The 267,500-nt window shown below is 40.8% G+C and overlaps 21 protein-coding genes across 36 annotated transcripts; 13 read left to right on the forward strand and 8 right to left on the reverse strand.

Annotated features, from left to right (window-relative positions):
* Positions 1 to 3,856: 3,856 nt before the first annotated feature.
* Positions 3,857 to 7,916, reverse strand: LOC308311255 (small ribosomal subunit protein eS6). Its single transcript, XM_080757902.1, has 6 exons — positions 7,795 to 7,916; positions 6,808 to 6,939; positions 6,249 to 6,459; positions 5,197 to 5,343; positions 4,630 to 4,787; positions 3,857 to 3,998 (listed from the first exon to the last, which is right to left on the reverse strand). The coding sequence occupies exons 1-6, from the start codon at positions 7,798 to 7,800 to the stop codon at positions 3,903 to 3,905; spliced, it is 750 nt and encodes a 249-aa protein (XP_080614028.1). The 5' UTR covers positions 7,801 to 7,916; the 3' UTR covers positions 3,857 to 3,902.
* A 1,150-nt stretch (positions 7,917 to 9,066) lies between these two features.
* acer2 (alkaline ceramidase 2) lies at positions 9,067 to 39,262 on the forward strand. 5 transcript variants are annotated; one of them, XR_013963853.1, is made up of 7 exons: positions 9,067 to 9,512; positions 9,977 to 10,091; positions 12,010 to 12,151; positions 13,131 to 13,268; positions 16,093 to 16,230; positions 16,479 to 18,397; positions 39,144 to 39,262. XR_013963853.1 is itself a non-coding variant. In XM_080760131.1 (6 exons), the coding sequence occupies exons 1-6, from the start codon at positions 9,399 to 9,401 to the stop codon at positions 16,663 to 16,665; spliced, it is 834 nt and encodes a 277-aa protein (XP_080616257.1). In that variant the 5' UTR covers positions 9,067 to 9,398; the 3' UTR covers positions 16,666 to 19,648. The 5 variants fall into 5 exon arrangements, 2 of the variants coding, with proteins under 2 accessions (XP_080616257.1, XP_080616258.1); XR_013963854.1 differs by lacking the exon at positions 39,144 to 39,262 and having other exon boundaries at positions 16,479 to 17,648; positions 17,682 to 19,648; XR_013963855.1 differs by lacking the exon at positions 39,144 to 39,262 and having other exon boundaries at positions 16,479 to 17,608; positions 17,649 to 19,648.
* Positions 21,128 to 33,601, forward strand: LOC308313117 (tetraspanin-5). The gene is made up of 10 exons (XM_080760032.1): positions 21,128 to 21,523; positions 23,158 to 23,208; positions 25,090 to 25,236; positions 27,333 to 27,503; positions 27,680 to 27,805; positions 29,174 to 29,221; positions 31,148 to 31,264; positions 31,376 to 31,437; positions 31,540 to 31,593; positions 31,693 to 33,601. Exons 1-9 carry the CDS (start codon positions 21,440 to 21,442, stop codon positions 31,550 to 31,552), a joined length of 819 nt encoding a protein of 272 aa, XP_080616158.1. The 5' UTR covers positions 21,128 to 21,439; the 3' UTR covers positions 31,553 to 31,593; positions 31,693 to 33,601.
* mttp (microsomal triglyceride transfer protein) lies at positions 37,941 to 50,904 on the forward strand (the record flags this gene model as incomplete). Its single annotated transcript, XM_080758938.1, has 18 exons — positions 37,941 to 38,010; positions 38,320 to 38,507; positions 38,674 to 38,817; positions 40,402 to 40,509; positions 40,598 to 40,714; positions 40,816 to 40,955; positions 41,088 to 41,238; positions 41,638 to 41,795; positions 42,071 to 42,239; positions 42,609 to 42,725; positions 42,928 to 43,140; positions 43,778 to 43,989; positions 44,135 to 44,232; positions 44,710 to 44,831; positions 45,190 to 45,417; positions 46,061 to 46,185; positions 47,788 to 47,958; positions 49,556 to 50,904. 18 exons carry the CDS (start codon positions 37,941 to 37,943, stop codon positions 49,701 to 49,703), a joined length of 2,679 nt encoding a protein of 892 aa, XP_080615064.1. The 3' UTR covers positions 49,704 to 50,904.
* A 1,051-nt stretch (positions 50,905 to 51,955) lies between these two features.
* On the reverse strand, positions 51,956 to 62,046 carry LOC308312566 (uncharacterized protein C4orf54-like). Of its 2 annotated transcripts, none has more exons than XM_080759209.1 (2): positions 57,411 to 62,046; positions 51,956 to 54,945 (listed from the first exon to the last, which is right to left on the reverse strand). In XM_080759209.1, exon 1 carries the CDS (start codon positions 61,971 to 61,973, stop codon positions 57,417 to 57,419), a length of 4,557 nt encoding a protein of 1,518 aa, XP_080615335.1. In that variant the 5' UTR covers positions 61,974 to 62,046; the 3' UTR covers positions 51,956 to 54,945; positions 57,411 to 57,416. The 2 variants fall into 2 exon arrangements, with proteins under 2 accessions (XP_080615335.1, XP_080615334.1); XM_080759208.1 differs by having other exon boundaries at positions 51,956 to 54,953.
* Positions 62,047 to 68,905: 6,859 nt separating this feature from the next.
* On the forward strand, positions 68,906 to 73,444 carry LOC308309969 (leucine-rich repeat LGI family member 2-like; the record flags this gene model as incomplete). Its single annotated transcript, XM_080755979.1, has 8 exons — positions 68,906 to 69,087; positions 69,312 to 69,383; positions 69,597 to 69,668; positions 69,797 to 69,868; positions 69,976 to 70,047; positions 70,855 to 71,024; positions 72,091 to 72,255; positions 72,589 to 73,444. 8 exons carry the CDS (start codon positions 68,906 to 68,908, stop codon positions 73,425 to 73,427), a joined length of 1,644 nt encoding a protein of 547 aa, XP_080612105.1. The 3' UTR covers positions 73,428 to 73,444.
* Positions 73,445 to 79,188: 5,744 nt separating this feature from the next.
* LOC308312702 (coiled-coil domain-containing protein 149-like) lies at positions 79,189 to 88,772 on the forward strand. Of its 3 annotated transcripts, none has more exons than XM_080759393.1 (13): positions 79,189 to 79,402; positions 80,234 to 80,395; positions 81,702 to 81,740; positions 81,869 to 81,976; positions 82,457 to 82,573; positions 83,096 to 83,268; positions 85,005 to 85,077; positions 85,504 to 85,588; positions 85,712 to 85,859; positions 86,091 to 86,167; positions 86,324 to 86,359; positions 86,576 to 86,638; positions 87,219 to 88,772. In XM_080759393.1, exons 1-13 carry the CDS (start codon positions 79,352 to 79,354, stop codon positions 87,818 to 87,820), a joined length of 1,734 nt encoding a protein of 577 aa, XP_080615519.1. In that variant the 5' UTR covers positions 79,189 to 79,351; the 3' UTR covers positions 87,821 to 88,772. The 3 variants fall into 3 exon arrangements, with proteins under 3 accessions (XP_080615519.1, XP_080615521.1, XP_080615520.1); XM_080759395.1 differs by having other exon boundaries at positions 86,099 to 86,167; positions 87,219 to 87,356; XM_080759394.1 differs by lacking the exon at positions 86,324 to 86,359.
* A 156-nt stretch (positions 88,773 to 88,928) lies between these two features.
* Positions 88,929 to 91,637, reverse strand: LOC308312704 (extracellular superoxide dismutase [Cu-Zn]-like). 2 transcript variants are annotated; one of them, XM_080759398.1, is made up of 3 exons: positions 91,504 to 91,637; positions 90,141 to 90,198; positions 88,929 to 90,017 (listed from the first exon to the last, which is right to left on the reverse strand). In XM_080759398.1, the coding sequence occupies exons 1-3, from the start codon at positions 91,515 to 91,517 to the stop codon at positions 89,535 to 89,537; spliced, it is 555 nt and encodes a 184-aa protein (XP_080615524.1). In that variant the 5' UTR covers positions 91,518 to 91,637; the 3' UTR covers positions 88,929 to 89,534. The 2 variants fall into 2 exon arrangements, with proteins under 2 accessions (XP_080615524.1, XP_080615523.1); XM_080759397.1 differs by having other exon boundaries at positions 88,929 to 90,198.
* A 710-nt stretch (positions 91,638 to 92,347) lies between these two features.
* On the forward strand, positions 92,348 to 103,645 carry LOC308309860 (ATP-dependent RNA helicase DHX15). The gene is made up of 14 exons (XM_080755801.1): positions 92,348 to 92,557; positions 93,802 to 94,132; positions 94,632 to 94,825; positions 95,239 to 95,398; positions 95,969 to 96,187; positions 96,498 to 96,665; positions 97,312 to 97,398; positions 97,660 to 97,809; positions 98,003 to 98,111; positions 98,205 to 98,396; positions 100,658 to 100,780; positions 101,888 to 102,078; positions 102,884 to 103,053; positions 103,198 to 103,645. Exons 1-14 carry the CDS (start codon positions 92,493 to 92,495, stop codon positions 103,313 to 103,315), a joined length of 2,277 nt encoding a protein of 758 aa, XP_080611927.1. The 5' UTR covers positions 92,348 to 92,492; the 3' UTR covers positions 103,316 to 103,645.
* A 1,794-nt stretch (positions 103,646 to 105,439) lies between these two features.
* Positions 105,440 to 108,458, forward strand: LOC308312613 (small ribosomal subunit protein eS6-like). The gene is made up of 6 exons (XM_080759280.1): positions 105,440 to 105,499; positions 106,357 to 106,488; positions 107,073 to 107,283; positions 107,604 to 107,750; positions 107,941 to 108,098; positions 108,328 to 108,458. The coding sequence occupies exons 1-6, from the start codon at positions 105,494 to 105,496 to the stop codon at positions 108,424 to 108,426; spliced, it is 753 nt and encodes a 250-aa protein (XP_080615406.1). The 5' UTR covers positions 105,440 to 105,493; the 3' UTR covers positions 108,427 to 108,458.
* Positions 108,459 to 112,573: 4,115 nt separating this feature from the next.
* Positions 112,574 to 119,926, reverse strand: LOC308312337 (solute carrier family 22 member 7-like; the record flags this gene model as incomplete). The annotated part of the gene is made up of 11 exons (XM_080758939.1): positions 119,908 to 119,926; positions 119,285 to 119,749; positions 117,873 to 117,976; positions 117,569 to 117,723; positions 117,247 to 117,415; positions 117,022 to 117,145; positions 113,765 to 113,874; positions 113,361 to 113,575; positions 113,071 to 113,179; positions 112,749 to 112,955; positions 112,574 to 112,604 (listed from the first exon to the last, which is right to left on the reverse strand). Exons 2-11 carry the CDS (start codon positions 119,639 to 119,641, stop codon positions 112,574 to 112,576), a joined length of 1,581 nt encoding a protein of 526 aa, XP_080615065.1. The 5' UTR covers positions 119,642 to 119,749; positions 119,908 to 119,926.
* An 8,098-nt stretch (positions 119,927 to 128,024) lies between these two features.
* synpo2b (synaptopodin 2b) lies at positions 128,025 to 133,446 on the forward strand (the record flags this gene model as incomplete). The annotated part of the gene is made up of 2 exons (XM_080758940.1): positions 128,025 to 128,685; positions 129,847 to 133,446. The coding sequence occupies 2 exons, from the start codon at positions 128,025 to 128,027 to the stop codon at positions 132,057 to 132,059; spliced, it is 2,874 nt and encodes a 957-aa protein (XP_080615066.1). The 3' UTR covers positions 132,060 to 133,446.
* A 7,033-nt stretch (positions 133,447 to 140,479) lies between these two features.
* On the forward strand, positions 140,480 to 147,841 carry myoz2b (myozenin 2b). 3 transcript variants are annotated; one of them, XM_080757619.1, is made up of 6 exons: positions 140,480 to 140,607; positions 141,647 to 141,757; positions 143,706 to 143,875; positions 144,339 to 144,450; positions 145,729 to 145,882; positions 146,275 to 147,841. In XM_080757619.1, exons 2-6 carry the CDS (start codon positions 141,682 to 141,684, stop codon positions 146,498 to 146,500), a joined length of 738 nt encoding a protein of 245 aa, XP_080613745.1. In that variant the 5' UTR covers positions 140,480 to 140,607; positions 141,647 to 141,681; the 3' UTR covers positions 146,501 to 147,841. The 3 variants fall into 3 exon arrangements, with proteins under 3 accessions (XP_080613745.1, XP_080613746.1, XP_080613747.1); XM_080757620.1 differs by lacking the exon at positions 141,647 to 141,757; XM_080757621.1 differs by lacking the exon at positions 140,480 to 140,607 and having other exon boundaries at positions 141,712 to 141,765.
* Positions 147,842 to 149,612: 1,771 nt separating this feature from the next.
* usp53b (ubiquitin specific peptidase 53b) lies at positions 149,613 to 186,735 on the forward strand. Of its 5 annotated transcripts, none has more exons than XR_013963822.1 (19): positions 149,613 to 149,962; positions 151,498 to 151,695; positions 152,538 to 152,698; positions 154,315 to 154,407; positions 154,920 to 155,054; positions 156,217 to 156,330; positions 156,620 to 156,702; positions 158,625 to 158,730; positions 159,662 to 159,808; positions 160,008 to 160,157; positions 160,360 to 160,528; positions 164,798 to 164,911; positions 165,283 to 165,405; positions 165,801 to 166,524; positions 167,761 to 167,825; positions 173,033 to 173,111; positions 173,237 to 174,093; positions 174,246 to 175,767; positions 175,826 to 177,834. XR_013963822.1 is itself a non-coding variant. In XM_080759682.1 (19 exons), exons 2-18 carry the CDS (start codon positions 151,596 to 151,598, stop codon positions 174,320 to 174,322), a joined length of 3,297 nt encoding a protein of 1,098 aa, XP_080615808.1. In that variant the 5' UTR covers positions 149,613 to 149,962; positions 151,498 to 151,595; the 3' UTR covers positions 174,323 to 174,331; positions 186,664 to 186,735. The 5 variants fall into 5 exon arrangements, 4 of the variants coding, with proteins under 4 accessions (XP_080615808.1, XP_080615807.1, XP_080615809.1 ...); XM_080759682.1 differs by lacking the exon at positions 175,826 to 177,834 and adding an exon at positions 186,664 to 186,735 and having other exon boundaries at positions 174,246 to 174,331; XM_080759681.1 differs by having other exon boundaries at positions 174,246 to 177,834.
* Positions 177,971 to 180,288, reverse strand: fabp2 (fatty acid binding protein 2, intestinal). The gene is made up of 4 exons (XM_080759688.1): positions 180,198 to 180,288; positions 179,229 to 179,401; positions 178,470 to 178,577; positions 177,971 to 178,175 (listed from the first exon to the last, which is right to left on the reverse strand). The coding sequence occupies exons 1-4, from the start codon at positions 180,262 to 180,264 to the stop codon at positions 178,125 to 178,127; spliced, it is 399 nt and encodes a 132-aa protein (XP_080615814.1). The 5' UTR covers positions 180,265 to 180,288; the 3' UTR covers positions 177,971 to 178,124.
* Positions 184,309 to 209,918, reverse strand: gucy1b1 (guanylate cyclase 1 soluble subunit beta 1). 2 transcript variants are annotated; one of them, XM_080759685.1, is made up of 13 exons: positions 209,781 to 209,918; positions 209,395 to 209,468; positions 207,673 to 207,773; positions 206,540 to 206,658; positions 199,771 to 199,968; positions 196,288 to 196,518; positions 195,162 to 195,278; positions 192,174 to 192,307; positions 191,222 to 191,419; positions 189,864 to 190,101; positions 188,554 to 188,694; positions 187,134 to 187,288; positions 184,309 to 186,763 (listed from the first exon to the last, which is right to left on the reverse strand). In XM_080759685.1, the coding sequence occupies exons 1-13, from the start codon at positions 209,781 to 209,783 to the stop codon at positions 186,631 to 186,633; spliced, it is 1,842 nt and encodes a 613-aa protein (XP_080615811.1). In that variant the 5' UTR covers positions 209,784 to 209,918; the 3' UTR covers positions 184,309 to 186,630. The 2 variants fall into 2 exon arrangements, with proteins under 2 accessions (XP_080615811.1, XP_080615812.1); XM_080759686.1 differs by lacking the exon at positions 206,540 to 206,658.
* Positions 209,919 to 212,023: 2,105 nt separating this feature from the next.
* gucy1a1 (guanylate cyclase 1 soluble subunit alpha 1) lies at positions 212,024 to 221,474 on the reverse strand (the record flags this gene model as incomplete). The annotated part of the gene is made up of 8 exons (XM_080757870.1): positions 212,024 to 212,436; positions 212,889 to 213,043; positions 215,378 to 215,521; positions 218,208 to 218,693; positions 219,413 to 220,131; positions 220,327 to 220,412; positions 220,860 to 220,927; positions 221,238 to 221,474. The coding sequence occupies 8 exons, from the start codon at positions 221,472 to 221,474 to the stop codon at positions 212,298 to 212,300; spliced, it is 2,034 nt and encodes a 677-aa protein (XP_080613996.1). The 3' UTR covers positions 212,024 to 212,297.
* A 7,326-nt stretch (positions 221,475 to 228,800) lies between these two features.
* On the forward strand, positions 228,801 to 244,831 carry map9 (microtubule-associated protein 9). The gene is made up of 13 exons (XM_080759747.1): positions 228,801 to 229,249; positions 229,403 to 229,481; positions 229,937 to 230,344; positions 239,394 to 239,614; positions 239,713 to 239,812; positions 241,022 to 241,089; positions 241,245 to 241,309; positions 241,390 to 241,552; positions 242,503 to 242,592; positions 243,317 to 243,478; positions 243,573 to 243,718; positions 243,931 to 244,066; positions 244,355 to 244,831. The coding sequence occupies exons 1-13, from the start codon at positions 229,178 to 229,180 to the stop codon at positions 244,472 to 244,474; spliced, it is 1,830 nt and encodes a 609-aa protein (XP_080615873.1). The 5' UTR covers positions 228,801 to 229,177; the 3' UTR covers positions 244,475 to 244,831.
* Positions 244,832 to 245,266: 435 nt separating this feature from the next.
* Positions 245,267 to 251,659, forward strand: ufsp2 (ufm1-specific peptidase 2). Its single transcript, XM_080759513.1, has 12 exons — positions 245,267 to 245,370; positions 245,672 to 245,762; positions 245,994 to 246,177; positions 246,267 to 246,327; positions 246,474 to 246,631; positions 247,069 to 247,267; positions 247,736 to 247,882; positions 248,034 to 248,198; positions 250,098 to 250,222; positions 250,307 to 250,383; positions 250,633 to 250,757; positions 250,861 to 251,659. Exons 1-12 carry the CDS (start codon positions 245,368 to 245,370, stop codon positions 250,945 to 250,947), a joined length of 1,422 nt encoding a protein of 473 aa, XP_080615639.1. The 5' UTR covers positions 245,267 to 245,367; the 3' UTR covers positions 250,948 to 251,659.
* Positions 251,660 to 253,615: 1,956 nt separating this feature from the next.
* On the forward strand, positions 253,616 to 264,948 carry cfap97 (cilia and flagella associated protein 97). Its single transcript, XM_080759724.1, has 6 exons — positions 253,616 to 253,769; positions 253,982 to 254,880; positions 255,885 to 256,011; positions 256,324 to 256,628; positions 262,371 to 262,530; positions 263,068 to 264,948. The coding sequence occupies exons 2-6, from the start codon at positions 254,026 to 254,028 to the stop codon at positions 263,193 to 263,195; spliced, it is 1,575 nt and encodes a 524-aa protein (XP_080615850.1). The 5' UTR covers positions 253,616 to 253,769; positions 253,982 to 254,025; the 3' UTR covers positions 263,196 to 264,948.
* A 131-nt stretch (positions 264,949 to 265,079) lies between these two features.
* slc25a4 (solute carrier family 25 member 4) lies at positions 265,080 to 267,437 on the reverse strand. The gene is made up of 4 exons (XM_080759725.1): positions 267,243 to 267,437; positions 266,005 to 266,491; positions 265,706 to 265,846; positions 265,080 to 265,599 (listed from the first exon to the last, which is right to left on the reverse strand). Exons 1-4 carry the CDS (start codon positions 267,351 to 267,353, stop codon positions 265,442 to 265,444), a joined length of 897 nt encoding a protein of 298 aa, XP_080615851.1. The 5' UTR covers positions 267,354 to 267,437; the 3' UTR covers positions 265,080 to 265,441.
* Between the last annotated feature and the right edge of the window lie 63 nt (positions 267,438 to 267,500).

Here is a 267,500-nt window from a genome sequence, read left to right on the forward strand (position 1 = left end):
CGCAAATATATTCAAGTCTAACTCATGTTGCTATGATTAGGTGACATAATGGTGATGTGAAACAAACGGTGTAAAAACAAACATTAAATTATCTTTATTGTTAATGGCATTTCATGTTTGTGTTTTTTGTTGGGGACAACATAACGTAACTTTCCCTTTGTCAATGGTGTTTTTAAAACAAACATTGAACTAAACACACATTAAACCTAAATCAACCAAATAACAAGATTCCTATACAGGATCTCCTCACTGGTCAACAAAAACACCTTGAAGACCCTAATGGGAGCCCTCGTACAAGGTTTCTTTCTTCAACTATGCATGCACCTCTAAGGCCCTTAAAACAAGGCTCCAGACTTCCCAAAACAAACTGGGGCTACTGCTTGGACTTACTCCCCGAACCCACCTCACCCCTGCCCAATTTGACAGGCTCAAATGGCTTGGGGTTGACGACAGTACAGCATCTCGCTACACCATCATAATACCCATGTACCGGTCTAAATACTTCCTTTGTCAACAAAGTCCACACCCACAACACCAGAGGGAGTTCAACAAACCATGTGCAACCCAGATTCGGCACAAACAAGGGACTAAGCCAGGGCTATATGTTGTGCCACCCCTTATCCCTAAACTTATTTGCCATTTTTTACTATTTAAAAAAACCTTTAATCAGCTAAAAATAGCTGATCTACAAGCTCACAACATGTAGATGTAGATTGGCTAGTTAATTTTCAAAATGGCAAATAAGTTTAGGGATAAGGGTGGCACAAGATGGAGCCCTAAACTCATTTCGCTCCTATGCCACCAAAATGTTGAATGCCCTACCAACAGTTATTAAGACATGCAAATCCCTCGACTCCTTCAAAACTGCTCTCAAATGGCACCTATGGACGGCTGCAATTTGAAACTGGCCCCCGTAAAATCTGAATCCCCCACTCACCCCTTTTCCCCATCACTGTTTCCCCCCCCCCCCCCCCCCTTTTACCTCTTCTATGATGATGATTTCCTGTTTTTGTCTATATAGAATTCTGGCTATATATTCATACGTCTCTAAATGTTTTGATGAATTGAAAATGGTGGGCCCTATTGTAAACGAGTGTAATGCTTTATGGTGTCGTCCACTCACAGTTAGCAGTTTTTGTATTGAGTTGTACTTGAAATGTACTGAAATTCTGCAAACTGTTAATGAAATCAATCAAAGTCATTAGTCAAATTCACATTTGCCAGGATCGTTAATGGTTTCACCCTCCCTGAAATACTTCCAGTTTCCATGGCAAACGATCTGGCATGTATAGGTCTTGACTGGCTTGAGAATACTTTCCCTGTAGTCCATAAGCCGACAGAGCAGGTAACTTCATTTGTTTCATTCAAACAAAAAAGAAGAAATTAATTTGTGTTCCATCTCTGTGCTAAATTTACCATTATCTATATCACCCAGATCACTGCCGGTGCCAAGAATATGATGTATGAAGCCAAGGATTTGATGAGCATCGCAGGCAATGGAACTGTGGACTGTGTACAATACGGCATCTCCTGGGCTGTTGGGATGATGCAGGAATTGCAGGCACAAGCACAAGTTCCAGTTCCTAACAGGAAGGCGGCTGTTAGGAAGCAGTCACCAGTTAAGAGAGCCATCGCTGCAGCTGCTCTGGAGCTGGACTCTGCACTGAACCTGTCTGAGGCCCTGGTGGAAAGAGCACTTCCCCCAACCAGTGCAGATATGGGTAAGTATTAATTTCTTAAAAATTGTTCAATTGATCATGTAATGGTCTTCTACATGCAATTTCTAACTGTAGTGTGTGTGTGTGTGTGTGTGTGTGTGCCGCTTCAATTATTCCCACCTGTCGCTGCTGCAGAAGATGAAGAAGACAAAACTGTGGAGGGCTTTGATCTGAAAACGGTCAGGTCCAGCTTCTCTGTGCGACTGTTCTCCCTCACTACCAAGCTATGTAGAAGAACCTACCGCCTAGTTGGCTCCAAGATACACACAGTAAAGGTCTGTAGATCAGTGGTTCTCAAACAATTTAGTCAAGGACCCACAAATTAATTAAAGTGGTTAAACCGGCATTCATACCCATTTAAGGACCTTTGGGAAGATGGTATTGACTCACATTGAGGGTAATAAAATGACAGTGGGGAAAGTTCATTCACACAAAGCAAATTCATAGAATAACTGAAACCTTTTGAGCTGTGTTGATGTAAACTTTTATTAATTGAACTAATTGCAGGACAACTGGCTTGGGGTTTTGGACTGGAAGGATCATGTTCAATTAAAGCGACAACAGGAGGAGGTATGGGGCATTATTGTGAGTGATTTGATATCGGTGAATTTTGGATGAATTAACACAGGGTTTTACTGTAAACTGCAATTTCAGTCTATTCACAAAGCTGTAATAAATATAATGATGAATCTTCATTGTCTTGATGCTGAAAACATTTAGTCCTGCTAGCACACAGTAACCCACTTCTGGGTTCAGTGGAGTGTATAAAAAAGGTTTGTTGATCTTTGTTCTTGCCCAACAGCTCTTGGGTAGTGAGTCCACGTCTTCTTCAGTTCCAGTCCACAAACGGCAGACTGGATTGACTTCGACCTGGAGTCTGCCCCAGCACCTCCATCAACATGCTGTGGGTGTTCTAGTCTTTGTGTCGCAGATGTACAACCTTATCACACCTTTGTCAGATCAAATCTTGCCTGTTGTTGTCCAAGTTTCCATCGACAATGCCTTTACCTACTTGATCCACATTTCCATCAATGGGCTTGCGGAGCCAGTTTGCACCAGCCTTCCCCAGCAGATGAGCAGGTCTCAAATCCGGAAAGTTAAGATACCACCCATTTTTAACGGGCATAAGGGTGGTAAGGGCAAAATTTTGTGAGCTTCATTAATGTGAAACGACAATTATTTTAGTTTTGATGTTAAGCTTATTTGGTGGGGCTTGGATTGTTTAAAAGTACAAATTCTATGCAATTTTTCAATAAAGGTGATGCATTCTATTTGACTGCTTGATGTGTAATCTTGTCACAAATCCAAAAACATGGGATTATATGGGAAACGTGATTACCTGACTGCCAGAATTGATTCACATTGAAGGAATCATCTTCCATCAGTCAGCTAAGAGTCGCTGGTTAGCCTCTGTACTTTAATTTGTCTAAAGGTTTAACGTTCAGTTTGCCAACTGGTTTAGAACTGTTGCCCACTGTTAGACCTTGTAACCATCACAAACTAGGCTTTAATGTAAACTTTAACATCACATCCATAGACAAGTCAATTGCAAATGCATCCCAGTAGCTGCAGGCTATATGAATTGTCTAGACTCTGTAGCAAATACTGGTATACAGAACCCAAGAAAGCTCAAGTCAGCCTTAGCTGAGATTTCTTTCATGGACCGGAATAAATTTACCCTTTATGAATGCAATTGGGACCCCAAAGTCCCATGTCCTGACCCTTATCCATAATTTATACATTCTGGATAATCGACCCGTTTCAGTAATTATGGAGGCCTAAATGTAGCAAGAATTCAAGATCTGATGTTCTATTAAGAACTCTCAAACACTATCCCATGAGACCTTGCAACCAATCAAATTCAATTTACCCTCTTACCATTGGATTATGTTCAGTGTTTTAGTAAAATCTATCCTCTCATACACAATGTAAACCGTAAGCTTGACTTGTGAATGGGTTATCAGTTATCGCTGATACAAGCTCACATCACAATGCCATGAGTTGAGCGCTTTAATACAGCAGTGATAACTGTGGAAAAAGCCACATGCAACGAAGTGTAAAACTCTAAGCTTGCTGCCTGCCTAGTCTTGGTTTGAGCATCTCAGTCTACAGTGGAATAAAATATATCGAGGCAAACATTCAGAACATATTCGTTTATTTCTTTCAGCACATTTGTTTATATTTTTACTTCTGGCTGGACTCAGATTTTGATGTGGATGCCCTCAGGGAAGAAAGACGGCGCCTCTTGGCAATTTGTTCCTGCCGCTTCTCCTTGGCCTCCTGTTTGTACAAACAAAAACAATGTGCAGGTCAAATACAGCAGCAGGATGTTTGCAGTCTTTACTCCTTGACCACCGCTGCTAAATGCTTCCTCAGACAACTTATTTGGCACTATAGTAAAATTGTATTCAATTAATCTACAGTTCAAAATGATAATTGTAAAGACAGACATTTAATTTGGGTTCAGAGTCAGATTAGTAATGAGCATTTACCATACTGTTTACCATATCTGTAATCCATTACTATAAAATTGAGTTAGTTGTAATTTTCATGCAGCCTTGTTTTGGGTGGTTTAAAAGTCACGTGACAGGATGCCATCAGAACATACACATCACCTAGCCTTAGTATTTGTCACCAACAAACTTCATTAAAAAGGTTTCAAGTTACCCAAAGTGGGACCAAGTATTTGACAGTTATGCCTGCCTCCTATGTTAAGGTAAAAGGGATTGAGAGAACAATGCAGTTCAACAAGACATGATTACGTCAGGGTGCATCTGGTAGAGCAGTTCCACAGTTACTATAGCAACACACTATCCCCCCTTAATGACTACAAGGCAGTCAAAGGGTCTGCTGGTGTGCCAAAATAACTTTAAATGCACAGCAACACTACTCTAGTGGAATAAGCCCATACCTTCATTCTCTTGGCCAGCAGTTTGGCATACTCGGAGGCCTCTTCCTTGTTTTTCTGGGTACGCCTTCTCTTCAAGGCAATGCGGCGCCTCTTGTGTTGCAGCACACGAGGTGTCACCAGCCTCTGGATCTTGGGAGCCTTGGTTCTGGGCTTCTTGCCTAATGGAAGAAGTGAACAAAGACAGTCGTCAGTGGCGATAAAGAACTTGTCAATAGCTTCAAATTAATTTGATAGTGTTCCTTATAATTTGTTTAAATCTGAACAAATTTGAATCAGTTTAAAACTAATTTAAGGAAGCAATTTCCCCCCTCTACGATTAACACAAGGTGCATACAAGTTGTAGTCACCCAAGCTGAGAATTCAGATTTAGTGATTGGGAGAGCAATGCAGTTCAACTTCAGACATGGTTAAGTCAGGTTGCATCTGGTAAAGCAGCTCCACAGTTACTATAGCAACACACTATCCCCCCTTAACAACTACAGGGCAGTGAAAGGGTCTGCTGGTGTGCTTACAATGTGCAATACCTGACATGTAAGTCATGCATTAAAAAAAACGATCAAATCTCACCTTCTTTAGTCACTGGTCTCCTAACGACATACTGTCTCACATCGTCCTCCTTAGACAGGTTGAAGAGCTTGCGGATCTTGCTGGCCCTCTTGGGACCCAGGCGACGTGGCACGGTGCTGTCAGTCAGGCCTGGAATTTCCTTCTCGCCTGAGAGGCAGACAAGTCAGCACAGGGCATTAAAGTTAATTTTTGTATGTATGCATCCGTTTAATGATATACACAAAAGCTGTAAATTTGCAGTACATTACATGTACAGTTGCATATTTAACTAGGGATAAGGATCCTGCGAAATAACGTAGATCGAATCGTACTGCAGCGAAAATGACTGATCTAACGCTCCGATCCAAGCAATCCATTCCAGTAGTCCACTCCAGCACTTATACACAGCAGATTCAGCATGTAGCAGCATGCAGAGGCCACGTGATCATAACAGTGTTTGCTAGTTGCAGGCAGCTAGTCAGCACCAATACACAGCATAGACTTAAATATGTGCTGCATCGGATCAGTATGTGATTCGTATCGGTATTGATCGATGCTGCCATATCGATATCGGATCAGAAGTGAAAAATCAAGATCGCAGCATTAATAAGTAGAAGTTTAAAACCGTGAGCTACCGATGTATGATATTTTTAAAGGATTAGTCAATAGTCATATGGAGTGACTGCAGACACATGTCAAATGTCAAGTGCAAATAACTAGGTTATTTGCAAATATAAAAGTCTTTGAGAGAGCAAGTACAGTTCCAATCAGCCATGGTAAAGAAACTGGTCGTTTCTGAAATAGGCTCTACAGTTACTTTGGCAACACACTTTCCCCCCTCATAACTACAGGGCAGTCAAAGGGTCTGCTGATGTGCCATACAGTCAATTGTTTCCAGGGCAGTCAAAGGGTCTGCTGATGTGCCATACAGTCAATTGTTGAAAAACGTCCATAAGTTTTCAAATTTCAAAAAAGAATAAAGGCAATGGCTGATCATTAAGCTCACAGCATTGTGATGCTTGTAGATCGGCCGTTTATTTTTGCTGCTCCATTTGATTAAAAGTAATAATTACCTTTCTTGACGATGACCAAGTTGAGAACGCTGAGGTTGGCGTCGACAATGCAACCACGGACAGACTTGCGCTTACGCTCGCCAGTCCTGCGGGGGCGGTAGCAAGAGTGGCCCTTGTAGAGCAGCAGGCGCACACGGCCATGGGTCAACACACCCTGCTTCATTGGGAAGCCCTGTTTGTCGTTGCCTCCACTGATGCGCACCACATAGCCCTGCATGAGCAGATAATGACATGAATATTTACTGTACTGCATTAATGTGTCCGACATTGCAGAACTATTTCAACATCAACTAGTATTTTATCATTTGCTAGGTTTAATGATTTTGTGATTGAGAGAGCAATGCAGTTCAACTTCAGACATGGTTAAGTCAGGTTGCATCTGGTAAAGCAGCTCCACAGTTACTATAGCAACACACTATCCCCCCTTAACAACTACAGGGCAGTGAAAGGGTCTGCTGGTGTGCTTACAATGTGCAGTACATGACATGTAAGTCATGCATGCATTATGATGCATACAAAATCTAGTGTCATGTGGTTAATCATTTCGAACTTGACTTACCTTCCACTCATCACCCAGGGGGTCGGCAGGCACCTCACTGGCCATGCGCTTCTCGTAAAACGTACGCAGCTTCCTTTCATCGTCCACTTCGATGAGTTTCTGACAGCCAGTGGCCGGGAACGATATGTTCAGCTGTAGGACAAACACAAATCGACCAACAATTTATTTCACTGCAAAACGTTTGCGTAAAACATGCAGACTTCACATGTCCCCGTTATGTGTAGTGACGAATGAAACTTGACCCTAGAACTCTCGAGTTAAACTAGTTCATGGTGTAACTGTAAATTAGCCACTACAGTATGTATATGTATACAAGCAGGTCAGATCTGCATAGCTTCTTGGTAGAACTCTGAAATGTTGACAGGAAGCTACCAATTCACAACACAAGCAAGCCAGATAGGTGGAAATCCTGGACCTGAATGTTCAATGTGCTTGAATTGGGATGGGATCACAGACACGCAAACGTCCGTAACCTTAACGTCACAAAAGCTTAAACCTAACCTTAAACTTAAACACGATGCCTAACTTCACAGAAATTATGCGCAACCTCAAAACCACGTTGACCTGGCTAAACACCGGGGTAATAAGTGTCCCACCGGTAAGGTTAGTCCGATACCTCTGCTAAGCTAAGTAGTAGCCACTTTACACAACCATTGAAACAAACTAGTACGATTCGATAACTAGATTGAACATAAATCACATGGCATAAACACGTTAGTAAAATAAACGTTATAACTTATTTTAAACTTCTTAGGTGCACATTTTCTGGCAGTACTACTGTACTAGGCAGCCATATTTCCATTCCCTTTCAACACTATGGATCGTGCTAGCTCCGTGTATAATCAACAAACATCCGAAGTGGTAGAGCCATGTTTCACACAACAGAGTACACATATAGAACATGCAGATTCAGGGCTTCAATCATACCGGGTTATTTTATAGAGAATGTGAGAATATAAAGATAAATATTAAAGTCAAAGTTTGTACCTTCATTTTGCTAAACTGCCCAACGAGAGGCCACGGAAAAGAGACCGGATATCCGCCTTCGTTGTCTCACTTAGGCTGAACATTTCTCGCGATAACATACGTTTTCCTCTTCAGATTATTTCATGCCCAATATTATTAATACTTTGATGGACATTTGTAAACACACACATTATAACATGTTTTTTTTAAACAGAAATCATTTATTAAATTTAAAACTGCCTTAACGCAATGTATGTAATATAAATAATGGCTATAATAATTTGACGAGATTTTTTATTTATTTTTAAGAACACCGCTTCGTTGTACTACGGTGTAGCCAGCCAGAAAAAGCAGACCTACAAGCTTGAAGCATACAACGCATCGCGGATATTACGCGATGTGAGTTTGTGAGCTCTGATATTTTCGGCGCGCGCGACACCGTCGTACGAGTACAAATTGGGGCTTTAGTGTTGCCATGTCCACTTATTATACGCAACGTTGGGCTTGTTTTCTGTAAAGTTGCTTGAAAAAATTAACCTCGCGTCTGACGCGTCACCAGACTTTCCAGTTGCAGTATGCGTTTTTTGGGCTTGTTTCTAAGCGTACATGCTTTTTTTGGCTTGTAATGTTTCCTAATGTTGTTTAAACCTTAGAGTATACTCTAAGAGTTTTAAACCTGTGAGCATACTTGTAAATCGGCTATTTCCCAAATGGCTTCTTTTGGGCTTGTTTTCGTAGACCTGCCTGACCTGGTTGCTTATTTCTCAAATCGGGCAACACTGGCCAGAAGTGCGCTTGCGCTGGCGTCAAGGGTGCCAACAACCAGAGCTATAGAGTAAAACGGAGTTACGAAAACTCCGTTCACTTCATGGGGCCAGTCCAATGGCGGCTCAGACTTCTATTGAGAATGGGGAGTCGGGGACCACAAATAGGGACAAGTCCTGGACCGGAAGTAGGCAGAAATGCATTGGACCCAGGCAACAGCCCAGCTTTAATGATCTTAAATCCCTTTATTTTAGATTGTTTTGTAGTAATTGTACAACATAAACATTACAGAGACTTTAGTTGCCACTGTACAATACTTTGAAACAGTTGTCATGTTGCACGCATGCCTAAAATAGCTCTTATTTGCGCCGCCCTCGTTGAAAACAATGCATTTAAAACTCCAGCTTGTCCCCCTTTCAGGCTGCACGAACAGCGCTCGAGCGCTCGGTTTCTGCCCCCTCAATATCCTAACTCTTCTTTGTCTTACTCTGGCTCTGCCAACAACGAGCGAGTAGTCTGTCACTGACTGTCCCTGAGCTGGGCTGGCCAGCCAGTGGCTGTCACACACAGTCAAAAGTATATAGGGGTTGAACGTCACGACCACGGGCTAATGGATTATGGCAGTAGTGGTCTGCAATGCAACTGTGTTCGCTATGTTATCGCATCGTCAGATTTACAAAAGGCATCGCGTTTGAAGACGTCGCGTGAAATCTTCTCCTCCGGTCCGGTCCGGGTCCCGGCCGTCTCTGAGAAAAACACGCCAGTGTTCTTCTTCCATGTAACACAGTGACTGACTGTGTCTTCTAAACTGGTGGTGTCCTGTTCACACTGTCTGTGTCACACTCAGATCTAGTCCAGACATGAGTAACGTTGATCTTATTTTTTGGGACCAGTTGCAGGCTGGTAGCTCCGAGGTGGACTGGTGTGAAGGCAATTACCTCATCTACCCCAGCATCGCTGAGTTTTACAACACGGTTGGTGGTGGTGATCACTTTATTATTATTATTATTATTATTATTATTTTGTCTTTTTCCCTTAAATACGTTTCTTTGTTTGTGTTGTTTTTGCACAAGGCTCTTTTGTTTTGCTGTCACATATACGTTGCTAAATTCTAAACTTGATGGCTGTTCTTCTCTATGTGGTTATGAACTGAATGTATGCTTTGTTTATGCAAAAAAATAAATAATTAAGTTTCAACTTATGAAAGAGATGGTAGTTTTAAGCAAGACACATATTGTGTCTCCCGGTTATTTAAGATGTTGGAGGATGGATGCGATTTTGTTTCCTGTTCAATATTAACAGCTATTTTTATGGTTATTTTCAGATCTTCCCATATAGAACATTATTTATTGCACTTTTGCCAATTATATCATTTGCTTGTTCAATTCCACTCTAACATTTTGGCTCATCTTTCTTTCTCTTTTATTTATCATTCCAGATCAGCAACATATTGTTTTTTATTTTACCACCTATATTAATGTGCTTGTTCCGCCAATATGCAACACATTTCAACAGTGGGATATATCTAATATGGATCCTACTAGTTGTGGTTGGTAAGTTGCTTTGCTTATAGTCTGTCTTTATCTCCTTATTAGCTGCTTTTTATTTTATACCTGAATGTGATTCTATTTTGATACAACTTTGCAAATGTTAAATGCTATTTTAAACCCTTAGCAATAACATACTATATATATATATATATATACTGTAAATGTTTTCCTAAAACAAACCAGACTATTTTCTAGAATTTAGTTGGCACACATTTAGTTACTTCTTGAATCCTGGTGTTACTTTATGTCAGTGGCATACGAGATGATGGCTGTGTTTTGTCCATCTCAATCATATTGCAAACACACCACTTGCCCTGTCAGCAAAGATAAGGATAGGAAACTGTCATGAGACAACTCCCACAACCTCTGTTCCTGAGGGGTGACCGTTCCTGAGGGGTGACCTTTTAATGGGAAGTCAAGTCAGATACTGTAAAGACTTGGCTTATGTAACACGGTTGCTGCTGACATTCTTAATGTAATTTACTGAAGGTTAATTCTGTCTAATTGTACATTGTAAATCAATTCTTGATCGTGCAATTTTAATTGATGATTGATGTATACACCATTTGAGAGCAGTCAGCAGTCTCATTTAAAAATCAAACATCAAAACCTGAGCACATCATCCATGCAAACTGAGTAAGTAAGTAAAGCAAAAACAAACACTCCAGTGTTGATGCAAAAATATGCATTTGGGCTACTGCCAAACAGCTGTTATTACAGAATAAAGTCCCTGGCCTTTACAGTGTTGTCCTCAGTTGGCTGTCCTGTCCACATTTCAACATCTAGCACTGAACCAGGAATGTGTGCTCTTTATGATGGGATAATGTTCTGAATTGCATCATTAACTAAGAGGCAGACATGTTTTGTGTGTGAGGACATGGTTGTTGTTGGGACATAAATATAATATAGCCATGTAGGGTCACATTCTTTCCCTCACTAGAGTCTCTAGAACTAGGATGACCTCTGACTAGGACATTAGTTGTATGTTCTAGTATGAAAAGTGCAGCTGTTTACCCAAGCCCATCCAGGCGGCCACAGGCCTATGATTGATTGATTGAAATTTTAATTTCAGTGTGCAGAATGGGTACATTTCAAACGAAAGCAGAAGTCAATAAAACAAACTGTTACTGTGGACGACAGTCACGGCCATGGTTAAGCATTACACTTGTTTACAACAACCAACCACCATTTTCAATTCATCAGAACATTTAGAGACATACAATATCTTGTGGACCAGACAAACTGCAAGATGCCTACATATTCATCACTTAGGTTGAGTAGTCGGATAGCTACCATGCAATAATGTTCTATATTTTATTTTAACTAATTTTTTCCCCCTTCTTTTTTATTTCAATTATGTCTGCCCATAACGTCTCATGCTAGTCGCCTGTAGTGCCTCCTATGAAAACCGATAATATCAGGTCTGTTGGACCCTGATAACTAAAAACAAGGAAGAACGGGGACGATGACATTCTGCATACAATTTAAAAATATGAATTCATACTCCTGCATGTGTAGGTGCCAGTAGCAAAATAGTTTTAGTTATGATTTTGTGAACGTTGTGAACACTCCATTATGCACACTTTTTACTTAAAAATCAATACAATACATATTTCATAAGCCAAATCTTGGGCTTGAGAAGTGAAAGTTTATATATTGCAAATTTTACATGCTTCTGGAACAAATATTTGATTTGTCTAACTTTGGTTAATGTTGTCTACATTTACTATACCATATACTATTACAGTGACATTACGACAGATTTTCACTGGAACCATGTTATTTATTTATTTTATCAAGTGAAACACTTTTTCTAAACATAGTTCTCCTAATCATATATGTTTTACAAAAATTCTGGTTTTGATATTTATTCACTTGAAATGAAATGTGTTTTGTAATGTTGTATTTGCTTTTTCCCTAGGTATTGGTTCTACATATTTTCATGCTACGCTCAGCTTTCTTGGTCAGATGCTGGATGAGTTGGCCATCTTGTGGGTACTTATGTGTGCCATTGGCATGTGGTTCCCCAAGAGGTACCTACCCAGGATGTTCAGGAAAGATCGGTAAGTTACAAAACATGGTACAACAAAAGGATTGTCTTTGCAGTCTTACGCACATTACAAAGTACAAATTTACTAGAGGTGAAGGTCTTGTGACGTTTCAATAATGCACTTTTTTCAGAACCATCAAAAGATTCCACTGTTATTTATAACATATTCCATTGCAGTTAAATATAATGTCACGATGAAACAAACTTCTCCTTTGTATGTTTTGCCAAGAAAAATTTCCTTCAAACACTGAGCCAAGTTTGTCTGTTGAGTTTACTGTTGGTCACTCTTTCTAATCTTGTGTCGACTGGTATGGCTGTCCAGTTTAATTATAGGTCTGGTCAAGATAGCTGACACCAGTAAATACCACATTGCATGTCTTGACTTCTCTTTTCCTTTGTCATAAAGCCAGTATGCCTGCACCCTAACCTCAAGCTGAACCTTCCAAGTTCAATATTGTTAATTATGTTCTTATACAGTGGTACAGTATAATAACAGTATATCCATCAAAATCATAACTTTCAACCTGGCATCCTTATTTTTGGCACATCTCCATGTGAAATTTTGGGGGTGGGGGGTGTAATATAGCCCCAAAACAGGCTGGTGCGACACGTTGTGAGCTTGTAGATTGGTCGTTTTTGTTGTACACCATCATAAGACCAAAGGTACGTTTGAATATACTGTATGCACTGAGCGCATACGTGAGTGCACTCCCGGTGCGCATATCTGAAGTATAAAATAGGTTAAAAAAAAATAGGTAACAAGAATTGATGACATCGTTGCCTAGAGACGAGCAGCCAATCAGGACACTAGGTTGTCAGTACAGCCAATGAGAAACATAGGTCTCAACTACAGCAAGTGGGTGTAAAAGCACCGCAGAGAGAACATTGACCAGATGTGCAGCTGGTAAAAATAGTTGCTAATTGACTTCATTGATTGAATTTGACATGTGTTCATCAAAGTTTTGTAACTTAAGTTGCTTTTCCAAATCCAGGTCACGGTTTAAAGTGGTCATTGCCATCTTGTCGGGGATCACCACTGGGTTGGCCTTCGTTAAGCCAGTCATCAACTCATTGTCACTAATGACCCTGGGCATCCCTTGCACTGCACTGCTCATTACTGAGCTAAAAAGGTTAGTATATTGGGTCTGTTATCTTAATGGAAGCATAGAAAACATACAAGCTCACCCAGTCTACATGTCAAAGTGTCCCTGACTCCCTCCCCTTGGGGCTAGCCATCTGAGCAGCCATCAGCTCGATGACGCTGTAAATTTATTTTCCCTTCCCCCGGGGACCAGGAAAATACTCCCCTGAATGATTTGTACCGTATATTAGTTCATTAAGTCAATACAATGTGAAAGTTATTTGTCAGTCTGTTTGTGCAAACCTTATTCACCCTTATTATGAGGCAATTGTCAGGCTTCTGTGATACAGTGATTGCACTAACAATTACTCAATGTCAAGACGAGAGTCTAGGCATGCACCACTTTTGACCTATTGTACTCTCACTGCCTCAGCATACCTCTGTCCTTTTAGCAATTTTAAGGGTCATTCATGTTTTTTTACTTGCGTGCTCGCGCGGACAACCGGACATACATGGTATGTGTGTTGCCATCCTTCCGAATGTGCTTTGTTTCTCTAATTCTGGCCTATGTTGCAGCAACTTGGGGGCGTGGTCTGTTTTTTTCCGTTTCCCACATCCGATCCCTGATTCACCACTTTCAAATTTGTAGCCCTCATTTAGCCATTGTTTAACCTGCATGTAATTCTTGACATACCATAACTCGCGATGGCAGTCATCTTTATTAGCAGCTTGTTTTTGTTCTGCTAAGTGCAAGAGTTCCTGTTGCCCTGGCTGATGATGGACTACTGCCCATAGACTGTTTTTCTGCTAGTATTTACAGAGGGAAGGCTACAGGGTCACTGACCTTTGCTCATACCACTAATGACTTGATGGACATTTTTGCAGTCCATTACAATGAACACACACCCTGAGCTCAGTGGTATTATTCTGCCGAATTATTGACCATAATCTAAGATGAAGTAAAATTATGATAGTTATAGTCTCACAGTTTAGGGATTGTCAATAGTGAATACAGTACAGTATATAGCCCCCTATTTGGGCAGTAGTGGCTCAGGACTGGGAATCCCCGGTTTGATCCTGACACCACCTGGTATCATATTGAAGTAAGTGTACTTGAGCAAGACTGAACCCCTATGATACCTGGGTGCTGCTCCTAACTCAGAACAAATGTGTACTTGGCAAAGCTTGCCTTTTACAATCTGCCCTCTATAATAATCTCTGGCTGTATCTTGCGTTGCTTCCCTGAGCTTTTCAGTCCCTGGTGTGAAAGAATCTTCACCACAGTGCTCAACCCCGGATAGACTGGGCTGGCCTTTCATTATGTTACAGTATCTCTACCTCAAATGGTTTACTCATTCCACTATCTCTGCGGGGAGTAACCCTAGTGCCGTTTCTGTACTCTTATTCTGTACTCTAAAGTTTTGATGACCTAAAGTTCATCATAAAATATTTCACAGACAAAAATGATACAATTGAAATTATTTAATCTAGCCTATTTCTAAAAAGATCTACAAGTATCATGTGCCCACCATTTCAAATGGTAGAAATTATTTGTGTAGCTCTGTTCTTTCCCTGTTAACCTGCCGGCCATTCTAAAGTGACACCCGTCACCTAATATATTTATTGTTATACACTGCTGTCTTTGTCCTTCCTCAAAGACGTATTATTTGCCCTTTGTGTCTCTATTTTTGTATTTCTTCTTGCTGATTGTGTAGTGGCAGAATGTGTTATTTTTCTCTATTTTTCTATTTAAGCTACAGACAGCTTGCTACCACACACTTAACCTGGCAAGCTGTGCAGTAGCTGTACATGGTTCATTCCAATTAATACCCAACAACCTAGGAACATTTTCATCAAACATCATGTGTTAAATTAATGTAATCAATGTGTTTGTCACAATGTTATACTAGTTATATAGGGTCAATAGAGTATACAATGGGTCCTTATCTCCTTGTGATACAGTACATACTTGACTCTGGTCTCGGCTGCATGTGTCTGACTGGTATGCCTGAGGACAAGGCTAAGAATAGATGATTAGCACATGTCACTCTTGGTGGATGGAGGAAACCACTGTAAGATTTGTTTCCGCAGTGTTCTTTAGCAGAATGCTTGAGTGAATTTGGTTATACATGATTGTTAATCACAACTCACATGGCTTCCACTATAGAAAGGAAGGAGACCTGTATGTGTGCTTTAAATGAGAGAGATCTCTTTATTTTATTACTCTTTGTCCATTCTAAAAACATGGTAAACACGAAAGAGGTATGCAAAAAATAATAATCATAATATACTTTTGTACCATGTCTCCACATAGATGACTTTCAACAGAGGCCTAGAGGCTCTTATTGAGGCACTTATCCCCCCTTCGTACCATTTTAATAAAAATAAAAATAATAGCTACTTGAAGAAGATAGTTTATGCAAGAGAGAGACAAAGGGTAATAGGACCACAGATATTATCAGATGTTTCCACTCATTTTCCACATGAGTGGAAACTTACGGAGAGAAACCTATTTTCGAAGCAAATCTACGTGCACTGCACTCTTAGTAAAAAAAAAGAACCATCGGATATGTTTCATAACATTGTTTACATGCATGGCTGCTATTACATGTAGCTCTGCTGTTCATTACTTATCATGCAGATGGCAATGCAACTTGTGTTTTTGACTGTAGAGGTTTTCTTTTTGCCAAAGAGCAGTACGTTTTTTGTTAAACTGACCTATATTTTCACGATGATAATAATACTGTGCATGAATGTTATTGTGTTAGTGACAGATTCACAGTATATCAGCCTGACTTGTGGCCATTCTCTCATTAAGGCTTCTCTACCCAGCCATATGCATGCATTTGTAAGTATTCTGTTTTTGTTTGCAGGTGTGAGAACCCACGTGTCTTTAAACTGGGACTGATCTCAGGGATTTGGTGGGCTCTGGCACTTCTCTGCTGGATCAGCGATAGGATATTCTGTGAAATGTGGTCCTCTGTCAACTTTCCCTACTTACATTGTGCTTGGTAGGTTGGAGGCAACTAAACAAAAACAATATATTGTGTTTTCTATCACAGATTGTACTACTTGCAAGTTAACCATTATCCCCAATGGCAGTTTCAAGGAGTGCAATCTGATCTTAAAACTGTTTTGTTGCAAGGAGTTGCACCAAAAATAACCAATGCTACTTTTAGTTGAAGATCTGTCATTTTCTGTCAGAGATGCTGTCAAGTAGAAATGATGTTGTTTTTCTTTCACTCTCTTCCTCCGAAAGGCACATCCTCATTTGCCTGGCTTCCTACTTGGGCTGTGTGTGCTTTGCATACTTTGACGTGGCGACCGAGGCACCGGAGCGAGGGCCTGTCATCATGTTCTGGCCTAATGAGAAATGGGCCTTTATCGGTGTACCCTATATTACCTTACTCTGCGTTCACAAGAAGTCTGCTGTCAAGGTGACTTAATTTTGGGCTAAGCCTATTATTCTGCCAGTTAGACTCCAGAATGTCTCACAAGGATGCATCCTAACATCAACTGCAGACTACTAACATGTCTGCAAGTTGGTCTGAGTCAGCCGGTGATCTTGAGATAGGATCTTGACAGTAAACCACCCTTTGGCCTACAATAAGTCTTTCCCGCTTTGGCCCTACTTTAGCTGCAGTTTTGTTACAGTATTCTAACCGAGCACAAAATGCATACCAAGATTTTGAAGTGACACAATATCAAAGCCAGGAAACCTGCCACATCTTTTTATTTCAGGCGCACCAAGTGAATTCTCATGTTTTGGAGAAAGAAATCATGTGCTCAGTTTATACAGTATACTGAGTATAGCATCATGTATGGATTTAGGTGTTCCACAGATAACTGAGGGAAAATGTATTCCAAAGTTTTATGGTAACTTTTTACTTCAAAACACCATCTTATACAGTGTTATATTGTGATATAAACATAATCCCAGCATCTTATAGATGCTCTCTTGTTATTGTGATGTGTGCATTTAGGCACTGGAGACATTAACTGTGAGTATTGCATTATGCGTCAAACTTCCAAAGCCTTATTGCATAACCAGTCTCACATTGCTATAGTAATTTGTCAGAAAGCTGCTATTTAAGTGGTTTATACATTATTGTAGAACTCTTGTAAAAACAGCACCACCTTTTTACATTTAAATCTATGAGAAATGACCAAAAGGCGACTGCATAGTTCATACCACAAAAGGCTTTAACAGGTGCTGGTCAGTGCGCATATTTTGGCACAGTGGAGCATTTAAAAAAGTTGAGAACTGTTTATTTGTTGCCGTGGGCTGCTTATTGTTAGCTAACCAATGATGATACATTTTGTCGAGATTACTGACTCAAGCCTTGCTTTAAAATGAGTAGACAGAGCTCCTCGATGAGGTTGTGATATGTCCATTGTCCAGTACCCTACCCACAGTCAAGGGGTGGAGGTCCCGTACCCTACCCACAGTCAAGGGGTGGAGGTCCCGTACCCTACCCGCTGTCAAGGGGTGGAGGGTGTGAAAATCTTCGAATTTCAGGAGAAAGTGTTATAGGCAGTGTAAGGCAATTCATGAAGGCCTCATGTATTTCGAGTACATAAGCCCTTTTTACATAAATATAAACAATAGGCTTCTTCTCAAAGTTGTGCCATGTCTGATTTCCAGCATGCCAGTGTGAAAATTAAGGATTTTTCTTTTATATAAATGTATATGCAATTCTGTACATAGTTAACACTTCCTCATTATCTAACATACTTAATTTTGCAAAGGAAATGCTGTATTATGCAAACATGTCATCTGCATTATTGTCTGGAATGTACAGGTACCTTTTAATAAGAGTAGCCCAAACAATTAGGTGAACAGAATGTGAACAGAAAGTTATTTACATTAAATTCATTGGTCGTATATACATGTTTTGTCAATATATGTGATAATTGAGTTCCCAATTGGAAGATACTAGTGGGACATAATGAAGGACATATTTAGCACAAAATTTAAGATGGCTTTAAACTCTAAACATAACTCTAATTAAGATTTTACAGTTTTAGGCTAAAAAGAAATAATGTTGAACTATAGTCCATCTACATCCATGAAACACTTTGCAAACAAAATTATTTGTGAAAGCTTAGCTTAAACATTTAAAAAAGAAAGAAAGGGAACATTTCACCAGCTATTCTTCAACTTTGTATTACCTTTTGGTCTCGACTTAGTATTTTGTCTGTATAATATTTTCCTCCAGATAGTAATGTGTTAACTTGTGCAAAAAGCCTTAATCAATGGGGATGATGAATTGTAAAGATAAATGAATGCACATTGTGTCCCAAGTTTGTATGGCTTTGTACTACCTTTCTGACGTGACTTAATAGAGCTGGGCAATATATCGATACAATATTGACATGTACTAATTTTGGTTATGATGTAATTTTGTCATTATTACCTAAGTATGGGGTAAAACTGTGTGATGGATTAGAGTTTATGACCTAACCACCAGCATTTAAATCAGTGTTTTTGCTGTTTAATCATGTAGAATTCAAAACCCCATAGGATTTAAAACAATCCAGGATTACCAAAGTTTCAAATGATAGATTCCAGGAAGTAATCCTACTGCTGGGCGTGGATGAATTAATCCCATATTGAGCTTTCTGGAAACTAAAATTCAATACACATGGACGTTTATGGGACACCATTTCTTTACTTTTTTATTTATTTTTAATTAATAGTTTTTTTTATTTAGCCAAATTAAGTATTAAGTAATGCACAACCAAAATATAAACAATTAATTATGGATGTGTGGCATTGATATATTTGCAATTTCAACTGTTGGTTTTCAAATTCAAATTGGCTGCCCTGTTTTTTGACAATGTCGAGAGAGTGGACGTATTGACCAAGAATATTTATATTGCAGGTCAATTTGCATTAGTATTGATAACCCTAAACCTTTTCAGAGTGGTTCATTCCTGAGATGCAAAATCGAATGCAACCTATAAAATGGCAAATTAATGCATTTGTGATTGAGCATGATAGTCTAGTCTAGCTACACATTATACAGTATGTGCTATAATGTAATACATAACACTGACCGTTGCAGGGTTGCACAGTGTCCTGAATTGGAAAGCCTCTGTCCCAGCAATTAAGAAATACAGTATAGTGTTTTCCTTTGGAATCGCAGTCACGATTTCTAATCATATATTCATATGACTACATTTCATAATTAGCAATTAGTTTAATAATTATTGACTGAACAGGGTGCAGAACAGTGTGCCACATGTTTTATCATGAATAGCAGCATGGTCTGTTCTATAGATGTATAGTATTCTCAGTCTGTCTGTACTTGTAGTGATGGTAAAGACAACTTGCACATAAATATTTATTTTCATAATTTATCCATATTTGTAATGTTACCATAATGTTAGTATTCTATTTTATGCAATAAACAGTCAATTCTTGTACTTGTGTTGTTGTTTTGGTTGTCATGTTTTATCCACCAGATGGCACACTTTTGACACCGTTTTCACTTCAAGCATGGTGGTACACCATTGAAAGCTTCTCCAGTTTACAGGAGGAGAAGCCTAGGAGATTATGGTTACAGACTGATTTGCACACACAACATGGAGATGTCAAAAGATTCAGACTTGATCCTTTTTTTGTATGTAGTATGCCATGTTGGAAAGTAACTAATTTCAGGTACAGGTACTGTACAGGGGGGGGGTACTGTACAGGTACTGTACAGAAGGTCCTGGGTTGATTCCCGCTGGGGATGCTGTTTGTGCTTGGGGCATGTTCTCTCCTCCGTATCATCAGTGCCCATACCCTAGGTGGTGTTGGCAAAATATCTGTGTGGAGTTTGCATGTTCTCCTCGTGTCCCCTAGGCTCACAAAAAACATGCAGTAATCCTGGTCTCTATACTGCCTCCCCCTGGTCAGACGGGCCGACTGATGGAGGGGAAAGGAACTGGTTAGAATAACATCCACACGCTATGTCCAACTGGGGTAACTCCCCCCTGTTAGGTGACATGGATCTATTCTATGGAATCTAGAAAGAAGCATGAGGTCAATCCGCTGCTCTTCCCAGGTTGGCAGAGGCAGTGTAGCGCCAAGGATTACATTAGATAATTGACACTGGGTGAAAAAAATTGGTTGCAAAAATGGTGGGATAAAATAACAAAAAATAAACATTAGTACTTACATGCAGTATTTCCAAAGAATAAAATATAATTTATACTTCTAAACCACTACATCTCGTAGACTTTGTAGATTTGTATTAGCTATAGTGCACTACAAAATGTACATGAACCATTTCAGCATTCGACTTCTATTTTCAAAAGATTTCTATACATTTTGAAAACTTGTTAAATGGGATATTCTGCATAATGAGTACGTTTACTTTTGGTAAAATAATATATTGATATATTGTGTTAAATATACTTTAAGTTTGATGCCAATACTTTCATACATTTACTCAAGTATGTTTTTTAAATATTTTGGCAGATTCGTTATGGTAGCCTATATGATAATGTGAGTAGTAGCTACTTTCTTCCACTGCAGGTTGTACATTTCCCTCTACCTTGAAGTCTTGTTTCACCATCTTTGAATTATTTGAATGTGTGATTAATTCGTTTTAATTATATTTACAATGCAATAATATTATAGTAGGCTAATTTTGTCTGTATTATTATTATTATTATTATTAGTAACATGATGTGAGATGTGAGATATCCCCCGTGCCCAGATGTGTACACCTGTAGTGTAGAGAGAGAAAAAGCCTTTTATAAAAGCACCATAAAAGGGTCCTTCCTATGATGCTAGTGATGCCGATGGTAACCAGAGCAGGGCTCTGATGGCTCTGGGTAACGGTAGTTCAGCTGGAGGAAGTCCCACCTCTTGTGACCAGTAGGGGCCCTCATTCGTTCTCAAACAAGTCAGTCTAGATCATGGACCAGATAGAAGCAGAAGACGAGCGGTTTTGATCTGGTTGATTTCATGGGATTTATACTGTACCTTTTGCTCCGAGTTTTACACGACACACAGAGCTTCCAAGTAGAATTACTGTAACGCGGGGGCATCAGCCATCAAGACCTTCGGCAATCGAGACGCAAGATGTGGTTTGTAATTAAAACGCTGAACAATAATTGACGACGCATTTGTCGAACCATAAAGGCTGGATTTCCAGAACCAATCTGTCAAACAGGGACCACAGATGTAATTCTTTCTACTGCGGTTGACATTTGTAAATACAGACAATGATGTCAGGAAAGCATTTCAAGGCTCATGAAGTGAGCTGCTGCATCAAATATTTCATATTTGGATTCAATATAATATTCTGGGTAAGTAGCTTGCATCATAGCCCCGTTGTCTGCGGTTTTGGGCCTGACATGTCCTAAACATAAATTATTTCACACATTTCCAAGGATTAACGGATAATCAATTATGGCTTTTCCCATTTTGTAGGCTATGTTTTGTTTGTTTGATTTGTGCTGAAAACCAAAAGGGGGTTATGGCTGCTCTATTTGTACAGTGTTATATGCATCAATATGCAGACTGCCATTAGAAATTCAAGACATTCTTGCCTCATATTTTCCAATATGCTAGGTTTTTCCCCTACTTGTTTTCATGAGATTCATGTGATTACCGTACATCATTTAAACACTAAATTGTTTGGCAGGCTTTATAGTTCTGTCTTCTGTGCACTAGCTTCCTGTGTCACTCCCAAGCAAGCTTTCATTTATGTTTTGCTTTGTCAACAACATACTGTATACTAAAGACCAGGGCCCCCCCCACACACACACACACACACACACACACACACACACACACACACACACACACACACACACACACACACACACACATGCACGTCTCTCACACACACACACACACACACACACACACACACACACACACACACACACACACACACACGCTGTGGTGTAGTGTAGCCTTTACTACTTTACTTTACATTCTACTTTATATGGCTTGTACTTGAAAGCCTTGTTCTGATTGTGCTCGCTCTTTCTTCAATATGGGTGAGAAGTGAACTGAGACGGAACTCACTGAAGAACAAGAAGGCAAAGGTTATGCCTGTGGTGTTTGAGAAACAATATTCTATTCTATTCTATATCCTTCCATTAGATGTTGAAAATGAAAATCATATGACCATAGTCTGTATTGTAATCTGATAATACATACATGTATTAATTCCAATATTGTACAATGACCAGTGTATGGAGATTTGTGTTATCCTTGAGGCATATGGTCTATTGTTGATGTGTTGGCATGGAAACACCATCCACTGTTGGTCACCTCACCTGCTATACTAATCCAATAGATTAAACTCAACAGTATGGGAATAAAGAGGTTTATTAATTAACTTTTGCTTGAATGATATAGATAGGCAGAGCATGGCAGCGATCTTACACTTGCTTAACAAAATATGTTACAACACTGCTTGTTTGTAATTTTGACATACTGTAATTGATAATTATACTGAACTATAGCTTTGATGCGGGTATAAGCCATCTTGTGTATGCTATTCAGTATAAAAAGACAAACATCTCTCTATCTCTCTCTCTGTGTGTGTGTGTGTGTGTGTGTGTGTGTGTGTGTGTGTGTGTGTGTGTGTGTGTGTGTGTGTGTGTGTGTGTGTGTGTGTGTGTGTGTGTGTGTGCGCGCGCGCACTCTAGTATCCCCCTGCTAATATTTCAGACCTGAAATGCTATTTATTTGCCAATAATATTACCAGGAACGAACTATTGCTTCATTAACACATTCCTGCAATGTTTGTCCTGGCAAACGTACAGTCTTCTTGTTAGACCTCAGTAAATGAAGCACAGCTTGCATAGTCATTTTTGCATAGTTGTTGTGTTACACCTAGATTATAATGGAGAACATATGCTGCAACAATCAGTGTGAAATAATCTTCTGGTGTTTCTGTCACTCTCTCTTTCTCTTCCTCTCTCAGTTACTTGGAGTGGCATTCCTTGGCATTGGGTTGTGGGCATGGAGCGAAAAGGTGGGTTCATTCATACTGTATCACCACTATGTGTAAGTTGTCAGGTGGGATTTAACCCATTCATTCAAACCCCTTATGGGGTTTTAAGCATTATGTTATAGTTTAGCTATTGAAAATAGCAGATCTACAAGCTCATAGCGCGGCACAGAGAGCCACGCTATGAGCTTGTATAGATCTGCTTGTAGATCAATTTCTTTGAATATATTCTTTCAGAGCAAACGTTTTTAACTGAAATCTTTGCTTCTGGGGGGGTCCCTGAAACAACATATGTTCAGTTGGGGGTCCAGCGGCCAAATACATATCATTTTTGGGGTCCTTTACATGAAATAGTTTGAGAACCACTGACATAGAAACATGGGTTTTTCAGAAAACTGTCAGGATTTAGAAGACATTCATTTGTAGAATCTGGTCTCAAGTGCAAATGTCATAGAACCTTTCATTCAAAAGGTCTTCAAACACAGAATAAAGTTGGGCACGTTATAACTGCAACATAGAAGGTCAGAGACAGAGTACATCCAGTCAACATAATACTCCTGTGGGAGTTTCTGAAGAGGGTCATTACATTTAAGACTAGTGGTTTACGCCCATCCGTCTGCATGAGACGGGTGAAAAAAATATTCCTGGCCTTACTAAAACAGAAAGGAATGTCATGCTTTCCTGTGGGAAGCCCTTCTACAGTACACAATAGCTTCTTTTTTTTTTTTTTTTTTTAATCTTAAATTTTTATCCCACGATTTTGTAACCCAGTTTTCTTTTCACCCAGTGCCAATTATCTAATGTAATCCTGGGCGCTACACTTCCTCTGCCAACCTGGGGGGGCAGCGGACTGACCTCATGCCTCCTTCTATGCATGAGGAATCCAAGCTGCTTCTTTTCACCTGACAGAGGGGAATTTCCCCGGCCGGACGTAGCGCGTGGAAGGGACACGTTATTCCGACCAGTTCCTTTCCCCTCCATCAGGCGCCCCGGCTGGCCAGGGGGAGGTAGTTTTAGAGACCAGGATTACGGCATGTTTTTGTGAGGGTATCTACCCTAGGGGACACGGGGAGAACATGCAAACTCCACACAGAAAGGCCCTTTCGCCAACCCCCGCCTCGGGTATGGGCACTGATGACGCGGAGGAGGAAACACGCCACCAGTGCCCACAGCGTCCCCAGCGGGAATCGAACCCAGGACCTTCTAGCTGTGAGGCAACAGCACTACCAACTGTGCCACCGTGCCCCACAATAGCTTCTATGACATCTCATGCATTTCACAGATTCATGTGTTCAGAGAGAAAGAGATACTGTACAGTAGATGGATGGATGCTGTGTCCCTGAGTTTTACTGCATTTCAGAAATGTACTAGTCTAACCACGATATCGTTGCTGTCGGGCAGAAACCTTATATGTCCATATTTCAACTTTGTATGTTTAATCATAAATTAATGCCCTATTTCATCGTACAATAGTTCTGCTCTCTCTGGCAATGTTATGGGTTTCATAAATATTGAACCAATGAAATAGCTTGTGACTAAATAACAAATCCATTGCATCCATTGGAACACAGTTATCTTTTTTATTTTTGCTGAAGAGTAACGGTTTTGGACAATGTTTCCACCCAAAGCAAAATATGTACTAGTTGACAGGGGGGGGGGGGGTCCCCGAGGCGTCGGCTGTATAGGTCCGCCAATATTTCCCTCTACACCAAATCTCTTCGCCACATAATAAATGGTAAATGGTGCATTTATAATAGCGCTTTTATCCAAAGCGCTTTACGTAGATTGTGCATTACATTCAATATGAGATGCGAGGGTTCAAATTACTGCACAAAGCATTGTAATTTCCCATCATCAACGACACACCACCAGTTAATCAGTCAAAACACTTTTTTTCATCACTAGGGCGTGCTGTCCAACATCTCCTCCATCACAGACCTGGGGGGATTTGACCCTGTGTGGCTCTTCCTCGTGGTGGGGGGTGTCATGTTCATCCTGGGATTCGCTGGCTGCATCGGAGCGCTGCGAGAAAACTCTTTCCTGCTGAAGTTTGTAAGTTTAAAACTGCAATAACAATTTTGGCATTTGGCTAGGGCTGGGCAAATAGATTATCACGATTATTTCAAGCCTTTGCCTCGACTACGATTTATGAACGGTTAGTATTACTTTTTTAATAGTGAAAATAGCAGATCTACAAGGTAACAATTTGTCATGGTGCAATGCATTGTGTGCGTAGACTGGCTATTTGCACTACTTTTGTACTTCACATTGTACAGTGACGTATAATGCATTAAGTGGTTACCGTATTCAGACTAATCAATTAATAATCAATATTTTAGGTTGGTTTTACGCCCAGCTCTACATTTAGCATACACTCTCATCCAGAGCGACTTACAAAGACAGTGTAAGATCGAGTAAGCGTCATAAACTCTTCATGTCAACAAGAGTTCATGTTGGCAAGAATCGTGTTTGGCTGATGGCTGATTTTAACATATCGACTAAAACCCCTGCTGTCGTCTACCGCCTACCGATCCCTGTTGCATTGGGTGGGTAGAAGTTGTTAGCAGCCTCTCTTTTTTCTTAAATGTGGCATTACTGGCATATATCCAAACAGCGCTTGTGCAGTTTTGTGACTTTTCTGTACAAAACTGAGCACCAAATCAGGCTAGTGCGAGATGGAAAGAGCACCACTTTGTCACACTCGACCAGGCTCTGCACAGTTGTCATCTTCAGCCAACTAGCAGTTGCAAACTTTAACACTGATTGATTGTTTCTTTATTTCACAGTATGTAGAATGGGTACATTTCAAACGAAAGCACAAGTCAATACAAAAACTGTTACTGTGGATGACACCATGATTAAGCACACACTTGTTTGCAACAGGGCGAGATGAGTTGAGCGAGGAGGTGTGTGTGTGTGTGTGTGTGTGTGTGTGTGTGTGTGTGTGTGTGTGTGTGTGTGTGTGTGTGTGTGTGTGTGTACTTACCCAATAATTAATTGTAACTTGGGGTCAGCTCATCTAGTATCGTATCTATGAAAACCCTCTTGCCCATTCAAGCAACCAGAACGCAACCTTTTTCTACTTTCCCCAGTCAATTTGAAAACTGTCAATGGTTGCACACATTCCCGAATCTCATGTTCTTTTAAGAGGGTAGAAGTGAGAGCAGTTGGAACAGCTCTCCTGAGTGTGGTCCGATTTATATTATGTGCATCGATTCACCCATCATCTGTCTAAAATAAACAGCATACATAGGCCCTCATTTATCAATGTGTAAATTCTGCCTTAAACGTGGCATTTATCAAGTGATCCTATACAGCTGATCCCAGAACGCCCCGATTTGACAACAAACAACTGGAATACAACCAAACAAACGTGTGGAAATCCAATAAGAAAAGAGTTTCCCTCGCTGCCAGTCATGTCAGCGCGCGCACCGCATCGCACACTGGAAAGAAACAGCAGTGTTTGGACGTGCGCAGAGTCAGTGCACGTTAGAGCAGTCATGTAGGCAATCCCCCGTGAGTCGGACTGCTGTAAGTGATGCCACCTTAATGAGAGATTGCCGGGAAAGGCAGTCATAATCAACGTTTATGGTGGTGATTTACACCAATTTTTTGGTGTAAATCGCATTAATAAATGAGGGCCTTAGTGTTTCTGGACAAGCAAACATCATACTATATAAATCAAGTACATAGCATATCTGAACAGGTAACAAGAAAATACAAGGAAATGTGCTATAGGGCACGAGGTAGAGTCTTAAGAGAAGAGACTGCGGCAGAAGATGGGGAGTGATTCTGCAGTCCTGACTGAGGGAAAGCATTCTTTCTGCAGCCTGGGAGGCAGGAGGGGATAGATAGAGTCTAGGTAATTTGGCAGGTTGGTCAGGGTGGCGTACACTGGCGTAGGGATGGGAGGCACAGAGGACCTGGTGGGAAAAGTACTCAAATGTTTTACTTTTTAAATTATTTGCAGTTATTTTCAAATGGCCATATAGGGCTGAAGTGGTTACTGTATGTTTTGTAATAATAATCAAAATCTACAAAGTAACTCAAGTTTTCAAATAAATGTAATGGAGTAAAAATTACGATATTTGCCTCTGAGATGTAGTGGAGTAGAAATAAAGGTACTTTGCTTTGCTGTGTTTTTTTAGTTCTCTGTGTTCCTGGGTATCATCTTCTTCCTGGAGCTGACTGCCGGAGTTTTGGCCTTCGTCTTCAAGGACTGGATCAAGGACCAGCTGAACTTCTTCATCAACAACAACATCCGGGCCTACCGAGATGACATTGACCTGCAGAACCTAATAGATTTCACCCAGGAATATGTGAGAGCAGTGCTTTTCTTCACACAGTCGTGAATTGACCTCATTCATTTTGACATTTATTGTACATTGGTCTGAAATCTGAACTCGAGGCTGTTCATACCAGTAGTAGGACTCAATAAAGACATATCTCATGCCAGGTCTTACCATGGTCTTACTGTGCATTTTCGACTTTCTAGTGGGAGTGTTGTGGAGCCTTCGGAGCGGATGATTGGAATTTGAACATCTACTTCAACTGCACTGACACCAATCCAAGTCGAGAGAAATGTGGAGTGCCCTTTTCTTGCTGCACCAAAGATCCAGCGGTATGTACAGTAAAACATATCACAGAACAGACAACCGACTGCAGAAGGAGTAAGTGCATTATCCGGCAACGGCATCAGCCGTGACGCTGACGGGAGGGGGGGGGGGGGGGGACCGTAGCTGCCACGGCCCGGGGATATGTATGGGGGGGGGGACGGACACAGCTAAGACACTCGACTGCCGCTCGCGTCCGTGGCAGTGCAGTTGCGCCGTGCTTGCGGTTATGGGTAGGTTTAGGGTTTGGGGTAGAGTGTCGGACTGATGCTGCCGAGAAACACTACCGCCTGCCGCGTGTGTTCCACGGCTGATGCCGTTGCCAGAAAATGCACTCGCTCTAGCTCACTGACTGAGAGTTATTGTGTGAAAGAGATGAAGCTGCGATTCGCAATCTATTTATTATTTTAACCAATATGTATGGAAAAGTATGGAAATATAACAAGTATACGTAGTACTGCCTGAAGTATGGTCTCCAAGCTAGGAGACCAGAGTTCAAATCCGGGTAGGACATAGAATTTATGGTTGGTTAAAATGTCACTGTACTGGGTTAAAAACAAGAATGACTCGAGTCATAACTGCCAGGTTCTCTTCCCTTTTTTATTATTATTATTATTTTTTTAACTTTTATGTTTCTCTGTCACAACCTCCCACCCGTTGTTTTCGTTAGTTTTCCGACGTTCTTTTGTTCGTTCACTCACTGCATTTGTTATGGCTTTCCTCTAGCTCCAGTTAGCTCATAACATTAGCTTTTGCTGCCACTCGCTCCATTCGTCCAACGTCACGTTGCATCGATCAAAGTATGGGTTTTTATGCCGTCAGATGGGCTTAAAGGCAGCCAATCATGAAAAGGTGTCTACTAAGGTCGTCTTTACGGTCGCTAGTAGAGAAGTAGAAAATATAGCCCAGGCGCTTTTCAAGCACCTGGCAAAAAAAGAACACTTACGGAAGTTCTAAGGGGAAGTATTTTGTGGGAGATAGCTTACTTTACTTATCTGTGTCCTCCAGAAACAACATCTCTCAGCACTCAACAGTCATGGCAGCATTCCAACAGGACCTCCACAACTCTGTGGTTATTCCTCATTCTGCCAGCTGAATGCTAATGCAAATGAATCTAAAGTAATGCCATATACGCCATATATGCTGCTGGTAGTCTATTGCCCCAATGTTTAGTTGAACACTATGCAGGATTTGTGTGAGGGAGGCAAGCAATGAATTGCTTGTGCAAATCCTAATTACACAGTTGGATCACTGTAAAACAAGCTGAATCATACAGTAATTTGCCATTTGCCTTCATGATATATTATGACTTCCGTCCAGTCTGACCCAAATGTGTTGACTACCATATGTGAAAACTCTCCCTCTTCTGTTCACAGGAGGATGTCATCAATACTCAGTGTGGATACGACATTCGAGCAAAACCTGTGAGTTGCATAGTTTACATTTTGTGTATTGCATAATGGGGCTGTACATATTATGAAGGAGGTTGAGCCCAACTTCTAAAACTAAACTTCCACCATAACAGAGCTGCAATTATCAATTATTTTCTTATTATTCTATTGATAATTTTTTCTACAAATTGAATAATTTATAAGCATAGAAAAAGCAAGTTTCTTTGATAACTAATCAAAGAAAGATTTCAATTATCATTACTAATATATATATATATATATATATATATATATATATATATATTTTTTTTTTTTTTTGGGGGGGGGGGGGGGGGTATTTTTACCCCTTTTCTCCCCAATTTAGTCATTATGCCAATTGTTTCCTCACCCTCATTTCTGTTGTCACTGCTGTTGTATCCCACTGACTCAGTGAGGAGCCCCCACCAGGAGGACATAGAGCCTTTGTCATACTCCTCCCATAGGAATATGTACAGTGACAGTTCAGTCAGATAACTCACGAATAAATGTAACCAATATTTATTATAGAATGAGAATAGTGTGCATATAATATTTTATCTTGGCGTTCGGCTATGCTACATTTTTCTCCCTGCTCTGCACAATTAAACACCATCATTAAACATTAAGAGCAGGGAGATAGATATACAATAACAACCCCCCCATGGGGAACAGAAATAACAGAACCCTGGTGCTGGGGTGGCGGTTGGAGCAAACATCACAAAACAACAACCAGGAACCATTTGCAGAAGGAAGGCAGGAAGAAGCAGTCTAGGTGAGCTTAAATACCCTGTCCAATGGTCAGCTGACTGCCACATCAGTGAATGACATGTGGGTCTTGCAAACACTGAATACACCCACATAGTAATGCAGTATATTAACCCCTCGAATATATACTATATGCACCCTTGAGCACAGCATGAAGCCGCTCGACTATATCGACTGAACTAACTCTGCAAGCTACGTATCATATAATTGATCATTTTACCCGCCTGGCCTCCCTCCCCCAAACACATGCCAATTGTGGTCTTGCAGTGACCTTGTTGATCAGCAATTCTTAATTAAAACCATTAGTTCGAATTACTGTTCATGCCCATGTAACAGATAAAGCAAGGTACCTATGAGTTGTAATACAAGTGCAAATTGGAAAGATTAGGAGAAATGCTTTTATTACTTAAAATAGTGTCAAGCTAGCTTGTTTGGCTGCATGAGGTCATCAGGTACCCCACCCTATAGCCACAATATTGCTCATTCAGCCCTTTCCCACTCCACGGTTTTCAGAGTACACTGCTGCTTCTCCTTCAGTTCCATGGCCTTGGATTACTCATGCAGAAGCAATGCTTTGGAATAGAAACCCCTCCCCCAACATTTGGCATTACTCCATAGTGGCTTAATGCAGCCCATGGGCCAGGGTCCACTGGTGGGCCGTGGCGTGAGGAGAATGCAAGTGGGACCCCGAATGACTGCCATAAAATAAATAAGGATGATAAAATAATGAAATGTGATAAAACCTTGAAAATGAGTTTTCATTGTGACACCAATAAATAGGAATTTAAAGTATACTACGTCATTTCAGTGATCCAAACCGCAACACAATCAATTGATTGATAAAATGACAAGTAAACATAATCTGAAACGCGGCCCAACCATCTCACCACTTCGGCAGCCCAAAAGTTGACTTTAAAATAAAGAGAAACACGTACACTAGACTAGAGTTTGTGACTTTTTTGTTTTGTTTCAAAGATTCCGAGCTTAGAAACAATGATCCAACTGTATTACATCATCTGGGTAACATCAACTAGATGTCTAGAAGGAAGACTTTATATAAAGCTGCAATCTGAGAATTTAAGTATTTCATTTTAAATGGCCTATAATGCATACCAAACTGGGGGGACTTTAAAAAAAACAGTTTGAGAATAACTGCTTTATGTTGTGTGTTGTTAGGATTCTGAGCAGAGGACGTTCATCTACATCAAAGGGTGTGTCCCTCAGTTTGAGAAGTGGCTCCAAGACAACCTCACGGTGGTGGCAGGCATCTTTATTGGGATTGCATTATTACAGGTTAGCACCTTTTCAGGAATCTCATGTCTCTCGACATTTATATTAACGAGTATGCTATGCCTTTTCTATTATAACATCTGGGTTTGCATTCCCTTTCTTTTTCGGTTTCAGATTTTTGGAATCTGTTTAGCACAGAATCTAGTGAGTGACATTGAAGCAGTGAGAGAGAGCTGGTAAGCGTCAATCACTTATATATTAAAAATATTAAGTATAGTACTGTAAATGTCATTGTGTATCTTTTTGATAATACATCTATTTTCTCATGTCTCATACAGTTTGTTTACCTAAGTCTTCTAGCATCATCTCAACAATCAAGAAGGAAGTGCTATGTAAGCTGTGTTATTATGTCTAACAATTATCATTACAAGTGTTAATATTGACTGGTTTCTACAGTGGATTATTTATGCACAAATTCCCTTAATTTACAGGTCTCTTCAGTTTGGATGCAGCCATGGAAGTGGGATAAATTCAATGTCTTACATGAGATGTCCTGTACGAGTACAGTTCTGGGGGTTATTTGTGGTCTAATTTTGCATTATGTGCAAATTCAGAGAAGTCATGAAGTTCCCTTAGAACCATATTGAATAATATTGATGCTGTACAAAATCATTGCACATAAGCATCAGGTCTTAAGGCATAAGTTGGCCAATAAAGGATGTTAGCAAAACAGTTAACACAATACTACATGTTATCTCTGAGGATGTTTTTAGTCAAGAATAGGCCATTGCTTTTCCCCCCCACAATTGCAGTTTTTAACACTGCATGTAAGGCTCTTGTACCAGGTGAAGCGGTTCTGGAAATGCACTGCATGCCTATTGTCTGTTGATAGGACATTGGCTATCTTAACTGTATTTCATTAATGTTACTGTAAGTATTTATAATATTTGTAAGATAGCATCTACAGTACAGAGTGAATTGGCTGGTTAGCACTTTGTGGAATGTTTAATGGAACTTACATGCAGAGAAATGGTATTAGACCTCTATCCATTTTCACTGTATTTGAACACATAAGTATTGGGAAATTTAGGGGAGGCTCTCATTCTTAATTTGTAGTATTTTAGCAGTGTTTTGTGTCACAGAAACCGATTTACATGTAACATGTAATTAAAAGGGGGAACAATAGACACAGCTAGGTAGGCATTGACGTACCTCTAGGTTTTCTGAATTACGAGGGATAATTGAAATAGAAAAAGTTTCTATACTAAAAAGCAAGGTTTGACTTTGAACCTCCCCATTCTCTCTCAGAAGGATATGCAGTCACAGCCTTATAACTTGTCTAGCAAGGTCATATAGCAAAGATAATTTGAGTAGCTAGCAACATTGTTTGGCACAAGGTGCATTATCTGAGACAATGGCCACTAGAGGTGGCCCTTTCCTGAACGCTTACAGATGGGATCTGTTAGTGTTAATCCATGAGGTACAGGTTTTTTGTTTGTTTGTTTTTTAGATTAGATTTTTATCGCGTTCTAAAGCAGCTAAAAAAACAATATGCTTTTTTGCATGTGGTGTGCCGCTTTTTGCACATTATTTCATTTTATCGTCATTTTGTTCATTCATATTTCTTTTATGTATTTTGAAAGTCTATGTACATTTGCTTGATGAAGTCTGCCTACATTAAGATTTGAACTAAAGTGTAATGTAGTTATTAAGCTTATGTCCAAGGCTGATGATTGTATTCCCCTATAGGTGGTATACCTCAACATAGACATACATTTCCAACATACAGTAGGATTGAATACAGAGCAGAAAGAGTCTCGCACCAGCGTTTTCTTTGAAATACAAATTGACATGTACTTTTCATTTCTGATGACATTGTTGGTTTTGTATCGCTTCCAGTTTGAGAACTCCTCAAATAATAGACTGTAAATATAATTGTATTTTGTATTCAATACCTTTAAATGGATTAAGACATTTTGCTCAGTTAAAAAAGGCTCTATGGCTCAGCTCTGTGCTACAGTTGGTGTTCGTATGGAAAGAGACCATGTGGAACAGCACCAAAAAATGTTTCTATTGCAATGAAACCTGCTGCAGCATTGCAAGCACAGGCAATCCTTTACCTTTTCAGTATGGTGAAAATCTTCACTAAATAGTCTTGTCATTGGTTGTGAAAAGGTACCACAGCCAGGTCAGATCTGGTGTCAGCTATCTTTTTTTCACTAAAACCTTGATTAAATTGTCTGTATTTATGGATCACATTCATTATAAATGTGCCATACCCGTGATTACGCCATACTTGTGATTATAAAAGGTACTGTACTTTAATTTGTGTTACTAATTCATGTAAATAACTGGATATTGAAAAGTTGTAAATATGTCTGAATAAATGTTTCTTTGTAATTAGGCGTGTCTTATTGAATTTTCCAAGTTGGAGTTGGCTAGACCTCACTCTCGCAGTAACTACTAACTTATTGAATATTCATATAATTTGTTATTGATGAATCCGATCATAAGAACTCAAATTCAAAGAAGTGTTACTGAATTTGTAAATGGCTAATTGTACAGAGCACATTGCATAGATGTATCTTCTAAATGCATTGTGCTGGTTGAGGACTTGCGATGAGGAAAAACAGTGATGAAGTACATTTACTTAAGTACAATTTTGAGGTATTTGTACTTTACTTGAGTATGTCAAATTTTTGTAGTACTTTTACTTCTACTCCACTACACATTTCAGAGTCAAATATTGTACTTTTACTCCACTACATTTTTTGTAACCTTTAGTTACTAGTTACTTGTAGACTTTGATTATTACCAGTAAGACGCCCTGAGGGCGAGAAGCGAGGTCGCACGAGGTCGCGTGCACGCCTCCGCCTGGGTGACGGCAGACTGCTGGGCGAGCGCTGGCACTTTAGCATGACTATCAGCTCCACATATGGAAATCCATGTGTTGTACCAACTTGGTTCATTTGCAAGTGTGACTCGTGTCGCGGCAACCACACTGGTTAATCATGAGACTGTCACAATATTGCCATATATTGCCATTCCCATATATGGGCTTAATATTGATGACATCAGGGATCTCCATACAGTATAGGCAGGGATTGTATTAGGATTAGGGCATCCCGTGAGACTGGCAGTGGTGCCGCTGGCGTTCCCTGGCCAGACGGTGGCGCCGATCATCGCCAGTCCTCCGTGAGAGTGTGGAGGTCGCGCTGATGGGGCAGTTCGGCGCGTGCACGCATCCGCCTGGGTGACGGAAGACTGCTGGGCGAGTGCTGTCGCTTTGGCATGAGATCAACTTTGACCAGAAAATGCACAATGAAAAACAGGTATGGCCAGGCTTCATCGCCATGGCCAGGGTTCATTTGGCCAGTGTGTCTTGAGTGTGAACTTGCAACACACTCTCAGGCTGGATTACCAGCATTAGCAGCATAGGTCTCCTTCAAAACCGCTCTCAAAGGGCACCTACGGATGGCTGCAATTCGAAACTGGCCCCTTTTCCCTCTCACTGTATATGTTTTTTTCCCTTCTTACCCCCTCTATGATGATTTCTTGTTTTTGGCTATATAGAAGTGTATATTTGTACGTCTCTAAATGTTATGATGAATTAAACAAGTGTAATGCTTTATTGGGTCGTCCACTCACAGTTGACAGTTTTTGTATTGAGTTGTGCTTGAAATGTACTGTAATTCTGCAAACTCAATCAATCAAAGGTGCCTGGACAGTCCAGGCCCAGGGTATGGTTGCAACTGGAAAATATGGCACGATCAGGTTATTTTTGCAGCAGCAATAAAGATTAAAAAAAGTCATTTAAGGTGCAGTTGCATAATCACAGCATAAGAAAAGGGGAGGAAACTCTGTTCCACTCCTTTTACGATCATGGTTGAGGTCGCTGTATAGCCAGGGCTTGCTATGTCTAGGAAATAACCTAGACAATTCTATGAGCTTGTGACAGAAGTGAAAGTGTAAAAGAACAGGAAGTGGGTTTTACTTGCCACTATCGTTGTGTTGTCACAAATTAAAATTTAATTACCATCTATAATTGTCGTGCTGGTTATGTCTGTGTTTATTTATCGGTATACCTGTATATTTACTCTCTTTCAAAGAGAGAGCATTCCTTGGAGCTGTTGATGATAGGACTACAGGAGCTCTGTTCTTACAATACCAAGCCATATAGCCTACTGTAAAAGTGAACAAAAAAAGGCCTTAAGATGATTCAATTGGCCAGACAAAGAGGTTATTGGTAGCCTATATCTGTTTATCCCTCAAAATCATGAAGGCTGATTTGACCTTTGAAAACAAAGCAAAGGTCTGCACACTGGATGATGCTCCAAAGCTTAAGAATATAGTACACCATGGACGTGACATTTGATCCTCGAAACGTCACGTCCATGGTGTACCATTTAATACACTTTTAAAGATTTGGAGCATCATCCAGTCACTGTGCGGTTCTTATCTTTCTTTTGTATTATTCTAACCTCTGCCCGGCACCTGGTTCTCAGTGAGTGGATGTGCATGCTTTATTGTGCTTCTCTGTGATTTGACCTTTGAGACATGAATAAGTCAATGTGTCCCAAAAAAGAAAAGAAAAAAATAAATAATAATAGTTACTACTTACTGCACTTTGGCTTTGTAGGGAAGTACACTGAAGACTGATTAAAAATGATAAGACATACAGTGAGTATTGTCACGTGCCATCCAATCATTACGACTTGTTCAGTGCAATGAGTGCATACACAATCCTAATCTCATTCATCCACATAGGCCCTAGTGAAGTGTGGATATAGGCCTCTGACTACATTAAAGCATATCAATTCTAAAACCAAAATAGCCCAGCCCTAGGCAAGATTATTTGAGAGATAAAGCTGGATCAAACATGACATGGAGTAAAAAGATGTGTGCTCTGCTGATGGGGTATTATAGCCCCTCTCGGAACCCTCCATAAAGCTTTTATGAAATTTGGACTTTAAGCATAAAGTCTTAAAAATGTCAGAAACTTTACTACCATTGGGTTCTGCTTGTGGAGCTAGGGGTATTACTGCCCCAAATTGTCTGACCCTCATGTTTCATCATCATGATCAATTACAGCTCAAAAAGTCTAGTAGGCCTACATTGTTATGTGACATATGTCATTGTCAGTTATCAGTATGTAACCCCGTAACCGGGCTATTTGGGGGGGAAACAGCTAGCATGCAGCAGTTTATATGCCGATTTAACAGTCCTGGCTCTAACCTCAATGATCATTTATTTATTGGGGCGACCTATTTAGTGGAGGTTGCACGTTTCACAGTAATTTGATGCCTTCCGCTCCTTACCGACACGACCAGACCGACAGCCCCTTTTCCTTCTAGTTACCGGTATTCACGAAGTGAGAGCCACAATGTAGCGTCTGTTTATTCATCCTCCTCGTCCCCGAGTCTCAGGAAATTAGGTGAAAGGTTTCTAGATGGCGACGGCTCTTTATAAGGTAGGCTAACTAATAAATTGATACCCGTCCGGTAATCAAATCCAATCAATGTCAATTCAGATACGCCTATTATTGTACGGGAATGACAAACGTTAGCGATGTCATTTGTTTTATTTTCTAAAAATGAAACTTTAGCTCGTGAAAGAGTTCAATGTTTCATGCAAATTCGCAGTTGTCATTTTGATGAATCAATCACTGAGATTAGATTAAATTGATTAGTCCATGTTGCAGTACCGGAGACATGACTGCCCCCATAGCGCATCATGTTACATCTCTCAATTGTAGTAGATGGTCATCCTCTACTAAGTTAATGATTTGCTGTTTATTTCGTACTTAGTACTTGAGCGTGGAGTTTGGAGTCTGCCCTCCCCTCAGATAAAACATAATTGTAGTATCTTCAACGTGCCTGGCCTTTCCTTCTGACTGACTCTCACCAGTTTGATTCAACTGGTTACAAAGACAGCACACATTATGTTAGCCCTTGTTTTGTTTTTTCTTATAGCATCCTCCTGCTTGGATTCAGTTAAAGGTGAGTGTTTTCATTTGTAGATTTTCTGAAACATTGATGGTGTTGTTTTTAGACAATGTTCCAACAGAGAATGAAGTATAGGCCTGTTCATTAAATTAACCTTCAAGACATAGGTCTACCATAGTGTATAGATCTGTAACATAGATACACAATGCATTCATAGTAAAGGAAAATTGTAGGCCAATTGATTGATATCACAACTGGTCAGCAGACAGAATGCATGAGAAACTTACCATCATCAATATCAAGACTAATGTGGAATTGCTCCACTTCATGAAACATTACTGGACAGGATTCGTAGAACATTTCGTTTTTATTGATGCAGCAGCATACAATAGCCTGCTGTGAAAAGCTGTAGCCTACTGAAAAAGTGGAAATCACCTGGAGTGATGTCATAGTTCCCCATTCATTCTCAGTATAACTTCAGAAACTGTTGTTTGATGACATCACAAGTTAAGTCTTGTTTACTGGATGAAAAGAGTCTTTCTCAGGTAAAGAGAATGATTGCAATAACAAGTATTCTATTTAAAGGTGGTTGGTTTGCTTTGACAGTGTAACTTGATTACTAAACGTTGCATTCGTTTGTATTCGTTTACAGTGGCTACATCTCTGTGACTGGTGATGCAATAAAAAATGGACACGTCAGTCTGTCTTTGCCTGTGTCCTAATGTCACAGCTAACATACTACACTGTGTGGTAAAGAGATTGTATCTGGTCTCGGCTGAAACACACCTAGTTAAATGACCGTTGATTGTGGCCTAGTGAACTTGCCACGATTCATATGGGACATCAACAGGACACTAAAAGAAAGTAAAACCAACTGTTAGGTTAAATTATCCCTATAAAGAATTAACTGTTTTTGAAGTGAGGCCCAGACAGCATTCTAAAGATGATGAGGCTAATGTCACATTGTACTGCAAACAATGATGTAACACAGCAAATTTCTTAATTTAAACTGGGAAAATAGACTTGTTTCCATAAGTTTATTTTCAGGTTTCAATGTGCATAGCTGTTTTGTAACCTTAACATATTGAGTCACTTGGACTAGCTAACATTTCCACACATCTGTGTATTCTGTGATCTGTAATGTTTTTTTTCTCTCTCTCACTGTTGCTTCAGGTGCTGGCGTTGGACCCAGATTGAACAATGACCAGCTGTACAAATTCGCCTATACAACTGAGGTCCTGGTCGACAAGGCCAAAGGGTCAAAAGGGGGGAGTTCTGGCTATAGGGTTTCAAGTGATGTGGACGTTAACCTGGTTTGGAGAGCTCCAGATAGCGAGGATGACCAACTCATTCAAGTGGCGGTATGTGAGCATAACTACACACTCTAGTGGTGTGACGTTATGAATATTCAGCCATGTACAGTACTGAGTAGGAACAAAGTAAATCTTCTACAAACTTACCATGAAAGGATAGATAGGTGTACACATTCATTCATCATTTGACATGCCTCCTCCCTCTCAACAACAGATCTCTAATGTGAGGATTGATAATGTAGCCCATCAATCAGAGGAAAAGAACATCCTCCATGGCTCCACGACAGAAAGCCTCTTGGGGAACACCAGACTAGAAGCTCTAGCGAAGCCTTTTATGGTGCACCTAAGAAATGGAAAGGTAAGCCCAAAGACTTTCTTTATTTTGTTGTTGGAGAAGCTAAAGGACATCTACCATAATGTAACACTGAAGTGAAAAGGTGGAGGTAAAACGGACACCACCACAGAGCCCTGAGTGGGGTGGGATGGCAGTCTGCAGTGTCCATGGGTGGGAAGCCGGTAGGTAGGGGACCATAGACATAGAAAGGTATAGCCGCCTCCTTTGGCTCTGGGGTGTGTGTATCTCGAGTGCCATCTTACAGGGAAGGAAGCTACAGAAGCTTCCGCATGTGCCACAGAGTGGACGTTCGGTAGGCCAATCGGAAACAACAGCAGGTGGGGGGCAAGCAGGGGCGGAAGGTTCCTATAACGACAGTGGGTGCCCACCTTAGAGTAGCCTATATATTTTAAGGTGCCCACCCGCCCTGCAACTTATTATTATTGGCTTATTATTTTGCCAGCGGGTGCTTCGGCTCCTGCGCACCCGCGGAGTTGACGCCGTTGGGGGCAAGTCTTATTCACTTGAGTGGCAGCTTGCCTTCCGTTTGACTTCCGCCTGTGCTTCCAAGTTCCATTGGATACAGGTCGCTCCAATGAATTGCAGTGGCCAATGAGGTATCTCGGTATCTGGCCTTTTATATCTGTGTGTGGGACTGCATTAGTGACACCTACTGGTTGTTTGGGGCACCTGCTCAACAGATAGTGAACCTTGGCACTTTGTGCTTCTCTCAGGGGAAATGCCTCACTATCAGGTGAAAAATGCTGACTGGTGGCTCCTCCATGTGTAACAGAGGAGGGCTGTGGTTGTCTACTCCCTTCACAGGCCAACAGCAGGGGTTGGAAGCGAGTGACGGGGACTGCATGCAGTACACACGTGGAGGGAATTGGTAGTGCCTATATTGGGGAGAAAATGAAAGGGAAAAACTAAAGTAGTTAAAAAACCAACAACAATCAAGTGAAACAAAGTTTTAACTTGTAAACACATTTTACATACTTTGTATAACTATACACTTGACATTGACAGACTCTTTGTCTCCAAATCCATATTTCTGTTGACATTTTTTGTCAAATGTTTCGTTATCAGTACATGTTGCAAAACCCAAGGCCCCTGGTGGCAAACATCATAACCATATGTATCTCTAAAGGGAATTGGTTCTCAACAAAACAAAGAAGCAACAGTTTCAGATGTGATCTAGACCTCATTATAATCTTGTTAAATTTTGTTTGTTTGTCTGTAGATCATCAATTAGGGTCGATACCAGACAGATCTGTAAAGTATACGGTATATCTCTGCTGTCGGGCAGAAACCAGCAAACTCCAAAATGTAAAATTGTCAGCAAATGAAGAAAACCTTAAAATAACATCAAAGTTGGTATTGTAACTTTATATATATTCAGATACTTGCATCAGGTGGTGAGAGGGGGTGGAGTTAGCTGGTTTAATCGACAGTTTAAGGATCCAATGGAGTTAGCTGGTTTTGTCAGAATGGGGGGACCCATTACAATTGGGTCCACAACAAAAATAATGTTGTTGTAATATAAACACAATAACACAGTATAAGCCAAAGTTCAATGGAGCTGTTTCTTTTTCTATGCTGTTGCATTAGGTGAGAGCATTCTACTCCTATCGCACAGAGCCTGCAGTCATCAAGAACCTAAAAAGAGGGGTTGCCAGCTTGCTGCAAGTTCAACTCAATACTGGAAAGGTTATAGAGGTAAGTGGCTTTTAAAATATGTTAATGGTTTATTTGAAGATATGCACTGTAACTAAACTAACATGGTTTCTATTATATCTCGGAACAGAACGATGTGTCTGGGAGGTGTATAGTCCAGTACAAGGCAGCACACGGCCAAGTGACAAGAACCAAGATTCTGGACACATGCAGGACCCATGAGACTGGTTTTTCCACCCCCAGTCTGGTTAGTCAGCAAACGCATCCTTAAGCTGAATGCCGCTGTTCTGTCAGAAGGAACCACAAAAATATATTTTTTAATGACTGAATTTGTTCTCCTTCCTTCAGGTCTTGGGTGTGAGCAAAAAGTCCAGGTCTCTCACAGTATTTACGCTAGAGGACGGTTTCATCCGGTCAGCTGTGGCTGAGGAGACACACATACTTGCTGTCACTGCTCGGAAATCTGCAGGAGCTAAAGTTGTGTCCAGGTAAGTTTGGGGGTTGAATTGGTAATACAGCATTTAGAAATCACACTTACAGTATTTACTGCAAGGTTTCCCTTTTAGCTTGCAGCCATGTAAGCAATTTGCATTTATGAATTACACTTTCTCGTTACCTAGACAAGCCTTCACACTAGTTGGAACAGAGGCGGGGCCAGGGCAGGCTGCTGGGAATGATGTCCCTGAGGTTGTCGCATCACTTGATCCCCAACTGGCAGCCATTGGGATCATTGCCGAGAAAGTCAAATCCAAGTGCAAGGGCTGTCCAACAGTGAGTGATGTTTCAGTTTCATTAACAGAACTTTTTGTTTGCTTGCTTTTAAGTTATAGCAATTGCATTGATAATAGTTGTCCCCAACACCTATTTAAAAAGCGTTTTCAATAATGTAACTATAATTTAACTTCAACAGACTTCCATCTGAACTGAGTGGTGCTGTAGTACTGTACTGTACAAGCCCTCCTCCCTAGCGTCTTTGCGTGCGTGGAGCCAGCCAGCCAGGGACACACATTGCTGTGTATGGGAGTGGCTAGCACCACTCAAAAATGTTATTGACTTCCCTCACGCACATAGATCCACTGAAAATACATCCATACTGTATGTTTTTGCCGGTTTTATTGAATTTCTGTACTAGTGTGATTCCCAACTTCCCTGCTCTGTTTCCTCTGCTAGCTCCTTGAACATTGGCAGGCCAATCAGAAACAATTTGAACCAGCCAATTTGTCCAAGGCCACGGCACCCCGCAGCTTCCTGGCTCTGATCCAGAGCATTAGGAAGGCTTCCAAGGGTGAGATTCTCAAAGTGCTGAAGAGTGCCAGCAAGACAACCCTGTAAGCAGACACCGCCTCTATCCTACTGTTTACCTGTCTGTCACTGCCTCCCTCCTCTCACTTCTGCCAGCCTTGTATCGTATCCCTACACCAGTAGGTTCTCAAACATTTTCCATGTCAAGGACCCCCAAGCTCTACTTGATTAGGAGACAGGAATCTGTCACACTCTCATAGTCCCATAATAAATATGGTGTATGTAAATTATTTCATTTCCAGGTCTACTTCAGGATATGATGTGCCGCTCTTAATTTGAGTTGTTTCCTTCTGGTTTTCAGACCTCAGGTAGTAGACGCTGTCACGTCGTCGCAGACCTCTGCATCGTTGGACGCCATGGTTGAGTTCCTCAACTTCACAGACACCAAAAGTTTGGTTCTGCAGGAGAGGTTCCTGTATGCCTGCGGCTTTGCATCACATCCCAATGAAAAGTTGCTTAAAACTTTGCTGGTGAGCAACTTTACATATACATCATTTTCACATCTGCCCTTTTATAGCGCCACCAGGACTTATGCAAAACACTTTTTTAAATGACTCCGTCAGATTTTATCCAAATTTCACGCAAATTGGTACACATGATCTCTAGTCATGTAATCAAGATAGTGGCCCGTTTTGAACAAATTGCTGTAAATCATGAACGTATCATCCAATTGCGGTGAAACTTTGCACGCACATTCACACTACATTGAGGAATGAATGCCAACCATTTAACAGTATGGCGCCAACAGGAGGCAGATATGCAATAACCTACATGACCTGACAGAGACCTCTCCTCTGAGGAGCACTTTTTATAGTTAACAACTGTTTCTTCCTTTCCAGGACATTTCTAAGGAAAAGATGGGAAAGGTCGCCATCATTGACATCAAAGAGTCTGTGGTGATCATTATGGGGGCCCTGGTCCGCAAGCTCTGTGACAAAGGAGGATGCGATTTGCCGGTGCGATGATTAACTTCACTGACTGTATCTAAGTTATTATGCAATGTCAGTTGTAAGTTATCTAGTCTATTACTTACATCTGGATGGAAAACAAGATTTTAATCAAGGAAGCATTTCCTCCATGCCATACACATACACTGAATAGAAAAGTCATTTAAAAAAACAAATCTAACTGACGCCGGGGTCTATGTTTACCTCTCAGACGGTGGTTGAGCTGAAGAAGATGCTTTTGGAAGGTCCTGACAGCACACAGAAAGAGAACGAGGTCCAGATGTACCTACTGGCTCTGAAGAACTCGCTGCTCCCTGAGGCCATTCCAATCTTGACCAAATATGCTGAATCTGAGGTTGGGGCCCTCAGCACCATTGCCCTTACTTCCTTACAGAAATATGATTTCAGTCTCATTACAGATGAGGTATGTTACAAGATACATAACATCAAATGCTATTCTGTGTTCTTACATTAATCTTACATTAGTGTCAACTGCAAAAATAACTGCTAATCACATTTGAAAATGTGTTTGTTGAGCGACATGGTTGTGAGATTAAGTATACTATAAATAGCCCATAATACTATTGTTGAATATAAACAGGGATGGGTCCAATTCATTGACTAATCGTTAATAGGATCAAAATCGATGATAATAAAAAAATCAAATGCATATATTTTATATTCATTTATATATTATTGTATGAAAATAAAATATGTTGCAAAGGCTATATTCATATTGTCATCCAAACCCTGCCCATTTGACTACAATTTAGAGGATATCATTTATTTTGTTAGCTTAGGCGTACTGCAGGTGACTTGAATGCTATGGTGCAATGTTGAGTACAGGGCTACAGGCCCACCAAAGTGTGCCTGCATTATTGGTATTGATGCTAATGGTATATCATGTTATCATTTGCCTGATAGAGACAACATTTATGTGGATGGATAACTGGATATATATATATATATATATATATATATATATATAAATAAAACCGTTGACTATCAATTCATCGATTTTAATTTTTACTTTTGCGCATCCCTTTCTACCTGAATCCTAGGTCAAACAGACAGTGAGCAGGGTTTACCACCAGAATCGTCGGATCTATGAGAAGAACGTGAGAACCGCTGCTGCAGATGTCATCCTTGGCAGCAACCCTTCATACACAGAAGTCAAAAATCTGCTCCTGTCCATCGGACACCTGCCCCATGAAATGAACAAATACATGCTCTCCAAGATCCAGGACATCCTCCGCTTCAACATGCCTGCCAGGTGTGTCTTTGATCTAGATTAGAATATCCAATGAACTTTGAACTAAGATATGTATGTTGAAATGGCCCATGTTTCGCAGTGGACTAAGCTGTTTTTGAAGCACAAACGGTATAAAAAACACTGTTTTATTTTGTTTATTTTTCAGCAAAGTGGTACGAGAGGCTATGAAGGACATGAATTCCCATAACTATAACCGTTTTGCAAAAGTGGGATCCTCCTCTGCATACTCAGGCTTCATGGCACGTGAGTGGCTTTTTTTATTATTTCATACAAACCAACCAAGCCTCATTATTAAGTACTCATGTTAGAATTTTACCTCAGTTTAACATCAATCCCGGGCATGTCATAAATAATAGGAGAACATTCAGAGATAATCGGCAAACATTCGGCCAAATGGCAGATCTACAACACAACAAGATATTTTCTGTACGGGGAGGAATAAAGAGGACCATGTACACTATATATCCCTAGGGGACCCCTGTCAACTATAGGTTTTAAGTGGTTATAAACGGCATATCACTACATTTACAGATTAAACATGGATTTCACAAAAACGTTCGAAGGCTGATGTAATTCCTGAGTACCATTGGACTTTTTAGCCATTACATGACAACAAGTTAACAACAATCGCTGGCAGTGTACAGTAGATGAGGTGTTACATTGTGTCTGTAAACACAAACATGTATTATAAAAAATAAAAACAAACTCAACACTCTGCAGATACTGCTGATATCAAATCCACATACAGTTTGGACATCCTGTACTCTGGCTCTGGGATCCTGAGGAGAAGCAACATGAATATTTACAGCGCTAGTGGTGGAGCCCTGCTGCATGGTCTACAGGTGAAGCAACCATGCCTGTTATTTGAAACTATTTGATTTTGTGATTTCATGTCATGACTTTCCGTGACGTGTACAGTTGAGACTCAAGCACCTACACCTCACCAAGTCAAGCAACTGCTTACTATGTACCGTACTAGAAAGGGATCCCAAACTCTTTTTCCCAAATCTTCCAGAAACCGAACTTACAAAAGAATCATTATGAATTAATGACTTAAGCCCCATTTAAACATTGTTAGTTTAGTGGTAAAAAGAACCCCCCCCAAACGGGTGCGTGGCCTAAAATGGATTGAGTCCCTATGTTTGGGAAAAACTGATGTACATGGAATGCCTGTAATCATTGCAATCTAATGGTATTCAGGTTGCGATTGAGGCTCAAGGCCTTGAGACCCTGATTGCTGCCACACCTGATGAGGGAGAGAAAGACCTGGAGTCTTTTGCTGGAATGTCTGCTATGCTGTTCGATGTCCAGCTGAGACCGGTGACGTTCTTCAAGGGATACAGCGACCTCATGTCCAAAATGTTCTCCATGTCCGGGGATCCCATAAATGTTGTGAAGGGTCTCATTTTGCTGACTGATCATTCTGAGGTAAGCTTTTGCCACTGTATAGCTTATAGCACATCAAGCTGTTTTGAATGCGCACAAAGATGACTTCTGGCCAGTGTTGCTCCTGAGCTCAAAAAGTGGTGTTAACCCTTGCGTCCCAATTCTGTCATTAAAGGCAAAACTGTAAAAAGGAAAATGATAAATCTAATTAATATTAAAATAGCTGATCTACAAGCTCACTGCCCCTTCCCATTCGCTCTGCCCAGTCCCTGGGTGTCTTTAAATCTCTCCTAAAGACCCACATTTTCTCCCTGGCTTTTAATTTTGTCTGAAAACGCATATACCGGTACCCTTCTTATACCATGTTTGTATATACTTCTGCTCTCACTTGTTGCTTTGTTTTGTCTTTTCTTTTCATTACATGCTCTTGTTCAGCACTTTGGTTTGTCTTCGGTCAATGTAAATGTGCTATACAAATAAACTTTGATTTGATTTGACAACAAAGTGCATTGCGACTGGTTGTGTGCCAGTAATTCAGCATTTCTGAAATAATATAGATGTTTTTGTTTTAATATGTATCCGTGAAGTGGTATTTGTCGTATAAATTGTGATTAGATGGTATCATGTCTATTGTTTATATTCCTATTCACCATCACTGTTCCCTCCTCCCCCTGTCCATCTCTAGGTTATTCAGCTCCAGTCTGGTCTGAAGGCCAGTGCAGAATTCCATGGAGGCTTAGCTATTGACATCTCTGGAGGCATGGAGATCAGTCTGTGGTACAGGGAGTCAAAGACCAGCATCAACAACAGGTATGCTGTCCAGATGGCTAGAATAATACTTATTCTAGACAGAATCTTCCAATAATAAAAAGGTGCCTGCTGGCCTAGTGGTCCAGGAGCATGCCACATATAGACTCTGACCTGACAGTGCTGCATGTCTCTCCCCTTCTCTCTCTCCATCTTTCCTGCCATTCTTCAATTGTATCTATCAATAAAGGCAGAAAAGTCAAAAAAGAAGAATCTTCCAATAATACAGCTGACTAGGGCTAACCAAAAATATATTGAAACCAGTATTTAGAACCAGACTTATAAACACATAATCAAGATCAAGGTTTATTTGTTTTCTTATATAAAGGAATATTCTTTTTTATAATCCACTAAATCGATTAACTACTTAACCCAAATACTTATGCTTCGTTGTACAATTGGTGTACAAAAATAGTGAAGATTGACGATCTACACGTTGCGAGTTTGTACATATGCTAAGGTTTGAAATAATCCTCTGATTTGAAGTTAGAGCTAGAGCTGACACAGTCAGTATAATATAGCACATTTCTGCTGCTTTCTGTGCAAGTTGCTGTAACAGTAACAGTTCCTTTTGGGTAAATGTGAGATAATATATGATCTCACGCAATGTACTGTACTTTTTCGCTTCTGTCCTATCTTTTAGATGTTTAAGCTGTCCAGGATGAATATATAGAGCAAAAGCTGTGGTGATAAAAAAAAAAAAAGAAGACTGAAGGCAACCTTTGTAATTCAAAGGTCCCCGGCTATGTCATCGTACTGTAAATAGATTCACGTTGTTGGATTTATGCAAACTTTAGATGGTCTATAAGGGTGGTCTGATTCATTTTTTCCACTGATGCCTTGGACAAGTGCCCGAATTGTGTCTGTGACTATTCATGACTGCCTCATAATTGCGTATGTGTGGGTATGACATCAGTTTGTCACCCGCCCACTGGTGGTCTATTTTAGAACTCTACTGTCAATACCAACAGTAGCTGTTGAACAAGGGACATGTCAATCAAGCATAGTATGTCTCATTCAGATTAGATGTCTCACTGACTCTGATGATGAAATAGCATTGAATGGGGGGTAACCCAATATAAGTCACTATTGTGTTTTGTCTGTGCCATAGGACTGTGATGTATCATGTAACTACATTTTTTACCCTTAAGCTAAAATGTAGTACATCCATATCAGTGATTCAGTGTAAAAAAAAGATAACAGAGGACACCCAAGTATATTTCCTAAAGGGACAATGTATAATCTAGATTCATTCTTCATATTCATATTTAATTGACACATTGAAGAGTTATTCAGGGTGAGGTGATGGGTACAGGGGAATGGCAGAGGCAGGTGAATGGATCAACATAGTTGTACCTCTTGACTTCCACTGATAATAGAGTGGTTGGCTATCTATAGGAGCAGAACAAACCACAGTGGCATCTCTGCCAAGGCATGTCTCTGTGCGTGGGCCAACATACAGAGGTTATACGTTGAAGCCCTTTGATTTAAAATTAAAATTAACACTGGAAATTGTTATCACATTACCTGGACTCTACCGTTGCAGTGTTTGAACTAAATGTTTGTTTCCCTGTTGAACGCATTCTCCCGTTGTTTTGGCCACAGGGGTGCTCTCTTCGTCGCTGGCAATGTGACAGTAGACCTGGACTTTGTCAGAATGGGTATGGAGGTCACCTTTGAAACGGAAGCAACACTGGACTTCATCACTACCGTGCAGTTCTCAAAGTATCCCTTCCTGGTGTGCATGCAGATGGAGAAGACTACCTTTCCCTTCAGGTATAAGAACATCATTGCAGATACTGTAGAAAAAAGTCTTTGTTGTCACTTCACCCTTATTCAGATTTTTCCTTGACATTTAATAAGAACAATGGGACTAATCTCTCAAGAACAGATTCTGTGCTGCGCTACCAAATCTGTCAGCAAGGCCATTCAGAATGTCTATAGTCTATACACTGTTGATAGTGGGAATGAAAACATAGGCACACCACAGGAAATGGAGGGCTGAGGCCGGGCCAAATGGGCCAACATCCTGTTATACACATTCTACTGGGGCCTGCCCTCAAAGTATATATTAATAGAGACGGCACCCGGAGGAAACCCTGAGGTGAAATGGACACAGTGGCCGAATTTGGTAGTGCAGCTCAAGCCAGCACTGGTCCGTTGGCTATCATTGCGCAAGTTCACGTTATTGGGCCCATGATACGTGAACGCTACTGTATACCATACCATACCATACCATACCATCTTTATTTATATAGCACATTTTAAAACAACAACGTTGTACCAAAGTGCTTTACAGTAAAACATTAAAAAACACAAGTTCATTTAAAAACCACAAAAACAACCACGAACAACATGCACAGTGTCACATTAAACATCGAAACATCTCATACTGTGCTTGGAAAAGCCAAGGAATAAAGGTAAGTCTTGAGGCGTATGTTTCATACGTGAACACGCGCCAATGGCGCAATGATGCGGCCAGCGCGTTCATGTGTTTGCTCAAATCCATCCCAGAATGCACTCTGTTCCTAGGTGGAGTGAAATCGCCTCATGCGCTTAAGTGGATGGGAGGAGAAATCCCCTGCCGTCTCTATTAATATATAGTCTAAGGGCCTGCCCCAGAGGCAAATTCAAAGGAAACAAACTGCAGAAGGTGCTGTTTTTTTTCTATTTTTTGCCGATGGGTTCCCAGATTGCAATGGGACTGACCAAGTTAGTTACTTATATTAATTGATCATAACAATTGAAGGTGATTAAATGTGCTCGTAAACCACTACAGCTACGTTTCAATTTAAATATGTCAAGAATGGTTTCCAAACACATAATTACACTTACTCTACTCACATTTATTTGCATTTACTGACACCAAATAAAATGTTACAAAAACAAATCATTCATAACCTTTTGTATAGTTGCATGAAGTATATTGCAAAGATGTGTAGTTGTCATTAACTCCCAAAGTCAGTCACACAACTTGTCACACCGTTTGGGAACTTTCTTCTTCTTCATATATTTTTCATTTCAGTTTATCATTTACATGATTATTGTGAACGCAGTGATTGCGAACGCAGTGAGCACTTACTATGAGACCTAGCAGATCATGTCTGTCTGTCTGTGTGTCCCGCTTTTGTGCCCATATATGGAGCTGAGTGATTACGTCACCATGACTCAGCCATAACCATATAAGGACTCCCCAAAGCAGCTATACGTCCAAAACCCAAATATGTACGAGCTGCGTTCGCTTCCCGCGTTTGCGCATCTTACTGGTATTCATTTTACCTTGTACTTTTTCTTTTTACATATTCCATAAAGGAGCAGGAATCTTAAATCAGATTACATAAAGTGCTAAATTTCCATTCTTTGCCATTTTCAGTGAATCCATAACAAAGTACGAGAGCCTGCCGTCAGGGAAGACTATTGCATCACACAAAGACAGAAAGCAGCTTGTGCCCGGTTCGGAATTCCCACTTCATCAAGAGAATTCCAACATGTGCAAAAAGGTTTTTGAGTCTGACTGGTAGGTAGAGGACATAAGATGAAGATGGAGTCGTGGTTGTTATTGGAGGACTCTTGAATCTAGCCGGTGCTCTCGCTCAAAGAATATTAATTGCATTGAGTTTCACGTTCCACTTCAGACACAAGCCAAGTGAGAGCATGAATCCCAATTTATGCTTAGTCGTACGAAGGTGTAGCGCGCCGGAAATAGCCGATGTACAAGCTCACAATGTGTTGCAGCCGTGTGTGACGCATTGTGATCTGCTATTTTCTGCGTGCAACATCGTTGTGCAATGTATCATAAATCGGGCTTAACAAGGGAAAGCAACCATTTACAACACTTGCAATGTTTACATTCCTCCGAGTATTTAAGTTAATTTGTTTTGTTTGAAATCAGGAGTTTTGTATTTTTATATTTATAAGGGATGCATTTGTATCATTTGTATGGTAAATGATACTCGGTATGAATAGTACCAAAGCTATTTTCCCTTAAACAGAAACTATGTAAATATCACACTCAAGACATTAGAAAGGATTAGCTTTTCCCATTTGAATAAATTCTCCTATACTTTGACATTTGGTAGAGCAATTCGGTATTAGTAACTGACACTCTAGTACTATTATTACAGACATAACCACAATGGTTCCCTTTTTCATAATAATATCAATCCTGGATATTTAATTAGGACTATTTAGTTAATGCACACTACAGTTTCTTCTTTGTGCTTATGTGAGGTGAAATTATTTGCAAACGGCAGACCATCATAGCGTATATGTTTTTGTATTGGGCCTTAATTGGTCCGTGTTTTCAAAAGCATTTGGATAGTGGTGGTGGAATACGCACACACACACACACACACACACACACACACACACAGTCTACATATGTATGATACATGTGTGTGCTATTCCACCAATAAATGTACACTGGAACCCCTGGTATGTGACCCCATTGACTTACATGTGGTTTAAAAAACATACAATATATCAACATTATAAGTTGCAGTCTCACACACACACGCTCGCGCGCACACACACACACACACACACACACACACACACACACAGTATGATGTCTTATGTTTTGGTACTGTAAACATTAAACATGGAATGTCCGAACTTGAGAAACGTTTTGATCTGACTGAAACACATACTTGTTGACCCAGGTGAGACGATAAATCTGGAGCTTTTCTGTGTCACAGTTGTGACATCAGAGCCCCTGCTGGCATGCAAGCACAACAACTGGGCCTTAATGTAGATTCTTTAGAAACCACGAGAGCAGCTGGGGGCAAACCAGTGTCTGCCAGTCTTGACGCGTCCATGGCAACGGAATCAACACACCGCCAAACTGTCAGGTTAAACTTAAGCCTCGGCCGGGTGGAGTTTCAGTGCCACCAGAAAGCTAACTTTGCACACTGGCAGACGCCAAAGCTTTAGTACGTGTCCATTGACATAAATCTGATTTACTTCCTTTGAGGCATGTCATCTGTTTTTCATCTTTCCAGCAAATCAAATTCGATCAGGCTTCCTTCATATGCAAAAGACAGTCATGATACTCAGGGAAATTAAAGGAATGATGTTATCAATGTACTCACTATCCAATCATTTTAGTTGTGCAGGCCTTCCATTACTGTTAAACAAAACGCCTGCGGTCTCCCAGGCTAGTGCTACTGTAGCATGACTTTTTTCCTGGAAGGAATTGCTTGGGGAATCCTTACTGTTAGATCAGTTCACTTAAGGTTGGTTGGAAAAGTTCTATGAGCCTTTGCAGATTAATAATGCAGCAGAGGAGATTTAAGGACTTATCTAGCAGTTGTTTGCTGTTTTTGAAAGTCATGACTGTATTAGCTTGATAAGGGATTCCTTTCAGGATTGCCTTATTATGGGCTTCACCACATGTTTAAGCACACATTACCTTTATTTATAAATTAGGATTGATTTACAGACATTATCCAATAAGATGAATCTTCCTTATTGTTGGTGGAGGCGCAGGTCACTTATTGGAGCTTGGCTATGGCTGGTACGTAGACCTACTAGGTCCACGTACCGTAACAGGCTAACAGCCCCTCTTTCAGCAATCTACCATACTTCCATTCAGCTCTTAAAACTGTCTCTTTGTGCATACGTGTACACACACACACACACTCTTTGCAATTAAAGCGTTAGCTTTTTTTGTTTCACCTCCATTTAGTAGCACAGTACCCGAAGGCTCCATCATAATTTCCATCAGACATTTGTATTTTACCAACAGACTCACGCCATATTCAGTTTGCTTGCATTTTGATTTTTATTCCAGACATTCATAGACTTGTCTGTCTACAGTGCAATCTCCTCTCGCTGGTCATATTTCATCACCTTCAAGCATGCATGTGCAAACACTGCACTGCTTCTCCTTCAACATATCCCTCACTGTCATCCTGACCTCTCGCTCTTTATGAGGCAGTCAACGCAATCCATCGTTGTGTATAATGTATACACCATGCCCCCTAAATGACTGCCTTGCATACTTCACATCCAACATGTTGTTCCATTCAAAGTGGCGACTTGCCATTAGGCATTCACCAACACACTTTTTTTTAACCATCCTCACTTTCAATTGACCATCTAATTTCAAAAGCAAGCTTTGACAGAGTCAATTTCTTTCAAAGGGCTTGGTAGCCGACATGAAGTCAGAAAATCAATGGAGGACATTTTAAAGAATGTTGTCAAAAACATGTTAATCTCATATGTTACAGTGCATTCAACTGGGCTAAACTTAACAGAATGACAACTTTACATTTTTTTAAGTCCACTTAGTGCTACGTACATTATACTGTATTATCACAAATTTCAGACTGTCACCTTTGGTGACACAATAGGTGTAATTCAAGTGCAATTTAAGAAAGAACATATTGGTAGTATTCACAAAATGTCAGAAAATGGATATTTTGGGCATAATTTTACTTGATATGTATTGTGAGAGCATAAACATTAATAATAATAATAATAAAAAAGTATGTGACAGGATGTACACTTTGCATGTCATCTACACACAATAGTTCCTAAAAGAACGTGATTGCCTTGAAATGTTCTAATTGAAATAATAACTTGGTACTCATATTTGTGCAAATTGTATCATTTTAAATGAAAATCTTTGCTTTACTTGCACTGCTCTTAAAGTGCTGGCTGGCAACCCTGAATGTTGTGTGTAAATGAAAAGTTAAATTAATTGGACAGTTTTTAATTACCATCGTTAAATACTGATCAATACTGAGCAATCCATGTAGAATGAGAATCTACAACCAATTTTGCAAATCACTGCATGAAGCCATACATCTGTAATGAAATCAACTTATAAGGCAATTCATACGGTTCTTTTGTCATATACGCAAAATAATATGTATTCTACAGAGTTGAGGTACATAGACTGGCCAGCAGCTCCAAATACCTTTAATGTATTGTTCATATTTGAAATATGCTAAATCCACAACCTACAGAACAGAACATTGAATCTCGCTTTAAGTGAATGAAGCCCATTTACATAGCGTGAGGAACCCTGTTGCTGCACTGCAAAAAGTATTCAAAAGGAAACGAGCACTGACAACAGAACAAAATAACACCATATCTTCACTGCACAGAAGTCAGCAATGAACAAGGACAGTGATATTCAGTCAAATCTGGAGTTTTACCTAAACTCCAAGAACTGGGGAACGGACACGGATTGTGTAATCGTGTGGATATGAATAGTTTTAGTGCACAAGCCTGATGGCAGATGACAGGCCAACATATATACGTATATATATATTTATACAGTGTACAAAAAAAGTACATTTTGAACAAGACGACAAGACAAAGTTATAGGCGAGACCATTAGCTTTAAAGTCACACCCCATGAATGTGTATCAGTCAAATACAGAGGTTCTCAACCTTTCTGGATCGGGGCCAAAAATCTCTAGAGCATGATTATTCAGTCAATCGATTGTGAAAATCTTATTGTTTTTCCATATTATTAGGGGGCCCACACAATATCCTCGCACGGCCCACTAGTAGGCCCCGGACCACAGGTTGAGAACCACTGTTCTAATACTGTATGACCCTCTCTACAGTGAAGTAACTTGACTCCTTGTTGTATGCCCACAGAGTGCTGAAATACCATGCATAGCTTCTCACCCCAGACACTGACACGTTCAGACAGACAAGCACCATGTCCTTTCTCCTTACACAAAAGTGTAAAATAAACCACAACCAATAGAGGAGGTTATCCTCTAAAAGTCTTGACTGTAGCTGGCTCTGTTTATCCCAGCACTACTTAGGAAACATTTTGTCCATAAGTACAGTTGCTGAACAAGATTTACCAGCTCCAGTTATTCTGAGTAACACTTTTTTAGTGTTTTACTCTATATCCTACTTGAAAACATTACTATTCAAGGAGTGTGCTTTGAACATAAAATACAAATGTACATCACAATATACTGTACAGCACAGATATTAGCAGCACTGTGTGACATAATTCAAAAAGGGTTCACAAACTGTATTTCAAGTAGTAGCCTATTATAGCCACACATTCTAAAAACAAATGGAAATGCCTTGGTGAACAATGAAAATGTTCTTTGAAAATTAATGGTCCTGCCATACAGTATCTTAGTCAATTACCATTGGAAGAATAGGCTAACTGACAACAACAACAAAAAGAAACATATTTTAGCAGGACAGCCTGAAAATAGTTTTGAAATGTCAAATTCAATTCCTCTTAATATGAACATTATGGGCACTGAAATAATATTCTGTTTAACAAACATCAGTGCTGACAAGTGGTCCCGACCCTATCCCATGTGTAAAGAAGATGGTTTCTTTGCTCATTCCTCCTGTATTTTTGAAGCATTGTGACAATGCTACACTAACCTTTTGTGCTATAGCTAAAATGATAGCCAAATAGATAATCAGTGTTATGGAAATCCTTTTGAATCAACATTTTGCAGTGTCCAAACTGAACAGAGATCAGTTTCATAGACAGCAATTGATTAGAAATGACAAAGCAGCATCAAGTCAGAGCCTAGCAGAGCAATGTGCCAGAGGACATACTGTACTAGCTTATGCTTATTCTGCAATGTGCTACAATGCATACAGTGAGTAGCCTATGCTGCACGGCAATCTACAAAAGTAGAGCTCCGCTGGGAGTTGAAATGGTGGTGGGAGTTATGGGATATTGATCTTCACGTGATGAAGTAGGCCTTGTAGTGGCCAAGTGGGCTGGCGATGAAAAGTTCTTTTAAAAGGGTAGATTCCTCACTGGACACCTCAACCACAAAAAGAGAAAATGTAGAAAATTAAACTGAGATTAATGCAATATAGTATACTGTACAAAACATACTTGTTTGCAGTATTTTGTTTGAAATAAAGAAATTCATTCAATTCTGGCATTCCTATCCCTTAAGTTTTCATTTAGATTTTTTACATATTTTCACACATTAGCAAAAGAAGCAATTCTACAAGTTCACAATGTGTCCCATCACAACTGCGTTCTGCCATTTTTGTTTTTCATTTTAGGACTTTATATATTATATTTAAGTGGTTAAATATTAGAAATACAATCAATACCAGAATGGGTGCTCTGAGCTTTCAGTAACAGACACTGACTCCAAATCAGCTGACCCCGTTCAGCCAAAACTACTGCCAGGGCATGTGGCACGATTTGTTTGCATAGTGCTGAAGGTGAGCGGTGCTCTCTGCCACCTCCTCCTCCTCCTCCCCGGTTAGGAAAAAGTGGAGGGGGAGGGGGCTATAAAAAGTTGACCCTATCACAGCCTTGCAGACTCGCTTCCAAGCCGGAGCAGCAGTGGCAGCTGTCCTCCCCCTGCATCAGCACAACAAATACTTTACATTGCCTGACCTTTTCCTCCAGCATCACTATCCCAGCCATGCCCCCCTGTCCCTCTGCCACACACACACACACACACACACACACACACACACACTCGCACACACACACTCACACTCACACTCACACTCACACTCACACTCACACATGCACGCGCACACACTTGTTGTACTCCCCTTCACACCACTGGTCAACCCTGAGCTAGGCCCCCTGCCTGCCACCAGTTGACATGGATCCTTCATGATCATGCAGTTGTATTCTGTACTCTGACACATTAGCTGAGAATGTCTTGAGAGTAGTTGTAAGTGAGTGTATGAGAGACAGAGAGGAAATCTAGTCTTGAGGAAGCTGGGTGTCACTTCTGTATTTAACAAATTAGTAAACTATAGAGTGGCATTGCTAAAGAGTATATTATTATATTGGAGTCAATCAACTTCTTTCTGTCTTTCATTAACATAAACTAAGCAACTATAAAAGCAGCTTTGTTTTTGTTTTGTATCACCGGTAGGCCAAAAGCCGGACAGCTGATAGTTGGACATTATGTTTTAGCCCTGCGACTGTCTGTCCGTCCGTCATGTCTGGCCATCCATCTATCTATCCGTCCATCTGTTTGTCTATGAGAAGCTAATCTCCGGCACCACTGGACCGATCAGTATGAGACTGGCAGGCACACTCCTAGTAGGCCAAGGAAGAAACTGCTAACATCGCCTCATTTTTGCAGATAACAGACTGATTCATGTTTTCGGTCAAAAGCATTTTTCCCTGAATTCCTTGGCTCATGATACGCCTTTTTACTTTTTATTTGTGCGAAACACACCTGTTGCTACCCTCTGTCAGATTTTGTCCAAATACTTACACACTTCAGTGGACATTACTTCAGTAGTTATGTGATCAAGAGTCAAGACGCATGTGTCAGGTTTGTAAGATTCTACTTTGATTGGCTATGATAAGCAAAGTTTGCGGGAGTGACCCGTTTTACACAAAATGCCACAAATCATGAAAACAGCGTCTGATTGTTAGGCTTAGGAAACTTAATATAATTAATTCTCCGCTTTTTCCGCTTTGGTTATTTGTTTGAATACAACTGTACCAGCGTACTTGAGATGGCAACATTTTACTGAAATGGCACCTACATAGAACAAACGCATTCATTACTTCAAGGTTATTTCAGTTTAATGAAGGGTTTCACGACACATTATCAATAACTCAATGTAAAGTGTCAGACTGGAATAGTTCTGTGTGACACTCCAACCCTGAGAATAAACCATGTAAACAAACTCGTCTCACACTATCAAAATAGCCCGACAGTGTGTAATGCAGAGAAAAGGGAACTGAACAGTCTAGCTCGAGATCCATCACCCCAGTTGAAAATCCTATCTCCTAACAAGCCGAGCCAGAGTTCATCAGTGTCAAGTTACCTGTCGTGAAACTATTGCATGTCTATTAACGCTGACATCCCACCCCAGTAGTCACTCTAGGCTGCTTGCATTATCACTAATGCATTTACAACTGCATCGCAAACATGGCATTGGACACGAAATTGTAAAATCAGATCCCTGCACAAATTCAGATGCCCGTGTGAAAGCTGGGCTGAGGTTGTTCTGTTCAAATATAAACTACCTCAAACTATCAGATCACATCAAACTAAAAAAGGAACTCTATGAACTCTCAGTGGCTTCCATACCGATATTTAATGGCACCTTTAAGCTAAGCTTCTACTTGTTTTTTTTTGTTAAATTACAATTACACAAACTCTCACATAGAACTAGGCAAGAATGCAAAATAAGATAGAAAGAAAGAAAGAGAGAAAGAAAGAAAGAAAATGTATAGTAGTACATTTATATGTGAGTGTGTCCATGTGCTCAGGGTGACTTACTCTTGGTTACCGATGTTCCACTACAAAGCTCATGGTTGTGCCGTCGAAGGAGGGTGGAGCGATGATTCTCGGACCTTGTTGTGATGTGATGCTAATAACTGGCTTGATTTCTGAACTGGCTGCCCTTCCCCTGGTGTTGACATGTGCCATAGTCACAGGTAGTCGTGGTGGCACTTTTGGGGCCCCTCCTGTAGCGCTGTAATATGGGCTCTCTGTAACTGTTGTGCACTGGGCTTGCCTGCTTTGTTTCTCCCGTGCATCCTCGGCCGCAGAAAGATAGACTTTCTTCGACGGCTGTGGCTGGGCAGGCAGAGTTGGTGAAGGGATCAATCCCGGGTAAATCATGTATGTGGGGGCATAGGTTCCAGGGTTTAGTGCCAGGGGTGACACGGACAGGGGTACAGGGGTGACAGGGGCCACAGGTGAATGAGGCATGGGCACGTCCACATACTGACCTGTCTCGGGGTCAAACAGGCGTTTGGTTGTGGCCTGTAATGGTGTCTCTACCAGGTAGTAGTGTCCCGTTGTGGGATCCAAAAGCACCTTGCGTTGGGTTTGTGGGATGGCCTCTACACTTGCAGGGGTAGGTGACGTGGTAGGGACAGAGGGAGAGAAGCAGAACACCTGCGGTTGTGGCACTTGCAAAGCAACTGGCACAGGCTGGTGGTAAATGGTTGCAGATGGCTCCTCAGCTGAATGGCTCTCCGTGACAAAAGGTGACCTTTGTGAGTACTGATCAGAACACTCAGGTCTCTTGGCATCACCTACTCTGGCCTGACCGTTGGCCTGACTAACATTAGAACTGCCTTCTTTGGAAATGAAGTTGGGCTGCAGCTCTTCTTGATTCAGCACTTCGATTTCACTTGTCTCTCCTCCCCCTGGTATGGTTAGATAGTTCTCAGAGTCGGAGCTGGACAGTGTAATATTGGCATTGGTGACATTGCATTTGACCTTTCCCTGATGCCCCTGCCCACGTTTTGAAGGTGCTATTTTCACTGACAGTGGCGCCATAGGGGTTTTAGAGCCAACACTTTTCATAGTAGATAATGTTTGTATGCTGCTTTGTAGAATGTCATTCCCCAGAGAGCTAACGCTGACAGGTGCCTTACCGCTACTCCCAAAATGGAGCACACTTTTGTTACTAAATGTTTTACTGTGTTGCGATTGAGTTTTGAAGGCATCCTCGTTATATGGAACATGTATGATTTTAAGAGTGCCTTTATTTTCTGGACACTTAATCAATGATTGAGAGACCTTGTTAGTGCTCGTTTCAGCTTCTGTCATTCTATTGCTCCCTGCTGCTGTCATCACGTCCTCTGCACCTTGCTCTTCACTGGCAATAAGTGAAAGGACATGGCTGCCAGTGACAGGTTGTGGAGCCTGGGATTTACGCTTCCATTCATTTCTGTCAAAAACATAAAGCTGTTCCATCGTTTTGACAGCTGCTTTTAGTTTCTCTAGTGCAGCCTGTTTGGGTATTTTAGACTCACTTCTCCTGTCGCCTGTATCACCCATCGCCCTTTCCTGCCTCTGCCTTGACATCTTGCTTTCAATGTTAGTCTGGAGTTCTGATTGGTCAGGATGGATGTGTTTGGCTAAGACAGGTGCCACTCTGCTCGTTGTACACTGTGCTGATGCAGATTCACATTTGGAGGTTTCGGGTATGATTTTGGGAGACGATCTGCCGACCTCCATTTGTTTCTGTGAAAATGAATCAGTTGTAGCCATAGGTTGTTTGATGTTACAGTTTGTTTTTACTGAGTGGCACTTAATGACAATAGGAGACGGCAATAGATGCTTGATAGTCTCTTTCTTAGTCCTGTCCTCATGTGTATCAGCAGCAGCAGAGGTGGAACATTTACTTTCACTATTATCCATAGACACAAAACGATATGAACTTTTCACTAACTTGCGAACATCTCTGACATGATAGATGGGTGTTTGAAACTTGCACTTGTTGTCTCTTATGTCTCTAACTGTGAAGTGTGGAATCTTATCTGACGCAGCCAGAACATGGCACTTGGGCTCACCAACTGTCCTCACTGTATTTACAGTATTGTAACTTATTTTAGGGGTTAAGAGGCTGGCGATATTGAGTGTATACCCTTTATTCTCTTTTACACTTCTCAGTCGAATCTTTATCTCAGGTGGCTTTGTCTCCTCCTCTTTCTGTGCGGCTTTTACATTGTGTCCCATGTTCGAATCATTTTCACTGTCCTGCACTCGAGCAGTTGTGTGTGCGACAGGCATGTTGCTTAGCAAGTCATCCACTCCATCCTTCTCTTTTGAGAGGAGATGGGAGCTTGGAACATAAAGCTTAGACAATTTAGTTAATGATCTGCTGGCATCCATTTCTTCCTTTGCTGTGGCTCCAATTGTCACATCTGTGGGGATTTCAGACTCTTGGTTGCCTTCCTTTAGTGACTGAAATGCACTATTTAAACTGGGGTTAAGTTTCCCTTTTGGAGGCTCACTTGCATACTTCTTGTCATCGTGTCCTTTCTCTGACAGAGGTAAGCTATCATCTGCTGTCTGCTCCTCTGTGGGCTCACAAGAATTAGCCCGACTGGACACAGTACCTTGTTCATCAAGAGAACTAAATCCTGAACCTGTTTCTGAGGTTTGCCTGTGAAAGCCTTTTCCCAGATACCTTTCTTTCATGGCTTCATGATCATTACATTGACAGCATGGAGAGTGTGATTGATGTTTGTCACGAATTTCCCCCCTTTCCATTTTGCGCTCTTGTTCAAATTGCATCTTTTTGGAAATTACATTTTTCAAAAGACTTGATGCAAAAACGGCCTTATTGTGTGTACCTCCCACAATATCCCCGTCGTCATGGCGTTGATATTGCACTTCACACCCCAGCTTGGTTGACACGTTGCCGCTAATCTCGTGCTTGGAACGCGACCCGTGCACCTTTTTGGAACATTTTGGGCGCTTTGCACCTTCGGGTATCTCAGCTTGGACGTTGCAATGAAAATTCACTGTTTCTGTCAAAGTGATAACATCACCCTGCTTTGGCTGAAATTGGCTTTTGAGTTCTATCTTCTTGGTAGAAGAGGATGCTTGTTGAGAACTCTCCGTTTTCTTGTTCAGTTCATACAATTTGGTTTGGGTATTGCTAATTGACTTGCCATGTATATTCGTCCTGTCTGTAGTCTGACTCATCTCGAATGAACTCTCTTGGGAAATGGTATTCTGATCTATTCCCTGGGACATATTGCCATATTTTAAGTCAACATAAGCTGACCACTTGTTTAATCCAATGCCGTACTCTGACACTGAAGACTCACTCGAAGCACTAAGATTTATGGCATCAAAGTAAGGGCATGCCAAGCTGCGGAAAGACTTGGCAGTTAAATTACGCACCTCCTTATCAGCGTCGTCCAGCTCGCTGATCGAACTGGACGCACCGCTGGAATAGTCATTAATATCTTTACCTCTTAATTTAGTTGCTAGGTGCTGACGACCAGGCGCAGGGATGAAATACTGGGGCCTGGCGTTGGAACTGGCGCTGGAACTCGTAAAAAAGAAGTGCCCCCTGTCTCCCACGTGTTTAAACGTGTTGTTGTCATTCCCCAGAATATTGTTGTTAGGGTCGTTGACAGCCCGGGAAGAAGTTTGGATCGACAAGTGAATTTGCCCCGCGGGATTCACCGTTTGGTTTTTGCACATCATGGACCTGCTTTCATCCGAGCTGGCGCACAGATCACTCTCCTGTTCGGCTCTGACAACCGCTCCAGCAGCGCGTTGATGCGCAACGTTCGAATGCGCTTTGTTGCTTGTTTTCGCCTTCTTTTGACTCCTGCCATCCAGAATTAACGTTCCATCCTGACTCTCGTCACTTTCAAAAGAGGCATAATCCACAAAGGAATAAACTAGATTCTCGTCTTCAAAGTCCCAGCAACCTCCTCTTCCCACCTCGTAATCTACGTCGTGGTCCAGTTCTGTCAGCTGGATCTCATGAGTTGTAATGTAGTGCGATTCGTCTTCAATTGGATCACATTCACAGTGCTCTGACAACACCACACTCTCTCCGTCGTCAGACTCAGATTTACTGTTCATTTCCGTGTATTGTAACTCGTCACTTTCACTGCAGACGTTTTCATTGCGATCACTTGCTGGGTCAAACTCGTTTTGAAATTGGTTCTCATTTTCGACTTCCACATTCGGAACTCTAGTCAATAATAAAGTATCCAAGGAGGGATGTTCACCTGAAACAGGTCTGTCGGTCCACTTTTCCTTTGAATGTTCCCCCTGGAAGTCATCAGAAAGAATTGTGTCCTCACCCCCAAAGTCCTTGAGACCATTGGGGCTCCTCTCTTTCAATGTGTCATTGTCGCATTTGATAACAGCAATCTCGTCGCCCGCGCCCGTAAAAGTCACTTTCACAGTTTTTGTTCCTTCTGATTTCATATCAAGCGAGTTATCCAAATCAACATAATTGGATTCGTCTCGGCGTGTCTCGGCGTGGCATTTGGCCTTGTCCTTGTCTGGGAGCAGCTTTCTATAAAGTCCAGTGTCATCTTGGTAAGTGAGAGTTTTCTCGACTGCTTCCATTTGTCGTTTCTTACCGTCAGGTGGTCTTGTTAAAGATGTTAACCTGACACAGGACGGAAAACTCTGCAGGCGTGTGAGAGGGTGAGAGGAAGGAGAGATAGTTGGGAGGGGGAGGAGAGGGGCGTTAAGAGAGAGGTGGGAGAAGGGGGGGAGAGAGAGAGAGTGACAAAGAGAGAGGGGGAGAGAAAAGGAGTGTGACAAAGAGAAAGCGAGGGCGGCGAGAGGGGGCGAGGGAGTGTGTGAGAGAGAGAGCGCGCGCAGGGGGAGTCCCAAGGAATCCCCCCATGATATATCTTTGACGTTTGGAAGTGGAGCTGTTGCCTTAATTTAGCAGTGTATCAAATACAGATAATTAGCCTACCTTGTTAACTGTGAATTTAGTAGCCTACATGTATATAGCTATGCCACTGAGACTGAATTTCGTGGTTTCAGCACTTTTTTGAGGGAACAGCTCCTGTTCCTATAGATATTTGACCAGTTATCCTGTGTTTGTGATGGCAGCTATTCACAGTTCAAGATTATGATAAATTATTTTTTTCATTGGCCTTATTAGCCTTATTTGGGCTTAGGCTATCAGTTATTTGATTATTTTTACGTTTTCATTTAATTTAGCCATAGTGAGTTTAGGAAGCTCTGCATCAGCATCATGACATGTTGACCATGTTTCCCAAACAGTGGCATCGCTATTTCTGTTTTTATTTGTTTAAAAAATCACACTTTTTCATATATAAACATTTTAAAAGTGTGCACTTATGATATTTGATGTCTGAACTAAAACTTAGTAACACTTTTTGACACAATGTTATCAAGATCCCCTTGTGGTTGAAGCAGGTAACATATAGCTATACTGCCAGATGCTACATGTTCGTTCAGAGAATTTACAATTAGATTTATTAAGTTTTAGATGTGGGATTTGTTTCAGTCATCATTTAGCTTGTTCCAGTATCCAACCCAGGGTCAAAGCCTAAAATAATCGTGCAAATGGGAACTGTTTGGTTGTTAAATAATTTACTTTAAATAATTGACTAAATTCACATGGTATTGATGAATTAGCCTATTTTATGTTATAACAAATCAGTTATTTAATATCTCCCCGTGTAAAAGAGACAAGTGTTGTTTCTGGACAGGGCCCCAAATTCATGGGATATGTGGGGGAGGGGTCATACAAGCAGTTGCTCTCAGGCAGAGGACATATTGAAGTCACATTGATATCAGATTAGGAAATAAACAACCAGGCTGTAGTGTTAATTCTCTTTAAACAAAGATTCATGTCATTATCTATTATGTTATTATATACATTATATTATATATATTATATATGCCACTTAAAACAATAATAAATAAAAGTTGTTATCTGACAGAGTTTTGTTGAAACCTTGTGAAAGCTTAGTACTATCTATCATGAATGGAAAGCTGAACTGTGTCACCTGCATCCAAATATAGATCATGTCAAAACAGACACTATAAGCACTGTTTAAAATACAATACTTGTAAACCTATGTAATTGTATACCTACACTGGATATTGTTACAAACTATTGGGGAAATTTCACAACAGACAACTGAATCTTTCATGTCGATGAGAACAGAGCTGCTCAAGCATAATCATGTACCTTCTCTATCCTCATAGTTTGTGTTAACATTCACGTAAGTCTAAATTTTGGTCTGTGTCTTTCTGTGCCCAGTGTGCCGAAATGTGGACACATACAGGTTTAAACGACCTCCACAAATTTAGGTACTGTGGCTATTTAAAAAGGGACACCGCTCACGCAAGCATGTTGAGATCAGTTACTTACAGTGGCTGCATTAAAACAGCAGGTGTTCAATCATGAGCACCATTAATCAAAGGCTGAACAGTCCATGGTAAGTCCTTTTAAACTATCTGTCTCCCTCAAGCAAATGTCAATACAAAGCAGAGTGGCCTACTATAGCAACTGTGATTAATATTGTGGAAAACTGGGAATTTGCACATTGCACATGCACATTGATCATTTTTGCAATATATCAGTTGTGCTGCAAGCATACTAGGTTTATGTTTCTTGAAATATCGTTTCAAGCCTGAGGAATTATGGTTCCCAAACCTTTTTTGCCTGTGACCCAAAAGAGAAAATTGATGGCGCAAAGCGACATCAAATTACGTTATGAGCTTGTATATCTGCTATTTTCACTACATCTTAAACATTTGTTTTCTAAATTATGGAATTGTTTTTTTGTTTTGTTTTTCTCCCTGAAATTACTGGAAAGAAATGAATTTGTTTTTACTTCATGGAAAAGTTTGCTTTTTTAATGCTTTTTGAAAATGTTTTGAAATAATAATAATGAAAAACAAAATGTATAGGAAACAAAAACCCACATATGGGTCCCGACCCACTGTTTGGAAACCAGTGAATTATGTTACTGACTACAGTGCGCTGTGTAACCCTCGGCTGGGAACTGGAGAGGTTTGAGAGTTTGAACACCTGCTGTGAAGCATTTACCAATAGCCAAAGGTTGTACTTCACCAGGTTACTGCCAACAGACACGATTTTCATGATTCAAAATGGAAGAGGACCATCCATATTTGGATTTACAAGTGTCATATCATGTGAGCTAGTTTTGTGAATGGATGTAGGTGATATAAGAGAGTCAGTCCAAAACCACTGGTGTAACCAGCTGTAGTTTTCCAATACTGATAGTTTTCCAAATCTATCCCCCAGAGAGAGAGAGAGAGAGAGAGAGAGAGATTTCTGTACCTCTCTTTGGCCTCTATATCTGCCTCTCAAACTGGATCAAACAGGTTATGGTATAAGGAAGTCCTATTCTTCACTTCATTAAGGCCAGCATCTTCAAATAAAGTTGCAAAGGTTGTAATCCAAGCTGCCATGATGAAGGGAAACATAATGTCCACCTCTGATTGTATGACACTTTTAGCCCCACAATTTACATTGCTTTACTTACTATACTGCAGCAGATCAATAATGGAGCTATTTAGTTTGATCGTTTGACCTGTGTGTGTACTCGATTCTAATTGAGAAGACTGCTCTCTAGTCATTTTTATAATTAGGGGAACGATAATACTATTTTTAAATTAATTATTACCATTTGTGTATAGTTATATTTGTGTACATTATATATCCGGGTACATAGCTATAGTGCATTGTATTAAAGGATGGTAATCAGTAGTTCTTATTATTTTATTCTCTTGAAATATATAGCCATCACATTTGCAAGATGACAGGTCAATGCATGATTAGGAAAAAGGTCTGAAAATACATATATCAGACGTGTACTGTAAAAAGGTTGGATTTTCATATTTATTTTTAACCTTTAGTCCATGCAACGTCCTGATCACATACTGAAAATGTAAAAAATTATATATACTGTGGCATCATTTGGTTTCAGTTTGCATGTGTCATGAGTGATTCAGGGATACATACTATGGACTAAAAACAGCAATGCAAGATGGGGACTTGTCATGAATTATGCCAGCAATGGTAGATATGTATGGCTCCCTTTTGGCAACGGGTATTTTGTTTCACTCATGTTCATACACTACTGGTTCGAAGACAAGGGTCAGCACCTTGTTAGGACTTACTAGAACAACCACCAACCCTATTGTCTAATGTCTATGCAATAGAAGAGGTAGTCATACAACCTTACTAATCATATGCTGAGTTGAGTTGAATTGGGCTATGGTAATTAAGTATAAGAAATGTGCGTGAGTGAGTTTTATGAGTGTTGTCATTTTCTTATAAAATCTGTATTAATATGATATCATGACTTTGACTGCAATATTCATTGTTCAATTATTAAAGTAGCTACATCTATAATCAAACATCCCCTCACTAAACTGCCACACTGAACAAACACACTGAACAAAAAGGAATGTATCTGATATTTATTGTGAATTGACCATTTTAATTAAAGTTACAGAGGCAAATGAAGATACAACTAATACTACACACACACACTTATTTGTGTTTGTGTGCAACAAGATGTTTTCATCTAACCCCCCCTAGTGGGCCATATTGCCCATAGCACCCTGCCTGGCCTTTTTCTTTGGGGGGGGGGGGGGTGTGTACTGTGTAGTGTGTACTGTGTAGCTCTGATCCATAGCTCTCCTGACTTCATTAGAGCTATGCTACTCTCGTCTTGAAATGCAGACCAGCCTCTCGACTATAGCGAAAATAAAAAAATACTCTACTCACCAATACAAAGGCGGCTTTGTGTTATTAGAAAGCCTACTTTCCGCGGTGGACGCACTCTGAGCCCACCACACGTATAAAATGCACTTTTTGGCCAGAAAGGGGTTTTTTTTTCACCGGAAGGAAAAATCTTGTCTATGGGGTTTTCTCTTGGCAATATCGGTATAAGAGGGTGCAGTGGACAAATCCCCATTCTCACAAGGCCGCAAGTGGTGGGACTAATTGCAGGAGGGGACGAGACTGTTTAGGTGCAAGCACTGTCAGACTGGTGTGAGATGAACAACCTCATTCTCAACACCTCCAAGACCAAGGAGCTGATTGTTGACTTCAGGAGGACGAATATTGAGCCTATTCAGCCTATTTACATCAAGGGAGAGGAGGTGGAAAGGGTCTCAGACGTCAGGTTCCTGTGCATGAACATCTCGGACAACATTACCTGGCTGGAAAACAAACAGAAGAATTGTCAACAGAGACTGTATTTTCTGAGAGTTCTGAGGAAAATAGACCTGGCAAGAGAATCTGCTACTGTCCTCGTTGTTCCATTGAGTCAGTGTTCCATTGAGTCAGTGACCTAAGAGGCATCTCTCTTTGGTTTGCCAGCTGCACAGTGGCAGAAAGAAAGTCACTTCAGGGTGTCATAAACACAGCCCAGAGTATCATGGCATGTCCTCTTCCATATGTCTCTGGAGGATCTCTACGAGAGACATTGTAGCAGAAGAGCCAACATAGCATCCTCAGGGACTGATCCCACCCAAGTCATCACCTGCTTGAACTTCTGCCCTCAGGGAGGCGCTATATCATAAAAGCAGGAACAAACAGACAGACATTTTGCTTTTACCCCCAGAGCTGTCCTAGCTCCAAACTCTGACACTTGAACTCTGACACTTTATACCTTATGGACTTATTGTGCAATAGGTTTTTATGTATGCTTATATATATATATATATATATATATATATATATATATATATATATATATATATAGTTATATACATGCCTTTTAATACACTGAGCTGCACAATTTCGTTGTCTTGTACAATGACAATAAATATATTCTGATATTCAGAGATTCTGATAACTTGATGATGATGATGACGATGATGATGCCATGCGCATAGGGGGGAGAGCGGGGTCAGTTGGTGCGGTAGGACGGTTGCACCTCGGACTGGATACAATACAACGCCTTTTCGTCGCATATTTCCGGTGACGTCATTCGATTCCACAGTGCCCGAAAGCCTCGCAGACAAAAAATTATCCATTTCCGCCTAAAATTGACGGAGCTACAGACCCTTTTGTGTTTTTGCACGCTTTAAGTAGCGGAGACTGGAAGAGAGACAGGTCGGTTGACGCGCATTTTACTAATTCCCTCCCTGCACAGAGATTAATTCATTTCAAGTAACCAAACTTTTTTGTGAACAAGATACACTTGTCCTCTCCCATTATCCCGAGTGTTTTTTAATTTTGGTGAAACGAGTCGGATGCAATCGGCAAGCAAAGTGATCTCGCTCTTACTTCCGCATCTTTCGTCCTTGCTCTTGCTTTTGACAGGACGAAAGGTTTTTTTTCTTTGCTTGCCGATTGCGTCCGACTCGTTTCACCAAAATTAAAAAACACTCGGGGTAATGGGAGAGGACAAGTGTATCTTGTTCACAAAAAAGTTTGGTTACTTGAAATTAATTAATCTCTGTGCAGGGAGGGATTAGTAAAATGCGCGTCAACCGACCCTGCTCTCCCCCCTCTATTGTTTGACTATTGTCTGGCATTTTCAGTGCTGTCTTATAAAATGTTGATGTCCTCACAAGTATATAAACGTGTGCGTGTGTTGAAGCCAAAAGTGAGCAGAAATTATAAGTGAAGACGCAATTGTGCCGGAATGACTTGATTGGTATTGAGCACGGAATTTGATGATGTATGATGATACATGTTGATAAGAGCGCCCCTCACTAAACACGCGTGTGATTTTTTGGAATAAGGTTATTCAATAACACTTCTGCTCATGAGATTGCATGGTCACGCTAATAAAGCAAAGGATTATGGGAAGTATGAGGACATGCTCTGCGATGTGCCCAGGATAGCCTAAACTAAATGACTAATGCACTTGGTTGTAGTATTTGATCATATTATATTTTACAACTCGAAATTCATTTTTTATAAACAATACAGTAAATGTAGTTAGCATTTTTCAATTGCACGTGTATATGCTACTATACTCTAATGGCAAAATTGTTTGAACAACCAATGCATTTGGAGAGATTAACAACTAAGGCCTATTAATCAAAGTTCATCCGATGTAGGCTATTCATATGCATAACATAACACGGATGGCATGTTGAACACATGCTAGCCTACTCTCCTATACTTGAAGAACGATGCCCATTCTGAAATCAATGTATCGCTGTCCATGGTTCTGAAATGCTATTTTCAAGCTTGCTGAGACTTTTCGTCTTTCCGCTACGACATCGATATAGCAGATCGACCTATTGAGTCTCAGACTGAATTAAATTCTGTGGCACGCATTGTGTAGCGAGGCTCAATGAGGATACTTTTGCATCGATATTGCCAAACTGAGTGACTTTCATGGAAGATGATGTAGCGATAGCCCTAGTTCCTCCGGAACGCAACTGCAGCACTAACTGCTTGTGTCAGGGATTCCACTGCTGCATTTCATGTAGTCTATGGGGAGGGAGACAGCTCGTATTGACTTCGCTCTCACTTATTAAGCTATTATTATTCATGTTCAATAATCAACATGACATCTACTAAGCATTGGCTATTAAACGGGTTTGCTGTTCTACTGTGCGTTTGTGTAGCAGTTCATGAATCTAAAAGGATTTTCAAATGTCCTTCAGGATGTTCCTGCTCCAAGGAGACTATTATTTGCGTCGGCACCTCGCAAATTCCACGGACCATACCGAATGATATCAATTCATTGTAAGTTGCTAATTACGTTTCTTCAGCAATGGGCTTAAATACAGGCTAACAACTGAAATAGCATTCAAGGTGACAAGCCATTATTTCCATGCTGTTCCTTGGATACCGGTATACGTCACTTCATATTTGGGTGGTATTGTAGGCTGTTTGATTTAGATTTGTACAGTAGGCTATACTTTATGATACATTGTGAAATATGAATATTGTTGTTCCTATTCCAACAGGAGTATAGTAAATGGATCAATTACTGAAATCACAGAGGGAATGTTTGCACTTATGCCATCTCTGCAGTTGCTGTAAGTTGAACTATAGCTACTTAAACGTTAAAGATTTAATTTGACATATGGAATTAATAATCAACTAATCTTCTTGTTTTCATACTTACATACTGTACATGCCTACACAAAGTGTAGTGTAGTGTAATGAATTGTGTGAAAGTATAATAATTTGGCTTTGCTGTGATGCAATATATGCAATGTCATATAGATTTGCTTGTGTGCTTTTCACAGGCTTCTAAATTCAAATTCTTTGACAACAATCCAAGATGATGCATTCTCTGGCCTCCCTCATCTTGAATATTTGTGAGTATTGCTGAAGATTGTATATTTTTTCTTTTTTGGTTGTCAATAAAAGCATTTTTCATCATACTTATGTACTGCCTTTCAAAATTAAAAATGTAATATATTATATTCCTTTAAATTTTTAAAAGATTCATTGAGGGGAACCAGATTGAGGCTGTCACCAAAAATGTATTCCGAGGTCTACGCGATTTGACTCATCTGTAAGTCTTTCTTGTTGTATTTTGTTTAGTCCAAAATAGTGAGAAATGACAAGTAACAAAATGGTATCACTGCATTGTTCTTGTCCACCTATATGTTTCCGTTTTAGGTCTCTTGCCAATAACAAGATGAAGGTTCTGCCAAGGAACCTCTTCTTCGACTTGGATTCCTTGCTAGAACTGTGAGTAAGCAATTGTAATAAAAGCTGTTGGGAGGAGTTTCCACACATCAAGCTGACTCAGGTTGTGCTTGTTTGAAACCTTGTATCCTACAGATATATGGACTTGTATACCGGTAGTTTGACTGTGACACTGTAAAAATTGGACCCATCAATGTTTATCCCCATTAGGGCGTGGCTCCATGGCAATGTCCACCAGTAGGTCCGTCCATCATTTTGGCCCCACACAAGTTATCTCTAAAAGTAGCCTACTGGCTGGATTGCATGGCATGGGATTCACTGTGTGCACCTTCATGTTCCCCAGGAGATATAGCACCCACCCACAAAATGTTCTCTTGCACACCAACAAAGAAATTAAAATAAAATGAATGGAAAGATTGCAATGAAAATGCATTCATGCTTCCTAGCTGGAGGATGACCCCTATACCTATATTAGTGAGCACATGGTCTTTATACTCTAGTGCCTCCCAAAGGCCTAAATGTTCACTCGCACACAAAATATCTATAACACCAATGTTATTTTTTATTGCTGTGATATATTTGCTATGATATTAGCCTTTTTCTTTTGTATTTTTCTTTGTATGAGGATATGCAATTGTGCAAATCAGCATTGCACAAAATAGTAAACTGAATAAAAATCTCCACATTTACTAGTAGCAATTTATGCAGGCATAGTACAGTAGGTGGGAGTTATATTGTCCTTTGTGTTCTGCATTCTCTGTACAAGATGTGATTAATTATTTGCTTTCTCGCAATCAGTACATTTTCAGTGTGTATAAATCATGACCTCTCCTGTCAAATGTGTCATAGGGATCTGCGAGGCAATGTTTTTCAGTGCAACTGTGAGAACAGGTGGCTGATGATGTGGTTGAAGAACACAAACGCCACTGTATCAGATGTCTACTGCACCGGGCCTGGCGAGATGAAGGGCAAGCGGCTAAATGACCTTCCCATTGCTCCGGGCGAGTGTATGTCCACAGGTAAAATGTGCTACAGGAAGCTTTTTAGTCGTAGGGACGTATATATACTATAAATCTAAATACGCCACACAACATCTAAGAAAAACGATGGGGAACAAATAACACTGCATAGCAAATAACACATAATATTCTCAGTTATTTGAGCTATACGAGAGTGCATAAATGGCACCAAATGGTACAGGCTCTTCAATGTTATATTTACTATGATTATTATTATTTAATTTCAATTTTCAGTACACATTATAACATTCTACTCTGCCTCTAATTACTTTTTTTTATTGTAGTAGAGCAGTGTGTTGTATGATAATGATGGCGGGGTTAGGGTTATGATGTCACAAAAATGGTGTATTTTCCATTGGGCAATGGGCCTTTTGACTCAGCTTTCAGGAAGAAACCAAAAATACAGAGGAAAGACATATTTTAATATTCTACATTCTATAATATTCTAACCACACCTGGGGGTCTATTAGAGTAATGTTAGATAGACACATGCAAAACATTAAAGGTACAAAACTCTCGCGGCACAATCTTTAATATCAATGGTAAAACATTCAGCATGACACATACGTTCATTTGATGAGAAAACAAAGATGGAGTGCCACGATTTTTTTCCACCCTAAAACATGATCATCAGGTATTATCATAATTTAAGTGTACAGTATTTGTTAAAATCATGCTTTTATGTGGGCACCCCCACCAGTTCATTAAGTATGCCTGGTTTGCCTGGTGGGTGGTGATGGGTGGTGATCCACCTGAACTGAAGCCGCATCCACGGCTGTAGTTGTATGATAAAGGGGGAGGGGTTAGGGGAAGGGCTGATAGTGTGATGTCACTATATTACTGTTTATTTCATTGGCCCGTTTGACTGTCAAGGGTTCAGGTTTAGGAAGAAACCCTAAATACAAAGTTAATACACCATTTCACATAAAAACGACTACAGGGTGTCTAATGAAGTACTGTCACCTCATAGACACATGAAAAACTGGAAATATACAGAAATTGTGGCACTCCATCTTTAACAATATTTTGCTTGTCTTAAACCTTGCTGCATTTGCCTGTCTCACAGATTTTGTCCGTCGTCAGTCAATTCCTGTCCAGTCGATGTCAGCAGACATCTTCTCCCATAAAGAAGACATCTATGTAGCAATGGCTGCCCCCAATACCAACAGCTGTGTGGTCATGGAATGGGATCACATTGAACTGAATTTCAGGCCTTTTGATAACATTACAGGTATAACAAACCCCATATTATAATGTTAGTTTAAGGTTCATATTGTCATTATTGTTAATAAGTTTGTTCGTCATTTTAATTCTAAAATCATTTTAAATAATGAATTTAATTCATCCATATTCTGGCAGACATTTACATTCGGTGGTAAAAGAAGATCTACAAGCTCATAATATGTGGCAAGGTGACGTGTTGTGTGAGCTTGTAGATTTGAACGAAAACAGGAGGGGCCGGTTATAGACCCTGGGGGACGTATGTAGGGTTTCAGTGGCTAAGACTTGTTTCATGGATTTTAAGCATTACGACTTACTGTAAACGACAATCATTTTGCTACAGGGAAGTCTGTTGTTGGATGCAAGTCAGTCCTGATTGAAGACCATGTCTTGATAATCGTCACTCAGCTCTTCGGTGGCTCACATATCTACAAGTTTGATGACCAACAGAACAAATTCTCCAAATTTCAAACCATTGAGGTCTTCAACATCTCCAAGCCGAATGACATTGAGGTTTTCCAAATGGATGGTGACTGGTACTTTGTGATAGTAGACAGCTCTAAGGCAGGCATTTCTACATTGTACAAATGGATGCACCAACCAGACCAGAACGAAACTGGTTTCTACTCTTACCAATACCTCCACGAGTGGTTCCGGGATACAGATGCTGAGTACATTGAAATGGATGGTAAGTCCCACCTCATCATAACCAGTCGCTCCCAGGCACCTGTTATCTACCTGTGGAACAAAAGCACCCTTAAGTTCATGCTTCACAGTGAAATCCCAAATGTTGAGGACGTAGTGGCAGTCAAAGCTTTTCAGATCGAAGGTGAACTGTATCTGGCCATGACCTGCTACATCGGTGACTCCAAAGTTCTCAAGTGGACCAGCAAGCAGTTTTCGGAGGTCCAAGCCCTGCCATCTCGTGGAGCAATGATCCTCCAACCTTTCACTTTCACGGGCACTAGGCACTACCTAGCTCTGGGCAGTGATTATTCTTTCACACAAATCTATCTCTGGGACTCTGACACCAAAACCTTTGGCAAGTTTAAGGACATTTATGTGCAGTCACCACGGTCATTTACTGTAGTGAACACTGACCGAAGGAATTTCATCTTCTCCTCCAGCTTCAAGGGCAAATCAATGGTTTTTGAACATATCATTGTAGACCTTAGCTTATAATACCCAGCAACATAATGTAAGACCTCTCTCTACTCTTGGTAACTGTATCTGTTCAGCAACTGATAGGTTTATGAGAAAGACATCACGACTACTGTATATCATACTTAAATGCCATAAAATGTAGCTTACTTAATCTAAGACACATATCTTAGCAATGCCTATGCATCTCCCATGATTATGATGTTATAGTTTATAATCATGGTGGTATAGTTAATTAAGTGCAACGATAAGCCAAGAGTATAGGCATCATATTTTTTCGCTAGTTTGAAACCAAAGGACAATGCAATAGAAATCAAAGGCAATATTTGCAATGTAACCTGCATGCTAATTATTTTGTGACATAATTGAGATTAACTGAAAAGTAGCCAACAACAAATATGACATCTAACAAATATGAAATCACACTAGAAAGTTCTGTTCTTAACCCATTTTGGCCTGAAGCCAATTCTAAAAACGTCTTCTAAATCCTGACCTAAATTTTCTGGAAAAAAAGTCAAATATTTATATAGCAGCATCAATCAAACTTTTGTAATTTTTCAAATACTGTACATACTGTACAGAACCCCAAAATGGGTTCGGCCTGAAGGGGTAAAACACCAAAAGGGGTTCCCGCCCAGAATGGGTTGGGGCAAGAACACTTTGTTAGAGGTTTCTTTCCCAAAAATAATCTCCCCATTTACCGTACTTACATTGTATGGCAAAACTGCTCTGGACGCTTTCTTATTTGCGTTCATTTGTGGCATAAAAGAGAGCCTTTAGAGTACCGGTACTAACCACAAATACAATTGAATGAAAATCAACATTAATTACTGACTGAACAGCAAGAAATGTATCTTAAGCTTTCTTACTGTATAGACCGAGTGCCTGATTAAGTGCAAGACAGAATGTCATATATTATTATTTATGTACTCTGGATTCCTATGCAAAATGTGTACTCTGAATTGTTTTGTATGCTGTTATGCCATCTGAAATGCCTTGTAGCACTAGCACCACAGCTGTGTTGTCTTAAAATATCACATTTAGCTTTATTTGTAAATGTCTTTTTCATTTTTTCATTTGTGTACAACCAATGGAGTTTAAAATGAATTTGACCGGTAATAGTCCCATCAATATTAGTTTTCTCAACTTCATATCTCTGCTCTTAAAAGCAACGGTTGGTTCTTCATAATGGATGTATCTTTCCTGTCAACTGCTGGGTTGTGTGCTACATTCATGACTAATAATAAATATATATACGTTTGACCTATTGTACTTTGTTTTCACGGTGTGCTGCAATTTAGACATAACATATTTTAGTTTCGTCAGGAAAAATCTTATTTTCCCTTGAGCAGTATAAGACTGATTGTACTCATCATCTCCCAGGTTTCAAGGTTCATTTTATGTGTAATTTACATATATATTGCACATCATACTCAGGACCAGCAGTGTACAATAAAATAACTATAATTCAAATCACAAAATCCTAAAGTGTAGTGAAATTAAAACTGAGAAGCATGTTGAAAACATTAGCATTCAGAGATGGCAGTATGAAATATAGCACAGCAATGCAGAACAGTGAAAGTACATTTATTGAGTTCATCAGTCTAACAGCCACTGGCTCCAGCCCTGAATCGCTAGACATGCACGCATTAAGAGAAAATATGTGAAACAAAATTCAGGGACCATTCAGGCTGAGTGTCAGGCTAGCCCCCGGGTATAGAAGAAGCTGCATTTAAGCTTTTCGTGTCAGTTTTGTCCTCCATAATGTGGGCCACACTAGTTGCACCTGCTGACGTAGATGGAAAACTGTTGTGGGTGATCTTCTGCAGCCTCTGTCTGCAGCGCCTTCTTGTCAGCAGAGCAGTCCTCATATAACAGGTGGTGAGAGAGAGTACTCTACACCAGCTCAGTGGCCTTGTGGTTAAAGTTTCCGCCCTGGGACTGGCCGGTTGGGGTTTGATCCGTGGCCGGGTCATACGAAAGACTCTGAAAAATGAGACCCAATTCCTCCCTGCTTGGCACTCAGCATCAAGGGTGGGATTGGGGGTAAGTACAGGTACCTGCGACACTTAGGCCCCTTTTCCACCGGTTGGTTCCCAGTGGGAACCGGTTCAGTTCTTTTTGGTTTTTAGTCCATGAGCCAGAGCTCCAAAATTGAAACGTTAATTATGAATTGAGTGGGCAAAACCATACCTATATTAGATTGTTATCACCATTAAACTTCCCCAATTGAGTACTTACACGAAGACAATGATTTATTGTATTACTAATTTTACATTTTTTAATATGCAAATGAGGCATTATGTAGGAAAATATGCAAAATAATAAAAAATATGAAAAAGCTACTACTGTGGAAGGGTTATCATGTATTAATTTACTTGTATTGATCCTATAAACAATTTAATATAGGGTATAGTTTGCCCACCAATTTTGGAGCTCTGGCTCATGGACTAAAAAACTAAAAGAACTGAACCGCCAACCGGTGGAAAAGGGGTCATAATGTCATGTCCAGGGGGTGTACTTGTACATCAAGCTGCCTCATGCTACAGAAACAGGAGATAGGCCCATTCTACACCTGTAGAAAGCTGTGGTGTAAAGTAACTATTACATTACATCTCGGATCCAAATAAAAATAGCCGATCTACAAGCACACAATGCGTAGCATCGCGAGGCATTGTGAGCTATTTTCAAAAGACTGTTATACAATTGATAACTTGAAACAGAAACATTCTGCATAATGAGTACTTTCTTACTTTTGGTAGTATATTTTGATACCAATACTTTTGTACTTTTACTCAAGTACATTTTGAATTCCAGACTTTTACTTGTAACAGAATATTTGCAGTATTGACACTTTGAAAATTGTTAGTACTTTTTACACCACCAGCCTCCAGCAGCACTGAGGTATTGAGGTCAACAAACAATACAAACATCCAGACAACCGCCAACGACATTGTGAAATTGTTATAAAAACAATGTATAGCTACCAGCAACAATAGAAAGTTTCGATGACAATATTAACATGTCTCCCATTTAGGCCTGCGGCCGATTCTAAATCCTGACCTAAGTCTTCTGAAAAACTTCAAATATTTATATATCAGCATCAATTTTTTTTTTTTTTTAATACTGTACATACTGTACAGAACCTAAAAATGGGTTCCCGGCCTGAAGGGGTAAAACACCAAAAGGGGAGAAGGTCCTGGGTTCGATTTCCGCTGGGGACGCTGTGGGCACCGGCGGCGTGTTCCCTCCTCCGCGTCATCAGTGCCCATACCCGAGGTGGGGGTTGGCGATAGGGCCTTTCTGTGTGGAGTTTGCATGTTCTCCCTGTGTCCCCTATAGGGTAGATACCCTCACAAAAACATGCCGTAATCCTGGTCTCTAAAACTACCTCCCCCTGGCCAGCCGGGGCGCCTGATGGAGGGGAAAGGAACTGGTCGGAATAACGTGTCCCTTCCAGGTGCTACGTCCGGCCGGGGAAATTCCCCTCTGTCAGGTGAAAAGAAGCAGCTTGGACTCCTCATGCATAGAAGGAGGCATGAGGTCAGTCCGCTGCCCCCCCAGGTTGGCAGAGGAAGTGTAGCGCCCAGGATTACATTAGATAATTGGCACTGGGTGAAAAGAAAACTGGGTTACAAAATCGTGGGATAAAAATTAAATAAATAAAAAAAAATAAAAAAAAGGGGGTTCCCGCCCAGAATGGGTTAACATTCATGAGAATGTGAACACACACACACACACACACACACACACACACACACACGCGCACACAGTCACACAGTCACGCACGCACACACGCTCACACGCAGTCACGCAGTCACACACGCACGCACACACGCTCACACACAGTCACAGTCACACAGTCACGCACGCACGCACACACACACACACACACACACACACACACACACACACACACACACACACACACACACACACACACACACACACACACACACACACACACAAGCACACACACACACACACACACACACACACACACACACACACACACACACACACACACACACACACACACACACACACACACACACACACACACACACACACTTAAACCAGTAAGTTGTCAGCCCAAACCTTATTTAAATAATGCACATTTAAACTTTCAATAATGATTTATTGACTGGTGTAGTAGGCCACATTTTTACATACAAATAAAAAGGTGTGACTTAGTGGCTCTGATTACTTACTCTTGATTATATTGAGTATTCTGACCTCTATATCTTGCATAGCAGTAGCACCACACACCGTGAAACATGAGCGTGTCATAAAATGCTCCAGTGAGTTTCGAATATATAGGCCTGTCAGCACCTGGCTACTGAAACAGAATTTTCTTTTACCTTACTTGAAAGTTGAACATATAATCAGAGGTAATATGCCATAGATGCAGAAATGTTTGTAGTAATAGCCAAATGAATCCTTCTTGGAAACAATTCTACTTGTTCTTGTATATTATTTATGTAGTTGGGGAGGCTTTTATCATCTAATGTGATGAATCTGTTCTCTGCTCTTTCAAACTGACCCTGCAAAATTATATGCCATGCACGTGACCTACCTACCTACCTACCTAGGCTACCTAACTCCAACTCAGCAGTCACGCCCCAGTCAGCACTGACCACAGGAAATCCAAGCTCCATCCACACCCTCTCTGTACACATCCTGGACGAGGGTGGTGCATTCTCTCTCTCTTTCTCTCTCTCTCTCTCAGGCAGGATACAGACTGAGACTGGGCTGCTGCATTTTACAATACTTCAACAGTCCTCTTAAGGACCACGCATGCAATTGATCTGGATTCACACAGAATAGGCAACATTTTATTTATAATGTTTATGAATTTGCAAATGCATTATTACTTGCACAAGCAGAGCGTGCAAGTACTGTAATCGGCTGTGTACCAAGGGACCAAGTATGTATTAGTGGCGTCGCCCCGCGCTCGACCAATCAGGGACCAAAAACAGCGATCGGCTGGGTATGTATGTCGGTACATCCCACCAGCCAATGAGAAAACACTGTTCTCGATGACTAAAGTACGTTTCAAAATTGGTATAAGGTCAGGGGGTATGTATCGGCTGGGTATGTGTCTATGTCGGAGTACTCTACCGGGCAATGAGGGACCATTGACCACTGCTGTATTTCAAACTAGACAGCAGCAGAGATAGCTTTAGGACTCAGAGCAGCAGTCGTTACGTACCAGCAGTGGTGAGCGTGCTCTGCTTCCGCACAAGTAGGCCATACATGGCCTACTTGTGTGCAATGCGCAAGTTGGCAGCTCGACAGAGTGCATTTCTAGTTTTCTTAGCATCACTGCTGACGTACACTGTCTGCGAGACATACAGTGGCTCTTTGAAGTTTGAACACCTGACCCAAATAAATAGGAATTAGTCTTCTGATTTGCGCAATCATGCCAGAATATTCATCTCTGTGCTGTAGTAGACTGTAGAGTGTACAGTGTACAGTGTGTACAGTGTAGACAGTAGGCCTGGCTATACAGTAGTACCTGGCTGTATGCCATGGCATGGTGGTGGTAACACTTCCACAAGTCTTCTAATTTACGAAGATCCCAAACGCATCTCCGAACGAAGGTCTTTTTTTCTCCTCACACACACGGGTAGTCTTTTATTGCTCGCACCAATATTCAAAGGAAACGAGGGCGCTGTTTTTCCTTTATTTTTTGACGATGGGTTCTCAGATTGGCTCACGGGTGACGCGTCTGCCTGAGCGGAAGTGAGGTACTACTAACAGCCTGTTCTCTGTCCCAGCAGCCAGCTCAGCTGTACTGATAACATGTTGTCCTCCTCCGTCCTCCAGCGGTTAACACTGACAGCAACAGCATCAACAATAGGATACTGCTGCGCTTGCTTGCATTGACTGTCATTTATCATGCACTACTGACGCACGACGTAGTTTGGATCATAAAGAGAAAGATGAATCCGTCCAAAAGGAGCGAGAGTGACTGGCAGGGACTAGTCAATGAGGTGAGAACGAGCGACACGCATCATGTCAGCGAACGCGTCGCGAATGAATGGTAAAGGGGGGGGGGCTTTCTATTTAATAGAAAAATAGAATCATTATTATCATGTTATGTGCACAGTGTTGTTAATGGTAAATTCGTGTTATTTAAAACAATTGGTTGCCGATCGTGTCGACCGCCGTCCCCTGCAGACATGCTGTGTGCAGGCAGGTTAAATCCAATGACCTTATCACTGTTGACACGATTAGGCAGGATGAAATGTTCCATTTGCAGCCCCAGTTTGTTTGCTCTATAATGGAGACTCCCCCACTCGAGTAGGCGGATAAGGAAGTAATTGTTTTTGGTTTTTACTACAGAGACCATAGTCATGGTAATACCTAGCTCTGGTCCATAGCATTAATGCTTCGATTAGGTAATACCTAGTCCTAGCCCCATATGTGCCCTCTCCCTACGCTCATTCTGTAGCCATGACTATAGTCTCTGTAGCCTATATGGTGGTATACATACTAATATATATACCATGATGGTAGTATGTACCACCATATAGGCAAGTCCATTGTTATCATTTCCATGAATTCTTCTCTAGCAGAGAAGCATGGAATCATTCTGGATTGTCTGGCAGAGAAAAGAAAAGAAAATAGTGTCCAGGTTTTTGATCTAAATCAAATAAGTGATTATAATTTATACTAAAGGCATACTCAGTATTTGCCAAACATTTTAATTACTGGGATAATATGAAATAATAATTCGGTACCATTTGATATTTGAATGATAAGTTAGAGAGGATCAGTCATAGGCTATGGTGCTTATGGCCAAAACATCTGTTTGCTTACAGTTCTTGGTTTGCAAGCGGAAGTTGGAAAGCAAGAAAGAAGCCCTTCTGATTCTATCCAAAGAGCTGGATAGCTGTCAGCAGGAGAGAGACCAGTACAAACTGATGGCCAACCAGCTTCGAGAGCGACACCAAGGTCTCAAGAAGAAGTACAGGGAGATCATTGTAAGATAACTATGCACAGGTTTATATCAGGCAATGAGGGAAAAGATAACTTCCCCCCACTGTTAGTATTATTAACCCATCAATACGTTGTTATATATGCTACCTTTCAATCCAGAAACCCCTTTGTGTAACATTAGCTGTTGCTACATTTCTAAGCTATTTATTTATTTATTTTTAATAAAAAATTGAAACGTTCCAGATTTCTTTTAAATTTAGAAGGTGTTTTTAGAATCGGCCTCAGGTCTACGTACGTATAGTCAGTGTAAAACGTACTCGCATGTTTTACCTAACTAAAAGCATCAATAGGCCTACTGCAATATAGAAATACTCCGTTATAAGTCCAATGTACTCATTGTGCAGAATGTCTCATTTCATGTTTTCAAATGTATAAAAACCTTTAGAAAAGGAGCCTGGGCAGCATTCCTTTTGGTGTTTATGATCCGGTCAGGAGCGGATGATATTGTTAAGTCATGTTGTAGTCATCAGGCCCTCTAAACCAGCACATCCTTTTCCCTCAAACCGGAAGAATAATATCTTCCCAACGAGGTGGTTAAAAATCTAAAAAGTAACTAGTAATTATTAGTTTTCAAATAAATGTAGTGGAGTAAAAGTACAATATTTGGATCCGAGATGTAGTGCATGGACTGGAGTACAAGTAAAAGTATTGGAAATTGGAATTACTCAAGTAAAGTACTTACCGGTATGTACTTTCCACCGCTGCGTATAATACATGATGTAGCGTGTGTGTTGATAATGTCTAATTCCCAAAGTGGGGTCCGGGGACCATAAGGGTTCTTGAGGGAGTTCCAGAGGAGCTAAATGATATATATATATATATTTTAAATGTCTTGTGGCTTTTGCTTTTATTGTATTTTTTTTAAATAGAGGGATAGACAGTAGGCTGACAGGAGATGGGGGGGGGGGCGTGACATGCAGTAAAGGCCGTCAGGATCAGGAGTCGAACCCGTGGCACACTGCCAGACTGGATTACCAGCCAAGGTGCTTGGACCGCTGAACCACAGCCCAGGCCAGAAAAAGGATAGTTACTGTAGGAAGTGGAACCAAATGGTCTCTCTGTAACTCTGTAACTCAGAGTGTACAAATGTAACCAAATCCATTTGGTTCCTTTTGTACACTCAATCAATTTACTTTGATTTTACAATATACATTGGGGTCCCAGAGATAGAAATGCCATTAATTAGGCGACCTTGAAATAGGTTGAAAATCACTGCTAGAGCCATAAGAATCTTCTCTTATGGGAGAAGAACCACATGTCTAATTTCTGCTCCTTTTTCATAATTTACAGGACGGAGATCCCACTTTGCCTCCTGAGAAACGGAATCAAGTATGTTTCTGTGGCTCACATTCTTGCATCCATCCAAATACAAATGGCAAAATACGTGTTAAATATACTGTTCCATTGAGATTGTAAAACTATGACACCACATTACACTATGCAACTGTGTTCTGCAGGTCAACTTAGCCCAGATGTTGAGAGACTCCAGAGAAAAAAGTAAGCAACTCTCTGAAGAGGTCAAGGAATTGAACCAAAGACTGGCAGAAGCCCAGGGAGATAACAAGGTACTATGTCTGTCTGCATTGTGTATAATCCAACCTTATCACTGTTGACACGATTAGTTAGGACTCAGGAACCGGAAACAACCTGTTCACATCATTGCTCATCATATGCTTTTATTTTACCTATCACTATGTATCACTCGGGGTGTAATAATCATTAGACTCAATAACTCATCTATCTCTCAGACCCCAGTCAGAGTTAGGAGTTTGAATGAATGTGCAGGATGTAATTTGCATTACAGATACATACAGACTTAATTTAACTGGTGCTTTTAATTTAATTTAATTTAAAAACAAAACACCTCTTTCACATGTATGCCAGTGATCACCCTCCCCTGTGCCAATGTTGGCACCCGTGCCTAAGGTTGCTTACCCCTGGTCTAGAAAATAAAATGGATTTATTCAATCACAAGGATGGTCATTTTTCTCTTGCACGTGTATGTGGCCAATTAAAAACGAAGTTGACTACTAATTGCTCTCTAGCTTCTCCGAATGACCATCACCAAACAGAGGCTAGGAGATGAGGAGGTTGGTGCTCGACATTTCCCTGCTCATGAGCGAGAGGACCTGGTCAAGCAGTTGGAAACAGCGAGAGAACAGGTGAGAGGGCGGAAAAAGAGAACAGAATAGGCTCTTGCAATGTTAAGTTGCTGCCTGTATGTAGCACCTGTGCTAATAATTACGTACCTGTGACCAGTAATATCATATTTTAATTTTAACCCTTATGAACTGTTTCATACAAGATTCAACAATTGAAAAACATAATAATCACAAAGTCATGTATTTTCACTAAGGTGAAAATACATGACTTTGTGATGACCTTTTTTTCAGAATTTTACTTTTTAGTGTGTTTTGCTCTTGTCATGCTCAAATAATTTATTAAAATTACAAAGGATTGTTTTATTTGTAATTTAAATAAATTATTTTAGCATGACAGTGATTTAAAAGAGCTGTTGCTAAAATAGGAATTCTGCCTGGCGTACTAGAAAATAATGACTGGGATAAAAATGATGAAATACTGCAGCTGTAGCTAAAACTAAATCTAATCTGCATGGACTAAAATAATACAAATTTATTTTATTTTATTTGATTGTTTCTTGTTGTTTTTTGCCATGGTCACAGAATGAGGTGCTGGAACACAGTGTGGAGTCACTAACCGATGAGCTTCAAGATGTAAGGGCGGAGCGCAATGTTTTCCAAGAGAAGGCACATCGTCTAAATTTGGAAATGAACCACCTCCTGGGGAATGATGAGATACAGATTTTGGACATAGATGCACTCTGCATGGAGAACAGGTTTGTGGCTTTATTTCATTTCTGATTAGTAGCACAGGCTAACTGTTTCCATATCAGATAATGTAATGGAAGAACAATTCATTTCATCCATGGTATCTTTTCTATTACAGGTCACTGAAAGGTACATTGCAGGGAAAATGGGAAAGTAAAATTAATTTTATGAAGCACATGTACATTTGAGGGGTAGCCTTTCTCCCCAGATCAAAACTCCATGCTCCAGTGTTCCCTATAGAGCGCTGAAGTCCTGACGTCACTCGCTCATCCCCTGGTTCTGCCTAGTTCACGGAAGTAATTTGTAATGTAACTTTAAATGTAACTAATTCAGTAGCAGTAACAATAGTGTTTTCTCTCAGTCAGTTGATTCTTTATATCCATATGAGTGTTACGGTCGGGGTGACATGTTTATTTTTCAAACACAGTTCTTATATAAGGCGATCTAAAATCCCCCTATGGTGATTACAATGCAAATAAAAAGTACATGAACCTGTGGATTTGCACCCTCTACCGATATTGACGTCAGACTTCAGTGCTCTATTGGTCAGGTGACAGTGATTTGACTGCTCACATGCTACTTACAGCTGAATTAAACCATTTAGATTTTCTCTGCATAAGGTTGGGTACCCCACATTTCAGCAGCTGCCATGGGTTCCCCTAGGGCAGTTGAATCTCAACCTTTTTGAAATGTATTACTGGACACCTTTACAAACACATTGGTGAAGAAAAGTCTATTTCTAGCTACTGTATTTATTCCAATATTTATGTTATATCCCATGACTACTTGGCTCAGGGCTGTCATGAATGTGTCAAGTACACATACACAACTGTGATTTGTTTATTTATTTAATATTTACTGCTGGATTTGATTTTAGAATGTGAATTCGTTTTTTGTATTAGTTTTAGTATCTGTATTATATTTGCTTTATACATGGCCCCAGGAAGTAAACATGTGTCCAACTATTGAGCCCTTTACAGTTTCAGTAGTTTCACAACCTGACTTATGGGAGGGGGGGAACACTTTTATACATTTTACTTCTTATATTTTTTGACCATGTCTGTAAGGAACAATTTTAGGTTTCTAGATAATTTTACTCCCATATGAGCAATGTGGCACAAACTAAGTGCCAAATGAGTGGTGTTGGGAGTACTAGTACCTCAAATACAGGCATCAGACATTAAATATCCTCTCAAAAAGCGTTAGTGAAAAGATTGACTATTGCAATTTCTTTTTTTGTGTGGCTTTCGCCTTTATTTTATATATTTTATGGTGGGACAGACAGTGGGCTGTCGGGAGATGGGGATGGGGGGGGGGGGGGGGATATGCAGTAAGGGCCGTCGGGAGTCGAACCCGCGGCGCACTGCCAGACTGGGTTGCCAGCCAAGGTGCCTGGACCACTGAGCCATGGCCCAGGCCTGCAATTTATTTTGAGTTGGTCCTTTGTATGGCTTAGATTGAAAACCTCATCTACCGCCGTTAACGTTTTCAACATGGCAACCCTATTTTGAGCAAAAATAACAGATGTACAAGCTTACAACGTGTCACATTGTGTCTTGTTGTGAGCTTGTATAGCTGCTAATTTCGCTGCATGACACCATTGGGTGACGAAATACAAAATGGGGCAGAATACTGCTGCAGAATAGTCTGACCTGTTGAGACACTGTTCCATTTGGTGGCCAATGAATTTAAACAAATCTCATAATTAAAATAACATGGTTTATTTAACTTTTACCCCTTCCAGGTATTTACATGAGCGCTTCAAGCAACTTCAGGAGGAAGTGAACATGCTCAAATCAAACATTATGAAGTACAAGGTACTACGTATTACTTGTTCTTTTTTAGTATTCTTAGTGTTTGGGTGAGACAATCACCACTAAAGCTAGTATTTAGACTAGAAGTAGTCACATCACGACCACGATAAATTGTGAAAAATATGCCAGTGAAAATGTATATAAAATAACTTGAATTGAAAATGTTACCCAGTATGAATTTCAATTTGATCATTAGCATGGTGGTGTTTTCCTTTATTTGTCTTCCTTTCAAATTTATTAAGAAATATTGAGAATACTGCATGTGAAAAGAACAATGAAATGATAAAATATCTAAATACAGAATAAAGCTTAAAAACTTTCTGGGGTGCTCACCAAAGCCCAAGTAGACATTAAAGAGCCCCCAAACTTGTTTGAAAGTGAAATATCCCTTAATAGTGGCATTGTATTTATTTATTTATTTAACTTTAGAGTGCCCTGGAAAGCAGGAAAAACTCAAAAATATGTGGGAAACCCAACAGCAGTGCTCTCACAGGAGTACTCTCTGCCAAGCAAGGTTAGAAGGTCTTACTCTTCACAATCTTCACATATTGTCCATTCAAATTCATCATTAAATTATGTATGGACAGAAACAGAAAAATATGAGACTATAACGTGCCATTATTTTTGCATTATGCAGTGCAAGAATTGTTACTCTCCGAAGAAAATGGTTGCAGTCTTCCTGTCACTCCTCAGTCCATCTCAGACCTCAAGTCCCTCGCCACCGCTCTTCTGGAAACCATTCATGAGAAGAACATGGTCATTCAGCACCAACGCCAAACCAACAAGTACAGCAATTCAAAATCAAATTCACTCTTTTTTGGGATGGGATGGGACAATAATTGTTATTGTTGATCGTGATTTAAATGTTCACCATAATCATATTGCTGAGATTTAAATGTATCGTGATCTGTCCTGTCATGCACTGGATGTGAGCTGGCTCTGTACTTGGTACAGAAATAGCAAAGCTACAAGCTCACAACGGGTCCCAATGCAACAACTCTGTCATTTGTCGCTAGAATTCTAGGAAATCGAGTGGCAGAGCTGGAGAAGAAACTAAAGACCCTGGAAGTGGCTGGATTATGGAGCCTGCCAGGTACACACAAGCCTCAACTGTAATTGGCCTAATGTTCTGGCTCTTCGTACTGTAACTTGTGTTGTGATAAGGGATGTTTAAAAAGTAAAACATGCCATTCACAATAATTTAACTTTCCTCTCCTCTTTTACTCTTTTTCTTTCTTGCTTCCTGAAGGCCTCACTTACAATGTATCTCTGGGATTTCATGGAAGTATGTCTCAAAGTTCTGCCAATAACCTACTTGTAATAACAGCTGACTTACATTTTATTTTCACTGCTTTTCCTTCTCTCACACCTACTAAAACTACAATTGCATGCATATGGATACATTCATGCCAGCGGTTTTATGTCATTTGATTATTATTTTGTGTTACTAAGTTGAACTGTCCTCTATTTGAAGATTTCTGTTAACATATTTCTCCAACAGGAAAGAGAGATGCCATCACCCTAAATGATGACCATTTGTTGCCAAATCTTCAAAACCAGGAAGGTGAATGAGTGATTCATGCATTTTTACAATATTCTTCATTCACTACTTGACATTTCTTATACATCTCGTCGCTTTATAGCAGAAACCTTGTTTCTGCTAGAAACAAGGTATGTTTTTAATTACTTATTTCATACTTCATACTGTCATATGACACCTGTCACGATTACAAATAAGTTAAGACGTTAAGACGATTAATTGTCACAAATAATTGCGATTAACAATTTAATTGTTGTTTTTTGCATTGAACGCTGCGGTTTATATTTCTGTTTGGCTTTTAGGCTTTGGAATCACAAATTTCACAGGGCAGATATGACAAACGACTTACAAAGAAATCACTGACACATTTAATATTTATATAGTGGAAAGTATGGACATCTTTCAACATGGAAACGATTGACGATTATGCAAAGATAACTGCCATTATCTCAAATAATTGCGATTAGGCGATGTAATAATAGTGACAGACAAGATAAAAAAAGGAAATAAATAAAACATACAAGGTTTCTGGCTGCGATGATGCAATACCCTTACATTTTAACTGGTATTTGTTTAAACACTGAAGTCTTCTATTCTCGTATAGGGGAGGCCGGTTCATCAGATGTATCCGTCTGCCAGCAGAGATCACCGGCCGAGACACCAGGCGACCAAACATCAGGTGAAGCTGAACAACTTCACAACGAGCCGTCATCCCCGCCATTCTGTGCAGAGACGACGGTTCAGCAAACTATCTCATGCCAGTCTTCTGAGGGAGTGTCCGTCAGTAGTCGACCGGACACGCCAGACGATGTGTGTGTGAGCGGCAACCAACCACACATCAGCACGGAGTTCACAGGTTCACCACGCCACCACCAGTCGCAACGCAACAGATGCTTAACAGCATCTCCCACTGCAAGCTCAGAAGAAGGGGAAGCACACTGTCTCTTAGACCCCTGCCATCTCCAGAGAACTTCAGACCATTCCAACCCTAGAGAAGGGGAGGATAACATCGATGAATGCGTTCAGATTCAGAATGATGGGACTTTTGGGAATGATTGCACCTCCATGGGGGAAATAATAGATATTTCATCTTCCGCCCCTGGCCCTGCTGCTGTAATAAGGTCTGATAAAAGACAGACATCACATGTTCACCACAACGCAGAGGATTCGGATGTGGCAGCCATACAACTCAGTCAGGAGGTCTGAAGATCACTAGTAGCCACGTCATTTTAATTCTGTTAAACAAACATTCCATTGGATAATGAAAAAAGATTTGTCCCAATCTCGCTCTGTTTTTCTGTCCCTCAATGTCTGCATTTCAATGAAGTCTACTGATTACTGGCTAAATGATTTACAAAAGATCTGCTTTTCATGCCATTGGTAGTTAATAATAGTCATGTATCATGTCAACAAAGGAATCGAGCCATTTCTCTCACACCTAAATGCAAGTTTTTATCATCATTGGTTGTTGTTGCTCTTACCTGTAGCTTATAGAACTTGTAATTTGAAAAGCTCAGCCTACATTAACATTAGCAATGCATTATTATTACTTACATTTAGGAGGCTATCCCAAAAGACGAGCCTTGGTTTGGGTCATGATTGAAGAGAGTATTTATATCCTGAAGCCACAGAAGAGTGACATGGTGCATGACAATGTAGTGTTCAGTGAATATGTAAGAATATTTATATGCAATAAATGTAAAACAAATATACCGTATACAGTATATAACCATACTTCTTTTTTACTGTATGCCATCACTGTGTAAGTTTAAAAGTTCTCCGACCCATAACATGTTTTACTGTAAAAATGTCTGACATTGAACTCACATGAACTGACATATTTTGCGTGGAGAATGTACTGAGTGTGAAATTTGTTGTTAGTATTATGAGGCCACTTCAACTCAAACACAGTTGTCTTGATCCCACTTGTCATCAGAATGTATAACTCACTAAATAGAAGTTACATTTAGCATTACCTATCCTGTGTGAAAAATATATTTTTCTGCTAAATAAATTTAAAAAAAAAACTTTTGTTTGTGCCACCCTCCCTGATGTGCATTACTGTAAAACCAAGATAAAGATAAAGACAAGGTTGCTATATGTGCAGCCATGGACTTGTATAGTTTTTAATTAACATTTGCATTTATAACTCTTGGCCCTCAAATATATTTTTTGTTGTGTATATTTGTGTTCATACAATATGTGTTATGTATCAGGACTATTTGTACCAAACTGACCCCACACTATACTGCAGACTTGATGTGAGACTCGTATTCAAGCTGTGCAGTGCTTTTGATAAAATAATTTTCACTGAGAAGTTGCCAACTAAAATCTTTAATTTGCTTTGTTTTACATGAATCGTGCCTTGGTCATGTGACAATATTGATTCCTCTGTAAGGGAATTATCAAACTACCTTATCTTTTGTAAGATTTTTACATTTTCAGGGCATTTCAGAAATAATCATCAAACTGAATTATCAGATTAAAAAATATACCACAAACAAAACAGTGACTGATGAAAGAGAAAGGGGAAAAAAAAGACAAACCAAGAGACTTACAATAATGAGACAAACTATACCACACTCCGGGGGCGACACAAGCAACATCACAATCAATCTTAACAAACATTCTTGATGTGAAAAAATAAATGACAGTAGGGGGGCAGCATAACATTGAATTCACTCATTTCAGTCCATCAAATTATTGTCAATAATGGGTGACCAGATGTTCTGAAATGGGGGTTCCCTTTTTGACAAGGTGAATTTAATTCTTTCTAGATGCAACACTCCTCCCAACTCCTTTAGCCACATATCAACTGTCTGAGGTTTTTCCGATTTCCAGGCCTGAATAATTAACTTCCTAGCCAGCAATATAGAGCGAAATGGCCTGGACTTCATACTTTCAAACAACCTTATCAAAATCACTTTTGAAGACTTGTATTATCTGTCTCCACTTCAATCAGCTCAGAGAACTGATTCCAGAGGTTGGGTGTAGCGATGCCAATGACACAACAGGCAAGTCTCCGTCCAGCATTCCCATGGAGTAGACTGCTAAGATCACCACCACGTCCTAAATCGTCCATCCTGTCATGGAGAACCACTGCTCTTCCTAATGCTGACAGTTCCCCAAAGAGTGTTGCCGCAGAGTCGATCACTTTATGGATTCTTCCCTGAAGGGTGACAAAATTGCCAAAGTCTCCCGGATGACTAGGGTGAGACACCTTGTGTGGATTGTAGTGGCCACCAGTAGAGTCACATCCCCTGCTTAGGTCTCCATACTGGTGAATGTGTATAGCTCTTGCACTCCCACTATTGGGAAAGCCATTGAGATAGAAGAGGACTTTGAGCGTTCCTCGTGGATACTGCTGCCGAAAGAGCACATGTCCGGTCACCTCCGGTAGGTTCTGTGGCAACATTGAGTTGGGTTTCATTAGGCAGGCCGCGTACAGGGTACCATTCAATTCTGCAACCTCTGGTGGAGCACTTAACGTGTCAGTATGAGTTGAGACGCATGCATGAAATCCTACCATGATCATTAGCAGTGTTGGGTAGAAGAACAAAGCAATCCACAATATATGCATTGACCTGAAAGAAATTAAACATCCTTCATTACCCAACTGTCATAAGAATGAGGTGTGTGTGTGTGTGTGTGTGTGTGTGTGTGTGTGTGTGTGTGTGTGTGTGTGTGTGTGTGTGTGTGTGTGTGTGTGTGTGTGTGTGTGTGTGTGTGTGTGTGTGTGTGTGTGTGTGATAGATATGTGTAACTAAGTACACATATCTAGCCTTAACAAACATACTGTAGAGAAACATGAACAAAGTCTAATTATGATTATACAGTGTTACTGGTATCATCCTTTACATTTGTAAAACAGTAAACTAATTTCTAAAAACAATTCATATACACATGGCATGCCCAGATTAGGGAAGCAAGGTGACAACTTCCCCTTCATTGGTGGAAGTCAATAAGATTCACCTGAGCAATCATGATTATTAATTCATAAAAGACAACTTTTAATAGAAATGTATAGAAAATATGCTTTACAGATTAAGGCAACTCTATTTTTTATGTAATGATGACTTACAAATGCAATTAAAGTTAGCCTATATATTGTTTGGTCAAAACTAAACATATTTTTTGTTTTGTTATAACCGTTAAAGCTCTATATTCTGAAAGTAATCGTAATTGTAATTGCTATAGAGGTTTTGTTCAGTAACAGCTAAGGGTCTCTCTGTTCCTCCAGTTCACATTTTTTTAGATGGGTCACCAATTTCATCCAATCAGGAGAGAAAGAAGAATCCAGTTCCAATTGTGTCTGCTGCCAATATCACTTATTGTTTATTTGGTCATTTTGAAATCATCTCTTCTCCTGATTGGAATCGTATCCACACCTGGAAATGTATTTTGTGTTTACTACAGAGCTGGATATGAATGAACAAACAATCTACAGCAATGACTATATCAGAACATATTGAGCTATATTTAACACACCACCCTGAATGGCCTATTCTTTTGGGGAACAAGGCGGAACCAGCCAAAAACATTACAGGGAAAAAGCAGACAATGTTTATCTAATTGCCAAAAATAGGCTATAATTTCAATCTATTCAAAAGAATGATGGTGGTGTGAAGGATGTTGTTGGAGGTTCAAGTTCAACAACAGCCTATTAGTTCTCTGATGTTTGAGAAATACAGTAGGCTATAACAGCGATTGGCATTGCATAATAGAACTTATTCGCCAAACTATAATCAAGGAGTACTATGGTCCATTGTTTCCCGTTGAATCTATAAATCCTTGTAACGCACTGTAACGCAACACTTTTAACCTACAAAACTATAGTATGACTGCTTCATTATACGCATAAGGTGTATTAAGTTGACGGATCCACTCACCTGGATGACAGCATTGTCAGAATGTAGGCTAGTTCACCGGAGGGCAGACTGGTATTTTTTCTTTTTTTAATTTTCACAAGTATGAAGTTTATAAGGCAGGCTAGTGATTCTGTTCTGTTATGTAAGAAAGGAGGCGTAACAGAGGGGGTGGAGCTGAATTCTTCACCAGATCTAGACAGTGTCCTATGACTGACCTGCAGTTGTTGCGAGGCACATGATGGATTTGACGAAGAGACTCGTTCTTCCAGTAAAGCCGTTATGCTGCGTTATTGCTACATTCTGTCGTTGGCGTACGGACTTACTATTGTTTCATATTAAGTAGTTCATTCCATCTCACTGGAGAGACCTTCAAATAGACTAACTGCATAATTAGGAAACGGGATTTAAACGGGATTTTTCACTCCAGTTCCTGCAGGCATTTTGCTGGGGACCCCATCAATTTAATGCAGCATTAAAATCAGTTCTTTAACACTATGTTATCATTGATTGATTGATTTATTTAAGTATTTATTAACAGTTTGCAGAATTACAGTACATTTCAAGTACAACTCTCAATACAAAAACTTTGTCAACTGTGAGTGGACGACCTGAATAAAGCATTACACTTGTTTACAAGAGGGTCCACCTTGTTCAAGTTCGGCTATTTGAAAATAGACAATCAAATCTCGTATGGTGGTCCTTATATTGGCACAAAATCATTCAAAACTGAGAACCCTGGACCCAGCAACGGTCCCAATCACAAGAGAAAGCAGCAGAATATCGTTCATAGAAGCGTCCGAATAAAATGCAACCAGTAGATGGCGTTGTTCTGCACATTCCCTATATTTGTAGGAAGTAGTTGATATTAGGAAGTTCCTGCTGTTGTGTTGTGGCGGCTGGCCCAAAGGTTAACAGCTATTTATCCCAGACAGTGGCTGAATGCAGCCAGTCAACAATTATATTATTTGATTGTGTAAAGGTCTTCCGTGCCATCTTGCCCCCAGACAGACATGTCTAAACGACACCGTCTAGATTTGGGTGACGATTACTCCTCCACCAAGAAGAGATCTGATGGGTACGTCTGTTACTTGGATGTGCCAGTTAGCTGCATTGCTAGCCAATGCTAGGCTAACTGGACAAAACGCCAACAACACGCCGACATTATCTTTTATTTCTGGATGTAATTAAGACATCTAAACATCGCCTAACACGTGTACTTATCCCTGGATACGTACCCAGTGTAAATGGCTTTGTTAACGTTGATGACGCTCTTCCAGGTCTGTTATTAGCTAGCTAGACGTTAGCCATCTATGCTATTGTCCCAATGGAGCTAACGGAGTATCAACAGCTCATTTTCCTCCGAGGTGGAAAGCCTGGTTACTGTACCGCTATTTAACACGTGTGGTGTGAGTTAGCTATAAATGCTAATAGCTGGTGCCTGATGGTGACCGAAGAAGTGTATATTGTACATCTTTAAATGTTCTGATTTATTGAAAATGGGGGACCCTGAAGTAAACATGTGTTATTCGTGCCCTTTCTGGTTTTTATCGTCGTAGCAGATTTTGTAATTTAGCACCTGTACATACTTTCGTTACTTGAACTGTACCCATTCTACAAACTGAATACACATTTCAACCAATCAAACGGGCTCACACACTCGACTGGTTGGTTTATAGAACTCTTGGATATATTTTAGTTGATTACAAACAAGAACATAACAATAGCTTAGACTTGGCTTATACTAAAGACTAAGATATTAGCTATGTGCCAGTTCGTTCATGTTAGCTAACAAGTGCTGACCTAAACTGATTGGACTGTGCTGCATTGGACATGATGTGATTGCACTTTTGAAATGCATAACGGCACTTTGCTGGTAACCATATGGCACTTTATATTATGTTCTGTGTTGGAAACGTTTTATATGAATTGCTCGTTATATCATAGGCTATTGGGCTACATATACAGTGGAGCTCTTTTTAAACGTTTGTTTATGCTGTGTCTTAGTTTTGGTCTGTTTATTATGGGCGGCTTGATGTTTTTTATGTTGCATTGCAAGTGACTGAGGGGAAACGCTATTTCATATTCTTTATGTATGCTGTACATGGGGAAAGTGACAAATAATGTGATTCTTAAGTTTAGCGGAAGAGTTGATGAGCTGCAGAATATTCTTGTATACTCTAGCTTAGTCATGGTTATTCAGTTATTATCTGTCTCGCTCTCACTCTCACAAGGCAACATTCATTAAATGGATCATGGCTATAGTATATTGTTGATGTTTATTGATCGCCAGACACTCTGGTCCACCTTGACTTTTGACAGGAGAGAAAGGGACCGCGACAGAGACCGCGAGGATCGCTCCAGGGACAAAGACCGGGACCGAGACAGAGACCGGGATATAAAGCCTTCCAGTGTTTCATCAGCTAACAGTGTGCCAGTGGGGCTGGTCACGGCACCCAGTCTCAAACAGATGGCAGTGAACCAGCAGATCAACCCATTCACCAACCTGCCACACACCCCGCGCTTCTATGAGATCCTGAAGAAGAGGCTACAACTGCCTGTGTGGGAGTACAGGGAAAGTTTCAATGACATCATCACACGTCAACAGAGCTTTGTGCTGGTTGGTGAGACGGGCTCTGGAAAAACGACACAGGTATGAGCACAATATAAATAAACATGTACAGCTTTAATGCAAGGCTACCACTGTGACATACATCAATGAGCCTGAAATGCTTCCATCCAAAATGAGTCCCACGTGACCAGTGGTGAAAAAAGTAATCACAATAAATGTAGAAATACTGTTTTCAGAATGTTCAAAATGTAGAGTACATTCAGAATGTACTCTAGTAGAAATAAAAATACAAAAGTATTGCCATCAAAATGAACTTAAAGTACCGGAAGTAGAAAGTACTCATTATGCAGAATGTCCCTCTTCACAAGTTTTCAAATGTATAAAATGTCTGAAAATACAAATAGCAGAGTAACTTAAGTTACGAGTGAAAGTACAATATTTACCTCTGAGATGTAGTGGAGTAGAAGTACAGAAAACTGGAAATACTCCAGTAAAGTAAAATAAATACCTCAAAATTGTACAGTGCTTGATTAAATGTACTTCCACCACTGCACATATCCACCTCCTATGCTCTATTCAGATTCCCCAGTGGTGTGTGGACTTGTTGAAAGGGTTACCCGGTCCTAAGCGAGTTGTAGCCTGCACGCAGCCCAGAAGAGTGGCCGCCATGAGCGTGGCTCAGAGGGTGGCAGATGAGATGGACGTAATGCTTGGACAAGAAGTTGGCTACTCGATTCGATTTGAGGACTGTAGCTCGGCCAAGACTATATTGAAGTAAGTGATGTTTGCTTTCAGTTGTGTGTCAAACGTTTTCCTAACTCATTAAGACCTGAGACCATGTCTTCCAAATCGTGACATTTTTCTGAAAAACATTTCTATGTCAGTGGTTCTCAAACCTTTTCATGTCGAGGACCCCCAAAATGATTGTATTTGGCCGCAGACCCCTATCTCAAAATATGTTGTTCCAAGCACCCCCAGAAGCAAATATTTGAGTTTTTGAGTTAAAACATTTGCTGTGAAATAGTATGTTAAATTGCACACATTTTCACGTTTTCAGCAGCTAAAGTATAAAATAATGGTTAAAGTGGTTAACACAATTTTGTCCGGACGTGTATACACGTCTTTGTTTTTTTTTTGTTGGTCTCTCCTTCTGCAATGTACTCCTTGTTGCTCTTTTCCTCTTGCAGGTACATGACGGATGGTATGTTGCTGAGGGAGGCCATGAATGACCCGTTGCTGGAGAGATATGGTGTGATCATTCTGGACGAGGCTCACGAGCGAACTCTTGCCACAGACATCCTGATGGGAGTCCTAAAGGAGGTGGTCCGACAGAGAAAAGATCTGAAGGTGTTTATCGCTCCTTTTCAAAATAAATCTCAGACATATTCACCAATAGTTAGTTACACACCTTTTTGTAGCTTGCATTTATTTATTTTTGGGGCTGCAGAATATAAACATCTTGATTATCTCTGCCAGGCCGTGAGCCGGAGATTGTTATTGACCGCTAAAAAAACGTGAGATTTCTGCACACTGGGTTAAAGCTTCCAAACAAATGTATTTGAAGTGCAACGTCGTTGACTGACATGGTTGAAATGTTAATATGTTAATACATTTGTATGGGAGCCTTAACCCAGTTTTCAGATATTTTATGCTTGTTATCTAGCACCTGGACTACATACAGGTGGAAGATATGAACACAATTTCCCCATTGAGCTATACAGTGTGTAGACACGGGTAAAACTAAATATTAGGCAAACATTTGGCATTTATCAGATCTGCAAGTTCACAACTTGTCACAAGCTTGTAGCTTTTTTTTGCTATTTGACATACAATGAAGTATATAAAGTAGTAGGGTTTCAGTGGTAGAGAGGAGAAGGAAAATCAAATGTGTATAATGTATATATGTTTTATGTTTAGGTAATAGTCATGAGTGCCACACTAGATGCGGGCAAATTCCAGGTGTACTTTGACAACTGTCCCCTGCTGACAATCCCTGGACGTACACACCCTGTAGAGATTTTCTACACCCCTGAGCCAGAACGGGATTACCTTGAAGCAGCTATTCGCACTGTCATTCAGATCCACATGTGTGAGGAAGAGGAAGGTGACTGTCTTCTGTTCCTCACTGGCCAAGAGGTAATGCTGGCTTTATACTTGTCCATCTATCGATATCCAATGATCCAATCTAGAAATTTGAAAATGACAATTGCTTTTCAAAATATTATTTAAAAAATAGCTAATTTTCAAGATCACAACGTAGCTATTTTTGGTGCGCAAAATCACACATTTAAGATTCGGAAGTCCTTCATCACATGACTGTCGCTTGCAGAAGATGTTCATAAGCAACATCGCTGTATGACGCAGTATAAATTAGACTACATGGTGTATGCTTGTGTAGTCCAGAGAGACAGATGAATTGTCTGAAACCCAACTTTTGTTGTTTAAGGAAATTGATGAGGCATGCAAACGGATCAAGCGTGAGGTCGATGACCTTGGACCTGATGTGGGAGACATCAAAATAATTCCACTGTACTCCACACTGCCACCACAGCAGCAACAAAGGATCTTTGAGGCGCCTCCTCCCAGGAAACCTAGCGGTGCAATAGGAAGAAAGGTAAATTAACTTCACTGGGTCTGGTCACAAACTATCGCGGGGCCTATTGAATGTGAAGGGGAAGGTGACAAACTGACGATTGAGCTGTCGACACAGTATGGCAGCCCCCTAGGTTCCAGTTATTTTTTCAGACACACGGAAAACAACTACTGTGGCCAGATGTAATTTCCTGTGGTCCAGTAGGACTATAGTAAATAATAAAATAATCGCTGTTCGTGTTTGCAAAAAAAATGCATATTATTTAGATACTGTCAAAAATAGATAAAAATGCTAAAATGAAAGAAAGCAGCAAATGAAAAAAAGTACACATCCTTTCCTTTTTCTAATAACCTAAAACACGAACCTTGGCTAAAAAAAACAGTTGTCCTTTAACCGCTTGAACCCTACCATCCATATTCTTCATTAGCCAAGAATAGCCGATCTACAAGCTCACGTTGTTACGCATTGTGTGCTTTTACATTGGCAAAGAGATGTAGTGTAGACTGAAAATAGCACAGTCTGTACAGAGTCAACCTGGGTCTAGTTAACAAGCCCTAAATGTTTTTTACTTTATTCATGTACCTATATGGATTGTCTAACCCTAACCCTTTTGAAATATGCACTTGAGTTAATGGCTAAGAACAACCCATTACCTCTTCTTCTCAAGGTTGTGGTGTCAACAAACATTGCTGAGACTTCCCTGACAATTGATGGAGTCGTGTTTGTCATTGATCCTGGATTTGCAAAGCAAAAGGTAGGCAGGATCGCTTTTGTGTCTCTGTTTCACACCCTCTTACCTATTGCCTCCATTTTCCTGTATAGTTCTGTGAAGTTGCACCACTCAGTTCACACGGGTGTGATTATTTTTTTTGATCTTAAATCAGCAAATCTTACCTTTTCCATTTTACTGCATAGTCTCAGCTACAAATTTTAATTTTAGTTTCCCCCAAGTAAAGTGCCTTTGGTAAAAGCGCTATATAAATGCAAGATTATCATTATTATATTTTGTGTTCAGGTGTACAATCCTCGCATTAGAGTCGAGTCGTTGCTTGTCACAGCCATCAGTAAAGCCTCTGCCCAGCAGAGGGCAGGGCGAGCAGGCAGAACGCGTCCAGGAAAGACTTTCCGCCTCTACACAGAAAAGGCCTATAAAACAGAGATGCAGGTAAGTTACCAGAAATACATTAACTTTTCACAGTGTAAAGTTTAGACTTAATAAAAAGGCGTATTTGGCTTGATTCGTTCTTGGCATGAATATTATAATGCACAAGCGGTTTTGTTAATCTTTGGTAAATGTTTGTGGTTCCATTTTCAGACATACAGTACATTTGACAAACTGTGCCTCTTATCCTCCACAGGATAACACCTATCCTGAGATTCTACGGTCGAACTTGGGATCCGTGGTGTTGCAGCTGAAGAAGCTAGGTATTGATGATCTTGTGCACTTTGACTTCATGGACCCACCAGGTGAGGAATGATCTTCCATTATGATTTAAAAAGGCTGCATTGGCTATAATCCCAGCTGGGCATGTTCCTTTCAACCATCTCTTTCTCTCCTAGCTCCTGAGACACTGATGCGAGCCCTTGAGTTGCTGAATTACCTGGCAGCCCTCAATGATGACGGTGACCTAACAGAGCTGGGCTCCATGATGGCAGAGTTTCCCTTAGACCCCCAGTTGGCAAAGATGGTCATTGCCAGCTGCGAGTTTAACTGCTCAAATGAGATCCTTTCCATTACTGCCATGCTGTCAGGTAATGCCCAGGATTGGGCTGACTTCCACCTTGCCTGCTCTAGGCCAGGTTTCTAATAAACGAATGTATTATTCTTTTGAGCCGAAGACATTGAAATCTTGAAAAGAGTTGAGGATTGGCAGTTCTGCATGATCTGGCTGCATGGCTCTGCTGTATAACAGTGGACTCACAATTTTGCCAAATAATACTGTTTTCCTTGTTGAGACATGCAGTTGAAAGTATTACAACTTCAGATTATTATTTAGTGACAGTTCCTCAGTTGAACTGAATGGAATGAACTGCATCCCGTGTTTTCTTTTATCTATGAAAACATTGCCTATGGTTTATGCAAAGTGCTTATTCAACTGAATGTTTTCCCTTGAGTCTTCCGATCTTCTCCCAAAAATGGGTAGGGCAGGCACCACTTTACTTCATCCATGATTATTATTATTTTCCTGATTGGGTGTTATATGAATACTTTGGGCCTAATATACTATACTAGTTTATACCAGCTATCTTAGAGTTAAGAATCAGTTATTATAAAATGTCTTTTATCTACCTGTCATGTGTTTGTGGGGGGGCATGTTTTCAAACAATTGAGTGTCTGGCCAACAGAGTCACACCATTTGTGTTGTGACCGAACAAAGCAGGGCATGTGTGTTTAAGGCTTGTTCAGTAGTTTTAACCTCTTTCGTCCCTATTTTAGTCTAAATAACCTAGTAACCTAATAACCTAGGCTTGTCTTAAACACATGTTTTGGTCAATTTAGCATGGCTGAAGTGGGCTCTGAAGCATCTTGCACTGCATTAGGTGATGCCTCGTACAAGACAGACTGTCCACTTGCTTGTCAGATGTCAACACTGGACTTTTTGAGGCATGAAGTGGGGGTGGATTGATGTAATGGAAGAGTTGCGATATTGAGGGGGTAGAAAACAGCCTGGTCACGTGGTTCATGTACTCACGTGAGCCCATAGACGCCAATGCATTCCATACACTTCCGGTTGTCCCCATTCAATACTACCGGTTGTCCCCATTCAATAGGAGTCTATGTAGGAGAGCTGCCATTGGACTGGCCCCATGAAGTGAACAGAGTTTGCGTAACTCTGTCTTACTCTATGGTTCTGGGGGCTGGGTGTAAATGTTGTCATCGATGGATATCGGCCACCTTTTTCTTGATAAGAGAAACTTTCAGGGGGTGGAGAAATGTGGAAACTGCTTTTGGAATCGATGAAAATGACGTCTCTTGGACTAGTTATATTTAAACTATTGCACTTTGGGGGAGCGATCCACAGAGGGTAGCTTATAATTATGTTTGTTGCTTACTGTATTTTTTTGTGTTAATTTTATATGCAGGTCCATCAAAAATAAATTTGAGTATTGTGGAAAAGTTAATTTTCCTTAATATAATTTGAAAAGTAAAACTATATTCTTAACATTCATTGCGCAAGTGAAATATAATCTAGTAACTGGTGTACTGACCAACATGGTATTACTTTGCTTGACTGACCAGCCAACTGGCCTGACCTGAACCCCTTTAGAGAATCCTATCGTGAAGAGACTGGGGGACACCAGACCCAACAATACAGATGAGCTTGAGGCTGCTATCAAAGCAAACCTGGGCTTCCATAACGCCTCAGCAGTGCACAGGCTGATCACCTCCATGCCACGTCCCATTGATTAAGTTTTTGTGAAAAAGTAACCCAGGCCAATAATTGCATCCATGAATCCAAAAATTAAGATTTTGTATGATAAATTCGTTTTTTAAATGGTTTTATGTAATATTCTTATATGGATTTGATGAGCTGAATGCTATAAGAGATTAAAACAAAAAAGGTCTATACTATTTCACTTAATGCACAATTAATCTTATAATCTAGATTATATGTAAACTTCACTTTTCAAATTATATTGGAAACTAAAATGATTTTTTCCACAATACTCTTTTTTTCTTTAATTTTTGATGGATCTTAAAAAATAAAATAAAAACGCAAGTTATTCATGTTGTTGTCCCTAACTACTTCTAGTTGTGTGAAAACTTTTTGTTTTGCAGATGTGGTTAATTGAAACACGCTTCTCCGAGCTAATAGGCAAATACTACACTGTTGGGAATGACCTTGAAAGACTCCAGACCCCCCCACACCCCCTTTGATAGACCTTGTGGGCCTGCCCTGTCCCAACGATCTGTCGCGTGCCCTAGCATCATAGGCTTTACTTCACCGTTCATGAATGCTTGACTCATCCCTATGGGTGGCTTTGTTGGGGCCCATACCAACCTTGTTTAGTCCCACAGTGTTTTGTCCGGCCAACGGAGGCTAAGAAGGCAGCTGACGAGTCCAAGATGAGGTTTGCCCATATCGATGGGGATCACCTGACGCTGCTCAATGTCTACCACGCCTTCAAACAAAGTAAGTACCCAATAGTGTCGCAGGCCTGCCCCCTTTCAGAACGACGAGTGTCCCAGGAAATGATTCTCCATGCATTTTCTCCATAGGCTTTTCAAAAAGTATTTATATAAAGACGGTTACGCCGCAGACAAAGCCAACTCGAATCGTGACAAATCATGACAACAAACCGATCAAATAATTTGAAAGAAGAAAATAAAGGCAGGATACAACACTATTTGTTTTGTTTTTCTTCTTACTAATTATTTGATCGGCTCAAAATATTCGCTCTATAAACAGCAGAAGGTTGAAATCAGCCCTCAACAGCTTCTGTCAGAAATATCCCTACCCCTCCCCTACTGGGTGGGTCTTTTCTTTTTACATGAGTTGGGTGTTGTCATATTCTACTAGAGCCTGGAAACCCAATCTGGCAGCCAGCTCGTAGCCCTAATAGACCTTCAATCCATACCTCTTGGGTTTGAATACGTACGCCACTATTTTTGTGCCAACCCCAAACAAGTAATTTTTTTCTTCGATAAAATAAAGTTTTAGACCGTGGCCTGTTTCAGACTGAGGCGACGGAGTCCGACTCCGACATACATGGCCGGTTAAGACTGAGGTTAGGGTTAGGGTTTGGGGTAGGTAATGTCCGACATAAAGTACATGTTCACCCGTGGCTTTGTGCGGTGCTGCTCAAAGTGACTATTAGGTTGGGCTGCTGGACGGAAGGGCCAACCCCTACTATGCATGTCAGAAGCCGTTGAGTGCTGATTTCAGTCATTTCACCCCCATGCTAATACACCTGCACGTAACTTTGGAACGACCACAGAAATGCAAGATGGGGCAAAAAAAAACATTTACAAAAATTGATTGGCTATTTTGTCTATTTTTCAATGAGCATTATCCCTTCCAAATTGGGATAATATTGAACTGAGTAGGGTTTTTTTTAAGTGTGCCCAAATATTGATGTTGCCTTGTATATTATTGTATGTCTTTCTATTTCTCGAATTTATTACACAAGAGCACACAACAAGCCCCTGCCTAGGGCTTTTTGTGTTATCCTTTTTATCTAATTGTACGACTATATAAAGTATTCAATGCATTCATTTGAATCCTATTTTTTCCCCCCAGACCATGAGGCCAACCAGTGGTGCTATGACAACTTTGTCAACTACCGGTCGTTGATGTCTGCTGATAATGTGCGGCAGCAGCTGTCCAGGATCATGGACCGTTTCAACCTGCCCCGTCGAAGCACAGAGTTTACCAGCCGAGATTACTACACCAACATCCGTCGGGCGCTTTGCACTGGCTTCTTCATGCAGGTAAATGGTGTCTTCAAATGCATCAGATTAGAGTTCACAATACTCTACTTAATCACTCTACTTAATGTCTGCATTGGGTGTGTAAATATGATTTATACCAGAAATGCTTGCATTCTCTCCATATCACACAGTGAATTGGTTCAAGAGGTAAACTGTACCAATGTTTTACTGTACCAGTAAAATATCTGTTGTGCATCCATTCAGGACTAACCTTTGTTTGAGAAATGGAATGCTAAACTAAAACGGCAAAACCTGGTCTTTTGTTCAGGCTAATGATGATTAGTTGAGCACCGTGACTCACCAAAACTAGCTGACCTACATGTGAGTTTGTAGATCTTTTAGATGTTTAATTTCAGCAGCTACGTTGACATTCTAGAGCAGCCCCAGCATAAAAAGTATATTTAAGGACATATAGAGATCAACATTTATGGGCATATCAGTCCGATCGGCGGAGCAGCTCTAGTATACAAAAGTTGCTGAAATCATAGATAATTGTTCTTTGAGAATATCAGCTGCCATTTCCAACACCTTTTGGGTCCCAGGGGTTCAACGTAAGGGCCCGATTCATACTCCTATTTTAGAGCCGAATAAAACTGTTGATGTCATTTGTGGTTCGGGGGGGCGGGTACTGTCCTAAAGTCGGCTCTTCAGTGCTACTGAAAATTTCTGACGAGCCGAAATCATTTCGGCACTACAGTGCCGAAACAGCGGTAAAATAGGAGTATGAATCGGCCTTAAGTCTGTCTGTAAATTGAGTTTAATTACAAATGTAATTTATATATTTTATTTATTTTTATTTTTGCAGGTGGCTCATTTGGAGCGCACTGGTCATTACCTCACAGTCAAAGACAACCAAGTTGTCCAACTACATCCATCTACAGTGCTGGACCATAAGCCTGAGTGGGTGCTCTACAACGAGTTTGTCCTCACTACAAAGAATTACATTCGCACTTGCACAGATATCAAACCAGAATGGTATGCAACAATTATTGCGTTCTTTGTATTACCCATTATGCTGGCACATGGCTCCCATACAGTTTTAATATAAGTTGTCGGTAATCGCTGTTAAATGAAATGAAAAGTGGTATTGTTTTAATTTTATATTCATTTTTGTTACAGGCTTGTGAAGATTGCCCCACAGTACTATGAAATGGGCAACTTTCCACAGTGTGAGGCTAAAAGACAACTGGAGCGAATTGTTGCCAAACTAGAGACCAAGGAGTATTCCCAATACTGAATGACCGGAGGAGAGAAGAGTCACGAAAAATAATTGCATATTATAGTTTTAGAATTTTATGTCTGTTGTTTCTCAATGTTTCCAATTTCAAGGTTTGATTTTTTATATGAATATTTTGTTTGGCATTGAAAAATTTCCCCTCTTCATTCTTGTTAAATGTATGGCTAGATTAAATATCAGTGGAAAATATTAGGCTTCTTTGAAAAGGCTTTTCAAAAGAAATAATGTGAAGGTGTCGCCTAAACGTGGTTGACTTTCCTGTAGGAAATTGGTAAAATATGAAAGATGATGTACTTGCCTTGTTTCTTTAATAAAGAAGCTTTGACTGAAGTTGTGCCCAATCAGTCTACAGTACACATCAGGATGGAATATGAAGAATTCAGACCGATCCGTATTGATCACATGACTATAGAGATGTGTACAGTTTGGACAAGAGCGTTATATAAATGATTTGGCCTCCAGGCAGTGTGCAGAGTTCACGTTGATCGGGCCAACGGCGCCGTGATTAACCGTTGACAGATGGACAGACCGTAGTGAATACATAGTCTCGGTCATGCCTATTTCTTTAACCTTTAGAATTTCTGATTTGGTAGAAAATGCCTCAAGCTGTACTACCTGTACATAGGAACACCGCATTTATAACGGGTCACTGAGTGAAGAGTGAACTTTTGCAAGCTTATCCTGTGTTGAATTTGATTACATTCTGATTAATTTTCTTTGGTGGTTCATCGACCCATGATGGACTTCTACTCTCGGGTCTCAGAAGGATGTTATAACACTTTGGGCCAAACAATGTCACCATGAGTCCAAAACTAGATGTTAAAATAGATAATACTTCCACTGCATCAGTGCATGGGGAAGAAGCTGTGGGGCTGAGGAAGGGTGAGCTGTGGATCGAATGGTCACCAGTTCCATTCCCGACCCAGAACATCTCTCAAACCCAAAGTCTTACCAAGTGTTACGAATCTTTCAAATATAATTTAATTAGTGACACAAATAAGTCTGTATCTTATTAGTAATATTTCGTTTTAATTACTTTATCGGTAGTGATATTTTTACTGTATGATGAACAAAGCTGTATTATTATGGACTGATCTATATGTGTATAGTGTATGCAGGTTTGGCCTTAGGTATATATGGGGGCCTCATTTGGTCATGAAACAGGCCTCCAGATTCCTATGTCATAATTATTCTGTTGATATAGGCGTATTGACATAGTTTTGACTGTTCAATATTGCTCACAGCCATTACTCTCGACAAATACGCAGCAACAACACCTCATCCTGTCGTCCCTCCACAATAAAGTGTCCCATTTACCTCCCGATGATGCACATTTTACCCAGGTTATTAACAGGTAATAGGTGTAACTTTAACATCGTGGGAAAGAGCAAGGCAGTGAGAGAGAAAGAGGGCCAAGGGTGGTGGGGGGTTGAATGATGTCTGGTGGTCAGTCGTAGCTCGGAGCCCCCCCTTTTCACCAATTGAAACTGGTGAAACATAGCAAAGGCCTCCCATGAGTGTATGTGTGTGAATAGATTATACAGTGTGCAATACTTTCTTTTCTGTATTTGCACTTCTCCTAGCACTTCACTTCACCATCCAGCAGATGGTGGTGTTTGTCTCATCGGTCTAGCGTCCATCTTGGGCTTGGTTTGTAGATATATATGTTTGGCAATTCAAAGGAGATTTATTGGCATGAGAAAACATACGTTTACAATGCCAAAGCAAGTGTCACTATCACTGACTCATTGATTGATTGATTGAAATTTGTATACACAAATACCAGAATGGTGGTACAGGACTACAGGGGTAGTTTAATTCGATATACATTTATAATGGCAATTTATAACTGACATACATAAAATGCTGTTGCAACGTTATTTCCTTTACCTGTTAATAAAAATGAAATGTATTAGGCACCCCACTCTATGATTAGGCCCTATGATTAGGCCCCTGCTGGGCCCTGGCCTCCAGCTATAGTGTGCTCAACACCAGCAGTGCCACTGCCAGACTAATTAATTAGTTGGTAACACATGTGAAGGAAGTGTAGCTGCTTGAAAAGCAGAGCTCGACAGTGCACTCACTTTACACACACTTCTCTTGTTTGGCACATCCGGATCCATACCTGATAGCCTCTTTTCAGTTTGGCAGGAGATTGTGCCGTGTTAAGTTTTCAAGATGAAGGTAATTAAAATTATTTTGTCATATTTTCACAGTTTATAAAATTATGTCGAATTTCAATCATTCGAGCTCTTCATCAACACGTGAAGCCTCACTAGCCTGTCGTCTGAAATAGGCCTGTAACTTAAGACCGACCTCTGAAAAGTGCACCAGCGGTCAAGCTTCATAACTTTTACCTATGTATTTTATGGTAGATAATGATGATATATTTTATATCCAAACTATAGTGCGGAGTCAATAGTCATACTTTATCTCTAGTCCATAGTATAGGCTAGATCTGATCCATATCCTTCTACTACTCTATAGCTATGGAGTATGGACTATTGGACGCCTGCTTTTCTATAGATTTAGAATAAAGCTTTAATTCAATAGTTTACAGTTGCTGGCTAGTTTGACTTACTTAACGTTATGGAAGTTATTACGGTACCTTGTGTTCTCAAATACAAGCAAGCAAACATTATCCCCCAGACCCCCACCTTGAGTCTAGGGGAAATTTAGCCTGGGTATACCCCTCCCTCGCCAGATTTGCATTGGGAAACTATGTAATGCTGACTTTGTGCCACTTGTCAAGTCGAGGAAGATCTAATTAACAATAAGGCACAGGGGAATAACACCTTGTTTGATGAATTGAACATGGTGGACCCTCTTGTAAACAAGTGTAATGCTTAATTGGGTCGTCTCCTCACAGTTCACAACAGTCTTTGTTAAGTTTGTGCTTGAAATGTACTGTAATTCTGCAAACTGTTAATAAATATTTAAATTAATCAATTTATTGTTAATACCAAAAGTGAAGGGTGCCCACTGGGGCTGCCACATGACGTCACTGCTAGGTTATTAATATTGGTCTATTTGTCTTTCAGCTGAACATTTCTTTCCCGGCTACTGGCTGTCAAAAGCTAATTGAAGTGGATGATGAAAGAAAACTTAGAATCTTTTACGAGAAGCGCATGGCTACTGAGGTGCCTGCTGACCCTCTTGGAGATGAGTGGAAGGTAAGAAATAGTATATTAAAAGCATGATTATAGATTTAGTATTTATGGTAATATTGTAAACCAGAAGCCCCTTGATAGGTGTGACTGCGGCCTCGGACTTCCCTGTAGTAAAGCGGAGATGGCCTACTGTATGTTGCCATACACTGGAGCTGCTCTACCTTGGTAATGTAGTTGATGGTAGTTTATACATGCATGCATTGCATAACTTCCAAGACCTGCAATATCAATCAAATGTTATGTTCTAAATTTAGAACATGTCACTAGATGTTGTATGCATCATAATGCATGCTTGACTTGCATGTCATGTACTGCACATTGTAAGCACACCAGCAGACCCTTTCACTGCCCTGTAGTTGTTAAGGGGGGATAGTGTGTTGCTATAGTAACTGTGGAGCTGCTTTACCAGATGCAACCTGACTTAACCATGTCTGAAGTTGAACTGCATTGCTCTCTCAATCACAAAATCTGAACTCTCAGCTTGGGAGACATTAAACTTAGCAAAAGATATAATACTAGTTAGTTCTGCAATGTTGGACACATCAATGCAGTACAGTAAATGTTCATGTCATTATCTGCTCATGCAGGGCTATGTGGTGCGCATCAGTGGAGGCAACGACAAACAGGGCTTCCCAATGAAGCAGGGTGTGTTGACCCAGGGCCGTGTGCAACTTCTGCTCTTCAAGGGCCACTCCTGCTACCGCCCCCGCAGGACTGGCGAGCGCAAGCGCAAGTCTGTGCGTGGTTGTATTGTCGACGCCAACCTCAGCGTTCTCAACTTGGTCATCGTCAAAAAAGGTAATGCACTTATAGGTTATTTTTGCAACGGATATGATTTGGACCTTGTCTGTGAGAAATGAAACATTGTCAACTTTTAGGCTTGATGGGGTTTGCTACTAATGGTTCCTGATTGCTTGGTGCAAGTAAAGGTGTCTGCAATCTCCTCCAAATTACTAAAATGGCAAGCTATGCTAGTTTACGATGGAGTTCTTACTGTTTGTATGCAACTTTAGAATGTGAAATTTGAGCTTTGTAGATTATCAATAATAATAATCACACTGCCTATATAATTTCTTTTAACTTTTCTGACTTTCATGTCCTGTGTCTTTCTCACTCAGGTGAGAAAGAAATTCCAGGACTGACTGATGGCACTGTACCACGTCGCCTGGGTCCCAAGAGGGCCAGCAAGATCCGCAAGCTCTTCAACCTGTCTAAAGAGGATGATGTGAGGCAGTACGTGATCAGGAGACCTGTGAAAAAAGAAGGTGAAATTTGGTACCGTGTTCTGTCCAGCATAATGGGTACAAATTGTATGTGCCTGTGTTGCTCAAGCACCGATGTTTAGTGTGTTCTTTGAGCCTCTACTTGGTTACTGGAGTCACCAGGGGTCTATAATTGCATCATCAGTGGCACACAACGGCGGGTCCTGATGCAGGCTACTTTACTCTCAATCAGGCAAAAAGCCCAGAACCAAGGCACCCAAGATCCAGAGGCTGGTCACACCTCGCGTGCTACAGCACAACAGGCGCCGCATTGCACTAAAGAAAAGGCGTGCCCTGAAAAACAAAGAGGAGGCCTCGGACTATGCCAAGATGCTGGCCAAGAGAATGAAGGTATGTGAAATAAATCGGCCAGTCATTGAGTTAAAAAGTTTGGTTGCTGTCAATTTGGTGCTTGCTGAAAATCCACAGGTTGGAAATAGTTTTTACAGCATTCCCATGCATCCTACAAAACTACTGCAGGGCTTCTGTCATATACTTGGTGCAAATCACAATTTGTACAACTGTGCGATCATGAACTGTCCAACTGTATTTGACCGACATGTTTTTGTTGTACAAACAGGAGGCCAAGGAGAAGCGGGCAGAACAAATTGCCAAGAAGCGCCGCATTTCTTCTATGAAGGCAGTCTCCTCAAAAGCATCCACATCAAAAACTGAGTGAAGAAAATGACTGATGTGCACCACATAACCCAGCAAAATGTTTGTGCTGAAATTAATAAAACTAGTCTGAAATAAACATGTCTCTAAAATCTTTCCCCCACTTTAGTTGTGAGTTTGTGACTGTAATATTAGTACTTAGATGAGGTGCACAAACCAAGACATTGAAGGCTTATGGCTTGATTTATACTTGGTTGCACACTGAAAGTGACTGAGCTACAAGCTTGCAAGTCTGCTCATACGTCTCAGTCTGGAACTTGTAGATTATTCTGTGCACAACAGTGCACCCAGTATAAATCACATCTAGGATTTAAATGTGTATATGATGAGATGGATTCATAATCCAGTGTTAAGAGGGTAAATTGGAAACTGTTTTGACGGTATACTATTCTGCATTGTTTTCAAGGGTCTCTTTTGCTTCCTTGAGGTTTTGTATTCCCCCTCCCCTGGATCCTGTAGGTCAGGAGATGGTGGCTTGTTTCAGAGTATATCTCAAAACGAGGTGGTATTCTATTCATTGCAGGTTTCATTGCTTACAAAGTCAAACTGTATTTTTGCATCCATTTCCACTACAAAACACTTGCCAAATCTATCCACAAATGTAGTTTTGGATTTGTGAGCAGCTACAGATTTGTATTACACGTATCTTAACGGGTGGTTTCTTCATTTGACCCTAGATAATGTTTGTATTTACAAGAACCCATATAGATTTCTGTCAATATTCGCCTGGTATGACTGTTAACTTCTGACATTCAATTAATTGCAGTTGGAGGGTGATTATGGGGCTGTGATGGTGTTCTGACCACCACTTGCAGGTTCATTTGTTTTTAAATTTTATATCTTGTAGGATATAATTCTCTTCCTGGAATGTTAGCATTTTGGAAAGCCATTGTTCTTGGAATTGCATGTGACCAGTTTGAAATGACCAAACCTGTCTACCTATGATTGGTAGGCACTGGGTTTCCAAAATGTCCACAGCCCTGCTCTGAAACTGAGCAAGCAAACTGGTACCATCTTAATGAGGACCAAATAATATGAAGTTTAAGGTTAAATGGGTGAAGAGTTTCTTTCTTTTCCCCTTTTGTACTGTCCCAACCAAGAAGCCCCACAGGGGCTCATTTGAGGATGTAGAGAGGATGTGCTGCACTATATAAGTATAACACAAATCCATTCACTACAGAATGGAATTGGAATTACTCCCAAATAAACATTTCACTCTGTTAAATTCTTTATTAGAATTTGATGCTTCAGTTTATCATATATACAAGTGAAAAGGTGTACCCATACTCATTCTTCATGCTCTATCTCCGACCGAACCACACTTTCACCACACATCTCTATATGCAAAATAAATTCGCCACCCTCCCCGAACTGACATAGCCTATTTTTTAGCCGTTCAAGTTTCTTAGTTACTCTGCAAATATTACTTTTATGAAAATCACGATCGAGCCAGCAGATAAACGGGTGCCACAACACGCCGAGAAACAAGGAATTTAACCACGCTACTTGCATACACTGCAACTCGCTTACAATTCGCAAACCTGGCAACACTGCCTGCCTCTTACGTCACCAGCTCTGTTCCTCCTGGCCTCCGTAGTCCGTCGCGCTCACAATCTGTCGCAGCCATCTTGCTTTTCTTTTGGATGGGCGAGTGGACATTTAATGCTAATAAATTAATTATAGGTCCAGCAAGCAAATCATGATGGTCTGATTGTGCTCAATAGGTCACAATAACATTCCGAAATTAGGTGTTGTGTTTTGTATGGCATTTTCCCCAGTAGTAGTTGCATATCTATCTCAGCTTTTGCCTGATAGCACACATGCTAACGTCAGCAGCCATAGCAACATACAGTGTGCGCAGACATAACATGAGTTGTTTACAACACAAACACACGGCCTTTTAACCACGCAATACACACAACAGCTCGGGAGTTATTAAACCGAACGTGGACGCTGTTTCAGTGTTACATTTGCTGCGCATATCGGAATAATTGTAACGGCATGCATGATAAATGTAACAACGCTAAAAAACACCATTAAACATATCGTTTTCAGCTTAAAGCTATTACATTTCATTGAAGCAACTCCTTAGCATTGTTTTCATACCATGGATGTGATAAGATAATGTATCAAACATAAGGGAAATATTAAATAGCATCGGGTGTACCAGTTTGGCCATTTCTTTTTTTTCAATGGGGCAATACATTGATTAAACAAACGTTTGATTGATTGAGTTGTACAACGTCATACAACCCTAAACTAATTTTAGAATACACTACACAATACAATACAATTTTAGAACATATTTTGCACGTTCCATTTTTTTACTCAGAGATCCCTTTAGCTACACATGTCATATTTCCAGGCAACGGACCTACACATGTCAGCTACCATAAACCACTTCAAGTTATTAGGACGAAATAACTGACAGGAGTGACGGTGCTGTGCTGTGAGTAAACTAATAGGGGAGAGCCGCCAAGGATGTAACATTTTGCACGTTTCATTATTTTACTCAGAGATCCGTTTAGCTACACATGTAATATTTTCAGGCAACGGACCTACACATGTCAGCTACCATAAACCACTTCAAGTTATTTTTTTGATAAAACAGGTCGGGAGTTATTCAACCGAACGTGGACGCTGTTTCAGTGTTACATTTGCTGCGCATATCGGATCAATTGTAACGGCATGCATGATAAATGTAACAACGCTAAAAAACACCATTAAACATATCGTTCTCAGCTTAAAGCAATTACATTTCATTGAAGCAACTCCTTAGCATTGTTTTCATACCATGGATGTGATAAGAAAATGTATCAAACATAAGGGAAATATTAAATAGTATCGGGTGTACCAGTACCAGTTTGGCCATTTCTTTTTTTTCAATGGGGCAATACATTGATTAAACAAACGTTTGATTGATTGAGTTGTACAACGTTATACAACCCTAAACTAATTTCAGAATACACTACACGATACAATACCATTTCAGAACATATAATATTGGCCAATATGTCAAATATGTAAATATTACATATAATGGCATTGAATGGAAGCGGACCATTTGTAACACATGTTACAAATGACCCGCTTTTGCAAGTTTTCTTTGCAGTTGCTTACAGACCAGAATGAACGTGAATTCCGTCTAAACACGATGCAAACTAATGAAGAACATAAGCATGAACACATCCATGTGGATTTTTATTCACCAACACCAAAGACAAAAATTGTACCACACATATACTCCAGGTGTAAAATTAGACGCATTTTGAAGGTAAACACTTCAAACTTCAAACTCCTGGCCACGTAGAGTACGTTGCTGTACACATACTGACGCGATGGCGTCATGGTGGCGTTGACCAATCAAGATATAACGTCCATGTTACAACCGTGAAGCGTTACAACCTTGGCGGCTCTCCCCTACATTTGTTACTAACATTAGGTTGTGGCGAAGTAGACACGTGGCCAGCAGATACTGTGTTTTGGACAAACAGGCTAGGTATTGGTGTTGATTTGGGTCAACTGGACAAACAGCGTGGTGTTGTTTTGTGTCTGTGTTTGTGTTGGAGCGCCTCAGTGTGGCCGTACAGGTCATGTGCAACCTCTTCCACAGAGAGATGGAGACACTAAATCTCAGCTGGACAAACATGTTTGCATGCATGCATCGCTGCCTTGCATGCTGTGTGCTACTGTTGAGTCTGTCACTTACTTTGACTGATTTATGGCATTGTCTTTCTGTTAAAATCCAACTATGTTAATTTAAGAACTCTGGGCATATAGGTCATTGTTTATTCACTGTGCACACGTGTAGCCTATTGTATGTCAGACTGTATGTCTGTCCCACAGTCACAATCCTTTAGTACTTAGGCTGTGGAAATATTCAGGACAAAACAATGGTACATTTCCAATAACCCATTCGTTACTACATGTGGAGTCAACTCCCGCCATTTATTTCTTCCCATAGTGCGTGGCAAAGTCGCTCTGGGATGAGTGCGCGCGTAGCGCGCACGAAATTCTAGTACTGTACATTGAAGAAAGGGGCACATCCACTGCAGGTGCAGGACCAGTCCACACTAACTTTGTGAAGCTCCCAGTTAAGGCTTTATTATAGATTAACTTTTCTTCTTCATCAGAAATTCTAATGAGGTGGTTTATGTCCATTCCTCTTCATTGGTTTGTGATCTGTAATGTGGAAAATGTTAATAAAAATAATTCTGCATTCCGTAGAATGTTAAAATAAGCTGGTAAAATAAATCAGTTGAAATAATTTACAGTGCTGTAAGACTTGATAAAATAAACTATTTTTATTTTAACATAAAAACATACCGTGGCTGTTCAATGTCCTCGATGAACTCTGGTAGACGTCTATTAAGTGTTTCAGGCAAGAGTGTAGCAACTATTCCAGATCCAACTGCCATCATGCAATAAATCACAGCAGGCAGGGGCAGCCACACATCATCCAATAGGGAGATGAGCGGGGCAATGGACGCACCAAGCCGTGCCACAAATGAGGTGTATCCTAGACCATTCTGCCTGAATAATCAAACATCCCACATTAATTCATACTTGTGCAATGCAATATAACAGCACGGGTGGTAATTATTACACTGTGTGCTCAAGCTTGCTTTCATGGCTCTTGCTGACTAACCGGACTACTGTAGGGTAGAGTTCAGTTGTGTACAAAAACATGATAGTAAAGGATGCTTCTGATAGGCCTTTACCAAGGACAGCCACAATGGTGCGAATTACGCCCATATCTGAAGGAAGACATGCAAGTGTATAATTAATTTGACAGTGCATCGTACATTCATCAATAGTTTTATTTTCATTCAGAATCAGACCACACCATTGTGCAAACATTACAGTAAAAGGGACATTATGAAATCTCTGAATATTTGATCAAATCATTATTGTATATTGGTAGAAATCTAAAATTACCTTTTGGAACAAACAGGTTAATAAAAAGACAGGCTCCAGTTAGTAGCAATGCCCCAGCCTCACCAGGTTTCCTGCCAAACTTGTTCAGGAAGTAATAGACACAAACCTTTCCTGGAAATTCGATCGTGGCAAATATAATCTGTGTAAGGTATGGGTTTAACCCAAACCCAGTTAAATTCAGACTTATCCCAAAATATGTACATGCAACTCCATACCTGAAGAGTGGAGAAGACAGTTTCTGTGCATTAAAACTAGCATGTATTATTTGCTGCGAATATTCAACCAATATTGACCAATGGCAAATGCATATCAATAAAGTCTTCATAAATAGCCACATGATTTCAAAAGGGCTGTGATCATGACAATCACACAATAGTATCCCGCTATATGTCATTGTTACTTACCATACTATCCCTGTACATATGGCAAGTTTTCTCATATTTGGAGTTCTCACAAGATCCAGAAATGTGTACTTTTTATCACCTCTTGCAACACTCTCGTTATCTAAAAGGGCCTGTGAATAAACAGAACAAAAATAAATTGTTAATAACTAGAATTTCGTGCGCGCTACGCGCGCACTCATCCCAGAGCGACTTTGCCACGCACTATGGGAAGAAATAAATGGCGGGAGTTGACTCCACATGTAGTAACGAATGGGTTATTGGAAATGTACCATTGTTTTGTCCTGAATATTTCCACAGCCTAAGTACTAAAGGATTGTGACTGTGGGACAGACATACAGTCTGACATACAATAGGCTACACGTGTGCACAGTGAATAAACAATGACCTATATGCCCAGAGTTCTTAAATTAACATAGTTGGATTTTAACAGAAAGACAATGCCATAAATCAGTCAAAGTAAGTGACAGACTCAACAGTAGCACACAGCATGCAAGGCAGCGATGCATGCATGCAAACATGTTTGTCCAGCTGAGATTTAGTGTCTCCATCTCTCTGTGGAAGAGGTTGCACATGACCTGTACGGCCACACTGAGGCGCTCCAACACAAACACAGACACAAAACAACACCACGCTGTTTGTCCAGTTGACCCAAATCAACACCAATACCTAGCCTGTTTGTCCAAAACACAGTATCTGCTGGCCACGTGTCTACTTCGCCACAACCTAATGTTAGTAACAAATGTAGGGGAGAGCCGCCAAGGTTGTAACGCTTCACGGTTGTAACATGGACGTTATATCTTGATTGGTCAACGCCACCATGACGCCATCGCGTCAGTATGTGTACAGCAACGTACTCTACGTGGCCAGGAGTTTGAAGTTTGAAGTGTTTACCTTCAAAATGCGTCTAATTTTACACCTGGAGTATATGTGTGGTACAATTTTTGTCTTTGGTGTTGGTGAATAAAAATCCACATGGATGTGTTCATGCTTATGTTCTTCATTAGTTTGCATCGTGTTTAGACGGAATTCACGTTCATTCTGGTCTGTAAGCAACTGCAAAGAAAACTTGCAAAAGCGGGTCATTTGTAACATGTGTTACAAATGGTCCGCTTCCATTCAATGCCATTATATGTAATATTTACATATTTGACATATTGGCCAATATTATATGTTCTGAAATGGTATTGTATCGTGTAGTGTATTCTGAAATTAGTTTAGGGTTGTATAACGTTGTACAACTCAATCAATCAAACGTTTGTTTAATCAATGTATTGCCCCATTGAAAAAAAAGAAATGGCCAAACTGGTACTGGTACACCCGATACTATTTAATATTTCCCTTATGTTTGATACATTTTCTTATCACATCCATGGTATGAAAACAATGCTAAGGAGTTGCTTCAATGAAATGTAATTGCTTTAAGCTGAGAACGATATGTTTAATGGTGTTTTTTAGCGTTGTTACATTTATCATGCATGCCGTTACAATTGATCCGATATGCGCAGCAAATGTAACACTGAAACAGCGTCCACGTTCGGTTGAATAACTCCCGACCTGTTTTATCAAAAAAATAACTTGAAGTGGTTTATGGTAGCTGACATGTGTAGGTCCGTTGCCTGAAAATATTACATGTGTAGCTAAACGGATCTCTGAGTAAAATAATGAAACGTGCAAAATGTTACATCCTTGGCGGCTCTCCCCTATTAGTTTACTCACAGCACAGCACCGTCACTCCTGTCAGTTATTTCGTCCTAATAACTTGAAGTGGTTTATGGTAGCTGACATGTGTAGGTCCGTTGCCTGGAAATATGACATGTGTAGCTAAAGGGATCTCTGAGTAAAAAAATGGAACGTGCAAAATATGTTCTAAAATTGTATTGTATTGTGTAGTGTATTCTAAAATTAGTTTAGGGTTGTATGACGTTGTACAACTCAATCAATCAAACGTTTGTTTAATCAATGTATTGCCCCATTGAAAAAAAAGAAATGGCCAAACTGGTACACCCGATGCTATTTAATATTTCCCTTATGTTTGATACATTATCTTATCACATCCATGGTATGAAAACAATGCTAAGGAGTTGCTTCAATGAAATGTAATAGCTTTAAGCTGAAAACGATATGTTTAATGGTGTTTTTTAGCGTTGTTACATTTATCATGCATGCCGTTACAATTATTCCGATATGCGCAGCAAATGTAACACTGAAACAGCGTCCACGTTCGGTTTAATAACTCCCGAGCTGTTGTGTGTATTGCGTGGTTAAAAGGCCGTGTGTTTGTGTTGTAAACAACTCATGTTATGTCTGCGCACACTGTATGTTGCTATGGCTGCTGACGTTAGCATGTGTGCTATCAGGCAAAAGCTGAGATAGATATGCAACTACTACTGGGGAAAATGCCATACAAAACACAACACCTAATTTCGGAATGTTATTGTGACCTATTGAGCACAATCAGACCATCATGATTTGCTTGCTGGACCTATAATTAATTTATTAGCATTAAATGTCCACTCGCCCATCCAAAAGAAAAGCAAGATGGCTGCGACAGATTGTGAGCGCGACGGACTACGGAGGCCAGGAGGAACAGAGCTGGTGACGTAAGAGGCAGGCAGTGTTGCCAGGTTTGCGAATTGTAAGCGAGTTGCAGTGTATGCAAGTAGCGTGGTTAAATTCCTTGTTTCTCGGCGTGTTGTGGCACCCGTTTATCTGCTGGCTCGATCGTGATTTTCATAAAAGTAATATTTGCAGAGTAACTAAGAAACTTGAACGGCTAAAAAATAGGCTATGTCAGTTCGGGGAGGGTGGCGAATTTATTTTGCATATAGAGATGTGTGGTGAAAGTGTGGTTCGGTCGGAGATAGAGCATGAAGAATGAGTATGGGTACACCTTTTCACTTGTATATATGATATATCTGGGATTGGTTTAGGTTGCTGTGCTTCTTCTCACTCCCAGGTGTTATGCATGATCATTAATCAATCAATTAATTTTGTATATATTTGTTCTGCTTTCTGTACTATTTTGCATGATGAAGACGTAACGGTCGAAACGTGCCAATAAAATAAATTAAGTCAATGGAGCTCTAAAAACAAGTGTGCTCATGTTCTTTCTCCCTAATAATAATAATAATACAATTTATATAGCACTTTTCTGAGTACCGGTACTCAAAGTTGCTTTACAAAATGGCAACAAAATAAAAACAACACTTCACATGCAACACTTTTTGTAAAAGAAGAAATTGAATGTCTGTATTTACCCTTGGTGTGATGGTATCCATACATTTGGATTTGTTGTTCATTTTGGCACATTTCATGAGGTAAACATGAGCAGGTTCGACCTTGCCGTTAGCAAGGAGCCACCTTGCAGACTCTGGAAGCCACCTGAAATGTCAGCAACTTATTAACCTTTTGTAATGGGCTATAGCTATAGCATGTATACTGTATATAAAATGTCATATACAGTATGATATAAAATATCCTACCACCAAGCAACAATGGACACTATCAAGGGTGAACTTGCTGCCAGGATAAGCATCCTCCATTCATTTACAAAGTAGGCAAACCCAGCAAGAATCCAGTTGCCAAGTGTCCAGTCTAGACTTACAATGATCCCAGCAAAGGTTCTGTGTTCAATGCCAAACCATTCAACAGCTACAGAAACAAAAAAGCAGAAAAACATCTCTGTCAAATCCTTAACTTTCCTGCTCCACAAAGTAACCCAGAGGCTGGGGTTTTCTGAGAATGAATCTAAAACAAAAGATATATTGTTTGTTTCCTCATCAAACAGGTTCAATGAATACTCACTTAGAACAATAGAGATAATGCTTATCCCTGCCAGTGTCATTCCGTTGAAAAATCTCATGATGACAAACATGATATATGATGTGGATAATGAACTAACAACTGCAAACACCAATGATGACACGTAAGATACCAATAGTGTCCTCCTTCGACCATATCTAGACAAAGAAATACATTTTACAAGGTATATGTGGTTAACACTTAAATGTGGGTTGCTAATTGGTCGCAAATTAATTGTTACCATTATTCTGTGTAGTAAAATAATTTTGTTACAGTGGTTACTACACGTTTGTAATAACTATCATACCTATCGCTGAGAAATCCAAACATAGGAGCTCCACACATAACTCCAATGAAGAATATAGTGGCTGTTGCTCGGGTCATCCATTTACTGCTGCACACAAGGTCCCACTTAAAATTCATTGACAAAAATAAAACATTTGTGCACACATTGTTTTAATCTCTTATCTACTACACATCAAGACAGCATTTCTAAAGACATCTTTTTTTTAGTAGAGTGGTCTCTATCTCTATAAGAAGTGCATAGGGTAATGAGTCTTAACGTTACATGCTCAATAGGATTTCAACATCAACAATCAAAGGGGAATGGAAGTTGTAAGAAGTTAGGGAGACTACATTCATTTAAAATATTAGAACATTTGCAAACTTACAATACAATATAACGTCTTATCAAATCATTACATATCATCAGGGTCAACTAATTTCTCAGCATTGTATGGTTCTCTAATTTCATTTGTGATAATAAATACACATGAATCACCTATATTGAAAAGCACTTACCTCTGTAGCAATTGTAGATTTAAGGCGAGACACCCCAGGTGAATAGGGAAAAAAAGTTAAATAATAGCAATCACAATGAAACTTCTCCAGTTGATTACTTATATTAAAACTAAGATTTTTTGTATTACAAGTTTTCTGAAATTATATGTTTAAATATGCAAATTAGGCATTATATGCGCTAATTTGCATACATTTCGGGACGATAAATCTGAAGATCGGATAAAGCCAGGTTCAAAATTATCATTTCATTTTGTTGACACATTAGAGACAAAGAAAATTACACATGGGATTTTTGATATCTCTAATTATCACTCCACAAATCAGAAAATAGTGTCAACAGGCATAAAAAACCCAATTTTCGGCATTTTTTTGGTATAAAATGTGATGTAAATCAGGCTGTGAATGATATATCAACAAATCCATGTGTAAATGTCTGCGGAATATAGTTAGGAATAAGACTGGAAAGTTTGGTGTATGTGAGTTCAACTGAAGTGGAGATTCTTTGTCCCAAGTATGAGGAAAACTCATTTTGAGAAAACGGCCTTTAAAGATTTGTATTGTAAAATTCCAAAACGTTTTATTTGAAGCCACTATTTTGAGACAAAATATCTCATCCAAACCTTGGCAACAACATATAATGGCATATATCATTGGAAAGGTCTGGACCTCAAGCTGACTGTGGTCTGATCCAAATATGGTCACTTCCTTTGTACCAACAACCAATCATGAAAATAGAGATGGTGGCTTTTCACCCCGAAAAACGAGCTGTCATTGGCTAGAATAAACTATCCAACTAAACATCTAAATCTGTATTTTTAATGTGTATTTTGCTTTAGTTTGAAAGAAAACATGTTTAGGAAGCAAAATAGCAAAAAAAAAAAAAAAAGAAAAATCATGATTTCACCTGGGGTGTCTCACCTTAAAGGTAGTGTTGTCATACACCCATCCAGTCTGACACAGAGTTTGTGTGACATTAGTATAGTTGGAGACGGACAAAAAGTCATACTGAGGTTCTGTAAACATCTCACAGGAGCTTGGAATCCCATCCTGAACTGGAACCCCAACAGCAACCCTCTGTTCCTGGGTCAGATTCCTAAAGACACCTCCATCATCAAGATTGCTGAGATCACAGTGGTGAGAGGGAATGGCCGCTATGAAGTTATTCAATAAAAAGTGACATGGCAAAGTAATTCGAGAGAAGCTCTGAATCAAGATAATCATGATTTGGAATTTCCCAAATCCATTAATGTCTGAAAGTACATTGTCAAACTTCATCTTCCAAAACTTAGCTACAGTTGCAGGGGAATTGTTCAACAACTTCCGAGTTGGCTGCTCTACTTTATGCTGATGGTGTGTGTTACAGATTGGCTGAGTAGGAGGTTCCTGCAGAGACAGAGACAATGTTTTATGCTGTAGTTTTTAACTTCAACTGAGAAACACAAAATCAGCCTAAGATTTCATGCCCATTAAATTAAATGTTGAATTTCAACAGTCACTGTAAGAAAAGTCATTAGAACAATATCAAGGATTAAAGGACTTACAGATATGTCCAGCAAGATTTGGAAAAGAATTGTAAAAAAATATTTTTATCTTCAATTCAGTAGATTTGGCTGTAATCCCTAAAATGGATCAGGCTGCAGTTGATTCAGATCATTGCTGCTCAGATCCTCATTAAGACAAGAAAGTGGATCACTCTAGTTCTTTGCATCTTTGAATTGGCTTTGTGTCTGTTAGGTCTGCTTTCTGTTTCCAAAGTCAAAACTAAACGTGGCAAAGTCAGTTATTATGCAAAACATAATATATCCAAACTATCCAAACATAGATTGTGCATTACATTCTCCCATTCATACAGTGGCATGCACAGAGACACTAGGGGGTGCTAGAGCACCACCTGCCCTTGCCCTCTGGACAGAAATGTGCCCTTTTGAAAAAAAGGGGAAATAATTGTACAGTGTACAGTATGTGGACCATGGTGACATTGATCAATTATTTAAAAAAAATCTTCTAATATATTATTTATGCCCCAAAATCTATAAATCTCACACCATTAAGGCAACCGGCCGGTTCCACGCACTGCACAAGGTTCCTTTTTTCACTTCAGCACCTGCCCCTCTAAATGTCTGTGCACGCCACTGCATTCATACACCGATGACAGAGGAAACCATGCAAGGCACCGCACCAACCTGAGCAATTAGGGGTTCAGGGTCTTGCTCAAGGACACTTCGACCCTATAACTCAAATTAGTCCGGGATCGAACTGGGAACCTTGCGGTTACCATCCGGCCGCTCTACCCCTGAGCCACTGTGGCCACCACATCCTGAGCCCACAATGCACAATGCACCACAACATGGAAAGTGGAGGCATATAAGTCTTCGTTATTTTCAATCAGAGAAAACTTCTGCTTGCTGCTTCCTTTCACTGAGGCGCTTAATTCATTTTTTGTGTTTCACTTATTCTTCTATAATTATTTTTAATTATATTCCAAGTCATTTTATTATGTGTTTCTCTTGCAATACGTTTGTTTACTGTGCTTGCTGTGGTTTTGTTGTTTTGAATGTTGAAATGCTATCTATGCTGCTGCATTGTCTATAAGGAAGCCCAAACAAAAATAAGTTTTACTCTTATGTATCTGTACACAAGAGTAACAATAAAGTACAACCTTGTCCCCACACAATATGGAGACACATTTACTTCCCAATGTTAAAAATTATTTAAGTACAGTAGGTTAATGTTTATTTTTCCTTGGCACTGAAGCCTTTTCGGTTGTGTGTGAGATGCAATGGTCTGCCAATGATGTCTGGTCACAAATCATCTCTTAATTGATTATGTCTATCTGTACTGTACTGTACTGTACTCATCCATGACTCCTCTCACATCTCTGTAAGTCATTGACTCAAACCGGTCCATGTATGGGCAACCTGTCAAAGAGAACAAGGTATTCTGGGCTTACATCATCTGTTTACTCATAATACTATAATTTCACATTTGGTATCAGCCATTAGAAACAATGTGGAGTTATTGGAATCAATGGAGATGCAATTTTACACATTCACATTATGATCCTATAAACAATTTAGATAATTGATAGTTTACAAAATCTGCAAATACAAAAACCTGGGTTAGTACTTCAATCTTCCCACTTTGCAATTGGATCACAAATAAATACGTATCTAAAACCATGCAAAATGGGAATGCTAATACTTTAACCTGAAATTTCGAACTTGAAACTTTTAAATTATTCCTAAACTAAAATTAGACTGGAAAATGATGGCTCAAATAGCAGCACCAGCCATAATCCTTTCCCTCTTAATATGAAAAACATGAACGAGTGAGACCACTCTTCAAGGAGGTGGGTACTTAACCTGGTCAACTCTATTAGAAAAAAAATATTCAGTCAAGAATTTCCATGCAGGCAGATCTGAAGTCATGACAATTGAGGCACCAGACAGAGACTGACGAGGCTAGTTTTGTGCAGTCGTTTCTACTTTTGTAGTAATGTATCACCAGGATTAAAAACTTAATCAGTGCTGATCTGCAGCAATAGTTACAGATCAAGTGGAAGCAGGACTTAAATATTTCAATGCTTGATACTAGCTACTGATTCTTTAATGAAGGTAAGCCATATTCCATTGATTACTGTAATTGACACTATTAAGGGCTTAAACAATTCACATGGAAAGAAAGCACTATTATTAGAATTACTTAGATTTTTACTAATGAAGTATTTGTGCTGTGGGCTTTGGCATAGACAGTATTTGTAATAAGAACAGTAATGAGGAAAAGAAAAGTAATGGGCTACTGTAGATAGATGTTCTCTTTTTGTTTACACTTTACAGCCTACATCTCTACAGTCTACAGGAGTTTCTCAATGTGTATACTAGAATTGAAAACATATGAATACACAACATTACAGCCTATGGCTAATATTCCTTGTTTCCCTTGTTATTTTACCAGTAAGGGCAAGAAGCGACCTCGCCCTTCACATCCGCCTAGGTGACAGCAGACTGCTGGGCGAGCGCTGTCACTTTGGCATGGTGGGTCAGATCAACATATGGAATTAATTCTGTACTGGCTATACAGTATATGGAGTGTGTCTTGAGTGTACAGTGTACAGGGTTTGATGTGGTCAGATCAACATATGGAATGTCAGAACAGGTCAGCTCCATATATGGAGATCTAAGGGTGGCAGTGGGGGCAGTGTCTTGAGTGTACAGGGTTTGATGTGGTCAGATCAACATGGAATGTCAGAACAGGTCAACTCCATACTGTATATGGAGATCTAAGGGTGGCAGCGGGGGAAGTGTCTTCAGCATACAGGTTTTGATGAGGGCACAGTTGGGGCCGGGCCTTAATTTTCGGGCCTGATGAGAACTGTAAGTGTGGCAGCGGGGGCAGTGTCTTGAGTGTACAGGGTTTGATGAGGGCCCAGGTAGGGCCGGGCCTTCATTTTCGGACCTGTTGAGAACTCTAGTTTTTGCCGGCTGCCGGGCGCGGCTGCACTAATAACTTTGGGGCAGGCCCGTCTAGAGTTTAAATGGATAGGTATCAGTCAAAAGGGAGACATTGAAGAGGAAGGATGGATGGGGAAGGATCAACATATGGAATATCAGAACAGGTCAGCTCCATATATGGAGATCTATAGGGTTTTAGGTCAGATGTAGAGTTGCTGGCCAATATTGATGACATCAGAGATCTCCATATATGGGCTTAATATTGATCCCTGATGATGTCACATTATGTCACGAGAGGTGACCAACCAACTGACTGACTGACTGACGGTTAATGCACGATTTCATAGTAAATGCGACCTGTGGTCGCAATAATTTGTTTAAAAGGTATTCAAAAACATTCCTAGATGCTTGCCTTAACGGCTCAGTGGAAAACCTGACATTCCATGTCTAACATGGAAAAATATAATCTTCCAAAGCATATAAAGTCACAGGGTCACTCAAAGCCCAGACACAGAGATCACCCGCCTGCCATGCTGTACTGGCATTTCCATGGCAACGAGGTAACTGTAAGTTATTGCCTTACTAGGAAGCAGAAAGTTCTGGCTGCGATAGAGTGTGAAGCTGTGTTCCAACAGTCTCTACACATTAAGGTGGTTTATTGACAACCATGTACTTGATTGATTGATTGAAGTATTTATTAACAGTTTGCAGAATGGGTACATTTCACATGAAAGCACAACTCAATACAAAGATACTGTGGACGACACAATGATAAAGGGAAAGGAAACATACAGTAAGGGGGAAAGGGGGCGCGGGGATTCAGATTTTACGGGGGCCAGTTTCGAGTACTTGTGTGACACCCAGTGGTGGAAAGTAACTAAGTACATTTACTTAGTACTGTACTTAAAGGACCACTTCACCACTTTTCAACCTATCTTCATATAATAGGTCCTCACTAATAATCATGATAAAATGGCACGATTCTTTTCTACTCAGTCTCATAGGAGGGCTGTGGGCAGTTCAGAAACCGTCCTCCAGTGACATCATCATTAGGCAGATTTATTTTTAAACAAGATATATTTACAAAAATGTTTAGATTTTCATTATCGTGAGAACGATGGCTTCCATTTTCGCATTGCAACTTTTCAGGACTAGAAAGCCTGCAGTTTCTATTAGCTTGTATTCCCCATCGATGATGGAGGACGTTTTCTAAACTGCCCACAGCCCTCCTATGAGACACAGACAGTCATTTTTTTTTCATGATTATTAGTGAGGACATATTATATGAAGATAGGTTGAAAAGTGGTGAAGTGGTCCTTTAAGTACAATTTTGAGGTATGTCCATCCAGTATATGGCAATAGGCTAGCGTTGGTTGATCACCAAGTGTCACTGTTGTGCAGCCAACACACACACACACACACACAGACCCATTGACCACTGCAGAGCGCACGCGCACACACACACACACACACACACACACACACACACACACACACACACACACACACACACACACACACACACACAGCCTGCACCGCTCAGTTCATACAGGTCTGATTTAAAAATGTAACACAAATATTCTCTTCTGGGAGTCCCTGGCACAAAAAGCATTTTCAGATGGGGTCTGCCGCCTGCGGCCAAATACATATTAATTTGGGGGTCCTTGGCATGGAAAAGAGCCACTGCCATCACCATGGCATGAGTTATGCCATGATGATTTGAACGCATTCAGTAGATCCTGTGATATTTTGTGGCCAGATGTAATTTCCTGGGGTCTAATAGGAGTAAATCTAATAACAACCTAAAACATGAACCTTGGTTAAAAAAAAACTAAAGTTAATTGTCCTTTAAAGGTAGATATCACTTCTTTTTTTGTTTTGTTGTGATACTGATAATCCTCCCTACTATAGAGTGTGCTGATTATATAAGGAGTTCCTCCCTGTCCCCATGAGTTAACCCCTGGGGTCAAAACACCTTAGGTTTCGTTTTTAGCTAGGTGGCCCAGCCTTCATCCAATGAGGATAGAGAGAGGCCTTCCGCAAATCATAATCGAGCGGGGACGGGCCTTGGTGCACGTGTTGTTGGCCTGTTGCTGTCCCCCCACTGTAGTGCGTGCATGTTCACATCTTGTTATCGGGACCGGGGGGTTTCCAAATCACTGAATGCTCAAAACTTTTGCATTCAAACTTTTAATAGGGATTATTTATCTTGAAATGATACATAAACAACAATAGGCCACTTTTGAATTGGCCTAAACTTTGTGCACCAGAATATGAGTTCTAATTTGAATATAATCTTTACATGAATATTCCCTGGTTATCTCCACCAGGCCGAAGGCATGGGGAGTGAGTATATTTTGTACGTCCGTCCGTCCGTCCGTCCGTCCGTCCGTGTGTTTGTTTGTGTGTGTGTCCGTGTGTCTGTCTGTCTGTGGACAGCTAATCTCCGGCACTGTTGGCTTGATCGCAGCCATACTCTGCACACACACTCCCTGAATGCCACAGCTGAACCTCTGCCCCAAGGTTTCCACATTGGCCTCTTATAGCGCCACCAGGAGGCCGCTTTGTGCAAAACATTTATTTTGGACAGTACACCTACAGATTTTGTCCTGGAATTTTTCCCATCTGCTCTTTATAGTGCCACCAGGAGGTCGACATATGTAAAACACATTTTCTAAATATTACTTATCCAAATGTATTATTATTATCCAAATTTCATGCAAATCGGTACACATGCTCTCCATAGTCATGTGATCAAGACGGGTTTGTTTGATTTCTCATAATCAATCAATCCATCGTGATTGGCTACAATTGGCTTATAAACTTTTCAGGAGTAGCCCACTTTGTACCCGTTTTGTACAAATTGTACAACATTTTTACAAAAACTCCTCAACGCAGCGTCCGATTGCGGTGAAACTGTGCATGCATATTCCCAGTAGGTTGAGGAAGAAATGCCACTTGACAGTTTTCAAATCAGTGTCATGCTGGCGCTACAACAGGCCAAGTCGCGTCACACACACACACACACACACACACACACACACACACACACACACACACACACACTCAAAACATGTTTATATTACTCCTAAACATTTTGACAAACATCACACACACTCCTGTCCTCCTGGTGGAGACCTTTTTCTAATTTTGTTTTGCAATATAGCCTAGTAGCCAAAAAGTGAACCCGGACATGTTGAGTACACCAAGGTTTTATGTTAGAAATGTTTAGTATGGGTCCCCAGCATGTAGAAACTGCTGGATGCTAACTTGCATATGTTGGGAAAACCCCCTAGTTTGACATGTCACATGCTACATAAAGCATGATGATTTTTTTTTAATATTTTGCCTTCTATAGGTTGTAATTGGTATGGTCACATATTATGCCAATTATGAAAATTGCCCAACATATGCAAGTTAGCATCCGGCAGTTTCTACATGCTGGGAACCCATACTAAACATTTCTAACATAAAACGTTGGTGTACTCAACATGTCCGGGTTCACAATGGGGCTCTATGGGCTGGCTACTAGACTAATAGACAGATTATGTTTAGTTCCCAATGATGTTACAGAAAATTGAACGTTTATTGCCCCACAGCCCACAGTAAAATATTGACATTGGCAAATATTAACAAAAACTTGGTTCTGTGGCTGGGGTTATTCTGTCATTTAATTGGTTGAAAATGAGTCAGTCATGTGATGTCTCTCCCAAAATTTGGGATTAAACTGTAACAAACTGAATTTAAGAAATAATGTAATGCTAATGGCTCCATCACCTGGTAGATATTGGAATTTCACGTGTGGGTGAATATTAGGCTTGAGATTTTAGTGTCCCCTTTTGTCCTCCAAATTGATCACTACTAGTATACAGGTAAGGATTGTGCTCCCTAAGTAACTCTCTACAGTATCATTATGTGACCCAAACACAAATATATATTTGAAAGAGACAAAACCTTTGTCTTTGTCTTTGCATACTGTAGTTTTCCAGAAGCTGCAAGATGCATCTACGCATCTAACTACCTTTGACAAGGATTCTAGATAACTACATATCAAATTCTATAGCCTACAGATATAGCTGGAAATCTATTGAGTTAACAGGCCTAGGTTGAGGAATTAAAGTCAAAGAAAGGGAGTGAAGCAGTAAGAGATCATATATAGCTCAACTATTGATAAAGCCCATAGTCCATAATCTCAAATGTAGTACTTAAATGGAAATGTTGGCACAAATTGATAGTCATAGGAGTGATTGAGGAGAACAGAAGAGCACTTTACATATATAGCAGTGTGGAAAAGAGCCACCAAATTGTTTTTGTTATGCTGTTAGATGTGAATGCTGTATGCCTTGGTGATGCTGCATACCATTCCATTTAGAGTGATGGCATTTCAGCTGAATTTGCCAAGACAGCCTGCTACACTTCCTATTGGGGACAGGAATTTATTCAATCAATAACACAGTAGCTACAAATGCTTCTGTGTTTGTATAACCTTTGTATGGTGCCTTTGTATGATGCCTCTGTCAGCACACTAAAACAAGCTATTCAGCATGCCTTTGTAATTTTGCAGTTATTTTGCTAAAAGTGTCATGTTTATGATTGAGTCCTGAAAAATCGTTAAATCTGTGACTAACGTGTATCTTTTTATAGATGGGGTTATACTTAGTTGCGTGTGGGTGTCGTGCTGAAAATAGTGGATCTAAAATCTTACAACCCGCCACAGCGCCTTATGAGCTTGTAAATCTGCTATTTTCAGTACGACACTGGTGTGTAACTCGGACAAAATCAGACTTTAGGGTGAGTTAGTCTAAAGCAGTGGTTCCCAAACCTTTTAGCCTGTGACCCAAAAGAGAAATGATACATTCCCCCGGCCCGGACCCAACTTAGTGAAAAGTTTCGTGCCGCGTTGTGAACTTGTAGATCTGCTATTTTCGCTACTTCTTAAACATTTGTGTTCTAATTCATGGAATTTCTTAGATTTTTATTTTATTTATTCAATAAATTACTTATTTGAAATTACTAATTTGGTATTCATTCATGAAAACTTTAGCTTTTTGGGGAATGTCCCGACCCACTGTTCGGGAAACAGTGGTCTACTCTAGTCTAAAGAATGTGTCTCAGTGTGTTAACTCATTGTCTTTATCTCAATAAAGGTTATTTATGAAGCATCCAGGACCTTGTGACAGCCCATCGAGTATTGGAGTCATTTGGAGATGGAACGTGAGGCAGAAGACCCAGAGAACAATGGTCACCTGCTCACTTGCTCAGATTCAGATAGCTCCAAAGAATTGTGTGTGACAGAGTCCCCAGTGCAATCACACTATAGGGAAAGTGAGAGCGATGCAGATTATTCCGACGACCCCCAGGTCACTGATATCCCAGAAAGTTATCCAGAGTCCCCAAAATGTCTTCAGTCACAAAGTCTGGTGTCTATATCAGAGCAGCAGGCTCTTTCTGAACAAGGTGGGAGTCAGGAGGATGATTCTTACCATGAAATGGATAACATTCATAACATTGAGTATCCTGACTTCAACACCACGAAAACGACACTGTCCTCGCACTCTGCACGTTCTGACCAAGAGCCAAGAGCCTCCTCTCCCTCCGCTGATGGCCGTGGTGACGTGACCCCGGCCTTGACCCTGACCTCAGAACATTGTCAGGGTGACAGCAGGAGGCAGGGTCCTTGCTGGACTGGGGCGAGGGCCAAGGAGAACTGGACGCTTGACTCTCCAGAGGAAGGAGGGTGCAGCGAAGCACCTCCTGCTCCTATCTCCTCTGGAATGTCAAGCGAGGGTGCTGAGCAGGCACAGAAGTGGAACTCGGAGTCTGACACAGATCTGTGCAGACCTGAGAGGCACAGGGCGAGACGAGCACGTAAGTAGTTATATCCTCTAACCTAATTTGTTCAATTGGAGCACACACTTCTGTAGCCAGAAGCTGTGTGCTACTACTCAATGACAGCTATAGTTATTGTCTGATTTGTGTGCATGCTGAATAATGTATTCGTAGATACCCAAAATAAAGTAATTCTGGCACAACATAGCTTTATGTTAAGACTTTAAATATTTAATGTCTCCTCTACAGTAATGCAATTTATAAGCTGGCAAATTGGAAGATTATTATATGATATAATAATAATAATTAGTGCAAAGGACTGTGGGTGCTGGTTATTTTCATACCATAATATGGGGTCTGTTTGCAGTGGACTTACTGGGTGACTTCCCCCATAAGCTTTCATATAGTCAGTGGGACAAGAATAAAATATGACCATGCCTATGATGAGGCTGGCAGAAATGCATTTGACAGACACCAGCATGTGTCCCCCTGGTCTGTCACCCGATCCCTGTTCCACCCCTAAGACTGCAATGGAAAGTTAGCTGTTCACTTGCCTCATGGAACCCCCTTAAGTTAGCTGTAAGTAAATATGATGCTTTTATTAGTGTGCTTGCATCAGCAAGTATACTTTAAAAATTGTATTTTGTAATAGTTCACTTGTAAGAACTCATGTAAGAACCATTTAAAATGTTTCTATATTATTATTATTATTTAATAACAATAACATGGAAACATCTAATAATAATAATAATAATGATCATTATTATAACAATAATTATTATTATAACATGTATACCATCCAGCACTTAAGGGACAATAACAGGTCTAAATTATCTTTGCCTTGACTAATACATACCATATATACATATAATGTACATGCAGCCATTTTCTGTTGGTTCACATTGAGTTGGTTCACCATAAACTGCCATGCCTATGTGGAAATTATTATATTATCTAATAATTGAGTTAGAAGAAACCACTAACTAACTACATGAGAACATTCAAGGACACACATTTCTATAATCTGTATCACTATCACATCATTAGTTCAATGTGTTTTAGAAGATGATCAATGTTCTGATGATTCTGAAGTATTTAAGTATTCTCTCTCTCTCTCTCCCTCTCTCCCTCTCTCTCTCTCTCTCTCTCTCTCTCTCTCTCTCCATCCATCCATCCCTCCCTCTCTCTCTCCTCACTTAGGTCACACCATAAGTGAATCAGAGAAACACATCAAAGAGACCAAGTCTAAATGTAAGCGCATTGCTCTGACTCTGACTGATGCACCAAACCCTCAAAATAAAGGAGCCTTGCTGTTCAACAAACGCCGTCAGAGGGTCAAGAAGTTTACACTCATTAGCTACGGAACGCGCAGTCTTGACAGCGAAGACCAAACAGAAGAAGACGACACTGAGGAAGTCAGATCAGTCGGGTTGAACTTTGTGGCAACTAGTGATTCTGAGCCAGAGGAGGAGCGCTCTGTTCATCCCCGAGAGCACTTTTTTAATTTGAACTGGGAAGATCGTGAAGAAATGGAGGGACTGACAGAGACAACAGGAAAAGGTGTGATGATGTTTGCCAAGCGTCGTCAAAGGATGGATGAAATTGCATTAGAGAATGAGGAGATAAGACGTAAGGGCTTACCTGTGGATGGGATTATGCCTGAATATATAGATTTAGAGAATGCTTATGACACAGAACTGTACGTGCAATCCACCCATCAACAGAGTCAAAACTACACAGATGAAAGTATCAAGCAAAGCTTTCAATACCAAGAGGATGTTCAACAGATGAACCACTTGTCCAATGTGCCAAGACCCCTGGTGCCAAATAGAACTGCCAAGCCCTTCCTGGGATTTCAAACTCGTGCATCTGCCCCTGTCCAACCTTCCGGTGGCGTTGCTGGCCCGGTGACAAAGAAGCCTGATCTAAAGTTCAAAGTACCTGTGCCCATTAATACAAGTCCACAGGTCTGGTCCCCAACTGGAGATATTATAGCCTCAAGAGATGAGCGCATATCTGTGCCAGCTGTCAAGAGAGGTAATTTACCAGAGTCAAAGCGGCGAGGTACTAATAAAGCCGCCTCAGTCAAAGTCTCAGATCCTTACCTACAAAACAAAGGCGACAGGAGGTCTTATATTGAGCCAGAGGAAGATTTGTTTAGTTTAGGTGCTGAGGCTTGTAATTTCATGCAACCCAGGACTGTCAAACTAAAGAACCCCCCTCCAGTCGCCCCAAAGCCTACCATCTGTCCTCCTTGGTTGAAGAAGAGTCCTCCTCCTGAGCCCTGTCACCCAACAAGAAGTCCATTTTCACCACCTTCTTCCAATCCTGCTGTGCCTCACACTCAGCCTCACACTCAGCACCTGATGGCCAACCACTGGGCACCGGTCGACTCCCCTCCCCAGTCTCAACTTCAACCAACTATGACTAACAGGAGTCCACAGCCAGCTCGATCACCTGTGAGTATTGAGGTCCTCAGTTCAACCTACAGCTCACGTCACCCATCCTCACCCTCAAGGATTAAATCATCTGTTAACTCGGGTTCCTCTGGCCCACCGCAACTAGGGAACTCACACGTCCACTCGTTAAAGCCTGCATCTGTGTCTCCAAAGGGTCAGGCCTCTGACAGAGGTATTAGTGATGGTCCACCTCTGAAGGGAAAAGGTGTACAGTTGTTTGCAAAGAGACAATCCCGTATGGAGAAGTTTGTTGTGGATGCTGACACAGTGCAGGCTAACATAAGCCCAGTTCAAATTCAATCATCATCCCCAAACTCCTCACTCCCTAATTCTTGGAGATATTCCTCCAATGTACGTGCACCACCACCTAATTCCTACAATCCCATGCTTGCCCCTTTCTACCCTCCATCAGCAGCTAAACAGCTCCCTTCCACAAGTCCCAAAATTAAGCCCAAAGAGATCAAACAGAAGCCAAAAGCTCCCCCAAAGCACATCGACACTTTAGATGTGATGAGACATCAGCCATACCAGCTGGACTCCTCCCTTTTTAAATATGATGCACTTGCTGCGGACAAAGTTCCCAGCCCCAAATCATCTCCAGCACCAATATCTAAGGTTACTCCAACCCCTAAACGTAGTTCTGTTCATAGCCAGGCAAAAGCATCAACAAAGTTCTCTGGTCAGTTAAATTCCCAATATTCTTCTACCCTCCAACATGCAAAATCTGCTGAGTCTCTCTCAGTTGACAAGCATCTTGGTGAAATGCCATCGGCTGCTCATCACATAAGCAAAAGTCAAGCAGCAAGTCCCCTATCTTTTGAGGACAGCTTAGCATCTTTTACTCCTGCATCCCTAATTGCTAGAGGTGCACGTCAAATGGCTCCTCGGCCAAAATTCTCTGCTAAAAAGCCAGCAGTAGCAAGCAAACAGTGGAAGCCTGTTTTCCTGCTGTAGTTGTTGCATGATCACACTTTGATAATGCAATAATGAGATGACTGCTGATGGCATGGATGGAAATAAATTGAGAAAGAATATTCTACAGTTTAATGAGTTCAGGGTTTTTCACTGTACATTAGGTCACTCTTCCAGAATTATGTTGAGAATTATATAGGCCTAACGTAAATTTATTTTATTTGGCCTGAGTAACTCGGAATGTCTAGACCACAGAAAGAAAATGAATGTGAAAGTGTGTTATGGTTTCAATCAACTGTGTATGGAGACAGTTTCATCTAGCTAGAGATTAGCAGGAGAATGTTATGGATGTACAGTAAGTATCAAAGGAAGAAGGCGGAAACATATGTTTTCAAGTTACAGAAATCAAATCTGCACTTTTAATCTCCTACTTTAACCACATGAACCTTAGCATCCCTATTCTGTAGCAGATCTACAAGATGCTTTGTGAATTTGTAGATCAATTATTTTCACCAAAGAGTTTTATTGTAGAGAGAAAACAGGAGGGGCCTACTGTAGGCCCCTGGGGGACTGCAGTTAAGTGCTTATTATTATCATTACTAGGGAGATGCAATAATGTTCAACAAGAAAATGTGAGGCATACTCACATTTTCTATTTATTTATTTTACTTACATTTTATAATTCAGATATAGCGTCTTAATTTGTGATTTCAATGGCATACATTATTCTTGGTAATAATCAAGTTCATACATACATTTATTTTTATTCTGGCCTCTGATTGTAGGATATTTCCTAAAAATAATTGAAAATATGATTTCCATATTTCTGATTTGAGGACAATGTGAATATGATTATGTGTATTTCTGGCTAAATTGTATTTGTCATTTAAATGAGTGTGATTGGGGAGATATATGCACTTCTTTTTAGATGCATATAATTTGCAATTCCTTCAGTCTCATTCCAAACTTTTATGGTATAGAAACAACTCAGATAAGTAGCTTTTGTGGTCTTATGCATAGACTCTCACTACTTTCTTTCTTTTTCCTTTATTTATTCAGGGATGCCCATTAAGAGCAAGCTCTCTTTTTCAAGGACGCCCTGATCACAGCATATAAGACACAATACATATAATGAAAAAAAATAACAAACTTTAAATGCAATGTTTATGTGGATTTGTTTTCTCTTAATTGTCAGTTATGGCCAGTCATTTTAATTGTGAGTAAATTCACTGACGACATACATCCAAAGTTCCAAACCATAATTTAAAAACAGGTGTTCAATTGATGGTGTAAATATACCAACACAAAAACGAATCCAAGATAAAAATCAGATGTTACTATCCTCCAGTCTGTCTTTCTGACTGATCTTTGTCTATTTCACTTCTTGTACACTGCACAATCACGCTATTAAATATATCCTTTATTCTGACTTGTGCGTTTCCTCTTTTCTTGCATGCATCTTTGCTGTATCTTTCTCTACTGTGGTCTCATTCACTAATTTCTACACAGCACTCACTCATTCATTCTTATTGCACAACTAATGCATTGCCATATTTGCTTGTAGACTCCCCCATGCCTTCTGCAATAGCATCAAACATCATTCCCAGGATTTGGTGGATTATCCTAAAAATATTGTAAATATTGTTGAAGGCAAACACAATTCCAACTCTCTTATTCTTTCTGATTAATTGGAGTGATGAGAGTCTATCCTAGCATGCCCACCAGGCCACTGTGTGAAAGCTTGCTTTTACAATAGGAACCATGTGAAATCATACTGAATAATGATGTTGCACATAAAATATTTATAAATGTTTGTGTTGACCGCCATAAGAATTTAAAGGGATATTTCACTTTCCAAAAAACATTTGGTCATTTGATCGTCTACTCAAGCTTATGTAAACACCCCAGCTAGTTTTGAAGTTGCTCGATTCAGTATTTAATTATTTGATATTAATTTTAGCTGCCCCACCCCCTTCCTATACAAACCCATTGTAACTTCTAACTCCATTTTAAACATGATAGATACATCAGAAAACCCCAACCTTTTTTCTGGTGACTGATACTGCCCAATACGTGAGGGGCTGTGATTTACTGTTTTCATTTATTTTTAATAATTGTTTTGGAAAAGAATGAGGCAACGCTGAAGGAGACTAAATAATCAAAATTCTTAAAAATAAATAAATAAAAACATTAAATGAAAAACCACAGCCCCCTCACGTATTGGGAGGGCAGTATCAGTCACCTGATAAAAGGTTGGGGTGTTTTTGATTAATCTATCATGGTTAAAATGGAGGTTGAAGTTATAATGGGTTTGTATAGGAAGGGGGGGGGGGGGAGTTAAAATGAATATCAAATATCTAATTATTGAACTATTGTAACTTAAAAACTGTCTGGGGTGTTCACATAAGCCTGAGTAGACGATGAAATGACCAAAAGTTTTTTTTGACGGTTGCTGGTAAGCTAAAACAAAATGGTTTAGATATATTTCTTATCTTTCACTATATTGTACTATTTATTTCCAATCTTAAGTTTCTCAAAAGCTGAACAGGTAAATTTTTATATCGAGTTTATATTCATTGTCATTAGCATCAATATGATAATGCACACTATTTAGGGCATACACTAAGCTACAAACCATTTAGGAAATATGGAAATTGATTAAAGGACCACTTCACCACTTTTTAACCTATCTTCATATAATATGTCCTCACTAATAATCATGAAAAAAAAATGTTTTACTCTGTCTGTGTCTCATAGGAGGGCTGTGGGCAGTTTAGAAAACGTCCTCCAGTGACATCATCGATGGGGAATACGAGCTAATAGAAACAGCAGGCTTTCTAATCCTGAAGAGTTGCAATGCGAAAATGGAAGCCATCGTTCTCACAATAATGAATATCTAAACATTTTCGTGAAAGAAATATTGTTTAGAAAAATCTGCCTAATGATGATGTCACTGGAGGACGGTTTCTAAACAGCCCTCCTATGAGACACAGACTGAGTAGAAAGAAATTGTGCCATTTTTATCATGATTATTAGTGAGGACCTATTATATGAAGATGGTGAAGTGGTCCTTTAAGTGGTTTACACATTGTAAATTGCAACAAAAACATTTTCTGCAGGTGCCTTTAAAGTTAATGAATGAATTATGAACGTTTTTAAGCCATTGAAAATCTTTCACACAAAAAACACAAATATGTATTCGTAGGATGTTGTGATACCAGATGGTGGCAGCAAAGGCTGCAACATTAGTGTCTCATCAATCATATAGCATGTGGATTTCTTTCAGGGATTTGACAGGAGATATTCCCTGAGCCTACCCAGAAGGCTGCATTCTGTGTCCTCTCAAACATCCATGTCCCCTGTAAGCACACCTGGATTCCGGCCATCACTTGCACCACCTACACAGCGGCAAACATCTTGGCAAGAAAATACCTTCAAGCCTCCTTCGCCCTGGGAGGCAGCGTGCAGCAGCCCTATTGGTTCAGTTGATGGTGCCTTTGCATTCCAGAGCCTCCAGTCTTCGATTGCCTCTAATGTCAAAGCTGCTAGCCAGCGGAGATCTCTGCCAGAGCCTCCACCTGAATGGAAACGCAGGGTGTCACTGGATGTACCCGCTGTTGGCAGAGGGCGTTATGGTGCAGTCCCGGCTTTTCAGAAGCCATCTATAAGCATTACCTTTTCATCAGAGAAACCAGCTTTGTATGGGCCTCCCTTTAGGCCAGCCCAGCCTCTCACGTCTGTTAATAAGGTCCACATTCGACATAATGATAATGGGACATGGTTCTAGTACGTAAAGTACTAGTACAAAGTACTTTAGCTCCCTTGCTCAAAGAATGTATAGTGACACCAGATAGTCAAATACGGTAGGATTACTAGGATACACAATTGATATGAAAGTAAGTGACACATACAGTATGTATTAGGAATGGCCAAGTAAACTATGTTAACCCTGCAAGATTGCAAGACTGTGTATTCCTCGGACTCGCATACGTCTCTCTCTCTCACACTGTGACCCACCCACACACACGTGCGCGCAACCCGTCGTCGTTGTCCTAGAATAGATAGATAGATAGATAGATAGATAGATAGATAGATAGATATCTGGGGGGCCCAGCCTCAACCCCCCCCCCCCTCACTTGTACTGGTTTCTCACTTGTACTGTAACATTGAATATATATAATATACATTGAAAGATTTATCACAATTTGTCACTATTTTTCTAAATAGCAACTATAGCTCATCGCTCGGCATGAAGTATGTATACCGGTAGCTATATATCTATAGGCCTATGTAAAATCTTAATGCATTTTTTTGCTTTAGGGAAATATGTAAATATAAATATAATGTGCACGCCAAATCTTAATCAAGAGGAACAGATAAAGAAATGTGTGATTTAGTCGAAGGTGAACTGAATGTATGCAGAGGTTGCAAGATATGTGCAGAATGTTTGGTAGACTGATTTCTTAAACGTGTTTTGGAGGTGATTCTTAAATATTTGACATATGACTAATATTTTACTATATAACAATAATGTATATTTTATTCACCTCAGCCATTATAGATGTTGCTTATCATGAATTTGCACTGTACTAGTATCATTATAGCATAATGATAATAGTACTGCGTTGGGACTAAGTTACATAATTGTATAGTACTGTGTTTCACTTGTAGTACTGTAGGTTATTTTTGGCACCTTCTGTTGACAGATAATTGCAAACAACTACCTATAGGAAGTCACAGAGCTTTTGTATACTTTGCACACTCCGCAGAAATTATCTATCTTGAAGTGACTGTTGTCAGAAGCTATGCACACATGATTTACAAAAGTTTATGGTTTTAAAAATGGTCAGTTATTCAATGGATAAGCCCGGCATGGGTATGCATGTGAGATACACTATTCATGATGGCACAAAGTGTGTCTTTTCAGTGTTTGTTACTTTATTATTATTATTATTATTATTATTATTTAGAGTCCAAATTTTAGACCACAGGTCAAAGTAAAAGTGAGAAGCATGACCATTTTTCCAAATCACCAGGCACAGCTGAAACATAGAGGTGGACTGTTTGATTGTATGAAATATTATTCTATTGCACTTTAGAAACAGAGTGAAATAAAACAAATAAATACCCTACAATAGTATAAAATGCTTAAATGCTTATATTTCAAGTTCATCTGAAGAGCAGACCAAGTACAGAGCTGTCAAAAGTATAAGGTTGTCAAATAAGTATAAAGCTATAGAATCTATGAAAACATTTCGATTGTATACACTATGTACAGTAGTAGGGGTCCCACCCTGATTCATCTCTCTCTCAGCTAAGGGATCTTTACTTTGGCCTGAAACATGTTGAAGACACCTGCATTATTATCGAATAAAGTGATATGGTTTTGGTTAGTGATGCAACTTGCTTGGGGCAATGATCTTCGAACTGTCAGAATTAAAACATTGTAGGGAGGGATGGATTTGCGAGTTATGTCCTTAAGTCCATGGGCGCAACAAGGTAGGGCAGTGATACTCAACCTCAGGCCCGCGGGCCACATCAGGCCCGCGGGACCATTATGACTGGCCCACCAATGAAAATAAAAAAAAAGAAGAAAAAAAAATCTGGAAAATGAAATAAAAATAAATAAATCTGAATGAAGTTATCTTTAATTACATTATTATAAGTAATACTATTAGAGTTGTACTATTACTCGAACGGGGGGGGGAGATGCAATGCAAATGAAAGACATTGTATCCCTATTCCCTGACATAATTTTATAGCTAAACGGACAGAATTCTATTTTATTTGAATGATGAAACCCAGCTGCCATTAATAGTTGGAAATGGAAATGGAAATTGCGGAAATTGCGGAAATGGAAATTGCGGAAATTGCGGAAATTGTAATTGCGGAAATGGTGGAAATGGAAATTGCGGAAATGGAAATTGCGGAAATTGCGGAAATGGTAATTGCGGAAATTGCGGAAATTGCTCTTCACTTATAGCTATCTATTTTCAGGTAGATTGTTTTATTTTACTCAGTCAGCCATATCACTACTCATTTTTTTTCATGAAAAAGGTCATAGCTGGGTAATCTATTTTCAGGCAAATTGTGTTTATTGTATTTTATTTTACTCAGCCATAACAATTTATTTTCTGTTAACCAACTTGCTGGCTGGCAGGCAGGCAGACAGTTACTCATAGACAGGCAGACAGACAGACAGCTACTCATGGAGAATTGGACAGGCAGGCAGTCAGACAGCTACTCATAGACAGACAGACAGCTACTCATGGAGAATTGGACAGGCAGGCAGACAGCTACTCATGGACAATTGGACAGGCAGGAAGGCAGACAGCTACTCATAGACAGACAGACAGCTACTCATGGACAATTGGACAGGCAGGAAGGCAGACAGCTACTCATAGACAGACAGACAAATAACTACTCATGGACAGACAGACAGACAGGCAGGCAGGCAAAGAGCTACTCATGTTATGTTATTATGTTATTATAACAGCTACTCAATATGTGCAGTTATGGAAACAGCTCTTTGTGTTTATGCAAGAAAATGTAACACATTTATTTATTTACATATTGTGTGCATGCACATTGTACTTTTACCCCCCCCCCCCATTTGAAGAGAAGAGAAGGACCCCCATAAGAGAAGATTTATACAGCTCTAGCACTAGCAGTGATTCTCAACCCGTTTAATTTCAAGGAAAGGACCCCCAGTTTGACTACGGACGGACCCTATTTTGATGCCATCTCTAGCTGTGGGACATCAATTGATAATATAAAATCAATGTTAATTTAAAAAACTGAGAGCGTCCACATGACATGCCACAAGGGTCCATTTGGTTCCAAACTATCATGTACCCGAACTCGCTCAAGGACCTTTGGGGGTCCCTGGACCCCACTTTGGGAATTATATTATTATATTACACCATTTTGGGATTTATGGGTCAAGGAGGAGATCGACGCCAACTGTCAACACCCGGTAAGGTGCAGGTTTATTTTCTTCCTTTTTTGAGTGGTGCAACCACTCCTACAACCAGCAATGTCCATGTACCTGTTTGTGTACCTGTGTGAGCACGAGTGGTGTACGCATGCGTGAAATTGGAGAGAAGTATGTGACATGGCTGCCACCTGCTGGACGCAAATCCAACTTCTGACTGTCTAGGTTCGCTAAAGAAGGAAAGGCAGAGCCAAAATAATAATGAAAAAATAGTTCTCAGCGACGCGGATTGATATCCATAATAAAGCTAATCTGACGGAGCAGAGAGAGAGAGAGAGGAGGGGGGAAAGAGGGGAGTTGCACCACTCGGTTCACACAGGTGTGATTTTTTTCCTCTCGAGTTGCATGTAGTTAGTGTAGTTACACTAACTTTTACGTTTTGAGACACATGGGAGGAGGAGGAATCACAGCCAGGTAATTCATAATAATAATAATAACTGTGCCAAAACCATAGACTGTAAAAAATATGGACAAAGCGTTCCCCGGGTCTAACATGAACGTAAAATGAAGCCTGTCAGATCCTTGCAATGGAAGTCGACATCTTTCTAGATCCGTTTGGGCCCAGCTGGCCCATTGGCTGGCTCAGACAACAAGGCGGGACTTCCCCCCTTCTTCTTCGTTGGTTTTTATTTTGACTCGAGTGGGTGGGGGATCCCGTTCATAGACTGTAACGGTAGCCACGCCCCTCAGAACATGCGCGACTTTATGGTACATTTTTTTTATAAATGGGACTTTAAACTAGTGACTGGAAGCAAAAAGTATTCATGACCATGTTTATTAAGGTAATACAGTCTAGGTGAAGTTGGGCCCAAATACATGGACTTCTATGGGGCTATGGGTTTTTTTGGGCCCAATGACAGCGCCACAACAGGCCATTATATGAACTTTCAGGAAATCCCGATTTCCTTGTGGCTTCACAAAATATCTGTCTGACTGCCCCCCTGGCCAAAACGCAGTTTTGTATGTGCATTGAGTCACTGGAACAACCTCTCTGTAGTCCGACCCCAAACCCTAACCATAACCCCACGTTTTGGTGGTTAGACCCCCCCATCCCCCCTCCCCTAGGGTGGTGGGGGGGACGGGAGGGACGGATTTTTCGGCGGTCAGTGTTGCGCCACTGCTTAAGTCTGTAATCGTGGGTACATTAACGCAACTTAACTGAAGAGACAAACACAAGATGAGGTTATGCCCACTGTGAACGTGGCACCTCTCTGCGTGCTCATATCAGCAAAATAAAGGTGACACAAGGGAGGCCGGGGCATGTCCTCTTTGAGGATTTAAAAGGTTAGGTAAATGAATGTGTTCCTGGAGGGCTTCCCTAGTGCCTTTGGACATGGGTGTTGTTCCTTCTCTCAGTATAGCTATCATTGTCCATTGGCGTTTGTGAGTGGCGTTGAGTGTTTGGCAGGTTAAATTTAGCCTATTGATGTAAGCTACATTCCTCTGACAACAGGCACAGAGACACACACTCTCACAGTTTGGCTTTAGTGTCTGGTAGTGTGAAGAGCAGGGAAGATCATAATACCTAGGTTGACCCCTGAGCCCTCCTTGCCTCCCCTCAAGGATACAGGTTACATACTAGGGACTCCATCACAGGTAAGGTCTAGCCTCATGCACCTTACATTTTGAAGTATAGAATATCAATACAAATATCTATATACATTATACACATATATATATATTTGTGTAACTTTCAGGGCCATTATAACCACTTGAACTCCAGCATCCCTATTTTGGAGGGAAAGGCAAAAAATAGCTAATCTACAAGTTCACAACGGGGAGTGTCGCGGCGATGCAACTCATCCGTTAGAAGAATAGAGAGTTTAAGTGAAATTACTGTATGCTGCACATTCATGATTATTACTGCTTTGAAGGTTCTTTGTTAGGATAAATTCCCTCTTTCAAAAAAAAATGCATTATGCATTTAAAGGCTATCTAAAACAATAAGTGTTTTGCAATTTGCATCCTTATTCGAATGATTGGATTAGATTCGTTTTCTTATGCTCAATGGAGGCAGTTTATTTAGTTTTAACGTGGTCATTTATGATCACTGACAGTGATTCACTGTGCAAATGATCACTTAAAATGTTAAAATGTGATTAATGTTTGCAATTATACAATTGAATACTGTACCAATATTGTACAGATTGTTGTCTTGAGAGGTAGACAGTAATCAATGTTTATACCAGTATATGTATCAGTATCGCCTAAACTCAAATTCAGCACTCTAAAAGAACGTTTTATATCATTCATTTATTTATTTTGAACAGCTGGAACAAATTTTTATCCTTTATTCACAAAGAATGTTTGTCTCTGAAATAATAAATAGTCAACAAAAACTCCTAGGAAAATAACATATCCCAGTGCTGACTGTATTCCATACAAAACTAACAAGCAAACAAACAAGCAAGCAAACAAACAAACAAACAAACAAACAAACAAACAAACAAAAAATGTAAGAACATTTCTAACATTCAGTGTGCTGTATTTACAACTAAAATATATTTGGCTACAAGGATAAAAGGCACTGACACCTGAATAAACATTCATTGGGAGTAAACTACAACCCTAAAGAATCCCTCAAGTTCATGTTAGACAGTCACTGTACTATACTGTGTCCTTCATTTGTTTCCAGTACGCCTGTGTTCTGCCACCTTTCCAAAAGCCACAATGTCACAATTTTGTACAATGCCGACCGGAGAGAGGAAGATGCATGCCGCAGCTATTTGCAGAGAAGTCCAACAAGGTACCAATGTATGACCTTAGAGCTCTGACATGGAACAATAAACAGAACATACAGTATCGCCACTGTTGGACAGAAACCTTGTATGTCCAAATGTCAACTTTTAATGTTTTTGTTGTTGTTGTTGTTGTTGTCATTTAATGCTCTACTTCATCATACCGTACAAGAGTGTCAAGCATGAGTAGTGAAAATAGCTGATTTACGACGTGTCACATCACAATGCATTGTGCGTTTGTAGATTAGCGCTTTTCAGTCGTGGAAAGTAACTGAGTACATTTACTTAAGTACTGTACTTAAGTACAATTTTGATGTATGTGTACTTTACTTGACTAATTCCAATTTCTAAATTTTCAAAATGGAATTTTTTTAAATGGGACATTCTGCATAGTTAGCTCTTTTACAATTTCTGAACTTTTTCCCCCCCTCCATTTCCTGAAAAGCAACGTTTTGGACATACAAGGTTTTCACCCCGACACCGATGATATGACCTAGAGCTCCCGTGTGCAACAATAAACAGAAGCACAATGCCGCTGGGACGCATCCATTTTGATCTTGGTGCAAAATGTCAGGGCTATATTCACTGGCACTTGCCATAAATAAGCTAATAGGATGATTTACAACCTATGGCGACTAATCCTTTGTAGTTGTCCTTTTCAAAAGGCTATTTCTGGGTGGGCGGGTCAGCGGCCCGGAGTGGGAGCAGACAGAAAGGAAGGCGTGCGGGCCAACTGTGTAGCTGTTGGATATTGTGACGGTCTGTGACAGCTGTGGTGGTACATTCTGTCTATAGTTGTTTGAGAAATATCATGGCCATCCAATAGTGATGCACCAAAGACTGTGCACACGCTTATTTCAATCTCATATCCAGAAGATCAAGGTATATATTAGGTAGATATTAGCTGATATATCTGAGATATTGAAGCTGCTAGCAGTGTGAAGACACTATAAGACCACTGTGACAGAACTCTTATTTTCCATGGGTGCTTTGATTTTTTTCCATTCCAATATTCAACCCATATATTCATTTTAGGATTTCACTTTTCTTTATATTCTTATTTAACTTTATGAATATTGAACGTGATAGGCAATACTTCAAAAGATTTAATTAAGTACAGTACTCAAGCAAATGTACTTACAGTAGTTACTGTCCACAGTAACAGGCCAGGTGCCCCTTGTAAGCCACGAGGACCCGAGTTCATATCTGTCTCCAGTGGTGGAAAAAGTACTGACTTATTTTTGTACTTAAGTGAAAGCATTAATACTGCAATGTAGAACTACTTTGTAGTAAAAGGCCAGAATTCAAAAGTACAAAAATATTGGTATCAAGATGTAGGCTACTTTAAGGTACCAAAAGTAGAAAAAACTCATTGTGCAGAATGTCCCAGTTTTCAAATAACCGATCTACAAGCTCACAATGCGTCGCATCGCGACACATTGTGAGCTTGTAAATCAGTTATTTTGGAATGGCCGAAATGTAGGGCTGGAGTGGTATGTTTTGTAATAACAATCTAAATCTAAAAAGTAACTAGTCTAGTAGTAACTAAAGTTTTCAAATAAGTGTAGAGTAAAAGTACAATATTTGTATCCAAGATGTAGTGGAGTAGAAGTATTGGAAATTGGAAATACTCAAGTAATGTACAAATACCACAAAACTTTACACCACTGTCTGTCTCTGTCATTGTCGATCCCCTCTATATGCCTTTGGTTCCCCTGTCTCTAAAAACAAACAAAAAACAAAACAAAAACATTTTGGTTTGTGCCACTGCTGGATAATGTTGTCATATATATTTCCATGGTGCTGTTACGAAAAGGTTTACTACAGCTATGTATTGTGAAAATAATACTTCTTTCTTTGGTGCACCCAAAAGATCTTTTCATAACACACTGGAGGAAGAAGGATCTTTATCTAAAACTATGAAGTATATTACTCTTTACCCCTTTTGTCTGCCAGGGGATGCCGTAATGGATCTGGGAAAGAAGCTCAGTACTCCAAAAGACATCATGCTTGAGGAGTTGTCGTTGCTCTCCAACAGAGGTTCCCGTCTTTTCAAAATGCGCCAGAGAAGATCTGAGAAATACACATTTGAAAGTATCCAAAATGAGGCAAATACACAGCTCAATGTAAGTCATGTTTGGTTGTATGTATGTTGGATGTTTAAATATCCTAATATTGAATACTATCTAATGTCACCTATTGACATTAACATTTATTGTATTTATGTTAGATTTGCGGGTGTGTTGACTGCATGGAATATTTCCCCCAAAAATCTGAAAATTGTGCTCTTGGAAAAAGAACACATCATAAGATAGGAGGAGTCGAGGAGACCTGCCTAATGCCCATTGCCCTCACACTCTTATACTCAGTGAGAGGCTGTCCAGGCACTTTGCTACATACTTCCTCTCTTGCTTATCAGTCTATGAAGGAGTGTGTGCGCGTGCGCTCGTATGCGCGTGTGTGTGTTCATTATGGTGGATACATGCATGTGCAAATGTATGAATACAATATAATTACAAAGGATGCATTATTTAACTCAGTAACTCACATTTAAGAAGATTATTGTGAAGCCCCACACCTGTTTTGCAGAATGTTGTATTAACTGAGAATGCAGAAAATGTCGAAAATAAGGAGGATGATGGAAAAACACCCCCCAACACACCAGCCTCTGGGAACACTAATCCAGATGGTAGTGCCTCAGGTACGTATGCTATATAACGTGTAAAAGATATTTAGCTTTAAAAGTGTATTAATATATTACTCATTACGTATTACTAATTATAGTATTCTTGCAGTGATTAAACATTTCATGTTCTGCTGTGATGCGGATAAAACCCTCCTTGCAAATGTCTTAAAAAAAACTTAAATAAAAGCTACCAGTTATATAATGCTCTCATGTTAATAATAAATAGCAGGTGTCAAACAGTCATGAGAACTTATATTAGCTCATGGCAGCATGACATTTCACTAGGATGGTACAAAGCATTTAATCTAATTGGCAATGATATGACTACTTTCTCATGCTAGCAAAAGTGTATGGCTTGTCAAACATTCAAATAAATAGTTGAAAAGCATCTGCTTTCAATCCTGTTCAGGGTGATCTACTATAGTCACTAGGGAATCCCAGGAGATGTTCTTGCTGAGTCCCCTTACACATCCTATGATGAGCATACACTTAGAGTATGCTCTATTTTAAGACATCAGATAGTAATGTTGGACACATTAGCCTGTCTGTGTTAACTGTTCTCCAGTTGCTGTTCATAATAGTTTCCTAAGTTTCCCACCATTAGGTAATACTGTCAGGTTATGCTGTTTGATATTTTTAAATACCTCCCTATTGACCATATTTACAAGGCGATAATTTTGCTCTGTATACTATACCAGTAAGACGCCCTGAGGGCTTTAGGGCTTTAGGGCACGCATCCGCCTGGCTGACGGTAGACTGCTGGGCTGACGCTTTGGCATGGGGGGTCAGATCAACATATGGAATGTCAGAACAGGTCAACTCCATATATGGAGCTCTAAGGGTGACAGCGGGGGCAGTGTTGAGTGTACAGAGTTTGATGAGGGCCCAGGTAGGGCCAGGCCTTAATTTTCAGGGCTGTTGAATGGACAGGTATGAGTCAAAAGGGAGACATCGAAGAGGAAGGACAGGTGGGGAAGGATCAACATATGGAATAACATATTATGAGAGGTCAGCTCCATATATAGAGATCTAAGGGTTTGAGGTTTGAGGTCAGATATGCAGATCTTCAGTCTTCTCCATATATGGCTATCCAGGGTTTGATTTAGGTCAGTGTTGTGATCTTCATATATGGAGGCGTGACACAACTGAACTGACTGACGGACGGACATGCTTTGCTAGTTTGCATAGTAATGTGCGACCTACATTCGCAACAACTGAGAATTGAGAAACTCAACCCCCCCGAGTGAGATCAAAATGCTCACCTTGTTTATATGCCCAATTTGTCTTTTCAAGATGCGTCTGCTGAGAAGCTGAACAGTGTGATCAAGATCTACTCCCCATGGGAGCAGGCTATCATAAGTGACCCTGCCCTGGCTGAAACTCTGAATGTTGGAATGGCTGAGCCTGAGCCTAAAGCTGAGCTTCCGGACTATAAATGCTTTAACAGGTGAGACTATTTTGTTACTTTGTTTAACCACTTGAACCACTGTGCCCCCCCAGCCAGGGGTCCCCTCCTTTGTTCCCTTCCCTACACCAATCTCTTCGCCGAAAATAGACAATCTAGAAGCTCACAAAGTGTCACAACTTTTTGTGAGCTTGTGGGCTTGATGTTCGCCTATTATGACATGGGTTGCTAGGGTTCATGTAGTTAAACTTAGATACTAAGATATTTATTGTCATATGCACAGTAAAACCACAGGTTCGCGTGTGTGTGTGTGTGTGTGTGTGTGTGTGTGTGTGTGTGTGTGTGTGTGTGTGTGTGTGTGTGTGTGTGTGTGTGGGCTGTGTGCGTGTGTGTATGTGTGATGACTGCATTCACACACGTCATGTCATTTTCAGGGTTGCCACCCCATTTGGTGGTTTTGACAAAGCTCCTCGAGGAATCACATTCAAACTCCCTGAGGTGGACCTGAGTCCCCCTCAGTACCCAGAACTCCAGGACCCAGGTTTGAAGCGGCCCACCTTCAACCGGACAGCTATGGGATGGATATCTGATGGAAAAACTCTTATTCTACCCACTGTATCCCTGGAGCCTGAGGCGATCCCTGAGTCGGATGACCTCTAGATTAACAGGATGGAAACTGTCAACAATCGTGGTTATAATAACCTATTGGTCGTTGCTTGCGACAGAGGTCATATACTAGTCCAGATTAAATTTGCACTTGGTTTCCGACTGATCTTATAAATCCATTCAGTCTGATAGCACGAAATGCTAGAAATGATTTGGGGTAATTAAAAAACAACCTACGCAAAGGCCACAGTATTAGTTTTGAAGAGTATACAATGTACAATGGTAACCAATGTGGCCATGTCACTTCAGTATAAAGTCCTAAGCAGTATTGTGTCACTTGCAATGAACAATAAGGAGCAATGTGGGCTTTTGTGCTTCAGCTGGTGCATTTCCTGTATCTTTTCTCAACAATAACCTGTGTGTTGCTTTTCAAAAATATTGTGGGGTAGAGACAATAAAATGTGAGCAACATTCAGAAATAGGATTGTTCAAGACGGTTGAAATATTTGCATGGCACTCATCAGCGTGTAAATACAGAATGTGCATGATTTCATCATGACATGATTTGAGAGACATCTCACTACTTAAAATGTAATGTACAAGGGGGAATAATAGTTTGAGTGCCTCACCATTGACAGTATTAAGGATACCAGATTAAAGTCTATTAAATATTTAAAGACAAAAGTAAATAGACCGTTGAACCCAGATTCCACATGACTGCACTGGTTACATAATAAGGCAGGTAAACAGAATAAGGTGCGTTCATAATGATATTATCAAAGTGACAGAATTCAAAAGTCTTGATACAATCAAGAAAAAACATGGCTGACAACAAAGTATTGGCCTAGTCTAGATTATGGATAATGGAAATGGCCAGTGAATCTTTCACAGTAAGTAGTTTTTTATTATTATTATTATTTATGAAGAAAATCATATTTATTATCATGTCATCTCACGTTTCTAGATCATAAAAAAGCCACTTATGCCCAAATAATTTGTTCTCAACAGGACACAATGCGACACCTTGTGAGATTTCAGCTACATTTTTAACAATGGCATTTTTATATATTCTTTGAATTTTGGGGGATTTGGAAAATGTTGCCCAAAACATGGACACCAGGTTGAAAGTGCTTAGAGAGACTGCAATCTGGCAGGGATAGGGGATTCTCCCAATAGAGTCCAAAAAACCCAGACTATCTGTGATGTCATGTACCAGATAATGTAATTGTTTCATTCACAATGAGTAGACCTATAATAGGTAAGTAATGTTATGGACACACTATGTTGGTGGACTCCAATATGAATGGTTTTATATTCTTACACTAAATGCTCTTTTTCATAGTTCTACAAGCTTTGACCCACCCGCTCTCACCCATCCCGAAAATAAAAACATAAACGGAACATAAATCTCCTCTTTTCTTTGATGACTGATGGCACTGTACTGACATATGGTATAATACAATAAACAAGGGCAATTACAATGACAAACTGTAGTGTTTCAAAATAAGGCAGCTTTCCTCCTCCACTGCAGCACCAGCTCTCTCATCCCTCGTCTATCAAAAGACTTCCCACTTGGAAAAGCGCTATAAAAATTAAATTAATTAATTCACTCACTCAACAGTCTCCTAAGAGAGACAAACTTTTACTATAACTGGCAGGCTGTTTGATTTGTATGTCTGGGACACAGACAAAAGGCCATACTTTGATCCAAGACTATCTCTAAAACTAGTCGCCAGATTGAGTTGCCTGGGTTTTGGTGGCCCCCATGGCCTTTATCTGAATTGTATTCCTTTTTCAATGTGTATATCAATTGCAAGTATTATTATTATTATTATTATTATTATTATTATTATTATTATTATTATTATTATTATTATTATTATTATTATTTATTATTTTGCATACATCCAGATCACTGTGACCATTCAGTCAAAATGCAGTTAGAAGTGTTCTGGAAACACACACACACACACACACACACACACACACACACACACACACACACACACACACACACACAGTAGTGTAAATAATCTGCCAGGTTTCACTTGACACACTATATTTACAGAAAGTAAGAATAGCAGCAGCGCAGCACTGCAGCGGATAAACACAGACTAGTGTGTGGTGGTGAACTGATGGATGATGGTAAAATAAACTGAAAGCATAACTACATCTGATTATGAAACCAAGCCCAAGGCATTTCTTATTTTCTTCTCTCATCATTATAACAAGTAAAGTTAGAGGTCTGACCTTCTGCCTCTCTGGGCTCTGGCACTGCACTGGACGTCAATCGCCACGTTTCTCTGAACTACAGCAATGCCCTTTAGGCAACACTAGGGGCGGACTTTGACCTCTCTCTCTCAAGTACCAAAACATCTAATCCGAGTCGGACATCCTAGCTGGACCACAGGACCAGTGTTCCGGTAGGTTAGAATAATTTTAACACGCTCGTCAAGTGGACCTTACTAATAATTTTACTTCCGCTCGTGGAACTTCAAAATAAACCAACATTTACTAAGTCGATCAAGTCAATAAGAAGCACATTTAGTTCCTAATAATTATTGTATCCCACTTTTTATATTGGAGATTTATATTGGAGTAAATAGAACTCAATCACAAACAGAAATTAATATTATTCAATACAAATTTAATTGTCATCTCCATGATTTTTATTATTGTTATTTAGGCTTACCCGAAGCTATCGTGTATTAGGGGAGAAGTTCTGTGCAGTTATATATTGAATTGATTGAAATGTTTATTCACATATAAATGGGTTCATTTCAAAACGAAGGCACAAGACAATACAAAAACTGCTACAGGATAAACCCAGAAAAAGCACTAATAAGACTTACATCAGGGTCATCCATTTTCGATTCATCAGAACAGTGTTTTTTTATACAGTGTTTTTTATTGTAGAGTAGAGTAGACAGTAGACTCTTTAAGAGTATAGACTAGATGAGAAACCTGTTACTCGTGTTAGCCGAGCCCGCAACAGCAGTACATATTTAGTCAATGATCATAACATTACTCTTATTGTGAAGCAAACCAAGAGGAAGTAATATAATTGTGCAGGTGCGTTTGACGGGCGCGTTGAAATCATTTAAAGTGACGGAACAGTCTGGCTGGACATGCCAGAGCAGTCCCGTTGTGCAGGACGGCTTTTAATCGTTATAATGGTGGCCACTGCGTCTTTCTGGTAGCATCTGCAATTCTGCATCATTCCTGCTGGTAGTAAAAGAGTGCCGAGGTACTAGGTAGGCGATACATGAATGAGTATTTGTAACGTTATCGGAGGACTGTGGGGGAACAGGCACGCGCGTATCTATACTGTATGGGCAGGCTATCCACGCCACGCGCACTAAACGTCTGACCATATCTGCATCGATTTTAAACCATTTATTTACTGTTAAAGGTTGGGGTAGATCAGTGTGGCTGGTGTTGACACAATACGCTGCTTGGCCGAACACATCATACATCAGAGGCCAGCCAGGAGGCAGATCTCTCCACTCATACAAGGTGAGTGTCTCGGCCATGTTATTTTTTTGTTGCAATAACAGGCTTTTATCCAGACTGACCATGACCGCAAGTTGCGGCATATTTGGGCTACTGTAGTGAAGTGGTTTCTCCCCGCGCGCATGCGCAAAAACTGATCCACAACAAGCGTTGCTGCGACGTGTGACCCATGGTTGCGACTTGTTGGCTTAGATCTCTTCTTTTTGACACGCGCACTTGTCTGTAGGCTGTAGCAGCGTGTCTCACAGCATAAATGTAATAATAAATAACAAATAAATACATATAATATAATGTAATAGTAATTTATATTATAGGCCTACACATTACATAGGAGGAGGACTGGAATGAGTGAGATCTCTTTCTCAAACTTCAAGAATCTAACTTCCCAATGAGTATCAATAATCCATCCTCTTGGTAAACTATTATTAGTATTGACACAAAAGCAACTGCTTTTCAGCGTAAACAGCAAAGTCTGAATGGTTGTTAAAATAACTATAGGACAAGGCAGGCAGGATCAATGTTCGTACTGTTTTTAGAAACCTTTAATTGTAGTAGTTGTTGAAGTAATTCTATGTGATAAGTTATTCAGTGAGTGAGTTTGTTTTCTACAGGTCAAGAGGAGGTGGTATATGAAGTGATCGAGTTTTCTGTTGTTTAGGGGTATAAGGAAGTGTTGTATGTTGTTATCTTAATGTAACATTCTCTTCATAACTCAAGTCATCATTCTGAACAGTAAACGCAAAACTCACACTTAAAGCTTCAAATACACATTTTAATTGACAATGAGTGCTAAGTCTACTCTTAATGTTTTGATCAGGTCTTTAGTGTAGAGTAGACCTACATTTATTGTCATTTTCACATTTAATTTACACATTGGACCTCCATTATAAGTCTGGATTTTCTCATTCACAAGTGTGCATATCACGTTCTGTAGCCTACATAGAGCAGATTACATTACTGATACAGTTTCATGTTGCAAAGGCAGTTCTGGTATTTACCACTTAAACCAATTTTTTACTTTGTGACACAACAGTGTAGCATAACAAAAATAGCCCATCTGCTATTTTTGGAAGGAAAACATAATAATTGAAAATGTAGTTTGTCTAATGACATGCCCAAAATATGGATGCCAGATTGAAAGTCACAAGTGCAGTTGCGTGCACAGATAGACACTAGGTGGCGCTAGAGCACCTGCCCTTTTGCCCTCTAGACAGCAATGTGCCCTTTTGAAAGTTAGTTTTTTGGTACAGTTTATTAATTTTATTTTTGTTTTGTACAGCGTACAGTATGTGTCACATGGTGACATCGATCAATTCTGGATTAAAAGCTACTAATATATTATCTATGCCCCAAAATCGATATAAATCTCACACACTATTAAGGCAGATGGCGGTTCCATGTGCCGTACAAGGTGCCCTTTTTTCACTTGAGCACCTGCCCCTCAAAATGTCTGTGCATCTGGTTACATATTAAAGGGCATTTTAATCAAATGGAAATACACCAATACTAAACAATAATCTCAACTTTTTCTTTTCTAGATCGTGTCCCTTTGTCTCTAAATGCACAGTAGTGACAGGATAAAGATGCCCTGTGGCTGATTGTGTCAATACTCTTCAATGAAGAACTCCGGAGGTGTATGGGGATGAGATGGGTGGCGCCCATGGCCAGACCACAGTACCAGCTCCTCGCATCCCCCACCATGTCCGGCTGCAAGTCTCCCCACATCTCTGGAGAAGGTACAGCAATTCTTCTGGCACCTGACCAGATAAGTCATTTGGATTGGTAACTTAATGAAAACGGTGTCTAAGCTGAAGTGTGATGTCATCCAGATCTGCTTAACGGGAACGCTGCCACATACCAGTATAGGCCAAGATAGGAAATCGCATTTTCAGTCAAACACACTGTGGAAAAATATGCAGGTGTACATTTTATTTTCTACTTTTGAAGTTTCGTAACAATAGGTCAGCTACAATTCTGTTCAGATCAACAGTATTTACAACAGGGGATCTCCCCTGAATATATAGCTATTTAACACTTATTTTAGCTGAACAATATCATATGCACCACTTTTAACCCATTCAAACCGGGAAATTCATTTTAGACTTGCCGTGGCTATTTAAAAATAGCAGATATTCAAGCTCACAGCGTGTCACTTTGTGCTGCACTGCGAGCTTGTACATCTGCTATTTCTGAACATTTAAAAAATAATCTTGAAAGCCTTTGAAAAGTGTAGAATAATTTTGAATTAAGAAAAGCTTTGAGAATGACTGATTTTAGAAGGCATTTGTAGAATTGGCCTCAGGTCTCGATGCGTATTTAACTTATTTTTCATGAAATCCCCCACTGCCAAGGACGTTTTTAACTTTTTTTTTAAAGGGGCATCAATTGATAACATTATAATCATGAATTACCGCAAATCTTACAACTCTCGTTCAAAAAAATAGAACGAGTCTATGGTGGCACTAGCTGAACTATCGCTCCTGCCATTTGGCAATGGTTGAGTTTGAGTTAATAATATACCCCAAAACTCATTGAAACAACATATAACGTATAAGAAGGTGATTCTCTCTCTTGTCAGGCACAGGGTCCAACTCAATGGCATGGGTGAAGATGTTCAAAAAGCCTGGAGGGGGGTTGAAGAAGTCCTATCAGCCTGGGAGCATGCTGTCACTGGCTCTCACCAAAGGTCTGCTGAATGAGCCCGGCCAGAACAGCTGCTTCCTCAACAGTGCTGTTCAGGTGAGCTTCAGTGCATGCCTGGGCCGTAAGACCTCAAATCAATGTCGCAGTTATTTCAAACTGCCTTGATTTTGATAAATGATTACTTAAAAAAAGAATTGCAGATCTATTACAAGCTCACAACATGTCACATTGCAACACATTGTGAGGGTGTAGATCACAATGCACAATGTTTTTAGTGTTGATTCGTTGATACAGTATATACAATTGTATTTGTCTTTAAAAAACTATAAAAGAAACCTTCATGATTCTTTTATTAACCTACAGTACATGACCAGTATTAAGTTAGGTTTAGATATTTTTGGGGTTAATTGCCCAGTCCTACTTCAGTTACTCAAATTGAATATCGGCTATTTTCACCAATCCGACATTTGAGAAGGAGGTCTTTATTTTGAAGAACAAATCTACAAGAAAAAAATGCAAATATAATATAATTGAAATTATATTTTTTATTCAACTAAACCGAGGTGTGATTATTCACTTTATTCTGTATTATAGTGGTGGCATATAGTTGAAAATAGCTTATATTCAATGCGTAGAGTTTGATTTAAAAAATAGTGTTAATTAATCTTAGGCAAAACTTTAAAAATATTCATGATATTGATTTGAAGACATCACTGTAGTGATACTTGCAGTTCAGCCTGCAATATCTGCATTTGAGTAACTGAAGTAGGACTGGGCAATTAACCCTAAAAATAACTCAAACCTAACTTAATACTGGTCATGTACTGTAATAATATTCACTTTATATTAACCAGTAAGGCGCCCTGAGGGCGAGAGGCGAGGTCGTGTGCATGAATCTGCCTGGGTGACGGCAGACTGCTGGGCGAGTGCTGGCGCTTTGGCATGGGGGGTCAGATCAACATATGGAATGTCAGAACAGGTCAGCTCCATATATGGAGATCTAAGGGTGGCAGCGGGGGCAGTGTCTTGAGTGTACAGGGTTTGATGAGGTCTGGCCATATATGCAGCGTGTCTTGAGTGTACAGGGTTTGATGAGGTCAGATCAACATATAGAATGTCAGAACAGGTCAGCTCCATATATGGAGATCTAAGGGTGGCAGTGGGGGCAGTGTCTTGTACGCGGGCCGTCTAGAGTTTGAATGGACAGTCAGGTATCAGTCAAAAGGGAGACATCGAAGAAGGACGGGTGGAGAGGATCAACATATGGAATTTCAGGTCAGCTCCATATATGGTGATGTAAGGGTTTGAGGTCAGATGTAGAGTTACTGGCTGGCTCCATATATGCAGATCCAGGTGATGATCTAGTCTTCTCTATATATGGATATCCAGGGTTTAATCAGGTTCGTGTTGTGATCTTCATATATGGAGACGGCCATATATGGTGGCGTGACGTGTCACGATGTGTGACCAATGGAGGCGTGATGTCACGAGGCGTGACCATAAATGATATGGAGGCGTGACCGACCGACCGACGGGAGATGCAGGTTTTCATAGTAAACTATATATAAATATCATGTTTGACAAGTCAGAACAGTTAGCCATTTTTATTTTATTTTTTTCATTTTCCCACCCCCCCTCCACAGTTCAGTTGTCATAATTTTCTTTCGTAAAGACAATACAAAATATGTCAATAAAATACCAAACCTTTACAGGTGCTGTGGCAGCTGGACATATTCAGGAGAAGTCTGAGGCAGCTTCCAGGTCACTTCTGTCTGGGTGATGCTTGCATTTTCTGCGCTCTAAAGGTCGGTATTCAGTATGCACAGTAGGGTTGTCACAATTATTACATAACGGTTTAATCACAATTATTTGAGATAATGGCAATTATTTCGACATAAGTAGTAGCTGATCTACAAGCTTACAACGCATTACTTTGTGACAGGTTATAAGCTTGTAGATCAACCATTTCCGTACATTTCAGTTATTTGTCAGTTTTTATTTGTCATACTTTTTCATGTCAAAGTCTAAAAGCCAATCAGAAATGTAATTCCTATTCATAATGTTCAATGCCAAAAACACAATTAAATCGTTAATCGCAATTATTTGTGACAATTAATCGTCAACTTAAATGTGTAAGCGTGACAGCCCTAATACACAGTATTCAATACATCCAAATAGAATATAGTAGAATGTTTTGAAAGCTGGGAACTAGTTCTCTTTAGCAATTAAAAGCAGACATTCAGCACTTACTGTAACCCTATTTGTCTAAATGGTTGTATTGCATCAGATCAAAAGGAGTTCTTCTTTTATTTTTCAGAGTATATTCAGCCAGTTTCAACAGAGTAGGGAGAGTGCACTGCCCTCTGACAGCCTGCGTAACGCCCTTGCTGAAACCTTCAAGGATGAGCAGCGCTTCCAGCTTGGCCTCATGGATGATGCCGCTGAGTGCTTTGTATGTTCACCCTGTGATTTATGATTTACGGTTAAATGTTGATGAAATGCCTATATTGATATTTACACGCACATTCGCACAATGCTTCAGATGAAACTCCCAGCTGTTTAAATCGTATGTTGAACGCAAAGGGGCAGTCAGCCAGGCCACCCTCAAGACTGTATGCTGCGTCCTCCTCTCTGGCCTTGATGCACCGTGCATGTGCCAGTGTGCACTACTAATTTGAAGACAACTTTGGTTGTTGGCATGGGTGCAGAAATCAGAACTATAATTTAGTTTTTAGAAAGTTTATTGTCTATGATCCTATAATAATAATAATAATGTTTTATATAGTGCTTTTCTAGGTACCCCAAGTCGTTTTACAGAACAAAAGGGGGGGTTATGTAGGGAAGCCAGTCTGAAAAGGTGGGTTTTTAGTGTGCTTTTGAGCATTTCGAAGGTGGGGGCAGCTCTGATGTGTGTAGGGAGTGTAGGTGATGGTGAATATTTTGAAATCAATTCTGAATTTGACTGGGAGCCAGAGGAGTTCACGGAGGACAGGTGTGATGTGGTCCCTGGATCGGGTTCTGGTGAGCAGGCGGGCGGCGGAGTTCTGAACGTACTGTAGTTTTTTGAGAACCTTGGTGGTGACGCCATACAGGAGGCTATTGCAGTACTCGAGTCTGGATGTGACTTACTTAATGGACTTACTGCAATAGTTCTACAATCTTATCTAACAATGCAGAGCTGATTGGGTTCTCACCAGCTGACTTGGAATCAGCCTCCATTCACATAAATGAACGGTCCTTGAGGCTCAGTGAATTAATGCAATATCCTTATAACTTGAATGTCATGAGTTTATTTTCCACCTCAGTGACCTGTGTTGCATGTCATCTCGCATCAGTAAGCATCCCTCCATATTTCTCCAAAAGGAAATTGAGTCAGTCACCCCAGTGATGTACTGTACGATCAAGACAAATCTTTCACGGGGTCCAGTGATAATGTATATGTATTTTGTATTTATTTACTTTTTTAGTTTTTTCTGATTACACTTGTAGAATTTAGAGGATCCTAATTCAGCAATATGGCACAGAATGTTTATATAGCCTCTGTCATTTTCAATATGTGGTAGCATGTAGTCACTTATCACACTGTACCTGCTTTGACTTACTGTACATGTTAGGAGAACATCTTGGAACGGATTCACCTGCACATCGTTTCAGACACTGCAACCGATGCTTGTTCATCCAAATCATGCATAACCCATCAGAAGTTTGCAATGACACTTTATGAGCAGGTACATATTTTTTCCAATTCATTTATTATTACTTCTGCTTTATTGTGCATTGTGCAAAATACAGGATTATTTCTGTTTCAAGACAAACCTTTGTGTAGAAATGAATAGGAACTCATTGTTAAGACAATTGAATAACCTGTTTGCAAAATAACGACTGTTTTTAACACTGTTGCTGTAACAATAATAGCCTACTGTAAAAGAGGAAATCACATAATTCGAGTGAACTATACTATACGACAAACAACTATTGTAAATTGTTATAAAACAATGCTCATCCTTTACGTTGCAGTTTGTTTGTCGCAGTTGTGGTGCATCTTCTGACCCCCACCCTTTCACTGAACTGGTCCACTATGTCTCCACCACTGCTTTATGGTGAGTACATATCACTACTTTTACCTCAGTTTAAAAGAGGGAAAATAACATCAGGGCTTGATTGTATTCAACGGCGTCAACTCCGGGAGTGCCTGAGAGCTTAGGCACCCACTGGAAAAATAAGATGCCAAACAGCACCCACTGAGATGAAGGCTGAAGATCCCCTCCCCCTGGTCATTTTGTCACGTAGTCACACACCTTTACGGGGGGGGGGGTGCTTGGGCCAGAACAGTATGCTAATACGGTGCCTTTGTTCCAGTAAACAGCGAGTCTCTCTCACTAGAGACTCGCTGTATGCACTGGACTACTCTAAGGTGGGCACCCACTGTCGTTATAGGAAGGAACCTTATGCCCCTGATTGTATTGGGGGAAAATAATTCATATATTGTACACTTTGCATCAACATTTAATGTCCAACTGTTTCCTTTGTCTATAGACTGATTTCAATCTTACTGTGGGCCATATTCACACATGCAACAGTATTTAATGGCATGCGCTTGTCCTGGTATTGCTGGTACTACTCTCAATGTCACGTGCTGTAGACAAATCTAAATTTCACAATTTTATTTCTGCCATGTCAAAAATAGCATGCTAACATTTCAGCAGTAGCACAAACCTCCACCTTCATTCATAAATCATCATCATGCCCCATTTTCTGTGATTCTCACAGGTTGTAAATGTGTAGTACTTGTGGTGGGCTGATGGCTGGTGGGGGAAATGTATTGAGATAACAATATGAAATATTGACTTTGAAGTGCTGTTTATTCACTGTGCAAAATAAGTCAAATGTATAACTATCTATTCAACAGAGAGGCAAAAGAAAAAGACAAATACTGTAGCAGTGCAGAGTAGGAATTTACAGATGAGATATTTTGGCCAATATCAATATCCAATCTATATCCAATATAATGAATTGCTGTTATGGTCGATAGCCTACCAATATAACCAATGCCGGCTAGGATATCTTAAAAAAATATAATTTTGTCCATTCTGAAAAAAGGCTTTGCTTTGAATAAAGCTATGCCTCTTTATTCCAAAACTAGGGATACACCGTTATTGAAATGTTGGCCCATATCCCAACATAAACAGTTTGAATGTAGTATTTTTATTTAAAAATGTTCAAACTTGTTGACTCTTTTGAAAGCTCCCCCAGAAAACACTGACACTGACAGGCTTTTATTTATTTATTCATTTTTCAACATAATTATTATAAAATAAAATATTTGCTAAAACCGATGTATTATTTTGATATCGATTCGATACCGATATTGCATTTTAAATCCAATATCTGCCGATACCGATGTGATGACCGATTAATTGCCCATCCCTAGTAGTGCAGAGTTATAACCAAAAGAGAAATACAATTACATATGTATACTTGATACATGATTATACTGTATACAATGTATACAGCCCTATGTAAAATACGACTTGGACATCAGTGCCTATTTACAGATATTGTATGTAAGTGCTAATATCCTGTATAGCACCTGTCCACTGAGGGTGCATATTGTCTCTGTCTGGCAGAAACCTGGTATGTCCAAAACCGTTTCTTCGCAGGGAAAAAAAAATCAGGCTCTTAATACTTTTCATTGATCCAATATTTATGAAACCCACACACAAGACGGAATCAAATTTCACTCTATAATGTATTTTCCATAATAGAAAAAATTGCTGATCTACAAGCTCACATGCATCGCAATACGTTGTGAGCTTGTAGATGGGCTATGTTCGCTACTTATATGTGAGTTGTATGACGAAGTAGGGTATTCATTTATGGGGGGGAAAAAACATTAAAAGAAATATGGAGATACAAGGTTTCTGCTCAACAACAAGAATATGCTGTCGCAAACATATATGGACCTCCTCCAGTTTAACTATGATCCACCGGCGACTACACAACCTGTCCTCTGTATGTTCAGCCAACAGGTTGATCGTACAATGGGGAAGAACGACAGGCTCAGATCAGACATGTTTGGAGAATTGCTGCAGGCAGCAAACGCTATTGGTGATCCCCGAAGATGTCCGGTATGTTTCTTATGGTCATCGTTTGTTATTCCCCTTCTATTTCTATTAGCAAAGAAGATATGCAAATGCATAAAGTGGCAACTCTCTAACATTACTTTCCAATGCCTTTTCCGCATGCTTTCAAACATCTGCTTGATTTGAATTAAACGTTGACCAGCAATCCGCACAGTGAAGATGGATAGGAGTGACTGTGTTGTTCCATGCAGAGTTCTGGCTCTCTGGGCTTTCTGCTTTGACATTGCACTTGAAGCAGCCGGAAGGAGAGGGTGCCAGACTAGTGTTAGGATATAAATAGCAGTAGGAGCTTATCCATTTTTTCTCTCTCTCATCTGTGCTTGCTACTGCTGTCTCCTACTTCAATGTGAGTCAGATTGGTGTAGCAAAGTGTCTTGTTCCCTTAGCCTTTCTTCTCAAAAGTACCAGCTACTGACTAAAATGTAGTGTGTGTGTGTGTGTGTGTGTGTGTGTGTGTGTGTGTGTGTGTGTGTGTGTGTGTGTGTGTGTGTGTGTGTGTGTGTGTGTGTGTGTGTGTGTGTGTGTGTGTGTGTGTGTGTGTGTGTGTGTGTGTGTGTGTGTGTGTGTGTGTGTGTGTGTGTGTGTGTGTGTGTGTGTGTGTGTGTGTGTGTGTGTGTGTGTGTGTGTGTGTGTGTGTGTGTGTGTGTGTGTGTGTGTGTGTGTGTGTGTGTGTGTGTGTGTGTGTGTGTGTGTGTGTGTGTTGAGTCAAATAAAAACTAGAAGTATATTTAAATTTTTGTGTGATTCTCTGTGTGTAGGTTATGGAATTTCCGATTTTGCTGCATATATAGAAAAATATTTTAGAAAAGCACGACATAGAATTTGTGTTGGTGTTGTACTACTGTAGCTATATTAAAAATTGCAATGTCTTTTTTTTATATAATAAATAATTCGGATCTTACTATGTGTTCGGCAGAGCAACTGTGGTCAGAGCATCAAGATCCGGCGTGTGCTCATGAACTGTCCAGAGATTGTCACTATTGGATTTGTATGGGATGCTGAACAATCGGATCTTACAGACGATGTCATTAGGTCACTTGGTCCACGCTTAAACCTGTCCGGGGTAAGAGCAGTGAGAGCTACACCATTTCTCTGCCATTTGTAAACAAACATTGGCCATGGTGAAAAAAAATTGGCCATGGTGCTTGAAAATCAGCCTGGACTACATCTGCTACTTCTCTACCAGCGACCGTAAAGACGACCCATAGTCTGAACGGTGACTTAGCATTTACCAAAGGGAAAAATGTCCTTTTGTCTTTCAGTTGTTCAATCGTGTAACTGACGAGAATGCCAAAAGAAGCGAGTTACATCTGGTGGGGATGATCTGCTTTTCAATTAAACATTACTCAGCTTTTGCCTATCACACCAAATCTTCAAAATGGATGTTCTTTGACGATGCCACTGTAAAAGAGGTAAGTAATTACTTTGTCCTATGGCAAAAGATGGATAACTTTGGAAAATAATCATATTGGTTGTGTTACTTTCTCTTAACAAATCAAACCGTTCATAATTAACCAACCGTTGTCTCTCAAAGGTCTACACAGGGGCCCCTCCTTTCTCCCCTCTACACAAATGTCAATGAAAATAGCTGATCTACTCCTTCACATTTCACAGATTGGATCGAAGTGGAAAGATGTTGCCTCTAAATGTATCCGGGGACATTTCCAGCCTCTGCTTTTATTTTACACCAATCCTGAAGGGACTCCTGTCTCCAGTGAGGATGCACCAAAACAAACCACCATGTGTTCCCGTTACAAAGCCCAAGTTAATGGAGAAGTGACAGGTAAGAAGAATCAGTGGTGGAAAAAGTACTCAAATGGTTTTACTTAAAGCTGATATATAAAGTTTCCAGTGTTTTTACACAGAATTCAAATTCACCCCCCCTCCCCCTGTCATTCTATTGGCCGAGCCAGGTCACTTCAGGCTATGGGATTGTTGTTGCTGCTGGGAGGGACGCTATGGATATTGCGCTCGTATGGCTAAATATGACATTAAACAATTATGAATTTCTATCGATAGATTAGTTACAACAATGACATTGAGTTCACATGTTTTTTTTTGAAGGGTAACTGTAGCATAATCGCAATATCACACGACTGACACGACGTGTCCCATAGTAGTCTCAAGTGAGGAAGTAGCGGAGGAGGAGACTCACTGGCTCTCAATTCAATTATCTTTTACTTGTAATTGTGCATACCGGTATAAAACATATATTGCCCCTCAAATGCCCCATCCATACATCATCGTTCATGTGAACTACTCTGTCCACGGTTATTCATTGCAATGAAGAAAAATCGCTATGATGATCCGTGACGGCTGTCACCGTTGGCGAGCACGGGTTGAATGCATGCTTCAAGCCGGCCAGGCAGGCAGTCGCCGCGGCGGTGACTGGTGACATGATACTATTATTCACTTCCACCATTTCAACAAATAAGCACATACAACCCACTCCACATGAACGATATTGATGTAACCAGGAGATTTTATGGGGGGGTCGGGGTCCGACGTTCTGTGACTTCTAGGATCCTCCGAGGTCTGAGGGGTGCTTGCTGCTGCTATTCACACCACCCAACCATGCGCTATACATAGCGATTCTCATAATTTCAATAGGCTTACATATTAAATCATAAACCTACTATTTCACATGAACAATGTTGATGAAACTAAGATATGGGGATAATATTATACATTCATTGCAATGAAATCTCATCGCGTTTTCATTATAATACTGCTGGGTTGAACACACCGTCACAGCCTCGCTGCAATTGGCTAAAAGTTCAAACCCCCCTGACGTCCCGACTAGTAAACTCTAGTCTAGTGGATATAAACAGTCCCTTCAGCCAGAGGTATCATGTATCAAAGGGAGAGTGTGCTGTTGCAGGAGAACACCTCAGCATCATAATATAGCCCCAAAAAATAAATGTATATATTAGATTTTGGCTGAAAACTTGTCTATATCACCTTTTAAGTAAAAGTATCAATACTGCAATATAGAAATACAAATATAAAAGTCTGTATTTGAAAATGTACTACAAATTATTGTTATCAAAATGTACTTAAAGTACCAAAAGTAAGATTAGTCATTGTGCAGAAGGTCCCATTTCAAGTTTTCAAATGTATAAAAAATCTTTGGAAAATACCCAATCTCACAATGCGTCTCATCACGACGCATTGTGTGCTTATAGATCGGCTATTTTCAAATGTCCAAAATGATAATATATACTGTATAAATTTACCACTTAAACCCTCGATTCTTAGTGAAACAGATCTATATCAAAATTCCTTTCAGATTGGATCTGAGCTACAACTGTACTGTAAACTTTTGTGAGCTTGTAGATCTGCTATTTTTTGTTCCCCCCCCCCCAGAATAGGCATTAGTCCCCAATATTAAGCAGTTGATTTGTTCTTTATACTTTCATTAATCAGTGATTATTTTGGACACAATTGGTTCACACACATTTTTATACACATGATGCAGACACACATTCTTTCTCTACGTTCTTTCTCTACTTTTGAGAAATTCACCTTTCCTATGTTAAGCATATTTCTTTTCTATTTCTCTGACTTTTGTTATAGTCAGCCAGAAATCAATTAGGGCTACTGAAAGCACACATTGACCAGGTTACAATCATGTGAATCTTTTTGGGAGGATTACGGTGGATTTATTCCACAGCGGATGCAACAGATGCATCAGTGAGGATTACAGTGGTGATCAGCTTCCATTTGTCTAATAAAGTAATGCCAAAAAGAATCCCCAATTTATTTGTAGTATCAAATCAATTTTTCTAAGTACTGTACCATTTCAGTAAATCAAATTAAACATGACACTTGAAAGAGTGCTGTAGAAGATGACCATTATTGCATTGGGATTGAGAGAGTGCTTTTAAACCACTCCCCAAACAGAGATTGCCCTGCGTCGTTGTGTGCCGAGTTGAACTTGACATGAGGATGATGCTTCTGTTACATGCAGATTACCACCCACGCCTGGCCCTCTAATCCCTGCTCCTGGGACCCGGAACACTCTTGCATTTGCTCCACAGTGCACAATAAAATCCTCACTGTTAATTTGACGTTGAGATCACAGAAATGGATCAGCAAGTGTCCGATTTTCTTTTGCATTTTCAGAGTTGAATTTGCACTGAGGGTTTTGCGGTGTACTAACTCCTCCCCTGGACATTTTCAATGTTTGCTTCCATTAATGTCTCTGCTTTGGTTTTTGGTAATGGCGCCCTGGTGTTAGATGGATTTATTTCTGCTGTAATATTGTGTACTGGTACCTCAGTTGGCATGGGATTGGATTCTAGTTTTGGTGACAAAAAGTGTAAGTAATTGATTGGATTTGTTACAAATAAATACATTTGATACAGTAGGGCTTGGTATTAATGCTTTTGAACAGAGTTTGACTGTATTTCTGCTTCTTAATTATATATTTGTAATTATTTTTTTTGTAAGTGTTAATAGCTCTGTACATTTCAACAGCAAGCATTTGCCATAGACTAGAGTGTTTCCCTGTCTCTCAAGCTCTTAAACAGAAATACATTTTCAGGTCGGGATTATCGGGATACCAGTTTTGTCCAATCAGGAGAGAACTCATTCAGAAGTCAGGACACAGGATAAACAAGAGGAATTTAGCTTAAAAAGTGATTAAGCAAAATTGGAACTGGAGCACTATATATATATACATTTTAAAACATTATTTACTTAATTCAGCAGAACCACAAAACTATTTGCGTCTGGCTACTGCGAGGCTACCACAAAACCTCCTTTGTTCTTAGATTAATTAAGTGTGTGGGAGACATTGTGAGGTGAAGTGAAGGCATGCTGTACTATTATGTCCACTGTAAGCCTACTTACAGGGAAAGACATGCATCAGATGGTTGACTAATGATGTGGCATCTGTGCTTTGGTCAGATGCGTGCTCTACTCCTTGCACGTTATGCACAAAATATGTAAGGCAAGAGAATGCTAGCTGGTACTTTGAACAGTGGTGGAAAGTACATTTACTTAAATACTGTACTTATTTTGAGGTATTTGTACTTTGTATTTGTACACTGCATCTCAGATCCAAATATTGTACTGTATTTTTACTCCACCACAATTATTTGAAAACATTAGGTTACTTGTTACTTTTTTAATTCAGCCCTATATACATTTCGGCCATTTGAAAATAGCCCCATTTACTGTACATTGTGAACTTGTATCTGCTATTTTCAGAATCATTTTTATACATTTGAAAACTTGAAATTAGACACTGCATAATGAGAACTTTCTACTTTTGGTACTGTAAGTACATTTTGATGGCAATTCCTTTGTACTTTTACTTTTACTCGAGTGCATTTTCAATTCAGGACTTTTACTTGTAACGGAGTAGATGCAGTATTGATGCTTTTACTTAAGTAAAACAATTGAGTACTTTATCCACCACTAAAAATAATAGAGAGGAAAAAATGATGACAATTATGGGGTAGTAGGGGGTCTGGTGGTTATTGCATGCAATCTGTAAACAGCTTGTCAGGCTCTTTAGTGCCCTCATGTGTGCACGTGTCCAAACATTCTATATGCCTGAGTGAGTGCGTCACAAGTCTCTATATCAGTGGTTCTCTTATATATATAAATAGATTTATTCATTTTTTTTCAAAGATTTTCAAAAATAGCCCTTGTACATCTGCTATTTTTGAATAGCTAACATATAAATGGATGAAGTGATAAATGATTGTGAATCTATGTTACTACTGCTGCCGGAGAATTTCACTGTTGTGAGCCTGTGGATCTGCTTTTTAGTTTAGTTTTTCTTTTTTTTGCCTATAAAGACATGCCCAAAATAGGTACGCTAGGTTGAAAGTGCTTAAGTGTGTATGTGATTTCCTTTTTTTAACCATTGAAAAAGTATAAACAAGAGCTTGTGACTAAATGATAACTACATTGGATACCTTGGAACAGCAGCCTTCTCCCATTCATGTCAAAGTAATGTTTTTGGACATAAGATTTCTGCCCGACAGTGACGATGTGTGTCTGCTCTGCACACTGATTTAACATGTCTTGTCTTCTGCAGTAACGAGCTCCAAGAAGCTTGATCCAGGCAGAGAGAATGCAGGGCCACACGGTGCTAATCAGGGCCTCCACAATCATCTGCTACCTCCTCCCTCCACCTCAGGCTTCAACAGAGGTTAGTAGTACAGATCTCTGTAGTACAGATCTCATGCAAACATCAGAATCCCTATTCTGGGGGAAGCATTCTGCAGAAATCGGGCAGAAATCTTGTATATCCAAAATCATTACTTTGACATGAATGGGGGAAAAATAACCTGTGTTCCAAGGTATCCAATGTAGTTCTCATTTAGTCACAAGATCTTGTTTATACTTTTTCAATCTACCATCTACAAGCTCACACTTGTAGTGTTGCTAGTTTCGGCAAAGACATTTTTATTGTAGAGGGGGGAAAAGGCACATTTTGCCAACAACACCCGTAGAGTCTCTTTGAAGAGATCTTTTTTTTTTAAACAAACTAATGTGGCATTGCAATCCCCTTTTCTTCAGTAAAACTCCCTCTTGGCAGTTCCAATAAAATCCGTGAGCCCTTCACGGAGAATTTGCAGAGGGCTTCTGAGGCGCCAAAAAAAGACAGAGGACATCGGCGAACTGACCCTTCTCAACACAAAGGTAATTTCTCTGCAGTCAAAAGTGGTCAGATAGGTTGGCCGTGTGAATTTTCAGAGCATTGTGTTCCGGCTTGGATCAATATAATGCAGTACACTTTAAGTTCTTATTCATTGGCATCTTAGTGGGGAAGTTCTTGAACAGTGTTTGAATGTGCGAAGCTCATAAAAGCTCATAAAATGTTGAGAACCACTGGTGTAGTATATACTGTATCATATTGTCTTTCCCGACAGGCGACAGCAGGGACGCATTATAGATACATTGGATCATTGAAGTTAGAGGAAAAGAGCCAGAATAGGTCACAATAATACTTCATCCTGGTACCAGATAAAACATGACATTTTTATAAAAAATTTGATCCATGCCAAATATCTCCACCCCACTTTTTGTTTTGAAAGATATGGCATACATTAGATCCTCATCTCCAGAGAATGGACTGAAACCACACGCAGAGCAGAAATCAAAAGGCTGTCCGCGAGCTGAGAAATCACTGAGCCATTCGAGCAGAGGATCTCAGGAGCCGCGCGGCGGGCAGTCGTCCGGCGCACAGGGTGCGGGTCACAGCCGGAGGACCAGCGCGTCCCCCAGTCGTCACGATCACGACATCGAGTCTGGTGGTGGCGGTGGTGGGGGAAGCCGCAATGGTAAAGCCAAGTCCACCTGGAGGCCCGTTCGGGAGGTGTTGAACGTGGACAGCGTGCTGAATGAAATGGAGCAGCGTCGTCAGCAGCAGCAGCAACATGACAGTAAGCCTTCGTCCCACGAGAGGGTGCACGCCGAACGAGACCGCACCGAGCCGGAGCGGGACTACACCCGCAGCAGCAGAGAAGACCGGAAGCAGAAGTGCTTGATGACCATCTATGAAGATGAACAACGGCACGAAACGGAAAGTCACAGCTCTTTAGAGTCAGAGAGCCGACCCAACCACCACAGCCACAGCAACAGGCTTAAGAATGGGCCCAAGACCCTGCTGCGTAGCGACACCTGGACCATCCAGAGGACAGAGTCTGGCTATGAGAGCAGTGATAGGCTTAGTAGTGGCTCCACCAATCCAGACTCACCTGGGGTAGATGGCTCTGCTAGTAAAGACCAGCGAATACCACCAGAGGCACAGTCACAAAGGTAAAATAATATCTTCATTTATTCATTTAGTCAATTTCCTTCACTATACTAGTATAAAATATGGAATGAAGGAAATTACTGCAAAATATAGAAATCAACATTTCCAGTATCACAAGCAAACTGAACACAACTTCAAAATGGTTGTAGAGTTGAATTAAATTTGTTCCTGATTAAATTCTGACTTTTCAGATTTTACAATTGACTAGGGGATAACACTAGCAAAATTACGTTTTTATTTTCAGCGAATTGGCCGACAATATATACCTTTTTGGATTACAGTATTGAGTTTAATTATGTTGGTAAAGGTTGTATAATGACTCGAGGGTGTGCTTTACCATCATCATTGGCGCTTGAGGCTCTTTGAAGCTTATTGAACTTTGCACTAGCCTGACTGGCACTGCATCACTGTTGTCTGGTGTCCATAAATAACAGTAAAGCACCATAAATAACAGTAAAGCACATCGTCTCATCTAGTATTAATCAGTGGTGGAAAAAGTACTCAATGTTTTACTTAAGTAAAAGTATCAATACTGCAAAGTAGAACTACTCTGTTACAAGTTAAAAGTCCAGAATTAAAAATGTACTTGAGTAAGAGTACAAAGTGTTGGCATCAAAATGTACTTAAAGTGCCAAAAGTGGAAAGTACTTACTGTGCAGAAATGTCCCATTTCAAATTCTCAAATATATAAAAAATATTTTGAAAATAGCAGCTCACAATGTGCTGTGAGCTTGTAGATTGACTATTTTTAAATGGCCGAAATGTATATACTGAAGAGCTGAACTGTTTACTGTATGTCTTGTAATAATAATCAAAGTAACTAGTAACTAAAGTTTTCAAATAAATGTAGTGGTGTAAAATTACAATATTTGCCTCTGATATGTAGTGGAGTAGAAGTAAAAGTATAGGAAATTGTAAACACTCAAGTAAGCAGGCTTTAGTTTAGACTAGTCATTGGTCAGACAGTCATTAGTCTGACATCGACAACCTGTATCTCAAACCCTAACCTAAACATAACCGCAAGCACGGGAGCAGCGCAGTTCAAGGGTAGTCCATCCATTGTTTCCACATGTCGGACTGTTGGTGTGTCTAATCTTAGTGCGCATCCTAAGTAAAAATTGTATTTAAGTACAGTGCTTAAGTAAATGTACTTACTACTTAGTTATTTACTTAGTTACTTTCTACCACTGTAATTAATGGCTTGACAAACTGCTGAGAGTTAAATGTTTTGTTTTCAGCCAGCAGCAGCAGCAGAACAGAGGTGATGCAAAGGCAGGTGCAACACGTTCTCCTTCTCATAATGGTAAGCTTCTTTATATGGACATTATAACATTTTGAGACTATGCTTATATATTCATATTAAGCAAATAAAATGTATTTCATCCCTGCATAGGCAAGGGCTTTTTTTTGTACGGTAATGCCTTAGTTTGCAGTAAATGGGAATTGTTTGTAAAAAACTATAAACTGATTGTTGCTAATAGCTTTTGATCAAAGCACCTGATGGATTTCTCTTTGATATGTTTGTAGTTTATACAGTGTGATTGAGTGTATTGTAGAACAATTATAATTTAGGCATTAAGCAGACGCTCTTAATCCAGAGTGATTTACAGTAAGCAAGAACAAAAACATGGTAATGCATCAAATGCATAAAAGATAGTCATCATGACTCATACGTAAGCTAAGGACCTAACCTATAGTGAGATGCTGTTCTGTATGACTGGCAATGTATTAAGTATTTTAACCCAGGACCTTGTAGTCATAATCCTTTACATAAGCATTATTCCGCTAGCTTTTGTAGCTAGGTTGTTTTCTAATAAGGTTTCTCGAATTTTCCAGGCCATGCCACTGGCTAAACAATGACCAGATGGAAGTAAAAATAGAACAGGACAGTTTGAAATGTAGAGGATGAATTTAATGATAACAAATATAGTGGAAGTAGGTTGGAGAATGTTCATAATTTAGACATAAGTGTCTAAAAGCCAAGTTCGCATCCCCCAGAGCAGAGGCTGTGCTGCTCCTTGAACTGTCCTGTGTCCTTACAGATCGAACCAATGTCTTTCTTTGTTTCTTTCTTTTAACACATTGTAAACAAAATAAAAGGATGTAAAGTGAAATAGAATAAAGTATCATAATTAAAATGCCACACAATGCCTTTAAAATAGAAAAAAAGTGGAAAATATTGGCCTAAGGGTGGCATCAAAGTCAGTAGTAGTCATTCTGTAATCCGCCTATGAGATTATGAGATGTTCAAGTGTGCAAAGTTGACACTTTGGCCTTTGGGTGGTGGTGGTTGAGGAAAGGACATGGGGTCACTCAAATGGTTAGGATTCATCTGCCATGGAGCATATGGATGCACTGAACAAGTGTCAAGGCAATCTGACCCTTAGATTTTGACACATCTTGTGTGCCAGTGGAACATTTGGCCTGAGGGTGGCACTAGAAGGAAGCGATCAGTATGGATCACTCTACTGATTCCATGGAGATCCAGCCAGTAGTGTAGTTTTCGAGATGCAGTATCGTGTTTGGGTGGAAAGTGTTGGACAGAGACTGACTGGCCCCCCTTGGGGCCCCCGCACAAACAATTACCTTTGAGGTGTGCATCGCCCTTCTTTTAAAAGTTTGATGTAATAACAAAAACTTGATAATGAGCTATGTATTTTCTTTTATATTTCACTATTGCATCAGCTCATTAGTCACTAAATTTCAGTATGCCCTAACTAAAATGATTGATATATGCTGATTCAGAATTTAATGAAAGCCACCTCAGCTTGAATGGTGCCACCTCAGTGGTTAGCAATGATATTGCGACCATAGGTTGCATATGAAAACCTGCAAAACCTGTCAGTCACGCCTCCATATATGGTTGTCAGTCCATCACACCTTGTGACACGCTCCATATATGGCCGTCTCCATATATGAAGCTCATGACACGCCTCGTGACACGCTCCATTTATGGTTGTCTCCATATGTCGATCTGACCTCATCAAACCCTGTACACTCAAGACACGCTATATTATGGCCAGACCTCATCAAATGAAAACCTGCAAAACCTGTCTGTCAGTTAGTCCGTCGATCACGCCTCGCCTCGCCTTGTGATACGCTCCATATATGGCCGTCAGTCTGGCACACCTCGTGACACACTCCATATATGGCCGTCTCAATATATGAAGATCACGGCACTGACCTCATCAAACCCTGGATAGCGATATATAAGGAAGACTGGATCATCACCTACAATTTACAATTTACAATTTAGGCATTTAGCAGACGCTCTTAATCCAGAGCGACTTACATTAAGCAAGAACAAAAAGCATGGGGAATACATCACATAAAAACATTTATCATGAAACATGCGTAAGCTAAGAAAGTAACAGTGGAATATCTATAATGAAACTATACATATAAGCTATACATCTATACTACTATGATATACATTATGTACTATGACGTGCTATGACTACATACAATGCACTTATGCTGTTTACATAACATGCTATAAGTCTGTATCAAATGCTATCTAAATCTACAGAATTGCTATCTAAGGGGGTGGGGTAAGTGCTATGGGCCATGATGGAGTCTGAAAAGGTGGGTTTTCAAACTACGGCAGAAGATTGGGAGTGATGCTGCAGTTCTTCTGACTGCAATGGGAAGTGCATTCCACAGTTTTGGAGCCAGAAGGGAGAAGAGTTTGGGACGTGTGGAGCGTTGTCCCGGCGTTTTTAGTGAGGGTACTTCCAGCTTCCCTGCGTTGGCTGATCTGAGTGAGCGGGAGGGTTTGTAGGGTTCGATCATACTTGCAAGATATGGGGGAGCCATACCTTTGGTTGCTTTGAATGCCAGCATCAGAGTTTTGTATTCTGTGCGGGCAGCGACCGGGAGCCAGTGGAGGGAGCGGAGCAGGGGGGAGACATGTGAGAATTTTGGCTGGTTGAAGACCAAGCGAGCTGCGGCATTTTGGATCAGTGCACATGCTGGTAGGCAAGTAAGGAGGGAGTTACAATAGTCGAGTTTTGACAAGACTGTTGTCTGGATTAGGAGCTGGGCTGATTCCACCTAGATCTGCATATATGGAGCCGGCCAGCAACTCTACATCTGACCTCAAACCCTTAGATCTCCATATATGGAGCTGACCAGTTCTGACATTCCATATGTTAATCCTACCCCACCCGTCCATCCTCTTCGATTTCTCCCTTTTGACTGATACCATTCAAACTCTAGACAGGACCGCCCCAAAGTTATTAGCGCAGCCACTCCCGGCAGCCGAGAAAAACAGGCCCGAGTTCTCAACAGGCCCGAAAATTAAGGCCTGGCCTAACTGGGCCCAGGTGTGAAGTGTATATTATTTATTTTCGTGTGCTTTGCACAGCCTTTGCTTGCAAGTTCTGATGCTTTCGTTGTACTTACTTATACTAGAATCAACTGACTGAGAGAAAACTAATGTTACTGCCGTCGATATATTATACAGTATATTAGAAACGGACACTATCAAATATCAATGACTGACTGACGACACAGAGACACCTCCCTGACAATATCGCTGAGACGGTTTATTTATTTTTGGACCACAATGCGAGACAATTAAAAAAAAAAACAGATTTCACTGTCTGTCCGCTCCGCTGTAGTGCTGACATAATGAAGTGACATTATTCCGGTTGAGTGTCTCAGCCCTGCGGTCGCTTCTCGCCTTTAGTTTAAGACGTCTTACTGGTAGTAATGATTAAGTCCTGGGTATGCATGCTGTCCCTGTATTCACGTGGGGTTCCTCCTCACACATCAAATACACATGCATGTTGGGAACAGGGCGTGGCTCCATGTGTGCTCAGTCAACCTACACTGTAAAATGCTCAGTGTTAATTTACCTCTGAGAGTGTACAGATTGATAACAATAACCCTGACTAGCCCTGTATAAAGGTTACTGTGTACGGCTGTACTCTGTATAAAGGTTGATAAATAAATGATCTCACCTTTAGCACACTCTGTATAAAGGTTGATAAATTAATGATCTCACCTTTAGCACTATTACACAGTGGGTGTACCCTTGTTTTTGGCATCTCACATCTGTTCCCTGCAGTACAGCCAGGGAATTTATTCTCAGACAATTCAGTCCTGAAATGTTGTGAGCTAATGATTCATTCATGACTGACTATTTTTACAATATTTATATTTTAAGAAATATATTTGTACATTTGGATGGTTTAAAATGTAAGGTCTCTGTGTGGTGTATTTAGAGGTGTTCTAGTTGTATTAAAAATGTAAGACAAAAATATAATGATAATCAGAATGCAAGTATGCAATCCATTAATTGGTGTTTTTCTAATGCTTGGGCAAAGCAATGCACCTTTTTATAGAGAAAATATAGAAAGTGGGATGCCTTGAATAATTAGATTTTTCTTTAATGGAACACTCTTTTTTTGTATTGATTACATTAACTGCACCAGCACTTAGATGCTGTCACTATCTAAAGTTTGAATAACAATTGAGGTATTCCTTTATTTCTGAGCTTGGACTGGCTGCTTTAACCTACAGTCGTCACCCAATAAGCCCAGCGCAGTCATTAATCTGATGATAATCCCAAAAAGCTTGTTCTGATAGCACAGCTGGACATGACTGCTGGCATTGTTGTGAATTATATCCTTCCATCATCTATGTAATGCTTTGAGCATGCTCCACGTGACACAATATCAATTCTCTTGTGAATATAGAGCCAGTGTTTCCAACCATCAGTTAAAGCTTTTATCCTTGCATGGACCTCTCTTGGGCAACAGCAGAGAAAAAAAGAACACATCTATTTTTAAAGTGAAGGAATTCAGCATGCGTGCTGTGTGCTGCGTTTGCGCTTGCGTAGTGCATGCCCGCTGCTTCATGCCCGCTGCTTCACCCTGCTGTGACTGAGAATGTCTTTTGAAGTATACACTGTGCTGCCATCATGCGCTCCCAAGGAGGAGCAGTATCTTATTGACCATAGCCACAACGTGGCCATTTTGCGTTTACGTAGTGTGTGATTGGTCTATTGGTTTTTGTTTTGCTTTATTACATTAATATAGTTGTGTACACATTAATTTCTTTACTATATATTTACTATACATGCATGTCTCCTTTCCAAGGAGCATGTTAAATTCATACCATACATTGTTATACCAGCCATTCTGGGCGGGAACCCATATTGGTATCTTACCCCCTCAGGCCGGGCACCCATATTTGGGTTCTGTACAGTATGTACAGTATTCAAAAATGTAAATTTTTTGATGCTGCTATATAAATATTTGAAGTTTTTCAGAAACCTTAGGTCAGGATTTAGAGGCGTTTTTAGAATCTGCCTTAGGCCTAAATGGGTTAAACCGGGACAGGATTTTAGATGTTGTTATGTAGGCTACAGTATATAGCAACAGGATTTGAATGAAAAATTGTTAGGATTTAGACGTTTTTAAAATCGGCCTCAGGTCTAAATGGGTTCAAATGAAATGAAGATTAGACATGATGTCATCAATTGTCATTTTGCTTCACTCCTAGGTAAACATCAACACAAAACTCAGGGAAAGAACTCTGACCAAGTTTCACATTCACATCTGAAATGTAGTCCAACCTCAAGGTAGTGTGCCTGCAGTATTTCAGTACATGCATTTTCTAGTTATGAAATTGGGATTAACAGTTCACTGTTAATTCACTTTGTCATGTTTGTTGAACAAAACACCCTTGAACTCTCTTTCTTCACAGACGGAAGTTGAAATACAACACTGGCATCTCCCGGAAAGCAGGGAGCACAGAGAAAGAGACTACTAACGCTGACATCAGGACCGGGAAGTGTGACCAGCAAGAGATGGGCAACTGTAGAGGACATAACGGGGAAAGTGTTACACTGCGAGCCGTTGCAAAAACCAGTAGTTCTGAATGGAACAGCTCAGATGATCTGGCTCTCTCTGAGCCTGATGACAGGGATAGTGCTTACCGCTCCAGCAACAGCGAGGCTGTCACCTCCTCGGATTCACAGTGCTCGCGTCTAATCCACCCACAACCCCTGTTCAGCAGTCAGACAGCAGAACTGACCAATCAACGTCAGGTAGGCACAGCCATGGCACCTCACCTTAGATCCGCCCTGAGAACCTCCCCTCACCAGGGTGAAAGTAGCCGAGCTACTTTCCGCCCCAGGCTCCTTCAAGAGCCCTTTCAAACAAGCCCGCGTCCTTCCACCAGAGTCAACATACCCTATGATAGTCCCCACAGGAAGGGTGACGCTTCATGCCACAGGCCCTGCTCGGAAGCCAGCTCCAAGTCAGGCTCTGACCCCGAGAGGAGCACGCCGTCATCGTGTGACAGCGAGGAAAGATTACCTGGATGCAGGTCTGTAGGAGTGGAGCAGGCCCCGCCTGCCCAAGAGGTCTCTCTGACCACGTACTTCAATGTGGACAACTGTATGACGGAGACGTATCGCCTGAAGTACCATCATCAGAGACCCCTTGTCCTCTCTTCCATGGTGCCAAGGACAGTAGTCGTGACTGAGCACAGAGATGCCAGCCACACACTGCCCATTGACGCACACTCACAAGATGTGCCAAAAAACAGACCTGATACAAGTAAGCCTCTCTAGAAAAACTTTAATGTTCCACAGAAGACAACAGAATAGAAAGCACTTGTACAGTTATTTTTTTAATTATTATTTGATTTTCGGTTTTTCCTTTTTCTAATGGAATTTTGAAAGTGAAACTTGTTTTCATTTTTCTAACAGGCCATAATAGCAATAAGCCTACAGCAAAATGGAACACAGTGACTGCCAAAGGACTGGATGAGCGTGGTTTTTTATGAGGGTACTTGGTAAGTTCAGTTTACATGTATGGACAGTGGTTACACACACACACACACACACAAAATAAATTAGGTTAGTAATAATTTTGGTTTTTTTCCCCACCTGATGTAATCGACTTTGAAAACTTTGTGTGTGTAGCAGCTTGTCAATGTATACATCCACACACCACACTAAATTACTTACTTTGTACTGTAGTGAACATACAACTACTGTAACCCTTTAAGTAACGTTTATATCATTTAGCACCAAAAGCAACCATGCACGTTGTCATCTAGTGTGGTCAGCAAAGTTCGTGATGTGATGTCACTCATGCAAAAGAATAATCATACACATGAGTTTTGGATGCCAAACAAATACAGCATGTGATTGTAGTGTGTGGATATGAAGAAAATGTGCTGCTTCACATTGAATGGAATACCAGTTTAATGGCAACTTGTCGCAGACCATAATGAAATGTATTATATGATAATAGTGTTTTATGGATTGTCAGTTATCAGAAAAGATACAGTAGAGGACCTTCCAATTGTCACCCAACCCACCAATGCCCTCTAGTTTTATAAATGGCATAAGGAACAATAACCTCACATCCTGCACGAGAGAGAGAGAGAGAGAGAGAGAGAGAGAGAGAGAGAGAGAGAGGTCTGAGCCTTAATGGTGTGCACCGGGTCACGCCAATACTCTGTCACATTATCTTAAGCAGAGTGCAATGATCTTCTCACAGTGAAGAATTATAATAAAAAAGAGTATTTGCACAGATGTACTGTGGTTTAGGACAGGTGTTAGTCAAATGGAATCTGACCTCCATTAGATACTTTATATCTGTTCCTGATAAAGGTCAGATAACACAAATATAATATTCAACAAAGCTAACTGTAATTAAAGACGGTATTCAGGACCATGCTTTTGGGGAGAATAACAATGATGGATGTTAATTTGATACACAACTAAAAAAATATTTTTGGGGGGCTGCCATTAAGTGATAATGAAGGCCACTATAAACTATAATATTGAATGCAACATCTTGTACAATGTACTGGTGCTAGCTAGCTATTTTTTTGTAATTCCCAGTGATGTCACCTTGTATTTCTTCAGTCTTCCATGACATATTATTGGATATATTTGTATGGATAGTACAGGAGAGGATTATCACAACCCCCAAATCAATAAGCAAGCAGCACCACACCACATTATCTGGCTAATTGGAAAATTGTTCTGAAACCTGCATGTGGCCTTTATAAAGTGTGTGTGAAATATTAGCATGAGCATGGAAATAATAGACATTGAGTCCAATAGACATCAAAATTCCAAATAGTTTATCGGTAGAGCTTCATTTTATGTGACATTTAATATAAGCAATTATACATAGTCATACATTATTTGAAGAAGTATTGTGTGTGTGTGTGTGTGTGTGTGTGTGTGTGTGTGTGTGTGTGTGTGTGTGTGTGTGTGTGTGTGTGTGTGTGTGTGTGTGTGTGTGTGTGTGTGTGTGTGTGTATATATAGGCATTTATTTTTTATGCAAGGCTCAAACTCAGTTTATACTTGAATGTTATTCTGTATCCCCCCCAAGAGCGTCTCGTACAATAGACTATACAAACATATTTTATAAATAGAAAACTTTGATGCAAATAACATTCTGCAAAATGACATGGTATGAAGCTGGGTAATATGATGTTAAGTATGTCATGTTTTTTTTAAGCCTTTGTAGTTTGTATATCCAGAATCCCTACAGTGTTACTCGCCATAGAAATGGTTGTCAGTATTGAAGCTTCAGGCCAATGAGCCTGTTACTGTAGGCCTGCCTAATGTCACAATTAAATTGATTTGATTGATTTTTATATTCTTTACAATTGTATCTGTTAAATCTGTGGTATAAACATAAATGGCAATGATACTATACTGTATATATATCTTATGTGCTGTTCCACAATTTAAATGTTTTTGTCTGTGCTTTGTGTAACCTCTCCTGAACTTTTAAAATGCAATTTCAATACTGGGAAAAACGTCACGTTAAATCACAAAAAAGGAGAAAAAGTGACGCTAACTTTGAATAATTAATAATAGTATTAGTTATACTATTCTGTAAAGGAACATAGCGGTGTGTTCTGTTATGTTTAGGCCATTGGCTCTCACTCACAGTATACTTTACTTTACTGCCAAACAAAATAATTGGTGTAACAATCACCTTGCGGAGACTCGAAACTAGCATGAGATGTGTAATCCAACACAACATTTCACAATACCATTATGTTGTCGGCTAAATTAGGTTATCGTTGCGTTTTAAATCCATTTAAAAATGCAGATTGATTTGAAAAGTCCAACAGAAAATAATACCTGGAGAAAAGACAAACTTCAAATGTTCAGTACTTCCTAACCAGTTAGGTTTAGCCAACATTGATTCAATTAATCTGGTAAATTTGTAATAGTTAAATGTTTTATGGAGGCCTTTGTAAAAGTTTATGTTGTGTATATTGTAAATAATCGTTACAAAATGTTATCATGGGGTGACGTGTCATATGTTCCCTGAGCAAACCAATAGTTGTATTGAAGATCAATCAGGATTTGTATCACTCTCAATGTTTTTGTCTTTACTTGCTTATTGGTTTCTGTATTTAATTTATTTTGTATTTTATGTCAATGACTCTTTCTGTAAATGATGTGTCATAAGGTTTGCTCTTGTTTTCAGTGGCTATATTTTGGATTGTGAATATTGCATTCTCAGTTGAATCAAGAGTGCCTTCACAATTTTGGTGGGATGTGTTATTTGCAAGTGTAAAAATGCATAAAGGGGAAGGATGAAAAGTGGAGGATGTCATTCAAATATTTTGAATATGCAATTCTCCTTTACCCTGTATGCGTGTGTGTGCGTGCGTGTTTGCATGCATCTGTGCATGCATTTAGAGGCGGGGGCTGATACTTGATGCGTGAGGTCCTAAAGTATTAACCTGCTACATCTGGAGAATGTACAAGCTGAGTTGTGGTTAAAGTCGGGTAAAGGCAACCAGTAATTACGGTGTGATTGTGAATCTCATGTGTGAATGGAAAGGAAGCACGATGATTGCTTTCCCTCAGTCATTAATGGCCATTGAACCTTGAAGGCTTACGGTACTGTACATGACTATCCCAAAAGTATTTCTTTTGTCGTTTGTCACATACTGTCCGAGTTGGCATTGTATGAACTATACTCTACAGGTTGTTGGCCTAAACACAATATATCACTTCAACTTAGTGAATAAAAGAGAATTTATACATTGTCACTGGATGAATGATACATTATAGGCTCCTGATGCCTGTGTAAAGTAGGACCTACTGTGACAGGCTGAGTCCAATTGCTATACTTGTGATTAGGTTTTGGCCTTAAAATGAGTACTGAAGTGAGTTGGTGCTTCAGTCAATACTTAATGAATTGTATAAGGAGGGAACCGTTTGAAAGAAACATGTACAGTGTAATTGTCTACACTTTATATTTTTGTAGATGTCAATATATATATTTATTTTTATTCATTGTTAAATAAACTTTAAATTATTATGCTATCACTTTAAATGAGTATTATTTCTGAGTGTTATTTCTCTTTTGTATGCAGTTTGCAACATTGAAGGCTACAGTGTGAGATCTACTAATATAAAGAGGAAGACAAAAAACACAGGCACTCATGAAATTGCTTTAAATATCAAAACCCAGTGCATCTTACAATTGTTCCACATTATACTGTAGGTTTGAAATTGTGCGTTTTATACATGTTTAGTTTACTACTATCGTCGGGGTGTCTTGTCAATCTTGTATGTGTTTGGCCAGTTTGCATCAAGCCTTCTTGAAAATCCTCTTTGCATCCACGCCCTCGTAGTTGTAGGTCTGGAGGGGGAAGTGCATGTAGAGTTAGTTGATTCACTATTTTATAGCACTTTTTTAATCTATGAATACACCTATACTGCTTATCTCTTAACTAATACATTGTAGCTCATGAGATCAATGTGTCACCAATAAAGGTTTCCCAAGAAGCACTGCAGATAAACTGCTGGCACACACGCACGCACACACACACACACACACACACACACACACACACACACGCACACACACACACACACACACACACCACCTGTTCAAATATAAATACATGTCCTAAGTGGGAACAACATACAGTACCTGTACAAGTTCCCCTCCTTCAATAATTCTGGTGGTTGTCAGCTGGTTTCCGTTGTCCTTTCTCGTGAATGTCCCTGTCATCACATCTCCCGCCAGAGCCCATGAACCCTGGAGTGCAATGAATTAAGTATGCATGACATTAATATAAAAAGGTGTGGTCGGCTTCAGAACTAACAGACTTATCTGACAATTCTGATTATGCAATAGCAGAAATGCTGCTGACTGGTTAAATAATGTCATTGTTGGGTAGCGATTTAGGTTTTAATGATTTGGACACAATGGGGTAAAAACAATGACAGGCCAGCTTCAATATATTGATCAATAACACAGCTATATTATAGACAAATCCACAGAGGGGTTTCCTGGTCGTAGCCATTACTGAGGTGTACCACTAAGTGCAGCTTTACACCTCAGCACTGATTAGACACGCCTGGCCTTCAGTACACTGCTCCATGGATTTGTATGAACTCATGCATTCCAGTGCAATACAGAGTATAGAGTAATAAAGAAATTACCAGTCTACTCTGAATGCAATGCCTGTTGCCTATACACTTATACAGTACTGTAGTAGTGATTCTAAATAATCAAATGAGTAAATAATTGACCTACTGTACAATGATTTTCAGATGGTGTTTTAATTTATGAAAAAGTGCTATTAACTGGTAATTGTGCTGGATTGCTAATTGGGGGTTCAACCGTTCAACTAATGTTGCTTGCCAGGGCCCCAAAGGAGCCCTGACAAGGTGTGCAAATTCTTACTTGAAGTTCTGTTCCATCTGCAAGGCTGTACTCAAAGCTCACTCCCAGAGCGAAGTCAATGTCCAGTGTGCGGAAGTTACTGCTCTCTGTGACGTGAAACTTGTCTCCATTTTGTGTAATGGTTACCTTGAGGCCATCATGAGCTGCAAGCTTCCTTTTCACCATGTTAACCCCTGTAATCAAATACACCAAATATATTTAACAGACCTTCACATTGAACAATCATAGGAAACTGATCGTAATCGTTTAATCACCTGGCACATGCAGTGCTTCCTTTAATTGTGCATTGTGCAAGAAGGTGAGTCGGTGCAGAGTTCAAATCACTACTAGGCCAATTGAAAAAGTTCAAAACGTCCAAGGTTTCACATCAAATTCATTGGATGGTTGCAAAGTAAGCTTATGTTTCCAACTTAATTTTTGTGTAACCCCCTAATCATGAGTCGTTGGTTGATTATCAAATTTAAAAAAATCACATAGGTGAGGATGTAGCCCTACATGTATTAATTAAATTTAAAAGGTCTGATAATGCATAATTGTGTTTAATACATTGCAATAGGGACTGATATTTGAAAAATATATATCTCTCTGATCTTAATCAGACTGACAATGAATGACTAATGATCTTAATGTTCCAGTCATTCAGCAAATATTTCATATCCTTTTCAATTTACTTTTAGCTTTGCCAATGATCAACTCTACGCATGCCTCATGAGGATAAGCTTTGTATTCTTCAATAAATACTGTCTGTATACTGTATCTAACAGGCTATATTTATGTAACAAAACACTAGTTTCAAATGTATGTTGCAATGCCTGTTCTCTGTCAAGGGCCACAATGGAAATAACTTTCTGTCTCTTAATTATGTTTTATCCTTGATCTTGATCTTTCTATGAGAAACATGTGTAATGTGTATTTATTTTAATCATAACGTCAAATCAATCTAATCAAATCAAGTCAATGATCACTCACCCATTTTTTCCATGAATTTGTCATAGTTGTCATTGCGGTCTACTTTCCAGGTACCGTCAAAAGCCATGGTGACAGTGTGGGGTGGACGACTCAAAACTAGGGAGTGTCTTGCTTTAGTCAGAGTCGTTCCTTTTAAACCATCATTAGTATGTTATCTTTCCCGGTATCTGTTTGCCGATGTGGCTGTTTAAAGCTCGGAAAATTTCCAAGGCCTACAGTAAAATCCTCAGTGCTAGTTTAACTCTGAGAGTGTACTGTAATAATTACTATAAGGGCCCACTTTTACAATCTTCAGAGTTTATTTAACACCGAGTATTTTTTAGTATGTACCAACTTACCGTATACGAACAGTGCAATGGCTATCTGTGAGATAAAATGACTGCTGTTTACAAAGGGTGTTGCTCCATGTGTTGCAAGTGCAGCAGTATATAGTGTGCAGTAATTGAACATAACTTGAAAAAGTACTGTCTCACAATTTGTTACATGCTTATTGTATTATATGCATGCACTCGCGCATGCACACAAACAAACACACACACACACACACACACACACACACACACACACACACACACACACTGTCTGCTTCTGTACAGATTCTACACAGCATTGTTTGTAACCTGACTGAATCGTATCTGTTTGACACAAATTGAATATTCATCAGCGGCACACTTGGACCTTCAGTTTATAGAATTAAAAAAGTTCCTTTTCACCAACCATCCTGCAATATCACATCTGAGATTACAGATTAACATTACTAATTACATTAGAATAACATTACATTACAAATTTTCTTCAGGAAGGCTGTTTTATGCTTGTAAGACGAGTCTGTGAACAGAACAGACATGCAACAGACACTTGTCTCTGTCTAATCTACTTTTATCTGACCGATCAAATTATCAGGACATGACATAACTCACCCTTATCTGATGCTCTGTTGCTGATCATCTTAGATGTGTAAGCCATTAGAAAACTTAATGACCTTCCTGCACCTAAAGGTTTTTCTGGCATTAGAAGCAGGATATGGATTTGAACTCAGATTGTTGTGACTCTCTAGAGTCTAGAACAGTGGTTCCCAAACTTTTTAGCCTGTGATCCCGAAAGATAAATTAGATGTTTTCCCGGGACATTATAAAAAATCTAGGGTTGCAAATTGCAGCTAGATTCATCCCATTATTAAAAAAATCTATAGTGTTGAAAATTGCGGCTAGGCTAGAACCTGCTGTAATTCCCGTAACTCGAGAACCGTTCGCCCCACCAATTTTAAATTCGACACACACATTCCACACCATCACAGGGAGTGCAGTGCCCGGCGTCGAATACCACGGTTGTCCAGAACCGCCCCAAAAGGCCTCTGCCCGGCTCTGGACAGGAACCCCTGCCCAGGCTCCTCATAAATATGTTCTGACATCTGCATATATTCCAAATTTGGGCATTCCCGACGAAGCATAAAAGGGACACATACTGTACATAATAACTGGGTGGGGCATTCATTTCCAACTTGCATCGTTCCAAGCAGGCCAGTGCCCAACCACTCTAGTATTTTAAATGTAAGAGAAGAAAATGTGATTATTACTCAAGTCGTGACCCATGCAAATTGGTCTGTGACCCAAAAATCGGTCCGGACCCAGTGTTTGGGAACCAGTGCTCTAGACTCTAGAGCAGGGATACTCAAATAGATTTACCTGTGGGCCACATTACAAAAATGGCAAGGGGCCAGGGGCCAGTAGATAAAATTACGACATTAATGATACTTGATAACTTCTCTCTTTCAATTGCTTTATTTTCGCAAAATGTATCAAAGTACAATGTGCATGCACACAATATGTAAATAAATAAATGTGTTACATTTTCTTGCATAAACACAAAGAGCTGTTTCCATAACTGCACAAATTATTAATATAACATAACATGAGTAGCTCTTTGCCTGCCTGCCTGTCTGTCTGTCTGTCTGTCTGTCCATGAGTAGTTATTTGTCTGTCTGTCAATGAGTAGCTGTCTTACTGTCTGCCTGTCTATGAGTAGCTGTCTGCCTGCCTGTCTATGAGTAGCTGTCTGTCTGCCTGCCTGTCCAATTGTCCATGAGTAGCTGTCTGTCTGCCTGTCTGAGTAGCTGTCTGCCTGCCTGCCTAATTGTCCATGAGTAGCTGTCTGTCTGCCTGTCTATGAGTAGCTGTCTGCCTGCCTGCCTAATTGTCCATGAGTAGCTGTCTGTCTGCCTGTCTATGAGTAGCTGTCTGTCTGCCTTCCTGCCTGTCCAATTGTCCATGAGTAGCTGTCTGTCTGTCTATGAGTAGCTGTCTGCCTGCCTGCCCAATTGTCTATGAGTAGCTGTCTGTCTGTCTATGAGTAGCTGTCTGCCTTCCTGCCTGTCCAATTGTCCATGAGTAGCTGTCTGTCTGTCTATGAGTAGCTGTCTGCCTTCCTGCCTGTCCAATTGTCCATGAGTAGCTGTCTGCCTGCCTGTCCAATTCTCCATGAGTACTTGAGTAGCTGTCTGTCTGCCTGTCTATGAGTAGCTGTCTGACTGCCTGCCTGTCCAATTCTCCATGAGTAGCTGTCTGTCTGTCTGCCTGTCTATGAGTAGCTGTCTGCCTGCCTGCCAGCCAGCAAGTTGGTTAACAGAAAATAAATTGTTATGGCTGAGTAAAATAAAATACAATAAACACAATTTGCCTGAAAATAGATTACCCAGCTATGACCTTTTTCATGAAAAAAAATGAGTAGTGATATGGCTGACTGAGTAAAATAAAACAATCTACCTGAAAATAGATAGCTATAAGTGAAGAGCAATTTCCGCAATTACCATTTCCGCAATTTCCGCAATTTCCATTTCCGCAATTTCCTCAATTTCCATTTCCGCAATTTCCATTTCCGCAATTTCTGCAATTACCATTTCCGCAATTTCCATTTCCGCATTTCCGCAATTTCCATTTCCACCATTTCCGCAATTACAATTTCCGCAATTACAATTTCCGCAATTTCCATTTCCAACTATTAATGGCAGCTGGGTTTCATCATTCAAATAAAATAGAATTCTGTCCGTTTAGCTATAAAATTATGTCAGGGAATAGGGATACACAGTATATGTCTTTCATTTGCATTGCATCTCCCCCCCCCCCCCCCCCCCCCAAGCTTTTATTTTCGTTCGAGTAATAGTACAACTCTAATAGTATTACTAATAATAATGTAATTAAAGATTTAATTTTTTTTCTTCTTTTTTTTAGATTTTCATTGGTGGGCCAGTCATAATGGTCCCGCGGGCCTGATGTGGCCCGCGGGCCTGAGGTTGAGTATCACTGCTCTAGAGTCTAGTACCAATCTAGTATCTATAGGTTTTGGTGATTTGATGATGAGCAATGATACAATATTTGATTAAGTATCAAAGGAGCAAATTTTGTCTTGAACTGTATGTGTGTGTACGTCTGTAATTCACATAACTCGAGAACCGTTTGCCCCGCCGACAAATTTGGCATAGGCTGGCATTCCATACCACCACACTGAGTTCAGTGCCCGGTGTGGAGTCCATCAGATAGGTTGTCGTCCAGAACCAGCACAAAAGCCTCAGGGTCTGGTCAGGCTCTGCCAGTGGACTAATGAGCCTACAGTAAATCCCCTCACCTGTAGATTCCATTGAGATTAGGCAACACACTTCATATTTGGGCATGCCTGACACAGAACTCCATATATGGGCATAAAAGGGACACAGACAGATGGGTTGAACGGGTACTTCCATTGTTACCGACTCAGTGCTCTACAGCCGGGCAGTCTAGTTCTTACAAAGTGCAAGATCAGAATAAGATACATTTCAATTTTCTAATTATGCCATATTTATAATCCTATAGAATAAAGGTTATACTGTACAATATGTCATTATGCAATGTATGATGCTTCTGTTTAGTATTAGTTTGAAAACTGTAGTATTTTAATTGACCACAAGGGGGAATAGTTCAAAAGGAAAAGCTCAGTTCTCAATCCAAGATGAATTACTGGCCCCAAATTGTACTCTCTCTTTACAAGCTAATGTCCCTTCAATTCAATGAATGAATGAATCAATCAATCAGTCTGGCATAACAGGAAACAAAACAGGACTTAAACTAGACATCTCAAAATCATTTCACTTTAGTGGCCTCTTTATTGTGTAATAGAATGAATACAGTGTCCAACTACTATAGTTTTACGCAAAAACTAAACTCATATAAGAGGCACTTGGCACACAGGGGGGTTGGGAGGCTTCACAACTAAAAGCAGCAACTGTGGATTGATTACTGCAAGTTCCAACACCACAGCATGAGAGACACCATACAGCAAGAATGTAGTGAATGGAAATTATATATCAAACAGTGCAGAACAATTCAAAATAGTGTCAAATAGTGTTTTCCTTTTTTTCTCCATAAATGTTTCACAGTATTCTACAGTTTTTATATTTATTTTTGGTCTTTAGATTTGTCCTACCAAGTAATTAATAATAATAATCAGTGCACAATGTCAAGTTACCAAATAAATACATAGATCTCAATGGTGATAAGCACTTAGAAAATGGAAAAAGAAAATATAGCCGCAAAGTGAATGGCATACTGTAGGTATAATACTATACTTATACTGCCAAAATATGTATCTTAAAACCTACTATTTAGTGCATAAGATCATAGAATAGATAAATAGATTATAATCTATGGCTTAAGTGTTGTACCATTACGTCTCCATACTTCAGACCTTCATTGCGTCTTATGAAACACACTAACTAGCCATGTACAATAGTGGCACATCAATTGCAGCACATCAATATTGTACCACACAAAGATTTCCTGGCACGGAGGTTTCACAGGTATGTTCTGATGGAAGATCTTTAAATGGACTCAACTTGTATTTCTAGTGGGTCTTGAGAGGCAGACTTAAGACAAATTGCACAAAACCACAAGGGATAGAAGGACACTTGATGTGGTACTGTCAAATCAAATTCATAATTCCATATCCTTAACCCATTAAGACCTGGAACACCTATTCGTGGTAACATTAGCTGTTGATATATATATATATATATACACAGTAACATATATTTAGTTTTGAAGAAAAATAAATCAGAAAATCAGAAGATTTTGAAGGCATTTTTAGAATTGGCCTCAGGTCTAAATCAATGTCAGGAAAAATTAAATTAAAAAAAGATTATAGCACTAAACATCTTATAAAACTAATAGCCTACAATCTAAATGAACATAAGACTCAGCTCCAATAGAGATGATGTCAAAATATAAACTTGCAGTTTGGAAGTTGATACAGTAGCTTGGCCAAAACTAAACCACAGGATCTAATGCATACATATCAGTGAAACTGATAATAATTTAACCGTAATAGCATTTTAAGAGTGGTGAACACACTAGAATTACCCAAGCTTTCTCAAACATTGCTCAAAAGCACATGTACGAAGTAAATATGTTTCTATGTTCCATTTAGACTACTTTGGCTCACTACAAGTAAGGTATATAATATATATACATAAAAAATGTGGCTGTGATACTCCTGGAAACCAGGAGAGGTCGTGACAGAACACGTGACAAGAACAAGCATGAAAAGAAAGGGCTCGCTCAATTCAAAACTAACTTAAAAACCTTACCGACCTTTTTCATCATATTGAAAATATCTTCAGCTGTTAGTTATACAGATGTTATAGAAAATACTACCTATAAATACCGGACTTTTTATTATTTGGCTTGGTCTAATATTTCTTGCATCAAAATGAACATCTATTAAAGCTGCAGTTCCCATGTTTCATGCCTGTTTTCATTGCAATGAACTACAACAGTGGTTTTCAACCCCTTTCATATCAAGGCCCATTATTTATTCTGCATTTGAGCTACGGACCACCATTTGATGACATTTTGCCACTCAGACCCAAAACTAAAGAATATGTTGTTATCGTTGGATAAGATTCTGTCCATATAATTCCATGCTGAATTGATGTGGGTACCATAGGAGATAAGAGGCAACCGTCAATTTACAATAATAATTATTCTAACTCTTGAGAGTGTAAAATGAAACCAAATGGACCGGACCCGTTTACACTATCAAGGGTTAAGGGTCCATTTGGTACCAACTCTCCATCATTTAGCTGGGGACCACCTGGAACCCCCTCAGGGACCACTGGTTGAAAACCACTGAATCTTAATTGACATTAATTGCAGCAGGTGTCCTACCCGACAGCAGGGTCAAAACGAGTAAGGAGACCACCTCCAACCACTGCAGATGTGCTAAACACACTCTGCAATACAGATTGGTTAAAATAGTGTTTTATTCTTTAGAATAATGTCCTGGATTGTAGCTTTAATAGTGTTTGTTATTATGACTTCTTTAGTGTTGTATGAGGAATCAATAATCAATAAAACATCACTCCAACTGAAGTTGAAGATGAGTTGTAAGAAAGCACTAAGCATGTTTAATTTTCTATGTCTGTACTTTTCCTGGACAGAAACCACACCTGCATCGGTTCCTTCTTTCCTTTCATGGTGATCGGTCCACGATGCTCCAGATGGAACTGAGGGTCAGCATTCTCAGCAGACTGCAAACACCTGGGACATGATTTCAACAAACGCACTGCATGAGGCAAACTTCATCAAGTGCAACGTGTCAGTGTCTACACAGGACACCAAAAAAGGCAGTTCTCTTCTTAATTCTGGGTTGTTCACTTATTTAATGGATTCTACCAGGGGATTTCGATCCTTCAGTGGCCAGTATTTAAAAATAAATAATAATAACATTAGTCTTGATTACCATCTAATGAGATTATTTTGAAGTTCTCTTTCACAAACCTTAGGGTTGACTTTGTGGAATGGCACCATACAAAACTAAAACTAAAGAAATTATCTAGTCAATGCACCATAGCAAGACTATTGTACATGAGCAGATATACCACATATCTGCAAAGGTAGGTGATCTCACCGGTAAGTGTATTCAGAGACATTTATTTTCCCCTTTTCACCAGTAGTTTCTGTGCGGCTGGTGAGGTTGACTGTGTTTCCAAAAAGGCAGTAGCGGGGCATTCTCTGACCAATCACCCCGGTCACCACTTCTCCCGTGTGGATCCCAATAGTAATCTGCAAAGAGACCACAATACCTGACTGAAAGTGCATTTCATTTCCACTGTGGATGTCGTTGGGGAGAGCCATCAGTTATCATTTGAGAATTAGTATGCCAAAATCTAAATATTCCCAGCTGTAAACTATGGCCAGAGACATATCATACACGTATCTGCAATAATAATAGAATATATTTTCTTAAGGCAAAACAACCCTGAACCCTTAATGTTCATAAATAGACTCAAATGTATTATAATCGGTCAACTAAATTGTACTCAGAGATAATTAAATAAAAGACATGACAACTAGGCTGTAACCCAGCTTAAGGTCTCCTGTTACTCTTACTGTCTGTTGTCATAAATTACCTCAGATGACTGCTCAGATGTTTTGGAACATTTCGGTGGGTCATCTTAAGGTTAGCTTCTCCATAAATCAGTATTCGGACAAAATGATGCAGTCAGGTTTTAAATCCTAAAGAAATTGTAAAACAACTCTGGTTGTCCTCTCGTGCTATTCACAGAACATATCGCCTAATATTTACATTTTCACACCGACCGCTTATTGTCTCCAGATTGAGGTAAAAAAGAAAAAAGAAAAAACTCAAGAGTTTGGAACAAATTAAATGGGAATCTATTTTTAACCACGGGGTGGTGAGATGATTTGAGACTGTCTCCATGGCTAATATTGGACTCCTCTTCAGCCAATGCCATGGGCCTCATAAACAGGCTTTCGTTAAACAGACATTATTTTTCCAAAGTTAAGTCCCAACAGTCATTGATACAATAACAAACTCAGCCGTTCACGTTAAACAAAAGTCTGCTGTTTTACATCAAAGCCTTTTCCTGCTTGTTACGTCTGAATGAAAATGTGTTCGGTTGCACAGCCAAATTCAAGACCATTATACTGTCTGCAATCACTAAGCAAAATGGTCCGATGGACAAAGAGCTAATTCTAACCCGGGTTTTAATGAGCCACATTTATTGTGCTGTCATGCTTTTCTATTTCCATTTCTAACTAAAACAACAACAAAATATATACTGTGTGTGTGTGTGTGTGTGTGTGTGTGTGTGTGTGTGTGTGTGTGTGTGTGTGTGTGTGTGTGTGTGTGTGTGTGTGTGTGTGTGTGTGCGAGCGTGCGTGCATGTAGAAATGAGCATTTTTGTGATTTTGTGTTAGCTAAAACTCACTGTACAAGCATCACAATACAACTTGAAGTGAGCTTATAGATCGACTAGTTTAGCTATTCGTCGTACGATGAAGTATATGAGGGCCTTTGTGTGTACCTGTACTGGCTCGTCGTCCACTTTGACCTGCCCAGCGATCTCCAACATGTCCAGAGCCAGGTGGCAGATGGACTGGGCATGGTGGGTGCACGGCTCTGGGAGACCACTCACTGTCATGTACTTATCACCCACCGTTTCCACCTGTAGAAAGAAAGAACACCACCGCACCGCACAAATCACAGTTGATTTAGTCAACAAAAATGTCGATTGATGGCCTGATTTTTTACACTTGGTTGCATGCTGAAAATAGCCGATCTGCAAGCTCAAAACGCATCTAGTTTTTATTTGATGACAAAATTGCCAATATATTTAGTCTTAGTTTTTATTTCGTTTTTATTTTGTTTTTGTCAGTGAAAAAAGGTAGTCGCCGAACATTTTTCGTCATAGTTTTAGTCAACGAAACCAACACTGCACCACAGCCACGCAATTATTCATCTTCACGCCATCAGCTGGGTGTCATCAAACCACAGTTTGCTTTTGTTTCACATGACATCACGTGTTCCCCACCAATGAGTAACAATGGCCGTTCTCCAAACCGTACAGCCACAATCAAACTGAACCATCTTGAGACAAACACTTAAACACTTACGTCAGCTTTAAGACATCCAGGGCCTCTTAGAGGGGAGTTAAAAAAAGAAAAAGAAAAAAAACTGGGACCACCTAGTCATTGAGGTTGTAGAGTAAATATTACTTCTTTTGGTGACCCACTGCCTGAAAACCATCCCTTGGAAGTGGCATGGTCTGTTTGACTTCTCAAAGTGCATTCTTGTCTGAAAGCCTAGACTCTGGAGTATAAATCTGCTGCATGAGGACTGTAAAATGGTACAGTCCCTCTGTAAAACTACATTTTGTTGGTACAAGTTGGTACAACCTTTCTTGCGACGAGGCATCCAAGTCAGTCAATGAACATACTTTAACATACTTGTTGTTACTGACTTGTATGAGTTCAAACTGCACATTATTTTAGAGCTAGTGAACTAAATGCATTTGAAATTAAATAAACTAAACTAAAATAGCCAATCTAAAAGATCAAAACGTGCCACACTGTGACGCGCTTTGAGCTTGTAGATCGGTTTTGTCCCTCTGGACTCTGGAGTGAGTGTGGAAATATAGTGGCCCTCTCCATCAATGTTACCTACCCCTGCAGTAGGTCACAGCAGCATTCCCAAGTTTAATAAATATCAATGTGTCTGATGTACATAATCGTTATCAGTGTTGTATTTGTATAGTATAAAAGGTATTCCAATACATATAGGACATTTGCACGATAAAGCAATTATTCTCTCCTACATAGAAATTGCACTGCTGACCTTGTACACATATGGATTCTTCCGAGAGTCAGTCAGGATGTCGAATCGTGTGTAAACGTCATTGAGCAGGTTGACAATCTTAATGGCCCCCTCGGCGGAGGCATGCTTGCTGCAGAAGACATTGAACCCTACGATGCCACTGAAGAGGATGGTCACGTTTTCATAGCGCTTGGCTGGGACCGGCCGCTTGTGTCGCAGCTCGTTGGCCACAGATGGGGGCAGAACGGAATACAGCAGCCTAAAGAAAGGCCAAGAAGACCGTACATAAGAGAAAATGTGACAGTGCACTCATGCAGACACGTAACACACCAAACCCCAGGGTCTGTCCAGCGCTATATTCGATATTGGGAAGGCAACAACAACACTCAACACCTATCACTAAATTCTTAAGACACGCTGTTCCTCTCAGACAGGGAGGGTGCTGTTTCTATGGCAACTGCTTAGTTCATGGCAGCCTGTCAAAAGGGGAAATGTCTTAAATGATGCATCAGAATTGAGAAGGTCACATACAATACAAACAAAAATGTGCCACCACGTGCACACACACTTGCTATGCATTTCGGACATGGTACTTTAGATAAATCAAATGCTTTCACCATCAGAAACCACAAGCACTGAAAAGCAGTGGGAAAGGCGCTGCTCTTAAATATTTATAGAGGAGCCCAGGATTCTAATCAATGTTGTGAGCCTGAATAATCTCCCAAGGCACTTTCAGTGTAGAGTATGACATGAGGAATAATAATGGATTTCAGCAGCGAGGACAAAGTATTTTCCTACTATGAGAAGATGGGGTTGCAATAGCTCTTGCTGGGCAGAAAGTGCATTCCACTTCAGTCGTGTCCTGCTGCTGTGCCAGTGTGCCAGATTGCCACGACAGATCCTTTATGGAAAGCCAGAGTCAAATGTAGACTCAAATTGACATGGACTTGTGGCATCGTTAATGCAAACGCAGTGGTTGAAAGGAAAGGAACTAAGTACATTTACTTAAGTCACATTGTGAGCTTGGAGATTGGCTATTTTCAACAGATCTTTATACATTTGAAAACATAAAATGGGGGGGACCGCATGTAATTCCGACAGAGCATTAGTCCGACATGTCGAACTAGCGTCTGCTCCCGTGCTTGCATAACGAGTACTTTCTATTTTTGGTACTTTAAGTACATTTTGATGCCAATAAAGATTTGTACTTTTACTCAAGTCAATTTTGCAACGGAGTAGTTCTACATTGCAATATTGATACTGTTACTTAAGTAAAACATTTGAGTACTTTTTCCCCCACAGCTAATACAACATATATTATGTTACAGACTGGACTAATGGCCTATTTAAGACAAAGGTGGGGGGGAACAGGTTCCAACCTATCAGTTTTCTTCTTCTCGTCCTCCAGGGCTCGGAGTGTGTGCTGCAGACGATCAGTCAGGATTTCCAGCTCTTGGGTGAGCTTGTACTCTTCACGGAACTGTTCCCCCAGCAACACCAGGTCACGGGTGGCGTCGTGCAGCGGTATGTCGCTCAGGTAAAGCCCTCGCCGTGTCAGATCATCCAAGTTCATAACGCTAACCACATGGAAAATGGAGAAAAATGCATGCACGCACGCGCACACACGCGCGCACACACACACACACACACACACACACACACACACACACACACACACACACACACACACACACACACACACACAATTAATTGACATTAGAATCAAGGTCATTAGGTCAGTTTTCCAAAATGGCATAAAGCAGAATGAATGTATCGATTACATCTTATTACATTTTACATTGTTTAACATTAGGGGCTATACGTTGGCATTTAGAATTTTAGTCTGTGATTTGTTCTAATCTATAGCAGTGACATTTTGTAATTCAAAATGTCTATAGTTATCATTTCAACATCTTCACCCGTGATTGACATACTGTATGTGACGGGGTGATAGGACCGAGGAGGAGACGCCTCCGAGGCCGAGCCATGGAGCTCACCGAGATGGCTTGCGTGGCCGTTCATAGGAGGTGATCGAGGGACAGGAGAGTTGTGCAACTAACCAGGGAAAAGACAACCGGATAAACTATGTTATCGCAGCTGTCCATCCGTCCGTGTCCGTGGGAGTTCCAGATTGAGGGTTCCGGCCTGATGACTACAAAACAATGACTACAACTGAACATGACGTAACGATCATCCGCTCCCGACCGGATCATACGGCAATTTTGTAAAACAGACCAGGCTTTCCTCCAAAGTGGAAAGCCTGGTGACTTTTTATAATGGTTTTAATCACAGACCCTGATATCGACTGGACAAACCACATGTCGACAGTACCTGGGTGAGCAGAGAAAAAGGATGTTCTCAGCCTCCGGCAAATAAATCATCTGTCCTTTCAGCCTAAGACAACTGATCTCCACCCCGGTAAGCTCGTCCTCATTTTCCACAGGCGCCACATTCAGCAGGCCCTCCTGTCAGGGTTACATCACATTTTCAACAGTGGTGGAAAAAGTACTCACTGCAATATAGAAATACTCCGTTACAAGTAAAAGTCAGGAATTCAAAATTTACTAAGTAAATGCACGTATATACGGTATGGGAGCACAAAATGGTGTGTGGACTTTTCACTGTTTTTGTTCCGTGTCTCTGTCAGTGTCTGTGTGTGTGTGTGTGTGTGTGTGTGTGTGTGTGTGTGTGTCTTTATGAGTGGGCGTGTGTTTTGGGCGTAGGCTTGGCACACCTGGTTCCAGTTCCCTAATCTCCCTCACCTGCCTGGCATCAGCTAATCATGCTCCAGTCTATAAATGTTTGGTCTTCTCTCAGCACCGACGCCAGATCGTTTCACAACCTCAGTGCGTGCTTCTAGTCAACCTCTCTAGTGTATTTCCTTGTGAATCCTTAGTGTTAGTATTTTTGTAACCTTGATTTTCTGCTTCTCATGATTTTTGATCCTTGCTCTTCTCCTTTTTTTTCAGTGATATTCCGACCAGCTTCTTTGCCTTGCCTGCCTGCCTTAGCCTTAGCCTGCTCGACCACACCGAATATAGCAGATCTACAAGCTCCTTTTTCTTCCTGTTTTTCAATAAACACCCTTGGACTTTGGCTTTGTGTTGTTCTGCTTTTGGGTCTGCCAGTTTTTACAAATCGTGACAATCCGGCACCCAACCTATTAGGTGAGTGTCTTTTTGACCGTTTATCAGCCTCTGTTTGTTACCTTAGCTTTTAACCCCTTTAATTATTTTAAACTTTAGATATTGGAAAATAGCAGATCTGCTATTTTAGAAAAATCATTAAATTGTGTGCAAATCTTTGACTATATACATTTACTTCTTCTGGGGGTCCCTGGAACAAAGTATTTTGAGACCGGGGTCTGCGGCCAAAGAGACCGGGGTTTGCGGTCCTTGAGATGAAAACAGTTTGAACAACATTGATAATATTATAACTACATAGGTTTTTCAGAAAGGTTTTAGAAGACATTTGTAGAATCTGCCTCATTTAAAGGAGAATTTCAGACTAGAAGGCTTTCTTACCTTATTTGTAGTCGTTACGTCCCCACCAAAGAGGTCCAGTTTTTATTTTGTGCAAAAGCGCATTATTGGCTATTTCCCCTACCATATCAATGAATTGAATTGAATGGGGCATTGGGTTGTTGTGCTAATTCACTTATTTTCATCCCTCAAATCATTTTTTTGTATATATCCTCTTCATAATGTAAATAGTAACCCTAACCCAAGCGGCACTACTTATTTTGATGGAAATAAACGAAATGGCACACAAACCCAAACCCCATTGAGGGCTTATGGTAGCCTCTTTGGTGGGGACGTAACGACTACAAATAAATGTAAGAAAGCATTCTAGTCCGAAATTCTCCTTTAAAATAAGTTGTTGAAAGCTAGACTAGACCAACTAATTCAGTTCAGCTGCTTTTATTATGGTTTTTTTCTTCCTTTTTCTTCCTTCCCCTGCCTTCACATTTGATTTTATGTTGTAATCTATGAACCACATTTCCATCATGAAAAGATATATTTCTCTCATGCATAAGGAGGACTCTGACAGATTTTATGGTCAAAGGACTTGGCTTTTAGCGTCCACCCCAACAAAATTCTCTAAAATAACCGATAAAATAAAAACCAACTAGAAAAAACGTCTATGACCACATTCCATTCTGTACAATCAAAACATTCCTGTACTGTTTGGATTAGTGGTGTATTTTCAAGAGGGTTTGATTTGTCACTCACTTTACATTATATACTGTAGGTACAACCAGCAAAATGTTGGTGTGGCATGTTCCACAAGACAGTGTTAACAATACAATATAACAAGATAATAGTAATGATGATAATACTGGATGTTAAGAAAAATAAGAAAAAATTATGATTACACTTCTGTTGGCAATCCCAGGTTTCAATGTGGCATTTATACAGTACCACACACTTACTATCTTGATGTATTTTATCACCCCATTAATCCCAACTTCCCAACAACCATCTTCATCGTGGTATGTCAGGATATCCTGATGACGATGGTTCACTGTCGAGACATTGATGTCATTTGTTGATTAAGGGATTGCAACTGTATATGGAGTTACAGTGAGTGTGTGGTATTTCCTTGCTGAGACTATACTAGCGGGATAAGTGGAAGCCACACACACACACACACACACACACACACACACACACACACACACACACACACACACCAAATTGCTTTTTCTCTTCCCTGATGCAAGCAATCAAAAAGCCACAAAAATTCAAATGTCAAGGAAGTAAGCAGGGATTGAAGCAAAAAAGAATTATCTCAGGACTGAACCTTTCTGTCAGGCCAAGTCCCAATCCCCTGAAAGAGCACGAAAGGAGCCCCCACACTAGTGTTTCCTAAACTATTAGCATAACATGTACAGTAATACTAAACTATGATACTTCAGTAATATCAATATGTTCCTGTGGTTCCACATACAGCCAACCAGTTGTAGAAAAATAAATCACAGACTGAAACTTTAACCATAAATCCATAAACTATCCGCACCGCATTGATTTGATTTCCCCCTCTCTGCCCGGCTGTTTGATTGACAGCCAATCCTACCTACCTACCTACACACACACACACACACACACACACACACACACACACACACACACAGTCACGGCCCGCCCCCTGGCCCTGTCATGACAGCCTCTGCAGCTCCACTGCTCTCCCACAGACCCACAGATAAGGCGCACATTTGAAAACTGGAGCCTGTCTATTATAATGCGGGACAACGTCTCAATTTGCGGGAGGCATGAAAAGTAATTGAAAAACTATCCTTTAAAGACAAACATTATGTACCTTACTCCGTAGAACGAAGACGGTGTTGATGTGAGACAGGATGCCGTTGTAACTGAAGTCGATGTGTGGACGCACCAAGGAGAACACTGAAGGGAGGTTACAGGTACCAGGCTGAAGCTATAGGAGATCCAATCCAAACACATGTAGACATGGATTAACGCAAACTAAAATCTCACAACGGAAACAGTGTGAACCCACGCTGTTTCCTAAACAATTAACACAATGTAAATTAAATGATGATGTTTTAGTGATATTGCTCCTGCCGTTACATACTGCCAGTCAGGTGAGGAAATCACAGACTGAGACTTTAATGTTTGCTTTTATATGAAATATCCGAGACAATTAGGGTTTTATGGAAGACGTTTCTGCAAATAATTCTAGTTCGACCAATTTAAACTTTTTTTTAAACTTAAATCTTAAATAAGCAAAAGTAGCCAATTCTACAAGCTCAATGCATCACAGACGCATTGAAAGCTTGTAGAATAGGCTACTTTGGCTTTATTAGTGCTCTAATGACCAACTATACCCAGTCAAACAGTGTTCATTTAACATGGACCCCACACTGTTATACAGAATTATTATTATTAGTATTAGTATTAGCGCTTCTGACGAAAACGAAAGTAGCTAGCCACCCGGAAATGATTGATTGTTACTTCCGGTTCACCAAATCAGCTGGTGGCTCTTCAAAATAAGGGCTTACGTCTGAAAAGCGTGGCATGTGAGAGCTAAACTTGACTTTAAACACGGCACTTAACTTATGCCATCCTTGCTCTAGAAAGCGCCAATGTTTCCATCTAAACCACCGGATAATCTGCAAAGACCTCCGAACATCGCGCATTTTATCCAAACCATGGAGAGCTCCGTAGATTTCGAGTTATTCCGCTTTTTAGTCAGTCTGTATAATGGGAGGTGGACGGCAGCGCAGTTGCGCAATCGGGTCTAGGATCGCTAAAGAAGGAAAGGCCAAGCCGAAATAATAATTAAAAATAAATCAGCGATCCGGTTTCATATCAATAATATAGCTTATCAGACGGAACATTACGCCAGAAGCAGTTGCTGGTTGGATTCCTTATGACGGAACGTTCCACCAGGAGCAGTATAGCTGTTAAGGTGTTAAAATGCTCACCTGTGGCAGCACGCGATAGATGGCGTCGCCGCACTGCGTGAGCATGAGGTCCCTGTCGAACATGAGGTGGAAGGGGAAGGCCTTGCAGAAGGTGTAGGGGCTGATGCGTGTCTCCTGGGAGCCGTTCTCCTCCACGCCGTCCAGGTCCTCGTAGAGCGCCTCCTCCTCCGACTCCTTCTCCTCGATCAGGAACTTGATGTGGTCGCACTCCTCGCTCTTCTGCTGCACCACCTGTAGTGGTGGAAAAAAGCACAAATGTCTTCTAAATCATGGCAGATTTCTGAAAAACCTGTTTCTATGTCAATCGTTCTCAAACATTTTCATGTCAAGGACCCCAAAAATATATGTAATAGGCCCACCGACCCCCATCTGAAAATATGTTGTTCCAGGGACCCCCCCTAGATGCAAAGATTTGAGTTAAAAACGCTCACTCTGAAAGAATATATATTTAAAGATTTGCGCCACATTTTCACGATTTTTCTAAAATAGCAGACCCACAAGTTCATAGCGCGGCACTTGGTGCTTTGCTATGAGCTTGTAGATCTGCTATTTTTCAACAGCTAACGTATAACATAATGCTTTAAAACACCAAAAGGGGTTCCCGCCCAAAATGGGTTTAGTAAAACTTAGTGTCAAAGCTGCAATGTAGAACTATACTCCGTTGCAAGTGAAAGTCTGGAATAAAAAATGTACTTGAGTGAATGCGCAAAAGTATTGGCAACCCAAAGTACTCATTGTGCGGAATATCCCATTTCAAGTTTTCAAATGTATTAAAATATTGTGGCAATGCGACGCATTGTGTATGTATGTAGGGCTTAAGGGGTATGTGTTGTGATAATAATCAAAAGTAACTAGTTTTCAAATAAATGCAGTGGAGTAAAAGTTCTATATTTGGATCCTAGATGTAGTAGAGCAGAAGTAAAAGTACTGGAAATTGGAAATGCTCAAGTAAAGTACAAATACCTCAAAACTGTACTTACTGTAAGTACAGTACTTAAGTAAATGTACTTTTTACTTTACACCACTGCATGTACTGTAGATGTACAGGTAGTTACAGGTAGATATGTTAGTCAATTATGTTTCCAGGATGTACAATGAAACATGCTGATGTCAAGATGCCGTCTGCGTCCTGTTGCCCAGGTCAGTGTTTCCCAACCTGTGTGCTGTTTGATATGTCCAGGTGTGCCGCCTGATTTGACAGCGGGTAATATTTCCAGAAATGAGGCCGTCCATCTCTTGTAATTTTTCAGGTTGGTTGGTTCATAGTCTCGCGTAGCCAGACATCCATGAGCTGAGTAAGGAAGCTGCCATTTCAGTCCACGAAAATATATCTTAAATTATCTTTACATTTTATTTTTGTATTTTATTTTCTGCTAAGCAACAAGCTATATATGCTTGGATGATTTCTATTTATATTAGAATAAATTAGCGCGACTGTAAAGACGAAACGGAAGTGGGGAGGAGGCTCCACTTCCGTGTTATATTTTACTCATGACAGCTCTTCCGTTGGTCCAGACTGTATGATGAAAGCATTTGGAAATTGCGAGAGTCAACAGTCTGGTAACGCGAGAATATCCATCCATTCATCCATCTTCAACCGCTTATCCGTACTCGGGTCGCGGGGGCAACAGCTCCACCAGACTGCTCCAGAGTCAGACTTCCCTCTCCCGAGCAACATTAGTGACTTCCTCCTGGGGGAGTCGATGTGCTTCCTCCAACTGTGCCTTGGTCTGACCCGGGGTCTCCTCCCAGTGGGACGTTGCGTCGAGGACCTCCCTAGGTGAAGGAGCAGCGGTTCTACTCCGAGTCTCTCTCGTATGACTGAACTTCTCACCCTATCTCTAAGGGAGATGCCAGCCACCCGTTGAAGAAAACTCATTTTGGCCGATTGTATTCGCAACCTTTTTCTTTCGGTCATAGGTAAGAGTAGGAACGAAGATTGCTCGGTAAACAGAGAGCTTTGCCTTCTGGCTCAACTCTCTTTTCGTCACAACAGTGCGGTACAGCGATTGCAATACCACCCCTGCCGCTCCGATTCTCCGTCCTCCCCTCACTCGTGAACAAGACCCTAAGATACTTGAACTCCTTCACCTGGGGTAATGCCTCATTCGCGAGACTACTTGGTTCATTACACGTGGAGCTTCCTCTTAGACGGTGTGATATAAAACCACATCCTCTAAAATCACCTGCTAAAACAGGCAAACAGTGATGGATCGAATGATAGATCGAATCCACAGTTATTGGTCAAGGTTATTGTCTCTAATATAGGGTATGCATATTACTGTAATATGACTATTAAAAACTGGTGGAGCTGTATCGTCCAGCGGCTAATGTTGATAATGACAATGACAAATTATCAGTCAAAATCTAATTGTGTTGAGATGCCAGAGAATAACTCCAGAGCTACGAAATGAATGTCTACAGGCAAGACAAATGATCTAACAACATGCAATTGATCCAAAAAACTGTCCGACTTATATTCCTGAGCTGCAGATCCTAACTCGGATCTAAATAAATATATATATATATATATATATATATATATATATATATATATATATATACTAATCATAGACATTAGCCAAAAGCCGTACTTAAACTCATTGCTGGATTCATCATTGGAGGGTGCTTTTTCCCATTTGGGCATTTGGGACCTAACTGAATTATCTGGAATGTTATTGTAAGTGTTCTGAAATATTATGATTTGAGTTTTCCACACACACACACACACACACACACACACACACACACACACACACACACACACACACACACACACACACACACACACACACACACACACACACACACATAAGCTTGCATGCATCAAAATGAAAGATTGCACTCACCACATGAAGGGTTAATGACTGTAGGGTTAAAATGTGATTGGGAACAATCAAGTCATTCGGGAGCACGGCAATGTATGACGTTATCAGCTTGTGATGTTTTGTGTTTGACTTCAAGGTGCTGTAAGCTCTACATTTTGATAGTAAGAAGCTGTCTCTCCAGCTTTTTAATAAACACAAAATGTACTTTCAGGTAGGTAATTTCATCGCTGCTCCTTTTTTGTTTGTTTTGTCACTTCCAATTTGACTTGTTTATCTATAGTTCTCTGTCCTGTTTGGACAGCCTGAAAGATTATTTTATGTTTACTAAAGAGCTGGAGAGAAGGGGAGACCCCTGTTACTGAACGAACACTCTATGGCAATCATTGTTAAAGATGGAGTGATTACATTTCTGTTTCGGTCAGTTTTTCATGTGTTTATGAGGTGACGGTACTTCATTAGACCCCTTGCTGTGGTTGTTATATGCAATGATGTCTTCCCTTTTTATTTAGGGTTTATTCCTAGAGGCTGAAACCATGACAGTCAAACTTGCCAATGAAAAAAACCCTCCCCCTTTATCATACAACAACAGCTGTGGGTGCGGCTTCAGTTCAGGTGGATCAGCAATGACAAATAATATAGTGGTAAGCAAGCAGACCTTCATCTTTATCTCTGTTCCATGGATTTGTTGAGCAACAGTCTTAATAATGCCGATGACGATGTCCTGCAGACCTTCCCTTTCTGAGTAGTAATGCAGGATCAGGTTGTTCCCCTTCTCTGCATCTGTGCAGCGAAATGAGGGAGCCCTCATGCCTGGATAGATGGTACCCAGGTGGTCGTGCAGGGCATCCAGATTCTGAAAATTACATCAAAGAATAGCAAATCATGTTTATTTGTCCCTAGTATTTTGGGTATGTCATTGTCTCCACCAGGCACCCTCTCCGTCTGTGTGTGATTTTTCACATGGGCCTGTTATAGCGCCACCAGGAGGCCGATTTTTGCAAAACATGTTTTGACAGTACACCTACATATTCTGTCCAAACATCACGAAAATCGGTAAACCGTATCTTGATAGGCCTGGCTATCTCACAGCCATTCCCCGCCCCCTTTCCAGACCTAGTGGTGTTGACATGACGTCACTCCATAGACATTACATGTTAAAAGACCTACATTCAGAAGCCATAAACAACGCTTTTTGTTTTAGCTGTCTTACCATCTTGTTTTCTTCATAATAATATTGGTCTTTTACATTTTAACATTTGGAAACGGCCTTAAATGGGGCAGAGAAAGCAGGTAGGGATGTAGCTCTACTCATGGACCAGAGCTACACCGATCTGGGTAAAAGCATTTTTGACATCTGCCCTTTATAGCGCCACCAGGAGGCCGACTTATGTAAAATATGTTTTTTATATTTACATGCAAATCGGTACACATGATCTCTATAGTCCTGTGATCAATACGGATCTGTTTGATGTTTCATATTCCATCCTGGTTGGCTAAGATTGATCTTGAGTGGCCTGTTTTGAACAAACCGATGCAAATCATTTCCACAACACACCTGACCTGTTGGTGACCTGTGCTCCGAGGAGCACTTTTTCTAGTTACTAGAGTGGTGCCTGCTGGGCACTGGCCTACTTGGAAGTTGAAAATGCATGCCCCACCCAGTTATTATGTCTGTGTCCCTTTTATGCCCATATATGGAGTTCTTTGTCAGGCAGAACAGGCCAGCTCCATATGTGGAGATATTGGGGTGATCAGGTCCAGAGCCCGGGCAGAGGCTTTTGTGCTGGTTCTGAACAACCATGGGTCCAACAGACTCAACACCGTGCACAGCACTCCCTGTGGTGGTGTGGAACGCGAATGTCGAATTTGGGTGGGGGGATCGGTTCTCAGACTTACAGACTTGGTGTCATGGCAGCTTGATGATCTGTCTGTTCTAACTGTTATTTTCTATGTCCTTTAGGTTGGAGCTGCATTCTATCTGTGGAGAGGTGTGTCCTGGTGATTGCCTGGCTGGTCCCCATCTGGCAATCACCTGGCTGGCTACTTAAACCTGGCTGTGATGGCACACAGTGCTCAGTGATAATTCCCCTACGGCCAGTGCACACCTCTGTGCTGTTGTACTAGTACCTGCCTGCCAGCCTGACCACTTCTCCACGCAGCTCCAACGAAGACTTAAGTATTATTTTCTGGAACCTGGGACCTTTTGGACTAAGCTATTTTTTGCCTTGAACGTTGCCTTGAACTTCTGTGTTTTGGAGTGAATAAAGACTCTATAGTTTTTGCATCTACCCAGTTTCCCTGTCTGTTCTGTCTGCTTCTGGGTTCCCTGTCTGCCTTGACAGTATCACTGAGCCATTATGAACCCAGCAGACTCAGACACCATCCATCAGGCTTTGGCTGGTCAGGCTGTGCTACTTGGAACTCATGATCAAGCTTTGAGAGAAATTATGGATGGCATGCGAGACCTTTCCAGCAACATGACCAGTCTACGCAGAGATCTAAGCACCAACGCTGCCCAGGCTCAACCCCCTCCCCGTGATGCGGATTCGGTGAGCCTACCTGCCGCACACCCTGGCTCCTCTCGGGAGCCTCATGCTCCAGCACCGGAGCGTTACGACGGTGACCTGGGCTCCTGTGGTGATTTCCTCCTGCAGTGTTCTCTCGTCTTCGATCTTCAGCCGCAGGCTTATTCCACTGAGCGGTCCCGCATCGCCTATCTTCTAGGCAGTTTGAAGGGAGAAGCCTTGGCCTGGGCGAGACCAGTATGGGAGAGCCAGTCCCACGTTTGTTATTCTTTCGAGGCATTCACCCAGGCTATGAGAGCCGTATTCGATCACCCTGTGAAGGGAAGGGAGGCGTCCAAGCGGCTGTTGAATTTGAAGCAAGGCTCCAGAAGCGTGGCGAAGTACGCTGTTGAATTTCGCTCCCTCGCCGCTGAAAGCAGATGGGATGACGTCGCGCTACAGGAGGTTTTTCAACATGGCTTGTCCGAGGCTATCAAGGATGATTTGGCAGCTCGCAACGAGTGTGACGATCTGGATTCTCTCATCTCCTTGACCATTCGCCTCGATAACCGGCTCCGCGAACGACAGAGGGAGAGAGGTGGGCGTTCCTCCCAGTCCCGTGTGTTCTCTCCCCGACGCTCTCCACCACGTGGGTCTTCGTCTTCCTCCGAGTATACCCGAGGGCCTCCGACCTCGAACGAGCCCGAGCCGATGCAGGTCGGTCGAGCTCGTGCACCGTTAACGACGGAGGAGCGCCAGCGCCGCCAGCAGAGCAACAGCTGTTTTTACTGTGGCAAGCCAGGCCACTTTATTCACCAATGCTCCCTGTTGTCGGGAAAAGACAGGGGCTCTCAGTCAGGAGGGGACTGATGGCCCAAACAACTCGTCACACCTCTACCACGAGAACTCCTCTCCAAGCGCAGCTGGTCATTAAAGGTACAGTGCACTCATTTTCTGCGTTATTAGATTCTGGCGCAGATGAGAATTTCATTGATGCCTCTGTGTGTGAGAGGCTTGATATTCCCCTTATTGATCTAGAAGTGCCTCTTAAGACCAAGACTTTGAGTGGGGAGTTGTTAGCCCTTGTCACCCAGAGGACTGAACCTTTAAAGCTGCACCTGTCCGGTAACCACCAAGAATTTATCAGTTTCTTTGTGTTGAGTTCCCCTGATATATCTCTGATTCTTGGAATCCCATGGTTAATGTTACACAATCCTCATGTTGACTGGAAGTCAGGCACTATTCGTAGCTGGAGTGTTTTATGTCATTCCTGTTGTCTCAAATCAGCCCTGGGCCCTAACCCTCTAATTTCTGCTCCTCCAGTAACTCCTCCTGACCTGTCCACCATTCCTTCTGAGTACCACGAGTTGGGAGAGGTTTTTAGCAAACAGCGGGCTCTCTCTCTTCCACCACACCGGCCATTTGACTGTGAAATTGTGCTACTACCTGACGCCCCTCTGCCAGGAAGCCGCCTGTACAACCTCTCTCGCCCTGAACGTGAGTCTATGGAAGATTACATTCAGACATCTCTGGCTGCTGGTCTCATTCGTCCCTCCTCTTCACCTGTGGGGGCAGGTTTTTTCTTTGTTGGGAAAAAGGATGGCAGTCTGAGACCCTGCATTGATTATAGAGGCTTAAACAATATCACAGTCAAGAACCGTTATCCCCTACCACTCATTAACTCTGCGTTTGAACCCCTTGAGGGTGCCACTGTTTTTTCTAAACTGGATCTGCGCAATGCCTACCACCTGGTCCGTATCCGCAAGGGTGACGAGTGGAAGACGGCATTCAACACTCCCCTAGGGCATTTTGAGTACCTTGTGATGCCGTTTGGACTCACTAACGCCCCTGCCGTATTCCAAGCTATGGTTAACGATGTATTAAGAGACATGCTTAACCGTTTTGTTTTTGTTTTTCTTGATGACATCCTTGTCTTTTCTAAGAACCTGGCTGAACACGTCCAACATGTCCGCCTGGTCCTGCAGAGGCTCCTTGAGAACCAGCTTTTTGTGAAGGCAGAGAAGTGTGAGTTCCATGTGCCCAGCACCTCCTACCTGGGTTTCATCATCGCTGAGGGGAAGATGAGCATGGATCCTTCCAAGGTGACAGCGGTTTCCGAGTGGCCACAGCCGACCACCCGCAAACAGCTCCAGCGGTTCTTGGGGTTTGCAAATTTCTATCGCCGCTTCATCAGGAACTACAGCCGTGTTGCAGCCCCCCTGACAGCCCTCACCTCTACCACGACCAAGTTCAAGTGGACCCCTGAGGCTGCTGCTGCCCTCCAGCTGCTTAAGAGACTCTTCACTACTGCTCCTATCTTGGTTCAGCCTGACCCCTCCCGGCAGTTCATTGTGGAGGTCGATGCCTCGGATGTCGGGGTCGGAGCGATCCTTTCCCAGCGGTCAGCCTCAGACCAGAAGGTCCATCCTTGCGCCTTCCTCTCCCACAAACTCGATCCTGCTGAGAGGAATTATGATGTGGGGAACCGTGAACTTCTTGCCATAGTCCTTGCCTTGGAGGAGTGGAGACACTGGCTCGAGGGCGCTGAACATCCTTTTGTGGTTTGGACGGACCACAAGAACCTGGCCTACCTCAAGACGGCGAAACGCCTCAACTCACGTCAGGCCAGGTGGGCCCTGTTCCTGGGACGTTTTCTGTTTACCCTGACCTACCGCCCAGGCTCCAAGAACACCAAGGCTGATGCCCTGTCTCGTCAGTACGCTGCGGAGGAGGCCACTGCTCCGCCTGAGACTATCCTGCCCCCCTCCTGTGTTGTGGCTGTGCTCACTTGGGACTTCGAGTCAGCTGTTCTGGAGGCCCAACACACCCAGCCGGACCCAGGCACTGGTCCCCCAGGTCGCTTGTTCATTCCTGACTCGGTACGCTCCAGAGTACTCCAGTGGGCTCATGCCTCCCGGGTCAACTGCCACCCTGGGAGGAACCGCACCCTTGAAATTCTCCACCGTCATTTCTGGTGGCCTTCCATGGAGGTGGATGGCAGAGATTACGTGGCGGCGTGTTTAGTTTGTGCCCAGAATAAGACTTCTAACCGACCCAGCTCAGGCCTCCTTCGCCCGCTGCCGATCCCTCAGCGCCCTTGGTCCCACATTGCTTTGGATTTTGTCACCGGTCTGCCTCCTTCCGATGGGAACACTGTTATTTTGACCATCATTGACCGTTTCTCTAAGGCTGCCCACTGCGTTGCCCTCCCTAAGCTCCCCTCTGCCACCGAGACGGCCGGCCTCATGATTCAACATGTGTTCCGGATTCATGGCATTCCGGCTGATATCGTTTCGGACCGGGGTCCCCAGTTCACCTCTCAAGTGTGGAAGGCCTTTTGCACGGAGCTGGGTGCCACGGTTAGTCTGTCCTCAGGCTATCACCCCCAAACCAACGGTCAAGTTGAGCGATGGAACCAAGAACTGGAGACCACGTTACGCTGCCTAGCATCCTCGCATCAGTCTACCTGGTCGTCTCAGCTTGTGTGGGCTGAGTATGCTCACAACTCGGCAACTAGCACGGCTACTGGCATGTCCCCCTTCCAGTGTTCCCTTGGTTACCAACCTCCTCTATTCCCTGTTGAGGAGGGGGACATCGCCGTGCCCTCAGTTCAGGCCCACCTTCGCCGCTGTCGTCGAGCCTGGAAGTCTGCTCGTGCCGCCCTTAAGCGGTCTTCCCGAAGAAATGAGGCACATGCTAATCGACGGAGGACTCCAGCTCCTAAGTATCGACTGGGACAGAGAGTGTGGTTGTCGACCACCGATCTGCCCCTTCGGACAGAGTCCCGTAAGCTGTCTCCTAAATTCATTGGACCATTCCCCATCGACAAGATCATTAATCCGGCCGCGGTCCGCCTAAAGCTGCCCCGGACCCTTCGTATTCATCCAACGTTCCACGTTTCTCGTATAAAGCCAGTGGTCACGAGTGCTCTGTCCCCCCCTGTTCCGCCCCCTCCTCCTCCCAGGATGCTGGATGGTGGCCCGGTCTACACTGTGAGCCGTCTGCTCGATGTTCGCCGCCGTGGCCGGGGGTTCCAGTTCCTGGTGGACTGGGAGGGTTATGGGCCTGAGGAGCGCTGCTGGGTCCCCCGGCGCAACATCTGCGATCCTGCTCTCATCCGGGAGTTCTATCGCCAGCACCCGGGTCGACCTGGTGGGACGCCTGGAGGCGCCCGTTAGGGGGGGGTACTGTCATGGCAGCTTGATGATCTGTCTGTTCTAACTGTTATTTTCTATGTCCTTTAGGTTGGAGCTGCATTCTATCTGTGGAGAGGTGTGTCCTGGTGATTGCCTGGCTGGTCCCCATCTGGCAATCACCTGGCTGGCTACTTAAACCTGGCTGTGATGGCACACAGTGCTCAGTGATAATTCCCCTACGGCCAGTGCACACCTCTGTGCTGTTGTACTAGTACCTGCCTGCCAGCCTGACCACTTCTCCACGCAGCTCCAACGAAGACTTAAGTATTATTTTCTGGAACCTGGGACCTTTTGGACTAAGCTATTTTTTGCCTTGAACGTTGCCTTGAACTTCTGTGTTTTGGAGTGAATAAAGACTCTATAGTTTTTGCATCTACCCAGTTTCCCTGTCTGTTCTGTCTGCTTCTGGGTTCCCTGTCTGCCTTGACACTTGGTGCATTTACAGATAGATAGATAGATAGATAGATATGTGTAAACCCTCACAAATAGACCAGGCGTATATGCTTCGCTTAGGTCAAAGATAACGATGCATTGCATTGCAATGGATTATGAGCTAATTGTGCATGCTGTTTTCATTTCATTTTCAACTATAAATCAGGAGTAAAGACGAACATGGGTTAAGTGGTTATGGTTGTGTTATAATGAAAACGGCACAAATAACACTACGGTTTCTACTTGTATTCAACTCTCCTGCAAATGCCAGATATGAAAAGCCTGTACTTACTTGTAGGAATTCACGAACATTAGACCCCAAAACCCGCAAGATGGTATCGTATCCTGATTCTTGGCAAAATTCAAAGAACATTTTCCCAAACATCTGCAAAATTTCCCCTGCGTTGATCTCTGAAAAGATATGCATTGCTCATCAGTCTATAACTAAGGTAGCCAGTTATAAGAAAACAATGTTTCTATAAAGTACCAGGTGCATTCTGTTATCTGTTTCACCCTCACCAATATTTAGTTCAGTCAGACAACTCTTAGAGTGAATTTAGAATATATATTTATTGAGCATAATTGAGCATAGATATATGAAGCATAGATTGGCGTCAGGGCTCTGTCCCTATTCATTCCCTGTAACATTAACATTTAATATGTTATATAAGCCAAATAGAATGACAGGGAATGAATGCAGGGGGATCTAGAAACAGAGCCTACACAGGTGGATGCTGGGGAGGCGGTGGGATTAGCAAAAACTTCATGAGCAGCAGATTAGCGGCAAGCGAGGCAGGGAGACGGCAGCAGCAGCCAGCGCACGTCCACACAGCAGGAGAGAAGCCAGGAATGAGCAGGTAGGCCGGTTTAAATGGCTGCTCTGATCAGGTAAAGAGTGCATGAGACTAGGTAGGTAGGCTCGCTCACGAGTTGTCTGCCTGAACTGTAGCTATGCAAGCTTCGCATCATATATTATAGATATTATAGATTCAGATATTATAGATTACTGAGACTGTAATAACTGTATATCAAATTGTCAGTACTTTTACTTCTACTCCACTACATTTCAGAGGCAAATATTGTACTTTTACTCACTACATTTATTTGAAAACTTTAGTAACTACTTACTTTGAAGATTTTGGTTATTACAAAACATACATTAACCACGTCAGCCCTGTAGATTTCGGCCATTTGAAAATAGACGATCTACAAGCTCACAATGTATCAGGATGCCGATACTTTTGTACGTTTACTCAAGTAGAGTGAAGAGAATTCCGGACTTTTACTTGTAACGGAGTTCTACATTGCAGTATTGATAATTTTACTTAAGTAAAACAATTGAGTACTTATTCCACCACTGGCCACTAATATGGACACTGCACAAAAGTGATGGATTACAAAATTCAACGGGATTAGGACACTTACTAAGAACTTTACTTGCAGCTGCAACAAGGTCGTATGTTTTGGAATCATCATATATGATTCTAACAAGGAATTGACCCTCAACATCAAGCTGGGCTTCCCTCCTGAAAGAAAGTTCAGTTGTTTAATTATTTTGCATCACAGAATACAGATACATTTTTGGACAGCTTAGATAGGGAACTTTGATTTGACTGATGTTGTACCACATTCAGACCCACATGATTAATAATTACACTAACTATGGTTTAAATCTAGCATTAAGAGTAGTTGTGCCGCACATCCACTATAGTGTCCCAGTGCAGGACAAACAAGAGATCAACATAAATACAATAAAGTCTGCGCATTGGTAGATATATGCTTCTACATTTTATTGTAACCTCAGTTCAATGTTGGATCATCATCAGGAATGCATTCCTAAATACATTCTTGATTGAGATCCAGACGGGAGTGAATCGTTGAACTGAGCTTGCAATGAAAAGTGGGAGCAAGCAGTGTTCTGATTTAGGGCTGGCCGGGCAATCAACCAAAAGTATATTGCAACCAATATAGAACCAATAACCAACCAAGCGTATAATGGAGAATTACAGGTTTTCTTTTTTTTTTATAGTTTTTCTTATATGTCAATGAATTGACACGAAACAATTGTAATATATATTTTATAATTCACAAAATGTTGTCTTATTTACTTCATTGCACAATGCTGCCGTAAACGATCTAACTACCGATCTACAAGCTCATAAGGCGTCGCTTCGCAAAGGGATATGAGCTTGTAGATGTGCCATGTTTTCTATATTTTTATGTTTTAAATAATCGTTCATTAATCGCAATCAAGGCAAACGTTTGAAATAACCGTGATATAGATTTGAAGTCATATGACTTGCTGGGCTTATTCTATTTTTGTTAAAATAGTGTTGAAATGTTCCTAGGCTATTTTACAAACTATTATTCATTCAAAGCAAAGTAACCTGGTACAGTTGGTGAACCCACAATACAATGTACTGTACAATACATCGAAATGAGGTTGTGATTTCAACAGAAAGAGCTGACAAGCAGCCACCACTTTAACAGAACTGGCAGTAACAGCTGAATAAACATATAAAGTGTAGAAAAAGTTCTAAAAATAAATCAAGCCTGATGAATTGCATATGAAATCATTAAGAGTTACATTGTCAATGATAACATTATGGTGGTATGAGGTATACCTATTCAGAACGTTTACACAAGGCAGCCACTGCTGTTCTCTCAGCTTGGGTCAAGTCTAGGACAGGCAGGCAGCAGATGAAAAATAAACTTGGCCTTGACCCAGTCAAATATTTAAGTTCTTTATAGAAAGGATTAATGACGAGGAATGCATGGTGCAATGTTCAGCCCAGGTTTGAAGTAAGGAAAATCAGGCAGTTATCAAGTTGTGGGTTTTTATTCTTTATGGAGGGCTATTGTAGGCTATTGTATTGTATTGTGTGACAAACTGATAGCGATTACATTTGGTTTCGAGGTCTAAACTAATTCACAGCATAGGCCTATAGGCTTAAATCTGCAAGAAGATCTGCATCATGAACACTAGATGTTTTACGTATAGACTGCAGTCTATACGTAAAACATGTAGTGTACACTAGGGCGCAGTAGGCTATAACTAACTTTTTTGTAAATATACAGCCTACTGTAGCCAGATGTGTTGTCTCTGGCTTTGTCACTTCATTACAGAAAAACAATTCAGAAACTTACTTGATGTCTTCCCATACTTCTGTTCCATAATTTCTTAAAACCAGGAGCTCCAAGGCGTGATTCACAAAACCATACTGAAAACAACAACAGAGCGATGATCATTCTACTGTACAGCGAAAACTGTTTGGAATGTGAGTGTATAGACACTACTGGACCTCATATGCCCACTGATTAAAATAAACAGATTCACATCTCGATGTTGTTCATTCATAGGCTATAATAATAACAATAATTGAAAAGGTAGATTAGGCCTACAGACAGTCATAATGTAAAAGGTTGAAAGAATGATCAAATCATAGTGGTTATAGAAACATATTGCCTAGAGCACCAGACCAAACAGTCGAAATAAAGACATTTGCGTCATATAAAATCCATATGTAACATACCATTGCGCACGCTGTTCTTCGCCAATCCTTTTCTTAATAATTATTTATTAGCGGTCGGTATTAAGTTTGTATATTAAAGACGCTTGCTTCATGCCTTGTTGATGCTGCGTTGGTTGCTGTGCGCCCGTTACCCTTTTCCTCAATCAGGGAATGACGGCGAGTCTGTCCAATAGTAGATCGAGGAGCACAATACGCACGACAATACTGGCCAATGAAAACACGGGGGTCTGGTCCTTCCAACTGCTACATGCAGAGGTAAAGGCAGAGCAGTGATTCTTTAAAAAAAAATCTTTTTAATTGCAGGTCCCTCAGTTTTATTTTATATGTATGAATTTGGGGTTCTCAAACATTTTCATTAAGGACCTTGGATCCCCAAACTGGAATGTAAGTAAGCCTATTAGACTGCGTGCAGACCCCCATCTGGAAAGATTTTGTGTCTGGGACACCCCCCTTTTTAAATCTAAATTGTTCACAATTTAGAAGAGAAGATTTATGCATGTTAAACCATTTCTAAATAGATTAAAAAAAAATCCAAAATAGCAGATCTTCAAGTTGAAAATGTGTGGCATCGCGACATTGTCATGCTAGATTGTTTATTTTTGTGGTTAAACTGATTGTGATCATAAATTATGTTAACAAATTTAGCTGGGGACCCCCTGAAAGCCCTTCAATGACCCCTGGGGGTCCCTGGATCCCATGTTGAGAACCACTGAGATAGGCCATACAGACCCCCTTTTCATATAATTATTACACTCCAACACTGTAAAATCCACAAATACAACAAAATGGATCCGTGGCCTACACTCAGATAATGTTGGGCAATATTACTTAGGAGAGAGTAATATGATACTTATTACTTATTACTCCTTAGAAAAAGTAATAACATTACATTAGCCTACTTTCAAGACTAATATATTGCATAATTAAATATTACTTTTGCTCCCCCCCACACCCGCAAAAAAAGGATGTACAACTCAATCTGTTTAGTCGGCTTCTTTTATAACTGAATCCAATTGTTTTGAATAATAATATTAAGAAGTCACAAATCACCCTAAAAGGCTATAAAATAAAACAGCAATCTCACTCGACCTCCCCCCCCCCCCCCCCCACCAATGTAATAGAAAGTCTATTAGCCTATTGACCTATTCCCACCAACAATATCACTTTTTAAAAACTGGCATAACAACAGTCCATCAGGCTGTAGCTGAGCGGGCAGCGGAGCTGCCTGGGAAGCCAGGTTCTGTCCGTCCGGGGCCTGCATGTTCTCTGAACTATCTCTGTATTAATAGCTCTAATATTACTCCTATAATAATAGTTGTAGGATGGCCTAAATGCAGAGGACAACTTTCCCATGATGTGCAAATATACAATGAACAAAAATACCCCAAAGAAGGACCACGGGGACCAAATTATTATTATATAGGAACCTTACATACTGTATATGACTGCATATTACGATTGTAGTATAATTGTTGAAAAAGTTACCACAGAGAGACACATGTTGTTTGTTGTATTTATTGTGCTTTAGTTATATTGCAATTACAGTAATACTACTACATCAATTACATTCATTAATTTAATAGCTAGTAGAACATTCATTACAGTTAGATAGATTTGTGCCATGAAACTGATAAATATGTGTTCTGTGAAAAACTAAAAAGGTACCTAATCTATTTTAAGAATAGTGTTTTTTTATGTATAAGTCATAATGTACGTATATCATAAAATTAAAAAAAAGTGCACTTGTTTAAATCGCCTTGAAAGAAAAATCCACCCCAAATAAATATGATAATATTTGTGGTTATTGTGCTCATTCAGTGTCATGATGTTGTAAATTGGAAATACAGAAAATAAAATAGCATTTCCCTTTGGGAATGAATAAAGCAGTGCTTTATGCAGGAAGGAAAGGTCGATATTACGGGAAAACATATAGAACATAATATTTGGGTTGATTTGTCCTTTAATCTCTTTCCAGGCTGCTACAGCAAATGCAGACACAGCAACCATTAGTGAATATGAATATTATACTGTTTTACAAACATTAACAAACATTATGCTACAATTTTCATAAAACCCAAGTTTCATTACAGAGATTATAAAACCAAAACTGACCACGAAACAATTCAGCAAATGATTGCTTTATATGCACGATTAATTATCCCTTAAATAATCTAAACTATTCAAACAAAATGTCTCACTGATAAGCACCAGACCTTAACAAAGCAGAGACATTGCAGCAAGGATTCAAATAATTTCCATGTGTCACCCATTTTGAGTTTAGTTAATTTGACAGACAATTTCCTCCACACAAATTGTACAGATGGTTGAATTATACAAGGACTAGCCTCAAATATTTGACAACAAACTCACATCCCCCTCAACGTAAGCAGCTGTCACACTTGGATGGACTAGTATCTCTTGACACAGTCCCAACCAAAATATACAGTGGCTGTCACCACTGGACAAATGTATGTTTGCTCAGGCATGTAATTTGTGGTATACTGTAACAAGCTTCCATCATATCTGAGTTTCGCAGGAACGTTTGTCAAAAGCCTCCAAAAAGTAACAAACACCAGGGATATCTGCTGGAAAATTGGCTGGAAGATCCTGCTTAGTCCTGGGAATGAAGACAAACTCTGGGCGATCTTTTAGCAGTCTGGGAAAACAAAACAAAACAAAGTTAATGAGTAAATGGTCTGCATTTCTATGCCAAATGATCTGTTAATAGTTGAGTATATCTGTATATCTGGCTGCTATGCATCTTTCACTATTGGACTCATAATTATCCCTGCTCTATGGTCATCGATCCCACCCATATGTCTCCTTGTTTTTGAGTGGTGCAACCACTCATATAGACATATATGTGTGTCCCTGATCGGTTGGCACTTTTAATTTTGTTGTTGTACAAGTTACAATGACAATAAAGGCCGATCTATCTAAACGTTCCAAAGGGATCATTTATTTTACACTTGTTCTGTATGATTGCATCCTGTTACAGTAGGTCACCTGTTAGGCTACAATACAATACAAGCAAGACTGCCAAGTGCAGTGACTCAGCTAGCAATGAGGATTTGGACTGGATTGTACAGAAAATCAATGTTAGCTCACCTGTGGGTTGTAGGGCTGATGTTGATTTTCCTAGGCTGGCTACAAGACTCAAACTTGTTTGCCAATGTGACATTGTTACCAAAAAGGCAGTAGCGTGGCATCATAACACCAACCACACCAGCAAGTACTGAACCAGTATGGAGACCTATTCGCATCTGTAAATGAAATAGTTGGGAAACAATGTAACATTATTATTAATACATTTAGTAAATTGCTGTCTGTCTTGAGAGTACTGTAGAATGTTTCTTTTGAATGCCTTTGATTGCTAGGAAATAGGTTTTTGAGAAGTTGTTGACTTCTCTAAACAGATAACAGAAAGTTGTTGACTTGCTATGTTTTAATGGCTATTTAATGGTTACAATTTAGGAATTGTATCCAGAGCAATTTACAGTAAGAAAGAACAAAATACATGGTAATACATCAAATAGATAAAAATTGTAATCATGAATTATACGTAAACTAAGAACAGTGGAATATAATTAAACTATGACTATACACTATAAAGTGCTATGTCTACATAAAATGCTATCTAAGTTACATAAGTTGAGCCTATATGCATACGCCTGTAAGGTCGTTGAGGCTAGGGCAATTGTAGCCCCTTTCGGTTAAACTTTTCTGAAATTTGGACATGGCTTAATCGTAGGGTCCCTAATCGCTTTTTTCACTCCATGGGAGACAGATGTACATACCCTCCGTTCACGCCGAGCGGCGCTCCGCTTGAGTGTTGGTGATATGATTCAAAGATGCATAAAGTGGTTATAGGAGACAACGGAAACGTGGGAGAAATCGCATTAACCACCAATGCCGTTAAGTATTTTTTGAAAGTTTTGGCTTCTCTGAAATTCTCTCTTCCTAACTCTGTCCCGCCTCCCACGACACAACAGCATTATAAACATCCTGCATGTACGCGGTCGGCCAATCAGAGGCAGTAACTAGGACGTGCAGCTAGCCAGTCGCCGTTCGGGAGGCGGTACAATGGGAAGTCAACAAGGAAGTCAAGGAAGTGAGGAAGAGAGAATTTCGGAGAAGCCAAAACTTTAAAAAAAATACTTAACGGCATCGGTGGTTAATGCGATTTCTCCCACGTTTGCGTTGTCTCCTATAACCACTTTATGCATCTTTGAAACATCTCTCCAACACTCAAGCGGAGCGCCGCTCGGCGTGAACGGAGGGTATGTACATCTGCATCCTATTGAGTGCTTACTAACCGATCAGGGACCCTATGGTTAAGCGATGTAAATGTCCAAACTTCAGAAAAGCTTAACCGAGGGTTCCGAAAGGGGCTAGGGCAATTGCTACAGCAAGTGCTACGGGTGCTAAGATAAGTCTGTCTGAAGAGGTAGATTTTCAGACTACAGCGGAAGATTGGTAGTGAGTCTGCAGTTCTGGAAGTGCATTCCTTAGTTTTGGAGCCAGAAGTGAGAAGAGTTTGGGACGTGTGGAGCGTTCTGTTCTGATGTTATTGCATAAAGGTCTTTTCATAAATTAGTAGGCTAATGCGTTTCAGGTCATGCAATGAATTCAAGGAACACCTTCAAAATCTTTCAACCATATCTCCGTACTTGGGTTACTCACTGTAAGGTGAGGTCTGAAGCTATAAGATTGTACTATTCCATCTACTTGCTCTCTGTCTCAGAGGCGTGTTGTGGATAGCTTGGTGAGATCAACTGAATCCTAATCTAGTCCATGACAAATCATTAAGTTTCTCAAAAGGACATTTTTTATTCTTTGAATTTAAGTAAAATACAATATAAGCAGGCAATCCTTTGATCTGAAACATTATATTTTACTGTCTTTGGAAAAGCTCAGAATTGCTTAGGGTATATGAAAATTGCATGATAAATAGCTCTACATTTCTATAACGCCATTATCCAATGCACTGTACATTGTGCATACATTCACCCATTCACACAGTACTGTAGAGTCAAGCATGCAAGGCATCAACCTGCTCACAGTGAGGAGTTAGTGAGCTGTGTCTTGCTCAAGGACGCTTTGACACAAATCCAGGAGGCAGGGATCAAACAGCGAACCTTCCGTTTCACAGTTAACAGTCTGATAGTACAGTCCAAGAAGATAATGCTAAAAGCACAAGACAAAGCCCTGTGGGGCTTGTTTCCATTTAGGAGTTGTAGCAAAATGTGTTTTGAAGAAAACGTAAAATGGCATGTATAGGCTGGCACAAATGGATGGTGAGTTGCGTCATGATCCAAGGAATCCTGTGGGAAATGTTTGATTGTATGACCCACTGTCATACAAATTGTACCGTCTCTCACTGGTCTACAGCCCTAATCCGCACTCGGTGTCAGTGCTTTATGCTGAATTCACACCAACAGCGGTATTCTGCTTCAGCGTTCATTATGTTCATTATGTCATGGGCTTCACTTCTGGGACACAGAGCGAGTAGACAGAAATTGTACTGTCCTATTATGCATTAATATATAATATATAGGTTGATAAAAGTGTTAACTGGGATAAGTAATGATAGTCACCTCTATTGGCTCTCCAGTTGGTGTCCTGACCTCATTCGAAAGTTCCATCATCCTTAATGCCATGAATGCAATTTGGACAGCATGAGTCTCACTTTCCTTGTGCAAGCCACCAGCTACACAGTAAGCATCGCCAATCGTCTCCACCTAAATAGGGTGCAGAATCAGCAAAGTGATTTGTGCATCACCAACTCTGTAGTCTTTAGGGTTTTGTCAACTTCGCAAGAATGCTTTCACTCACTGCATTCAAATTACATCGTCTGGCAGCAGGACAGGTACATAGTAGGTAGCAGGACAGGTACATAGTAGGTAGTTTAACTGAGTTGCGTAATTATATTCAGAAGCTGTTCTGCAATAATTATATAAACTCCTTGTGAACTGTATGGCCGCATTTAGTGTGGTGTGTGTTTTGGAATTATTTTGGAAAGAATAACTGAGCTACTGTACTATTATTTAGAAGTGACAAGGAATGACAAAGGAATAATGACAAATGTAATGGCTTAAGATGCTCAACCCATGGGGCCCATAGGAGAAAAATAATTGATGCCTTTTAGGTTGTCTTTTTTCCCTTGTGTGTAAATGTGAACAGGAGAGCACTCAACAGTTGTGTGGCATAGACAAAGTGAAACTATTTTTAGACACACACACACTTCAAAATCCTGAATGTCTATTTAACTCTGAGAGCGTAAAGAGTGTACACTCTCACCGTTAAATAGACGCTCAGGATTTTGCAGTGTCTGGAGTAGAAACAGGGTCTCGATGGAGCCTCAGACTTCCTAGTGTTTTACGAGATATTTGTCAAACATTGCTGCTCTCTCTGTTATGCTTCTGTGACATACTGATTACATTAGCCAACCTCCCTGTAGATTAGCAGCAGTTGGCAGAATGTAGTACCGTAGTTGGTTGAGGTACAAGGCACAGTCTGTCCTAAAATCATGTAAAACAAGATAAGTTAGGGAACTGTGTTATTTTGTACAAATTTTGGAATCAATATATTGCTAATCTATGTTGTTGTACTAATAATAATCTGGAGCAAGCTGCTTAGAAATGTCTGTCTGCGAGTGTGTCCTGGCGCAGGGCTAATCTTGCAAACCACTTTTTTGTTTGTGTGTGTGTGTGTGTGTGTGTGTGTGTGTGTGTGTGTGTGTGTGTGTGTGTGTGTGTGTGTGTGTGTGTGTGTGTGTGTGTGTGTGTGTGTGTGTGTGTGTGTGCGTGTGTGCGTGTGTGCGTGTGTGTGTGTGTGTGTGTGTGCGTGTGTGTGTGTGTAGATACGTCATAAATAACTAACGTCATAGACAGGCCACGTGAGGTCTGAGATTCACATGAAGCCAAACCCAGACCTGTTTTAGGAGCCTCTTATCTTTTTACTGTATACAGCCCCCTTATGGGTGAACTATAAAAAAGAGAGTCTGCACAAGCTAAAGGTGGCTTATAATGATGCTCCCAGGATTCTCCTGAAGAAGCCTAGGGGTGGCAGTGCTAGTCAGCTCTGCTGCGACTCTGGTCTAACCACCTTCCAGGCTCTCTTGAGAAACCTCATGTTCAGCTTTAAAAGCAGACTTGATGGGTCACATAATAACGTGATTAAGGTGTTGACTAATCCTAGGTTTAGTTTAGCACTGTTAGATACCGCGCTTTGATGTGGAAACATTGGTATGAGTGCCTCTTATAGTTTTGTATGTTTTTAATTGTTGTTTGTCATCTACTGGCTACGGCTGTCAATAAAGTTTCATTCATTCTTTTGCAAAGAAAGGGATAACTTGTATAGAATTTAGTGGATTAAGTGCTCTAAAAGTACTCGCCTTGCCTCAAGCCATATACTGTAAACTAAGGTTCAACTTATTTTATCACTCTATGGTGTTTGAAAATTAACTGCCCTGTTGTTAACGGCAGTCACGTGACGAGACGACCACCATTTAAGGGAGTTTATCATATACTGATTACTATCACCTGATGAAGGCCATTCACGGCCGAAACGTTGTGTCCTGATTGAGAATGGTGTTTTAAAACAATAAACACTGTTGGAGCAAAGACTGTGTGCGGACCACTCTGTATGTATCTACCTTTTGTCCAGCACCAGCAAAGAACTGGATGTGCGCAAGCCACCTGCTTCTTATATACTGTAAAGGTCCCTGCACACTGCTGCATTTCTTTTAAATTTTATCTGTGTTTTTCCTGATGTTCTGAAAAACGCGTCCAGTCTGCAATAACTGTTACAGTTATTAGAGAATGACAGTTCTGTCCTTCTTTAATGAACTACAGGATTTTCAAAGAATTTACTGTTCCTGATGAAGGTCTAATCGACCCAATAAAGAGCAACATTTTGGCAAGTGTCTGACAGTGTGCGGGACCTTTTCTTTGTTTTTCAAAGATACCCTTTTTAAAGAATTTACCGTGACATGAATATAAATCATACATTCATTGGAAAGGATAAAAATATCCACAAACATTCAAGTTGCTGTAATAAAAATGAAAGTGCTACACTGTAAAATCTGAAGTGGTAATTTAAATGGGCCCTTACGGTTCCATTTCTAGTTAAATTAACGTTCACAGTATGTGCTCGTAAATGCAATCTCATACAAAGTAAGAAATAAATTAACCTTTATCTTTAGTTTCTTTTAAATTTGAAAGTTCTTCTCGAGTCATCTGACTAAACTGGTGTTAAATGAGCCATTACAAAGGCCTGTCTGGAATTATAGCCTCCATGCCAAAATCTCATCATTAAACTGGCTCTCTTCTTCTCTTACTGTTTGATGGAGCACTTGAAATAAATCAATCTAGACATTCAGTACTGACAGCTAAAATATTACCCTTGAAGCTGTTATTAACTTACCTTATAAACATCAAGCTCCCCACAATGGTGGTCAAACCTGGTGTACAGCTCACTGAGCATGGTGACCACTTGCATTGGCGTACATCCTGAGCAAACAGCTGTGAAGCCCACCAGGTCCGAGAACAGCATCGTAACGTGGTCAAACTTCTTGGCCTGCACTGTCTGGCCCTGCCATAGCTGCTGTGCCACAGGGGCAGGAAAGATTGTGAAAAGGAGGTCTTCCGTCTTCTTCTTCTCTTCCTCCAGTGCTTTGTGTGTGTTCTCCAAGGCAGCTTTGGCCTTCCCAAGGCGCTTTTTCAAACCATCTTGGGCCTTGGCTTGCTCACCAACAAGAACCACATCACGGAGTGCATTGTGAATAGGGATGTCTGACAGGTACAGGCCACGGCCTGTTAGTTCTTCTAGCTTGTCCACACAAGGTGAGCCCAAGAACAGTATGGAGTTGGACTCAGAAGCGTAGATCATCTGACCTTTCAGATCCATGAGCTGAAAGGACAAAATGGAATGATAATAAAGTAAAACTAAGTCTAACTAAGTGTAACTATAACTAAGATTATCTATCGACATCCTGCCGACAGGCAAGAGACGGCAGAAATCCGTCCCGACGTAAAATCGTGAATGAATCGCCACAATGTGGAGTTGCAGGCTTTACACAGCAGTATTTTGAATTTAAATTATAATTATACATTTCAATATAATTTAGAAATATTAGGATACCATCCTTAGCTTTATAATCCTATTTCCATTGAATTTGGTCAAATGTCTCCCTTAGGAGAGACTGTCCCAAAATGGGGGCACTAAGTGCCGCTGACAATAATTCTTTGATGCTTATATATAATAATAATAGCCTACTCATATTTGATTATTTTTCTCTTTTTTAGTGCCAAAATAGTGCCATCAATTCAAATTCATTCTAATATTAATTATTCAGTATCCATCCACACTTTTCCTTTTTTTCCCCTGTACCCATAAATAAACAGCATGAGAATCATAACATCTTTGATGGATGAAATGGTTTGACATTTTCCTCTGAACTCCTCAGGGGGGGTTACTGTTGATCTCTTCCCCAAGTATGTCTCTACGTAGCCCAAAACTAATAAGCTACTTTATCAAAATGATACTATTTTGAAAGCATTCAATTTGCTATTGATGTTCTTGTCACTGATGTTTATTTTCATGTCTTGACGTACAGCAGAGGAACCTACCTTCCCTGTGTTATCTGGGTTGGACGCCCCATTTTTAATCCGAATGATGAACTGCGTGTTTAACATGGTCAAAATGCCTTGAAAGGTGCACTTGATCTGGGGAGAGACAATAGAGAAGTGCTCTTGGAATACGGAGGGCCGTCTCATTCCTTCTGTCCTGCTCAGCCTCTTCCTGAGCCCATCTCCTATCTGTACCAAGAACAAGTCTTTGTCCAGGAACAAATGGAAAGGAAAGACGCTGGAGAAGAGAGAGGTGGGAAGGGTCCCTGCCGAAGTGGCCCGGAGAGGACTGGGACTCAGACTCTTGCTGTCCTCCACTGCCACTGTGTAGAGAAGACTGGGCTGTGGGCTGGACTGCAAGATGCTGTCTTTGGCCACAGCAGGGAGGTCCATCAAAACGTCCACGGTTGTGTGATACAGCAGAGAGGCAGCTGCTTTGATGACTCCAGGGAAGAAGAGCTCTGTGGTCGGGCTGGGATTGAAGTAGTAGACAGTAAGCAGGCCCGGATCCTTGTCTAAGCACAGCACCGAAGGTTCGTTTACAGAATCCGCTCTGTCCGGGGTTGGCAGCGCGCTGCTCTGTCTCAACAGGACATTGAAGCTGTTGAGGAAGTTGTGGAGGGCTCCCCCCACCACCCGCAGAATATGTTCATCCTCCTCATAACACATTTTGAAGAGTTCCTCACCAAGGGTTATTTTTAATGCATCCATTTTGATACCTGGTGGTTACAAGAAATGAAATGTAATGGGGTTGGAGCGCACATTACAAATTACTTAAAAAGTGTTGTGTGTGTGTGTGTGTGTGTGTGTGTGTGTGTGTGTGTGTGTGTGTGTGTGTGTGTGTGTGTGTGTGTGTGTGTGTGTGTGCGCTAGGTTTTTTGTTGGTTTTGTGAAAGTGAAATATCTGGCATTACCTGTTTTCCTAGCGTAAGTCTGCATTATGTCATGTATATGAGCTGGATCACTGCAACACTGATAGTCTGTATAGCACATTGTTGAACTGTAAAGACAACGAACATTAATTAATGCTAACCCAGAAAGGCAATAATGAACATAGTTTTTCATTATGCAACATATAGGCATATACCTGAATGTGGCATATTATGTATAGCTGCATATACTTGCCCTGTATTGACATACAATAAGAGTATCATATTTTATTTGTGTGTAAAATGAATGTGTTCAGTGTCAAGTGTAATCAGTCTTTAGAAATGTCTGTTGAGAGATGTCTGTAACTATCAACATCAAAACATCCTCTTGACAGCATTGTCTGCAATCTTGTGACAAGCATTTTTCAGCAGAACTTATGCTTAATCTCATATTCATAATCATAACCTAAATTATATTAGTAGGTATCGATGTAACTTTTTTGTACCTGTATAGACTAGGCCTATTGCTTATATTGAATATATTGAAAGTCAACATAATTGACATTTAATCATCTTACCCATCATTGTCCAGTCTATGTGATGTTATCCTCATCATTCGGTGAAGGGCAGTATGAAGTCTTTGAAGCTGTATAACAAAATGTTCTGCAAGTTAAAGACCATCATCTTGCCAGATAGGCTAAGGCTAAAACAACCTGCTGCATTACATTGAACCTTAAAAAAGGCGACCTCGACAGCTGTCACGTACATTTCATTTCATGTGAGTGTACGTTGTATATAACTACAGCCAGGCTATACCTAGAACTATTACCTAAATTTGACAGAATACCCCCGACAAGACGAGACATAACCTAATTAGTTTTAGGTGATCTTCGCAATTTATATTAAAATTTAACAAATCATAATTAGGGTTGAATTATTTAAACCTTAAACCTCACCTCAGGACATGCCAATTTGCGGATGCTGTCTCCAAGTGTATGAAGATTAACTTTCGATCTGCTAATTTTCCGTTGAGGGGGATCCTCTGATATTTTTCCATGCACATCCTTAGAAATAGGCAATGCATCCGCGGCGTCAACTGAGCAATCCTCAAAGTCCCCCAGCTCATTTTTGGCGACGTTGGAGAAGGGACATTCTCCGGATATTTGCAGTTCTTTCAGTTTTGCGCAAAACATCTTACTATTCTATGTCTATAGGCTTATGAGATACCTATCCTGTCTCTCGTAGAAATTCCACCATTCTCCAAAAACCTCAGTCCATGCGCTCATCCTGTGTACCGTCCTTCCTCTCGGCATACTGTCAAATGATCTGACTGCCAGTGCCAACACATTCTGGGGGGAAAAACCCGCATAAAATATTAATTTAAATTTACACGGTCAAACGATGAGAGTGAACTATACCATCAATGAGAAACTAACGAAAGCACCAGTGAGCCAATCCGTGCGCAAGTAGGTTGGCATCCCAACAACCTATCATCAGCATGGCATCCCGACAACCTATCAGCTGCAGACAGTGAATTGGTTTCAGGACTCATCATCCATCGCGTGCAATGGGCCGTTTAGAGATAACATTGGAAGTGGGATTGGCTTGGAGAAGACTTTGCCCCGACATAACGGTTTAAATAATTATCCACAAACTCATCGAATTATACATTTCTTATAGGCCTAATTCAACGTTTTTTTTTTTTTTTTTCTTGTTTTTTATTTTGGACAGTCCAGACAATCTGCAGACTCTATAGTCATGGTTGGCTGGCTGGCCAGGGGGAGGCAGTTTGGAGACCAGGATTACTGCATGTTTTTTGTGAGGGTACCACCCTAGGGCCTAGGGGACACGGGGAGAACATACAAACTCCACACAGAAAGGCCCTTTCGCCAACCCCGCCTCGGGTATGGGCACTGATGACGCGGAGGAGAGGACAAGCCGCCAGCGCCCACAGCGTCAAACCTTCTAGCTGTGAGGTGACCGCACTACCGACTGTGCCACCGTGCCCCCTAGAATATCAACTTTTTAAATAAATGACTCGTGGGTTGCTGATGCAAAGGAGTAGCCTAGTCATGACAATGACTTTTTATGAGAATATTTTATTTAGAAACACAAAGCACCAAACCAAAGGAATATAGGGAGGGGTGTGGTCCCTCTAAAATACTAGGCTGATATAAACAATATAACAGAGAGAGCAACATAACACATAATTCCCCCCAAATCACAACTTCAATATGACAATAAAAAAGTGTGTGCGCCCCGAGGTTTACTGGGAAGTCTCCCTCACTAAAAGTCCACTGATCCCAGGACGCTATACACAGCCCATGCACCTGAGGGGGTCCATCTGTACCAGTAAGTTAGTAACCTATACGTAACTCGCCCAATAGAAAGTCCAGAGGTCCTGAGATGCTGAGGCACGGTATGGATGCTCTAATGCCCCAATGATGGGGCATGATTTGAGCCTGAGATTCAAACCCAGGTCTATCCTTGCCCCACACGTGGCAGTGTAGCAGTGGCTCAGAGTCTCTACCTGATGACCAAAAGCCTAATTTCTGATATCTAGGGGAACTCCCCATAGGCTAATGGTTATTGATTGATTGATTGAATAGTTTATTAGACAGAATGTATAAACAGCAACAGAGTACAGTCAAACACTAAAAACGATTGGGGTCAATTGTTTCCATTCAGGCCTCTGAACAATACTTTGTGCACTTAGATATATTTCAATAAAATGATACAGTGTACACATCAAAAGAAAACAGATGTGTGATATTTGTTCTATTTTTTGGCCGAGTATTTTAGAAATGTAATTTTTAGAAATCGCAGTGAAGCAGTCATTCAGAAATAGTGTTGGTTCATAAGCTGGTCCATGCACATGGCTCTCATTCTCCAATGTAGGCCTATTCCACCAAAGTGACCAAACTCACAGCTGCATAACATAACGAGTCTGCCGTCTGGAATTGCTGGATAGCCAAAATGAGGACCATACCTTGGTTCGAATCCTGGGTGTTACAATGGAGCTGTGACCCGGAATGGGTGTCCCGTGGGGAGGTCAAAAGGTCATCAAGCCTCTGCTTGACATGACATTACACTTGCCGTCTACGATATATAACATATGCCTTGCTGTCTTTATCTAATGCTGCTACTGCAGACCATTGAATTTTTTATTGGCCACTTTTATTTGGAGCAGTCCTTGGCCTTGCATCGATCTGCACCTACTCTCTTGTCACAGTCTGAATCTGAATCATTGTGGATGGCCACAGTGGAGAGATGGTGCATTGTGGGCACCAGGCAGGGTTCCTTGGCAGATCAGTGAGTTCACGGAAGCTCCCACGTTGATAAGGACCTTAATTGGACTGTCGTTCAGCTTGCAAAAAGCAATTGGTTTTGATAGCACATCAGTGAGCTGGAGCCTGGATGCAATCCTACCTGGAGGGGAGAGATCAGATGGTGAAGGTGAACGGAACACTGTCTGACACTGATTCACTACACCACCAAGATACCCAAATACCCATGTACATGTCAAAATACTTCCTTAATGTCAACGAAGTCAACACTCACAACACCAGAGGGAGTTCAACAAACGATGTGCAACCCAGATTTGGCTCAAACAAGGGATTCAATTCATTTTGCTCCTATATGCCACTAAAATGTGGAACGCCCTAGTACCAACAGCCATTAAGAAATGTGAATCCCTAGACTCCTTTAAAACTGCTCTCAAAGAGCACCTACGGATGGCTGCAATTCGACAATGGCTTTCGAAGAGTCCCCCCAACCCTTTTTTTCCCATACTGTGTACATGTTTTTCCCTTGTATACTTTCTTCATATGATGATTTCCTGTTTTTCATAGAAGTGTATATTTGTATGTCTTTAAATGTACTGATGAATTGAAAATGGAGAACCCTGCTGTAAACAAGTCTTTAGTGCTTTTCATGGTTTCAGCCTCGTAGCAGTTGTTTGAAATGTACCCATACATACTGTGACTAAAAAAATCAATCAATCAATTAATCATTCAATGCCGATATAACCCTTTGGCCTGGACTATCTGTATGAGTGCAATTGGTGGTGTCTGTGTACTCATGCATGGGCATTCAGTAACCTAACCTGCCACAAGTCCCAGTTTTCCATGTCACCTATTTCGTGTGTATGCTGACCTATTTCGTGTGTAGCGACGACACTACCACCTGCCAGTGGGGAGAGCCTGGAAACCAGAAAAAATATATAGCCCTCACCCCTCAGCAGATTTGCTCTGGCACCAATCCGTTGTGATTGGATTTCACTCCCTCCTAAGTAGTGCGGTACCATGGCAATGTACATACCAGCTAGTGAGGAGTCCCCACCAAAACAAAGGGGGTGTTAATCCGACATCCCATTAGTCCAACTACGTGGCAGGTTAAGACTCACGCGTGGCTTCTGCGTGCGGTTAGTGTTAGGGTTTGGGGATAGGGTTAGTATGGGGCTATATGATCGGAAAATTGGGTAGTCAGATTTATGGATGTCGACTTTATTGGGACGTTGGACTAACGCACCCCACAACAATATGCGAAGTATATGTGCCCCATGGCAAACTCATCCACTAACTGCCCAGGACACTACAATAGGTTTATATATTTCCCTTAACACTGCATGGCTACAGCACACCTATTTAAATTTGACTCTACCTGATGATGAAGTAAATAATGGATGGGACAGATACAGTTTCCCTTACCAAAGAATGGGTTCACACAAGACAGGATATTTTACAGTGTTTAGTTCAGTTTTAGACAAAGCTCTGGCCTTCATCAGTGTCTATGAAAATAAAAAACACTAATGTCTTTTTTAATGTACAAATCGTATATCAACAAGCAGTGATGAGGCCTGGAGAGGACTGAAATACTTTTGGCCAGAACTGATTTAAACATTGTAAATTATACTTGCTAGTGTTTTGAACTGACTTTGTCCAAGGATTATGCACTATTTTATTCAGCACACAGTGGGCTGCATTGTTTTCATAATATCTATTTTTGAGGGGCTCTACCCCCTCCGATGTCTGGCTTTCACGCATGTGGCAGCCAGGTCTATGGACTTTAATGTTTGCCCCCCCCCCCCCCCATGTTTAAAGCTTGCCCCCTGTGACGTCATGTGTCAGTCACAGTAGCCTGGGCACCATTTCATTTAGGGTATATGATCCGGTCGGGAGCGGATGATATCGTGACGTCATGTTGTAGTATTGTTTCATGTTTCGTAGTCGACAGGCAGGAACAATCAAACGGAACTTCCTTTTCCCTCAAACAGATTTTTCTCAATAAAAGCTACAGGCTACGAGAGCTTTTATTGTTATTCCGGTTTGAGGGAAAAGGAAGTTCCGGAAGATTGATGACTACAAAACAATACTACAACATGACGTAGCGATATCATCCGCTCCCGACCGGTTCATAAACCCCAAATGGATTGGTGCCCAGGCTACAGTGGTAGTGACTGGCACAGTAGTGGTATAGTAGAATCAATCTTGAGATATGGTATGTCCAGCTGGTTTGGCAATGTAACTGTGAAATACCAATTTCAAATAAATAGGGTAGCAAATGGAAGATCATGGGCATGTCCACCCCCCATCACCTTCCAGGCCATTTCTGAACAAGCAGACAAGACAAGCTTTAAGACAAGCTCGGAATATTGAACTGAGAGTACGAGCTAATCACCTTGAACCTTGGCGTGCAGGTCTTCTTTCTCTCAAGTTAGTTCATCTGTTTCTATGGCTTCATTGTGCATATTGCGTATAGCTTTCTTGCTTTTATGGCTTGGCCCCGTCTTATTGCATAATTTTATTTGGATTAGTACTATATATTACATCACAGACAGACAGACAGACAGACATACAGGGGTAGAAGTAACAGCGTCTTCGCCATATTTGGCGGCTACCGATAGTAGAAGAGATTGCACAGAATTTTGCAAGCCGTTTAGCTGCTTTTTTGGGCATCCCAAGTTGTTGGAAGCCTCTTACAGTATATGTCCTAGGCACAAGTAGATTGCACCTGTAACCTAGCTCTATGATGGTCTGGAGGAGCGGCTGGTATTTAATGATTTTGGTCATAAAGCTAGAATCAAAGGTTCAGGCCACTTCAAGAATGAAAACGGATCTGTTCTCTTCATTGACAACAATAACATCTGGTGTCAGTGTTGTGTTAGCAGAGAGATGTGCAAAGAATTCAGGATTTTCAGTACCGAGTTGAAACATGGAAGGTTTGACACAGGAATGTTTGTACATTCTCACAGACAGTGTAAAATGTTTAGAGTATTTTGTTATGAGATCAACTATTCTGTCGTGGCATGCTATGTGCCCTTTATAGGCATAACAGCCATTCAGAATGTGTGACATAGTTTCTGTAACAAGCCCTGTGTGATGCAAGCAATGAGGTGCATGGGTGGAGGGGAACCAGAGGGAAAGGTTGATGGTGGGAAGGTGGGAAGGATCTGTAACCTGGCTTTTACTGTAAAGGTGATTGATTGATTGATTTAAATATTTATTAACAGTTTTCAGAATTACAGTACATTTCAAGCACAAACGCAATACAAAGACTGTTAACTGTAAGTCGACGACCCAATAAAGCATTACACTTGTTTACAAGAGGGTCCACCTTGTTCAATTCATCAAAATACAACACACACACACACACACGCGCACACACACGTTACGTATGGGATATAACAACACTTAAATATTTGTAGGGAGTGCTTCTCCTTCAGACAGTGGGTTTAATGGTGTATATATTTCACATCTGCAATCTTTGTTCTCCCTTTTTTACATTTTTACCATGATTGGAGTGAACATAAAAAGACTTCCTTTTATGAGAAGTCAGATAATTCTCTTCCAGTAAACTTGTAAAGCATGACGTTAACAGTTAATCTCCATACCAAACCAGACAGCACAAACACCAAGGATGTCTTGTATTCATCATTGATGTATTTTCTTTCTTTAGTCATTTATGGTATCATAAAATGTCATGACAACATAAATAACTAAAGAAAATTATGTTCAGTCTTTGCATGATAATTTAAGATGCAAACAATAACTGGCATCGACTCAATCATAATCTCTAGTCTCAAAGTGACAGGAAGGTCTGTTCAGGCAGGAGTATAATAAATATAAGGTTCTGCTAAATGCTATCTGGGGGAAAGTGCAATACTTCTCAAATGTGACTGATGCACAAATCATGCATTCTCAACACGTTTTGGTTGTAAATGTGATGGCTGCCAGATTCTCAACACGTTTTGGTTGTAAATGTGATGGCTGCCGGATTCTGAACACGTTTTGGTTGTAAATGTGATGGCTGCCGGATTCTCAACACGTTTTGGTTGTAAATGTGATGGCTGCTGGATGTCATCCTGCTCTAATGCTCTGTACAGCACTCTTCGATCTGTATCAATTCAAGTATTTAGTAGCCTATAGTAAATTAATTACATCCTAATTTTCCCCCAAAATAAAACCAATCAATAAATAAAAACGTAGTGATTGTTATGGAACTCCAAGTGAATGTATAACTGGTTGAGTCTTATCAGCGTTGTGATCATTGTAAACCACTAAACCTTTTTACAAAAAATGAAAAGGAATATGCTGTTTGCAAAGGTAAATCCACCCCTATCACTTTGGTCTTTGGCAAACATCAATTTGGTTTGGTACACATTGTAACCTTCAGAAGCAACTTAATTAGTTGAACGTTTTCAAAATGAACAATCACAGATTTCAATATAATAAAGTTAAACCTGTTGGCTGTTCTAGAGAGGAGCCTCAGTAATGAAACCTGAAGCAAAGTATTAAATAAATTAAAATATTAATATCAAACTATCTCCCTCGTTGCATTAGCAAGCACACACAAATTGTATTAGACATACTCTGATATAAATAAAATAAGCCTATCGAATGGGTACTTGTAGATACATGTGATAGGCTACATGTATGGATGAATCCACAATCTATAACGGAATATAGCACTAAGGTATAGCCTTTCCCGGCCCTCACTGTATGTATGTTTCTTTTTTTTTTACCTCACCTATGATGATTTCCTGTTTTTTGCTATATAGAGTAGGCCTATATTTTTACGTCTCTAATTGTTATGATTAATTGAACATGGTTGGCCCTATTGTAAACAAGTGTATGCTTTATGGTGTCGTCCACAGTTAACAGTTTTGTTTTGAGTTGTGCTTGAAATGTACTGTAATTATCTGTAAATCTGTTAATAAATTAATCAATCAATCAATCAAAAGCACCATTTTCTAAAACATTTTTTTGTATTCTTTTTTTTATGTAACCCCCCCCCCCCCCTCTCCCCTCCTCTACTGCTCCATCAACACACACGCACGCACTCAATTGCTGCCCTGCATTGATATCTAGCGTTGTCCCTCTACCACCATCTAGTGATAGCAGAGGAATGGCGATGGCGACGGCGTGGAGATTATATGGTCAGTAACAGTGTAGACTGTAGACAGACAGTGACTGTAGAGTGTAGACTGACTGAGCCATAAGCGGTTTGTTTGTGGTTAATTGTTATTGTAGTGATACGTAAAAAAGGAACATGCGACATGATATATTATTAAGTAATGTTAAGCCGTTCAGAAATTGGAACTACTAATTATGTGAGAAGATTTGGTTTGGTCTTGAGCTGTGAGCATGCGCACATTTAAACCCGGAACTGACCTTTCGGGTTTCCCTGGGTTACCGTCGTCAACAACCACAACGGGCTCGCTGACCGTGGTCTTTGTCGTTGTTTTCAAAGCTGCATTAAAGCCATTTACATTGATAGTGATGATTTTCTGGCGTGTGAGGCGGACAGAACTTGTGTAGCTTACAAAGCTAACGGTAGTTGTTAGCTACTCGTCTCAGACCATAGTGTCTTAATTGTCCTTGATCTTGTTTTGAAAATGACCGAGAGAGAGATCAGGACAATGGCTTACACCAAAAGCCCCAAAGCGTCAAAAAGAACAACGTTTCAGGTAAATAGTCAATTTGCCTGGACAAGCGCTAAAAGGAGAGGAATGCATATACTGTTAGCATTCTTGGTGTGTTTATTGTTACTTACTATTATCAAATGTAGTTAACTTGTCTTGTTGTGTTGTGATATGGTGAAATACAATGTCTCTTTCTAGGGTGAACTGGAAACTGCAGTCTCTTCTAGGTCAAGGAAAAAGACCACTCAGTACACCTATTCAGATGAAGATGATAATGGTAAGAAGAACACAGAACGCACGTATATCGAATCGAACACCTCCGCTCGAGGTGACGTCCCATATGGGGCTAGCACGCAACAATCTTTTAACTGTAACGGCTTTAAATCCACAAATTTGACAATCTAGAAAATACAAAATATATTAAATACTTTCAGCATTTCCGTCAGAGTATTTCCAGAGCATTTACAGTCAGCGAGTGTAATCATTTATAGGCCTATTATTGCAAACACAGTACTGTTAGCAATGAAGGCATTGAAGGCAATATGTACTAGCTGATACCAATAGGCGTCCTGGGAAAGCTTGTTTGGTTGTCCTATATTACTACTTAATTAATGAATTGTAGTAATAGGTTGTTTAAAAAAACAAACAATATAATTGAATTGTTGCAGATGCATTTGGGAAAACATGGTTTGCTCTTAATAGTTCCTTAACCATTATAATGTTCTCTTGCAGATTTCTTGAAGGACCTTCTCAAATCAAGAAAAAAGAGGATTGATGCATTTGCAGCTATGAAGAACATGGCCAAAATGAATGACTTTGACCTGTCAGATGATGAAGGTGAAAACAGCAGACCTAAGAGAGTCTCATTCCTGAAAACGCAAAGAGTTGTCGCCTCGTCTGAAGATATCATGGCGTCAGATTCACACAAAGACGAGCATCTTCCTGAACCATCCAACAGTAACCAGAATGACTCATCTGACTCCGTGAGTGCTATGGATCGTACCCATTCTCAATCCCCAAGTGAAAGCCCTGTATTGCTCCCTGGAAGTTCTGAGCAGATGAGAGACTCCGTTCATGAAGAAGGAAGTAAAGCCAACAGTCCACAGCCATTGGAAACGAGCTCTGCGCACATCTCAACAGGTCTGTTTCCACAACGTACAGTACTTTGTCATGTCATAAAGAATCATCATCATCAGGTCTCTTGCTTGGCGACGGGGGCGACACCATGCGTATAGACCCAATCAGCTTCACCAATCTTCTCAATTTGGCTAGTCCAGTGCTAGGGGCTCGGCTTCAGCTAGTGACAAGCCCAGTTGGTGTAGGTCCCCATGGTGATGGTGTAACAGTATTATATAATTACACAAAATAGGACACAAATAAGTGCTTTTACCTGACTTAATTCTCCATTGTTCACGTGTATAGGAATACAGTAAATAGTGCATTAAAGGTCACAGCTCCTTTAAATATCCTCCTTTTGCCCCCTGTATAAATGTCCTGCGACACCCCCACCTCTTCCTTCTGTACTTCCGTCTTGGAATGAGGTGGGTGTCTTATTGAATTCTCTGTGATAACATGATAAGCATTGTACATTGTACTGTATTTATACAGTGTTTGTTTAACCCTGTTTAGAGAGAGGAGTTGCACTAAGAACTAACGTGGAGACGTGTTTCTTATTATTCATTGTCAGGTATGTTACGTTCTATTATTTGTTGTTGTTGTTTGTTACTGTCGCGCTAGCTAAGCAGCTTCTGTACTTCCGTCTTGGAATGAGAGAGAGGAGTTGCACTAAGAACTAACGTGGAGACGTGTTTCTTATTATTCATTGTCAGAATAAAGCTGGTTTCCAAAGAGTTCTGGGTCCGTCTGTCCATGATTCAACACAACGCAGAGAGAGACAGATTACACCGGTTACACTTGGTGCCGTGACGACCCGTTGCATCGCCGACCAGCGCTCGCCTGGTCCCCGGGGAAAAGCTGCCGAAACCCCGCTCCTCTCGTTCGTCCATCACCCCCCCCCGCACTGCAGCCCATCTGCCCCGCCTCCGTGGAGGCATGATCTATCGTGACGGTCAGTCTGTGCCTGGGGTTCAGTGAGTTCATTGGAGTTCGTCTTTGTTTCTTTTGTTTGATTTACTTCCATGGACTTTGTTGTTTTTAATTTTTTGGGACACGAACTTTTGGTTTTAACACCAGTTATTATAATTGAGAAAGGGAATAAATTAAAATAACATAGAAAGAGGACAAAGAAAAAAGAAAGAAAGGAAAAGTGCATTTGTTTTGATGCAATTTCCCCATGCTTACTTCAAGTCTGTTTATCTGAGTGTTTATGAGGTCTACAAATCCCTACATGGTTTTCCTGGGTTTTGGGTTATAATTTTATTTTATTTTATTTATCCTATTCCCCCCCCCACACACACAATACTTTGATTAATTGACATGTCTAGGGGAGACACTATTGATGATTTTACGATGGCTAGTCGTGACAATGCTGGGCGTGGTCGTATCACTGCTGGGAAGGGGAGGGCACAATGGCTTTCCATGCAAAATGAGAAGAGTGGGTCTGTGGGTTCTTTTGGGTGTTATGATGACCTGTCGATGATTAACTCACCTGTCCCTGTTGCCAGTTCCACACCATTAGCCCAGTCTGGCCCTGTTAGCAGTTCCACACCAGTTTCCCGGTCTAACCCTGTTGCTAGCCCCATGTCAATAGCCCAGTCTAGCCCTGTTAGCAGCTTCACACCAGTTTCCCTGTCTAACCCTGTTGCTAGCCCCGTGTCAATAGCCCAATCTGCCCCTGCTACCAGCTCCGTGTCCATGGCCCAGTCCGGTCCTGTTGGCAGATCCACACCAGCTGCGGAGTTCAACCCTCCCCCTGTCCAAATCCCTACCCCCACCCAAGTCATTACCACAGAGGCATTTGGTAGCATGATTGCTGATCTTGCGAAGCAGATTGGGGAGAACATCGCAGCCAGTTTTACTACCATGCACCAGCGCAGTAGCACCCAGCCGGCAGTCCCAGCCCAGCCCACCAGTCATGTTGATCCGTCCCAGTTGAGGGTTGTTGTTCAGTCAGAATCTAAGGCCCCGCCATATTTCAGGGGTGACCAAGCGGACACATTTTCCATCCATGAGTGGGAGGACATGATGAGATGTTTTCTGAGGAGGATGGACTGCAAAACGCATGAGGAGAGGTTGGAGCTTATTGTCTCGAGACTGACTGGAAAGGCTAGGGATGTGGTGAAGGTGTCGCTCCGCAGCCGTCCTGGTTTGAATGCTGCAGATATGCCCACTGCTGTGTTTGACATTCTGAAGAGCAACTTCAGTGAGTTGACGTACTCCAATCTGCCCATGAAGGATTTCTATAGCACTGTTCCGAGAACTGGTGAGAGTGCCATGGATTATTGGATTCGCCTTAACAAGTCCGTGGATGCCGCAGATGAGTGTCTCCGCAGGCGGGGTAAATATGTGGAGGACCCAGGGGCTGAAGTGGTGTTGATGTTCATTAGTCACTGCCCAGACCCCAGTCTTGCCATGTTGTTTCAACTGAAGACACCTGAACAGTGGACTGCAGCTGAAGTCCAGGAACGCATTGATGCTCACATGAGGGGTCTGAGGAGAACAGCGGTCCAGTCCCCACATGTATTGACCTTGTCAGCTCACAGTCAGATGCCCATGGCATTTCCCTCCCATTGTTCTCACGGTGTGGAGCTGCAGCCAGCGCAAGGGACACATCATCCGGCTCTTGAACCTGTCTCTTCTGTTCCTGCCTCAGTCTATTATGGTCATTCTCAGCCCACCACTGCAGTGATGAGCCCCCAGCCTCCTGCTTCGTCCGCCCATCCCCCTACTCCTACTGTCGCCCCAGTGACTCCTACGGCCAGCCCCACAGTGACTGATTCTGGTGTTCAGCAGGTGGTTGCTATGTTTGACAAGGTCCTGTCCCTGTGCACTGCTTCTCTTGCCCCAGGTCAAGGTCCTCCCCATCAGTCTGGCCGCTCTCATCAGCAGTTCCGCCCCCGCCAGTCTGGCCGACCCCAGCAGGGTTCTCAGCCTTCGTCATGCAGAGTTTGTGGCTCTGGAGAACACTCAACTCATGCACACTGCAGGCTCTACAGGCTGTGCCACAACTGCTACTGTCCAGGACACATGAAACATGAGTGTACGCAAGCCGCTCAACCTGCAGCTGCCTCTGGTGCTGATTTAAACTAGCCCGCCCATGTTGTGAGAGGGGTAGCATGGGCAGTGACGCGATAACCCTCATTGAAGATCTGCAGTCCGTCTATGTTAACTGCTGCCGCAAGCTTCCTGATGATAAGACAGTAATCCTTGTGGGGTCACAGAGAGTGGGGGTAGCCAGTGATCTGTTTTATTCTCCTGTGCTCGTCAGTGGCCAGTCTACAATGAAGGGGATGCTTGATTCAGGCAGCATGTCTTGCACACTCAGTGAAGACGCGGAGGCTAAGCTGAGGTCTGCGGGTGTTCTTCTGCATCCTAAACCTGTGCCTGGGAAGGTGGTCCTCATTGGCTGTGGTGGCCTTGTTACACAGCCCAGATGTATCTATGATTTGGAAATGGACATTTATGGATTCAAGTTTGTAGTCCCTACATTCCTCGTGCCTGGGCAGAGAGATGAACTCATCATTGGCAGCAATGTGATCAGGCCCATTGTGAAGAGGATGAAGTCTACTGAGAAGTATTGGGATCTCATATCTTCCACTAACTCTGACCCACAGTGTGAGGAGTTCATCCAGCTGCTGAGTTGCATTAACCGCTGGTCTGAACCAGATCTACCGGATAGAGTTGGCACTGTGAGATTGAGACAAGCAGTCACTCTACTGCCCCGGCGGGAGTACTTGGTGTGGGGCAAGTTGCCGAGTGATGCCCCTGTGTCACCTGGGAGTACTGTCATTGTCGAGCCCACCTCTGCCCGATCAGCTCCTAAGAACATCATGGTGGGGCGAGTAGTGACACCCATGTGGGGTGACCGCTGGGTTCCTATGAAGGTCCTCAATCCCACTGAGAGATCTGTGACGTTGCGCCGAAATGCCAAGTTGGCCGACGTCTTCCCTTGTGTCGCCATGGAGGACCTGCCCCTTACTCAAGGTGTATGCAAGTCACAGACTGCTTCCCACCCTGACTCTATGTCCTACTCAGACCCTGGGCTCGACCCTTTACAGCAACTCAGAAGCTGTGGCTTGGCGGATGTTGATGTTGAGAGCTGTGAAGTGACTGAAGAATGGAGGAGGAGGCTGGCCGAGTTAGTGTTGACCTATCAGGATGTCTTCTCGAAGGGCAAGTTGGATTGTGGAGAAGCGCATGATTTTGTCCACCGTATCCACCTCACTGATGAACGCCCCTTCCGACTGCCCTACCGGCGTGTTCCTCCAGCCGACTATCACAAGCTGAGAGAAGTGCTATCCGACATGGAGGAGAGAGGCATCATTAGCAAGTCTATCAGTGAATATGCTTCCCCACTGGTCATGGTCTGGAAGAAATCAGGGGACTTGAGGATCTGCACGGACTTCCGCTGGCTCAACGCCAAGACTGTAAAGGATGCCCACCCCTTGCCCCATCAGGGAGATTGTCTGGCTGCCCTCGGTGGTAACGCCTTCTTCAGCACTATGGATCTGACCTCGGGGTTTTACAACATTCCCCTTCATGAGTCTGATAGGCGGTACACAGCTTTTACGACACCCTTAGGTCTGTACGAGTACAACAGACTTCCCCAAGGACTGTGCAACTCTCCGGCATCCTTTATGCGGATGATGCTCAGCATCTTTGGCGACCTGAACTTCTCCAGTCTCCTCTGCTACCTGGATGACCTCCTGGTCTTTGCCCCGTCTGAGGAAGAATCCCTGAAGCGGCTTGAGGTGGTCTTCTCACGTCTCAGGGCCAACAACCTAAAACTGTCGCAGAAGAAATGTCATTTTCTCCGTAGATCGGTGAAGTTCCTAGGTCACGTGGTAGACAGCAGTGGTGTCGCTGTTGACCAGGAGAAGGTGGCTGTCATTTCTGGCTTCAAGAAGGAGGACCTCATGGATGTCGATGGCTGTACGCCTTCTCAGCGGAAAGTGAAATCTTTTCTAGGCATGGCCCTGTTCTACCAGCATTACATCCCCGGTTGCTCATCTATTGCAAAGCCCCTCTATTCTCTAACGTCGGGTCAGAAGAGGAAGGTTAAGGGTGCCAGTGGCCGTCGGAGGGCTGGAACCTTCCGTAAGCTGACACCCGAGGATTGGACCCATGCCTGTGAGAAGGCATTTGAAGATCTCAAAAGCGCACTCCTCAACAGTGTGGTGTTGGCACATCCCGATTTTGACAGGCCGTTTATGCTCTCCACTGATGCTTCCCTAGATGGTGTGGGTGCTGTCTTGTCTCAGGTGCCTGCGGGTGAGGGGAAGGCAAGGCCGATAGCTTTCGCGAGCAAGTCTCTCAGTCGCAGCCAAGCCAACTATCCTGCCCATAGATTGGAGTTCTTGGCTCTGAAATGGGCTGTATGTGATAAGTTCAGTCACTGGCTCAAGGGTCATTCGTTCACTGTCTGGACAGACAACAACCCCCTCACCTACATCTTAACCAAGCCAAAACTGGATGCCTGTGAGCAGCGTTGGGTCTCCAAACTTGCCCCATACAACTTCGACATCAAACATATTCCTGGGAGACTGAACGTGGTGGCCGATGCCCTCAGCAGAGATCCATTCGTGAAGCCTCTGAGCCAGCGCCTGTTATCTGAACCATACACTAAACTGCTGCAACAGGTCAGTGATGTGCAGCATGAGTGTGTGCAGGATGTCTTCCGGCTGACATGTCAGCCCCAGTCACTGTCTTCATCTGCTGATGGGCATGCTTCCATGTCGGAGGGGGACGTCTCCTCTATTCTCTCCCTCCCTGATGAGTGGGACACTGTCCCGAAGCAGCGTGCAGCATCTCTGGCTGGCCATCTGGCCACACTGAGCCCGCCAGGTTCCGACATGTTCCCTTCAATGTCCCTCACTGACCTCCAATCCCACCAGCAGCAGGATCCCGTTGTCTTGAGAGTCTGTTCTTACGTTGAGAGGAAACTCAGACCTTCCAGACGTGAGCGCTGCAAAGAGGACCAGCGAGTCTTGAGAGTCTTGAGGCAGTGGGAGAAGCTGACGCTCCTGAAAGGCATCCTCTACAGGGTCACGAAAGACCCACTGACTAGGCATACGAGGTTTCAGTTTGTTATGCCTGAATCCTTGAAGTCGGAGGCACTGTCTGGTGTTCAACATGGTGAACATGGTGTTCAAGCTGGTCATCAGGGTCTGCCCCGAACTCTGTCACTGGCCCGTCAGCGCTTCTTCTGGTATGACATGGAGAAAGACGTGCGCAATCATGTGAAGTGCTGCCACAGATGTGTTCTCAGCAAGACTCTGGAGCCTGCAGCGAGGGCCCCACTGCAGAGCATTACAACATCTGCCCCGCTGGAGCTTGTATGTATCGACTTTTGGTCTGCTGAGGACAAGAACAATAAGTCTGTGGATGTTCTTGTGGTCACTGATCACTTCACGAAGTTGGCACATGCGTTCCCATGCCAAGACCAGACGGCGAAGAGGGTGGCAAAGAAGCTGTGGGATAGTTTCTTCTGCGTTTATGGATTTCCCCAGCGTCTCCACTCTGATCAGGGTGCAAACTTTGAAAGTGAACTGGTTGCAGAGCTTCTGGAGTTGGCTGGGGTTGACAAATCAAGGACCTCTCCTTATCATCCCATGGGGAACGGGGGAACGGAGAGGTTCAACCGCACCTTAGGCAACATGTTGAGGTCACTGCCCCCGAGATCAAAACTGAAGTGGCCTCAGATGATCCAGTCCATGACCTTCGTGTATAATTGCACTGTCCATGAGACCACAGGGTTTGCTCCCTTCTACTTGATGTTTGGGAGGGTTCCCAGATTGCCGGTTGATCTCATGTTTAGGAATGTCCTACTGGATGACACTGTCTGTGACTTTGATGCCTATGTGAAGTCTTTGGTGGGCGACCTGCAGTCCGCTATGCTCCTGGCCCAGAAGAACAGTTCAGTTGAGCAGAAGCATCAGTCTGACCAGTACAATAAGAGGGCTAAGGGACTGCCGCTCTCGCCTGGTGACAGGGTGCTGGTGGCAAACAAGGGAGCGAGGGGGAAACGGAAGCTTTCTGATAAGTGGGACTCTGTTGTCTACACTGTTGTTTCCTCGAATCCTGCTCTCCACATTCACCGGATCAGGGACCGGGAGGGTCATGAGCGAGTAGTACACCGCAACTTGTTGCTGCCAGTCAACTTCCTGCCCCTAGATGACTCCTTAGCCACAGTCTCTCAGCCTGCCGCCAGTGGGTCCAGTGTTTCTCCTGTGACGGATCCGCGTGGGACTGAGGTGTCGGATGTGGATACAGCAGCAGCAACTATTGCACCCTCTCTGTCTGACTCACTCTCCTGCGTCAGTGATTGTGATGACCGCACAGCGTCATGGGTCCGTGGACAGTCCTCCACTGATGGTGGCTCAGACACTGCCAGTCTATACCCTCCATCCAAAACATCCTCCCTGGCTCCGGATGACTCGTCCGAGTTGTGTGCCCCCTCCAATCCACATGCCCCTCCCGGGCCACATGCCTCTTCGGCGCCAAGCCCCTCCCCTATGCCAGGCCCCTCCCCCGCCTGTTCTGTTTTACCTCAGGGCCAAGATGCAGGTTCCCGGCGCACCTCAAAGTTTGGTAGGGTTATCAAGCCTGTGTGTCGTTTGATTGAGTCTGTGGCTCAACTTGGAACGATGGTTGATGTTAATGTTCATGTGTGATTTTGTCGCCGGGTTTCTCCTGTGTGTTTTTGTTCTTTTCCTGACTTCCTCTTGATCTGGTTGTGTTTATTTTTTTTTGTATACTTTTATATATTGTGCCCACTGCCCACTTCAACTACGGCCTGGATATGTGTGGTGTATAAGGCACCTCATATTGCCTACGGAGTATTATGAGGTTTCGCTAGTCAAGCGGATCTCTGGTCTCTTAACCTTCTCATGGGTAGCTGCTATAGCTGGTCATTCCACTGTTGTGGTTTTGTTTTCCTGGGGCCTGTTTGTTGTTTGAGATGTGGGTTGCTAATTTTGTGTAATTCTGAGGGGGTGAATGTAACAGTATTATATAATTACACAAAATAGGACACAAATAAGTGCTTTTACCTGACTTAATTCTCCATTGTTCACGTGTATAGGAATACAGTAAATAGTGCATTAAAGGTCACAGCTCCTTTAAATATCCTCCTTTTGCCCCCTGTATAAATGTCCTGCGACACCCCCACCTCTTCCTTCTGTACTTCCGTCTTGGAATGAGGTGGGTGTCTTATTGAATTCTCTGTGATAACATGATAAGCATTGTACATTGTACTGTATTTATACAGTGTTTGTTTAACCCTGTTTAGAGAGAGGAGTTGCACTAAGAACTAACGTGGAGACGTGTTTCTTATTATTCATTGTCAGGTATGTTACGTTCTATTATTTGTTGTTGTTGTTTGTTACTGTCGCGCTAGCTAAGCAGCTTCTGTACTTCCGTCTTGGAATGAGAGAGAGGAGTTGCACTAAGAACTAACGTGGAGACGTGTTTCTTATTATTCATTGTCAGAATAAAGCTGGTTTCCAAAGAGTTCTGGGTCCGTCTGTCCATGATTCAACACAACGCAGAGAGAGACAGATTACACCGGTTACACTGGCACCAATCCATCGGGTGCGGGGGGCATCGCGGGGGAGTTTCCAGCTGGCAGATATTGGGTCAAAGTGGAAGATAACATGAGTGGGGTGTTCAGGGGGGAGTCTTTTGACGTGGCCGTACCTACCAACGCATCTGGCGCTCGGCTGTGCTGCCAGTTGGAACGTGGGGGGGCTGTTGGGCAGCGTGTTGTTGGAGACCTTGTTGGAGATCTTGCCATTTTATCCCCTCTATTGTGTGCAGTGCTCTGGTGTCGAAGCCATCAATTCTGGCAATTCTTGTTGAGAGGCCAAGTTTAGAGAAGGTTGGAGAGGACTGAGGTGTTGTAAATCCTTAGTTTGGTCTCTTGATATGGAGTGGTGTCTCCACAGCGGCTTCCAAAGTGTTTTCATGGCACTGGAAAAATATAATATTGCCTGTAAATATGTCACAACATTGGCTTGTTGAATGTTCAGCGTGTCTTTTTAATTTAAAAATAATTCCCATTCTTTTACAGATGCCATCGTTGAGGGGGAGCAGCCCACACCCAAACCAAGGACAAGAACCCGTGCCCCGAGATCACAGGGAATAGTGGACCAAACTGAAGAAGACACAGGATCTCCACAAAGCAGGGCCATGACTTCCTCTGTGTCTATTCCCCTCTCTAGTGATACAGTCAGCAATTCAACCACAGCCTCATCCCCTCGCAAGGCAACTTCCAGAAGCTCGAGCTTACCTGTAAGTGTCTTTGGTCTTATTTGTGAGGGGTTTTAAGACAGTATTTTAAATGCTATTTTCTTCAACAAACTGGTGCTATGTTTTTTTCCCACCTATAGGTGCCTGGAAGAGACCAGGTAGACTCAATTACGTCTACCGAAGCCAGAACTGAGCGGTCAAGGTCACTACCAATTTCCACAGTAGATTCTGGAACTAAAGGTACCAGCTGTAGAGTGTCACATTATCTGGTATAAACCCTTTCTATTTATTTTTGAGGGGCGCTAGCCCCTCCTATGTCCAGCTTTGATGGTTTGTGTGAAGACAAATATTGGGGGGGCACGGTGGCACAGTTGGTAGTGCTGTCGCCTCACAGCTAGAAGGTCCTGGGTTCGATTCCCGCTCGGGGCACTGTGGGTGCTGGCGGCGTGTTTCCTCCTCCGCGTCATCAGTGCCCATACCCGAAGGCGGGGTTGGCGAAAGGGCCTTTCTGTGTGGAGTTTGCATGTTCTCCCCGTGTCCCCTAGGGTAGGTACCCTCACAAAAACATGCAGTAATCCTGGTCTCTAAACTGCCTCCCCCTGGCCAGCCGTTGCGCCTGATGGAGGGGAAAGGAACTGGTTGGAATAACGTGTTCCTTCCACGCGCTACGTCCAACCAGGGAAACTCCCCCCTGTCAGGTGTAAAGGAGCAACTTGGACACTCAGGCATGAAGGGAGCATGAGTTAAGTCCGTTGCTCTCCCCAGGTTGGCGGAGGGTGTGTAGAGCCCAGGATCACAGTAGATGATTGGCACAGGGGTGAAAATGGGTTACAAAATCGTGGGATAAAAAAAATATATATATAAAAAAAAGACAAATATTGTCCTACTCCTAACACAAACATTGAATGCCATTGACAATGAATGGCCAGCTTTGAGTGTTTTGTGTAAACACAAACATTGAAGACAAAAGTGAGGACGCAAATTGTGATTGGCCAGAATGAGATGATGTATGATGATGTTGATTTATGATGATAAGAGCACCCCTCACTTCACACAGGTGTGATCTTTTTTCTTTATATTCCCATTTTTGTGGGGCGCTAGTCCCTCCTATATTCAGCTATTAGTGTTGATTTTCGTCTTACACAAACATTAAATTCCCATTGACAATGAATGGAGAATTTTACGTCATAGTGTCTGAGCAAATCGTCTATTTCTGTTTTACACAAACATTAAATTCCCATTGACAATGAATTTTACGTCATGGTGTCTGAGCAAATCGGCTTAGTATTTACTTTTGTCTTGCACAAACATTAAATTCCCATTGACAATGAAAGGTGAACTTTACGTAACAGTGTCTGAGCAAATAGCCACAGTGTCTATTTTACGCCATGATGATGTGATGATAAGAGTGCACCTTACTTTACATGGGTGTGATTTGTGTCCCTATAGATTACCATACTTCAGATGACAGTAAAGCCCATGAGGAAAAGTATTCAACGTCGTTTGAAGAATTTCATGTAAGACATTCATCACTGGATTTGAGGATTTTGTACCTTGTCAGGCTTCAGTGCCTATGGTTAAATACTATATATTTATTAGATTGTGGATTAGATTGCTACTGTAACTAATCCTTACTGCTGTGAGCACTTTAAAAACAATTATTCTTATTTAGGGAAATTCAGAGGATCACTCCATCAGTCGACTCAGTCATGGCCCTGAAAACTCCTCAGATACCAGGTAGGCAAATGCTTGTAGTATCAATGGAAAAAGGTACTATTGAAAATATTTTTTTTGACAAATATTCTTGTTTAAAATAGGACATCAAATGTACGTACTAAATCCCCCCGGAGATCCCAGAGTGTGTGCTCCTCAAAAGTAACATCCAAGTATATGGGAACACTGAAAGTTCTGGATCGAAAAGTGCATTTGGAGGACTCACAGCCAGAAGCAGCAGATTCACTCAGGGCTGCCATTTATCAGGTCAGATTACAGTTTCATTATATATTCTGTTTTGTGTCCACAGAATCAGAAAGACTTTATTGTCACTCCATTAAAGTACTTTGCTGTAATACCAAAACCCAGGCCCCTGGTATTCGTAGAACAAAAATATCAAATAAAAAGCGAGATTGGGATCCAAATTGGGAATCAAAATTTACAAACAGTTATTGGTTAGAAGTGAAGGTGAACGGGAAATCAGAAGAGGGTAACAGGCAGAGCTCAGAGACCGAGTTTTGTTCATCATTCACATTCAGATTGAACTCCTGTCATGGGCATCTGCGAAAGGGACAACTAACAACAAACCTCCCCTACAACCAAGTGTGCAGAGTGATGAGCTAGTCCAAGATAATCATCTATACACCGCACAGTAGGGACTAAGAGTATATCAGGAAGTAAAAGACTACATGGTGAGCTAATGACTGGGTCTGAAATTATGATTGTGGGTCAGACTTTTACTGTCTGCAGTAAAAGTTGAAGAAACATGCACAATAAAAATACAAAAAGATCGCCAATATCATTGTTAAGCAGATGCACTTTATCTCAAGTCTTATCTCTTAAAAGGTGGTGTTTATATGGAGACTAGGTTGGCGGAGGGTGTGTAGAGCGGTCCAGGCACCTTGGCTGGTAATCCAGTATGGCAGTGTGCAGCGGGTTCGACTCCCGATCCCGACGGCCTTTACTGCATGTCACCCCCCATCTCTCTCCCCATTTCCTGTCCCTCCATAAAAACTATAAAATAAAGGCGAAAGCCACAAAAAAAACATTTTAAAAAAACGAGGCAGAAAACAGTTTGCGTAATCAACGTACCGTAGGATCTAGCATCTTCGCAATGCTTTTGTCTTTTTATCAGTAGTTCAGCAGGAATTTGACATTCATTCTACATCAGAGTATTTGTTGATATAATACACTATCTGGTTTTCTTCATTAAACAGGAATGGCTGCAAAAGAAAAAGGGGAAGTTACGAGAGAACATGCAACTCAAGACGCAAGAAGACAAATTGAAAGAAGAGAATAAGAAAAAGGTAAAAAGAAAAAAAAGAGGGGAAATATACCTTCCATGCGCCGGACCTCCCAGTCCCGGCAGAGTAGTTTGGAGCGGCGGACGGTGTGGCCCTGGTCTTTCCCTATTGGGAAGCTTTTCGTGGGTAGCTACTGGGACGTAAGTCGGGACTTGATCACCCCGGCTGGGTCACCTGAGTGAGGGGTATGATGTTGCGAGACCCGAAACCCTGATGACCTTGGTGACCATCACTGAGGATACGTCCCAGGTGCATCCATGCAATGTTTTTTTGTTTTGTTCATAAGACATATTATTCAAAACAATGTTGATGACCATCACTGAGGATACGTCCCAGGTGCATCCATGCAATGTTTTTTTGTTTTGTTCATAAGACATATTGAAAACTATGGGAAATACAAAACAATGTATGTTGCAATATGTTCTGATAATCTGAAAATCATACAATCAAAACGTCATGGCACAGGCATTTATTGTTTTACATTTATTGAGTATGTCTTGTTCCTATGACACCCACCTCCCCCATATTTGTATATAGCTATGCTCCGATCCCTTCTTTCCCCAGAGAACTATGTGACAACGAACCTGAGTATCAATGTACTTCTCCCATGATACAGTATAATGCATTAGACTTCTACAGTATCTTAGAAATAGTGTCTCCAACTCCTCAACATCCTGAATGATCCAGAATTCCTCAACACTAATTGGTTGTCTGTTTGACACTACAGCAAGAACAGGATAAAAGGGAACATGCCATTGCATCCTATAATGCTTGGAAAGAAAAGAAGTCAGAAACTCTCAAAGCAAAAGCCAAAGAAAAGCACGCCACCACCAGAAAAGAGCAAAGAGCGATTGAAGAGAAAGAAGAAAAAAAGGAAGCTGCCATAAAGGTCTGTGGTGATTTAATTGTACATTTGGGTTCATGGTAATATGCAATTGTTTGGCTGAGTAATGAGGGTAGATGTTTTTTTATAATCTTTACAGATGTTTGAAAAATGGAAACAGGAGCATGATGAACTGCTCAAGGAAAAGTACCGACAACAGAGAGGGGCTGAAAGTAAATGTAAGCTGAAAAAGCAACATACAGAAGAGGAAAGAAAGAAAGATAGTAACTCTGCTTTTTCAGCCTGGTGAGTGAATTTACTGTAGCACTTCTTTCTGACCATAAAGCTTTTTATACAGTTTGAGAGGTACTAAATAAGTAAGTGACTTTCTCCTAAACCATTGTTGTAAACAACCTTAGCATCCCCATTAATTTAATTTGAACTGTTGAATGTCAATCAAGCTTATCAGAATATTTATTTATGCTGCCCCCCCCCCTCCTCTTTCTAAATAATTTTAGGAATGAAAAGAAGAAGAATTTTGTCATGAAACAAATGACTGAAGAGCACAAGGAACATAAAAATAAAGTAGAGGAAGAGACCTACTTGAAAGAAGAAAAGGATAAAATGGCATTAGAGATGTATGAAAAGTGGTTGGTAAGTACAGTAGACAGTTGTGGTAATAACCGATACAAGTGTACACAAGGCACATGGTTTAGGTTACCGTGCTACTTTTCTTCTTTCTTTTTTTTCAAACAATTGTTAGATGATGTTGTTGATCAATTACTGCAGCAAGTCTCTCTCCTCTAAACTCTGTTCTTGGTGAAATTTCAAACTTTTATTAAATTCAGTCTTGTTTCCTTATAGGTCCTAATATCTACTATTATTAGGACAGGACTTCTGGTCAATTTTGTAATGACCGCCGACGTTGCAATCTCCCAACAGATAAAGAAAGAACGGGAACAAAGAAGACAGAGAGAAGAAAGAAAAATACAGGCTATCCTCGATGATGAGCCACCTCCTCCTTGGAGCCCTCCCAATAAAACCATACCATTTAGAAAATAATGTCCATCTTTGTGACATCTGTTAAGCCTGTGTGTTTTATTATACTAGCTACTGTAATCATTTCTAGTTTGATTCTTCAGATATTAGTTTAGATTCAAATTTGATTATTAGATTTTGTTTTAGTCTACAGTGGCAGTATTCGCAGGTTTTACATTTTTACACATCCTTGTTTTCCAGAGGTAAGATTTTGTATATTTGAGCCATATTTGTATAGAAACATCTGTATGTTTTGTAATTGTTAGGTAAGCTTTGTACTGGATGTAGAATCATTTGCAATCAAATGCATTTAGGCCTATAATGCAGTCAGGAATAAAAGGTCGCACTCTGTTTTACTTTGTTTTGTTTCATAACCATGCTCTGACATTTCTATTTTATTGGTCCTATCTATCTGTCAGACCAAACAGGCGCTGCTTTCCAATGTTTACAGCTTAGACTAGTATTTATACTCTAAGGTTTACAGACATTCAGAATAATGAAAAACAGGCCTGTATTCTGTTGTTTCATTTTATGTTTAAAAATAAAATATTTTCTTGTTTTCTCAATTTTATTTTGAAGAGAAAGACAAATGATACGTTAGACCCTCTTCAAACAAGATTTGTGTTAAAATATTTCAGAAATATACAAATATATTGTAGTTTTTAACAGATCTTTCAAATGGCCTATGTAAGGTTAAATTGGGAAAACTGATTTCGAAGCCACAGTAATTCATTTTTCCCAGTTACACAAAATGCAGCAGTGGGCGGGGATATGGGGCGGGACCAATTTCTTCGTCCAATAGAATGAAGCAAAAGGGACACGTACATGCATCACGAACAAACATGTCAGCTGCCACTGCTGCAACATTAGCTCAATTCATAGTGTAGCTTTGTTATTGTCATCCACTTGTTTTCACCATGGTAAGTCGGTAGCAGCGTTTAGTGGTGTTTTCTTGATTAAAAACGATTCTATTCATTCAACTACTGAAGTTATAGGTACTATAGTGAAGGCAATAACTCTGAGATGCTGATGTTTTCTCAGCATAGAGTTGTCAGCATCTGTCAATGTTCAGTTTGTTTACACTTTTTATGTTTGAATGGTAATATATGGTCAATATGGTAAGACATGCTCCTAGTCATGCTTCATTTGCATGTTTCAATACAACTACACAAATTGAGACTGGATGGACTTGACCATATGGAGGTCTTGATTCTCTCTCAGGTGCTTCTTGATTTATCGTCCCCTGAGACAGGGACCATTATGCGTGTAAAGGGGGCACTGGAGTTCAAATGTCAATTTGAAAGCACTGACGGTATGTTTGTCTAAGTTGTTGTACTCAATTATTAGTTAATCTAGGTTCATGTTCCAATTTTCAAAGTGCTTTTTTCCCCCTTTTTATTTTTTACATAAAACATTTATTACATAAATGCTATAATAATCCTTTGCCTTAGTCACCATTATAAAATATTTGTTTCAAATCCCTCGTGCTCAAATCCTGAATCCATACCTAAGCTAAACATGAGTATATGTTTTCTTCTTCCAGCATCTCTTGTGCACAAGGCAATCTCGAGAACATTTGAGACTCTCCACTCCCAAGTGAAATCGAAGTCTGTTGTATTCTTGGTCTGTGAAAGTCCTGTTATTATTTGGCCAAACCAAGATGTTTATGCAACACATGAAGAGATAACCCCAAATACACTGTGGGAAGATATCCTACAATGGATAAAGTAGGTTCTCAATTGTAGATTTAGATTTCACTGTGATCTCTACTCTGGCCTTATATGCCACTTCATTATATTATACAATCTTTTTATAGGGCAGATGAACAAGAGGGCACTAGCAAGAAATCTACAAAAAAGAAAGGCAAAATGATAACAGTGAGTTTGATATTTCTGTTCTTAGGGTTGATGGGGGGGGAGTTCATATGAGATGTGTTTATTAATCATTTTATTACTCTTCTTGCCAGTTTGCCATCTTGTACATCCATGTTTGTGTGCTGTAAATGTCTACACTTGTGAATTAGAGTGTCATCAATCTACGCCTGATGATGGAGGTGACAGAGCCAGGGCAGGTGGTCTTTGCCCCAACCCTCAGCAGAACGATACAGAAGCACCACTTCCTCAATACAACTCTGCCCATGGATTGTGTTGTCCACGTACCCAGCAATGAGACCATGACGTTGTACGTACACACCCACAAGAGTTTTAATTTTATTCGCCATACCTTGATCCAGATACTGCTGAGGCCCTATTTTATACTTTGCCAACACCGCTAAGGGTGTAACGATATAGTAACTGCATCGACAAATCGATTTTAATTTCAACAATCGAAGTATATCGAAGTGTAAACAGCAATGTTGACTTTGTATTGTTTTCGGTATCGAATTGTTTTGCAATGCAAATAATTGATTGTATCAAATACTAATTACTTGTGCGTTGTACAATTTTAAGATTTAAAAAAAAAATGGGTTTAAATATTTTTCCATTCAATATCGCTACACTTGTCTTGAACTACCAGGGTGAAAGTGGTTAAAGAAATAAAATATGTCATAAATAAATAAATTATACTGATACTGTATTACGCCTAACTATATTCTCATCCTCATTCTGCTGTTGCAGTGCCTGTGAAAACATGTTGGAAAAGCTAGTAGAGCAGCTTCATGAGATGGAGAAGGTTGTGCTGAGGTACATCAAGGGAACAGCTCTGCTGGTGCCTCAGCCACTCCACTTTCTCCTTCCCAAGCCAAAAGGCGGTGAGCTGGTGAGCATAGTTTTCCCAGCTGGACTGCCTGACAGCCAACTGGAGACACACCGCAAGGTAGGAGTTGCTTTTTTAAAACTTGCATAGTTGTTGGTATGTTATCACCAGTGGTGGAAAGAACTCAGCACATTTGCTTAAGTACAATTTTGAGTTTTGAGTATTTCCAATTTCCAATACTACTACTACTACTACTACTACTCCACTACATCTTAGAGGCAAATATTGTGGTTTTGCTCACAATGCATCGCATTGTGAGCTTGTAGATCTGCTATCTGCACAATGAGTACTTTCTACGTTTGATACTTCAAGTACATTTTGATGCCAATACTTTCGTACTCAAGTACATTTTGAATTCCAGACTTTCACTTGTAATGGAGTATTTCTATATTGCAGTATTGATACTATTACTGAAGTAAGAAATGTGAGTACTTTTTCCACCACTGGTTATTACACAGAATACTAATCATACTAATTACTAACCAGTAATCACACAATACTAATTACTAATGAAGTCTGTCTGTGTAGGAGTTACATCAGAGATTTGAGCTGCCAGAAGACAGGCCGTATTTCAGAAGAGCTAATGCCTATCATTTTCCTGATGAGCCCTATAAAGATTACCACATCCGGAACCCCCATCTGGCTCTGACGCATCCCAATCTGGAAGATGGCAAGGTTGGCCTTATTCCTACACTATAGCATTAATTAGCAAAAAATAAATGCAGACGAGAGAACTGGATCATAAATAACTAAAACATTGGCATACATATTCTGAAAACAAACATAAGATACTAATGAACCGTATTCTCTTCCTATGTTTTACTAGTTGTACTTGGTCCAGGGGATCTACAGCTACCATCACTACTTGCAGGACCGTATGGAGGACAATGGCTGGGGCTGTGCCTATCGCTCCCTCCAGACTATCTGCTCCTGGTTCCTGCAGCAAGGCTATGTCGACCAGCCTGTACCCACACACAAGCAAATACAGCAGGTACCTTTATAAAATGTCTTTATTTAACCCATTTTGGGCGGAACCCCCTTTTGGTGTTCGCATTATGTTATGCTTTATTTTTTTAATATAGTTTTTATCCCACGATTTTGTAACCCATTTTTCACCCCTGTGTCAATTCTAATGTGATCCTGGGCTCTACACACCCTCCACCAACCTAGTCCCCATATATGGGGGACAAGGGGAGAGCAACGGACTCATGCTTCCTTCATGCCTGAGTGTCCAAGTTGCTCCTTTACACCTGACAGGGGGGAGTTTCCTTGGTTGGACGTAGCGCGTGGAAGGAGGCCAGGGGGAGGCAGTTTAGTGACCAGGATTACTGCATGTTTTTTGTGAGGGTACCTACCCTAGGGCAGTGGTTCCCAAAGTGGGGTCCGGGGACCCCCAGGGGTACCTGAGGGAGTTCCAGGGGGGACCCATCTATTTTGTTCATGTTCATAAAGTGCTAAAGTGTTTAAAGCAGTGGTTCCCAAACTTTTTCATGTCAAGGACCCCCAAATTGACACTACTTAGCCCGTGGACCCCCATTTGAAAAGATATGCCAGGGACCCCCATAAGAGAAGACGTACACATTTAGACGTACACATTTAGACGTCTACATTTAGACGTCTACATTTAGACGTACACATTTAGACGTCTGTATACATTTAGACGTCTACATTTAGACGTATACATTTAAACGTATACATTTAGACGTATACATTTAGACAGTGTCCCCTTGAGTGCCTCCCCAGTGTCCCCCTGAGTGCCTCCCCAATGCCTCCCCAGTGTGCCCCCCGAGTGCCTTCCCAGTGCCTCCCCAGTGTTCCCCTGAGTGCCTCCCCAGTGTCTCCCCAGTGCCTCCTCAGTGCTTGCCCAGTGTCCCCCAGTGTCCCCCAGTGTCTCCAATAGCAATACAAGAGCAATAATACAAATTCATCTTAATGTATTAATCTTATTAATTAATGAATCTAATTAATTAATTAATCAAAATTGCGGCCTGTGCCCAGCACCATGCCAAAGCTTTTTCCTGCAGGAAACACTGCTTGTGGTTGTAAATATATTGTTATCCGTTTTGCGAGGATGAGGGGGTACCAGGAAAAATATCTACCCCAAAAGGGGTACCTGGTCCGAAAAAGTTGGGAACACCTGCCCTAGGGGACACGGGGAGAACATGCAAACTCCACACAGAAAGGCCCTTTCACCAACCCCGCCTTCGGGTATGGGCACTGATGACGCGGAGGAGGAAACACGCCGCCAGCACCCACAGCGTCCCGAGTGGGAATAGAACCCAGGACCTTCTAGCTGTGAGGCGACAGCACTACCAACTGTGCCACCGTGCCACCCATGTTATACTTTAGCTATTGAAAAATAGCAGATCTACAAGCTCATAGCGCGCCACCGAGTGGCATGCTACGAGCTTGTAGGTCTGCTATTTTTGAAAAATCGAAGAACGACTGACATAGAAACAGCTTTTTCAGAAAACTATCAGGATGTAGAAGACATTTTTAGAATCTGATCTCAGGTCGAAATTAACGAAGTTAAGACCTGATGCCGATTCTACGAATGCCTTCTAAATCAGTAGTTCTCAAACTTGTTTCGTAATTAAAAATTTGTCAACATTTTTCAAACACTTTCAAGATTTCTAAAATGTCCGAAAATAGCAGTCAAGCTCGCAGCATGGTACGAAGTGACACGCTGTGAGCTTGTATATCTTACAAGCGGTTTAAACAGGGTCACACTGCATGTACAGAACCATATTATTTCCACATGTGATTGTTATAAACATAAGCATGGCGGTATTTGTAACGGTTGTATTGTCGTTCTGGATTAAGAGCGTCTGCTAAATGCCTAAATTGTAATTGTATGCATATTTGTTTGTTTTGTTCTTCCCTCATCCAGGCTTTAGTGGACGTTGGAGACAAACAGCCATCGTTTGTGGGGTCACGGCAGTGGATTGGATCTTTTGAGGTCTCAGCGGTTTTGGACCAGCTGCTTGGGGTCACTTCAAAGATCATGTTTGTGAGGTATGTTATCTGGTCACGTTATTATGTGTGATATCATACTATGTGGTGACAATATGCATCTGATCACATCTGGTTACACTTTAGTCAGGGATCTGAGATGGCTTCAAAAGGCAGAGAACTGGCAAACCACTTCCTTACTGAGGGGACTCCTATCATGATTGGTGAGAAATAAATTATTACAATTTATAATAATAATGTATATATTTGATGTGTTATTTCCCATTAGTCCAAACACCTACACTAGGATATAATGTAACAATGGTGTATACTACACCAGCAGTTAGTCTAGTATCATCCTATTCAAATTATGGATTCATGTTAATTTTGCTAATCTTATTTGTCTATCGATCGATTGAATCGGATGGAAACTTCACCCCATCCCTCACTCTATGCTGGGTTGTCCCTTCCAGGAGGAGGAGTTCTGGCTCACACTATTCTGGGGGTTGCATGGAGTGAGACGACGGGGCAGATCCGCTATCTAATCCTAGACCCACATTACACAGGAGCAGAGGACTTGCAGTTTATCACAGACAAGGTAATGTTATTGTTTGTAACCGTTTGCATCATTTTTGTTCAGAATCTGTTTCTGTGCATCACACTGACATGGCAATGTGTGTTTCTTTTTGTTTTTTATTCAGGGTTGGTGTGGCTGGAAGGGACCTGATTTTTGGGATCAAACTGCTTATTATAATCTTTGTATGCCTCAGAGGCCCAAGGCAATCTGAGTTCATAATGGTTTTTCCTTTTTGGAATTACAGTACAGTACAGTACAGTACAGTATGTGCATGTAAAACATTGGAACCATAAGTTTATACAATGATGTATTATAAGATAAATGTTTATTTATCCCCATGTCATAAGCAGAAAAAGCAGTATTGGGTACAGGTAGGAATGGAAGAAATAAGAATAAGATACATTTAAATAAATAGATTAGAGGTCCCTGCACACTGCTGCGTTCTTCTGAATTTTAGCAGCGTTTTCCCGGCGGTTTTCAGAAAAACGTGTCCAGTCTGCAAGGACCTTAGGGGCTCGATTTTCGTCGCTGCTGTTACCCGCGACGCGGCCCGCAAGTCAGCTGCTGCCCGAAAATTATGAGTATAGGAGCTTGCTCTGTCCCTTAATGGGACAGAGCATCACCCACTATCTATTTTGCCGACACCGGTAGTGGAGTTTAAAAGCAGCCAAAATAATGTGGAAATGCTCCTGACCTTGTTAACAATCCTCAATGTCTGTGACTTGACATGGTTAATTTAGTCTAATATCAGGTGACTTAAGATGTTCTGAGATGGGGAAGTTGCAAGACTGCAAATATTCACTGTAACATTCTAGAAGAGTACTTATTGTGAGTCTTATATATGAACTGACCTTAATTTTGTATTTTTGTAATTGACAACATAGTTATAATTATAAATGCAATGTAATAAATAAATAAATACAGTAGTTTGTCATAATTTTACTTCAGGATCTTGAGGACTTGATTGATAAACAAAGGAATACAGCCCTATGTCCTCTAATTGTCTGTTGCTCAGTGATATGCTCTGTATTTGTAGAATGTCTGCTCTGCAATATTGATTGAACAAGTTAATATTACAACATGGTATTGCATTCCAAACACCAGTTAAGACCACTACAAGCTAAAACAACAATTGGTCAGACAAAAGTGAATTTAGAATTTAGGGAAACTTGCGTTGACTTTGTCTTTAAATGGACAACATTACCCTTGTTGTCCACCTTTGTCCTAGTATCCTGTGCGGTGAAGGTTTTATACAAGTGTGTGGCAGCCACATCCCTTCCCCTTGGGATGACTTGACAGCCATGCCAAGTGGTTGGGGTACATACATATACCACATGGGTGCAACTTCCTAAATGACCCGTCCTGGTTTGTTTCCCGACCAGCTGCGGCCAGACCATTTGCTGAATGTCATTTCCCTATTCTCCACTGTCAAGAAAGGATTAAAAATACCCGAAAATGTATTTAAGAAAGAAATGCCTCCCTCCCCTTACAGTATTTCTTCCAGCTCTACCTCCCTTGCATTGGCATGCAAATTCCATGACAGTGACCAGACAGGTTTATGTGGTGTATTCCTCAAAGTCCTTTTGTATGAGGGCATTGGCGTTTCATTGCTGCGTGTCAGTTCTAGGGTCTAACTAGGTTATTACGAAACCTCCGTGACAAATTGTGATTTCAGGGGACGCGCCTCAGACTAATCCTTTTCTTGTTAGAGATGCATTGGGAGGGCAGTTACTTTGACATAATAGAGCCACAAGGGAAACCCAGCTGATATGCTCTCATATGCCTTCACTAACTGACATGAGGGCTCATAAATATATCATATTTCATATGGAAATTCTGTTATAGTCAATGTTTTTCTACATTGTTGTAAAATCTAAGTTGAACTAAGCAACCCAAATTTGGAACACAATAGATCTAGTGATGCTATTGCATAAGCACCCTTGTTCAGCATGACACTGCCTTTTTTAAACAGATTGTGGTAGGTTAATATGTTTGTGTAACCTTAATTTTAACCCCTTAAATCTAATCAGGACCCCAGGAAGACTAGAGGCCCAGTCATGTGTCTCTAATAGGGGTCCAAGACTAGAGTAGAGGCCCAGTCATGTGTCTCTAATAGGGGTCCAAGACTAGAGTAGAGGCCCAGTCATGTGTCTCTAATAGGGGTCCTTCAATTAACAAACAAATATTGTTGGGTGGAATAATGCGGTTTACGACTTCAGGCCTTGTAGACCGGTGCACAAGCTCACAAAAACGAAAGGCCTGTGTCTAATCTTAATGGTTTATTTTAATTATTGTTTTAGTAAAGGAATGAAAGGCCTGTGTCTAATCTTAATGGTTTATTTTAATTATTGTTTTAGTAAAGAAAATAAGTATAGAATTGTTGTTTTTGATCATGCAAATGGGAAATATGGCATCATACAATTTGGTGTGAATATTCCTACGCCTATGTTGTGGACTCACTCAGGATGGACTAAGATCACTAGATGACTGACTGACAGCTGTGTTTGTGTGCGTGTGTGCGCGCGCGCGCGCGCGCGCGTGTGTGTGTGTGTGTGTGTGTGTGTGTGTGTGTGTGTGTGTGTGTGTGTGTGTGTGTGTGTGTGTGTGACCGGAAAACGTACCCACACAGTAATTACTATATGGACCAGTTACTGGTCCATAGTAATTATAACTCTATGACTATGGGTACTGGTCACCAGTACCCGAGAGAAATTACTATAATCACCCGCCGTTAGAGTAGACACTTATTTGGACCAGTAGATGGCGGTAATGCAAAAAATAATGCCGCGTGCAGCCGTAAAAATAAATAAATAAGTGCGTTGTCAGGAAGTGACGTTCCCTAGCTACACGAGTCAGCTTCAACTTCCTTCAATCATTATTTCCTGATAACAACAAGCAATGTCGATGTAAATCAAATTGTTTAGTGAGTCTTATATAGCTATAACTAGATACATACAATATATAGCATCGTATAGGATAGCAATATCTAAAAGAGATGAAACGTACATTGTTTTCTTTGCGGACCAGTCTATGGTGAGACACAGTACACTGTTAGCCAAAATTGTTTTCATACACTGTTACCTACCTTAGCTTACCTTTAACTAAGTAAAACGGGCATGTTGTTGTTTTAGCAGCACCATGAATGAATCATATGCTGTCTTGTCACTTGATAATGAGACCGTGGTGGAATGCACATGATGAAAAAAAAGATGATGATGACGAGATTACCTGTATTTATTTGACAGGTAAAGCTTCTGCGTTTCCTCTACTGAAGTTGAACTAGGCTAACATGTTCAACCCCAAGGTAGTAAAAGATGAAGTGGACCACTCGTTTTTTGATAGTGACTACAAAGACGTCGGCATCACTAAAGATGGAGGGATGAAGGTGGGCAAGGACTCAAAGGATGAAAAGGGAGGCTCGCCAGTGCCCGAGCCTCTATGTGGCAGAGAGAGCCAGAAGACAGAGGCTCTTGAAGGTAGTGGGCCTCCAAGGACAGATGAAGCAATGGTTCAATCATGTTTAACCAAAGGAGTGGAAACTAAACGGGTCAACTATGGATCAGAGGTAGAAGATATAAGTATGGCTTCAAGCATGTCATCTATTGGCTGCAATTCAGATAAAGTGGTCCACACCGGAAGCGACGTAGAGATGTCAAGCATGCACTCTAAAAGCCCCAATGAAACATTCCTAGTTTGGCCAGCTAAAGACAGCGCGGACGACGACGAAGATGGCTATCACCAGAGTCAAGATGAGAGCGACGAAGAGGAAGAAGGTCTGCCGTCCACTCACAAAGCATCTGGCCTAAAAGCGGGAAAGGTAAAGACCCCTAAGAAATTCCTGAGGAAGCGTCACTCCCGAACTTCATCGGACACAGACACAGACACAGATAGCTCCTGTGGCAGCAGCAGTAGCAGCGAAAGCTGTGCTCTGGAGCCCCCTGCCTCGACCAAGTCTAAGACAACGCCACCCTCCACATCCACCAGAATGAGGTCGTCTAGTGTGGGCCCGGCAGAGCCTAGAGAAAGGCCCCATACTCCTCCTGTGGCGGAATCAGAAGACTCGGTCACAGACGTAACGCCCCTCTCCACTCCTGACACCAGCCCGCTCCAATCTCTGGACCTGACGCAGGCAGTGGTGGAAAAAGTACTCACATTCTTTACCTAATTAAAAGTATCAATGCTGCAATGTAGAAGTCTGGAATTCAAAATGTAATTGAAGTATTCGCATCAAAATGTTCCAAAAGTAAAAGTACTTATGGTGCAGAATGTCTCATTTCATGTTTTCAATTGTATAAAAAATATTTTGAAAATAGCAGATCTGAGGGGTACGGTGGCACAGTCGGTAGTGCCTCACAGCTAGAAGGTCCTGGGTTCGATTCCCGCTGGGGACGCTGTGGGTGCTTGCGACGTGTTCTCTCCTCCATGTCATCAGTGCCCATACCCGAGGCCGGGTTGGCGAAAGGGCCTTTCTGTGTGGAGTTTGCATGTTCTCCCTGTGTCCCCTAGGGTAGGTAGTATAGGTACCCTCACAAAAAACATGCAGTAATCCTGGTCTCTAAAAATCCTGCCTTCCCTTGGCCAGCCGGGACGCCTGACGAGGGGAACTGGGTGGAATAACGTGTTCCTTCCACACGCTATGTCCAACCAGGGAAACTCCCATCTGTCAGGTGTAAAGGAGCGACTTGGACACTCATGCATGAAGGAAGCATGAGTTCAAGTCCGTTGCTCTCCCCAGATTGGCGGATGGTGTGTAGAGCCCAGGATCACATTAGATAATTGACACTGGTGAAAAATGGGTTATAAAATAGTGGGATAAAAAATATAAATAAATAGCAGATCTGCAATCATCGCGACACATTGTTTTGAGTATGCCTTGTAGACTGTCTATTTTCGAATGGCTGGAATGAATATACTGTAAGGCTGAAGTGGTTACTGTATAATAATCCAAATCTACAAAATAACTAGTAACTCAAGTTTTAAAATAATCGTAGTGAAGTAAAAGTACAATATTTGCCTCTGAGACGTGGTGTAGAAGTAAAGGTATTGGAAATTGGGAATACTCAAGTAAAGTATGAATACCTCAACATTGTACTTATAAGTACAGTACTTAAGTAAATGTACATAGTTACTTTTCACCACTGGACGCAGGGATCATCCAAAGTCAATGAGGCAGAGGACGGAGGTCTCAGAGAGCAGCAGCAGCCGCTGCCAGAGGACGGGCCATCTAGCGTCATTAGTAGAGCAGAGGAAGATGAAGCCTCGGATATGGATAAATGTGAGTCATGATTATGGATTCAGTACATTTATTATTTTGTTACCCTTCAGCCTTTATCGGCTTGCTGATATGCGTGCTGTATTAAAATGTTATTTGTGGTGTTTTCAAATGGTGTACATGGTGGAGCCTTGGCTTGTAGACTTATGGACAGGATGAAATTGGAATGCATGCTTTTGTTTTTGGTAACTGACAAACAATATTACCAAACCAGGCGTTTCCTGTCTCTTCTAGAATATGCATGCTTGAATCAAAGAGGCATTCAAAGAAAACCATGTTTTTGTTTTAACGTGTTTCCATTATTATTTCGTTAAGATTCTTTTAGTGTGGAGAGTCAGCTGGTGGATGAGCTGGTCTTTACATGTCCTGGTGGGAGGAACAGGAAAAACTACTCGTTTTCCAATGATGAAGTCCGCCGCATCGACCGTGAAAACCAGCGGCTTCTGCGAAAGTTGTCTGCCAGGTCCAGACCAGCTAGCTCAGTGGGTGTGAAGAGACCTACAGCTAGCTCAGTGGGTGTGAAGAGACCTACAGCAAGCACCGCACCTGGACCAGTACGTGTCAATCACAGTGGGCTCAACCGACACCGGGAGCAACAGCGTATTGAGAGGGAGAACCTGGTGAGTTTTGAACTTATAATAATCCTCTGATCTCTAAAAACGGACCCGAGTTGCACTGTAGGCTACTTGGTGCGCTCTTTTATTTCTTAAAAAAATCTACACCAAAGCTCTAGTTGATCTACAAGCTTGAACACATTGCATTGTGAGCGTGAAGATCGGCTATTGTTTTTAGCAAATGTTCCCTGCAGAATAAGGATACTGGACCCGTCTGAAGTGAGTGTTACTGTACTGTACTGTACTGTACTGTACTGTACTGTACTGTACTGTACTGTACTGTACTGTACAAGCCCTCCTCCCTGACCTGTCTGTGTCTTGTGTCTGTGTGTTAGGCTGTCCAACACTTGGGTGGTGAACAAAGGCTATAACGCTACACAGGGACCCAGGGACACAGGGACCCAGGGACACACACAAATAGCTGTCTATAGGAGTGGTTCCACCACTCAAATATTATCAAATTGTGTATGAAGGGGAGGAAAATATTTTCTTTTGACTGGGTGGGGTGTGGGGTGTTCAGCAGCATAGTATTTTCATTATTTGTTTTTTTAATGCCTTTTTCATGCAAAGAGTAGACCTCAGATCTTATGTTGTATCAGTGACGTAGAGTTTGTGGGGGCCACGGGGCCTCTGCCCCCATGAGGAATTGGACCAGAGGTCTCGGCCCCCATGAGGAATTGGACCTGAATATATATATATATCCGTCTCTGTGTTATATTGATTGATTGATTGAAATATTTATTAACAGTTTGCAGAATTACAATACTGTACATTTCAACTCAATACAAATACATTTAACTGTGAGTGGATGACCCAATAAAGCATTACACTTGTTTACGAGAGGGTCCACCTTGTTCAATTCATCAAAAACATTTAGAGACGTACAAATAGACAATTCTATGGACAATTCTAGGATTCTGATTTCACGGGGGCCAGTTTCGAATTGCAGCGGTCTGTAGGTGCCCTTTGAGAGTGGTTGATTCCAGGGATTCACATGTCTTAATGACTGTTGGTAGGGCGTTCCACATTTTGGTGGCATACTAGCAAAAATAAATTTGTCCCTTGTTTGTGCCGAATCTGGGTTGCACAAGGTTTGTTGCACTCCCTCCCTCTGGTGTTGTGGGTGTGGACTTCGTTAACATTAAGGAAGTATTTAGACATCTGCTTTAATCTGTAATTTTACCTTTAAGGAATGGGATCTGAGATCATAAATATCATTGTATGACTGCCCCTGAAATTTGAGTCACTGAAAAGTTCAATAAAAGATTTTGAAAATAAAAAATAAAAACGTATACCCCCCCTCACCCCACCCCCATAAAAAGAAAAACAAAGTATAGAGGATTTTATTTTATATCTGGGGAGTGACTGAGGCAGGGCTTCGGTGTTTATCACAGTATGAGCTAGTAAGTTTGGCATTACTACTGTAGTATCTGGTACTGGTAGATACTGTACAGGACAGCGGTGGCCTAAAGGAGCATTGGTTCCCAACCTTTTTATACTGAAGCAAGAAAATATTAACTCTGCATGTACCACCATAATAAATAACATGTATTTATTTAAGATACAGGAGCGTATACCAATAATGCTGATGCTCTGACAAAACTCTGTCTAATGACTAATCAGCACAACTGATAATATTTCTAATGTGATTAATCCGTTCTCAAATCTTCTATTAACAGCTAGGTGTGCTGTCATGCTCATTTCAGCACGACAGGATAGCCTCAAGTACTACTAGACTAGTGGTTTGGGTTAGAGGAGCGCACTTGTTGCTGGATTGGAAGGTTCCCGGTTCGATTCCCCAAACTGGCAGGAAAAATAAATCTGGGTGGGGTAGTGAATGGCATCACTTACCCATCCCCCAACACCACTGAAGTACCCTTGAGCAAGACACTGAACCACCAACTGCTCCAGTGGAGCTGTTCAGTGGCTGGTTGTACTGATTGATTGATTGATTGATTGATTGATTTATTTAAGTGTCATGCTTCTGAAGGAGCCCATCCCATATGGACTTACAGGACACTTTTTACAGTTTACATAAACAATGACAATAAATCAACATGAAAGTTCGCAGACAATGATCAAGTGAATACTAAACTGACTAATACTCCCCCGATCCTTACAAGGCAGATTACATAATATACAACATACTGTAAAAATTCACCATTAGGCCTATAACAGGAAACACATGTACCTACTTGAAGATTTTCTTCTACTCCAGGCTCTAGAAACAAACTGGGCTCAGGCTGTCCTAAATACTTCATTATTAAATAACCAGTCTAACTTCTGACTACTGCTGTGCTGTAAAACAGCTCACAGGTTTTAATGTGTGTCTGTCTTCTGTGCATTAGTAAAGGATGTTGCTGAAAATGAGCACTCATGCTCAGCTACTACCCTGGGTAAAATAATAATAACTGGCAAAATTGTCACATCCGCAGGTTTGCACATGGCAGTCATGCCTGATGTCCTCAGCGACTATTGTTGGTTATTAGAATTGTATATACTGTCAAAGTGTCAAGTGTATACTATACCTATTTTGTTTTACATATTTAGAAGTGAGTTAATGATCAGAGTCATTATCTGCAATCGCCTTCCACCTTCGTGTGTCCTATTCACACAAAGGGATTAGCAGTGATAGTGTTCACCTGCAAACAGACACATGCACACAGACACTTGTAAAGTGATGACTTTGCTAGCAGCAGCAACATTAACACATTAAGTTATCATTTGGTCATAGTTACTGAATATCATAAAATAAAACAATATATGAAGCTTTTCCAGGAACCACATTTTGATATTCCCCTTAAAAGTGCAGGTTAGAAATCTGTTTGACTATTGTAGAGGCAGTCAAGCAGACCTCAAGGTGTTATCTGGACCCTATTGGAAACCATTTTAAGTTCTCAAAATGTTTTCCTGTCTATATGTTACAATGGGCCATGTCTAAGCATCACCCTCACCTTTTCCAACTAAGATGTACGGTAATCAATAAGACTAAGCCTAATAGTCTGACACAATCCTTATTCAGAAGATTACCTTCATGACCATTCATTCCCCATCCAATTAATTATAATATCCACAATACAGGAGACTATGTAGCAATGACCTCTGTTTCCCAATTAACCATCAGATGTGAAGCTTTCCATACTCAGTGTCCAGAACCAAATAAGTTACAAGTGGCAAAGACAGTCATTCTATTATTTCCTTTAAATTATGTTCATGCTTTTTGTAGTTTGTGTCTATGTGTGAGAGACTACGCAGTGGTCCTTTCTAGCTTGTGTGTGAGCGCCATCAGTGAAAGTGGACACGGACGGACATGGACAGATGGTAGCAGGTGTCGTGAAGCAGCAGCCGTGGAGTGACATTATATCATAGTTCATCACCCTACGTCACTCTCCACCAGGCCCTTAACCCCAGACTTTAACTCCTCTTGACCACACAGTGGGAGTGATGTTTACTATCTCATCTTTTGCATGCTAATGTATGTCTAAATGTAAAATGTATCACATATTCTGCTTTCTGACAAACTAATTCAGCATAGGGGTTCATCTATTGCTTGTCAATATTGTTATTGATGCATGCTATCGTGGAACATGTTCCTAGAACAGACTGTTCTCTCTGGGGGCTCACTGTCTTTCACCATCAGTTCCTTCGCCCTCGCTTCTCTCTATTCTTAGAGTGAAGTAATTGAATATGGTGTGTGTGTGTGTGTGTGTGTGTGTGTGTGTGTGTGTGTGTGTGTGTGTGTGTGTGTGTGATGATCTTTAGATTCATCCCACACGTTACATGTGTAAGACACCTCATTTTCAAGCATTAGAGTACGACTGTTTCTATTGATTTCAAGATATATAGTTACATACAGTATTCTGCCATACCATGTCAATATGGTCAAACCTATCCCAGATAGATAATAGTCCTGACCTCTGAAAGGCCAGTTAAATTATATCATATATCGGTATAACAAAATGTCAGAATGGTCAAAGCTTTCCCAGATAGCCAACAGTCCTGACCTCTGAAAGGCCAGTGAAATATAAGTCTTTCCAGTTTCCAATTGCCTCTTTCCAGTTGCAATGCTTTCTGAGGGGTTTCGCTTACCAAGGAAATTCCAGAGGGCTTGCATATGGGGGTGTGACTGCATATATCACTTCTGAGCCTCCAGCCCACACAAGTTATTTTTAACTGTCTCTTTTCAGTCCTGCAGCGTGCAGAACCATTCATTTTTATTTATTTATTTTTGTCGCCACCAGGCCGAGACTACGCTTTGTCTGTCTGTGCGTGTGTACGTCCGTCTGTGAACAGCTAATCTTGGCCAGAGCAGAACCTACTCTCCAAACATTTCTGATCGGCCTATTATAGCGCCACCATCTTTTTTTTATTACTGTTTTGTCCAAACATCAGGGAAATCAGTATTTCTATGGTCATGTGATCGAGATGGATCTGTCCGACTTTTCATATTCCATCCTGATTTGCTAAGATATGCATCTAAAGTTTGCAAGAGTGGTTTCCACTTTGAACAAAATGCCTCAAATCATGAAGGCATGTGTGTGAAAGTTCACACATGCCTGTTTTAGCGGCACCAATAGGCTGATGCATTCCGAACATTGCTGGTCCACAATAACCTACCTGGCCTAGCGGAGACCTGTGCTCTGAGGAGAACGTTGAAACAACTTGAAATAAAGTGTAAAATTATATTTTATTTAAAATGTATCATTTAAATTAATGTCTAAAAGACACTGATATCATCATACTGTCTTTAATTTCTTTTGCAACTTTGATTGATTGAATACTTTATTAGTCAAAATTGTATACAACACATGGTACAGTCAGACCTTTAAAGGATAACACAAAAAAGTGCTGGGGACTTGTTTCCATTGTGGTCCAATGTATTAAATTCATAGTAACACTCATAGTAACACAATCAACAAATACACAACACTATAATGTACAAAGGAGAAAAAGGATCTGAAGTCCTGAGAGTTGATTTGTCAGGATAGTTTTCTTTTGAAGAAGAAGAAGAAACCACAGTGCTTTACATGTTTTACTTGACTATTCCAGGCTTTCTTAAACACAAAACACTCAATGTGTTCCAAATTGTACATATAGTGTGAATAGAGTGAATAATTCAGTTTCTGGGCCTTTAAACTAAAACCATTAACGTCCTCGTTACACTGGTTGCATGTCTGCATGTCTGTTTAATTTGACAATTATACTGATTACTTATAAGCCACTTCATGGCCTGGCCCCTAATTACATTATTTTCTAAGTTATTAACGTCATATAAGCCTGTTCAGCGTTCACAACTGGCAGGAGCCTGCTGGTTGTTCCTTGATTCAGATTGAAGGATGACCAAGCTCTGGGAAGACTTGCCTGAGCCTAGGCTTGCTAAAACAGTGTCTTGTTTTAATTCTCTTCTTAAAATAAGAAAAGGCCTTTCCATAATCTATCTTATTTTATTTTTTGATACTTTTAATGTTTTCTTTCTAAGTGCACTTTGTATTTTAAATGTGTTAGTGTTTTATTTGAATATTGTATAGATTCTTCAGTGTAACTGAACTGTAAAGCACTGTAAGTTGTTTTGTAAATATCTTGATATATAATGGTAAATACTAGTATCTTTCTACCATTGTATGATCCCTCACTTAAAACTATTAAGCGTCTGATCAGATGACGTGTTAATCAACTCACGGAAATTGAGGCTGTTTGTATAGTATTTGTGGTTAGGAAAATGACTTGTACCATGTATTTTCTTGAAAGGCTTTCTTGAAGAAGTTGGAGTCCATTAAGCCCACACCTGGCTTGAGGCGCTCAGAGCAGCTTGATGACTACCAACGCCAAGCTACTTACCTGGGAAATGCCTCAGTCTCCATCTACAGGCCTGCCACTAAAAAACAGTCATCCAGCACTTCCCCTCCAGGTAGGTGATTTGTGACTAAAGTTGTTTAGCTTAGCAGACCTTTTATCTAAACAAAAAATGCCAGGCTAAATTGCATGTAGGATAGGCTTGAGTAACATTGATGTCTATTTCTTTATGAAATCTTTACACATGCATTTATCCCTCCTGCATTTGCATGGAATGATATCTGATCTTTTGACAGCTGATACCAAACTAATTGATGTGTCCAGTATTATCTGGAGTCCTCAAAAGTCTTAACATTTTGGAATTGGTCAGTGATTTCCACACCTGTGTCGCGTGTGCCTGTGGTGTTAGCTCTCTGCTTCCAGAATTGACGTCGGAATTGTGAATGCATTACTCTGATTCACTCGCATGCATAAAGTGAGTGGCAAAGTGAGTTTAACGTTGTTTAATGCAAACAGATAGGACATTTCTGTTTGGATGTATGGGCTGTCAAGGCCAGAAAGTAGTTTTTTGCCACTCAAAATTCAACTTCTGGGTACGATGATGGTGTCACGCGCATACCCTCTAAATACCCTCTGTTCTGGTTCCTTGCAGGTAAGGGTCCACGGCGTCCAGGCAGTGTTGTCCATCACACTAGGGCAGCTTCTTCGTCAAGTGACTCCACCACCAGACCGAATCCCAAGTCCAATAAAGTCAGTGTGCCACGGCCAGCTTGGAGCTGAGAGCAATACTATTAATAGAGCGTATACGTGGGACATCATCATCATACTCGGAACGTTATGCGGGAATGCCGACTAAGTGGCAAAAAAAAATTCTGGGCTTGACAGCCCATACATCCAAACGGAAAAGTCCTATCTGATTGCATTAAACGTTAAACTCACTTTGCCACTCAATTTTCTACTCACTTTATGCATGTGCATACCCTCTATTGCCAATATCCAATGGATTATGTGGGGTAGAATGTCCTCAAGTCTATTTGATGGTACTATTTCTAAAAATTTAAGTCTGGGACTAGGAGTTAGCAAAGCTTGGATAATTTAATGAGATCAGCATTATTAATGAATAGCTCTGATTATTGCGCTTTTCTAAGTACCCAATGTTGCTTTACATAAAAGAAGAGGAAGGACTCCATTTCTTATTTTTTTATTTAGTTTTTTTATGTTTTTGTCAGTTTCTGTTTTACTCAAAGACTTTGCCCAGTCCCCCTAGTGAATGTGTTGTAGACGCATTCATCTGTAAATTCCAGGACTCTCTGTATGTCTGACTTTCCTCGCATATATCAAGGGCCGTTCATTCGATCAACTTCACACTTGGCGGACGTATTGCTGCCCAAGCAGTGGTGAAGTGCATTTACTTCGCTACATCTCGGAGACATGTACTTTTACTCTCCACTACATTTATTTAAAAAACTTTAGTTACTATAGTTACTTTGTAGATTTCGATTATAATTATGAAACATACATTACCCACTTCAGCCCTATATTTCGGCCATTTGAGAATAGCAGATCTACAAGCTCGCAATGTGTCGCATATACATTTTGAACTTGTGGAATGGGACATTCTGCATAATGAGTACTTTATATTTTTGGTACTTTAAGTACAATTTTATACCAATATTTTAGTACTTTTACGCAAGTAATTTTTGATTACCACAATTTTACTTGTAACGGAGTAGTTCTACACTGCAGTATTCATACTTTTACTTAAGTAACAAATGTGAGTATTTTTGGGTGAGTACCCAAGGAAGTGCAGGATAAAAGCAGTTCTCCAGAACCATGCAGCTTGCTCAGAACATGTACGCATTCCGGACAGCTGCATACTGAGAACTAGCATTCTAAATAAAGGGTTGGGCTGTTAGCTTTTATTTTGAAAGGTTGCTCATTATAATATATATTTGCTATCATTATAATATATATTTGCTATATTATTATACATATCGCCTGTATAGTGACATCTCTGTTGAAGTGGTGAAGGTATGACATCTGTTGCCAATTGTTTACAGTTATTCAGAGTTTCACTTACAACGATAACATGCGCATAATAGTCCTACATGCACTCTCTTTGTTTCATTAAAGAAAATGTGCGATAAATTTGTACGCTTTGTAATGCAAATTGAGAGCTATGCTAGTGCTATACTGAAATATTTTAGATAAGAAATATTTATATTTTGATTTTGTGTAATGTTTTCCATTATCAAATAAAGCTTCTGCTTGGCGACATCTTGCTTAATGGCACTAATTTTCCGTTTTCACAGCTTGAAATCTGTTAATTATTTTCACAAATTTCATTTGGGGCACTATTACCACTTCTCCCCAAAACATAGGTAAATCAAAAATGGCGTTACAGGTGTCCTATAATCTAGCCTGTTAAATTCCAACTGAGTCACAACAATGGCTGTGAATGGCTAAAACACTACATTACATGGGGCAGTGTCAATCTTGAGGTCTTATACAAATATAAGACGTTAAACTTCAAAACGTGTATAGGGTTCATGTCAAGGGTGGGTATTGTGTCCATTTCTAGTTGCAATTTCATTGGCAATCAATGAATAGCAGTGCAGCAATTAGTCAGGTTTCCAGGAGAAAATATATGTTGACAACACAAAACAGAATTATTTTCACGTTTATTCTTATTAAAAGAATGTATGAGGTCAGATCAGAATGAACATAAGAAAATGTGGGCCTCTATAACTTTTACAATCCAACTACATTAACTGTATGAGGAGAAGTGATCCACAGTCCCACTGTGCAACCAACCTCACTTACTTATTCATCACAAGCCTTTTGACACATCTTAAAATAAAATATATACAGGTTTCCGGCATGAATCCGGGCCAAATAGGCCCACCTTTCCTGGTCTGTCTCAAAGGGGTACATGCATACTTTGATTCACCACAAGTTGTTATCAATCTATATGAAAATAATTAAGACATAGGCGACAAGAATGGTTTCCTTGGGGACTAGGAGGTTTATGTGCGCTTCTTGATCTCATCATAGAGCACCAACACGAAGGCCCCACCGGCACCTCTGATCACGTTGGACCAGGCACCCTTGAAGAAGGCCTTGCCTCCCTCGTCCTTCGCGATCTTCTTCCAACAGTCTATTGTGCCCGTGTACATGATGTCCGCTGGAAAGTGACATGGATTAACAACCTATACACCGCCCATTGACAGGTAAAATGCGTTATGACGCCAAGATTTGTGATTTCATGGTGTAACTAATGGGATACTCACCTCCTTTGCGTCCCGACTGCATCATCATGCGACGTCTGACGGTGTCGAAGGGATATGAGATGATTCCAGCCACAGCAGTGACAGACTGAGCAATCATCCAGGTAATCAAGATGCTGGTATTCTTGGGATCAGGCAGCATACCTAAGAGATGAAGTTGGATCAAATAAATAATTTTTTTTAAAGTCAGTCAGTAGTAGGTATAACATCCTCTTTGTCTGTTTTAACCCAATTAGGCCTAACTAATTCTGGCAGGTTTGCACTTGATAAGAATAAATGTCCCAATCTTAGGCCCAAATCACCTTTAGCTGTGTCAAAACATCCGAAATAGGCCGCTCTGTAAATGATAATGCCCTGAACAGACACGTTGAATCCTTGGTAGAGACCACCAAAGCCATCGCTTTTGAAGATCTTAGTGAGGCAGTTTCCAAGGCCAGAGAATTCTCTTTCAGCTCCGGCTTTGCCAACGTCGGCAGCAAGCCTTGTTCTGGCGAAGTCAAGGGGGTACACGAAGCAAAGGGATGTTGCACCAGCTGCGCCACCAGATGCCAGATTTCCAGCGAAATAACGCCAGAACTGTGTTTTTGGATCCACTCCACCCAGGAAGACCTTCTTGTACTTGTCTTTGAAAGCGAAGTTGAGGGCTTGGGTGGGGAAGTAACGGATCACATTGGCCAGATTACCTCTCCAAAAGGAAATAAAGCCTTGTTCCTTTGGGATTCTTACAATACAGTCTATGATTCCCTTGTACTGGTTCTCCACTGCGATCTGCTTGCTGACATGTTGCACCTGTATGCAGAAGGAAATAAATGATAAAGTTTGCCTATCAATCTTCGCCAAAAAATTAAGTTCCTATTCGCATAGGAACTTAATTGTCACCCAACTGAGCTATTTTTTTGTTAATCATATTACTATAGTTTAAACAACAAATAATTTTAAGTTGAATAACTTTAAGTAGCAGGCTAGTTGTAGACTACTTGCTGGCTACAAGAAGGTGCCACTTGAGAAGAGGTTGTGCATATTGGGTTACATGCTTGGAAGTTAAATTTAGGAATTTACTTACACTGACAATATTACAGAGGTGACCTCTGTAATATTGCATATGCAGAAAGACTAATAGACTTAATTCAAGTAACTTACACTTAAGATACACAATCAGGATTCAACTATATAGGCTATAGTGCAAGTATTTTACTAAACAAGTGTGTATTAAATCACCATGTCACCATCTCAATAAAAGCAGTAATTTAGGGCAGCAACGAGTAGCATGCCTAAAACATCTCAATTCTCCACACAATTTATGGCGCACACCTCCAGCAATCATGAATTCTCTCACCCAATGACACTAGACTTAAAGCGGAGCTGTAGGAGGCTTGGATCCACAGAAAACTAGATATTTCCACCCTGATTTTCTTTTATTTTCTTCTTTATTTATTTATTTTATTGGTTGTTATGATTTTCTCCCCCCGGTTTACCAGTTTTACGCACTTTACGCACAGACCAGATCCACTGCCATCGACATTTGGATCAATTATCTTACCTGCAGCAACAACTTGACTCTCTCAATAGGAGCAACGGCTGTCTTTGAGACGGCAGCAGAAATGCCACCAGCCAAAAAGTCAATAAGGAAGCTCATCGCCGCGTCCGACATGGCTGGATCTTGGATGTTTCTCCTCGTGCTCAAAAATCACCAAGGTCCTCAAGGAAACCCAGCGGCCGTTCAAGTGAACGACGCCCCCCCATCTCTCCTAATATATGAGAGCTCCTTATCGCGAGAATGCGGGGTGATGGATTTTCA

The sequence above is a fragment of the Protomyctophum bolini genome (genome assembly GCF_963924005.1).
Source record: "Protomyctophum bolini genome assembly, chromosome: 3".
Classification (NCBI taxonomy): Eukaryota; Metazoa; Chordata; class Actinopteri; order Myctophiformes; family Myctophidae; genus Protomyctophum; species Protomyctophum bolini.

Excerpts from the sequence above, each read along its gene's own strand:
- cfap97 (XM_080759724.1), top strand. The coding sequence starts at position 254,026 with ATGTTCAACCCCAAGGTAGTAAAAGATGAAGTGGACCACTCGTTTTTT. Across the intron at positions 256,012-256,323 it reads AGCCTCGGATATGGATAAAT|ATTCTTTTAGTGTGGAGAGT; the intron begins GTGAGTCATGAT and ends TATTTCGTTAAG. Across the intron at positions 262,531-263,067 it reads ATCCAGCACTTCCCCTCCAG|GTAAGGGTCCACGGCGTCCA; the intron begins GTAGGTGATTTG and ends GGTTCCTTGCAG.
- LOC308309860 (XM_080755801.1), top strand. The coding sequence starts at position 92,493 with ATGTCTAAACGACACCGTCTAGATTTGGGTGACGATTACTCCTCCACC. Across the intron at positions 95,399-95,968 it reads GACAGAGAAAAGATCTGAAG|GTAATAGTCATGAGTGCCAC; the intron begins GTGTTTATCGCT and ends TTTTATGTTTAG. Across the intron at positions 97,399-97,659 it reads CTGGATTTGCAAAGCAAAAG|GTGTACAATCCTCGCATTAG; the intron begins GTAGGCAGGATC and ends TTTTGTGTTCAG.
- usp53b (XM_080759682.1), top strand. The coding sequence starts at position 151,596 with ATGGGGATGAGATGGGTGGCGCCCATGGCCAGACCACAGTACCAGCTC. Across the intron at positions 165,406-165,800 it reads TGACCCTTCTCAACACAAAG|ATATGGCATACATTAGATCC; the intron begins GTAATTTCTCTG and ends TTGTTTTGAAAG. Across the intron at positions 173,112-173,236 it reads AAATGTAGTCCAACCTCAAG|ACGGAAGTTGAAATACAACA; the intron begins GTAGTGTGCCTG and ends CTTTCTTCACAG.
- gucy1b1 (XM_080759685.1), bottom strand. Across the intron at positions 207,774-209,394 it reads GAAGTATGGGAAGACATCAA|GAGGGAAGCCCAGCTTGATG; the intron begins GTAAGTTTCTGA and ends ACTTTCTTTCAG. Across the intron at positions 196,519-199,770 it reads GAACAGAGATAAAGATGAAG|GTGGTGCAGCAGAAGAGCGA; the intron begins GTCTGCTTGCTT and ends CCACCACTACAG.
- LOC308313117 (XM_080760032.1), top strand. The coding sequence starts at position 21,440 with ATGATGTCAGGAAAGCATTTCAAGGCTCATGAAGTGAGCTGCTGCATC. Across the intron at positions 21,524-23,157 it reads GATTCAATATAATATTCTGG|TTACTTGGAGTGGCATTCCT; the intron begins GTAAGTAGCTTG and ends TTCCTCTCTCAG. Across the intron at positions 31,265-31,375 it reads TTGGGATTGCATTATTACAG|ATTTTTGGAATCTGTTTAGC; the intron begins GTTAGCACCTTT and ends TTTCGGTTTCAG.
- fabp2 (XM_080759688.1), bottom strand. The coding sequence starts at position 180,264 with ATGGCTTTTGACGGTACCTGGAAAGTAGACCGCAATGACAACTATGAC. Across the intron at positions 179,402-180,197 it reads CAAATTCATGGAAAAAATGG|GGGTTAACATGGTGAAAAGG; the intron begins GTGAGTGATCAT and ends ATTTGATTACAG. Across the intron at positions 178,578-179,228 it reads CAGATGGAACAGAACTTCAA|GGTTCATGGGCTCTGGCGGG; the intron begins GTAAGAATTTGC and ends ATTGCACTCCAG.
- acer2 (XM_080760131.1), top strand. The coding sequence starts at position 9,399 with ATGAGTAACGTTGATCTTATTTTTTGGGACCAGTTGCAGGCTGGTAGC. Across the intron at positions 10,092-12,009 it reads GATCCTACTAGTTGTGGTTG|GTATTGGTTCTACATATTTT; the intron begins GTAAGTTGCTTT and ends CTTTTTCCCTAG. Across the intron at positions 16,231-16,478 it reads CCCTACTTACATTGTGCTTG|GCACATCCTCATTTGCCTGG; the intron begins GTAGGTTGGAGG and ends TTCCTCCGAAAG.
- ufsp2 (XM_080759513.1), top strand. Across the intron at positions 246,178-246,266 it reads GATATCCTACAATGGATAAA|GGCAGATGAACAAGAGGGCA; the intron begins GTAGGTTCTCAA and ends ATCTTTTTATAG. Across the intron at positions 250,223-250,306 it reads TCAAAGATCATGTTTGTGAG|TCAGGGATCTGAGATGGCTT; the intron begins GTATGTTATCTG and ends GTTACACTTTAG.
- slc25a4 (XM_080759725.1), bottom strand. The coding sequence starts at position 267,353 with ATGTCGGACGCGGCGATGAGCTTCCTTATTGACTTTTTGGCTGGTGGC. Across the intron at positions 266,492-267,242 it reads GAGTCAAGTTGTTGCTGCAG|GTGCAACATGTCAGCAAGCA; the intron begins GTAAGATAATTG and ends TTCTGCATACAG. Across the intron at positions 265,600-265,705 it reads GCAGTCGGGACGCAAAGGAG|CGGACATCATGTACACGGGC; the intron begins GTGAGTATCCCA and ends GTCACTTTCCAG.
- map9 (XM_080759747.1), top strand. The coding sequence starts at position 229,178 with ATGACCGAGAGAGAGATCAGGACAATGGCTTACACCAAAAGCCCCAAA. Across the intron at positions 239,615-239,712 it reads CCAGAAGCTCGAGCTTACCT|GTGCCTGGAAGAGACCAGGT; the intron begins GTAAGTGTCTTT and ends TCCCACCTATAG. Across the intron at positions 243,479-243,572 it reads AAAAGGAAGCTGCCATAAAG|ATGTTTGAAAAATGGAAACA; the intron begins GTCTGTGGTGAT and ends TAATCTTTACAG.
- myoz2b (XM_080757619.1), top strand. The coding sequence starts at position 141,682 with ATGTCACAATTTTGTACAATGCCGACCGGAGAGAGGAAGATGCATGCC. Across the intron at positions 141,758-143,705 it reads TTGCAGAGAAGTCCAACAAG|GGGATGCCGTAATGGATCTG; the intron begins GTACCAATGTAT and ends TTTGTCTGCCAG. Across the intron at positions 145,883-146,274 it reads GACTATAAATGCTTTAACAG|GGTTGCCACCCCATTTGGTG; the intron begins GTGAGACTATTT and ends TGTCATTTTCAG.
- LOC308312566 (XM_080759209.1), bottom strand. The coding sequence starts at position 61,973 with ATGGAAGCAGTCGAGAAAACTCTCACTTACCAAGATGACACTGGACTT.
- LOC308312613 (XM_080759280.1), top strand. Across the intron at positions 107,284-107,603 it reads CTTGGTCATCGTCAAAAAAG|GTGAGAAAGAAATTCCAGGA; the intron begins GTAATGCACTTA and ends TTTCTCACTCAG. Across the intron at positions 107,751-107,940 it reads GAGACCTGTGAAAAAAGAAG|GCAAAAAGCCCAGAACCAAG; the intron begins GTGAAATTTGGT and ends ACTCTCAATCAG.
- LOC308312702 (XM_080759393.1), top strand. The coding sequence starts at position 79,352 with ATGAATCCGTCCAAAAGGAGCGAGAGTGACTGGCAGGGACTAGTCAAT. Across the intron at positions 85,078-85,503 it reads CAAACATTATGAAGTACAAG|AGTGCCCTGGAAAGCAGGAA; the intron begins GTACTACGTATT and ends ATTTAACTTTAG. Across the intron at positions 86,360-86,575 it reads ATCTCTGGGATTTCATGGAA|GAAAGAGAGATGCCATCACC; the intron begins GTATGTCTCAAA and ends TTTCTCCAACAG.
- LOC308311255 (XM_080757902.1), bottom strand. Across the intron at positions 5,344-6,248 it reads CTTGGTCATCGTCAAGAAAG|GCGAGAAGGAAATTCCAGGC; the intron begins GTAATTATTACT and ends TCTGCCTCTCAG. Across the intron at positions 3,999-4,629 it reads TGCTGGCCAAGAGAATGAAG|GAGGCCAAGGAGAAGCGGCA; the intron begins GTATGGGCTTAT and ends TTGTACAAACAG.